The sequence below is a fragment of the Callorhinus ursinus genome, unplaced genomic scaffold, assembly GCF_003265705.2.
Source record: "Callorhinus ursinus isolate GAN/ISIS: 27379988/994484 unplaced genomic scaffold, GSC_fseal_2.0 scaffold7, whole genome shotgun sequence".
Lineage (NCBI taxonomy): Eukaryota > Metazoa > Chordata > Mammalia > Carnivora > Otariidae > Callorhinus > Callorhinus ursinus.
This window is the reverse complement of record NW_027397069.1, coordinates 59,720,792-59,971,150: the sequence shown is the minus strand read 5'-3', so window position 1 is coordinate 59,971,150 and position 250,359 is coordinate 59,720,792. Positions and strand designations below refer to the sequence as shown.

The window sequence follows — 250,359 nt, the reverse complement described above, 5'->3', positions numbered from 1 at the left end:
ATGTCTCAGTGTCCAAGTGCTTGGCCAGTGAAGGTCTTAGCATTTTTTGGGACAGGGTTTGCAGCCCTGTAAACTGAAGTTCTGACAAAGGCCCAGTGATCTTTGTTTCCTTTGAGTGCGGGCAAGCCAATAGTAAAAGGAATTCAAATTAAGCAAAAATTAAATTTTGTGATTTTTTTCTACCTCTTTAAAATATTAGCTAAAATATAGGGCGCCTGGGTGGTTAAACGTCTGCCTTCAGCTCAGGTCACCATCTCAGGGTGCTGGGATCTGGCCCCGCATCAGGCTCCCTGCTCAGCAGGGAGCCTGCTTCTTCCTTTCCCTCTGCTGCTCCCCCTGCTTGTGCTCTCTCTGTCTCTCTCTCTCTGTCAAATAAATAAATAAAATCTTTAAAGAAAATAAAAAAATAAAATATTAGCTAAAATATAGCTAAAATAAAATTGAAAAATCACCCGACTTAAAGAAGTCAAAGGGCAATAAATAGGCTCAGGTATTTGTGGCTGACACAGTGTAAAGCCTACAAGAAGCCATACCCCCAATATATTTCCAGTGGAGGAAATCCATGATATGTGAAAAATAATGAAATCATATTCCAAGAAAGAGATGACTAACTTGGCCCCCAAGTAAACATTATATGATGTCTCTTTAATGTTAATTCATTTGGAAGCATAGAGAAGGTTTTCTGTGATAAATGTGGGTAGCATACCATCGTTCTTTTTTAAATTTAGACTCTGACTTCCTTTAAAAGCCTATCAAGTGACAAATCTCACTTTGATACTAAGTAATCAATGTAACTATTGTCCCTAATTGAACTGAATACTGAAATTTTTAAACTGGGTGCTTGTTAGCAGCATTTCTTATTAACAGTATTTACTTGTATTTCTCTGGAGACATCTAGTGGAGAAAGTACAGTATATGTTTCTAGAAGCACAGACACCATTACATTTCGATTTAAATAACTTCTATGAAATTGATATGAAAAAAACCTTAAATATCTTATATACATTTCAAAATGCCAAATAACTAAAGATTAATAAAAGTCTCTTAAATAAAATATTTGAGAGCTGATTTAGATCAACCAAAATGAATGATGCCAAATGTAGATTAAAAACTGAAAAATCTAGTCATATTTCTTTTATGTGACTGAACAATAAATTGCTTTACTTTTTATCTGAGATTTATGTTGTTGTTCCATACTGACATAGACTGGTGACAAGAATAAGAAATTGTGACAGATTTTTCCACCTCACATAAATGATCAGAAATAATCACTTCCATGGTCTGATTTCACTCACTGGTTCCCTTCACATTTATAAACCCTTTCTTTCTCATCTCTGGCACACTTGATACTGTTGCCATTGGGCCTTTCATCTTTTCTCTCATTTAGATCTGGACAACTTTGTTTCAGAGACAGTTAAGACCCTAGTCATCATCTGTTTCCCACTCACAAATAACTAATATTCTTCTAATAACTTCTAAAAATCACACTGAAGATGAAGGAGTGCATAATTGTTGCAATTAGAAGAAATCTGTAGATGGCCAGAGCTTACCGGATGAGAGTTTCAACATCCCATCTGGCATCTTTAGTCTGATAAACTTTATAATTGATAATCAGACATTTATCACCTTCTTGGGCCTTTTCCCTCTGAAATAGAAATAGTCTCAGGTCCATACTCAGACCTTCATCTGTTGATATCCCCTCTGTTTATTTGTCCATGCCAACATTGTCCTCAAATTCTCTTCATCTTCTATTTCCAGTGTTTGTAATACATGGTATATATTCTCTCTCCCTCATCTTCTAAAAAGCTCCTTGTACTTCTCCCCGGGAGGGGGGAGGGTGGGGACACAACAGAAATTGAGTTACTTGAAAGGAAAGGGCTTTTTTTTTTTAAGATTTTATTTATTTTTTTGCTTTTTTTATGTTATGTTAATCACCATCCATTACCTCATTAGTTTTTGATGTAGTGTTCCATGATTCCTTGTTTGTGCATAATACCCAGTGCTCCACGCAGAACGTGCCCTCTTTAATACCCATCACCAGGCTAACCCATCCCCCCACCCCCTCCCCTCTAGAACCCTCAGTTTGTTTCTCAGAGTTCAAAGACATTGAATATATTCTGCTCTAAAATAAACTTGTTCTGCTTCTCCAAATATTGGTCTTAAATGATTTATTTCCAATTGCAGAGATTCAGTATTGTTACTGTTAGAGATTCTTTCTTGTTACTCTCCTGATATATCGTGAAGTTCCCTGCTTTCTTACGCAAATTTACTTGAAAATTTCAATTCTCCTCTAAATGTGTGGATCTGGTAAGTGTTTTTATTCACTACAGTTTTCTTATAGGTAAACCAACATGGGGATGCTATGGGGGAAGAAAAATGGAAAAGAACTGCTAGTTGTTTTATGCTAACAAATGTGCAACATTCTTTATATTTTTATTCTTTTTCCCAGTGACACTCATACTTATGGGAAAAGTGGAATTAGACAAAGCACAAGATCTCAGGTTATATCTGGTTATGCATGACCGGCACAGGAGTTTGGACAGCTTAACTTTCCGGTATATAATGAACAACCAGAAAGAAGGTGACATTATTAGAAACAGTTCTGGGAAGGAAAATTATTCAAGTAGACAGATTAATTCTGTGGTTCTTATTCAGGAAAAATAAAAGCCTATAATAGTGAAAGCTTTGGCCTTTATATGAGAAAAAACAAAAACCATTGATTCTTTAAGTCCTTTAAGCTTCATAGAAACACACACACACAATGGTACATTTTTTGCCTTTAGCAAATCATTTTCAGTTAAATAGAATAAACTCTTAAGTATGCAGAGATCGGTTAAAATAATAATAACAATAACAGATATTAACTGTAATGGATATGGTCATATGCATTAGCACTGTTTGGAATTTATTCACAAATTGAAGTGTGGTGGGGAAACTACTCTTGGCTGGGAGCTCATAGTGCTGATACAACAAGAAATTTTAAATCGCCAAACAATGTAAAACTATAGAGTTAGCAAATTAATAATTCTTCAGCCTGAAAGAATAATTTGGGAACTTCACTTTTGGAACATATTATGTCAAGTTTTCAGTTGTATTTAAACATCTATCAGCATATATTTTTACCATGCAGCCACTTACTCTACAGTTTTTCCCCCATCCCCTACTCTTACAAGGTTAATAGCCAGAAGGTAATTGAGAAGAACAATCAAATCATTTGCCCATGTGGACCCACATTTTGGATATTTCTGCTTTGAAAAAAGCCCAGTTGAAGAAAGGGAGCTCAGGTTATTTCTCTGGGTGTTCCAGTTATCTATTTCTCCCTAACACATCACTCCATATTCAGTGGCATAAAATAGGAATCTGTTTATTGCACTTCGGTTTCAGTGGGTCAGGGATTCTGACTGTGCACAATGGGGATTGTTTATAAGCCATCCTGCTCCATGATGTCTGTGGCTTCAGCTGGGAAGATAAGAATGGCTAGGGTGATTCCAGTGACTGCCAGATGCCATCTGGAACATCTTGGACTGGAGGCTCCATTTCTAAGATGGTGTCTTCACTCACATGTCCAGCGCATTGGCAACTGGAAGACTGAGCTCAGCTGGGACTACCAGGGGGAACATCTCCATGTGATCTCTCCAGTACTGTGGCCTCTGAGTAGTTAGACTTCATGCATGACAGCTCAGCTGTCCACTTAAAAAGCAGAATATGCATGATCTTTTTTGAGCTGGCCTCCCAGCACACATGGAGAACTGCCATGTGCGCTAATGGTTGCAGCAGGAACGAGTCAGCCCAAATATAAGAGGAGAGCACATAGACCGCACCCTTCAAATGCAGGAGTATCCTAATATTTGTAGCTATGAGAGAATGGTATTTAAGCTCTTGAGATTCTAGGCCTCATAGACCTAGAAATGCTTATAGAGTCCTCTAACCTATGGTTAAATTAGATAATGTATATGGAAGTAATACATATTTAATATTTACTTTATTTTCATAAAATCATCAGAAAATTACCAGGATGTTGGTGCTTCATCTTTCTGTGTTCCTAGACTACACTTCTCTTGGAATTTTGCAGCTGGGCTTAAATACAGTGTAAAACACCTCTCCATCCAGGCAGGGAATGCTTTGAGCTTTTTGAAAGGAAAGGGCTTTTTTTTTTTAAGATTTTATTTATTTATTTGCTTTTATTTTTTTATGTTATGTTAATCACCATCCATTACCTCATTAGTTTTTTTTTTTTTTTTTTTTTGATGTAGTGTTCCATGATTCCTTGTTTGTGTATAAACCCGGTGCTCCATGCAGTACGTGCCCTCTTTAATACCCATCACCAGGCTAACCCATGCCCCACCCCCTCCCCTCTAGAACCCTCAGTTTGTTTCTCAAAGTCCATAGTCTCTCATGGCTTGTCTCCCCCTTCAATTTCCCCCCTTCATTTTTCCCTTCCTACTATCTTCTTTTTTTTAACATATAACATATTATTTGTTTCAGAGGTACAGGTCTGTGATTCAACAGTCTTGCACAACTCACAGCGCTCACCATAGCACATACTCTCCCCAGTGTCTATCGCCCAGCCACCCCATCCCTCCCAACCCCCACCACTCCAGCAACCCTCAGTTTGTTTCCTGAGATTAAGAATTCCTCATATCAGTGAGGTCATATGATACATGTCTTTTCTGATTGACTTATTTCGCTCAGCATAATACCCTCCAGTTCCATCCACGTCATTGCAAATGGCAAGATTTCATTCCTTTTGATGGCTGCATAGTATTCCATTGTGTGTGTGTGTGTGTGTGTGTGTGTGTGTGTGTGTACATATATATATATGTATGTATTTGTGTATATATATATATATATATATCACTTCTTCTTTATTCATTCATCTGTCGATGGGCATCTTGGCTCTTTCCATAGTTTGGCTATTGTGGACATTGCTGCTATAAACATCGGGGTGCATGTACCCCTTCGGATCCCTACATTTGTATCTTTGGGGTAAATACCCAGTAGTGCAATTGCTGGGTCATATGGTAGCTCTATTTTCAACTTTTTGAGGAACCTCCATACCATTTTCCAGAGTTGCTGCACCAGCTTGCATTCCCACCAACAGTGTAGGAGGGTTCCCCTTTCTCTGCATCCCCGCCAACATCTGTCATTTCCTGACTTGTTAATTTTAGCCATTCTGACTGGTGTGAGGTGGTATCTCATTGAGGTTTTGATTTGGATTTCCCTGATGCCAAGCGATGTTGAGCACTTTTTCATATGTCTGTTGGCCATTTGGATGTCTTCTTTGGAAAAATGTCTGTTTGTGTCGTCTGCTCATTTCTTGATTGGATCATTTGTTCTTTGGGTGTTGAGTTTAATAAGTTCTTTATAGATTTTGGATACTAGCCCTTTATCTGATATGTCACTTGCAAATATCTTCTCCCATTCTGTTGGTTGTCTTTTGGTTTTGTGGACTGTTTCTTTTGCTGTGCAAAAGCTTTTTATCTTGATGAAGTCCCAATAGTTCATTTTTGCCCTTGCTTCCCTTGCCTTCGGTGATGTTTCTAGGAAGAAGTTGCTGCGGCTGAGGTCGAAGAGGTTGCTGCCTGTGTTCTCCTTTAGGATTTTGATGGACTACTGTCTCACATTTGGGTCTTTCAACAATTTGGAGTCTATTTTTGTGTGTGGTGTAAGGAAATGGTCCAGTTTCATTCTTCTGCATGTGGCTGTCCAATTTTCCCAACACCATTTGTTGAAGAGACTGTCTTTTTTCCACTGGACATTCTTTCCTGCTTTGTCGAAGATTAGTTGACCATAGAGTTGAGAGTCCATTTCTGGACTCTCTATTCTGTTCCATTGATCTATGTATCTGTTTTTGTGCCAGTACCATATTGTTTTGATGATTACAGCTTTGTAATAGAACTTGAAGTCTGGAATGGTGATGCCATGGGCTTTGCTTTTCTTTTTCAACATTCCTCTGCCTATCCGGGGTTTCTTCTGGTTCCATCCAAATTTTAGGATTATTTGCTCCATTTCTTTGAAAAAAGTAGATGGTATTTTGATAGGGGTTGCATTGAATGTGTAGATTGCTCTAGGTAGCATTGACATCTTCACAATATTTGTTCTTCCAATTCATGAGCATGGAACGTTTTTCCATTTCTTTGTGTCTTTCCCAATTTCTTTCATGAGTATTCTATAGTTTTCTGAGTATAGTCTCTTTGCCTCTTTGGTTAGAATTATTCCTAGGTATCTTATGGTTTTGGATGCAATTGTAAATGGGATCAACTCCTTAATTTCTCTTTTTTCTCTCTTGTTGTTGGTGTATAAGAATGCCACTGATTTCTGTGCATTGATTTTATATCCTGCCACATTGCTGAATTCCTGTATGAGTTCTAGCAGTTTCAGAGTGGAGTCTTTTGGGTTTTCCACATAAAGTATCATATCATCTGCAAACAGTGAGAGTTTGACTTCTTCTTTGCCGATTTGGATGCCTTTGATTTCTTTTTGTTGTCTGATTGCTGTGGCTAGGACTTCTACTACTATGTTGAATAGCAATACTATGTTGAAAGGAAAGGGCTTTTAATAATGAAAGAAAACTTAGAAAATACTTTGAAAATCGGAAACAGAATTCTAAACTGGATGACTTTAGTATCTGAGCATCATATTGCAAATTTAAATGTCTGACCTCTGCTGGTTGCAAATAATTTTTGCAACTGTAAATCTGTATGCATTTTTTTCTCTTTTGAGATGAATCTTCACAAAGTATTTTATGCTGTTTGATGCTATTACAAATGGTAGATTTTTTTTCCATTTAATTTTTTAATTGTCCATTGCTTGTGTTTTTTCCCTATGTTTTCTTCTGGGATTTTTACCTGTCAGGTCTTATGTTTAAGGGTTTTAATCCATTTCAAGTTAATTTTTGTGAGTGTTGTAAAATCGGGGTCCAATCTCTCTCTCTCTCTTTTGTATGTGAATATCCAGTTTTCCCAACATCATTTACTGAAGGAACTATCCTTTGCGCATTTAGTATTCTTGGCTTCCTTTTCAGACAGTTGACCATATATGCGTGGATATATTTCTGGGCTCTCAATTCACATGAATCTATTTTTATGCCAATACCATACTGGTTTGTAATATACTTGGAAATCAGGAAGTGTGATGCCTCCAGCTTTCTTCTTTCACAAGATTACTTTGGCTATTCAGGGTCTTTTGTGGTTTCATACAATTTAATGTTGTTTTTTCTATTTCTGTGAAAAATGCCTTTGGAATCTTGATAGAGATTGCATTGAAACTATAAATAGCTTTGGATAGTATGGACATTTTAACAATAATAACCTTTCTGAACACAGGATGTCTTCTGTTTGTCTTCAATTTTTTTCATCAATTTCTTATATCTTTGAGTATATAGGACTTTCCTTGGTTAAATTTATTATTAAATATTTTATTATTTGTGATGCTATTGAAATTGGGTTGTTTTCTTAATCTCTTTTTCAGATAGTTTATTGTTAATATATAAAAACACAGCTGATTTTTTAGATCGATTTTGTAACCTGAAACTTCACTGAATTTATCAATTAGTTCTAACAGTTTTTTTGATGGAGTCTTTAGACTTTTCTATAGACAAGATCATGTCATCAGCAAACAGGACAATTTTACTTCTTTTCTAATTTGGATGTCTTTTATTTCTTTTTCTTGCCTAATTGCCTACTTGCTCTGAAGAGAAGTATATATAAATAAGAGGAAATCTATTTCTCAGGGCACCTGGGTGACACAGTCGGTTAAGCATTGGACTCAAGGTTTCCACTGAGGTAGTGATCTCAGGGTTGTGAGATGGGGCTGGTGTCAGGCTCCATGCTCATCCCAGAGTCTGTTTAGGACTCTCTCTGCCTCTCCTGCTTGTGTTCTCACTCTGTGTGAAATAAATAAATAAATCTTATAAAAAAATAGGAAATCTACTTCTCTCCTCAGGTCAATAAATATCTCAAATATTTCTATTTTTTCCCCACTTTCTGTAAAACCACCCAGCACTCATTACTATTTGGCATATGTAGAAACTAAGATTTACTGAGGCATCGAAGTCACATTGGGAGGACTTGGATCCTGTTTATTATTCCTATAATCCCTTTAGAATATTTAAAAGCAATCTGCTTAGAAAGAGTTTTGCTTATCAACATAATTCGGTTAGAATATTCACTAGCATTCAAGGAAGTGTTTTATTTTTCTTCTACCTGTTTCGACTTCATGCTGTGTTCACATTTATGAACTGGCATCTAAATTTTTAATCCCAATTCTATACATTAATTTTGAAAATAACAGGTCAAAGATAAAGCTCAAAGATCAGCGGGAACCTGGTGATCATCTTGATTACAGCTTTTTGGGAATGATTGTTCAGCTGCTTATCGTCCTGGCATCCAGCCCATGTTAACCTTATTAAAAAGTTCATGAATGACCAGTATTAAATTCCAACATACTCTGTTTTTCAAGGATTCCACATCATATTATCCCTATAAAAGTAGTTCATGAATAATTTTATATTGAAATCTACAAGTGTTTCCTTGTCATTCGATCAATGACATAGTCATTTGTTGAGTTAAGTTAACCAGGCATGAGTTGCTCTTAGTGAACCCGTGCTTGAATCTTGATAATCATGGTTTCTTCTTTTAAATACTCAAAAAACTATTAAATTTAATAACGAGAGGCAGAATCACGTCTGTAGTGAATACCACGTTCCCAAAACTTTCCTCTTAAAATCTGAATTTCATTTGCTTGTATGCTATCTCCCAGCATGTGTCTTGTTCAGTCATAACCCACTATAGACCAACAATAACCATCCAGTGGTCTCCTCTGGATGTACTTTCAGTAGCATGGGACAGAAGTTATTCTGGTGGATGGATTTAAACTTATTTGAGACAGTTAGGTACTCACTTTCTTAACACCTACCTAGACTTCCATTTTTCTTTTTTTTTTTTTAAGATTTTTATTTGTTTATTTGAGAGAGAGAAAGTCAGAGACAGAGCATGAGCAGGGCAGAGGGAGTAGCAGATAACCTGCTGAACGGGATCTGGACATGGGACTCGATCCCAGGACCCTGAGATCATGACCTGAGCTGAAGGCAGATGCTTAACCGACTGAGCCACCCAGGTGGCCCTAGACTTTCATTTTTCTATAATAAATGTGGTTTTTTTTCGCTATCATATTGGAGAAAAGACCTTGAGAAGAACTTTACCTATGTGAGAGATCAGTCACTGGGAACAGATCTTTTCCTTTCCTGATTTGCTTTTTTTCTGTGGAAAGATATGATAAAGCCTTTTGTGGGTACTTTTACAATTTTCCACAAACCACAATTCACTTTGGGCTTTGGCCTTTGTCCGTATTCTTATTCTTTTAAAATTTTGTATCTTCTCCTTTAAATTCAGAGCTCTTTAGACAAATACCCTAACTTTTCTTAGGTTCTTTTCTTTTTTAACTTTAATGAAGCATTATATAAATTACCATAGGAGTTATATTTTGAGAGTTCCTTTCCTGAACTATGTTCCTTTCCAGAGTCTCTAGCCAAGGCCTAGAGATTTTTATTCTGAATGTTATAAAAGAAAAGTCCTAATATTTTGGATACTTGTCTGATTGTGTTCAGACTTGCCCTTGTAGAGATAACAGCCTTTAACACAACATGGCATTTTCTCCAAGGGCTCTCAAAGCTTTAATACGCTGAATAATTTTATACCAGAATTAGGGCTCTTTTGCTAAAGTGAATTCTTGGACAGCTCAACAAGTATTCACACTAATTAAAAACCTAATATTTTCTAATTAAGTGCCTTCTTGCTAGTGGTCAGGAACATACTCAAAACATTTATATTTTATTTAAGTATTATATACATGATCATGTAGCTTAAAAATCTGATCCACTCAAGAATAAAAATACACTTGTTTTTACTTTGCTTTTAGTATCATTAGACATTCTTGATTTCTAGTTTTCCAAATTATTAGTTTTATTGTAACAATTCTTCATTAATGTGTTAGTAAAACAAAAATAAGTGATTTATTTTTCTTTCAAAGCTTCAAGAAGAGGCATTTTCTTTGTAGCTTATTCAGATATAACTAACCTAATTCCTTTGAGATTTTATTGACAAAATAGCAAATCTAGGATGTAACAGATGAAAACGTTTTTGGTAAGCTGTTAGTAACTAAAGTCTTAGAAGATGACTTTTTAATTTATCTATATATCCAGTTTAAAACCTTAAAAAATACAAGGATTTTTATACTTACTTAGGAAAGAAAATATTTTGACTATCATCCAGCTAATTTGGGCTCTAAAGCATTTTTATATAAAATGTCTAAATCAATGTTTGTGGACCCTACCTACACATTAGAATGACCTGAAGAGCTTTTAAAAATACAGATAGCCAGACCAATATCCCAGAAACAAATAAATCAATATTCTCTGAGAAAAAATAATAAGCAGCCAGGATTGAGAACCACTGGTTTCGGTGACTCTGACACAAAGTATATTAGTTGGATTTTGTTGTTGATCCTTGTAAGTTATTCCAACAAATGCTTTAAGCTTCTAATAAATTGAGAATGTAAAAATCTCTTGAATAGATAAAATATTTAGAACTCAATATAAAGATTGTGGGTTTCGATTAGTTCATAATAAAGCAATTAGTTTAGACGGTTCTTTGGATCACTTTTGATTCAAATAGTGTTCTATAACTTCACACAGTTGAAGATATTAAGATGGGATGGATGGTGTTTGGAGTTAACCTGTCGACCGGTAGTGACCCTAGCTATCAAATCTAAAGGCTGAGCAGTAAAATTCTTACTGGGTGCATTCTCAGAGACTAGCAGAGACACTCTCCCTTCCCTTCCAAATTTTTCACACTTCTAAGGTCTTCCACCATTCGATGTAGCCTGAAATTCTACTGCATGAAAGTCTTTGTTTTTTGTGTTATTTTTAAGAATTTTATCTGTTAAGGTACACCTCTGAAAGCAGAAGTAAAACTTAATTCTGTTATCAGTTGCTTAATTTTTAAGGTAAAAATGAGTTTATGATCTTTTTTTTGAGATCAGATTCTGAGAAGAAAAATTTGGAAAAACTCTAAGTAAACTTATGAAGCTGGTACCACATCTATCTCTTAGCAAAGGTTATTTTCTCTTCATTTCTCTCCCTTCGTTCCTCTCTGTAACCTTTGTATTGGATCACTTTCACAGAAACTTATACATTACTGTTAAAATTTCCAAGGAAGGTTTGAGTATCAATAAAAGTAAAAAGACTTAGGGTAAAGAAATTAAAACTTAATGTCTTGAGGCAAAGAGAGAGACCATGCTGTATATTTCAGGAGGTCAGATGGCCTACGTTGAACTCTTGATCACCCAGTCATCAGCTGTGAGATCACTGGGAAAATCTCTTACATCCTTATTCCTCAATCTCCTTAGCTGAGTAATCAGCTAATAATATCTGTCCTTTGAATGCTTCAGAGACGTTTTAGTAGTTATTTTTAAAGAAGGAGGAAGATTTTAAGTAAATGTCCAAATAGAGTAAGTTTTGTGCCTTTTCAAAGTTGACAGAAGCTAATATCACTCAAAATTGCCAACTCTGTATTTATGTCAGGAGAGACCCACAAAGGGCACACAAAGATACTTAATTTTCGCCTTGAAAGGCATGGTGATGGACCTCTAGACACTGTTGTTCAAAAGCACCAGACACAACAGTGAAAATACCCAGAGTTAATTTTTGTTGAAGATAGAGTGAACTGTGTGTAAAAGTACTTTTTAAAATGTAAAGTATCTGAAAGATTTGGTGTTTTAGGATTAAGACACCTCTGGAAGAAGGAACATATGTAAAGGCCTCTACTCAGCCTATTCAGGAAATTCCATCTGGGAAGATACAGAGGGATAGCCTGGCTCTTTCCCAGTAGGGAAGGAAGGGCAGACCGAATGAACAAAGACAAAGTACTTGCTGAATAATTTTACTGTGAGTGTTGTAAGGTTAGGTCACAGTGGCAGATGCTAAACTGACCAGTCTTCAAAATAGAACACATCCAAATTAAAGAGGAAAAAAAAATATATATATTATTTATATATATAAATATTTATATATATTTTTATAAATATATATTTTATATTTTTATAAATATAAATATATAAATAATTTTATATAATAAAAATATATAAACATAAAGGAATATTATTCAAATGTATCAGGGTGATATATAATAACTTTTTACTTCATCTGTAAATAAATGTAAATTGTCTTTAAAATCCCTTTTTAGTCTTTTGTTTAGAAAGGTTTAGCGTATTCCGTTGTTGCATTGTTTGGTTTCTGATGTTTGACTTTTGTCTGCCAGGAGACATAGACTGTTGCCACTGCCTTAAAAGTAAGGAGTACATGACAAGGTTTCTATTCTGCTGGTGTGCTCTGAAAAAGCAACAATCTTTTGCTTATGTTTTGGGTCCCTTATCAACATGTAAAATGCAAAATTTAAAAAGGAGTTTCAGATTATTTTGCCAGGTGACTTTGAGGGGAAAGCTTTGTATAACCTCCTTATGAGGTTGCATTAAATTGTAGCTTAGGTGTTCTGCTTGAGGTCTTTGCAGGTCTTACCTATGTGCCATGTGGTGTATCAAGAGCAAACTAACCCTATGAGTATGTCAAGATCAGTGTTACTATTTCTGTTAAAGATCATGTTACCAATGTTACCATAGCAATATATTCCCTGTAGCTTGTAAAAACACTTATTGTGCTTAAATGTTATTTTTATTTTATTCAAAAGGAAATAGAGATGAAATTATATATTTATATATTTTTTGCCTTCAGCCGTAATGGTAATTTTGGGTAGAAGAACAAAGGTAATCAATGCAATCAATGCATGTCTCTCTCTCTCTCTCTCTTTTTTTAATTTTAAGTTTTTATTCCTAAAACAAGAGAAATAAATGTCCATGTCATCAACATACATTTATGATCTGTTTTCTCAGCCCCTTTTGTTCCCCCTCTTCAGTTCCCTAAGAATTTCAAATGAAAACATTTCACCTTTAGAGAATAGTTTGTGATCGTGGCAGGTGAATCTTGATTAGTGAGTCTGTTAGGGCTGAAGGCTGTGGTGGGCATGAGCATAAGGGTGGGTTAGGGTATCTGCTGACCCTCACTCTAGATCTAGCAACTATATTCACCAGAGCAAGATGAAGTATTCTCTCGGGATGGTGGGAATTCAGGGCTTGGATGGAAGAATATGTAAATTATGGATAGCTCTCTGGGACAGGGATAGTTTGTGTGGATTAGTAGAATACTACAGAAGAGCAAGGAGACTACTGTTGCTTTTTGGGGTAGGGGTGGGGGGACAAGATATTTGTAGCACCAAGTAAATACCAATAAACATTCTTTAGTATTGAATTACCTATGAGTGAAAATATGGTAACTTGACAGTAGAAATGATCTGGCAATATTTTGGGCTTTTGTTCTCCCTGGGGCTTATGACAGAGCTACTGGGGTTACCATGGATCTCTGCACTGAGACATTCGTGTTGGGAAACACTAAACACATTTTTAAATTTCCTGGGACGAGTATTCCCAAGATTCCTGACAAAGGAAGTTCTTAGTGCTTTGAAGATGAAAGAACTCTAGGCAATCACTGATTTTGCCATGTAACTGTAATCCTTGATGGCAAGACACCCTGCATGTATGCACACACATATGCAACAGACACATTATCAGAATTCCATTTGCACATTTCTCTATTTTCTTCTGATGTGCTAATCCTAAAAATTATTATAATACTTAAAGGTATTTTGAGACAGAACAGGTTTAGATCTTGACTCTACCTCATACTAGTGGTGTGAACTTGGAGAGGATTCCTTAGTTGTAAAATGCACAAGTAAATTATTGTGAATCTTAAACAATGTGTTTAAACTCTATAGCACAGTAGCTGGTACACAGTAATGGCTTTATACATACAGAGGACAACTACTAGACCTTTGTTTCTTACTTTCTATGCTATCTGTCATTATTTCTTAGTAATTTGATGAATGTAGATCAATGCATGTCTCTTTTTAGCAACTTTCTTTTACTCACTGTGTGCTGGTTCCTCAGGCCAACATAATCATTAGCAAGACTATGTGAATGGAAATTAGTGCCTGTGTATATTTTATTTCCCCTTTGGATTTGTGGTTGCCCTGAGGGCAGGGGCAGGACCAACTCCACTATTCAAATTTGGTCTGGATATCAAGACAGGTGTTGCCACACTTGCACAAGGAAGGTATAAAGAAATGCATTACTTATGTAATAAAGTTTTCTCTTGGAAGTAGACTCTGGAGCAGGTTTAAAAGTGGTTTGGGAGAGTAGGACTTTGACTTTTGACTGACTTTGACTGACTTTGACTTTTACTGGAGTTAGGGTGTAGGGCCAGGGTGAGTGGTCTCACATCAGACCCTGGATTTACCTGGCTTGAATTTCCTACCAGACCAAGGGCGAGAGAGTGCTGTGGGCTTTCTTATTGGCTTGTCTAGATGGGAGTCAAGAGGAGACAAGGGAGGGGCTGTTAGTGAGCAAACATTAAAATGGAGTCAGACCATTTATGGTCTTTTTTGTGCACCTTTATTATCTAAGCAGACACTAAAGACATGAATGGAAAAGAGTGTGTGTGTGTGTGTGTGTGTGTGTGTGTGTGTGTGTGTGTGTGAAAACAATTATCAATAAGAGAAAATGACAATTTGCCCTTGTTAAAGATTTCATGTGTTACTGGGATGATTGCTTGTGGAACCATCGTAAGACACTTCTCTGTACCAACCGTGAAGACTGGTGAGGCCCAGCCTAATGTTAAGCAGCGTTCTCTACTTTCCTATTCCTCTTCATCTTCCTGCTCTTCCTTTCTCTTTCTTCATGGAGTTGGTGGATTGAAGATGAAACATTACCAGCATAAAGAAGTTTAAGTCTATTTCCTTGTTCTGTTTTATTATTATTGTTTAAAAAAAAAAAAACTCTCCACACATAGCATTCCTCTTATTCCCATAGAAACTCAATGATTATTGGGGCGCCTGGGTGGCTCAATCATTTAAGCATCTGCCTTCGACTCAGGTCATGATCCCAGGGTCCTGGGATCAAGCCCCATGTAGAGCTCCCTGCTCAGCTAGGAGCCTGCTTCTCCCTCTCTCTCTGCTGCTCCCCCTGCTTGTTTTTGCTCACTTGCATGTACTCTCTCTCTCTGTCAAATAAATAAATAAAATCTTTTAAAAAATAAAAAAAATAGTTAAAAAAAGAAACCCAATGATTGTAAATCTACATGTATGGTAGAAAAAAATGTACAATGTTTTGTTTTTTGTGTGCACGTTATAAATTTACACAATCATAGTTTGCTACAGATATGTATATCTTTTACTCAGTACTATGTTTTAAAAATCATTCCATGTAGTTATGTGTAGATTTAGTTTGTTACTTCTGACTGTTGCATAATATTTATTACACTTATCAGACATTGTAGATATCCATTCCCTTGGTGAGAGACATCTAGGAATCTCTTCGTTAGCCTATATTCTTTTTATAATGTCCTAGGCTAACATTCTGTCCCCAAACCCCTACATCTTTCAACGTCTCTCTTGTTTTTGTGGCATCTATAAATTGAGTTCAGGCAAGATAGCCAGCCATTGGCCTATGTTTGTTTATCACATTTTTGCATCTCAAAAAACTTTCAAACACTTGACTTATTTGATTCTCATTATTAGTAAATCAAATGCTATGATTAACTCCATTTTATCACTAAGGCAACTAGCTTTTGGTGAAGACAAGTTGGAATAAGGCCTACATGATGGATTCTGGAGTAATTCCAAAGTCTTTTGATTTTTGACACTGTTTTAGATTAGTCAGAATGAGCTACTACCAACCAAATTGTGATCAATGGACCCCAGATTGTGGTAAATGCTTTAGTATAGTTATTGGTGCTTACTAGTACCCAGAAAAAAAATTCGACAGGGAGATGAAACACTACAAATTATTATAGTATAAAAATTCATTCATAAACTTCCTGAATTTGACTTGGTATAAATGTCATGCTTATCATACCACAACAGAGTTTCTAAGCATGGCTTAATTCTAGGTGTGAGGTATTAACCTGCCACAAGTTCACAACAGGTTCTGAGCAACCCCAATCAAATCTCATGCAGTATGAGAGCTTTATACAGGAAGCTCTAAAATACAGCATTTGATCAGTGTTAGGTGCCGATCGGTACAATTCCTCAAGACTGCTCATGTGGGTAAGATCTAAGAGGCTGGCTTAGGGATCTGGGAACTTGGATTTCAGTGTTCCTTCCATCTGTAACTTACCGTGTAAACTTATGGGCATAAATTCACTTCACAAGACCTCAGATGAAATTAGAGTGCTAGAGTAGATGATTTTAGAGTCCCTCCAACTTGAAATTCTGTACTACAACACACTGTTAATTTAAATGAGATAACAACTCTAAAATATTCCTCTGAATAATGAATTTAAAAAAAAATCTATAACTTCATACATTTTGGTACAAGATGTAAGTGTCAATGATTCTCTGTTGTTCTGACAAATAATTTTTATAAAATTTGCACATTTTAAGAGTATATAAATGAGAATACTACTGCACAGCAATGTGTTAGGTGAGATAATCAATTAGGATGACAGAATTTTTAGAAATAATATGCTACTTCTCTATGAGTCGAAGCAACAATTTCTGATGTTCCGAGAATGGTATACAAACTACACACTCAGGGGTAGTTTTCTAATAACAGAAAACAAACAGGAAGTTAACTGTACAGTTTCATAAAAGTCTCCATCCTGAAGAGGATAAAGAAAAAGATTGATATGGATCCACTATCTATTAGGTGAGATTCCTTGAACTAGTTCATGACTCTGACTGGTGTGCCTCCACTGCAGGGGCAGAGGAGGAAAGATCATACAGTTCTGGGATTCTTTTTACTAGGAACATTTCCAGTTTTAAACCCTGGAATCCCATTAGCAACCCCAGACAGAAAAGAACAAGACTGAGCAGCTCAAAGTATGCAGTGTGTAAAAGAAAACCGGTAAAGAGTTTGTTTGGAACAGTGTAGGTAGGTGCTGTTTTTCTATAAAACTCAAGCAACTATTCCATGCAACAAAGAATTTGAATTCTGGCACAGGTCTACTGGTTGTGGGAGAGGTTAGCAACTTTTTAAGCCTTTTGATCATCAATTTCAGCATCTTTACAATGGGAGGAATAGCACATATTATTTGGAAAGATCTAGAGTGAATATTTTTAAAAGCTCTGCAGTGCCTACATCACATTTTGTGTTTTTTCTAGTTATGTTTAAGATTAATATCTCATAGGGAATTTCATGGTATTAATAAAGAGATTGAGTGGAAAACTCTCTTATATCCACAATGGTAAGCTTATATAACACTCAAATTTGTTGCCACTGCCGAAATTTTCTCCACTGGAAAAAACTAGCTTTAACAGTTTCTTCTGAACTGGGGGTCAGGCTGTGGTCACTCCCTGCCTATGATGCAGACGTACATGTACCAGTGTGCAAATTTACACTTGAACTTACTTCCAAAGGTCCAACCCAGCATGAAGTCACCTTGTACCACTATCTCTCTGACTAGAGTTCGAGATTCTCCCTGCTATACTCACAAGCAAACCGTTTGTGACCTGGACACATCCCATTGTGTGTCTTCTGCAAAACAATTACCTCAGAGATGTCACCTGCTTCTTGACCAGAAGTGAAAGATTGGAAATAAATAAATTGCTATTGCAAGGACCTGTGTTAGAAGAGTTAACACTGTAACAGTTGTCCTTATTTCTCTGCTTGACTCCCGTCAAGAGAGTATTCTGATATGAGGAAAAAGCCATCACTGATTCTGAGAACTAGTCACCGAGCAGATGAAAGGATGAAGGACAAGTACATAGAGAAATACAGAGAATATTTGTGTTCTTATTTGTTTCCTTCCAACCAGCCAATAGCCAACTCTGTTAAATAACCGAAGTTATCCCACACAGGGTATGGCAGGAATATATTTATTTCAAATTAGAGTCAGGCAAAAGCTGGGTCTCAACAATTTTGTAACAGAAATCTTAAAAATATGGTACTTTAAAAACCACGAACAAAAGCAACATTTGTTACCTTTGGTCTCATATCAAATGTATTTGATCAGCCTTTGTAAAACATTGTGTCATGACAATAGCAACTGCCTTGACTCTATGTGGATGCAACTGTTTCTAGATCTCTTTTTCTCTGCACATAAAACTAATTTTGACTTCTATAGCTTATGAGTTTTCATCTCCTGCCTCACTTATTCAATAATCAAATCCCAGAAGCTCTTAACAGAGTCTATGATGACTGTTGTTGGTGATGACATGAATCAATGAAATGGTGTGGAAACCCAGGAAAGAGAACAGAGTGAAAAGTTAAAGTAGGCACAGCCCATTAAAATCGCTCTGCCTTCATTAACCTGAAAATGCAGCAATTCAAATGCATCTTTAAGGAATCTTTAATGTTACTCTATTTTTCATCACGTAGTTCACTCCTGGGGCCAATTCCAGAGTGTGTTCCTTGAGACTCACATGGTGATTCCAGATGGGTATGTTCTGTAGAGGCAGAACGCAAAGGGAAAAAAGTCTTTTTGCATTTCTACAGTGGGTTTCTGACAGGTTCTCTGACGGGAGAGAAAACAATTACCCATGTATAAGGGACAATAGCTGATTAATCATTATTTCCTTATATTTTAATTTTTAGTGTATTATTAATATGTAAATGAAAACAACGTAACTCCAGCTAACCGAAACACGGGGATTTGTGGAAAAGAAGGAATAACATTTCCCTCAACTTATCATGACTGTAAGAACCAGCCCAAATACAGTTTTCTGAAAATCAATTTGGGTTCTAAAACAGACTGAGTATACTTTGCCTTTATTTTCTCTTAATGTCAAAGACTGTGATATAATCAGAAGAGCATGGGCTTTGGCCTTTAAAATGCCGTAGTTCAGATCCCAGCTCCACTGCCTTTTAGCTATGAATCACTCAGAAAAAAAATCACAAAAACTCTATGATCATCAATACCGAATGATATGGGAATGGAGTTTATCACATCTAATTCTTATGAAAGTCTGAGGTAAAATGTTTATCCCAAGAAATATTAATTTTTCTTCTGTCTTCTTTCTTTTCCTTCTCTCCCCCTTCACCTGCTTTTCCTCCATCTTTCTTTTTTTTCCCCTCTTTGAAGTGAGGTGCATATGTTAAAATCGATCTTATTCCACAAACATGTCATTTGACACAGGGCGAAATACTAAACTCTTCTCACTCTCTTTTTCCTTCACCTACGAAACTTTTATTAACAACCTTTATGAGTTACATCAAATAAAATATATGTGAAAGTCTCCTCGTATAAGTAAGTGTTAACAAAATAGAATTTTTTCCTTCATTTGTTAAGTTTTCTATGAACTTTGTGATTTTAGGAAACCACTGAGTTTATATACATTTTCCTATTCCCACTTCTTTGACTTATTGATAGAGAAATTTGGGGTAGTACATGAACTTGGTAGTATGAAGGAACATTTCAAAACTTTATTCAAAAATACCTGATATCCAAGCACTGCTCTCCACACTAGAAACAAGGAGTGAACAACATGGACAAAGCCCCTGCATTATAGAGTAACATTTTAGACGGAAGAGGCAAACAAAACAAAACAAAATACTAGAGACATGATAAATAAACATGTTGCTGGCTAAGAACAAATTTAGGTAGTCTAGTGATTTTTGAAAACATCATTAAAAATTGAGAGCTAGAAATTAATTTGAGCTCCTATAAAAATTGCACTAGGACTATTAACCCCTTTTGAAGAAGTTTATGTCACCATCTTAACCAATCTCTTTTTATTTTCCTGGTTTTCAGCAACAGGTCTCAAGGTTCAAGAAATGTTGATTTCAGTTAGTGCCTTCATTCAACAAATAAATCTACTTCTATTTAGGACTCTGGTTAGATTCTTAATGTCTAATTGAACCTATTAGACCACCTACTCACCAGGGCTAAGATTCTCTCAGAAACACAATTAATCAAAGATGAGGCTGATTTTTCCTAGAAAGGAGAGTAAAGTAAGTAATGTTTTCACGTTCTTTCCAAATCCACCAGGAACTTGGGAAATCAATTATTTTAGGAAATCTTGCAACATATCAAACCATCTTGTTTTATATCCTTGTTACATAGTTAACTACCCTCAATATTATTCTCCCCAGTCATCTATTTTCTCCCATGATTTCTTCCTCAAATCCTTCTATTTTTTAAAAAAGATTTATTCATTTATTTTACGGACAGAGAGAGAGAACAGGCAGGGGAGGCGGAGAGGGAGAGAGAATCCAAGCAGACTACACGTTGAGCATGGAGCCCCACACGGGGCTCGATCCTACTACCCTGAAATCATGACGTGAGCCAAAACCAAGAGCCAGCCGCTTAACCAACTGCACCACCCAGGAGCCTCAAACCCTTCTATTTTAAAGTCTGGAACAATTATTTCTTTACTTATTTTGTGCTAAATAAATGAGCTTTAAATAATTACCCACTGCTTTGAAAATAATTTTCACCAATTTTCCCTTTCTGAATCCTTGCTGCTCCAGTGAGGAAAACTAGATGTGACTTATTCTTCACATCTATCGAGAAGTTGGGAGTCCAAGTCTTTTTCCAAATTTTTAGTGCATATTTCAGAATATTGCTCCTCGACCATGTGAATCTCATGTTAACTTGCTCTAACCCATTCTATTCTCCATTCTTATTCCCAGAGAAATTCCACCTTTATGATTTGACCTTTCAAATCTCTTGACAATGTAAACTACTTTCTCTTAAAAATGTTACCCTTTCTTACATCTCCTGATTTTCCACCGTCTTTATGGCTATGGCTGTTTAGGTTGTTTGGTCATTTCCTCTGATTCAGTTCAACCCTTGAACTATTCATCTGTCCAGGACAGAGATATGAGCATGCTTCTTGACTTTTCCATCTTTGCCACCACCAGCTTGAGTTGGTTTTTAAAGTCAGACCCTAGATATGCATAGATTATGTTTGCCTATACATTATGTTTTATTTCTGTAATTTTCAGAATCTGATTAAGCCAAAGGAAATAGCATCTGTGATCCTTTTACTTTTTTGTTTGTTTAGTAACTTAGATAGGTCTTCAATATAATCTATAAAATGAGATTTGACAATAATAATAATAACTGGATATTAGAATAGTCAGTATGCCTAATGATGTAGATATGTGTGCACCTTGGGAAACATGATCTGGTTGTCCCCTAGGAATCACACAAGCTGGCCTCGCTTTAAGCGACCATAAGTCAGTGTGTGGCTTTTTGCCTGCAGGCTCCGACACTTAACTTTGTGGCATGCTCTCATCTCTCACAGACTCAAGTTGCTTAAGTTAAACTTAAAGACTTGCTTTCTGTAATCAAGATGCCTACTTCCTTGTTCCATGGCTGTAGCTGTCACAAAGACTGGAACGCGTGATTCAACAATAGCAGTGCATTTGCTCCGTGAACAAAGCTAGAACGTGGGACCTAACTGGAATTAGAAAGTCAAATTCTAGGCATGGTATCAGAGGCTCTAGCTAACTAACATACCTTCATTCATTTATCTTCACACTGGGCCAGGTTCATTCAAAGGACTTGAGTGATCCAAATCCATGGGCAGACATTCCTCCTTTTCCAGGACACTGTGTAACTAGAAATGCCTGCTCTGACACTTCTTTGTCTTTTGTCTATAGCATTTCTCCAAATCACGACTGTCACCCCCATTCTGACAGACACTTTCTTTGTTTAGCCACATTAACACATTAGATCAGGTTGCAAGGAAGTCTTTTTGGCTGGCAGCTTATTCTTTCTAAGGTAATCTGCATAGGTCTTCTTTGATCCACGTGAGATGAGAAGAACTTACATACCACTTAATCCTAAATTCCTTGGCTTTCCTTAGTGTTATTCTCATGTAATAAAAAGAAAATCATGTACACATAATTCCTTTTCCTTGACAAAATGCTTTTCATTTCTTTTTCCATTTTATTTTATCATAATGATAACTGAGCTCCTTGGTCCAGAGTGGTAAATTTTCTCATTTTACAAATGAGCCAATAAAGACATTAGGGTAAAGCTGGAAATTGAATTTCTTGCTACCAAGTCCAATAGATAAAGCAGAGGATTCTGACCAGCAAATTTGGATTGGGGTGGCCTTGGCTATTTTCATCCATTAAACATGATTATAACCAAATTCCAACTCAGTTTAATGCCACCTAGACATATATGTATACACACACACACACACACACACATATATATATATATATATATATATATATATATATATATATATACATGTCAGAATATTTATATCCATCATTGGCCTATTTTGTTTCCTCAAAACATTTTTCTCCTCTTTAAATTGCCTTTGATAGGGAGAGAAAGAGCAAATGAAGGCCAATGTGTGAGGCATTGATTGTTATTGTAAGGAGCATCAATCCTAATCCTTCTTCTACTAAGAGCTGCAGATGTAAAGTTTCACTTGTAGCCATCTTCCCTCTTACTTGTTTTTTTTCCTTATCCATATGGAACCCTAATCTTCAGATATCATGGACCGGGTTTTCTGATATAGCCACCCATCTTTTTCTTTTCCTCTCACTTTTTCAACTAACCAATTAGTGTGGTTATGACTACAATAGCTGTGTATATTCTTCTTTCTGTCCTATATAATAAGATTAATGGAATATCTTTATTCTATACCCTGGTAAAATTTATGGGCATACTTTCTATATTATATTAATCAAAAACACATTACTAAGTATAGTAAAATTGCACTTATGAAAAATAATAAGTATTTTAATATATTTCCCTACTCCTCACTTCTTATTGATCAATAACAATTAGATATTCATAAATGAAGTCTCCTATAATGGTTAGTGTATATTAGCATCAGCAAACTGCGATGTATGCATAGATAAAACTCAGTTCAGTTTGGAAGGTCCTTCTTAAAAAGGAACCATGGTAAGTTTGTGTTCACATTATGGTATGGTGAGATGGATGATAGTGGTAGATTTAGGTGTAAGTACAAACATGTTATTGATACATGTAGCCACACTGCAACTTAAATTGACAAAAGTCATACAGACACTACACAGGATAATAAAATGAGATTATTAAGTAGAAATCTGAACAAAAATGGAGAATTCTACACTTAGATGCATAATTATTCTTGGCTTTTATATGTACTGCTTTCAAAACAGTTTGAGCAGTTAAGTGGCTTTATCAATAGAAGAGATTGGATCCTCAGAAATCACATCATTATTCAGTAAAAGTTTTTAAAGTAACAGGACAGAGATTTTACTTTATCCAGTTTTTAATTGATTTAATTATGACACTGATTAATTTCTTTTTATGTATTTGTGTATCAATCTCCAACTTTTGAGAATCTTAAAAGGTAATTACAATTTCATTTACAATAGCATCAAAAAGAATAAAACACTTAGGAACAAATTTAACAAATGAAGTGCAAAACTTATACTCTGTAAACTACAAAATATTGTTGAAAGAAATTAAAGAAGATTTAAATAAATGGGAAGGCATCCCATGTTCATGAATCAGAAAATACCACATTCTTGAAATGGCAATACTCCCTGAACTGACCAATAGATTCAATAAAATTGCTATCAGACTCCTAGATAATTCCTTTTTGAAATTGAAAAGCTGACTCTAAAATTCGCATGCATTTACAAGGGACCTAAAATAGCCAAAACAATGCTGAAAAAGAAGAAGACTCACACTCTGATTCCAAAACTACTACACAGCAATGATAATCAAGACAGTGTGGTAATAGTGGAAAAATGAACATATATCTCAATGAAAAGGAACTAAGAGTCAAGGAATAAGTCCATACATACATTCGTGATCAACTGATATTTGACAAGGGTGCCAAGACCTTTCAATAGGGAAAGAATTGTCTTTTCAACAAAGTATGTAGAGGCAACTGGATCACCCCTTGCAAAAGAATGAAATTGAACCCTTACCCCTTTACATCTCAAAAATTAAATCAAAATGGATCAAAGACCTAAATATGAAAGCTAAAATTATAAAACTTTCACAAGAAAATATTTGGCTAAATATTGATGACATTGGCAAAGCATTCTTAGATACGACAGTAAAAGCAAAAGTAACAAAAGAAAAATTGGACTTCATCAAAATTAAAAACTTTTGTGCTTCATCACGAAGAATCCAGAGATCGAGACAACATTGCAGCTCGTATATATGATAAAGGATTTGCATCGATATATAAAGAACTCTTAAAATTTAATAATAAAATACAAATAACCCAATGAAGAATGGGCAAAGGATCAGAATAGATATTTCACCAAGGAAATTATACAAATGGCCAATAAGTACATGAACAGATGCTCAACACCATTAGTTATCAGGAAAATGCAAATCAAAACCACAGGGGATACCAGTTCACACCCGCTAGGATGGCTAGCATAAAAAACTCAGAGATATGGGGTGCCTGGGTGGCTCAGATGGTTAAGCATCTGCCTTTGGCTCAGGTCATGAACTTCAGGTCTTGGGATCTAGCCCCATGTTGGGCTCCCCGCTCAGTGAAAAGTCTGCTTCTTCCTCTCCCTCTCCTCCTGCTTATGTTCTCTCTCTCTCTCTGTATCTCTCTGTCTCAAATGAATAAATAAAAATCTTAAAAAAAAAACAAACTCAGAGAGAAAGTGTTGTTGAGGATGTGGACAAAATGGGATTCTCATACACTTCTGGTGGGGATGTACAATGGGGCAGCAGCTGTGGAAAACAGTCTGGCAGTTCCTTAAATGATTATACACAGAGTTACCATATAACCAGTCATTCTACTCCTAGGTATTTGCCCAGGAGAAATGAAAGCATATGTCCACACAAAACCTTGAATCTGAAAGTTTATAGCAGCATTATTCGTAATAGCCAAAAGGTGAAAACAAACCAAATGCCCATGGGTAAACAAAATATGATATATATATATATATATCATATATATATGCACTGTGGATTTTTCCTTGGCCGTACTGAAGTACTAATACATGCTACAACGTGGATGAACCTTGAAAACATGCCAACTGAAGGAAGTCACAAAATACCACATATATAATCCATTCATGTGACAATCCAGACAAGGATATCTATAGGGACAGAAAGGAAATTAATGGTTGTTTAGGGCTGGAGGGGGGTGAGGTAGGAGCCAGGATGGTGATGGTTAAAGGGTAGGGGGTTTCTTTTTGAGGCGATGAAAACATTCTCAAATTGACTATGGTTATGTTTGCACATATCTGTGGATACACTAAAAACCATTGAATTTTACACTTTAAATGAGTGAACGGCATGATGGATTATATTTCAGTGAACTATTAAAAAAGATAATTATTCTTCAGATGACTAAGAATGACTAGAAAATTCATTATGATTGAATATAAAATATATTCACCTTTTTAAAAAGATAAAATATAAAACTAATTATAATTATATTGACTTATTTTGCTTTAGAAAAATTTATTACCCATTTATCATCGGCAGATTGAAGGTTAGGCTATTTAAAGTCATTCAGCAACAGCTTAAAAAACTTCATCTTCAAAATTGAAAGGGCTCACTTTTCTTTAATTTTGTAGTACAGATATGATGATTTCCACATCTCTTTCCTTCTCTACTTGAAGAGAACTTTGTAATGACAAACTCCGACATGAAACTCTTTAATGACTCTTACTTGTGCCCAGGATAAAAACCAACTTCTGAACAACTGTTTCTCATCTTCAAGACTTGACATAGACACCTCTTGTTCTCTGTACATGAACTGAGTTAGGTGCCCCTCCTAGATGCTCCCCCAGGGACATCATGCTTATAGCACTGAATTATTATTTTCAGAAAATTTACCTCTTTTTAGTTCAGTGACTGTTTTATTATTTTATTCTCAGTCTGTATCATAATGCCTATCACAAAATGTGTGCTTGTGAATGAAGGAATAATTGTTGCAAAAGGCAACTTATCAGGTGGCTGGATAAAAATATAAAGATGCTAATTGATCAATGTATCACCAATTAAATAGATTTGTTCTAGGCATGACTTTAAAAAGTGTGTCTTTTCGGGGTTCCCGGGTGGCTCAGTTGGTTAAGCGTCTGCCTTCAGCTCAGGTCATGATCCCAGGGTCCTGGGATCAAGCCCCATGTCAGGCTCTCTGCTCAGTGGGGATCCTGCTTCACCCTCCCCCTGCCCCTCCCCACCTCTGTGTGCGCGCGCTGTCTCTCTCAGATAAATAAAATGCTTAATAAAAAATTTTTTTGAACGTGTGCCTTTTCTGTATTTCCTAATACATTTCTACCTCAAAGAAAACTAAAATATATACTTCATTTAACAATATAGTGTTTTTTCAGTCGTTTGATGGATGACGAACAAAAGAAAAAATGGAGTCTACAAACACTGACTACCAACCACCAAGTGTATTGAGAACAATACCATTTCTGATCTCTTACAATGCAAAACCTAAGTGAAAGTTTCCAGTCTTGACTTGGGAGCTCCTCTAAAAAGGATAGTTCATCTTTTTATTCCTGCGTTTACCCCAGGGCCCGATTTCTAGTAGGGCATGGGGAGGGGGGTGGGAGGGAATGATAGAAAGTGAAAGCAAAATTAAAGATCTAGATCATCTGATGAATTCAGTTACAATTTCCAACTTGGTGCTTTGTAAAGTGGTAACTCTGAATTGTATAGAAGAATTCCAATTGTTTCCGTTGACTCAGCAATTCAGCTAATCGCCGTATTTCCATCAGAGAATCAAAATATTGCGATGTTATCATAATAACTTGGCCAAAATTCTAGTCCCTATTTTTGTGGGTATTAGTGATAATTTTCTTTTCTAATGCAAACCTGATATGATTTTAATTAACATGGGAATTTTATGCCACACTCTTTATCATTCATTTTTTTGTGTGTGCACTAAATTGCTTTATTTACCATTCATATATATTCACATGTAGTTATAATTTCATTATTCTAGTTTTATTGTTTACACCAATGAGTTATATTACTTTTATACCCAAATTGTTATTATTATTATTGTTATTATTATTATTTTGTGTGTGTGCACTGTTAAAACCAAAAAGGACCATTTAAACAAATGATTGGTCATTTTTATGGTACCTACATACTAGCTTCAAATTTAGTGATTACTCTTCAGAAAGTGGAGAGCGAGATCATAGTTCAGCAATCCTAGGCTTTTTTCAAATAGCAATTGGATTTCAGGAAGAAGTGTACATTTGAAATTTTTTTTTGCATTTCTGGTTTTCAGTCCCCAAATAGCAGTTATTCTTATTATTTATTGCTTCTCCACCAGATTTAGGAAGTTGGGAGAAACATAATGGAATTGAAATAATATATTTCTCTCTCTCTTTTTTTAAGCTTCAGAAGATCCTGCTATAATGTCTGGGTAACTAAGTCAGTGTTATCTCCTAAAAATTATTTATCTTCTTTCTTGTCACCCAGTTTCAGTACTCCCTGTATGTTTACCTGTCAACAGTGCTCCTCATTCTCTCTATTATACATATGAGATTCCATTTCTCAAGATGAATTTCTTCTGTAAATCTTTATATATGCTAATGGATTTGGGAAAAAAGATAGGAAAAATAATATAGTTAAATATAAAACATAATTGCACAAAGCTTTTAGAAAGAAAAACAAAAAAGGAGAGAGTTTTCATGATCTAGGCCTAGATAAAGAATTCTTAGAATTGCTATAAATCATAAAGTTGAAAAGCTGGACTTAATCAAAATTTTTAAATTTTGCTGTGCAAAAAGACCCTTATTAACAGGACAAAAAGATGGGAGAATATATTTGCAAAACACATATCTGACAAAAGACTAGTGTCTAGAATTAAAAAAAAAAAACCTCTCAAAACACATTAAAAAACACACATATAATAATCTAATTAGAAAATATGCAAAAGAGGGGCGCCTGGGTGTCTCAGTCAGTTAATCGGCTGCCTTCCTGGGATCGAGCCCCGCGTCAGTCTCCCTGCTCGGCGGGAAGCCTGCTTCTCCCTCTCCCTCTGCTTGCCACTCCACCTGCTTGTGCTCTCCCTCTCTCTATCTCTATGAAATAAATAAATAAAGTCTTAAAAAAAAAAGAAAGAAAGCATGCAAAAGACATGAACAGAAACTTCACCAAGATATCACACAGATGGCAAAAAAGCAGAAGGAAAGTTGTTCAACATCATTAGCCTTCAGGGAAATGCAAATTAAAACCTCAATGAGATGTCATTACACAATGATCAGAATGAATAAAATAAAAATTGGTGACCACACCAAACACTAGCAAAAATTCAGAGAAATTGACTCACTCATACATTGCTGGTGAGTATATAAAGTGGTACAGCCTGCCTGGGATACAGGTTCGCTGGGTTTTTTTTTTGTTGTTGTTGTTGTTTTTTTTATAAAACTAAGCATGCCACTACCCTACCGCCCAGGAATTACAGTCCTGGTCACAGAAAAACCTGTACATGAATGTTCATTGCAGCTTTATTTGTAGTAGTCAAAGACTGGAAAAAACCAAAATATCCTTCAATGGGTGAAGCGTTGAATTATGCAAATTCATATTATGGAATAAGATTCTGCAATAAGGAATGAACAAACTGTTGATAGAAGGCACAACTTGGATGAATCTTCAGAGAATTCTATTGAGTGAAAAACACTAATCCCCAAAGGTTACATACTGTATGATTTTACTTATAAAGCAATCTTATAATGAGGTAATTATAAAAATGGAGGACAAACTAATAGTTTTCGAGGGTTTGCGATTGGGAGGTGTTATGAGATGGATGTGGTTTAAAAGGGGGCAATATCAGGGATATTTGTGGCAATAGAAATGTTCTGTATCTTGACTATGGTTGAAGATACACAAACCTATACATGTAATAAAATTGTGTAGAACTAAATACACACACAAGACCATCCACATACATATATGTCTGTATATATATGGTATAAGGAAAACTGCAGAAATCTGAATGAGATCAGTGGATTCCATCTATGTCAATATTCTGCAATTTCGTAGGGGGGAAAATGGGTAACTGGTACCTGAGATATCCCTGTATTATTTTTTACAACTGCGTATGTATCTATAATGATCTCAAAATTAAAAAAAAAAAACTGAATTAAAAAAACAGAAAAAGTAACCATTCACTTCATATTTTATGGTGCCTTTATTTCTTCTACATTTCTACTTTCCTATTTGTTTGGTACTTCTAACTTCAGAAAGGTGATGTAACATAGTTCAGTGTTTTAGAGATTGATGGGACATTTCCATCCAGAAGTTTCAAATATCAGCAGATGAGATGTAAACAGGTGCAAGGCCGGATTTGCAGTCCCCCCCAGAGCAGCTAGGTGAAGATACCAGTTTCCAGCTTTCCCCCAGACCACCAGGGCATTTTGCATTCTGAATATTGAAGCAACATATTAAGTTATTTCCTGGGAGTAAATTAAACCTCTAAGTATATTGATGCCCTGAAAGAAAGTCAATGCAGATAACCTCTTAGTCCCAGAGTGGGGAAACCCGGCTTGTGATCTGCAGGCTCAGGAAGAGAAAATCTTTAAGAAAAAGACATCAGGTAAAACAACTAGACCTAAGGGAAACCGTAAAAACAGATCATTTGGGATTAATTGAAAGTCTGGATTAAAGAAAATTCTTTAAAGTAATAAAATTTTGGTCCAATTATGATCCAAGTCTGGAGGAACAGGACTTGCCAATGTTGGGAAAGAGAAATATTAAGTCTTAAATAGCGAAAAGAAATCCAGAATGGCCGAGGTCTAGTGTGTAGACAGGATGATGCTGGCCCATAAAGTGGAGCCACTTTTTGAAGGTCATACTATGGAATATTTACTTAATCACAAGAAAAATGGACAGCTCTGCAAGATAGTGAACAGAGGGGAGAAATGAGCATATTAGCCTTTTAGAAACACCTCGTTGTCTCTCACGTACTCCTCAAAACCTCATGGTTGATCCAATAGTGTCTTAGCAACAGAGTATGAATATATTTCAATAGGTAAAGACAATCATGAAGGATTTTTTTTGAGTGGGTTCGAATAACTCTGCTATATTAAATAGCTCTAGAAAAGTCTTCCATGATACCCTGTTAGATAAAAAACAAAAAAGTCACTAAATTATAGGTATAGTATAAATTCCATTCTTGATAAAAACAATAAAAACCCATAACCTATACATATATTTATATATTTATTTATATTATAAATGTATATATTAATATATTATTATATGTATGTTTTATAATATATATTAATATATTTGCAAAGGCAAGGAGAAACATGAAAAAACAGCAAATTATTAGCACTGATTCCATTAGAAGATTAGGAATCGAGGAGAAACAGCAAATTTTAGTTGAACAAAAACAGTATTTTTTTGAGTAGTTGAATACATAAATTTCACTTATGAAATTCAAATGGTGGGAATACATGAATTGAGTGAAACAAATAGAGATGCTCCAGAGCACCACTGTCCAATAGAAATGTACTGCAAGTTACAAAGGTGAGTCACATATGTATTTTAAAAATTTTCTAGTAGCTACATTAAAAAGTAAAAAGAAACATGAAACTAATTTAATTCATATATTTTAACCCAATGCATCCAAAAATACTATCATTTCAACATGTAACCAATGTAAATATTAATGAGATATTTTTCATTGTTTTCATACTAAATCCTTGAAATCCAGTGTGTGTTTTACAATTATAGACATTTCAGGTGCTTAGTAGCCATATGTCAATAGTAGTCACCATATTGGACAGTGCGGCTCTAGAGGAAGCTGATGGGTTTGCTACTGGTAAATTTCACTGGCAGAGACAACTTCACTCTTTGCCAATTCAGTGACAGCATGACCATATTTGGCCTTGGTCTCATGGTTTCAATCTCCTGTCAGCTTCATATTTCCCAGCTCTATCATTTTTCAGTTGAGAAGGCTTAATTTTATTTCAGACATTTTATTATTACCAGAGTGTGTACAGAATTATCACAAAATCTACAGTTGAAGTGAAGATGATGAACTGCATTTCTTAGAAAATGGTAAGACACCAGCTTTTAAAAAAAATCTGTGAACACCATTTGTAGGGAGAAAAAGGTAGTATCTTTGATTTTGGGCTGTGGAAAGTTTGAATGACTATAAATATTTTCTACTGAAGGGGAGAGCAAAGAAGACAAAATTCCACAAAAATAAAAATTCATTAGCCGAGACATTTATGACCTGGTATCTCATCTGAATATCTAAATGAAGAGTTTCTCTTTAAGCTCCAACTCAACCACTGAGTAGCGGGGTAAATTTGGATAATTGCCATAAATGCCCTGAGCCTTAGTTTCTCCAGTTATCTCTGGAGAACTTATTTAGTATATCCCAAAATGTTTTCTAAAGTCATGTGATAACATTATATAAACAAAGTTCATTGTAACATATTGTGAAATAATCAGAATAATATATTTGAAATTGAATTTAAGGTGACTTACAGAGAGTAATTTCTAAATGTAAATTACTGGGAGGTCTGAATTTTGGAGAATATAAGACAAGGAAAAAATGTAATAAAGTTAAACTGAAGAAATAATTTTCCAAATGGTGAATATATTCATAAATTTAGCTCTTTAAAAATTTAAGTCATTGTAAACATATTGACAGGGTCACACGGATGGTTTTTGCCCAGCTGATTTTTAAGGGTACTGTCTAAAGTGGTCTGCTTACAAACACAATGCACAATAACTAAGAATGGACAGATTTCAGTACTTGATGTCTGCTCTTCAACAAAAAGTCATGGGATTGGACAATCATTCACTCCACTAAATCCCAGAATTAGTAAGGATTATTGAATATTAGAAGAGTGCATTTTTGTATCACTGGTTACCCATGTTCCTTCTATACTGGCTGGGAAATTGCTTCTTTGAGAATAATATGATAAATTTCTTTCTTTACACCTCAAAGGTTATTCGAAATATTTCTTTGTTTGGATTTGTGTGTTCAATTACTAAAGTATGTTGGGTTGCTATCCAGGTCAAGGCAAGAAAGTGGGTGTGCTTTTGCAGTATTTTAATTGCCAGCTAATAAATAAAATATCTAATTTAAGAAAACTTGATATACAAATGTCCAACTTATGAAACAGTTACATTTTGAGGATGGTTATCACTTTGAAAAATAATTCATCATTTTACAAAATAATTCACTACCATTTTTTTCTTTTTTTACATAGCCAGTTCCCCTACTGAAGTTAATACAGAATTATTTACACAGATGTTTTCAGGAATACAACTATGGCAAATGGTGAGGTACATCTTCATAGCATTTTCTCTTATAAATGGGTTTTCCAAATAGATGATAAATGAAGTGCTGTGAATATAACCTATTCTATTAAAGTTAAAATGAATTTCCTAGACATTCTTCCACCAAACCCTGACAATAAATAAATAAGTAAAGATGAGCAACAAATAGCAAGGTCAAAATGACACGAAACATAAGAAACATTATTTATACAAATGAAGGTGTGATGTCAAACCTCTCTTTGGTGTTTAGGAATTTATGTTCATAGAAATATGAATGGAAATGAAAAGAAGCCCCAAATTACTCGTTTAAAGACCTCAAAAAATATCATCCTATTTGCAATCCTGCTGTTTTGTTTTCTTATTCTTTCCCTACTGTTCATCTTCATTAATGCTACTTAGTATCACCATATATTCAGAATAATGTTCAATCCTAGGACATATTGTACTAACAATATCCAATATTTTGTTTAAACTCATAAACGCATCTGTCAATGACATCTGAGGGTTGTTAAGAGCCATCATTTTCAGAACATGAGAAGCAGGGGGTTACTGGTTCCAAGTAAATCCCTCTGTTACCACCATGTTTCTTTGTAAAATATCAGCACCCTAACCCCTCATAGAAATAAATTCCTGGGAACATATTTTGTTGTGGCTTTTATTGTCAGTGGTGTTTTCTGAAGGAACAGAGGACATTTGAAATTAAATTCTGGTAGAGTATGTGAAATGATGATGTATATGATTTTTACTTTGGAAATAACAACATTAATAACAGAAGCAGCAAAATGGAATCATTGGAAAATACCCCAAGTATTGAGACTAGGTCTCTGTTCCCCTACTACTGAAAATCTGTCTGACTTTGAACGGTTTGGGTGTTTTGCTATCCCCAGTCCTAACATACTTGAGATAAAGGTGTGCTTGAGGCAGTAAGAACAAGCATTAGCCCTATTGTGTTTCTTCAAAACTACTAGGCCCATTCCTCTATCCCGAGGACAAAACCAGATTTAGGAAAAGAACAATATCTCCGTGTCTCTGGGTTGTGGCTTATTTGAAAACTAAAAATCCAATATTTCCAGTTGAATTCTGATGTCCCATACCAAATATGTTTTTTCTTAAATCTACTAACTTCTATAATATAATTGAGTCTAAATTATCTTTAATTTTGTGCACTCCTCTTGCTTTACAAGAGGGAACACAGATTTATGGAGTTTACCAAACTAATTCTCTCTCAAAGTATACCATTGCAGAAGTAGCAACAGTAACGCCTGTATGTGCACATTTTTTGCTCTATGTTCTGAGAGGCACTACAAATAGTAGTTACGAGCATGGCCCTGGAGGCCTCATCATAGCTCCATCATTAGCTATGAAACTTCACCTAAATAGTGCTTGCCTTAGTATCTTCATCTCTAAAGTAGGGATAAGAATAGCACCTCCTTCAGAGGATTGTTGTGAGTAGTACATAGGTGTTGATACTCACATTGCACAAAGGACAGTGGCTGGTACTGTTGCTGATGTTATTCCTTATTTTCCATGTATAGTTATCAGAAACTTTCCAATTTTGGGTCAATGTTAAATCATGTATAGTCTAGTCCATGGAGGTAATTTCTGAAGTAAAACAAACTCAGCATTTTTCTAATGATTTGAAATACATGCTAATTGTATGTGGTGAAGGAACTTCTATTTCCATGGTGGCTTAAATAGACACAAGTTACATAACTTAAACTTTATAAAGTTGCCAGTGCCTTTTTATGTCAGGTAAAACCCTTTCTTTTTTAGTAGTTCATGAATGAGTGTAATTTAAGCTAGATTACCTTGAAAACAACAGAAGAAACAAGTAATTAAGAATGTTGTCCCTCTGGGGAAAGCTTTATATCTATTGCTAAAATTAATAATGATTTTGGGTGAGTTTAATTTTAAAGAAATATATACCAGTCACTGGGGGAAAGACGAGGAAACCATTATGTTTTTGTACTTCTTTTGAATTAGCAACAATGTTACACTGATTAAAAATACAATTTAACTTTGCTTAGATTTAGAGTTTAGAATGATTTTATTTTCATCTGGATATTACGAGAATGCAATCATCTTGCTTTGTTTAAGGTGCATTAATTATTCTAATTTATTGTTATTCTTTTCTAGGACTGAGAACTTCTGTCACATTTTGAAATTCTGTTATTCATAAAGCCTGGTACTTATACTGACTAGCAATTGAACCTGAAAAAGGTCATTAAAAAAAAAAACTTGAAATAAAACTTTTGTCATGACAAAATCTCATTAAAAATCATCAATCAACATTTATTAAGACAAACATTTATTTTATTTACTGGGAGGAAAAACTGGGCAACCTAAAACTGAAGTACACCTGACTTCCGTTTTAAGAGGGAGTTTGATCATGACTCATGAGAAGGACGCTTGTTTGCTTCAGCTGGTGCTGTAATTATTTACATGTTAAGAAATAATTTGGTGATGTTTGTGTATTAAAGCTAAACTGTAGGGCTGACTGAAAAGTCCTTGAGGAGCAACCATCTCTAGAGACCCTAAAAAATTATGAAAAGCTCTAATATTTCAGCTACATTGGTTTCTGCATATAAAAATATCTATCATAGGAGTCAACTACCACATGGAATAAGTTGCATTTGTTTTAGTTGAAAAAGAGAGCTAAAAATTTCCTGTGGATTATGGCAACAGTACAAGACTACACGGTGCATTTATTTATTAACCAAAAAAACAAAAACAAAAACAAAAACAAATTGTGAAAGCAAAAGCTGGTTACACAACCAGGGTTTTTGATAGCCTTTGCCTTAGTTAAACATGTTACGCGGTAATATGCCACAGATGATAAATGCTATAAAGTGTAAGTTAGCTTTTGCTAGCTTTCCCCCTACCCAGAGCACTATGGAAAATATGTATATGTAGGATCAGCGCTTCCTCCTTCAAGTATCACAATCGTGTGGTCATGTAATCTTCGTGGGTGACTGTGTCTGTGAGGTTTACATCATAGTCTATACTAGAGTCCTCGTCCTTTGCATGCTTCTCCTTTGGTATGATTGGAACAGTGTCCTCCACCACCACCTTCTCCGACTTGAAGGAACACACTCTCTTGCCCACCTGTAAACCCAGGGTGTCCGTATTCCTTTCTCGGTGGTCTACTAATATACACTGTTCACTGAGACCCGGGATGTTCAAGTCACCCCGCGAAGCGAATCCTCGAGATTCCAGTTGAATATTTCTCTCCAGCGGTCTTTCGGCCTGTTGACGAGTAACTTCTTCTGAAACAGAGAAGACTTGGGTGGCATTTTGCTCAGCAGCATTTTGTTTTGCTCGTCTGTGAAATAACCCGAAGTTTTTGATATCGGTCACAAAATTCACTTTTCTCTGCTTCTCCCTCAGCGGCTCCTGCACCACCAGGGCGGAGCCGTTGCTTATGTTGTGTCTCTCGGAGGCAAGGGCGGCGGATCGCGGGTGAATGAGAGTGGTTAAGTCGAAAAGGCTGAAGTTCTTTCGCTTGTCCTTGCTGCTGCCTTCGTTATCGCTCTTTTCATCCGAGTCGGCTGAATTGAAGGACTCCTTCGTGGCCTGAGCCGCCTGCACCGTGGAGAGTTTGCTTCCCCGGAGCAACCCCAGGACTTCAAAGCGGAAACTGGAAATGTCTTGCTTTAGTTCCTAAGTGGGATGTAAAAGGCTGACATTAGCTTAGGACCTGAACAGATAGACATTAGGAACCACCACCAGCGCGCTTCATATATGGCTCTGGTGTGTTTTCGCTCATTTTTAAGAGCGAGGATTCCGCTCTGCTGCGGTTCTGTCCCTGGCCCTTGAGTCATTTTGATGCCTGCTCTTTTCCCCGCTGGAGCTCTATGGCAACACAGAGACTTCCCGGGGCTGATGCAAAAAGAAACAAGGGTGTATATTGGATTTCTGTGGGACTGCAGTTTCAAATGCTTCCTCTCCAAAAGCTTCATCCGCTTTCAAGTCACCTCTCGTTCTCTTGGGGATGCATTTTTTTAAAGATTTTTAATATTAAATATCTATTATAATATTAATATTATTATTATATTAATTAATATTAATATTAAATATCCAAAACAAAGTAATTAGCGGGATGTCTGCCCTTCCAAGAGTTGGCGGTTACCTTCAATTGTTTACCACCTTGGAGTTGACTTTATCTCAGCATCTGGGTCAGCTGCCAAGTCTCACCAATTGCTTCAGATCAGACAGCATTTCTTAGATTCATCCATTACTTTTATCTTTTTGGACAACTGAATTCTCAGTCCTAACCTGACTCTGGCCTTCCTGGTGGCCTCCCGCCTCCAACCTACTTCCCAAAGCACCATGACTCATTTAACTACAAAATTTGGAGGCTGTGGCTGCAAAGAACATTTGGTATCCTGGACACCCTTCAACTGGGCTTTGCATTTTGCAATTCATCTACCTTCTTAACCTAACCAGCTACTTATCTCTATTCTCGTCAGACCTGTTGCTTTTCACTGTTAAAGAGTCTTCTGGAGGGTTCTTTACTTGTTTGTTTTTGCCTATAAGATCTTACAGACTTCGCTCATTCTTCCAAAACCTCTAAGAACTAAAGCAGAATAACAAAGGTATTTCATACACATGTACAAGCGTATATACATTACATGTATTCCACCTATCTCTTCTGATAGAATTAAAAAAAAAAAAAACTCAGGGAGAAAGACTAAGTTTGTAAGGCATACTTAAGAGCAAACCTTGAATCTTCTACTATCAAAGCTGTGCAGAGCACAAACAGGGTTTTGTTGTTTTTAGCATCTTAGTTACTAAATGTTCCGGGTTCAGAAATCAGACTGAAATTTAAAGCTCACTCTAGAGTGTTGCTAGGGTCAGCAAGTCCAAATGCCACTGGGCACTAGGATTTTCTCTGCCTCCAAGTATAAGTCCCCTCCATGTTTCAGATTGAAAGTGCTTGAAAACAATCTATTTTGAAAAGAAATTTCACCGCTTTTTTTTTCTTTTTAATAGTTAAGTAGTATTGAATTTAAAAGTAAGAAGGGGCATCTGGGTGGCTCAGTGGGTCAAGCATCTGGCTCTTGATTTCAGCTCAGGTCATGATCTCAGGGTCGTGGGATCGACCCGTGTTATGCTCTGTGCTCAGTGGGGAGTCTGCTTGAGATTTTCTCTCTCTCTCTAAAATAAATAAATCTTAAAAGAAAGAGAAGAAGAAGAAGAAGAAGAAGAAGAAGAAGAAGAAGAAGAAGAAGAAGAAGAAGAAGAAGAGAAGAAGAAGAAGAAAGAAGAAGAAGAAGACAACGACACATGGGCTTGCTGGAACACAGGGCTGAGTTTCCAGCTCTGATTTTAAATGTGCTTGTCTGGTTCCATGCTCTGCAGAACCTGCCTCTTGGTGATGAGGATGAAAATGATTACCTTAAAGTTCTCTTCAGTCAGACCTTCTTCAGTTTTGGCATCTCTGATCATTGCGGCAACGTATCGCTTCACCAGGTTCCTCATAACCTCCTGAGTCATGTCAAAACACAAGAATTGATATTCAGTGCAGAAATATGATTTCTCTCTTGAGTCAGTTCTGAAGAGGGGACTGTACTTTATTTTAATGCAAATTGTGAAGATACACTAGAATAACTTACTTGATATTGGTGATGTCTTCTCAAATTATCAGCAGCTCGCCTCTGAAAAGGAAAGAGGCATTTACTTTTCAGTTAGAGTGATATATTACCATTTTGGAAAATAATTCATTGTTCTTTTAATTGAGAATATATTTTTCCTCACTTTTCCAAAGTGAAAATTTTACTAGACAATGAACAATAGCTAAAGAGTGCATCACATGAATCAAAAGAATGAATGAATCAAAGGAACAAGTGCAAGGTTATAATCCCTACAGCAATTAACATATAGACAGAGTTAATGATGAGAACGTTGTTCTTTTAATAGAAGGTGACAGAGAATTAGATAATCATAGCTGATATGTACCCCCAAATAACGTGAAGTAATATAAAAGACACAGATGAGACATATCAAATAAAAAATAAAAGAAATATCACATAAAAACAAAAATTCAATAGAATAAAAAGCTCACATTATACCAATATGGAGGTCTTCATAAATATCAGTGTAGCAAGATGGAGAGTTTAGCCATGATATGCGACATGTAATCAGAAACAATGTTAGACCACTAAACCCCCCAACATTAATTTCAATCAGATGTACATCAAGAGGGATTTGCCGCTTTAATCAGGTGGTTGGATTTAACAGAAAAATAAAAGATTCTGTTCAAACATCGGGCTCATAAACTCATCATTTTAAAAAATAAATGTGAGTCTCAGCTGTCATTTTGAAAAGATCCGAATGGTTTGGGAGTGCAGCTAGAGTTAGCACAGAGCAGTGATCCTGGCATGCAGAATGGAGAGAGAGGATGTTTAATGACTAAAGAAAAAGTCCATAATAAATTGAGTTAAATAATAAATGACACTAAAATTATATAATTGCAGATTTCATGGGTATTCTCAACGTACTAGAAAAAAAGCTATCATAATCCCCATTTTGTGCATGTTGAATAAATATCAGTATTGATTCTTAAGGAAGAAAACTGACCAAATTAAAATAAAAAATATTTCTGTAATAAAGGAATGAATTTGGTAGACTCTGAGAAAGCAAAGAGATAACATATTAGGGTTTAAATAAATCTTTTGATCTTATTCCTTACTAAATACCTAATCATAAGCTGATAAAATGGGATTTTAAAAAGAGTTGTGACTACATCACTGTGAAATGACATTAGGAAAAAATCAAACAATGCAAAAGAGGTTTTTTTTCTCTTTAGGGGAATAGGGGACAATGGCTTTTTCACTGGCCAGGAGAATAAATTTGCGTTTCATGATTATTAGTGACTTTTAAGAACAGTTGAGATAATGCTTAACTTCCTAAAAGCCACTAAATATTTAAGTACCATTCAGTTTTACACAAATCTTAAACAAATTTTCAATATGACTATGGCATTCATTAAAAGACTGGGAAGTTTGAAACACTACAAAATTAGACTATCTTGAAAAAAGATGGTGTGGGAATTTTATGACTGAGCCACAAGATGGAGGTATATGACTCCTATTGAGACGAAGCTCAGCTGAAATCCAAGACAACAAGCACTTCTGTAAAGACACAGGCCTTCCAGATCTCCTTAAATTTACTTCAAGTGGACAAAAATACTAAAGCAAGGTGTGCACCAAGTTCTTTAACACGCTCACTATAAATATTGTACAAGACACCTGTATTCCATGGTTAAGTTGATAGAAACTCTGAATTTAGCATAGAATTTAGTGAACTCAAGCTTGATTACTTTGGGCTTCTATTGCACTTTGCTATTCTGTTTTGGTCAAAAAGCCAATAAAAAGTAATCAGCAGAGAGCAGTCTGAAGTCAAGATTTAACTTTAAATTTCCTTAACGCAAAATTAAAGCTAAGAATGACAGATTCAGAAAATTACGAGTAACAAGTGAAAATTATCGTGATGCATTTTAGTACTGAAAAGAGCACAGACTGTCCTTTATTTCAACATAACCTATTTATAAACAAATTAAAAAATTTTAATACAAATATAAGAAGATCAAAGATTACACCTTAAAAACTAATCCAAGATTGATTTTTCTAGGGAAATTTTTTTAAAAATTTTAATTATTTGACAGATAGAGAGAGAGAAAGAGACAGCGTGAGTGGGAGAGGGGGAGGAGGAGGGAGAAGCAGGCTACCCCCTGAGCAGGGAGCCCGATGCGGGGGGCCATGACCTGAGCCGAAGACAGACGCTTAAGGACTGAGCCACCCAGGCGCCCCTCTAGGTAAATTTTTTTTAAGAAGCAAAATAGTCTGACAGAGAGAGCATAGAAAAAGTTTCCTATGATGAATTTTAGGAGCTATTCCATATCCATAGCCCAGATTTAAGCCTAAGTTAATATAGTTAATTGTTTTTGCCCACCACTGTTCTTTCACACCTACATAGTAATACTACACAACTATCTTTAGTCTTGTGAGATTACATCAGCCAAACGAACTTCAGTGTCCTAGGAAAATAAGAACCGGATGAAGCTAATCCTCTTCTGAATACTGAAAACAAAAATGAATGCAATAAATCCACCAAATGATGACCCCTAAATTATGCAGCTCAGGGATCTCTCATGTCTATGTAATCTCTCCTTTTCTGGTTAGCACCACAGAACTGATCCCTATCAACCATTACTATGATGCCTACCTATCTCTACTTTCTTACTTTCTGGGAGGTGGTGGGGTGTCACTTTAAGAACATGTACTTAGAGGGCACACTTGGGTTTGAAGGTGACTGACCTAAACAAGGAATTATCTCTGAGGTCCTCTCCCATTCCCATTTTTTATTTTGCAAGGTAAGGATAAACACACTGGATGATTTTGAAAATTAGATGAGATAAGAGATTTAAGACATCTATCACTAATGTTAACTATCACTATTGTTAACTATCACTAATGTCAACTAACTAGTTCCCATCCTCTTTCCATTTTTTCTCTTTCCAATTAATAACATGATTTAATACAGTTTTTAAAAAATATTCTTGAGTCAAAAAACTAGATAAGTTGACACATACCAGGATTACCTCAGAGGAAGTAAAAGAAGATGTAATTGTCCCTCTTTGTGTGATTTGCTTGCATTTCATGCTTGAGGACTGCATTTTATTTAGCTACTGCATTTCATGCTTGAGGACTGCATTTTATTTTATTTAGCTAAAGAGTTGAATGCTTTTAACCTAGGCAGTAGAGGTGTGAAAGTAAGAAATTTGTATTTAAGTAATAGAGTGAGGGGATGGCTCTAGTAAATATGGATAAATGTAATGCAAATTCTGTAGGTATCTTTGTTTTATTAAGACTCTTTTTTTAGAGCAATGTCAGGTTCACAGCAAAACTGAGTGGAAGATACAGAGATTTCCCATATATTCCCTTACCCCACACATGCACAGCCTCTCCCATTATCAACATCCCCAACCAGAGTGGTACATTGTTACAATCGATGAACCTACATTGATACATCATAATCACCTGGAGTCCATCGTTTACATTACTGTTTACTCTTGGTGTTGTACACTCTTACGGGTTTGGACAAATGTATAATGACATGTATCCATCATTATAGTCTCATACAGAGTATTTTAACTACTCTAAAAATCTTCTGTTCTTTGCCTATTTATCCCTCCCTTCCCTGCCCCCACCACCTCAACCTCTGGCAACCACTCATCTTTTTACTGTCTCCATAATTTTGCCTCTTCCAGAATATTATATGGTTGGAATCATACAGTATGTAGCCTTTTCAGATTGGCTGCTTGAACTTGGCAATAAGTGTTTAGGTTTCTTTATGTCTTTGCATGCCTTGATAGCTCATTTCTTTTTACCGCTGAATAAATAATATTCAGTTGTCTGGATGTACCATAACTTATTTATCCATTCACCTACTGAGCTACATCTTGGCTGCTTCCAAGTTTGGACAATTATGAATAAAGTTGCTATAAACATCCTTGTGCAGGATTTTGTATGGACATATGTTTTCAACTCCTTTGTGTAAATGCCAAGGAATGTGATTGCTGGATTGTATGGTAAGAATATATTTAGTCTTGTAAGAAACCATCAAACTGTCTTCCAAAGCAACTTACCCTTTTGCATTCCCACCAGCAATGAATGAGGGTTCCTGTTGCTTCACATCCTTACTAGCATTTGGTGGTGTCAGTGTTCCAGTTTTTAGCCAATTTAATAGGTGTGTAACTCTAGTCCATCATCTTTTTTGAGGTCCTGAAAGTTTTACGAATATCCCTGCATGATACTGGATTTTTGTTCTGACCTCTGTGAATTTTCCTTTGCGGGTTTCTATTTCATGAATCTAGCTTGTAGGGCCAATTTAAGATATATTTATTAAGTGGTTACACATTCATGGCAGAGGTTGCAAGAACCCAGAGATGAATAAACATACTTTTTGCCCTTAAACAGCTTAGTGTCCACTAGGTAGAATGCCAAGAATGTCTAGAGAGGAAGGCAAAACAAAACAAAATAAAACAAAAAACAAACAAACAAGCAAAAACATGGGGAGTGCCTTAAGAATGTGTTTTGAGTACAGGGAAGGAAAAAGTAATATTGGGCTAAGGAAAGAACCAGTAGCAGCTTTCCAACAGGGAACAGGATTTAATTTAATTTATTTATTTATTTGGGAGGGGAATGGGATTTTAGATTGGACATGAAAGAATCATGGGACTCTGACAGATGCACAGACATTCAGACGGGCAGAAGATTGGAATATGGTCAGCAATATGTTGGTGCTGGAGGGTGAGAGACATATTAGGGCTAATTCCACCAGTACAGTTGCAATGTGCTCTGATAATCCGAATATAGGGATTAGCTCACGTCAGAAAGTTAGCATAGGTTCTTTATGCAGAATCTCAGAAGGCACAATGAATTCAGTGGTTGGCAGGCACCTGGGATTTTGACGAGTTCAGTGACATGTGATGAAAGTGGAACTTCTATGATAATCACATGGCAGCAGTATTAGGTAGGAAAGAGGAACATGGAGAATTAGTAGGTGAGGCATCAGTTGGGATGCTGGTACCAGGAAGTGAGCTGAACCAGTGGCAGTGTGAATGAAAAGGAGGGGAAGCAAGGGTCACAAAGGGATAGAGAAGGTTGAGAGGGAACAGAAGCCAGGGGGCTTGGCAGCTGGGATGAGAACCTGAAGACAAACATTTTTAGTCCAGTTGCTGAGATGTTGGTGCTATTAAAAAATAACAATGAATTCCACTTTGGAGATGCTGACAGAGGACATTAAAGTAGAGATGCCACTATCTATTTTGAATCTCTGGGGAAGATTAAGACTAAAGAAAAAGACTGAGGATTATATGCCCAGATGCAATAGTGCATCCAATCACAAATCCACATTTCTCAGCATTAATACAGGGAAACTATTGTGGACAATACAGTCACTGATAAATTGTGAATATATCTATCAGGAATGCATACAATGACTCCCTTTCTTCTTTTAATTAGCTTTCTTAGGCTAACACTAAAATTAATTTCATTCTCTAACTTCCCAGGATCTACCAAAGGTCAAGGAAAATCAGACTGGGTTTTAAATTTCAGTACAGACATATTGTTTATTAGAACCAAACAGCCAAGGGGCACCTGGGTGGCTTAGTCAGTTAAGCATCCAACTCTTGATTTTGGCTAGGTCATGATCTCAGGATCATGAGATCGAGCCCCGTGTTGGACTCCCGTGAAGGCTGTGGAGCCTGCTTAAGAGTCTCTCTCTCTCTCTTTCCCTCTTCCTCTGCTCCCCCCAAACAAAACAAAACCCAAAACCAAAAACCCCAAAGAGCTGATCTAGTCTCACTGCCTCATTTATAAGTAAGGAAACCAAAGCCCACGGAGTTGAGTAACTAAAGTACCACAATGTTCTCATGGCAGTGCCAGTTCTAACTCACAGACCAGAACTCAGTCTTTACACTTTGCTCTATCAAGTAGACCCTTAGAGACATCTGAACACACCTTCTATGTATTCTTTATGATTTTGTCTCCCTTTACCCAAAACATCTTAATTTGAGGGTCAGCACCATTAACATACTGGGTCCATATTTCTTTGAATAAAAATGAGTAACCACAGATGCATGTTATGTGTTGTATTGGATTCTTAGGGCTGCCATATGGAATACCATAAACTGTGTGGCTCAAACAACAGAAATTTATTGTCTCATGGTTCTGGAGGCAAGAAGTCTCAAATGAAGATGTTGGCAGGGAACTGTTCCCTCTGAGACTGAGGGTAGAATCCTTCCCTTCTTCTTCCTAGCTTCTCATGGTGGCTGTCAATCCTCAGTGTTCCTTGCTTTGCAGCTGCATATTTCCAATCTCTGCCTCTGTCTTCACAAGGTGATCTCCTGTGTCTCTGTGTCTTCACATGGTCATGTTCTGATAAGGACTCCACTCCGATATGACCTTATCTGAACCCAATTACATCAGCAATGACCCCATTTCCAAATAAGGTCACATTCTGAGGTACCGGAATTTAGGACTTCAACGTATCTTTTTGGGGGGACACAAGTCAACCCATAATATATGTACTCTTTGCAATAAACATAATGATAATTTTTGGCAATTGGTAACATTATTAAACATTGTACAGTAGAACTACCATCAACAATACCTAGCATGTTTGCTCTCTTTTTGTTGGGTAAAGATCAGTTGACTTTTGAAGGCGTTTACTCTCATAGGGGAAGGTATTCCATCTTGTAATCCTCACTGGAAATGACCGAGAACAGAACTGACCGATTTGCATTCATAAAAATAATATAATATTTTGTAGAAAGATGTGCATTTTAAGTCAGCGGTTTTCTTTGCAAATCATGTCGGAAATCTAGCAGCATCTGCAGAATGTTCCTTGGCAGGGTGACTTGCGTTTGGGGGCCCGAGGCACACATGTGTGCCACATCGGTGTACCTCACAGTTTGCAGGTTCCTCTTGATTGGTTGGGACAAGATAAAGGCAATACGCGGATCACAGAACTAATGATAAAGGAAAAGACCAACGGAACCTCTGTTGCTGTGAGGGAACTCGGCATTTCCATGGAAGTGTCAGATTGCCTTAGAGCAGAACGGGTTTTGCAGCTGGGAAAGAAAGGGCTCTGAGGGATTGGCTTTGACATATCTTGCTCTTTATATCTGGTTGCCTGCAGGACCCCTGTGCTGAGTGTCAGGCACACTTCACCCAGCTGGTTCCCTGCAGTTAACTGTCAGCCCGTCTCTCTCATTCCCCCTCGCGTTTCGGTCCATCACTGACTTTGAGCCCATGCATTATACCTCTTATCCTTTGCTTTGCTTGGTGAATCCCTTAGGGGCTGCGGCTTGCTATGCTTTTCTCCTTTTAAAAAATGAGGAAAAAGGCAAGGGGCCATTCCAAGATGAGACCCCTTTTTCAAAATTGCTGTTTGGCTCATTTACAGATGGAGCTACATATTGTTCTCTATAAGCACACTTTCTAAGCATATAAAAATAAATTATATCAAATGCCTGAATGTCACCTTGTCAAGCCAAATATTCAGGGTTTCACTCTGGAGACATCAAGAACATCACACAATTCATTCCTCCACATCCCTACCTGGGAAAGTAAACTTAATTAAAAGGCCCGGTCAGCAAATTTTACAGCAGTAAATTAGGGGTTGGGAGGTACTCCTGGATGAATACTATGGTATCCATCAGATATGTTGTTAGGCCTACTGAAAGTCGTGAAGATTAAGGAACAATGCATTTTGATAAATTAGCACTAAAAATACAGTCTGAAAAGCATGTGCTATTAGCATTTTCGCTCTAGTGATGATAGCTGGTCTTAATCCATTCACGGTTTCTAATTCTCTGGCAGTGGCTTAACCGAGTGTATGTCTGGCAACTGGTCAGGCGTGAGTGTTCCATCTGTGGTCCCAGAGCTGAGTGATGCTAAATGACCCTAACGGACATAGTGTTTCATGTTTTCCTCACTACAAGAGAAAATCAGAAAGTGGATAACATGAATCTAAGGGAGTTAAAATCATTCTTTATCATTTTGTCCAAAGACCTCACATTTTTAGTTCAGCATATTGACCTGTAACCTAAGCATTCCATTTTAGAAACCTGGCCTATGGCATTGAAATGTTTCATATCAATTAAACACTTTGGCATTAACATCTTTTTACTTTAATTAAATGATCTGGACCTCTGAGCAATAAATACAAATGTTGATTTTGTTTTCGTTTAAAAAGCTGTGCTAGATACCAATGGTTTCTTTAACAGGAGTTTCTAATTAAAGTTACAAGGAAATGCTTGTTAAAATAGAGATTCCTGATAATTCTAGCATGTGCTAAAGTCTAAGAACCAGTGGTTTCATATGGAGAAGGGTATTTGCTGATAAAATGGGGTTAAGCTAAAAATTAGACAAGTAGTAATATTAAAAACCAAAAGCTACAACATGTTTCTTATTTTACTGACCTCTCAGTAGGCTGCCTGTTTGGTGGGATGTTCATAATTTCCCAGAGACAAGCCATTTCTCAATAATGGGTTTACTCTTTACAGTAAAGGTTTTGCTCAATAAAGCATTTCTGCTTCATTTATGTTTCCCCCGTAAAGCATTCCAAATGAAAGGTTCATTTATCTGGAACTCCCAATCACCCATAAAAGGAAGTCCAAAGTTAAAAAAAAAAAATTAAAGAATTTTCAGGGCTAGCTGTATCAGTATTACCCAGAAACCATAAATAGCCAGATAAGATCACCAGTGATGGGCTCCTGGAGAGTGGCCCATGCAGCCACCCTGAGGAGCCCTGGCTGCAGGCTCTGCCTGGCCATGTGCAGGGAATGAGCACCAGCGTGACATTCGGGCAGCTGCTGGGTGACCAGAGTCAGTGAGTGAATCACACGGTGGGAAGGTTAGAGAAAATACATCAAAGAGTACATAACTCTACCTCTAGCTTAGCTTCAAATTTCTGCTTCACAAATGTGGCCTAAATATAAACCAATTGAGATGCAAACAGAAGGTGCGCCAGCCTGTGAAACAAGGGCAGCTGAGAACAATGACAGGATCTGCAAAAGCTATTGAGAAAAAATGAAATGATGAATACACAACGTGGAAGGTATCATTGCACCGTTATTAGGTTTTTCAGGAATCAAGAGGGTGATGGAAAACACACTGGTCTGGGAAACAAAAGACCCAGGTTCCCCCCCCTCCCCCATCACCAAGGACCCTGAAACACTGGGCAAGGTAAATATGTCCTCTTTGAAAGGAAATGGTTGAGCTAAATGATTTCTAAGGTCCCTTTGTAGTGTAATATGATACTCTAAGCCATGCCTTGGTTATACAGTGACTGACATTCATACTTCGAAGTCACCTTTTAATTAATGGAAATGCATATATCTCCTTGTCTTCATTTGTCTACACTAATGAACTGTCAAGAGGATTAACAAAATTGAATTCACAGAAAAATCAATTATTTTTTGACATTTATTTTTTCATTTAACTCTTCTATTAATATTACCCAAACTTCTTAATTTACTTTTCCTTTATCTTATATTTTTCTTTATAAATAATACATATGATTTACTTCCATCTAAGATCTAACTGTATAAAACTCAACTACAACTATGCAAACCAAAATATTATGTCTTTCCTATTCTGGAAATGCAGTATAGACAAAGAATCAATTTATAGCATTGAGTTTGATTAGGCTGGTGTTCGCCCAAAGCCTTAGCTTGGTGAAGAAGAGGCAGGATTGAGAGTGGGATGAAAGTAGAGAAGAGAGACATGACTCATAATATTTATTTAGTTGGTCATAAATTCCCAAAGCATAAAAATATCCATTATCAAAAGTTAATAAGATATACGTGGCTAAGGAGAAAGGAGTGGCTTGAGGTCACACAGTTAATTGTGAATTCTCTCTCTGTGCATCAGCTTGGATTAAATTTAGAGATAGAGACATAAAAAGAAATCTGGTTTATTGGAGATCAGTAATGCATAAAAAAGAAAGCTTTTTAACTGACACCATTTACTCTCTCCCTCTGAAAGGTGTGAATCACTGCTTTAATAAGAAATCCCAAATGAACTTTAAGCCCTTCTTTGCATCTAAGAAATGATGGTAACATATTCCTAACAATGCATCAACAGTGGGAGGATTCTGGAGGGTGGGAGGGACTTGGAAGTCAAGTTCTTAGAGTGGTTTTCTATTATTTTGGTGGCAGCTCAGATGGGTCTCAAAATATTAGAGCAGGGCCTCATATCTTGTTAAAAGTTTTGCAGCATCTTAAAACCCAAGATTCTCTCTCCTATTGCCTAAAAGTAAACCAGTAAGGACAATTTTTGTGTGTGTGTGACCTTTCTTTTGGGGCCCAGAAACTCTTTTGAAATCAAAATACTCCTATGAGAGATAGCACACAACTGTACTAATCATTAATATCTTTTCAGGGATTGATTAAATAGATTTCTTATGAATTTAAGAATAAGATGCGGAAAAAGACAACTATATTTTAATGTGGAAGAGAGTAAGCAGAGTTTGTCTTCTCTGAAAACTTTTTCTGTTTCTCTCAAGGAAAACATTATTTATTGCTTACGCTGTTGTCATAGCATCTTGCATGTAACAATATTATAATGCTAAAAATATTATATGACATGTACTATAGTAATATGTTCTCATATTTATATCTCCTGTATGAGAAATGATGCCCTCAAGGATGGAAAGCATGCCTTCGTACCTCCTCCCACCGCCCAGTTCCTGGTTGGCATGTGGAACGTGTGCAATAATTGCTTATTAAACCGAAGTCATTGTATTTATTTTACAATCATTTTTACGTAACTTAAACCTATTTTTTGACAGAAATCAAACATCTGGAGTAAAATAATTTCACTCTTTCTAAAGTTAGTGGTAAAGTCTATCAATTAGCATGAGGATTGCTGGCTAAGACTTCATCATAATTTAACTTTGGTTTCTAAGATCAGATATATGCCCAAACTTTAGTCCTCCAAGTTCATGGGGTAAGAATTTATAAGAAAGAAACTACCTGCTTCTCCTAACCACCTTTCTGTTTGCTATATACTCTTGCCAACAATTTCTCTTTAGAATTTGAAATGTTACTGACAAGACAGTGAAATCAATACTACTGTCAGCAGAGAAAGGCCTATTTGATGCTGATAACAATGCCTAGTAGGCAATGAGGTTAACGAGTGAGAAGGATCACTTAGGGCATAGCTAACAGTCAAAAACCATGTTAAATAAAATTCAAAACAAATTTAAAAATTTTAGTACGTAACTAGTATTACTTGGTGATTCTAATATAATGGCATATTAGAATACTTACAAAGCAATTTCTCTGAGCAAGTCAAAATGAATAATGAATGGTAGAGTATGAATTCTCAAAAGATCACCATGAGAACTGTAAGGAAGAAATGAAGAATATCTTGTTCCATGTCAGTGGTTTGGCTGGAACAAAGTCCTAAGTCCATGTCTCTTCTGATGGAATTGCTTGAAGCCTTGGTTTCCAGAATGAAAGAAATTTCCGAAGGAAGTTTAATTTACAGTATAATAGGAGCATGGCTCTGGGTGTTCCTAACATTTTCAAAAAACCCAACTTCCAGGTATTTAGAGAAAATGATTGGGAGTAGAAGCAAAACGTTGAGCAGTTTGACATATTCTGAAGTCACTGTGCTTGAACATGGCACAACAATTTCAAGTTATAATATCCATTTAATCATTTAGTTGAGAAATTTTTGTCAAACATTATCTGCTGTGTAGGAGCTTAAGCTAGACGCTAAGAAAACAAGATGACTGAAAACAGCCCCCTTCCCTTACAATCCAGAGAGAGAAGTAGACGATGAGTAAGTAATGCCACAAATAACCTGAGGCTGCAATTCTGAAATGGGCTAGAAATCAGGGGTACCAAGAGCCAATGTGTCAGTTCCCCCAGCTTTGGCTCATGGGTCCAGGAGAGCCCTGTGTCACGTGGGGCTCCTATTTAAATAACAGTGACCACCCTCACTGTAGGAACCAGTGTCTTAGACATGGTAGCTGTGTGATAAATGGTCACCAAATGCAACCAGGAAAAACAAAAAGGCTAAAAATACAAAAATATCCAACAGGAAATGCAAATATATTCAAATACACAATTTTTTAAAAAAAGAGTAATACTAACATGCTGTGTTCTTACCCCTATTGTTCCAAAACTTTCAGGCTTTCTCCTCATCTTTTTCTTGCACAGGTGTGTCCAGATCCATTTAATCAGGTACCAGAGAGACTTGGGGCTCGGGATGACATTGAAGGGAGTAGGCAGAGTACCTCCTTCTTCGAAATAACTCATCCAAAGCTTTGTTCGAGCGAATTTCCATTCTATATCTGCATGGTCCTGAACGGGAGAATATGGTAACTGTTGACAGTTTTCTTAATTACTAAGGTGAGATAAACCTCACAGAGAGCCTGTATTTGACTTGGAGCAGCTCTTGGAACATTAATTAAATTGCTTATAAAAACAAGGCTGACTCTCAGCGATAGTCATCTAAACATTTCTGATGGTGGCTTACCCTGGTAAAGAGTCACAGCAATCTTGTCAGGATTTATCCTTCCTTCTTCCATGAAACAGACATCTAAAATAATTCCATATTAAAGAGACTGCAGTGATCAGTTATGACTTGAAGATGAATTTTCCTTTCCTGCACTGTAGGCTTACATTAGCTCAGTTGCACTAGATTCTGGCCACAAACAGGCCTTTATGTCTTACCCAAGGCCTTGAATCCCTGCCTAGGTGAGTGTCACCTGCATGGATGCTCATGGCTTAACTTTCTGGTGTTTCCAGAAGTCTTACTTGGTATGTTTCTATGTGAATAATTCTTGTCCATCTTTAGGCAACAGGCAAAAATTCAGAGAGAAGTTCCTCTAACAAATGTAGAATAGGGCCTCTGACACAGCATTGAACCCTGACATAACTTTGTCCAAATGGTACCAGATAGGGGTATGGTTAGTGGCTGCCTGTAAGCCTGAGGCTATCCCCCTCATCATTTATCAATCATCCCACTTTATTAATTTCCTGGAAGAACTTAAGAACATTTGTGACAATTAGAGATAGGGCAGCCAGTCCCCTCTTAAATTAGCCACAAATCTGACTAAAGCAGAAAATCTGGGAAGTAGGAGGTGGTAGAAACTGGGCATACATACATTTTAGGATTTCAAAACAATTCATTTTAACCCATTAATATTAGAAAGAAGAATTAAGATTTTAGAGTAGGAGTATAACCTTAGACTGTGCTTCATTCTAATATTCCTAAATGGCTGTGTGCTAATGAATGTATGTGTTGTATATACATTTCTACTCTGAGCAATAGAGATTTTCATCTAGACACTGAACAGATTGTGCTTTCAACAGGAATGAGCATATCTAGAAAATGTGTGACCTTCATTGTTGCTTAGCAAATGTTTAATGGGATAGATTGATCAATAGACAGAAACACAGAAGTTGCATTCCGCCCCCCGCCCCCATAATCCCCTCTTCCTCTCTATTTCTCCCACCTTCCCTGGCTTTCTTTCTAAACAAGCTTACAGGTTCTGCAGTAATGAAGAAAAATATATATTGTTTGCTGTAGTCATGGAGAATGGGAGTCAGTAGAATTGGCTTAAGGTCATAAAAAAGCAGTCACTTCCATAAAGTGTTGGCCCGTGTTTCATAGGCTCCAAATTGTATATACAGTTTCTCTATATGTAGCTTGATAATTAGAGACTTTCTAATTTTTTTGGAAGGGTGGTCTGGAAAATAAAATCCATGTTTTGCAAATGTGTTGACCAGAGGAATACAGAACTTCTGAAGCAAATACATAGAGACTATCTTAAAAAATCCATACTTGCAAGATGCTTAAATGAAGCTCCACAAATTCAGATATTCACCTGCAAATCTTGGAGCTAGGTGTATCCGGTGCAAATACTTAGTTTGAGAATCAGTAAATAAAAATAATCTATTCTTATGTTTTATGCAGTTTTTCATCCGTGACAGGGTATCTTGCCTCCATAAAGACTGTTGAAGTAAAATTCAGAATGCTGCTCCTCAAAATAACAGTAACAGCATTCCAGCGGTTTAGCAATAGATTCAAAGATGTAATATAATTGTGGCTATTTAAAAAGACAATTATGGTTATAAATTATGCTTATAAAATGCTACTTGTCTCAGGTGTAAATATGAAAGACTTAAGTGTATTTCATCCCAGGATGGATTTGTTCTGTTGCTATTGCTAATGGCCATTGACATGTAGGGAAGTTCAAGGAGACAAAGGGCTTTTCTCTTTCTTATTTCATTGATGTATTTCTAGTTCCTAGAATAGTACTTGGCAACAGAATAAGTTCTCAATAAGAACTTGTTGAATGAATGAATAAATAAACTAACTTGTTTGGATTCTAGAGTTTCAAATAAACATATATGGTATTGTGTACTCTGTTGTAGAATTCAGGGTTACTCCTACATTGCTTTTTCTGGATTTAAGAAACTGAAAATCTTGTGGCTTTTTCCCTTAGACTCCCCTCTAGGCTAGCTTTTTTATCTTTCCAGGATGGCACGGGTTTGTTTATACCAAGACTGTAGGTTAAATGGTCAGAGACAATGGAAAATGCAAAGGGTGCTGCATAGAGATGAGCCACTTGTTCATAATTCATCTCTCCCCCAGTGCTTGCCATCGCCAATGACTGCCTGGGAAGATAGATTTCATTTACTTTATAATCTTCCATAATATGACAAAACTAAATTAGTATGTAGCCAAATACGGTATAATACTGTTTGGAAACTTCAAATTAACCATTGATATTATAATTCTGTTCTGTCTCATCAATAGCCAGTTACAGACTGTTTTCTCTGATAAATAGGACAGAGTATGGTTAGAAATAACACATTCTAGGGGGAAATGTGGAATTAAAATAAAGTTATTCAACTTACAGCAATGAGTTGGTAAGAGTTATTCATCATAGCTATTAACATGTTGAGTAGGACAACCAGAGAGATGACATTGTATGTCCCAAACATGGTGGCGCCAACAAACTCAGTGAATTCGTGCTGTGCTTTGACATTGGTCACATATAAATTGATCAGCCCAAATATTGACCAAAACAGGGACTGGAGTGTCTCAAATAACCTGGAATAAAGATAAAATGATGCTAATAGCTATATTAATAGAACTATTATACTATAAGATATAACAATAGAACTTGATTCCTATTATGTGTATTTGTTTAATTTAAAAATTAAACTTAATAAAAGGTATTAAAGAATTATAAAATTAAACTTAATAAAAAGAATTAAAGAAAATTGTTTCCATCATATAGCACAAATCATGTACTTAATTTTCCTAAGAGCTTTGAAAACTATTTAGTTTCCTAGAGGAGAAAATCTGACCCACAGCCTGTTTTTGCATGGCTCCTGAGTTAAGAATGGTTTTTGCTTTTTCAAATGGTTGGGAAAAAGCTATTTTGTGACATTTGAAAATTTTATAAATTCACATTTCAATGTCCATAAGTAAAGTTTTATTGAAACACAGCCACAGTCATTTATTGATGCATCGTCTATGGTTTCTTTTGTGTTAAAATGGCAGAGATAAATAGTTGCAACAGAGAACATATGGCCCACATAGTCTAAAATATTTACTATCCTTTTCACAGAAAACTTGGTAACAAGTGTCGTAGGGCATTGATAGTTAATAAATAATACATCCTCAAGCTTAGTCTTTGAAAGATGTCACTTCATTCACGAGCTCTTGCTTCTTGGTTGTAGAAGGACTCAAGATCATATTATCATTGTGGATTCCCACAATTCCATTTAAAGTTGTACATAGTGAATCCTATAAGATGGCAAATGTCAAAATGCTCAGATAACAAAATTTGCTATTCTTCCTATTTCAGGGAACATTTAATTCATTCCTGCCAATGAATGAACTCTGGTGTTTTATTGAAAGTAAAGTTTCCTTAACTTAGTCCAAGAAACGAAATAAGATAAAGAATGTCTGAAACTAAATGAAGAACTGTTTGTTTCAGCAGGACCATTATCTTAGTATAATGTATATAAAATGATAACAGGATTTTTATACTCTTTGACAAATGGTTAAAATAAGACTTTAGTCACATTATGTTGTAAAAACAAAAACAAAACTATTCTCATACCTGGCATGGTGACTAAGGAGGTAGGATTTCAGAGGTCGAGTGAGCCAAGGAAAACCAATTCATATGAGGCCAGGGGTTAATGGCATGGACTGATTTGAAAAAGATGAGCCTACACTATCAGATTTCCTCTCTATACAAATTTACCTTAGAAATATCAAGAGAACGAGGTAGTTGACAAAAGGGGCTGAAATGACAGGAGTTACAATGAAGAGTTAGGGTCATTGGAATTATGAGAAGCCAAAGTTTTGAGACAACAAAAATGAAAGAACAGAGAACTGAAGAGAAATAAGCCAGGTAATAAGTCAACACTGAAGAAGATAGACTTGGAATGCATGACTCAGGTTAACACTGTTTCTCAGAGTAAATGATCTTACGGTCCAGGGCTATGTCATCTCCTGCCCTTCCTGAAGCCAAGCCTTATTCTAGGTTCTGCCCCTGCTAAGGTCAATCCTTGCCTCAGAGGATCAAAAGGCTATAATCCTGTGCATGATTCTTGGACCAAACTCTTGTTACTTGAAATCTTCCAAGAATTTTTGGTCTGTATACCTAGGAAAATCTAACTAAGGAGATCTTAATTGGCATTCAGGGCTTCTTTTCTCAAGGTTTTTTTTTTTTTTTTTTAGGTAAACAATTTCATATTATAATTGTTTAATTAAATTTTAATTATAAAATATGTAATTATTTATGGATTTATTTTGCTATTTGCTATTCAACAATGGACCAAATTATCATAAAATGATAAGGGGGCTGATCTGACCAACCTCAATCAGACTTTGTCTTGCCAGCAGGGATGTGCATCATGTGAGGAGTTGACTGTGTGTTCTTAAAGGCCAACCCAGATGTCAGATTCTAAAACTCTCCGGGAAAGTTTAATCTAATTCATTGGCCCTAGGAAAAGCCTACTCCAAATTATTCTTTGAAAACTTTCTCAGGAAATAAGTAAATTTGATCCAAGGCCATAGATCCTTATTTTTAGTAACTTTAAGGACAATTTCTAAAATTAATGACAGTGTCATGTGGGTTCAATATAAGATAATTTTGTTCTTTCTTTCTAAATGGTGTAAATTCTCACCATGAGTATACAAATATAATTCAGCTGGTTTTCCCCTGGTATCAACAGCGGTTCAGAGAGAGAACTAGAAGTTACATAATCTACGTGCTATAATAAATTATATAAAATGCCACATAAATCCCTTAACAGTTGCTTTTTTAAGTGTTCAGATAAAAAGTGTGATGTACAATAAATGGATTGCTATGGTTGAACAATACTGATTTGCTTCTGTCTAAATAAGAACTACTAGTTATTAGAGAATATTATCAAACCCTTCGGCAAAACATTTATTTAGGTTTTTAATTAGAATTTGAAAAGGAGAAAATTCAAAATAAGGTGACATCTTGTGATTAATTCTGGATTTCATTCTTATTTTTCTTTTCTTTTCTTCAGTGAAATGAATCAAAAGTGAGGTGTGCAGAAGAGTTCCATTTAAGCAAAGTATATTTACTTTTAGATTAATTAAGACCCTAGCATCAAGACCTTAGTATTTCTTATTTATATTATTATGTTAATTATTCATTATATGGACTAAAAAAAAGCAATCTAAGTTAACATTTTAAAGCCACTGCTTCTAGAAATGTTTCCACCATTAGTGATTCCCAGAACTATATGATAGCAAGATTGCCCATAGATTGAAAAGTCATTAGCTGCAGTACATCTCAGACTGCTTTTATGTGACAACTATTTTCCCAATTCTTTGGTGAGATAAGGACAGAATGGTTCTAAGGAAATACCACACTTAATCAAATAATACTTAGCATAAAACCCTAGTTGACTAAAACCTGGTAATTCTTACGGGTTGATGCTATAGCATTGCCTTCCTAAAGATAACTTCTTTGTCTCTTGCTCTTTAAAGATATTTCTCAGTTGCTACTTTAAAAAATTAGCTTGCTTCCCAGTTAAATACTTACAACTAGAGAAACAGAACAAGTAAAAAGATAATATATTCCACAGTTGAGGTTTGCCTCTATCCTTTGAAACGAAAACTATGAGGAAACATAAATTAATATAAGACACATCTGACTATTTTACTCTTACTTTATAAGGAATAATGTATTATTAAAACACATGAAGTAGGATCTCAGTTGGCCAGTTCCACTTTTGAGGAATATACCTTCAATAAACATCAAAGGGATTTTCTCAATGAGCCAGGATCTGTCATAAAGCCCATGCCCCTCTCTTCACAGCAGAGTCCCTTAACCAGAGACTACTAATTTAAAATTGTAGGTAGAATAATTTCAGTGACTCAATATTTGGTTTTCTTAGTGAAAAGAGCAGAAAAAAAGTGTCATTTGCTGGTGGGGAAATTGAAGGAGAGACATAGAAGACACAGACCAGGCAGTGCCCACTGGGAGCTCACAGTCAGCAGGGGATCAGGAAGACATCCTGGAAAAGGCATGTCTGAAGTAGGATTTGGAAGACAGAAGACAATTTTGCCACTTGGAAAGGGAGAACAAGGACATTCTGAGATGAAAGAAGAATATGATATAATTGGGGATTGATTGGAAAGTGTTGAAGAGTAAAATGTTTTTGGGGAGTGGGGAAAGATGGGGCTAGATAAGGAAGCAAGGGGAAGATCGTTGAAGGACCTGGTATGTCATACTAAGGAATTTGGCTGTACCTGGTAAGGAAGGGGAAACCATTTAGACACTTTCATTGGAGGAGTGTCAAGATTTTGGTTCAGAAAGATCACTCAGGGAACAAGATGGAAGACATATAAAAGAAGGCAGAGGCCAGGAGCAAGGGAACTTTGACCTAGGCATGGCCAGTGAGCAAGGGAAGGTGACTCCAGGATAATGAAGAGCAGGAATAGATGCTATTGACTGCATGTGGAAGGGTTGGGGAGGGAAGGATCGTATAAAGCACAAGTTTTTGATTTAAATTTCTGGGTGGGTTGTGATAGTATTGACTAAGAAAGAGCATTGAGGAGGAAGAACAAATTTTTAGACAGACTCTGATGAATTTTCCTTGGGTTTAAATTTTTAGGAGATATGCATGGAAAGGCATCCAAAGGACAGTTGGATCTACAGATCTTAGAGAGAGTTCTGTGCTAGTGATATGAATATAGGAGTCATTCCTCAAGACATCTAGGGCCGCATCCATCAGCACAGATGAGTTTTCAACAGAGATACTGTATTATGGTCTGAAGTTAGTCATTAAGGCAAGATCACTATTTAAAAGCAATAACTGAAATATAATTATAAGAGAACAGTGAGAAAAATTGGAGGAGTAAGAGACGAAGTGTAAAGACATAGTAACATTGAAATTAAAGGAAGGCAAGATTTCAAAAGTAAAAGTGTTAACAGGTTTACACGTTGCAGACACATTCAATAAGCTTTAGAGAGGTAAGTGTCCCTTGACAGAAGGGATATGGAGGCTCTAGGAATTTTCTAGGCTCTAGATATTCTCTAGAGCAGTGTTAGTGGACTGATGGAAGCAGGAGCCAAATTGCAATTGGATGAAGAATGAATAAAAAGAAAACAAGGTGTCTTGGTCAGGCTTCTTTTCAGGATTGTTTGGATGAAGGGAAGGAGGGTGACAGGGTGGAGGCTAATGGGGAAACACAGGGCTCAGAGTTTCAGCTTACGTTTGCACCCTGAAGGGAAGGAGTAACACAGAGGAACCAGGGAGATCTAGGTGGGAGATAATGCTCTGTTACTACTGATAATGACAAACAGATGTAAAGTAGCTAGCTTTTTTTTTTTTTAAATCATATTCTATGGCAGGCACTGTATTAGGTACTTTACATGAAGTATGATGTTTTTCAATCCTCAAATGGAATAAGATCTCTGAGATAATGGATAGTAAAAAAAAAACCATTGAAATTTATGGAGTAATATAAATTATAAAAAGAAATTCATAAAAAGAAATTAGAAAAAGAAAACCGAAGATCAATAAAAGCAAAGAAATAAGCTGTAGAGAGCATCGCTAGACATCCTCTTGCAGTGACTGGACCCATTATACTGAAACAGGGTCATCAAGGGATGGGTAACTTCTGCCTGCCTCAGACATTCTATACATTCTAGTGCATTAATTATACCAAGAATTATTGCTTGCAGATTTACATTCATGATCTGGAAAAAAAAATACAGGTAGAATACCTGATTTATTTGGGCTGAATGATTTGGCTCTGTAATATTTGAGATATGCAATTATCTGTTGCTTTTCATGATAATAGAGGAGACCGTTGGCATGGGTACACTAAAATAATACCATGCAATTCAATACATTTGCTTCTAGAATGCAATTTATACTAGAAACTTTGCCTCAGACTTCCATAGCGAGGGAACTTCTTGGACAGAGAGTAAAATTTGTTCATAATATGTAATCATTTACTGCAAAACCAGTAAAAGGGCACTGTGATTCCTGGGAACTTAGGGATCATACATGAGGATGGGGTTAACTGCGGATGAATCAGATGTCTGAGAAGAGGCCGAGTTTTGGAACCAGAACTGTTTTCTGAATGAAACACAACCTGGGAGGTAACTGAGTTCTAGGTGCTGTGTGGAAGTTCTTCCACCGAAGCAGAAGGATACGGCAATGCACGTAGATGGGGGAACCTGGCCAGCGCTATGCATCAGGGCACGCAGTACAAAGTAACGAGGGAATTGGGAAAGTTGGGGTAAGCAGAAGGGCTTTCCATCAAAAATCAAGAAACAGACAGCAGACAGTATCCAGGATGTTTGTAAGAGGCCACATTCTAGTCCATGAAGCTGGGGGTTGGTGGGATCTGACTATTGTAAATCCCTAGTCTCAGTTGCCAGGAGCAAATTGCCACGTCAAGGAGCACCAACAAGTGGGGGAAAGATGAAGTTCAGATATCAACACGGAGACAAAATCCAGGGCCATGCTAGTCACGAGGACATTGCCTCAAGGGGTTTCACTGAATCCCTCCTGTCCAGGGTCAGAGATAAGGACATGAAGAAGATGACAAGCCTGGTCAGGCTGGAGAACTCGGGCTGAGAGCAAGGGATGCAAGGACAAGGGGAAGCTGCGATGACCTTTGGTTCCCTCTATGACTCAGGGTTTGTATCAAACCTATTTCTGAACGGATCTGAGGCAGCTAAGGCTGAGATTAAAATTTTATGTGCAAAGAAGCATATGTGGGTTAATTAAAATGGACTTTTAAGTATTGGGATCAAAGATAAAACAGATACAGAAGTGAATCAACACAAATACTGTAGCCATAAGTGACTTAGTTTACATGAAGGTATTGATTTTTTTCCTACTTGAGAAATTATTGCACTTTCTTATTCAACATAAAATTCTACAACGGCCAATGAACAGGGTCTGATTTTTAGTCACCTACAAAATGACCACATATGCACTGGCAGGTATTGTGTAGAGGGACATGACCCAACTTCTTCTGCTAATTAACTGTTTATCACAGTTGTCTGGTGATCACAGTGGGAAGGAAACCGACACAGGTGTGCAGACTGTGTGAGCATCAGTCACGGGCCCAGGAACCCATGCTGTCAGCAAACCTGTCTGAGAATGACTGGAGTTTGGCACTGAGCGAGGCCTATTGCTCATCAGGTATAAGGGCACAGGGAGTTTTGTGTGCATAATTATAGTGGCCTAGGTTAGCCTGGGGTTCCTATTTTGGATAATTTCTCCATGCTTAGATGTTTTTTGTGCAGAGAATTAGAGAGTGAAAGAACAGGTAAAGGGACTTTCCTATCTGAAAAACACAGAAAGCTCGAGAAGTACTTGGATTTTCTCACACAATTGGCTTTACGTATATTCTATCAGAGGTTTCCCCTTTACTTCACAATTTAAAACCGAGTATATAGCTTTCCTTTATATGAGGTCATTTAAAAAACCATTTCACTAAGACTTAAAATAAATGCACTGGAGATATATATATATATTTTAATGTCAGAAGGATCCATTCGTTCAAAGCCACGTTAATTCTGTTTTCTGCATGAAGCACAATTTCCTTTGCAACCACTTGTCACGGTTCAAATTCATAATGTAATACCCTCTGAATTCTGCACGACGTTACCAATAAAAACGTCTGTTCGACTTACGTTGAAAATGCATTATTCTGCTTTTCACATCGTATGCCTTTACAACTTAACCCTTTTGTTTCTTCATAATAGAAATACAATTGATTTAGGCCATTTGCAAATGCTAGCAACACAAGGCAGTATATGAATAGAAACTTCAAAATGTCCAGGAGCATTCTTCCCAGAGATATTTGCAGAGGCCCCAGGTGAGAATTGGCAGTAAACAGCGAGATCAGGCGCAAGGAACTGAAGATGTTTGCGATGGCAAATAAAGCTTCAGCCACCAGAGTGGGATGCCACATGTCCCAAGATTCTCGTGGATTAAGTGCACTATACTGGAGAAAAAAGAGAAACACAGAGAGAATAAAACAAACGCGTACATATGACTATGTCAAGTTCAGGTCAGAATGCTTTTGCAGGTAGATCCAGCACAGTGGCCTGTTGTCCTTCATGATGGTGGCAGCAATGTTCATCTATACAAAAATAAGAGTTTATTAAAGCCTTTTGTAATTTATAAGCTTTCATCAAAGTGGCCTTCCTGGTCTGTCCTTGTCATTTGTAGTACTTGTTAATGTGTGAATTACATCTGACCTTGACCTTTCTGATTGAACTGTAAAAAAAAAAAAGAAAATGTTACATAGAAGAAAAGCTGATTTTATATGGGGAAAAGACAGCAACATGATAACAAAGAAAGCTACGTTATAAAGGAAAACTACTAAATTTTGAACAAAATTATCAATGGTTTTACTTACTGTACTTGACACATTTGCCTAGTCTAGATGAATGCATGTGGGATAAAAATTACATATAAATGAGTGGAAAGTACTGGTCCATTGCCCTGGAATAGTAATGACCAATTTGGGCATGACTGTCGGTGCTTCATATCTGCTTTATCCTAAATGCAGATAAAACCCAACTTGGAAATCATCTTGGAAGTCAATGAGTCGTTAATTTTTTTATATTTAATATGTAAAACATATGATATTTATTTGAACATTCCTTAATTAGACAAAATATGTGATTTGAGAGAAATATTTGTTATTTTATTAAGCTTTGATGTGCAATTATTTAAAAAGTAAGACTAGGGGCGCCTGGGTGGCTCAGTCAGTTAAGCGTCTGCCTTCGACTCAGGTCAGGATCCCAGGGTCCTGGGATCGAGCCCCACGACGGGCTCCCTGCTCCGCGGGAAGCCTGCTTCTCCCTCTGCCACTCCCCCTGCTTGTGTTCCCTCTCTCGCTGTGTCTCTCTCTGTCAAATAAATAAATAAAATCTTTTAAAAAATAAATAAATAAAAAGTAAGACTAAGTTAATTAAAATGCCAGCTTTGAGTTATCGTGACGCTGAGCTATATAAAGTGCAAAATGAAATTTATCCTTTGTATTACTGAGGTAAATTTATATCCTTTTTTTAAAAAAGGATCGAATATGCTCTTTGAAATACTGTGTTACAAAAATCTATAATTAAACCTGTGTAGGAACCAAACAATAAATTGAAATGCCTTCTTTATACACATCCCTAAAAAATATGCCTAGATAACTGAATCTTTTTCCTAATAATCATGTTAGAAAAAACAGTTCTTCTTCTGTATAAGTTCCATCAGAATACCAGAATATTGGGCGCCTGGGTGGCTCAGTTGATTAAGCGACTGCCTTCAGCTCAGGTCATGATCCTGGAGTCCTGGGATCGAATCCCTCATCGAGTCTGCTTCTCCCTCTGACCCTCCCCCCTTTCCTGCTCTCTCTCTGTCTCATTCTTTCTCTCTCAAATAAATAAATAAAATCTTTAAAAAGAAAAGAACATCAGAATATTTCCGTTCCTTTTATATTGCATTTTATACCAAAGACCTTTACAAATGTTAATTAATTCTCTTGAAACTAATAGATAGTATTTTTTTAATCTCTCTGGGGAGAAAATAAATCACAAGCATCTGATTTTGTTTAACACTCAGACTCTTGCTTGAGTGACAATTTAAAACAATCAAGTTTGAGGTAGAGGGAAATTATTTTCTATTTTTAAATGTTGATAACTGTTCTTGAACATTGCTAAATTCACCATCAAATAGCTAATCATTGAAGATGCATAAACGTTTAAAAACATTATTTTTTATTCATTATAACAAGTATCAAAGTGAGGGTTTGTGGTATCAACCACTATCTAATTCTCTTCTCTTGGTCACCCCATATAAAATGCACCTTTTCCCTCAAAGACTAAGATCACCTTCACTTTTTATTCACTTCTCTAGAAAGACATGTTTAGGTAGAGAACATCCCCTCTGCCCCCCATTGATGGCTAATTCTGAATTTCTTTCTCTCTCCACTAAGCAAATATGGCTTAGGACTATATCTCAAAATGTACAAAATATGACACAGTAAGCATTCTTAAGGATGTGACTGTTGGAATTCCTCCTAACATTTAACACAATGGTGCATGCAATGGTACCCAAGAAACATTTTCTTCCATTTCTTATTGTCCACTGAGGATGGGAGGGACACATAATCATAAAAATGCTTGAAAAGTGCTGCGGGAATGGAGAAGAGAAAGTGATAAATTCCATCTGGGGCTGATGGGGCCAGAAATGAACAGAGATTACATGCTGTTCAAGCTTTAAGGGTCATTTGATATTATCCAATCTCCTGGAGATGCTGATCCGTGTTCTAGGTCTTGCAGGCAGTTGGGGGCAGTGGGATATAGAATCCATCATCACAGGGTGACATGGTACTTTAGATTCCCTTCTTCGCAAACTGACTCAGCTAGGACTTGCAAAATCAAGAGGAAGGTTTTCCATTTTACAGATCACGAGATGCTAGATTCTGCCCCAGTCTAGTTACCCAAGTCTGCTTCAAAGTCTAGCACTTCTGGTAATTGTTGGGAAACGATGTGAATATGTTCACATTCATGTGTGGTCAGGGCTTCCTGAGCAAGACATTGCATGGCTGTTAAAAGATGTCTGGATGGCAAATAAGCCTGAGACTTATAGAGACTTTCTGAGAGATTTGGAAACATCTCCCCTGGAGACATCTGCTTAGATTCTAAGGATAATAAAACTAGAGACCTTTGCCTCCCCTGAGAGAGTTTGTTTACTTTAGAAAGTTAAGGTCTTTCTCTTTCTCTGGGGGGAGGACGGGCAGCTGGCCCAGCTGCACACTACCAGCTCTGAGATTCCGATTTTCCCAGTTCCCCTCCTGTGGTACAAGCTCCTGTATGCAAAGGGTACATCTGGCTCTCATCTGTTGCCCTGTGGGGAACTGGAGGGATTGGGGACCAATGTGAAGATTGTTATGTAAGTCAATAATTTGTCTGTTCTCTGATCCAGAAATCTCATCTTCTGTCAGGATTCAATAGAGATATAAACATTTAGTAATTATCCCTTGATGTCATTCTTTGAAGGTTTGCTTTTAAATTTTTCTCCTGTCCTTCACGTATACATTTCATTTTGGTTTTTAAACATAGGCATGGGTTTTACAGAACAATTTTAAAATTCTTACAAACTACAGCGTTCTTTAAACTTGGAGAGAAAAACTGTAATTCTTCAGTTTTAAATGTATTTTCCAAACTCTGTTATTAGGTATTAAAAGCTTAACTTGAATTTACAATTTCTCGTTGGCTCTGTTTTCTAAAACTTCTTCACAGAATCTATGTTCATTTTTTAATCTCTGCATGTCTGCCTCCCGCCATTCGTGATGCCACTTCTCAGGATCCCTTGCCGGTCACTCTTTCTCACTTGCTCCTTAAATACTGACTTTGCTTCACAAGCCTCTTCTCCTTCTGTCTACTCCCCCTGCAGGTTTTCAATGATCTCAGCTGTCTGTTATGGGCTGATGATGCCCAGTCCTCCAACTCCAGCCTGGACGTCTCCCTTTACAGTCTTATTTTCTATTCTACTGCCTCGCTGATGTGTCCATACAGATAGCTCCCAAGCATCTCACCCCACAGGCCAGAATTGGAACTCACGATCTGTTCCTCCTCAAACTCTCTCTCCGTTTATGCTCCCTGATCTTAGCGAGTGGCAGCAAATCACCCAAAGCAGAATTGGAGGTTGAGAGTCTTCATTGGTATCCTCACTGGTTAGAAAAGATCCTCTGGAGATGCCTGGGTGGCTCAGTCAGTTAAGTGTCTGCCTTCAGCTCAGGTCAGGATCCTGGGGTCTTGGGATCGAGCCCCATGTCAGGCTCCTTGCTCAGCGAGGAGCCTGCTTCCCTCTGCCTGCTGCTCCCCCTGCTTGTGCTCTCTCTCTCTTTCTTAAAATAAATAAATAAAACCTTAAAAAAATGTTCCCCTATTTCCCTCAGAAATTATTATACTAGCCTCCTAATGCTCCACCTGCCGTGGACCTTATTTCTATAATCATCTGTTTCCTCCAGAATCATCTTTTAAAAAGGCCAGATGACCTCAGATCTTGTTTCATGTTCTCCAAGAATTCTGTGATGTTCTTGAGATGAAATTCCAGGTTTCCAACATGTCACATGAAGCCTCTGGAATCTGGGTCCTGACTTCTTTTTGAGATTGACCTGCCATTTATACTCAGTTTCGTACTTAATGTTCTGGCTCAAACCTTTAGTACTGGTCATTCCCCAAATTACTTCATATTCTCACCAAAATTCCTTTCTATGAATATCAGTCTCTTTGTCTAGAATGGATTTAAGTTCTAATTATTTTGATTCTTCAGCTGTTATTCATTAAATATATGCTGAGTGCCTACTCTGTGTTAGACACCATCTTCCTGGTTCACAGTGGTAAGCAAATAAAATACAGTTTATGCATATGATCTTATTATATAGTGAAAAAACAGCCATTAAATAAAAAATGCTCATCGTTCCCTTGACAGGTACTCTTTGACCACAGAGGAGTGGACACTAGGGTCGTGCTGACCGGAGCTGGTAGTTCTATGTTATAGAATAATCCTTGAAAGAGAAACACCAAGTATGTTATTATACTTGAATTAAAATAATTAATTTTTTAAGAAAGGAAGGAGAAAGATCACGAGCTACTATATACATTGAAGCCTTCCTAGGGCCATCAATTCCTGCCTTCCTCTTTCTTTCAAGTATTTGCCTTTCAGTAAAATATACTACAGTACGGTTTTGCTCTAAGTCTGCCTTTTTACTCAGATTTTTTTTTTAAAGAGACTCACTCATTGCACACCTCTATAAGAGAATATTCAACCTTGGATTACCTGTCAGTTTCCCATGGAGGGAGCTCTGTCTAATGCATTTTAGGAACTGGGCATCTAATAGAGTGTTTTAGAGATGATAGAAAGTCAAAAAGCTTTGTAGCGTGAAGAATCATAGACATATTCAAAAGCATGGTTGTTGGAAAAGATGAATCATTTGTAGAAATGTGAGTATCTTAACATAGCTGGAATATGGAGAGTTTGGGGATAGTGATGACTCTAAGAGGAAGCTGGAGCCAGGTCAGGAATATCTTAGCAGAAGTGTTAAGAGAGGAAGATGAACTGAATCATGATACTGGTTTATTTATATCCTCTATAGTCTCTGATGCATACTTAGAAAACTCAAGCGATCAATAAACATGAATAAAAAATTAAATTGACACAAAATGAAAATATTTGCCATATGAGAGTAAACAGAAAATGTATACTGGTTTTAATGTTTGATTTATATGGTGAAAACCTTTCCCCTTCTACAAATTGGTTAGATAATGAAGTAGTGAAAGACAATAAGAAGGCATAGGATTTTCTCCTGTGATAGATAATACTAAATTAAACATTTAGGATTTAAATCTCTACAGAGTTCTGTGCTATAAAATTAAAGAATATTTAGAAAATTCCCTAATTTGGAGAGTACATTGCAGTTACAACATTTGCGAAATGGAAACAATATTTGCCTTTTGTCTAGCTGACAAGCATAGGAGAGTTCAATGAGCTATTTACTCAGAAATATTTAGAAGAAAGGTACTATGAACAATTCCATCATGACTGTTAAAATAAATGTCCTTATCCATAATGATTTTAATTTTTGAAAATATTATTTATATCACACAGTGGAATAGGCATAAGAATTTAATCATTACTGCCAAATGACTAAAGATAAATATGAGACAAGTTGTACATATAGAAAAGGACAGGGTAATATTTAGGAGAAAACCAGTCCTAATGAAGATAAAGTAACATTTTATAAGTGTGGCCAGGCATCAACAAGCTCTGGATTAACTATTTCATACATAGTGAGAAGAGGAAATGGTCAACAAACTGTTTCAAGGATTAAAAGCAAATGAAAAAAAAAAAGCTCACAATTCACGAGCTGTGAAATGTCCATGAATCAAGGTATTTAAAGAACTACCACAAAACCTTTCATGTGAGGAGAATAGTGAAGTCACATATACTTTTGTACTGTCTTTGGCTGTACAATATAATGCTATTGTGTGGTACATAAAAATTAAAAACAATACCGAGTGTTTATATTAAGCTCTACTTATGACATTAAATGTGTTTGTTAATGTAATCTTTGCAAACATTCTATAGGATTTGATTATTAGTGTCATTTTACACATGAGAAAATTGAGGTATAGATTAAGTAACTTGTTCCAAACCACACAAGTAGAAAGTGGTATAAGTGGTACTCAGATCAAGTACAGATCAGAGCTCAAACCATGGCCTTAGTTAGAAGGACCCTTTGGTGTGTGTGTGTGTGTGTGTGTGTGTGTGTGTGTGTGTGTGTGTTTAAAATCATCTCTAGGGCGCCTGGGTGGCTCAGTTGGTTAAGCGACTGCCTTCGGCTCAGGTCATGATCCTGGAGTCCCTGAATCGAGTCCTGCATCGGGCTCCCTGCTCAGCGGGGAGTCCGCTTCTCCCTCTGACCCTCTTACCTCTCATGCTCTCTATCTCTCATTCTCTCTCTCTCAAATAAGTAAATAAAATCTTTAAAAAAAATAAAAAAAATAAAATCATCTCTAGGTGGGGAGCCTGGGTGGCTCAGTTGTTAAGCGTCTGCCTTCAGCTCAGGTCATGATCCCAGGGTCCTGGGACCGAGCCCCGCATTGGGCTCCCTGCTCTGCGGGAAGCCTGCTTCTCCCTCTCCCACTCCCCCTGCTTGTGTTCCCTCTCTCGCTGTGTCTCTCTCTGTCAAATAAATAAATAAAATCTTTAAAAAAAAAATCACCTCTAGGTGAATGAATTACAAAAGGATAAATCAATTAAGCAAGGGTGGCCCTTCTGCCAAACCTATTCTAAAAGTTTCTCCCCTTGGATAAATCAGTTTCTGAAAGGTTTTCCTTTTGAGGAATGACAGGTTTTTTTGGTCTGGGTCCATGGCTTGGCTGAAAAGACCTAGGGCTGGATTTTTGCTTCCATTTATGCACCTTCGCACTGGGGGTAGAACCTGTACAATCCTACAGAGATCTGAATTATAACTCCCTGGTAATTTTGCCTGCCCCAGAATAGGCAAACTATTTACCAGGAAGCAGCATCAGGGGATTCCATCTACCTCATGTTTCATAATTAATAAATCATCAATCTTGTGGCTCTTCCCTCTTAATTTTTGTTTTCAAATCCAGCCCTCCAACAGCTTCCCCAATGTTCATTGCTCTACTTCAGGCATTCATTATCATTTGACTCATTCTCTGCTTACATCTCATTAATGCCCCTCTTTATTAATAGAGCAAATCCCACATTCTATAGCAGAATGTGAAAAGTCCTTCTTATCCTCCCCTCATCCCAATTTACTGGATCATTTCTCTTAGATATTGGCCTCCTTTATACACTCAGACTTTTTTGCACATTGTGTCTTTTCTCTCTGGAATTCTCACGCACTTTCATGAACCCAATAGGTGCCCACTGGCTCTGTCTTCCAGGACACCTCCAGTAGAGTTTAGTTCCTTCTTTGATGCTACCACAGTCCCTGTTGTAGAGTTTATTGTATGGGAAGGTTCTAAAACTGATACGCATGTCGCTTTCCTCCACCTGACTGTGAACTGCTTGAAGGCAGCGGATTTGTCCCAGGCATCTTTGCACTCTCAGAAAACAGATGAAATCCTGGTTTGTTAGTGTGCTCCCAGAAATTCTTACTGATTGATTCACATAATGGTTGTTTGCCTTATTTATAGCAGAGTCTATTTTTGTAGACAAATATGGCCTCTTTTCCAGAAATAGTAACTTATAAATTAACTAAAAATTAGCATGAAAAATTGAATGATAAATAAAAAAGAAGTTAAGGAAGGGTGAGTCAACAAGTTGGCATTACAGGCTCCCAGAGTAAGTGTTCTTTTGATTATTATCATCATTCAATGGGTAATAACATTGGGAACGACATTAAATAACTTGCCCCAAATCATACAGGTTTCACATGGTAAAGGCAAGTGTGAATCCAGAGCTCAAACTTTTTTCAACTAACATAAAGTAAATGAAGGGACATAATAAAGATATTTAAAAAGGCAAGTCCAATGAGCTCATAGTATATGAAGGAGGAGGACATAGGAGTAAAAGAGAAAGAAGAAAAATTAATAATGCATGTTTATTCTATAACAGGCATTTTAATTATGTCAGCTTATTTACTGCTCATACCAACAGCACAAGGTAAAAATTATTAGTCTCCTTATTTTATAGATGCAGCACAGAGAGGCAGAGAAACAGGTCAATTTCAGATAACGAGTAAGTGATGGAGGAAAGAAGTGAGCCCAGAAAACACTACCCACCAAACTCCCCCGCTGCAACTCAAGTTTTAGTCACACAAACTAATCACTCAGAAAGAACATTCCACACTTTACATTTACAGTCATAGCTGAAATCCTATGACCACAGTGCATAAACGAACTGTATTTCTTGAGATTCCACGTTATTTACATCACTGTCATCTGAGGTAATTCCTCTGCCTTTCCATCTCCTCTTTACCCCTTCACTCCTTCTTCATCACATGGGGTGGGTGAGTTGAATTTTGAGCATAATTTTTTCCTTGTTGTAGTATAAGGGAGAATGTTTACATTTTAATATTAAAATAGATGTTGCACATGAAGAACTTACAACTTTTTAAGAAAATTCAAATCCTGTGCCTAAAACTGAGACACAAAAATTCACAGGTATTCATTAATTTACGTAATTGTACCCACCATATACCAGAGTTCTTATATTAAATGTATACTAAATGTATATTAAGTGTTCATATATTAAAATGTATATGTACTATATGTAAACACCATATAAATGTAATATATAAAAATATTCTGTATCTTAATATAAATATTGCATATAAAATATGACAAATTCTTTTTGATATCAATCTCATACTTTTCTTAGCTGTTGAACAGAATTATACAGTCCAGTATCATTCAGTGTGTCTTCCTTAGATCAACTACATCAGCATCGTCTGATGAATTTGGTACAAATGCAAATTTAGGATCCTCCCTAATATTCCTACTTTAGAATTTCTGGGGATGGAGAAAGGGAATCGCCTTCCAGGTGCTTCTTTTGCACCTGAAAGTTTGAGAACTGCTACAGTCCTATAACACCAGAATTTTATATTCGTATGGGGCCACAAAAAAGCAGATATATTACTTTTTCGTAGAGAGATGAATAAAACAACTTTATAGATATACTTAAGGGTCATTACAAAGAAAATAGGAATTGGACAGAAATGCACTTAACAAGAGCTTGCCCATCTCCTACATAGATGCATAACCTCCTTGGTTAAGACAGTACCTTCCGCTCTCTTAAGGTCGTCAAGGGTATTAACCTCAATGCAGGTAGGAAAAATTACCCAATTATCATTTTATTCTTAAAATATAGCTTGCTTTACGTGAAATTGGCAGGCAATGTTCTTTCCTAATGTTTTAGTGAGTGCTGGCAACATTTTAATTGAACAAATTCTAGAAACTATGGCCTTTCCAACTTTGGGCATTTTTGACCCTGACAGAACTGAATACTGCACTAAGATACTCAGGCTGCTATTTTAAGAAGTAGACGAAATGGACATGAGTTCACCTACATGGTAGTATTTTCTAGATCAGATCGCTAAATTGCATGAATCATTCATGTAAAGCCTAATTAGACACTCTTTATTTTTTACTAATACAGTAATCATTTTGAAATAAATTTTTTTAAAAAAGGAGAGGAAAGGAAAGAGGGAAAAAGAAAGGCAAGAAGGAGATAATACTTTGGTTTGAAAAATATCCCCCAAAGTACAAAATAATCCAGATTGTCATTGCAGAGCAAAAATGTTTTACATAAATTCTGTGGTTTGGAAAAGACTGATATTGTACAAAATCTGGGGGAGTGATGGGTGTATGGGATTTCAGGCACTGTCATATTGAATGGGATGAGGAGAAAGAAATTATATTCTGCTCTAATTATATCAAACTATATAAGTTTGAGCTGAAATAATTCAATGCTTTGAAAGAATAATATTTTGATCTATGTAATGTTATCGGTTAGTTATAACTGTTAAAAATAGATTTTGGTTGCCAAAATTTAAACAGTGTTTAAGGTAGAATTTCATTAGAAATGGAAAGGATTAGAAATGAGAGTAACTACTGTGAGTAATTTTGAGGCATCATTCAATTTAGATGCAACTAAATTGGGTGACAACTTCAAATTGTGAAATTTTTTTATGACTATAAATTGGGTATTATCTATGTATTTTATACCCATCATCAACAAAGTCATGAGGAGGTGAATATCACATATACATAATGCTCTAGGTAACATTATTAATAAAATTAATAACAATCAAAGGTGTATCAGTATTTATCAGAACTTATGCTTTACCAACAATATAAACAATAGTTACCTTTACAAATGCAACAATTTTCAATGAGATTGTTGCCAAATATAAGGAATTCATCACAAAATCCATTAGATTCCACCAATCATGGATGTAATCTTGAAGTCCACCATCCCACATTTGTTTAATTTCTCCCCATATAAAACCTGAAATTACAGAAAGATTCATCGTTAAATGTGATTTTCAATCAAATTACTAAAAATAGAGATATGCAACTTAAAAATTATAGAATCTCAGAGCTGCAAGAGACTTTATTGTTTCACTACATGAAAGATCTCTTTTTAAAGACAGTAATATTCAGTCTCAGCCACACTTTAAAACTTACAGGACACTGAGCTAATTGTAGAGAATGCTCTTAGGGCAGTTTCCCTTTCTTTTATTCATTTGATACATTCATAAGAAGGTGCAGTTTTTGAATCAACTGTAATTTCTCTGCACTATATATTTTTCTCATGGAAAATATGGTAACACTTACTTATAAACAAATACTTAAAGACATATTTCCTCCAGAGTTGAAATGACTCAAAGATTCATGAAAAAACAGTGTATCTGGTGAACATAACTGTCTTAATTCCATCAAGCAGGTACTTTGTTTTGCTTTTGTAAGCAGTTAGCAACTTCAGGGATCTGATTTCAGTTCTGGACACAAAACGGTTATAACATGCATGATGTTTCATAAGAAGACCTTATATCTAGCAATAGCTTTGAAACTATATCCAGAGAAAATAAAAATCCCTTTCTTTTATAATGGTCATATTTTTAATAGGAAATGTTTTAATTTTCAAATTCTAGGAAGTACTTATAAAATATCACTATGTATCATTCTATTTCCATAATCTTATTAAAATTTTATAAATCAATTTTCAGGCCCAATGATGAAAGAGAGAGATATCAAAGGGTGTAGAATCAGGAAATAGTAAAGTGATAAATATGATTTCATAACTACATTAATATAAGCAAATAAGACAACTCTATTAATAATAGTCTGGAATGTCAAATGTGTAGCACAGTGTTTCACAGCTGTCTTGCACTAAAAGCCAGAAAAAATCAGATTAACTATAAAATCATAACCTTTCATGGACCTATCAAAGAGATGGGAAACCAAAGAGCCTATACTTCTAAGGAAAGCAGGTTCCTCCAAAGAGAGCCTCAGGGTGAACATTAGCTCACCCGTGGCAGAGTGCAGGCATAAGAGACAAATGCATCATGCAAGAGAGTAAGAGGATTTCAGAAAGACTTTTAAATAAACTTCTAAAGGCTGAGTCTGAGCTAGCACAAGAAGGTAGAACCCCTGGGACACAAATACAAGAGGAGTCTCCAGCTCCTTGCGTGCTCTTTTGCATAGAGTACCCCTCTTCCTTAGGAAGCACAACACATGAGCCCTATGGGAGAAGCAGGAAAGAGTCCTGGGCCGAGGGTTTACACCAGTGTCATTCAAGGGTTCCTACCACAGGCGGGAGGTCAGGAAAGTCTCTTCTGCACATGACCTGCAAAGTGTCACTGCTATAAGTAGTAAGGTATAGAGCATTGAGAACCTCCATCCCTAATGCCCAGGCATCATCCTACAGAAGTCTGACCCTAGACCAGGACAACAGAGGATCTGCCTGTGTTACATCACCAGGCCAACAAACAAAGTAACGAGCAGAAGCTGACGACCACTGGAGGAGTGGCAAGAGCATGGAGAGAGAACCCCTCTGAGGCACAAATGCACAGAGGAGGCCAAAAGGTGTGGGTGGAGCAGGAATTCTGAGAATAACCCTCTTTCCTACTTGTCTTAGTCAGTTGAGGCCACTCTAGCAAAGTATCACAGAGTGGGTGTCTTAAAACCACAAAACTTTATTTCTCATAGTTCTGAAGGTTGCAAGTTTATGAGCACGGTATCAGCACAGTCAAGCTCTGGTGAGAAGCCTTTTCCATGTTGTAGATACTGACTTCTCTTTCTCTCCTCACATGGCGGAAATAGAGCAACCTAGCTCTCTGGCCTCTTTGTATAAGGGCATTTATCTCATTCATGAAGGCTCCACCCCCATGACCTAAAATGCCTCTCAAAGTCCGCACCTCCAAATGCCATCACCTTGGGGGTTAGGATTTCAATATGTGAATTTGGAGGGGACACAGACATGCAGTTCCTAACACCACCCGAAGGAGAGTATATGGTGCTCTGAAGATGACTGTAGCAACGAAACTCAAACCCGGCTCAGCTCCCGACTACATTGCCTCAAATTCCTGCATGATGTTCTCGCGGAAGAAAATGGCATGTCCATTTTCCGATGTCAATGCTACATGTACTTCTGTCTGGCCTTCTGCACAGGCAGATGTACCGTCTCCAAATACACACATGCAGGCACACTCTGATACATCATATTCAAAATGTTTTAAAAAGATAAAGAAAAAATATTGATGGCATCAGGAGTGGGGGTGGGGTGGAATGGCATGGCATTCAAAGGAAGAAATCAAAGACTGACATCAAACTTGTTGTCTGAAACTATGTAAGCCAGATGCCATTATTAGAGTGCTGAAAGAAAAGAAAAAATAAAAGTTTACCCAGAACTCTATACACGGCACAAATAACTCTAATAAATGAGGGTGATTGAAAGACATTTTTTCAGACAATCAAACACTCAGCTTATTGCCATGAGACCCATGCTACAAGAATTGCTGAAGGGATATATTTTAGGCTGAAGGCATATGATACTGAAAAAAATTAGGTTTGTAAAAAGAAATGAAAACCTATATCCAGGAATGGTTAAAAAGAAAATAAATGTAAAATATATTTTTTTTTGAATTGCTCTAACAGATAATTGACTGCCTAAAGCAAAAACAGTAGCAAAGAATTGTGGTTTATAACATATATAACAAATAGAAAAGTAAAATGACAACATTAGCACAGAAGATGAGAGAAAGGAATTAGAAACATACTATCATAAAATTCTTACACTACATGTCAACAAAATAAATATTATGTGAAGTTAGACTGTGACAAATTAAAAGTTTATATTGTAAACCCTAGGACATTCTCTTAAAATATTTTTAAATGTAGGGGTGCCTGGGTGGCTCACTTGATTGAGCATCTGACTCTTGATCTCAGCTCAGGTTTTGATCTCAGGGTCATGAGTTCAAGCCCCATGTTGGGCTCCATGCTGGACATGGAGCCTACTTAAAAAAAAAAAAAAAATATATATATATATACACACACACACACACACACAAATATATACACACATATATATACACATTTAAATGTATAAAGAGCCAGAAATATAAATAAACGTGAAATTATGAATAATTTGACAACAGGCAGAAAAAAGGGAAAGTGCAACAAAGAACAGATAGAGTCAATAGGAAAAACAATAGTAATGAGGTAGATTTCAAATCCATCGATATTAATAATTCCATTGAATAAAATGTATGGTCTTAAAAAATGTATAGTCTAAACACACCAATTTAAAGACAGAGATGGTCGTATATAAAAATGCAAAACACAACTATATTACAATTCATCAACAGGTTAAAAATGAAAGAATAATAAAGACACTATGAAATACTAATCAAAGGAAAGCTAAAAAAAAGGAAGGTGAATTGGCTATATTAATATAACTAGATATATTTCAAAAGAAAGAATGTTACCAGGTAGGTAAAGGTATACTACTAACGTAAGATTGAAAAGGCCAACTCACTGAGAAGACAGAACAATCCTAAATATGAAGGCAGCTAACAACATAACCTTAGAAGGCAACATGCCATAATTAAAATCGAAACAAAAAAGACAGAAAGGTAGAAATATAGTTAGATGGAGACCATAGTATTCCCCTCTGTAGAACCTGTAGGCAGAAGTTTGGTAGGAATATAGAAATTCTGAACAACACCATCAACAACCTGACAATGGCAGAATACACTTTTTTTCAAGTGCGTGCATATGTAGTATTCGCCAGGAGAGACTATATCATGGGCTATAAAACAAACCTTAACATATTTATGCAAATGGAAATCATACAAAATGTGTTCTATGACAACATAATAAACGAAAAATCAGTAACAAAATGTATTTGGAAAATCCCCAAATATTTTGCAATTGAACAACATACTTCTAAAAACCCTTGGTCAAAGAGAAATTTGCAGAATAATTAGAAAATATTTTGAAACTGAAAATGAAAATAGATCCAAAAAAATAAAATCTGTGATGCAGCTAACATAGCACTTAGAGTGGAATCTATAGGTTTAAATTAAGACTTTATTAGAAAAGAATAAAAGTCTCAGTGATCTTAGCTTCAACTATGACACTATGAAAAGCAAAGCAAACAAGTTAAGCCCAAAACAAGCAGAAGAATGTAAAAGAGATAAGAGCAGAAGGCAATAAATTTTAAAACATAAACCTTGAGAAAAATCCACAAAAACCGAATCTAGTTCTCTGAAATGATCAGTACAATGGATAAAACTCTGGCCAGAATGGTCAAGAAAAAAAGAGGGAAGATACAAATGATCAATATCAGAAAAGGAAGAAGGGGCGTCAATACAGATCTTAGGACATTATAAGGAAAACAAGTGAATAAAATGAACAACTTGATACCCATAAATTTCACAACTTAAATGAATTGAACATTTTCCCTGAAAGACACTAACTTCTAATCTCAACTCAAGAGTACAAAGAGTAACCTGAATTGTCCTATACTTATTAAAGTATTATGAATTCATAGTTAAAAACCTTCCACCAAAGAAAAATTCAGGTCCAGTTGCTTTATGGTGAATTCTACCAAACATTTAAGGAAGAAATAATACTAGTGCTAAAAACACAAGCAGCGAACACTTAATACAAAAGGAAAAAACATCCAAGAGGCAAGCAAGTGTTGTTCTGATAAAAAAAAGTTTGACAAAAATAATACAATCAAAGAAAACTACACACTAATAACTTTTATGAATATGCACAAAAATCCTCAACAAATATTAATTAGTAAATTAAATAGAGCAATATATAAAATTGATAATAACGGTTTTTCCCAGGAATGCAAGACGGTTTCAACATTTAAGAACCAATCAATGTGATTTATGCTATCCATATTCTACTGGGGAAAAGAGATCTCAATAGATGCCGTAAATGCATTTGACAAAATTCAACTTCCATGCATAATAAAAACTTTGGCAAAGTATGAATAGAGGGGTAATTTCTTGATTTGATAAGGGACATCTATAAAAATATACAACAACCATGTTTATTTTGCAGAGGGCCAGAGAGTAAATAAGTTAGCCTTTGCAGTAAATGAATGGGTGTGGCCGTGTTACAATAAAACTATTTATAAAAACTGTCAAGTGGCGCCTGGGTGGCACAGTCTGTTGGTTAGGCATCCAACTCTTGATTTTGGTTCGGGTCAGGATCTCAGTCAGAGTCCCGGGATCCAGCCTGCATGGGGCTCGGGCTCAGCGGGAAGTCTGCTTGGGATTTCTCTCCCTCTGCTCCTCCCCTTGCTTTTGTGCGCATGCTCTCTCTCTTTCAAATAAATAACATAAATCTTTAAAAAAAAAAAAAACTGTCCAAGGGTCATATTTTCCTGCTGGGCGATAGTTTGCCAGGCCTTGTCTAGTATCTTGATTGTGGTGGTAGTACATGATTGTGTGTGTTTGTCAATGTTTTATATCTCTGTGCCCTGAAAAAAAAAAAAAGTAATGCTACAACTTGAAGGCAGCAAAAATGATGAGAGATTGATGCTGACAAATGGAGATAGGGATAGATTACAAATAAAGAAATACAATAAATATCTAATACGTCATAAATATAATAAATATAATAAAATATCAATTGTGATATATTGTTGATAGGTATGTTTGAAAATTCTCATAATAAAACTTTGGGAAGAAATAAAGGTGAATTAGACTTTAATAGTCTATCATCATTTAGTAAAAACTAGAAATGGTTATTTATTATTATTCAAAAATTTTTTTTTAATTTTAAGTTAGATTTAAATGAATAACCCTAGGTAAGGACTGATTTCAGTTGAACTAATTTTAATGTGCACTTTCAAAAAGATTTTATGTAAATTCCAGTTAGTTAACATACTGTAATATTAGTTTCAGGTGTATAATATAGTGATTCAACACTTCCATTCATCACCCACTGCTCATCATGTCAGGTGCCCTCCTTAATCCCCATCACCTATGTCATCCATCCCCCACCCACCTCCTCTCTGGTAACAATCAGTGTGTTCTCTATAGTTAAGAGTCTGTTCTAACTTCAGACTCTTAACTATGTGTGCATTTTAAAGTCTGCTATAGACCCTGCTTTATTCTGGATTTGGTGTTTCTATCCCAGCTTCCCCTTTGAGGGTTCTTTCAGAAAGAAATCCCTCTTGAGAGCTCAGATAACATAGGGACTTAACTGGGGAGATGATAATGATCACTGCCTCCATATTGAAGAAAGGAATATAACAGACCTGAGTAGGACATGATGGTCTGATTTTAGAGCTTGTGGGAAACTTACAATTTATATTACCCAATGAGGAATAGGTACACTGGAACCCGTTTCCTCCCTTCATTCTATGGTGCTTTTTCCTACTGAGCCTGGGGACAGTCTCAGAAGCCAGCACATACCCACAACCTACATAAGAAAAACTAAGGCCAAAAGAGACAGTGTAGTGCTCCACTACCAGCTGATAAAGAAACCAGAACTCAAGCTCCTGAGGCAGTGCTCTTAGACAATGTTTTCTTATTTCTGAGATTTCACAGTGTGGCTTATTTGTTGTTTCATTTGAAACTTTGCCAATTCCCAGAGATGAGAAGATGTGTGCACTGCAATCATTAATTGAACAAATGCATTTCAAGTGAATTTTCACCAGAGATAAGAATTTTACTGTATCAGGTGAGTGAGGTGCTAGGCTCAGCTCAACTGGTAATCAGCTTTGTAATCTTAGACAACAGTGTTCTAGTGTTCATTACCTCATTTCAAAAGAAGAGAGGTTTGGATTATATGCAGAATCCTACATAAAGAATCAACAATCATACAAATCTTACCATCTACCGCAATGGTATGAATAGCCAGACATTACTTCTTCCTATCTGGATTATCAAATTTTACTAAAATCAATCTGCTTCATGGAAGCAGAGCTTCCATGAAAGATTAAAAACTGTTTGTACCAGAGGACACAGATTTGCTTTGGTCTGCCCCCAAAAGCACAAATTGGATCTTTGATATGAAAATTATAGAGAGAAATCTTCTTGCCCAATGTAAAGAATTCTTTGGCAATCAGAGTTGTTCCAAAACTGGAATGGATCACCTTGTGGGATCAAGACTCCAATCCAAAGCCTGGAATGTCTTCCATCACTCAGGCTCCTGAGAAATTCTGAAAGTAGGTGCAAACCTGTTCCATCTGATCTCTAAAGGGCATTCCAATTCTATGAATTCGTGATTCTCTTGTTTTCAAATTTGTATGTATTATAAAATGAAACATATTTTAAATACCTGTTAAATAACCAGAGTGTTTATATCTTATTTCCCTTTAGTGATAAATTGTTAGCTCTCTCCTCGCTTCTACTGGAAAGCCAAATGTATTAATAGCTACCAAAATAGGTAACTTCAAATATTTTATGGATAATTATGTAAGGTAATAAAGAAGCTATGGGAAAACTTTTATAAAGAACTAGTTAGGAGCTCAGTACAAAACAACATATTAACCTGGAGCTCTTTAATATCTGAGCAGACTCTGTTCCTATTACATGGGTTCAAGAAGATGGTACTTTTATTGGAAGCTTGGGCTAGATGACCTCTAAGGTTTTCTAAGAAGGGGAACAGCAAACACAATTCAGAGATATTACAGTTCCTTTGGAGTTCAAGGAGTAGGCATTAAGTCTGACTTTCTGGATCACACAAAAAAAATTCTTTCACTTCTGACCTTTGTAAGTCATAGCTGTGTGGGTAAAACAGAGATCCTGATGAAACTGAGTGTTCACACCATCATTTTTTAACCTGAGCTGTAAATAAGACTGTCAGTCAGTATTTATTGGCTAATGGGGTTTGGGATCTTGTTGTCTTAGAACACCAGAATGGAGTAGCACTTGCTAGAGCTCTAGTCACCGCATATGTGTTTGGTAACTATTGATTTCTATTTCTTATAAGCACGTTAGTGAAATACCAAGTTTCCTCTGCTCTGGTGACATTCACTGAAATTTTTGAAGAAACAAGCCTTTAGAAAAGCTAGAGGGTGCTATTAACTGGCTGAAATATGCATCCAGATCAACTATTCCTGGTAACTAGTCCGAAGAGAACAAAGCTTCAGGGAGCTTCTGTCACAAAATGTTTGTCCTGTTCCCACAATGGGAACATTTCAAAATTGCTCTCTGCTGTTTATAAACAGATGACATGATTTCTCAGAGTCACGGTGGAGGTCTATTACAAGCATGGATGTTGAGAATGTGGGGACCAGCAAAGGAATGATCATAGTGCAAATGAGTCAGAGAACTTCCTTTGAAAGATATTTGTGGATGCCTGGAAGTCTTTAGTATTTTTTTTCCTACCTTTCCCATAACAGTTTTTGTCAGGGCTACTTGAGTGTCCGATTATATCCTATCGTGTGAAGCAGGCTGTGAAGATAAGATGAGGTAAGCAGACCTCAGATGCCACATTTAACAGCCCGGATTTCAGATGAGAAGTGTGTAATTCTGTGAACAGACCTCTTGTCTTGTTCTTTCTCCCTGTCGGTATTTACACAAAGGACAAATAACTCTAAACAAAGAGTGAGTCACCTTTTCACCTAGGGCAACCTCCAAGGGCTTGTTATGGCAGCCCAAGAGCTAGTCGAGGGACCTGACCTTGGAAGTCTCTTCATAGAACACTGAGTTCTATGCTGTGGCACCAAATCAACGTAGATAAAAAAGAACAAAAAAGAATTCCTCCCTGCCGTAGGTGTTTCTTTTATTTATTTTTTTTCCTCCCCAAATCAGGGAACAAAAAAGTGGTCTCTGGTGAAAATTTTGCTTTTGCTTAGAAAAATCTAAATGTAGTTCTTTTACTCAGTGGAGACTCACATTCTGCCGGACCCCAAAAATGTGCCAAGTTAAGGGGCAGCTTCTATCCTCTCAGTGTTATATTTAAAACCCAAATAGAGATAAAGAGACCCCACTAACTACTTTCTGAAGACAACTTACAGAAAATTGTAGCCACACCCTGCCCTCTAGGGCTTATAAAGAGGCATTAGGACCATATCTTTTACCAACCACCTGGCTCTCCAACCCCATAGTCTATACTGAGAGAACACTTGGAATAAGTGGCAAGAGAGCCATGAGGTCAGGGTCATACAGTTTTTGTGCTAATTGGAATACCAGATGGATAGACGAAGGTGACAGCTCACCAGCACTACCACCTTCCTAAATCAAGTGAGGAAGACTCTCAGAAAAATCCCTCATAAATTTGGGGGAATTCTACAAGGAAAAACTGGCATTTCAATCCTTACTGGAGTGTCTGCTCAGGCATTTGGCTCACTCCTCTCTCCCTGGGTCTAGCTTGTCAAGGACAACAGACAGTGTGTATCGGCAGTAAGGTAGCTAGCCGCAGCCTGACCTCCTGCCATGACATGAGGCAAGGTTTTGTGATGCTCTCAGGGAGTGAGTGCTTATTACAGGAAGAAGCCGAGCTTTAGCAATCATGCCCTCCTGTCCTTGCCAACTACTGGTTACAAGGGTTGAGGGACTGGAAGATGTCAGGCAGAGCTGTGTTGTGCTTCCAGAGAACTATGCAATGTGGAGGTACACAAGGCCCTCTAGAGAACATTCATGCACTCATCAGGAGAGTCATGAGTCATGGCCTGTCATACTGGCTACACAGTATTAGCATGAGATGCATACAACCAAAAGGAAAGAGCTGTGACCGGGGTTCCAGTGAAGTCATGAAGACTTGTAACTTTTCTTGTCATCCCTCTTCCCTACAACCACCAAAGAGGAGAACGTGAACAGTTTGTGCCCCTCTTTCCATTCCAGAGTTGGGGTTGAAGGACGAGCAAATGATGGACAATTCCAGGTTCTCTGAGCCATGGGCCAGGCCTTTGTCAAGAAGAGGAAAGCTTTAAACGAATGATAAGACTCAAGTTTTAAACTGAACTGGGACTACTTTTAAAAAAAAAAATTTATTTATTTGACAGAGACAGAGAGAGCGAGCACCAGCACAAGGAGGGGGAGAGGCAGAGGGAGAGGGAGAAGCAGACTCCCTGCTGAGCAAGGAGTCCAAGACGGGGCTCAGTCCCAGGACCCTGGGATCATGACCTGAACTGAAGGCAGACACTTAACCAACTGAGCCCCCTAGGTGCTCCTGGGACTATTTTTTAATAACTTAAAGTTTCAGGAACTTGTATCTACTAGACATATCATCAAAGTACAGGAAAATGGTATCTGGTAGAGGGTGCTTGGGGAGAGTGATCAGAAGTTAAACCATTTCAGGTTTAGATTCTAATGAGTTGAGACTCTTTAATAAAGCTTTTACATGAATACATACTTTGCATGAAATTTTGCTTCCATAATTGTTTCTCAATTGTTTAAAGACCTCTGGAATATCTGAACTAATCAACCAAGGGGAGAATTCAAAATCTACGTTTTTTGTAGAAATTCACAATGATGATGACTTTAGTCAGCTGCCCACACTTCAAGAAACACTGACTTAAAGGGACAGTAAGACATGTAAAAGAATAAAACTGGACAACTTTCTTACCCCATACACAAAAATAAACTTAGTATGGATTAAGGACTTAAATGTGAGACCTAAAACCATAAAAATCCCAGAAGAGAGCACAGGCATTAATTTCTCTGACATCAGACATAACATCTTTTTAGATGGCAAAGGAAACAAAAGCAAAAATCAACTATTGGAACTACATCAGAATAAAAAGCTTCTGCACAGCACAGGAAACAATCCACAAAACTAAAGACAACCTACTGAATGGAAGAAGATATATGCAAGTGACATATCTGATAAAGAGATAGTATCCAAAATATATAAAGAACTTATACAGCTCAACACCCAAAAAACAAATAATCCAGTTAAAAAATGGGCATAAGACAGGAACAGTCATTTCTCCGAAGAAGACATCCAGATGGCCAACAGACACATGAAAAGATGTTCAGTATCATTCATCATCAGGGAAATGCAAGTTAAAACCACAATGAGATATCACCTCACACCTGTCAGAATGGCTAAAATAAAAAACACAAGAAACAAAAGATGTTGGCAAAAATGTGGAGAAAAAGGAATCCTCGTGCACTGTTCGTGGGAATGTGAACTGATGCAGCCACTGTGAAAAACAGTATGGAGGTTACTCAAAAAATTAAATATAGAATTACCACATTATCCAGTAATTCCTCTACTGGGCATTTGCCCAAAGAATATGAAAACAGTAATTTGAAAGAACACATGCATCGTTATGTTTATGGCAGTACTATTTACAGTAGCCATGTTATGGAAGCAGCCCAAGCATCCATTGATAGATGAATGGATAAAGAAGATGTGCTCTGTGTGTGTGTGTGATGGAATATTACTCAGCCATAAAAAATGAAATCTTACCATTTGCAACAACATGGTGGATCTAGAGAGTATAATGCTAAGCAGAAAAGTTAGAGAAAGACAAATGCCTTATGATTTCACTCATATGTGGAAGTTAAGAATCCTACTCAATTTTGGGGGCAGTATTTGTGGAGCATAAAGGTTTTAGTTCTGGAATTACACAATGAAGTATGAATCAAGTGGCTAGCATTTGTTAGCTCCTGATCCTGGACAAGCGATCTAACTTCTCTAAGCCTATTCCCTTCAATGAAATGAGATACAAACAACATTTATTATGATTCAATTAAGTGGAGCTACTATGAAGTTCAGATAAGAACACACATTCCCTCATTTATCAGGGTGCCTACCTTCTTAGTTTCTGCTTAGTTATTACTGCTACTGCTATTGTTATTCTGAACTCACGAAAACCACTTCAGCGACCCTCCGTCTCTTACGCTGACCCTCCCTCATTTAATATCTACTCCTTTTTCCCTATCTTTTGCTCCCATCCCTTGAACCATTTGAATCATGTTGCCAAATACTCTCTCAAAGCGTGCTGATTTCACTTTCGGGGTACCAGATGAGTATTGGTCATGACCTAAAATGCTTAACCTTCTCTCTGATAAAGAAGTCATTTGGCCAGCAATAGGATGTGCCCAACAATTTAAATCTACATAAATTTTTCATTGTTTGAAATCTTACTGTGTTAGTCTTGATAAATCTTGATAAGTCTTAGTAGAGGTGACCTTAAACTTTTTTCCCCACAGATAAAAAGGAAAATGATGATTCTATGTCATACTACAATGATTATCTGGTTTTTCTTGAAACTTAAAATGTCTCTTTAAATTAATAAGTGGATCTTCTGCAGCTGTATTTCAGTGTCTATGTGTGTCTGCAGCCCGTTTGCTGAGTTGGTTAGAGTCCCTTGCCAAGGGAGAGAGTGGGGAGAAACTAGGGACTTATTTCTTATAATTGCAAGAATACCTTTGGGGGGCTATCTGAGAAGATGGGTCATCCAGGAGGGAGGCTGAGAGTATGAGTACCTGAAACCAAATGATCTTAATGCCTATTAGTCAAAAGATGTAGAAAGGATGTCAAAAGGAAGAATATACATATATAGAATTGCTTGTCTCTATGAGTCTTTAGCTAGAGGAGAATGTGATCACAAGTTTTCTTTTTCCATTTGCAATTTGGCAGGCCTTATTGAAATGTTCAGATTTGTTAATATGAACCCTTTAAAAGATAAAAATATAAAATAAATCATGGAAATGAGAGGCCAATTTTGTTAGAGAAAAATTGTCAAATAAGTACGTGTTATGGGCAAGATGTATAATCCGGATATTATGAGCAATTCTTAGTTTATGCCTAGGAATTCACTAGAAGCTATTTTTAACAGAGCTCAGATTTCTTCCTATGATACATCTTTTCCTCAGCTCACCCTTCTCCTTATCATGCTCAGCGCGCATAGATTTATATACTACATAATTATGGCATATTCTTAGGCACACACATAATATCAAGTCAAGGCAGCAGACGTTTTTCCTTCTCATTGAGAACAAACTATTTCCTGCTTTATTAACGTGACAGCCTTCATTAATATTCTACTTTTTTGTAAAGTGATGTCAATTTCATGCTTTCTCTGCTAAACTGATAACGTAAGTCTACCTCTTGATATTTCACACGCATATACATATATGCACACTTTTTTTGCAGGGAATAAGCTATGACACAGATTTGACTGTTAGAGTTGAATTATAATGGATTTTGTAGAAAAATCAAAACTGGCTTTGCAGAAGGCCTTAAAAATTAACATTCGAAAGTTTTTTTTCCTCCTATTTTACTCCCTATTACCTTCAGAAAACAAATGACATCTATTTGAGATAGAACTGCTGCTATAATTTAGATAAATTCTCATTATACATTATAAATATAACATGCTATATTTAGTTTGCATATAAATTCTATGTAAAAGGGAAATTCTGACATGAATATTCATTTCATATCCCTGGTATTCTATGTTAAAAATCAAACCCTGAATAAATGAAGAGGCTCAGGGTCATGGCACAGCAGAGCATAGAAGTAACCAGGTCTCTAATCTGGCCCCAGGCTCCTTTTAATCCATTGTCCAGTCTTTCCAATGACACTTTTTCTCAGACACTTGCAAAGTATAGTTCCGTCATCAAGCTCATATGCTTGCTTGATAGAACTTTTGTTTCACTTTTTACTCTAGTTTAAATGGGTAATTTGACAGTCTGAGAAGTATATGGGTGTTTATCTGTCAAGAATCTACCTTTTGAGATAGTTCTAACTGAATGATCTGTGATTAGTTTTCTCTTTTGGTTAGGACTGTATCTCAAGATGACTAAATCCTAAATTTGATCCCTGCAGGAGGCTTTTAGATTTCTTTGTTTATATGCTAAACTTTATCTTGACAGCAGACATCTATAAGATCTCTTGAAGTTGTCTGATGGGAGAAAGAAGGGTCATTAACCTTCAATACAAGAAAGTCTGAAGGAAAAATCATTCAAAAACCTTTTGCAAGAGATGAGTTACAGCATATCCATGATACCACAGTGGAAGAATACAAGGGTCACTGCAGACTGTTTTCTAAAGATACAAAACTCAATAGACTTCAATTTAAATAGTCAACAGGATGTTGAACTTCCACAGGAAAGATATTGAAAATAACAGGGAAACATTATCCTGCCACTGTACTAAATCACAAGATATCTGGATCTGTCATACCACATAAATTCATATTGTTGAAACACAGCAAAGTTTATGAAAGAACAGAAATTCCAAAGCAAAACCATACTTCTTAAGGAGATACAGGGATCGAGTTGAGAGATTAAGCTTTACAGTTAGAAAAACTTTTCTACTCAGGAAAAGTTAAAATTTATGATAGGAATATATAAAATGAATAAATCAAAAGTCTTTTTGTCAGGATAAAAAAAATGGGAGATATAACAGTAATCATTTCTCTTAAGTTATGTTATCAGAGGTCTGGGAAACATCCCCTGAAAATAGAAGGTGAGTAAATTTAGTAGGAATGAAAAAGCATTTCTTTACCCAATAAGTAGCTCACAGTGTGACATGGGTTGAAAATCTAAGTCAGTTCAAGAAGACTTGCGAAAAACCCCTGCATAGAGCTTCAGTCTATCACTGGAAAAATTAACAGGATGCAGAACACTTTTGTATGCCACTCTTTTCTCTCTAAGTCTTTCAGTCTTGTTATTCCAAATCCAGAACCTCACAATGGAGGGACTGTGAAATGTTTGACCGCTTCCTTGGTCAGAGATAGTTTTAAATGAGACAAGATGGAAGGCTCATTAATAGAGTTATCGAATCAGACCTGGCCTTTCCCTCTCTATCACACCTTTGGTGAAAGGTTAGAGCATTCCTACCCTGTTGTCCTTAGCCGCCTCCTCACCTCCCATCCCCTGTCAAAAAAAGACCAATTTTCTCTACCTTAGTAATGGTTGCTCCCCAGTGCAGGACACTAGGACTCAGCGGGACTCTAAATCTTTCGTTTTATTGAGGAACATACTAAAAAATCCTGAGAGGTTGTGACCACCCATAATTTAATAGTCTCTCAGTGATAGAACCTGAGCATGTATTCAAATACAGTGAGTTTTCTACAAGAGGCTAATAACATAGCAGGTACCCCCTTATAGTTATGGATCTAGTAAAACACTTAGAACTCAGTGTCAGATGGGAGGCTCTTAGAATTCATCAGCTTTGATGAATAATATATTGTTTGGACAGATATATTTGATATAGAAAATTCTCCAAGCAAGAGGATCATTCATATATATTTTTTAGTCTAGAAAATATCTTTTTATCCTAAAAATTCCCAGATAAATTAACTCCTTGAAGTCAGGATATTTTAAGGAAATGTTGCCTTTAGTAGATATTTCTCTAGACTGGAATTTTAATTATCACAATTAAAAGTGTACCTTATTTAAGCATTCAGCTGTGGTCTGGATATAATTTCTAGCCAACTTTCATGGAAAATTCTGTTACAAGTTTTGCAAGTAGGAGGCAGCCAAAAGGTTTAAAGCTTCTGTTTTTTAATGTTATTTACCATTTTCTGACATTAAGCAACATATCTCATTGTTTATTATCTATCTAGTGCTCTAGTAAAATTTAAGCTTCATAAGAGTAAGGAATTTCTTCTTCTTCTTTTTTTTTTGTTACTTTTGTATCACTATTGCCCCACATTGTACTTACTCTACATATTTTCATTAATTGCACAAAGGAAAAGTCTAGAAATACTATATCTGCTTTTGCTTCACTGTGTCTATAGCATTGTTCAAAATTAAATATTCTGTAATTCATTTGGAATACCAGAATTTTTAGACATTGCATATAAGTTACCCATAATGGGAAATTTAACCCTCTAAACGCTTCTTTGATAATTGTTTCCAGTGAATTTTCTATGGAGAAAACTCCATAAAGAACATATTGCTAATGTGAGACATTTAATTTAAAAGGGAATAGGCAGGGTCGTCTTATATTGAATGTCAACTGCAATGTCATAATTATTTTATGCAAAAAGAACACAGGTTACCTAAACCTTTCTTCTAATTTAAGCAAAATCACACTTTATGCATTTCAGATTAATGAGAATGTACTCTATTTTAAAGGTAGCTTAAGAAGGTGTTTTTTTCCAGTACATTTGTAAAACATATCAAATCTCGTTGCTATGAACTTTTTCTTATTGTCAGTACTTAGAATATTTATAATCTTTAAAATCGAAGAGTATATCTATGTCAGATTGAGATATAGTCCTTTTTTCCCCCTGCTTTTTCCACATTTTATAGTCTCTCCAGTAGTTTTGACAGGCCAAACTGATCTGAGACTGTGAATCATGAAATTTTCACATATTTTCTAATTACTAAATGATGAGATGGATATGATACCAGAGAGGTTTAAAATGATGGGCTAAATTGGAAAATGTGATTTCTCAGCAAACCACAGTAAGATAGAGGAAAGAATAATTAAAATGTAAATTTTAACTATGGCTACAATAACAAGAAGAGAGGAAAACAAAGCTTTTACCAGCTACTTTAAGGTTTTCTACCTTACCAAGATTTGCTGCAGATCCCAAAATATTTTTCTTTCTATGGAAAGAACAGAGACATTGGAGGATGTCATAGTGTTTAATATCCTATCATTTTGATTGAATATATAATTTCGAAGATAAACTTAATGGATTGATTTCAAAGAATGGTTATAGTTACTTTATGTATAGAATCACTAATTCTGCAGAGTGATTTATATTTGTCTTTTAGAAGGTGTATCTATTAAGAAAATTAGAACGATCAGTGATATACAGCCAATGAGAAATGTTGAAAGTCTTTAAAAGACAAGGACACAAACAAAAAAACCCAGAAAACCATTCATGGGATGTGAAGTCATTGAGATCACAAATCCTAAAACCTATGGTTACATTTCATAGGCGGCATCTGGGGGCAAGTCCCCCAAAACTTGCAAAGCATTTATTTAGCTTTGGGGATTAGGCTTTGGAGCTACAATGGTCAGGACCTGTTTTAAGTATGCCTACGTCCAAAACTTTAATGACTATTCTTTTCTGGGCAACGAAATTCCATGGCAGCAACACGTTTTTATTATATTTTCTATAGTAACACATTTACCCAGGACCCACGGTAAAATCATCCACTCGACGATGGTTGGTGGTGGACCTTGCCTGTTCAAGTCTGACCTGTCGATGTGCTGAGAGGCAAGCAGCAGCAGGAACAAAAAAGTCAAATAGGACGCTGTATGGCAGATGAACTTGATAAATGGCTTTCTGATGAACAGTCCCAGTGGGCTTTTAGGAGCTATAAGGTAGCACACAGAGAAGACGGGAAAAAGAAGTCCTATGATGAAACACGTCACCATCTTCACTGCCCAGTGCCGTCTCCTCCAGCCTGGGAACTCATCGTACCAGCGAGATGCAAGCAGTTGTTGACAGTTGGGCTGAGCAACAAACTAAACAGAAAGGAAAGGAAAGGAAGAGTCAGTGTCACGTGCGGTGGCTTCAGTGCATCAGTAAGACCACAGATTTATCTTTAAAGCTGGAAGTCCTGCTTTAAATAATTTTATACTGGGTGCTTCATTGGCTCAGTTGGTAGAGTATGTGACTCTCGATCTTGGGGTTGTGAGTTTAAGCCCCACATGGGGGGTAGAGATTACTTAAAAGAATAAAATCTATAAAAGAATAATAATTGTATAGTTAATCATGAAGTCCTTTTGAATCATTCTGTGAATAAAGCCCATTTATTTAACGTTTTCTACCCAAGGCGTAGTGCTATGTGCTTAGCCAGATGTGACAGAAATTTGACTTACTCAAGTACATTGAGGAAGTAAAAATATGGCTGGAGAACATGAATATTCATAGGACACATTGATCAGTGAGCAAAGTTATGTACAAAGGCACAAACATATATATATATATACGTATATAAGAACTGTGATATAGTGGTTTTTTTCTCAGATTACTGGTTATTTTCTAGTAATGACATTATACTAGATTTTCATTTTTATATTTGGGTGTGCTTTTTACATTTTCTGATAAACACTTCCTACTTTTATCATTAGGAAAAGTAAATAAACTTTCAGTTGGGTTGAGGCAATAAGAAAAACATATGTGAAAGCATATTAGGATTACCAGAATGTTGATCATCAGATGCTGAATTTCGTGGAAATAAAACAGATACTTTGCCTAAGTATAATCAATTACCATATACCAAACATTTCACAAACATAACATCATTTTATCCTGACAACATGTTGGGAGATATGGTATAGATCTTACTCTCTTTTAAGGATGAAGATAGAGGGTGTTACAAGAAGTTAGTCAATTTACTCAAGGTTACATATCTAGTAAATGATAAAATATTAGACTAACTGGTCCAGGATTTTTTTTTTTCTGCACACTACCCTTCTCACTGGGACTGACAGCTAGGCATTACATAAATTCAGAGGGAGTTATTTCTTCCAGACGGAATTGTCCAAGAACACTTCCGAGTAGATGTGGGCTCTGAAGGGTCAGATTTGTATAAGCAGAGAAGAGAAGGGAAGGCAATTAAGGCAAGGTATGGTGGGAGAGAGAGAACATATGCCAGCAAGAAGTGTTTAAGGGATGCCCTATGGGCAGTTTGCAGTAGAAGCTTTAGTTTCTTGTAAGGGACTTGGGAAAGTTCTACTGGCATCATATTTCTTTTTCAGCCTTAGCCTGTGTGGATCTCCTTTAGACAAGACTTCGCCCTTACTCTTTTCTGATGGTAAGCAAGCAAAACATCCTGGAGTTCTCATAAAGAGCCTTGATTATCGCAAACTAAAAGCTGTTTGAGAGTGAAAAGAGAGACAAGATGATTGACTAAAAGAGCAATTCAATAGTTGAGCTGTGCAAACATATGGGCTGGACATGAAATGATTTCTCACGCAACTGTTTCTCATCACCTTGTCTTGGACACTGTGCTCATCAAAGGACATAGTGGGCAAAGAAATATGTAATAAATCAAATCAAATTTATAATAATGGGCTAAGTAAATACAGATAAAATAAAACTGCGTTTCTTTAAGACTGGGATGATGAGGACTCTCTTTATTACTTTGTAAGTAATCAGTAAAATCAAACTTTATAATCGAAAGAATAGCTTTTCCTAACACCATCCTTGCCTATTATTCTGGTCAAAGTCAGGTATTTGAAAGTCAAAATAGAGTTCTTGCTGATATATCTGCAGAATAATGGCAAGGAGTGCTATAAGTCATTAACCAGCCGTCTTCTTTTTAAGAGTTGCGACTCCAACACACATACACGATCCTTCCCGTCAGCATTTTATAAACAAGTCAGTCTATCATCTTCTTTCTAGTTTTTCATATAAAACATTCCTCATACAATTTAGCACAGGTGAAAGGCATTAGTAAAAGGGAGTTAAACTTACAGAAAATGCAAGATCTAACAAGCAGTTGCTGTAATATCGCATTAATCCTCACAAACTGAAGAAACGCTTTAAGGGACTAAGTATGAATAACATATTTAATACATGCAGAAAATGTAAAAGAAAGGTAGGTACTTCGTTTAACGTGACCTGCGTGAATTCTAGGACTAACCACCTCTGCCCTTGTCCCAAATCGCATTACAACATGAGATACCCCAGGACAACTGAACAAATAATTTTATTAGGAGTATTTAAGGTTTGCTTGGATAAATATTTCTGTTGCCTAATACACACATAAAGATTGTGTTAAATTACCCAGAAGAAGCAAATTATTCAGTCCTTCCAGAACATCTGCCATTGCCAAGCACTAGGTTAGCCTTAATTTTTACCAATGCCTTTTCTTAAAAGGTCTTTTTCTTTAATTATTGGAAAGTACACATTTGTGCTCAGTAAATGAAGAGTGTACATGATTTTCTGCTAAACACAGACACAGTGAGACTTAGGTAGAGGTACAGAATAGAAATAGGACTATAAGAAGAGCAGGCGTGAGTGTATATAATATACAAGTTTTCCCAAGTGTGGATATTATTTGACTACAAATCCGTTCTAATCAGAGGATTGAAATAACCCAAAAAGTATTCCTATAACCCAAAGGAATAATATAATAACCCAAAAAGAATCACTATAAATCTAAATTTTCTCACAATGGTTTTACATCCTCTCTCTAGTATCCCTGTTCACTACATGCCTATGCCAGCACCCCCCAAATTGTATGCTATTAATTAGTAGATTTGCCATGAAAAAATGGGTTTCACGTTCAATTAGTTACCAAAATAAGATTAAAAGAATTAAACTTCTAGATTACAGGATTTTTTTAGTCTTTAATTGCTAAAGTGGATTCAAACATTTCATTATCTCACGTGTCCCTTCTTCCTTCTATTCTTGGTTCTTTTCCTTCCTTCATGCTTCACAGTGTACTTCATTTCTTCTTTGTCCCCTCCTTCCTGTCTTTCTTTCTCTCTTCTCCTCCAGCGCCACCCCCCCCACCGTCTCTTAGTTTATTTGGATTATTTAGAGGAACACTCAGCTTTATCCCAACTCCCTCTGAAAGATACCCTCAGAGAGGGGGCCATCCTGTCTCTGACACCTGCCACTGGCCCATTCCAACAAAGCCCTTTCCAGATGGGCCATCACATTGCCCACCACATGCTGGGAGCCCACTGGGCCTGCCTCCTCCGCATCATCTCCCTACTGCACACTGAGTCACAGGAACTACCCTTCCAGGACTAGGGGAAGTGGGGTATCTCTTCAGGCACACTGAGTTACAGTCTCGCTTCTCCCTACAGTTGTTGGCCAATTCTAGCACAACTCCTGTCATCACATTAAAATTCATATAAAGACATTAGGAACATTCAAATTCACATTTGTGCCATGCAATTGTAAAAGACATTTAAAAAAAAAAGAAAAACTTTCTGTCCCTCTTTTCAATAACCTTTAGAAAAGTTTCAAAAGCCGGATCTCATGATTATATATAGAATCATTGAGTCATAGTTTTGAAATATTAAAAAAACTGGAAAGATTATTGAAATCTAATTTTTATGAATAAAGTGAGATCCAGTATTAATGCTTTTAAAACAACTACTCAAAATACTAAAATACTCCGTACCGTAAAGGAAAATGATGAAGAGAAAGGATAAAGCTACAAAGTGAAAACAAGCAAAAAACCCAAAAACTAAAACCAAAGAAACAAGAAACTTCACTACTACATGGGGAGGAATTAAATATTAACTAGATATGGGCATAATCAACAGAAGAGAGTTAAAAAATTAATGGATCCCTAGTAATTAAAATAACTATTGATCAGATTTACTTGGTATTTGTCCTTTCTTCATCTTTTCAGTTTTTAAATATATTTTCTAGTTTAAAAATGTATATCCAAGATTCAGACTGCAGCCGTATTCTCTATAAGAGCAAAAATCTGGATTCTGGGGACAACCAACCTGGCTATTTTATGCATCTTGACTAAGGTGGATAATTACCTGTCAGTCTCAATTGAGTTGAGTCTCAAGAGAGTTGAAAGTTTTGAGTCGAATGTATCGGAGTGATTTACATACAGGCAATCTTGTTTCTTTGCTTAAAAAGGACCACAATTTCCTCTGAGTCTTACCGTTTATTTCTGAGCAATTAAAAAATAATCTATATCCTTTGGGGTTTCATTTCCTCTGCTCAGGAATGCTTTTCAACAGCTCATTTTGTAATGTTGATAGCAAGGTTTAAGGATTATTTGTAGGCCAAAGAGCTTTAGGGAATGATTTTGTCCATAGCTAAAAACGCTTTCTTCAACTTCAGTCCCTAATTTCCTTCATAGCTCCCAATGCCCTTTAACCATCTGGGCCTCTCCCTGTTTCTTAGAGATAGCTCTAGTTGTGTTCCTAATTAAAACAGTTCTGGTCTCCTGGAGCCCAGCCACACCGCATAACTGATCAGGCGCTGCTACTTTATTAATCAAACATCATTTTCACCTGGCCCTCCCCTAATTTAATTAAGCCAATAGCATCATCTGTGAGTTGGACATTGGCTAGATAAGTAGGGAGAGGACCAAGATCCGGAAGAACCGGTTAAGTCTGTCTTCTGGGAACTCAACATATGTTGGGGACTGATCATGTGACCAGTCTACCAGTTTTTCTAATTTTTTCCTATTTTTCTATTTTTTGCTTTCCTCACTTAAGGTCAGTCTTCTTACTGAGGTTATGAATAGGCAAATTTAGTTCAGTGAAGATGCCTTTGCTGTCAGATGCACAGAATTCACACAGCTAGCACATGGTCTATGGTACAGATTAGTGTAACTTAATGTAGAGCATTATATGACGTATAGAAGGGATTGTGCCAACGTGAAGTAATCTGGGAAAACTGAAGACAGGAAGCAGAATTTGTAAGTTAAGTCTGAAATGATAGGTAGAATTTGACAGGCACTGTAGTAGGTGGATGTATTTTAATTTAGATTTAGAGAATATCATGATAAATACTTGAGGGCGGAGACGGGTATGTTCAAATGAGCTATCCCTTGTGCTAGAAGGTCATTATCAGTGGTGAATATGCCAGTGATTGAGTGTAAAGGGAAACCACAGCCATATTTTGAGACACAGGTGAAAATGTTTATTGAGGCAATGGTTGAGTCTAGGTCCTTGCTGCTCAGTGTGGCATCAGCTGGAAGCTCATCAACAATGCAAAATCTTAGGCACCACTTTGGACCTGCCGAATAGGACTGACATCTGACAGTATGATTCCTATGAATGTTAAAATTCGATAAACACTGGTTTAAAGGATTTGGTGTCTAATGAAATTCTATTTAGCTCCACTGTATCTGATGAGTGCTGAAAGAGAGGTTTTAATTCAATGTAAGTAGACATTTGAGCACTTATAAATCCTAGGAGCAAGTCTGTGTGTGAAGGAGTGGGGGTGCTTGGGTGTGTGGTGTGTATATGTGTGTGGGACTTTGTTTTAAGCTAAATCCAGCTGTGAGTGGTATGAGAAGCTGAGTGAGGGGAACTAGCCACAGAGTGGCGGGTTCTCAAAATCGAGTAAGCAGCAGGAGTGCCTAGAGGCTTGTTAAAAACCCACATTCCTGAGCCCCACCTCAATATTTCTGAATCAGTAGGTTCAAAGTGAGGCTCTCAACTGAGGTTGTGAACAGGCAAATTTAGTTCGTGAAGATGCCTTTGCTGTCAGATGCATAGAAGTCACACATCTAGCGCATATACTATGGCACAGATTAGTGTAATATCTACTTACAGGAATAAACACCAAATTACCAAGGGAGTAATGCCCATCAAGTCACAGAACTGTAGTGTAGGTAGAAAAGCTGACCGTAGTACATTGGTAGCCAGAAGATACGAGTTGACTAATTCACCATAGAAATGCCTTGAAAGGACCTACACCAGCATGAAACAGACTGAGACACAATGAATAGGAGAGACATGAGTAGATGATAAAGAACCTGGATCAGGAAAGGAGAAAAAAATTCTCATACCTAGTTTCTGACAGATCTTTACTCTATGCCTCACCATCTGCCTTCATTATGACTCTAAAGTGAAATGGCAAATCACAGTGTTCTTACATTATATATCTGGATATTGTAGGGATAAAGAGCATATGAACCTTGGAAGAGCCCACTGGGTTTTGAATCCTGGATCTGCTGTTTCCTGATGGTGAGGACGTTAATAAGTTATTAAATTTTCAGTGTGCTTTTTTCCTGATCTGTAAGGGATAACAGAAACACTTATCATATAAAGTTATTATAAAATTAATTGAACTTAATACACGAAGAATACAGCAGTTCCTAGATGATACTATATATTCAGTAAATGCTAGGTATTACCATTATTACATATATACACACATATATTTACATGCATGAGGATATGTGTATACACACATATGTCCATATACATACAAGGTCACTGACAGTCTTCTACAAAAATATATAATTGCTGAACTTTAGAGCCTCTCCTCTGCAGACTCTATTGGCCAACAAACCCCTTGGTGTTATCAAGTTCAAAGAATCTCCTATCTAGTCATCACATCACCTGATTACTCTCCTTGGACATAAAGGTCAAATTCACATTTGCAGACTGGGATGCAAGGAATAACTCAAAGCATACTTACTAGGGCCCCACTTCCGATGTCTCCATATCCAGAAGGGAAGATGACAACTGAACTCCATCTGATAGTGTTGGCGAGGCAGGGGCAGGATTTAACTTCTTACATCATTTCTGGGCCTAAATTCAAAACTGGTTTGGCAACTGAGCTGGGATATGAGTGGGCAGTAATGGGAAGTTGAAAATGCAGAGGCAAAGGGAATAAGGTGGGAGGTGATAAACCCAATGTTGAATACATTAAATTATCGAACGTGGCGAATAAACAAAACGCACTTTAGGTCATGGGAAGGTGGAGTCGGTAGATATTGTTAGTTCTCTGAAATCACAAAGGGCCACAGATGGTAGAAATCCCACATCTATTCATCAATACCCCTCTTCAGGGTGTATATGGAAGATTGTTTTAAGCTATCATGGCAGATGGATGAAAAACTGCCAGTCATTTCGAGGTGGCTACCTAGAAGTTTTCTTAAAAATGAGTAGAGATAGTGGAGTTAGAAAATGATGCAGTTTTGAAGGAACCACCATTTGACCATTGAATCATGTAGGTGAATAAGAGAGAATGGTAGATGGAAACGGAAGAAGGTTTGGTCCTGATCCTGGCCAGCCCTCAGTGGGTTGGTTCCCCAGTCTCTGATGAGCCACCAGCAGTTTCTGCACCTAGGAGTGGCATGTTCACAAGGGGTGTTCCACTTTTCGTCAGAGTCTCCTGGGGAGACATTTCCTGAGGACTGCCTTCCATTAGAATGAGAAGGGAAAAAGAAGAGACACAATGGGGATGAATACTAGTTATCTTTATAAGATGAAAGGATATAGTCACCTCTGATTTCCCCTTCCTTTCCCTCTTTTCATATGACACTGAGCACATATTTCCGAGAAAATTAAATTGTACAAAATAGGGTGTCCTTATACCTTCTTTCCAGAAACAACAGTTGATATCACAAAACAGAGTCTCTCATCTACGTTGCCAATTTATACAGATAAATGATATAAGTGAAGAGTTTTATTTGTTTCAAATGTGTTAGATCCTATAAACAGACAAGTTTTTCACTCTAGTCTCAAGGTCAAGAATAAAGTCATTTCCTTTATGCCTGCTAATCTCTTTTCCTTGCCACTGAACTCCTTTCTGCCTCCCTGAAAACAGCTCCTCAGACTATCTTGGCTAACACATTTCCTGGGCTAAAAATAACACTCAGTTGTTAATTATCTGTTTATTGAGGTTGGAATGAATTTAACTAGTCTACAATGCAGAGAGGAAAGCTCTGTGTTTTGGAAACAGCAGAGCCCACACAGTAACTGACCGACGAGCACTTTCTGCTCCAGCATGTAGGACAACAGAGGGGAGAACGGAACAGAAGCAGCACATAAAAGAGCCAGAGAAGAAAACAGTTTCACAGGCCTCTGCCAGCATTTGTCATCACTCTTGAAAGCAGAGAAGACTACGGATAAAGTGTCTGTTCAAAGGGAATTATTCCTTGGTGTCATTTTTCATTCTTTCTCCCTCTCTCCTCTCATTGTCAGCCATGCTTGGGTGTCTGCAGAGTTCCTCCCATGCTGGCCCACGTCCCTATCCCGTCCGCCCTGTCTCTAACCTAGGCCTCAATTTCTCACAACGATTATTAACTCGTGGGTTTCCCTCCCTCTCTGTTTTAAAAACAACTTAATTTATGTTCTTAAAAGTGAGAGATGCATCATGTCCTCTCCCTCATCATCATTTTCAGGATTTCCACTTGCCGTGAGTACCAGCGCTGCCTGTCCACATCCTGGTCTGGGCAGCTTTGTGATAGCTCCCTGAGTAAATGCGCATCTCGGTCTGTACGGAATGATTATGAAGCATGTGTGAAGAATGACCTGAAAACAAGGGATAAGCTATTATACATGAAGAAATGAGTCACTGAAAACATAGACCTGTAACCATCGGTAGGAATTCTTCAAAGGAACTCAACCTGCAACCCCCAGGATCTGAAGGCAAATGAGAACTTTACAGTTTTCTACCCCAAGGCACTGCTATCCTTGTGAATATTGCAAGCTTTTGTATGTAAACTAGATCTTCATATGATTGCTAAAGCTCTATTAAAATATATCTGCTACAGCTCTACTAAATATGTATTTACTCATTGTATTAGTTTCCAAGGGTTGCCATTACAAAGTACCATACAAACCAGGTGACTTAAAACAATAGAATTTAGGGGGCGCCTGGGTGGCTCAGTCATTAAGCGTCTGCCTTCGGCTCAGGTCGTGATCCCAGGGTCCTGGGATCGAGCCCCGCATTGGGCTCCCTGCTTGGCAGGAAGCCTGCTTCTCCCTCTCCCATCTCCCTGCTTGTGTTCCCTCTCTTGCTGGGTCTCTCTCTCAAATAAATAAATAAAATCTTAAAAAAAAAATAGAATTTATTATCTCACAGCCTGGAAGTTTAAAGTCCAAAATCAAGGCATTGAGAAGGCTGTGTTCTCTCTAAGACTCGGGATAGAATCCTTCTTTGTCTTTTCCTACCTCCTGGTAGTGGCTGGCAATCCTTGCGTTGCAGCTGGATCTTTCCAATCTCTGTCTCTCTCATCACATGGCTGTGTGCTTCACCTCATATCTTCTTTGTTCTTTTTTTTTTTAAAGCTTTTATTTATTTATTTGACAGAGAGAGAGAGAAAGGGAGGCAGCAAGTGAGCACAGCAGGGGGAGTGGCAGAGGGAGAGGGAGAAGCAGGCTCCCCACTGAGCCGTGAGCCTGATGTAGGGCTTGATCCCAGGGCCCGAGGATCATGACCTGAGCTGAAGGCAGACGCCTAACTGACTGAGCCACCCAGGTGCCCCTGACATCCTCTTCTCTGTTCTTATAAGGACACCAGTCCGATTGGATTAAGGGCCTGTTCTGCTCCAATTTGACCTCATCTTAACTAATTTCATCTGCTATAACTCTTTTCCCAAATATGATCAAATTCTGAGGTACTTGGGGTTAGAACCCTAACATATCTTTTGGTGGGGGACATAATTTAGTCCCCCCAAATTTCCAATTACTCATTTTATAGGAGTTGCCTCACATATAGCTTTTGGTTCTATAGTTTACATAAAGATTGCTCTTTTAAGTGCTCCCAATACATTTCAAACTCATAAGTATTAGTAAAAACTCTGTCTTCCACTCTACATTCAATCTGCCTTCCTCTCCTGATTCTATTTTTCTATTTCCTTATTTTCTCACCAAGACTGATGACAAATGACAATAAGTAAGAAGGAATAAAGAAGAGTAAGTTATCAATAGCATTATGATGTGAGGGGAGTCAACATGTAGGCAGCCAGCCATCCATATGATGCAAGTTTAAGATTGTCTGTAAAAAAAGTTCTATATGTAAAACCATCTCCTATATCAGTCTGCTACTATAATTAAATTTTCTTCCTAAGGGCTTTCTGGAGATGTGTACATTTTAACTGGCCTAAGATATTGCCTTGCTTAGGCAAGCAAAGCATTAAATATATACACTAGTGTTACCTAGTTGAGATAGAGCTTTTACACAATGGGATGAAAATAAACAAAAACCAAAATTTTGGTGGCTAAAAAAACCGAGAGGCACGAAACGTTGATCTGGATCAGTACTATACACCCAGTGAACAACTCTAAGGACAAAGGGAGAAATATATAGATGCTGATGATCTGAGAGAAGACATCTGAGATCAGGTATATAATAGAAATCTTTAATGTAAGACTATCTAGAGTTTTGCCTGGTTTGATCATATTCTCTAAGGTTAAATTACCAGCAGATTTTTTTTTCTATTGGAAAATTACCACTTGAAAGTCATGGAGATATGAATAACTCAATGAATTCATAATTAATTATTTTGGGCTATCACATTGCTTACCCACCTGCATGCAAATATTGTGTAGTGACACAGCACTTACCTACATGAGACACGACCCCTCTCTGCCCACTCATTGCCTAAGTTAAGATTTAAGGAGTTCCTGGCATCAAAAAACTATATTCTTTAACTCCAATTCCCTCTGACCATATGTAATTCACTATCCAAGAACAATAACAAGAAAACAAACCACCTAAATTAAAAAAAGGGGGGGCAAGATTTGAACAAACACCATCAAAAGATATACTGATGGCAAATACAGATGTGAAAGATGCTCAACATTTTTCATCATTAGGGAAATGCAATTAAAACCACAACAAGATATCATTACACACCCATTAGAATGGCTAAAATAAAAAAGACTAACCATGATATGGGTTGGTAGGAATATGGAGAAACTGGAACTCTCATATGTTGCTCATCAAAATGTAACCACTTTGGAAAACAGTTTGCAATTAAAAACAAAACAAAACAAACAGAACCCACATTTTCTATAGGATGAACGCATTCTAGTCTCCAGCATTTAAGCAAAAGAAAAGAAGGCATATGTCCATATGAAGACTTGCATACAAATGTCACAGTAGTTTTGTTTGTAGTAGCCAAAACCAAGAACAATTCAAATTTCCATCAACTAGTGAATGGATAAACAAAACGTGGCATGACCCTACTATGGAGGAACACTCAGCAACAGAAAGGAAGGAACTGTTGATGTGCACACACAGCTGAATCTCAAAATAAGGACGCTGAATGAAAAGTTGGAGGGAAAAAAGCACATATTGTATAATTCCATGTATATTAACTCTAGAAAATGCAAACTAATCCACGGTGACAGAAAGTTGATCAGCAGTTGCCGGAGAAGGGGCAAAAGTGGGCAGAGTAAAATGATAAAAGGGCAAAAGGCAACTTGTGGGGGTGACAGATATGTTCACTATTGTAATTGTGGTGATATTTTCACAGGTGTACCCGTATTATAAGAACTTGTCAAAGTATTCACTTCAAGCATGTGCAGTTTATAGTCTGTCAATTTCACCTCAGTCGAGTTGTTTAAAAATATCTGTCCCTATTTTGCTGGTGCCACAAGCACATTCAGAATGATCTACCTCCCCTCTGTGACCAGGACCATCAAGCAGGCTTCTTTTGTATTCATCTCCTTGGTTCATTTCAGTACCACTCCTTAGTTCCAATGATGAGATATTATCATAACATCAGATGTCATTATTTTAGGCCTAAACTAGGAAAATCAGTCTGTTTTCTGCCCATGGCTATTAGCCTCTGAGTTCTCCTCACCTATGCACCACACTGCTGAGAGGGTCCTCACAAAATGCAAATTTATAAGTCTGCATGTTTATTGCATTGACTCCAGGAAATAGCCCTAGATTTATGCAAGGCCTTCAAGGCCCTTAGCTCCTTTACCATGACCCCTCTCCACTTTCCTTCACCCCTTCCCCTCAGCTTGCATAGTTCTGCTTCAGACATAACAAACCATTCGTGTTCTGACCGCGTCTGGATCTTTCCAACTATTGCAGGCTTGCAGATGCTGATACTTCTGTCTGGAATTATGCATCCCCTATTTCCTCACAGCGAATCCCTGCAGGTCTTCCAACCCAGCTGCTAACTCTCCTGGACACTCCTATAGGCAACTGTTCTTTTTTTCATTCAGTACTGATATTGTACCTTGAACATACATTTACATTGCACTTACTCCCCTCATCTCCTGCATTTTAATTATGGCTTATAGTGAGCTATTTGAGTAGGGTCTGTCATGTTTCATCACATGATCCCTTGCACCAGTACCTGCCTGTGATAGGTCAATAAATATTTATTCAATTGAATTAAATGCTGACCATAGTTCAAGGCTTACGGGTCCATTTAATCAGGCACGAACCACTCATGTAAGTTCCACAGAAAGACCTGGCCCAAGTCCTTAACCTCAACAAAGCATGCTTTATACTCTTGTGCTTATTCCCAGGAATAACAAAATTAGCAGCTTCTCCTTCTCAATGTAATGTGAACTAGTCCAGGCAGCTTCCTAGGGAATCCACTGTGTTGTCTCATGGTAGGGTGAGAAGGTTGCTACAGTCCAGAGTAGGTGTCAACGCTTAGGGGCTACTGAAGATCAGCTTTTTCTTGGAAAAGACATCTTTACAAGGAGCCCAAGGCAGAGTATTTCAAATAGCTGGCAAGAAAATTCAGAGAAATGTGGCTCAATTCCATGAGAATCCATGAAAGAGGGGCAAGGTCTGAAGGTGGCAAATGTGGTCTTCAGTTTTTCATTTAAAAGAGGATAATAATGATATTTTTTCCCTATCTTGCTCTTTTGAGTAATCAGAGATATGCATATCTGATGAAGAATGTTAAAAACAAGATAAACCAATCTCAAGGAAATTGTTTCCTTGAATATAAAACTACTGATGATGTACAGACATTGGGAAGAAAAAACCAATTTTGGACTCTTGTGCAAGAAAACATTAAAGTTGAAAATGCATACAAATGGATTATAAATCTTTTCAAAATCACCTTTAGTTTCTATACAGCAGATAGGTAGTGTTCACTATTCATAGAAAATTGAAACACTTTAAAAGTAGGTTCAAAGTTTTGTTCTCTTATGAGGTTAAGAACATATATCAGACAACATATATTGATAGGTTAAAGCAAATTGTATTTTGAATTCTCAATCATATCACTCAGTTCCAAAAGGCAAATACATTTCCAAATTCCATTTCATCAATTTATAAGCTTCCCCATAATACAATCTGTACATAGGGATTGTCTCCAAAAGATTTTCAGCACTTATTTTTTTTTTTAAATTAACTATATTCCCTATGCTGTACATTGTATCCCCATGTCTTATTTCTTTTATAACTGGAAGTTTGTGCCTTTTAATCCCCTTCTTCTATGTTGCCCATCCCCCCAATCCCTTCCCTCTGGCAACCACCAGATTGTTCTCTGTATTTATAAGTCTGTTTCTGTTTTGTTTTGTTTGTTCATTTGTTTGTTTCTTAGATTCCACATATAAGTGAAATCATATGGTATTTGTCCTTCTCTGTCTGACATTTTGCCAGTAGTAATCGTTAAATATCACAAGATGTGAACATAGTGTTTAGGAGTTTGTTATGCATATATAATCTGATTATAAAATCCAAGGCAAATTCTATAATAAGCTTAGCATGTAGAAAGAGTTGAATATCCATTAAGTTCCCTACGTTAGCACCAGGATCCATTCCAACCTCCCCCCCACAAGACAGTATGATTCAAGCAAGTCCCATGGACAGTAATCCAATGACTCTCAGTCGTCCTGCTCTCCCGGGACGTCCAAAATTGCATTATCTACTTTCCTAGCAGCAGAACCAGACGGTCCCTCTACAGCTGCTTACGTTAAACCAGGAATGGCTCATTATGAGATGAAAAGAACTCATACAAAACTACAGCTCATTGGATTCACCTTTAATCTTTCATTTGCATTTAAGAAATGATAAAAGATAGCAAACGACAGAGATTTATGTCCCAGAGTTGAAAGAACTGTGCCTTTCCACTCGGGGTTCTTCCCACTAATCCTGTCTCTGGCCCGAGTCTCCTGATGGATACGGACTCACGGAGGAGGAAGCGCGAGCAGTCACCAGGTCCTCCATCTTGCCGGCGTCCTCTCTATTCTAAAATAGGGATGGGATTTCTTAGTTCAGACAGACAAGAGGCTTCCACACTTGATACTAAATAGGGTTACAATCTTAGCAATAATAAAGATAATGATAATCACACACAATGCCTTTCTATTTCTGATACCTAGACTTTTGGTAGAAGTAAATGAAAGCTATAAGGAGGTTTGCAAACGCTCAAGAATTTCTTGCTAAATTCTTCTCTAGTGATAGAAAGTCCATTTGATAACAAGCAGAACCTATCTGTTTCACATCATCTAGACATATTATTGCCAACTGGGAGTAACTATTTAACTACCTCCAAACATTTATAATGCAATTTTGGTACATCATACATATAAGAAATGTAGTCAAAATATTTACTTATATTTCCATCACAGTAATTTTACTCTGCCCAAAACACTGTTGAAAGCTGAAGGCAGTTTGAGCTTTTTTTTCCTTTTACTAAATTCAGTTAAGATGATGGTACATATTCTGGATACTTCCTTAGGTGCCTCATTCCCTAATCCCAGTGGAATTCAAAAGTCCCAACAGGAATTCAAAAAGGGAATATTTTCATACCTAGTCCCAGAATTTAAGAACAGTAAGATTATATAAAACATGTAAGATTTAATTTGAAAGTCCTAACTTTCAGGACATCATTTATTTAGTTAGTTGAAAGTGGAAAAGCTAGAAGTCCAAAGAGTGGAAAAGAAACTTCCCTTTTCTTTCTCCTTGTAAATAAATGGCATCCAAGTGATATCTACCTTCTGGGCAGATGGAGATAGGATTCTCACTTAGCAAAGGGCTAAGGAAGCCTTTATGACATAATTTCTTGAAATTGACATATTCTCACCATTTTATTTTTACTGCAGTGGTCTTCTGTCATGTCTGCACAAGTTACAAGTCTGCACAGATTAAGGAAATGTCTTCCTCCAACTGGAACTAAGTTCAAGAGAAAATTCTCCATCCTGGTGTTACCGGATTTCTTTTCCTTTAGCACCCAGGGTTCTTGTGCAGGCCGCTTCGAAGAATGAAGAAGTAGACCAAAGAGTGGTGGATAGTAAAGCAAAGTGTATTGACCGATAGAAGTTTGTTGAGCCATAGTACAAAGCTTCCGAAGAGGGAAGGGACCCCAGAGGGTTGCCACAGGAATTTCTAAGTGTAGGGGTTTTTAATGGGCTTGTCGGCGGGCTGTCTTAATCTGATTAACCCTCCATGAGCTTGTCACCCAATCAGGTTTTGGGAAAGGGTGGAGGGCTCCTTCCAGGGTGGTATAAAATCCTTTTAAGGGTGGTTTCCTCCTAGGGTGGGGGAGGGGAGGTCTTCCTTTGTCCTTGCCTGCCTTCCAGCTATCCTTCATTACTGGGATTTTATTGAGGCAGGAAACACTGGGCAGAAAAAAACATGGGTTGTCTCTGAAGTAGTTTTTCACAATGTCACTGCAATATTGACCTCAAAAGGTACCTAAGTTTCTAAAGATTGAGAATATGGATTGGGTTGAGGATTTAGAACATTCTCTCATTATCTAAAAGGTGATAATACCTTCTGGTACTAAATGTCAGCATCCAGATGCTGTCCAATACTTAGATTTGAAGGAAGTCCAGAGCATCATAAGCATCAGTCGTATTACACTGGAGAGATGTCCATAAGTACAAAGTACAGATCATCTTGTCCTTGTGAAGAGTATAGAATTAATGTTTAACAAGAACATTACTTGTTGTAATCAGTAATCATTGTGAAATTACTAGTTAAGTGAGGAAGGCAAAACTTTGTTATGTGAAGCAACTAGAGAATGAGAAATTATATCTTCTTTCATCATTCACCTTTCTTCTCTTCATGTAGACATTCCAAGCTCCATAGTCTGTCCCAAACATGCCACCTCCTCATTCAGCCACTCCGACAACCACGCCATCTTCTGCTCTGGCCAGCTTTCATTCCGAGAAAGTCTTCCAGAAACACCCTTCACAGTGGTGGGTTTTCTCTCTATATACGTATACCAGCTTCAATTATGACGCATAATATCATAGTTAATTCCTTATTGATGTATTTACCTCTGTATACTCTCTTAGCTACTTGACATTTATCTCTGTATCTAATGTTTTGCAGAGTTTCTGGTACAAAGAAGATTCTTGAGAAATACTTTTAGAATGAATGAGTAAACATATAAATAGCCACAGTGGAAAGACAAAATTTATCTACTGCTTTCAAAATCGTGCCTAGGTTATTTTACGGCTTTAATACTGCTGTTTAGCATGGAAGAAGAGGCTGAGTCTAAACGTATGGCCAAGGGCTGAAAAAAGAAGAGCCAACAATAAGATATCCTTTATAAAAGAAGTCAAAGATATATAGCACACTATAGAACTGGCTTTATTACCCTGTCCTATGAATTTGGAGAAAATTATTTTCTCAATAAATAAAGTTGACACTGATATAAGAAAAAGGAACTATTTGCTTTAATTTTGTTTCAATTTTAATTACTAATTTCTGACTCTTGCTGGATTCTTAGACTTCTACTCTCCTGGTTTATGTAAACAGTGAAATAAAACACTGAGCCCCACCTTATTTATAAGACTTAAAGTATCAACAAAATAAGGGTTGACGGTGACTGTGTTTTAATAGGCAATCCATGAAGAATAAAATAAATAAAAAAATCCACAAAACTTTTTTTTGGGGGGGTGCTATTTAGTTTACTTTTAGAAGGAGCTGCTTATTTATGCTTTTCAGACTTTAAGAGTGTAAGTTACTACTCCCACCCCCAAGAAAAAGTAGTTCATACATTCCTATTTTTCAACTATGGTAGAATTAATTTTATAGCTTTGGTATGGAAATTATTTGTTTTCATATCAAAGAGAAGGACACGCTTAGAAATTTAAATATCAGCTGATTGTTTCCTAGCTTAATATACTATTAAATGTATACATTCTACTTACCAATCCTGTTATTTAACCCTTCTGTTAGAAAAACTCAGCTGGTAACTAACTTTCTTTATGGTCTTGAATTGTTCTTATCCCTAAGGTATAAGATCTATGGGACCGAAGATATCTGGCCATGGATTTTATTAGTTATAAATTTTCAATCAATAAGGAAACTATTTTTGTCCATTCAGACTGCTATCCCAGAATATTATAGACTGGGGGCTTATAAACAACAAATATTTATTGCTCATCATTCTGGACGCTGAGAAGCCACTTCCGGACTCACAGACAGTCTTCTGACTCTAAGCTACCATGGTAGAAGGGGAGAGGGCTCTCTCTGGGGCCTCTTTTATCAGGGCACTAATCGTATTCATGACAGCTCCACCCTTGACCTAATAACCTCCCAAAGACCTCACCTCCAAACGTCATCACTTTGGGGATTAGGTTTCAACATATGATTTGAAGGGGTATGGTAGAGCACAAAGGTTCAGTCTATGGCACAAAGTAAATGAAGACAAAGAATTCTTTTTTTTTAAAGACAAAGAATTTTTGAAGAGAAAGATAGACTGTGACTTTATCAAGGTAAAGTTCTGAGAAATAAATTTCCTGGGTCTATACAATGCTATAAAATATGCAATTAGGTATTCTCTCTTAGGCCAGGAAAGGTTGGTTTTATACTCTAAAATGAGATCTTATGTAAAAATCCTCTTCACAGAATAACCACAAACAAAATCTATTGTGAATATATGAATTCTCAGTTAACATCACAGTTAGATAAAATAACATTATACATATTTTATTTTAATAGTAAAGCTCTATTATTGCTGCCCATTTTGTAAATCTGCTTTTGTTTGCATTGTGCAAACTGACAAAGATAATGTATTACACAAATTATTTTAATATCTTTTTAAAGATATTTATTTATTTTAGAGAGAGAGAGATAGCACAAGTGGGGGAGGGAGAGAATCCTCACGTGGACTCCAGACTGAGCACAGACTCCCTATGCAGGGCTCCATCCTAGGATGCTGAGATCATGACCTGAGTCAAAACCAAGAGTCAGATGCTCAACCACTGAGCCAACCAGGAGCCCCTATTTTAATATTCTTTTAAATGAATGGTCACAGTAATCGTTATTTCAAACAGAAGAACCTCTTTGCAGCATATTCTCTGGGGTTATCATGTAAGTGATAGTACTTTGAAAATGTTAGGTGTGATAAAAATGTTGCCATGACAATCGAATTGTAACTCTATTCAAATTTGAAGTAACTAGTTATGGACTAAACAAATCCCTGATTCTAGCTTAAAAATTCCTAAATTCTGTAACATTTAAGTTTTCTTTTCCCCCTGAGGCTTAATTAAGTTCCTAGAATTAATGGATCGCCCAAATGTTGACAAATCCAAAGTCCACATTGATTATTTTCCCTACCACTCAAGATATGAGTCTCACTGTAGCATGTAACAAACATATTCAAGAAAGAAATTAGTAGTTTTTGAAGATGTTTAAACTGAGTAACTTTCAGAAGATGGCGGAGTAGGATGACCCTAGGCTCACCTCTTGCCACCTGGCCACCTAGAGAGCACCCACGTCGGCATAAATAACCCAGGAAGCAGTCCAAAAAATGGCAGAACAGACTCTCCGCAACCCAGCATAGATAAGAGGCCACAGAGAAGCAGATCCACCCCCTCCAATCGCTCTTGGCAATATCCCATCAAAGTGGTACCCCAAGACAGTGGGCACGTAGCCCAGCACCACCCCAAAGTGAGTCCTGCTCTAGGGAGAAAGGAAGATAACCACACACCAGTCTGACTGTGACCCCAGCAGTGGGCTGCGGGCAGGCAGCTGGTCTGACTGCAGGCCCCACCCACCAACAAAATCTTCTCAGGGGACAACACAGGGAAAGTGCCTGCAGTTTGGTGCTACTTCATCTCTGGCAAACACCTGGTCTGACTCAACTCAAGCCCAAGGCAGCCCTGGACTGGCCCACTAACACCAGAAGCACTTGACTCTGCCCACAAATGGCAGAAAGCCATCACAGACAATAGGACTGAAGGCAAACACATCCCAGCCACAATGGTAGGATACCCCTGGAGCAACACATAGGGGAGACACTCCCTGAAGCACCATTTTTTTACATAGGAGATGTAAAAAAGAACCAATTAGAGCTATTGGACTCACTAAATGGAAATAAAAATAGACCACCTGGAATAAATAGCAAACAAGAGGAAGTAGAACAGATCAGCCACCTGGAGGACAGAGTAATGGAAAGTAATCAAGCTGAGCAGATGAGAGGGGGGAGAAATATTAAAATAAGAATAGACCCAGGGAACTCAGGGACACTGTCAGGCATAACAGTTGCATGATAGGGATCCCAGAAGGAGAAGAGAGAGATAAGGGGGTGGAAGATTTGTCTGAACAAATAATAGCTGAAAACTTCCTGAATCTGGGGAAGGAAAGAGAAATCCAGATCCAGGAGGCACAGAGCACCCCAAACACAACCAACCCAAAGAGGTCTGCACCAAGACACAAAGTAAATAAGATGGCCAAAAGTAGTGATAAAGAGAGAATTTTAAAAGCAGCAAGAGAAAGGAAAGCAGTGACATACAAGGGAAACCCCATATGGCTATCAGTGGGTTTTTCAGCAAACTCTGCAGGCCAGAAGAGAGCAGCAAGATCAATTCCAACTGCTAAGAGGAAAAAATCTACAGCCAAGAATACTGTATCCAGCAAGGCTTTCATTTAGAATAAAAGGAGAGAGAGATTTTCCCAGAAAAACAAAAGTTAAAAGCAAAACCAGCCACGTCCCTTTCACATATGATGCCATCAGTCTGTTGTTCCCAAATTCTCAGTCCAGTCACCCTCCTGCCCAAGTCAGCATGCATGGCCTGCCACCTGCTCAATGCCAAGTCAACACGCCTTCACCTCAGATTGCCAAGGGCTCAAACTGGCACTCTTCCCCTCAAATTCCAGCCCCTGTGTTCAAGTTTGTGCACAAAAGTGGGCATAATTATAACAGCAGAATGAAGCAATCCAAACAGTGACACTCTTTCTGTGGAATATAGAATGGATAAAAGGAGTGTGCTAGGCTGAGAACATCTCCAACAAGCACATCAAAGAATAATACATACAGCATGATTCTGGTTAGTTAAAAAAAAAATAGAAGAAAGAAAGAAAACCTGAGAAGAATAAAACAAGAGCAAATCAGAGAGGGAGACAAACCATAAGGGACTCTCAAGCATAGGAAACAAATTAAGGGTTGCTGGAGGGGAGGTGGGTGGGTCGATGGGGTAACTGGGTGGTGGGCCTGAAAGAGGGCACATGATGGAATGAGGATCGGGTGTTCTACGCAACTGATGAATCACTGAACTCTACCTCTGAAACTAATAATACACTATATGTTAATTAATTGAATTTAAATAAAAAAGGAATCCCCCCAAAAATAAACTGAGTAACTTTCTGTACTTATTTGCACATGTTTCACATTAAATGCTCTGCTTGTTTACCTTGCCCAGTGAGTACAGACATCAACTTTCCTCAGTGTAATGCAGTGCTGTCCCAAGAAATACCATGGAAACATACGTGCAATTTTAAATCCTCTAATAGACAACTTTTTAAAAAAGGAAAAAAGAAACATGTGAAATTAATTTCAATAATAGATTTTAAATTAATCCAACGTATCTAAAATTTTATTTGGAGATATAAGAAATTTAAAATTAATAAGATTTTTTCCTTCTTTTGTTTTGCACCAAGACTTTTATTTTTTTTTTAAGATTTTATTTTATTTTATTTCAGAGAGAGAGAGTGAGAGAGAGAGACCATGAGAGGGGGGGAGTGGGAGAGGGAGAAGCAGACTCCCCGCTGTGCAGGGAGCCCGATGTGGGGCTCGATCCCAGGACCCGGGGATCATGACCTGAGCCGAAGGCAGACGCTTAACGACTAAGCCACCCAGGCGTCCCGCACCAAGATGTTTAAATCCGGTGTGTATTTGACACTTTGAAAATACCTTAAATTTTAAAAGAAATCTCTCAGAGGGTCACTGAGTACTGACTGCAGAGAACATTAATTTTGTTGTTTCAGTGGCTGTTAATAAAAGGTTTATTCTAGAGGAGAGTGACTGTACTTTCCCTGGCTGCTCTTCTCTACAAAAGGTGACAAGCAGGCAGTCACTTATATTTAATGATTCCTGCACATCTTCCTTCCCCACCCCCAATGCTACATGATGTAGGAGATTTGCACTTCTCTCTCCCCTCATGGTGTCCCTTCCTAATCCTGCTAAAACAAGATTAAATAATGGGAATCTGTAAGGTTTGTTTTTAGGATGTGTTTCGGAAGCAGATAGTGCTGCCCAGGCGGTGAGACCTGCTCGCACCCATTTCTCATTGCCACCTGATCAATAAGCAACCCACTGGTGTTAATAGTTTCTATTTTAAATGTAAATAACACCACAGTAGTTTAATCTATCGGTCACTGACAACTCTGTAGGTAATATTTTTTTTAAGATTTTATTTATTTATTTGAGAGAGAGAGAGCAAGCAAGTGAGTGAGAGAGAGCACAAGCGGGGAGGGGGGGCAGGCAGAAGGATTGGGATAAGTAGACTCCCTGCTGAGCAGGGAGCAGGGACACAGAGCTCTATCCCAGACACTGGGATCATGACCTGAGTCGAAAGTAGACACTTAACTGACTGAGCCACACAGGTGCCCCTATAGGTAATATTTTTGAACAGGAAATCAGATTACTTTCCTCCTTGCTAAGATTATCTTTAAGAGCATGAGAGGGCTGTTAAGTTTTGATTTGGGAGCACTTCCTCAGTGGGTTGGCTTGAAAAAAGTTCTGCCAAAGGAGAAACTCATAGCCCTGGAGAGGCATGTCTAGAGATGGGGTGGGGGGGGGCAGGACCAAAATAGATGAGAAGGGGTGGAAAGACATGACCTGCATATTAGCAAACATCTCAATGCCTGCAATCTTAAAATTGCAAATGCCTGGCTCATTATTTATATCTGCTTTTATTCCTCAAAGGAGAGAGAAATAGATGACATTTGCTTCTAATGTGTATGATGCACATGATTGAAAAAGCTGAATTACAAAAACACAGGCTCACACATGCATCATCTGTGTCTGACCTACAAAGATTTGTCTTTTTTAGAAAGTTAGAAGTGGAAGGTACTTCAAAAATCATCAAGACTCACCTTTTCATTTACAACCAGGAAATTGAGGTCCATGGAGGTCAGATGAATTTTCCAGAGCCACGGAACTAGTTAGCGGCCGAGGCCGATTTAGCTGCCTATCAGATGTGGTGCTGACTGGGACTGTGGGGTGAGGGGCAGGAGCTCAGAACTGAAGCCAACTCCTTAACGAAGTAAAAGTTGCAGGGCTATAATACTAAATCAGTAATTATAGTTTTTGGGTACCAGCAGTCTCACTACCATCACCTTGTAACATTTTGCATTCTTTTATGTAGACAATGAAAGACGTAAATTCAGTAACAATGGTTTAACCAAGCCCTAAAAACTGGATGAGATAAAAGCTAAACATTCAGTTCCAAAGTACTGGCGTCATGGTCAAGAGGGTTTTTCTTTTCTTTCTCCTGATCTTACGAGTACCTGAGATTGTTGTAAACTCTATAATATCTCACAATCTAGAGAACAAATAATTGTGAAGGAAAACATAATTCCCTCCAAAGAAAACTGAGTATTTCCACTGCCTTCTCCTCTAAGTCTTACTTATTAGTGCTTTCTAAAGAGAATTACAAGAATGTCTCAAGCTTAAAGGATTGACGGAGAAGAGTAATTTTATGTGGGATGAGAAAGAGCGGCTTAGTCATATATCAGGGGAAAAGAAAGAGAATCCAAAGAGGAAATAAAAAAAAATCCTGGGGTGCTTTGTTTCGCAGTTCAGTTTAGCTTTTCTGGAACTTTCCAGACAAGGCAAAATTTCTAGAGGGTCAAGGAGAGGAATCACCTATTGATCCTAAGGATTTGTGGAGCAATTTTCCCTGCTAAAAGAGACAAGTGCCCAGAAAGATGAGAAGATGAGTGTAGTGACCGTATTTAATGAGAATCTGCAATTTCACCTCTTCTGTAGGACACGTCCGGGTCCGTCCTTCCGTGCCCTTTTCCCTCCCTCCACATCTGCAAGCAAGCACTGAAGAGTATGCTTTCCCCACTTGCATTTCTCACTCTGCTCCCATCACTCTGACCCAAGCTGCTGTCATTTCCTGTCTGAAACACTTTAGTTTTCTGCCCCAGTCTATTCTAAACACAGCACCTACAGTAATCTTTCCAAAACCCAAGTCTAATCATGACACTTCCTTTGCTGAAAGCCTTTTAAAAGTTTTGCACTTTTTAGGATGAAAACTGAACTTCTTAAAGAGGACGTGTCTGATCTGACTCCTGCCTAGCACTCTCCAGAATTTCTCGGAACTCTAGCCCAAGAAACCCCCAGAGGATGCCACTATGGTCTGCAGTGTTAGGCATAACCTTCTCCCCCTTCATACATTCACATTCCTTTACCTCTCTATCTCCCATTCCTCAGTCAGGCTGTCTGGAGCATCCAGACTAGTTCACATTGCCTGTTGGCATTGTTACATAGCTCCTGATATTTTCCTTCATTATACTTTACAAAGTCTGCATGAATACACTTATTTGGATAATTTTTTTTTTTTATGCTATTCTCTCCTATGAGACTACTAGTTACCTAAGGGCAGAAGCTATACTTGTCATATTCACCTCTGCATTTGCAATGTCTAACAACGTCTGGCACATGTAGGGGCACAAGTAATAGTTGTTTAATGAGTGAGAAATAAGTATATGTTTGGATGCATCAATAAATGGATGAAAGCAATGTGATCCTTATCTCTCTTCCCCTGAAATAGTTTTCAGTGTCCCAATAAATTTGCAGGGATCTCATGGTCTGCACCTAGAAAAACTTGTCTATGCCTCACTTCCAGACTTGTCCATCCTTTCCTGGAATCTTCACCTGAATATGGCTGGACAGTGTGATATGAGCTATGTGATGTTGCTAAAGCTGAGACATGTCATTTGTAGGCTAGACTTGCAGGTCTCCTGTGACAGTACGTGTACCTATAAGGAAACCAACAAAGTAACTCCTCTTTGCTGGGGTTAAATAGTAGCAAATGAATACCAGAATCTTCTGTTTCACAAAGAGAATGCTCTGGTGTTATGTAAAGTGTCTAGGATCCAGAGCCAGAAAGACCTGTCTTTATGATGAAGATGATAAAAGTAGCTGCCCTTTTTTTTAAGAATAAAATGAGACAAATATCAAAAGTAATTATCACCGTACCAGGCACAAAAATATTTTTGATTCTTTCTTACTTCTCACCTCCCTTCCCAATGCACTTATCTGCATCCAGACATTACACAGCTCAAAACAAGTGACAGATATTTCTACATTTCATTTGCAACTTGATAGTGAAAGAGGTGGGCTCAGTAGGTTCAATCAGGTGTTAGCTACTCTGGGTATCGCATCTGACCTTATAAGAAATTATTATTCATTGGATTGTAACATCATAGGCAGTTTTGTCACACAAGACACCTGGGAAATCTGCCAGTTGAAATGTGATCTTGGTGATCACCCAGAATTGGCAATATGCAAACCTGTCTCTCTTCTCCTGTTACCTGTGTGTGGAAGTTTGTCAGTGGCCAGAATTGAGTCCTGGCCAGGAACTATCCCTACCAACCCATGAGAGATCTGGCAAGATGACTCTGAGAAGCCATGGGAATGTGCCTAGTGTCCTGCTCCTTCTCAGAAGCCAACAGCATGCCTAAGGTTTCCTATTAATTTTTTACTTATAGGCTTTTGGCATGTCCTTAAGAGCCTCTCGACTTGGCAAGCCTTTGTTGGAATTAAATATGTTGTTTTAAGTGTTTGTATGTATTTTATTTATTTATTTTTATTTTTTATCTTTTTTATTATTATGTTATGTTAATCACCATACATTACATCACTAGTTTTTGATGTAGTATTCCATGATTCATTGTTTGCATATAACACCCAGTGCTCCATGCAGAGCGTGCCCTCCTTTGTGTGTATTTTAAAGACTAAGAGGAACATGTAAACTTCTCTTTTTCTCTTTTATTTATTTTTTAAAATTGTTTATTTAAATTCAATTTAGTTAACATATAGTGTATTTTTAGTTTTGGGGTAGAATTTAGTGATTCATTAGTTGCACATAATACCCAGTGTTCATTACATCAAGTGCTCTTTTTCTCTTTTAGCTGCAAATCAATGACAGAGAACAAGTGTTGTTAAACATATTTTGATTTTTTTTCCAAGAGAAAGTACCTTCTGTGGTTGTTGTTACTTCCTGGATAGTGTCTGACACAAAGTTACGCTTGGGCTATCACTTTACCCTTACACTCTAAGGAGATTCTACGTATTAAAAAAATATAAGCTGGGGCCCCTGGGTGGCTTAGTCCGTTAAGCATTGGACTCTTGCTTTTGGCTTAGGTCATGATCTCAGGGTCATGAGATCAAGCTCCATCTCAGGCTCTGTGCTGAGTGCTCCACCTGTTTAGGATTCTCTCTCTCCCTCTCTCTATGCCCCTCGTCCCCACTGTCTTTCTCTCTCTCTCAAAAAACTAAATTAAATTAAAATGTAAAAACATATATATAAGCATGACAAATAACAAGATGAACAAGTTCATTAGGGGGAGTACTTTCTGGTATAGGACAGAAAGAACTAGAAAATGTTTAAATTGGGGAATGTATTTGACTAAATAGTGACCTTCCTAAGAATTGCAGAAATACTTCTCTATCTTACCACTAGAAATTCCCAGTAAGGCCTCTAGTTACTAAAATTTAAATTAAAATTTAAAATGAAACTTCGAATCATAAAGTTACAAATCAATAGACCTTAAAACTATTCGTTTAAATTTACACTTCTATTTCATACCAACTTTTTTTTTTCATTTTATGAACAAGGATTTCTTTACCATACATTTTTCAATAAGGGCTATTTCATGGGAAGAACACTGACCTTGGGTTTCTAGCCAAGTTTTGTATAGGAAATCTTCTAAACTGAGTTATTCTTTTTCAAAATAAAGTTGAACTCTGAGCCTACATGGCATACTAAGAAAGTGGTTAATACTATGAATCTCAAAGCATTAGAGAAAATTTTGTATATGTGGTGGGGGTGGTTTATTCTGAGGACTTATAAGACCTTAGGGATGAAATATGAATGCTGATTCTTAAATACTTTTTGACATAAAATCTCAAATAAACAGATCTTAAAAAAACACAATCTTTCTACTTAAGGGCTATTTTTAATCATTGCAAGCCTCAACAAGCATGATATTTTTAAACTAGGAAGCTGGAAAAAAATTTTATTTTTAAATTGTCCTCTGTGAGTTTATTTTCCTCATAGCTGCTTCTCTTGGGTACATCTAAGTGAGTTTTTTTTTTTTTTTTTTTTTCCCCTAGGCTCATATAGAAGACTGTGGTGCGACAGAAGTTTGGTGTGGGGAGTGGTAAAATGTCATAGGCTGAATATGTATTTATAAGCACATGCACAGTAGTGTAACTCTCTGACGTGGAGACTTACAGTGGTAACATCCATAGGTAGAAAACAAAAACATCAGAACTGAGGCTGGCCAGGAGATACTAGCTCTTTCCCGTGACAACATTTCATATTCCTAATGTTTTTACAGGAAGCTATATGAGAGAGAAACAGGTTCAAGAACAATTTTCAAAACTGATAATAGAATTTACTTGTCATTACTGAATTAACATGATTTAGAGATTTAAGATGGTTCATACTGGAGTCTTTCACAAAAAATGAGCAGCTAATAGATAAAGATATCAGATGATAATTTTAGAACAGAATGCTACCTTTGTTTTACAAATCAAAGTATTTAAATCTACATTTTGACTACTACTGGTTTGTTAATATATTAAAAGATGGTAAAATAGTTCAGACTTAAGATGTTGCCCATATAATGAAATTTACTGTAGTGTCACTCATACAGAGACTCATAAATGCTTAAAGAAAGGGTTTCTAAACATATGATTAATGCTCTTAAAAAAACGGCTAACATCCTGTACTTTGTTGGTGCTGTTCTTCTAGTTATTGTTTTCCAATAACATCATTTCAGTGAGAGAAGAACTACAAATGGGAAAGCTAAATAATGTCCTCATATTGATTAATTCAACAGATATGTTCAACCATCAGTCAGGATGTCGGCTGTATTCTCAGACTTTGCAATGAATGGATAAAAAAAAAAAATCTGTCTTAGCGTAGCTTACTGTCTGTCTGGGGAGATAGGCAACAAAACAGGACAAAATAACACACAATACGTAAGTCTGTGAAATAGTTAATGAAATACTGAGAATCGTTTACAAACTTCGAGAGCTCTGTAAAATTTTGGCTATAATCAGAATGAAATTGAGAGCCATTGGAAGGTTTTAGATGGGGAACAGTGAGCAATGACAATATAAGTTTTATGTATCAGTTTAGAAGCAGGGACAAACTCAAAAAGTATTATGGAGTTTAACAAAAGTTGATTATTGGAAATGAGGCATGATGGGGAGAGAACACTCGTGTTTGTGATATTGATATTTAATGAGTTAGGACAGATAGCATTTAGGCAGCAACATAGGCTTAATTTTAGAAATTAACATTGTAGTTGACTTTGTAGATATTTCTGGTATGTAGGAACAGGGATGGAAAACATGCTTTATCTTGCATGCCAACACAAGTTATTAGTAATGGGGGCCTGGAGAATACACTGAATCAGAGTCTGAGATTAAATTAGAATTCAGAGGAAAAACTTATCTTTCATAATCTCTCTCATTTCTATAGCTGAGTTTCAATTCTGATATAGCTGAAAATTTTCCTTATAGACTGTTATGAGCTGAATTTTGTTGTCTCAAGATTGATATGCTAAAGTCCTAACCCCTAATACCTCAAAATGTGATTGTTTTTGGAGATAGGGTCTTTAAAGAGGTAATGAAGTTAAAATGACAGATACACATAAGTATCAATAAAACTAATTCTTTGCACTTATAATGTTATACAACTTTTAATCAAGAGGGGGTATAATTTTCCATTTTTTACTTGAACACATATTTCCCATATTGCTAATGAGAGTTTTACTTGGGTACATTATATTTCATTTTCAATTCTTTCGGGATATATATTTAATATACAGAGACACAGCTCAGGAAATTTATGCAACTCAACAATTGGTGGAGACTAATCTTTAAAAACGCAGAGTTGTCAGTGATTTACACAGCAAACACACAGGCTCATGTAAACATATTTGCCACTGCCTGGCAAAATATTTATTATGAATACTTGGAAGAATTTGAAGAAAAGGACCATTAGGAGACACATCCCACCAAAAGAATTGCTTCTTCCTAACCTCACAGATGAGACACAGAGGTTTCCAAGAACCAGACTATGAATAGCTCTATTCTATCAAAGAAGGAAGAAGACTTCTTCATTATGGCCTGCACCTTTCCGTTTTTCATAACTTCTTATATAGAAAATAGTTCACTGCTAAATAAGACTGGAAAAAAACCTCTAGTTTCTATATGGTTTTTCCTCCAACAATGTCTTAAAAAATTTAGCAAATGCAGTAGTAAATTTAGGGTTGCTGTTATTATCTATCTATCTATCTATCCATCTACCTATCAATCTATCTATATTTTTAAGTTTTTAAACTTATACAGTAGGTCATTTCTTGAAATGCAGAAGATTGTTAATAAAAATGTCCCTAGGGATTTTGTAAAGAGACATTCAAAACATATAATTCAGTATGATTGTTAAAGTCTGGGGCTTTCAAAAAGGGGATCTTAGGGTTTATCCTATGCCATTCTTATTAGAGTATTACAAAAGAGTTTCTGCCCAGTGTGCTTGAGCCTACTGTGTATGCCTGAGCATTATAAAGCATCCCAGAATGACCAGCCAATCAGATAGGTAGATTTTAGAACATTGTAAATCCATAATTTTACCCTCAAAAATGTTAATGTTCAAAGATTGTTCAACTTTAACTTTAACCTGATTTGTTTATAAATGACTTAGAAGAAATATTTTCCAATTAATTTTATTTGAATAAATTTTAATTTTCTCATATCATACTTCTGTCTCCTATTTTAAGAACAATGCAGTTTGTGGGCTATTTTAATTTATGACTCTTCAGGCAGAAAGTCCTATTCAAGAATCAGTTTTATCATATTAACATTTATTTGAATATTATGGCAGAAGATTATGGATTATCTTCTTTGGTAGGTCAAATTGGATATAACCAGAAGACTCAAATTTGCTTGTCCACTGACTTAAGTACTAGTAAACATCCAGTACTTAAGGTACTCATTAGGGATTTGGTAGGTCCACTTAACCCAAAAGTTGTTGCATATATCAATCTCTTTGATACCATATAAGAAGAATAAAATTTTTATATATAAAATGCTTAGATATTTTTAAAGTTCTAAGTTTTTAGAGCTACTCAGTACATTGTTTTCAGCAATGTTCTCATAGACAAGATGTCCTATTCTTTCCAATCAGCACACAAGAAAATATGGTAGTATCTGGAGTTCAAAATATGTAGTCTTTATTTACACATAGCAATAAGTGCATGAATTTAAGACCGAGTAACAATTACTTTGATTTTATTTTTATTCATTCTCATGTTAGTTAGTAAATGAGCTCTTGCTATGTGACATTATTATTACATGAATAACAGGTTAGTAAACATGAATAAGACAGAATCTCTGAACTTAAGAGCATACTGAGGGAACAGAAATGCAGATATGTATGTAAATATGAGACAGTTGGGTGTGAAATCACAGAGATTTGTAAGAGTACAAAAGGGGGATAGTTAATAGAGGGGGATGTAGAGGAAGGGTTTACTGATACTTGATGGGACTATTTCACTTAGAATAACATCCTCCAGGTTTATCCTTGTAAGTGGCAGGATTTCCTTCCTTTTTATGGCTGAATGATATCCCATTATAAATATATCACATTTTCTCCATCTATTCATCTGTTGACAGATGGTTATTTCCATACCTTGAATTTTGTGAATAATGCTGCAATGAACATGTGCAGATATCTCTTCTAGATACTGAGTTCATTTCCTTTGAATACATGCCCCAAAATGGAATTCCTGGATCATATGAAAAGCCTGTTTTTAATTTTTTGAAGGATTTTCATACTGTTTTCATAATGGCTATAAAGCCAAACACAGAAAGACGAATACTGCATGATCTAACTTATATGTGGAATCTAAGACAGCTGAACTCACAGAAGCAGAGACCAGAATGGTGGCTGCCAAGGGCTGTGGGGGTGGGGCAATGAGAAGATTTAGGTCAAAGGGTACAATAATAAAACCGTATTGCATACTTGAAATTTGCTAAGAGTAGATCTTAAGTGTTTCTACCACACATACACAAAAAGTAATTATGTGAGTTGAAAAATGTATTAGTAGCTTGAATGTGGCAATCATTTCAAAATGTATAGGTGTATCAAGTCATCATGTTGTACGCCTCAAATATATACAATTTTAATTTCTCAGGTATATCTCAATAAAGCTGGAAATATCCTAACAAAATAATACTTAATGGGATCTGTGACACCTTAGTTTGTACTATATGAGTCCCATAAAAACTCAGTAGCAAGATCTCTTTCTACACATATACAAAGAAAATATAGAAGAACATCTTTATAATATAGTATTTGGGGAAGCCTTTCTAAACAAGACAGATATTTGAAAATACATAAAGTATATGACTGATAGATTTGAGTGCAGCAAACTCAAATTTGCTGTAAAATTTGGTGTAAAATGTACACCAAAACAGCAAACAGAAGAATATCTGCAATATACAAGCAAATGATTGATATTCATAATATACAAAGCATGTTTACAACTCAATAAAAAGAAACATCCAATCCAATAGAAAAATGGATAAAGAATATAATCATTCAAGACAAACCCAAACTACAAATGGCTAATGAATATATGACTATTATCAATTATGCTAATATTTTAATGAAGGTAAATGAAAGCAATAAATATTTCCTCTTATTAGATTTGTAAATTTTAAAATGAATGAGACTATCTAGGGATTGATAGGTGTGAAAGGAAATAGATACTCTTACCCACTACTGGTGAGAGTATAAACTATTGTCTTTTTAATAGGAAAAATTGATCTATAAAATTTCATAAAACACCTATTTTGATGGAACTATTCCTCTTCTAAAAATCTACCCTGCAGACATACTGGCTCACAGTACAAAGATATTCTTACAAAAAAGTTCACTGAAGCCTATAATAAAGAAAGATTTGGAAAACATAAATGTCTGCCAATCAAGGATCAGTTAAATAAATAATGATTTATGAAAAAAGTGATTTATGTCTTACTTATGAATTTCATACAAAACTTAAAAATAATGAAGGAAATCTGTAATTATAATAGTTTAAATATCATCATGATCTATTACTAGAAAGGAAAAAAATAAACCACAAAGGGAATACATACAGAATAATTCCACTTACATGCATTTAAAAATAAAAACCTAACCATTTAAAACTGAATATGTGTGCCTGTATGTGTCTAGGGTGTGTGTGTTCTGTGTGCATGTGGATGGGGTTGTGGGGTGTGAGAGTGTGCACAGACAAATATCCAGGGGTATTTCCCCTAATATATTCAGCAATAATTCCTAACCTTGAGGAAGGAATTTGGAATAGCTATAACTATTGCCACTGTTTTTAAACCATTTGAAATTTGTACATTGAGCGTATCTTTAGGTATTTCTTTTGTAATCCTAAATTATATATATTATATATAATGGTGCTCATATATATATTATATATATTATATATTATATATATAATGGTGTTTTCCTCTTATCACATTAAGCTCTGGGAAAGAAGGAACAGCAAGCATTTCCTGAAACTGGGAAAACCTAAATAAACTATTAAAACTCTTAAAGAGAAGTGAAATTAAATAATTAAAAAAATAGGGGAGCAGGATACTTTCTGGTTATAAAAGTAAAGATTTCAATTTTGGAAAGAAAAAGATACAAGGAGAAAGAGATAGAATCAAAAATTTTAAAATAAAGTATAATTAAAAGTTTTTTTTCATTTTTTCTTCATTTCTTTTTTCTTTTGAACAGTGACTAGGTATCACTTTAATAAGCATGAATAAGTTAGTAAAGGAATGGAGAAGAGAATCATGTGGAAATTTGCAGTTAAGCAAAAATAATGTCTTAGGAAAAGAGGCAATTTTATGGCCACATGCTAAATGGGTTTTAGCAAACTGTACATACCACATGTAAGATGATATATATAAGACAACCATCTATTCCATTAAAATTAATCACTGGGTTTATTAACCACAGTTTATTCTGCCAAAGGACACGCTTATAGAAATTCCACTTCAGTATCATAAATTAGTTGTTATCCAAAGTATTGAAATGGAATAAGACTTCTGTTTTATAATAATATGAACATGAAGTATATCTTTGTTAAGTCTGGTTATGCATCTCCACAACTTAAAACAGCTGTAGATTTATTTCAGCCAGTGAAATATATTTATTCAATATAAAAACTACATGTCTATAGACAAATGAGAATAGTATAGAGTATTGGCTATGCTCACATGGGGTTTTTACTGAGTTTTTCCATGTAGATTATGAAAAAATTATATAAAATAGCAGCATTGCAATAGCTAATCAAACTAAAGGCAAGTAAACTTGCTCTATTTAATTTTGAACATGCAATGGTCACTAACGTATATTTAAATTCTTTCAGACTGTTTTAGTGACTGTTAATCTTACAATTGGGAAAATCGTCTTGGCCTTATTTTATGAATCGTGTGCTTCCTAATTAACCTATTTCGGGGGGGGCGGGGGGGTCCCGTGACTTTGTATCTTAACAACCTCATAATAATACATCGAATACTAAAACCCAAATGAAAAAGAACTTAAAGTTCCTAAGCTACACACTGCTGGGTGCCGAATATCCCAAGATGCTGGCAGTCACTCTACAAGCGTGCAGGGCAGTGTATGGAGTGGTTGCGGTGTGAACTGTGGAAGCAGGCTGCGTGGAATTCTGGCTCGGAAGCGTGGGAGCTCCCTGACGCTGGGCGCGCACCTTTGCGGGACCCCGCTTCCACATCTCTCAAATAGTATGATAATAATGATAGAACCTATGGCTGTTGTGAGGATTAAAGAAATCTGAATCTTTATTAGAAAGGGCTCAAAACGTCGCTCAGCACCTACCAAGTACTATTGATGTGGTTTTGTTTGCTTTAATCTTTTACATCTATAATCAGAATGGTTTCAGGTAGAGCTGCTCGAGTTGTTGGCAGCATCACTGTGACGATAGAGGAATGGCTCAGATGTTCCCAAGAGGGCTTTTCCTAACTTTCCGGAAAGGTCCAAGTTCAACCTTAAGCTTTACTTTTTTCAGATACAAATAATTCGCAAATGCCTGGAACAGAGGAAGTATTCCATAACTTCTTGTTGAATAAATCCTTGGAAGGCTGATTTGGTGAGTGCCTGTAGGAATGAGTGACCTCTGCAGGATGTTTTCGCAGGAAAAACAGGCTCCCCTTAAGGGACTCGTCTAACCAGAAGTCACTGAAGGAAAAGAGAGTGAAAATGGTGAGGCGAAGGACTGAAAGATGTATTTTTTTTCTTTGTAATTTAATTTACAAGTCATTCTGACTGTAGAATGACACAAACGAACAGTCTTTGCTTTTCTCTTGATTCCAGTTCTGCTCTGTGTAGTTGGGATCCTCTCCAGTTACATATAGCTGGAAATCTGATATCTCATGGATTTGTCCGAAAGTAATTATGTGAACTAAAATATGTAAATCTAGGACTTTTGAAATAAATTTGAAATACCCAATAGATTATGCACCCTGTCACCTTTATTTATTTGAGTGTAGCTGAAACACAATGTTACATTTGTTTCTGGTGTACAACATAGCGATTCAGCTTCTCTCTACATTATGCTTTTATAGAATCCTTGACTATGTTCCTTACTCTGAGCGTTCTAGTCCTGTGACTTATTCATTCCACAATTGGAAGCCTGTATCTCTCTCTCCCCTTCACCTATTTTGCCCACTCCCTACCCCCTTCCCTCTGGCCCCCATCAGTGTGTTCTCTGTATTTCCGGGTCTAGTTCTGCTTTAAAGCTACAACACAGATACTAGAATACATAAGAAAGACTAATGACTATTTTTATATATCATTTAAAATGTAAAATTCATTTTCAGCAATTAGCATAAAGAATAAATAGTAAAGAATAGCTAATCTTCTGTTTCAGAAAATATTCAAGTATATATATATATATTTTGGAAACTTATAAGAACTTTTAGAGGAAACTAATAAAACAACCAATGCAGGGAGTGGTAATTCTGTTTTGTTTGTTTTCTTTTCATTACTACTCACAGTAAACAAAAAAGTCAAATTCAATAACATAAATTTGAACTTTCCCCTTTCCATACTTGTTAACATTTTTAAAAACTGCAGTAATGAAAAAAAATTCTTATCAAATTATAAATAACAGCAGAACAACATCCATCTGTCTGTAGAAGGAACTCTCAGGTTGCCACCTAAAAACATCCTTGGTTGGGGACAAGGTGAGTGGATACAGAAGCTGAATAAAACAAAATCAAGACTACCTCTTAGTATGTAGTAAGCATATTAGGAGTTATAGGATTTCCTGTAAGGACACCATTCACTAATTTCACAAAGATAAGGATTCAAGATTTGGGAAGGGGATGTTAGTGGAGAATGAGGTAGGTAGTCTATTCCTTACTGGCACACAAAGCATAGTCTAGCATTATTTAGTAAGGCTTTTTATTAAAAAGATTTGACTTTTTAAAAATACTTTAATTAATTTAATTTAATAAAAACTGCTCTAAAAAGCAGTTTTAGGTTCACAGCAAAATTGAAGGGAAGGTACTGAAATTTCTTAATGTACTTCCTACCCCCCACATACATGGCCTCCGCCATTATGAATGTCCCCCCTAGAGTGCTACATTTGTTACAACTGATGGAACCTATATTGACAAATCATAACACCAAAAGTCCATAGTTCATCTTAGAGCTCACTCTTGGTGATGTACATTCTATGGGTTGGACAAATGTATACTGACATGTACCCCATCATTATGGTCTCAGAGTATTTTTACTGCCCTAAAAATCCTCTGTGCTGTTTTTACATCCCTCCTCCACCCTAAGCCTTGGAAACCATTGATCTTTTTACTGTCTCCCTAGTTTTGCCTTTTCGGAATATACAGTTGGAATTATATGGTGTGAAGCCTTTTCAGATTGTCTTGTTTCACTTAGTAATCTGCATTTAAGATCCCTCCATGTCTTTTCATGGCTTGTTAGTTCATTTCTTTTTATTACTGAACAATATTCAATTGTCTGTATGTATCACAGCTTATTTATCCATTCACCTACTGAGGGGCATCCCGGTTGCTTATTAGTTTCAGGAGAATTTTGGGGGGTCACTTTTTCTCGATTTTCCGCACGGATAACTACGTCATCTGCAAACAAAGACAGTTTTATTTCTTCCTTCTCAGTCTGTATATCTTTTCTTGTCTTGCTGAATTAACTATAACTTCCAGAATAATGTGGGCAAGGAGTGGCGAGGAGGCAAAACCTTGCCTGATCTTAGTGGAGAAGCTTCAAGTTTCTGAGCATTACATACAATGTTAGCTGCAGGTGATTTCTAGGTATTGTTTATGAAGTCAAGAAAGTTCCCCTCTATTCCTAGTTTACTGAGAGAATTTTTATCATGAGTTGGCGTTGGATTTTGTCAAAGGCTTTTTCCATATCTATTGAAATGATGATGCAATTTTATTTTTTGACTATTTATGTGATAGTTCGCATTAATTGGTTTTGGAATGTTGAACCAGGCTCACATCCTCTCAGATAATACTGCTTGGTTGCAGGGCATTCAATTCTTTTTATATATTGTTGGGTTTGATTTCCTAATATTTTATTGAGGAAAAAGTTTCTTTAAAGAATGTAATTAGAATTCAATTTTCATCACAAGTCTCAAGAGTTTGCCTTGATTCTTTGATTTACTTATATGACTTTTGTCTTAAAGACTAATATTTGAGTTTGTTGGTTTTCAGGATCTTCCATCCTTGGTACAAGACTATTTTGTTTTTGTAGTTAGTTGATATTTTTCAAGACCTTCATTCTCTCTAATCTTTTCCCTTATGTTTACCATACGTTTCCTTTCAGTGTTATCATATTTAAAATAATAACAATACTAGTTTCATAAGGTCTCAATCAAAATTATGTAAGAAAGAGTTGTGAACAATGCTTAAACTATAATGTACATACACATATACTCTGGAACTTAGAGAATAACTATTAATACATTCATAGTAGTTTGCTAGTGCTGCCATTAAAAAAAAAAAAACGTACCACAGGCTGGGTTGCTTAAACAGAAAATTATTTTCTCACAGTTCTGGAGGCCAGAAGTCCAAGATCAAGGTGTGGACAGATATGTTTTCTTCTCTGACCATTGTCCTTGGCTTAGAGATGGCTACCTCCTCACTCTGTCTCACCTGGTTTTTCCTCTTTTTAGACACAGGAAGTTAGGGCTTCAACATATAAATTTTGGGAGGTGGGACATAAATCTTCCCATAAAAACATTCCACCTGATTGCTATAGACATTATTGAAATAGCCTCCCAAATAATATTAAAGTAATAGGAACTGGAGATGGATTGGATCTCCCATACCTTCTATAGATGCTAAAAGTGGAACCTACATAACATGGTAATGGTAACATGTTATAAGTAAAATAACTTATTGATGCCACCAGAGTTAGTATTTTTATGTATTTATTATCATTACTACCCTGATTGAAAATTTCTCACCTCTTGAAGGAAAAAAAATGTTCAAATTCTTTAGGAAAGCCTGAAACAGTCAATACCACAAAGAATATTAAATGCTGAGTATTTCCGTCTATAACTGAGCCCTCTGCTACCCTCCAAGTACCTCAAACTTGTTTGCTTATGAAGACCTTCTTAACACTTCTTGCCTATTGTGAAAGCAGTTCAAACCCCTGCAATTTCAACATATTTTGCATGAAAATTTGGTGAAGCATTTCATGAAGTATTAGAGCAAAAATAAGCATCATCAATGTTCTTTCACTGCTTAGCTAGGTAATTTGGTTTAGAGCAAGTAATTAAGTTTATTTAATATGATTAGTTTAAAAAAACCTTGCTGTATTTTTCTTATAATTAAATCATTCTCTAAATGCTAGCAGCATTTCTCCCATTTGTTCCCATGTTGATAATTTCTAATATATTAAATGCTTGGTTAAAATAATTAAAATGTTAATACTTCCTATGATGTCTATAGAAATTGCTCCACATTATTTAATTGTACTTTAATTTTCAAAAGGCCTAAACATTTCCATAACATGGTATCTTACCTATTTGTACACACACACACACACACACATACACAAATTCATTTCAAATACAAGTAATTTGTTAGACAACCTTGAGCCATCTGAAACTCAAGAAAGTAAAAAAAGGCCTCACAGTAATTGGTAAATGTCACAGTATTCAGGCATTATATCTTTTGCCCTATAATTATAAAGGAGTTCTCAGGCCTTCTCTCAGATAATTTTGCCTTTATTTTCCCACACTTCTACCTGAATTGATTAATCCAAAATTGAATAAAATAGATAAATATAAAAGGTCAGCTGCATTGACACTAACAAGAGCTGATAATTGAAAGTCTAAGAATGAGGAGAAAGACTTCAAAACTATGAAAAGGATAGATTTCTTCTGCAATTTCATATGGGCCAAAAGAAAGAGCTATTAATATCAGTGTTTAAAAAAATCCTAAATTTACAACTAGACCACAGAGTATAATAACCAAGGTTCATTCTAAAGCTCTGAATTATAAAGAAAAGATTAATTATGTTCTGTGTATTTTGTTTAAAAAGGAGGTAATATATAACATGTTAGATTTTCAGCCAAGGATTTTTCATACATTGTAAGCAAAAAGTGTTGTCCCTTAAAATTCAACTATTTGGAACATGATTTGCATTACTTTTAGATCTCTTCATTCTCCAATATTCTAGGATAACAGATTTTCTTGCATATTCACTCATTGCCCTTTTCAAAATGGTTTGCCAAGATTCTAAGACATTCAATGCCACAGTCACCACATAGAAGCTAGATTACTGGGCTTATCACAAAGGCCAATGCTGTTTGTAAGTCCTGGGTTACTGATTATTTTTTCTTAACAGAAAAAGCTGCAAAACTCAAATCTTTGCCTGTAGAACCAAAGCCTGAGCCAGAGTTGTGTCAGCAACCATTAGCCCATGAAGAACGATAAAAGAGAAGTAAAACTGGAATGGAAAAAGAAAAGAAAGTACATAGAAAGGACAGAAAATAAAATGGTTCGATACAACAATATCTCAGTTATATTTTAATAGCCATTGCAGCTTCCTGGCACCTAAGCTGTAATCACAGGATCAATGCTATGTAAATAATATATATAGCCATTTGTTTGAACAGATACGAGTCAAACTGTATATGGGATAGAGATGGAAATTAATCAATATTTTTGAAAGGACTTTACTTTATTTTATGTTAAATAATTATTTAGTTCAAATAATTAAAAGCAAAGTCGGCAACTGGATCTGGAGACTGGATTTTAATCTGTAAAGACCTTTAATAAAATCTTTGAGAAAGACAGAAAAAAAAAAGCAAAGTCGTACAAAATAATTCTTTTTTGCATGTTTACCTAAAGATTATTTAATAGTACCTTCTTTCCCTTCAAAGGAGGTATTTACTATTTCTCTTGTCCTTCCCTATGGCATTTATCAAATGCCATAAACACAAGGGCCAGTCAGCAAAAATCATACACAAAGCTTTGTTACTTTCTCCTCACCAATGATCAAGTTATTCTGTGGCATAAAATCTTTTCCAAGGACTACCAAGAAGATATTATAAAAAGGGACTGTTAGACTAGAGAAAAATAGTATTAGTTCAATAAACATTTGCTGAGCTCATCCCATGTGCCAGGGCCATCATAGATGCTGAATAGAGCAAAAGAAAAATCACAGTACTTGGCTTCAAGGAGCTCAGAGTCTTGGAAAGAGGAGAGACATGTAAATGATTAATTATAATATCGTGTGGTAAATGTACATGCTCCAGACATAGAAGAGGGGGTGAAAACCCATCCTGAGAGAGGAAATGGGAGAGAGGGGAGGGCTTTCTGAACCCTGAGTCTTAAGATCCTAAAGAGTGAGTAGTATCTAGCCAGAGGTAATGGTTATATTTCAAGGTGATCAAATAATAAGAAAACTTACAGAGGTAACATTCACAGAGCACAGCATAGGAGATAAAATCCTAGCAATGTGGAATTGCTGAGCATAAAACAGAAGTCAGGAAGGGATGAGAGGTGAGGTTAAGTAGGAGGTTGGAGTCCATAGATGATGTATCTTGTTAAGGAGCTTGGGTTTTATTTTAGAGGATCTATAAAGTAGGGGAGAGGGAATCAGGTCAGGGTTTTAAAATAATATAATACAGCAGCATTATTCACAAGAGCCAAGAGATAGAAACAACCCAAGTCCATCAACAAGTGGATAAACAAAATGTGGCATATACACACAGTGGAATATTATTCATTCTTAAAAAGGAAGGGAATTCTGACACATGTTAAAACATGGGTGAACCTTGAAAACATTATACTAAGTAAAATAAGGCTGACACAGAAGGACAGACATTGTATAACTCCACTGGTATAAGGGACCTAAACCAGTCAAACTCATAGAGACAGAAAGTAGAACAGTGGTTGCCAGGGCCTGGGGCAGGGAGGAATGTGGAGTTAGTGTTTAATGGGGACAGAGTTTCAGTTTGGGAAGATGACAAAGTTCTGGAGATGGATGGTGGTCATGGTTGCACAACAACATGAATGTACTTAATGCCACTGAATTGTATACTTAAGAATAATTAAGATGGTAAATGTTATATTATGTATATTTTGTCACAATAAAAATAACATAGCAATATTTATTATATATATATTTTTTCCCCTTAAATAGTTGTTTATTGGCAGTGAGCTGGAAGGAGCGATGGAGTTAGCATATATAGACAACACCACACACCAGCATCATGTGGGAGGCAAAAGTGATGGGAAAGCCTGGAGCACCAAGTGAGGTCCTCTCTTCAAGAAAGAATATAGGACAGGGTGGGGCCTGGAGTGTTGAGGGGGCAGCCTTGGAACACTTCCCTTTAGTAGTCATGGTTAGAGATGAAGACAGACTTGCTGGCTGCAGCCCCGGTCTGCCACGTGAGGTGTACTTTCCTTGGTGCAGGTGAGGCTGTTGGCTAGAGCTAGCTTGACAAACTCTTCCTGGGCAGGCTTCAGGTTCTTCTTCTTTCCACCCCAAGCCTTCACATGGCAGAAGCCTGCAGGGCTCGGCTATAGGAGAAGGGTGGAGCCCAAAACTTCAGCAGGGAGCACTATTATATTTTAACAGAAGGATTTTAATGTGGGGAAAGTTTACATATTAAGTATTCTGGAATGTTATATGAACTTGGATGAAACGAGATTGGAGCCATGGATGCAAGGAAACTAAGTGAAACACACTAGCCTAAGACTCCCTGAAACAGAGCAGCAGCAAGAGTAAGGCTGCAAGGGAGGGTAATGATTTGGGAAATATGGGGGAATGTAATTGGCAAAAAGATTGGCAGGCTTTGGTGATTAACAAGAGCCCCAACTATCTATGCTCCAAAACTTAGTGGCTTAAAACAACAATTTATGATATTTCACAGCTTTGTGGATGTCTTGGTCGGTTCAGACTTTTATAACAAAGGACTACAGACTGGGTAGCTTCAACAAGAAACATTTCTTTCTCATAGTTCTCAAGGTTGGGAAGCCTAAGAAACCAGATTCAGTGTCTGGTGAGACCTTGTCTTCTTGCTGTGTTCTCACGTGGTGGAAAGAGGACTAGGGAGCTTCTCCGTCCTCTTTTATAAGGGCGAACTAGCCCCATTCCTGAAGGATCCACCCTCATGCTTAATTTCCTGCCAAAGTCCCCACCTCCTGATACCGTCACACTGAGGTTTGATTTCAATACAGGAATTCTTTGGGGGGAACACAAACATTCAGTCCATAACAGCGGGCCAGGAATTTGGACAGAGCTGAGGTGGTTGATTCTTTGGTTCCACATGGCTTCAATAGAAGTTGCTCAGTAGGACTCAGCTAGAGGACTGCCTGGGGTGTGGGTGTGGGGCAAAGGTCAAAGTTGACTTTCCTTACAACTCTTGTCATTGGAGTGAATGGTGTTAAAGCTCGAATCACCTGTTACTGTCAGCAAGAGGGACTACTCATTGTCAGTCCAGTGTGGTGGCCTTAGGACAGCCAGACTTCTTACATGGCATCTCAGGTTTTCCACGGAGCCTAGGTGGAAGCTGCAAGGCGCCTGACGACTGAGGCTTGGGAGTTAGAAAAAGTCATTTCTGTTGCATTCTATTGATCCGGCAGGTAGCCAAGACAGGTTCTGACTCGAGAGAAGGATAATTAGATGGCACCTCAATTTGCAGCTGTCTTTCATCTATTACATCAGGCTTTTGGAGGTGATGAATATAAAATAATCGAGGATGACTAAAATTTTTCTAACATGACTAACTGGGAGGGCCTCCTACTTGACAGAGATGACAGAAGAAGGACCAGGCTTAAAGAGAAAGACAATGAATTCATCTTTGGATAATAAGAGTTTGAGACAATAGCATAGATAATATTGATTTAAATATTTAAATCACAATTAAATAACACAGGATTTTATAAAATCCGTGTTCCTTTGGGACATATTCTTTGTCTTTTTTCTCTTATGCCCACCTCTGCCATATCCCCTAACTTGTGATCCTTTACTCAGCACTCCTCTGTTCCAAGCAGAGGACTTACTCTGGACTTACACCAGACTTAGCAGTGATAATCAAGTCAGACAAGATGATACTACGTAGACAGGGGAGGGAGACAGATAAAAAATAATTAAATACACAAATAAATAAAATGATTTCAGATATTGTTAAGGGCCAAGAAGATAATAGCATGGTGATATGAAAGGAAACACCTAAGGGTGGGGGAAGAAGATAGTAATTAGATTGGGTGTTCTGGAAGTCTTCACTGAGAAGGTGATAATATGAACTGAGATGTGATAAAGAAGCCATCCACACACACACCAGGCAGAGGGAAAGGTTGGAGGGAGGCCGTGGGGTGGCAATGAGCACAGAGGACAATGAAGGCGCTTTCCTTGCTCCTGCCACTTTTTTTTGCCTCCATGATTTGCACATGACGTTTCTTCCTGGAATGCCTTTACCTAACCTCTTTGCTTGGATGACTCCTAGTTTTCCACTGCTCAGTTAAGGCACTTTCTTCTCCAGGAAGGGTTAGGTAAAGTTAGGAACCATTTTCCAGGCCTTCCAGAAGGCAGCTCCACCATAGCTTCTGTGACCAGGTGATAGCTGTTCATTTGTTTGCCATTCCTAATAATCTGGTAGTTAGTTGAGGGCAAGACTTTTGTCTTTGATTTGGGTATCACCAGCGAGTAGCAAATAGTAAGGGCTTTCTTCAATGAGTGAGTGAGACTAAATAAGGAAGGAAGAAAGGGAGGGAAGGAGGGACAAAATGAGGGAAACATCAGGAGTGTCCTTATAAAAGGAGGCGGCATATAAAGTGTTAGTGAGATCTGGCTACAGTGATATTTTTAGTTCATAGTCAGCATTTTCTGCATGGCTAAGTATGTCAGTGCATACACACACATGGATTTTATTTTATTATCTAAGCAAGAGTAAAATTCCAGGTTCTAGGAAGGTTCTAGAAGAAATCTAAACTTGGCCTAGAGTTTGCTGTCATCTCATTTTGCTGCCCTCGGTTTTTGGCACAGAAGATACATTTGTGGAATTAATTATACCTGGAGAGAGAAAGAGCATCTCTTGGCCAGAGCTGCCTAACTCCCTCCAACTAGCTTCCCTGTGGGTCAATGCCAACAAAATTTCCAGCTACCCCTCCCCCCACCTCACCCCCAGCAGGTAAAGAGGAGAATGTGGCAAAAGTTTCCGGGCAGCATGTCCCAAAGCCGCCTGGCAAAAATCACTGAGCTTGGAGAATGCCATGGAGAAAAACAATAGTGTCTATCATTTAAAAATGAAGCAGTGGTCAAAGGAAAAGCAGGTCTTTTTACAAACATGCAGAGAGCTGACAACTGGGTAGCTCAAGTCCAGAGGAAGTTAATAGAAAACTGCAGAGGAAAAAAAACCTCAGTTTTTTCTGTGGCTGCCTAGGGCAAGCCACGGCCACTCTGTGCTCCTAAAGCTGAAGGGAAAAAGGAAACAGAATGAGACACAAAGCACAAGAACATAATCCTACGTGATTGTCTTACCAGTTCGGTATTAAGTAGAAGCAATCTGTATACTTAACACAGCTTCAGAATCACGAATCACCAAATTACAGCACAGGCATTAAAAATCCCAGAGAGTTTTACTGCATGTTTGTTTCCAAGAAGTCAAACAAAAAAACCCTCTATTTAGAAAAACTGTGACTATGCCTCATATGGTCAAAGGAAAATGAGGGGAAGGATAAGCTAAAAAGTTTCCTCTCTGATGCATAATTTAAAAGGGATCTTGAGCAGTTTATGTCTTAAAACCATCAAATATTTCTTGCAAACAGTGTTTCTGTTTCATAAATTTCCAAGAAGACAATCTATTGGGTTTTTGTAATTTGTTTAAGAAACAATGTGAATTGGAATAAACTGTTAAATGGGTAATTTCAAAAATTGGTAATTCTTAATTTTGCTTAGGGATCAGAGACAGAAAAAATATGAGACATTAAATAACGATCCAGGAAAAATAACCCTGAAATGTAAATGTGAATTTTGTGCAAAGAAACAAAATAAGTCGTTCTTCATCATTGACAAACTAACTGACTGCTTCTGAATGATGGAACACAGGTAACCTTCTTGCTACCCTTGCTTGTCAATCATCACGGAGACAGAAATGCCAGTTTCATACAGAAAAGTAATTCATTTGAGGACTGAGAGAGGGTGTTCAATACACAGTGGATTATTCAAGGATATTATCATTAACTTAATGTTTTTAGTTTATATCTGTGGCAAATGAAAGCTACATCAGAAATTGTTGCTAATCCTGTGGGTATACACATTTTTCTCAGGTAAACAGAAGAGTATACCTCTGAAAATAAATTGCTTAACCCTTTCCTTTTTCTACTTTTTTAAAGCAGTATAAAACACAGAAATGAATATGTTTTGTATCTTATTTAAAGTTAAGATTATTTTATGTTTTGTTAGATATTAATTGATCACTTTCTAAAGAATATAGTTTCAAAGGATAAATTTATACAACATTTTGGACACTTACAATTTCATATTTAATTGTGGCAAAAAACCCAATCATGTTCAGATATGAATCAGGAGAAAGTGGTTTCATGTCATTTAATTAGTTGTAAAAAAAAAATAAACAAACAAAAACCCCCAAAAAACAAAAAACAAAAACTCATGGGGATTTGAATTCCAAGCTCTAAAAACCTAGTGTTAAATTAAATGCCTAATGACCTGTCAGAATTCTGTCAGCTAGGCTGACAAGTCCTGAACAGGCATTTGCTTCATCCATGACACAGAAGCAGGTCCGGGAATGTTTGGTCCCTAATGGGGGGCTGGGCTGAGGCGTTAGGGAGTCTGGGATCCAGGTTGCCTTTGCCTAGCAACAGCAGGTGTGTGCACACATGCCTGGAGGACGGAGAGGCAGAGGCCCAGAAATCAGTCAGTGAGCATGCTCCGGAGAAGAGTGGGAGAGAAAACTAAGCTGGAGGAATGCTGCTTTTTATTGCTTTTACAAGTCTCATAATTATCTGTATCACTCAGTATAGCCTCATGTATTCGAATCCTATTGTATGCCTCACGTTTTGTTATGAGAGCTGCTGAGACATCAGGTCCCGATTCTGAGGCATAGCAGGAGAGCGGTATTGATGCCTAAAATATATTTAAAAATACAAGTCAGAAGAACAAATTCAAATCAAGTATGTAGTACACAATATGAGTTACTTTTGACAGCCTATCACAGAAGCATTAGAATATGGACAACCTTAGGGTTGCGGATAACACTTATGCAGTAAACATTTTTGAGGAGAGTGTATGTTTTAATATAAATGGCTCACAGTACTGACTATACCAATGGACTGTAAGAAGGATAAACTTATCTTTAATATTCAAAAGTGTAATGCGACCCAGGAGGCTTAGATGAGTATTCATTACAAATATTAAAATGTTTTGTGATGAAGCAAACCCTGTTTGAATGGTGTATAACATTTCCCTGTATGTGTTCAGTCTTTTCATATTGGGAGTCTATGAGGGGATAAACAAAAACAGTGACAATAATAGTAATTAGCTACTCTTTCATGGGTAAATATGCCAGGAGGTATGCTATGCTGTGGACTTGCATTGTCTTGAAAAACAAAACAAAATATGAAACAAAAAAACCTTTAGTGGTGCTGTAGGCATTGGACTGGAGGAAGTAAGACTAAAGGCAAGGAGTTCCGTTGGAGAAATAACCGTGAAAAGAAATAAAAAGCAAAGTCAACATGTGCAATAAAGCTGCCATAACAAGAGAAAGCAACAATTAATTTTGACTTGGGAATAGGTTGAGGGAAGGCTTCCCAGAGACAGTGGTATTTGAGAAAAAGAGATCTGAAGGACATAAATGTTTTCAAAACAGTTCAAAACGGAGAAGAGAGGAAAAAAGAGAGGAACATGGTAAATAATATCGAGCTAAATAAGTACATGTTAAATTAGTAAACCAAACTAAGGCAAAGGCATTATCAGCTTTACTTAAATAAATGAGTCTCAAAGTTTCTTCAGCAGAAAGATCTGAGTTATGGAAGGGAATACTGTCTGTCTACAGTACGTTCTCTTATTTTTCTCCCTAAAAGTACTCTCTTTGCCATTCTTCTAGAATAGTTATTTGATGTCCATGAGATAGTGTCTCTATAGTATGAGATATTTTCCCCTCCAAATTATCCACACTTTGATGTGGAATTTACCAGGCACAAGAAAATTATGAAAGGGGTATTTCAGACACCCTAGATTTGAACAAGAGTGAAAAAGGAGGAAAACAACAGACTAAAAGACAACCAGTGGTCAATAATAATAATAATAATAATAAAATGATATTAGTTGGTCAGCTTCCCTGCCTAGTTTGTAGCAAAAGCAAAGCTTTGTGTGGCTGCAGACCAACCATCAAAATCTACTACTGGATCTAAGAGGAGAAAGCCATTGTTTGCCAAGGCCATCCCAAGGTTCTGATACAAGAGCCGGGAAGCAACATTGTCATTCATTTCTCTGTGATTTTCCAAATAAAAAATGCATACACAGAATGCTGTTTTTCCTCAGTAAGCACAAAATAGCACCTGACTACGGACCTCTAGAAGGAGCTTCCCATGTAGATTTCAGGTAGATAAAGAACATGAGTAGTATGTTTTATTCATTTTTAATATGAAATTCATAGAGTAGCAAGTTTAAATTTAAACATTTATTGCTTCTTTTCAAATGAAATTTGAATTAAAAAATTTGTCATGATAAACTTATCAATGAAGAGTTTATAGAAAACAAAACTTATGAAATAGAGATAAGTCTAGCCCTAGGCAGTTTTAAGAAGACAAATGTCCTTTGTTTCTGCTCCATTTATTATTTAACTGTTCCTCCCATTGCCCAACACTCTTTTGATGCCCTCACCTTCACTTCTCCTTCTCTCCCACCTAGGGAATCCCCTGGTTGCGTTAGGGCTACATCCTCTGTGGTTCCCCAGTCCCCGAATATACCCCCCTATGTATCCTCTAAAATATCTTTTAAAAGAATTACTAATTCTCCTCTTTTGGTTCTTGATTCCATATCAAGGGGTTTTGAATAAATCAAGAAACAAAAACCATAAATCTTGAGAGCTTTGAAGAGCTTTGATTCTGGAATATTTGGAATCAACTGAGGTCCATTATTTGGAATCAGATGCTATGGATGGCATCTGATTGACAGGAATCTCTTCACATTTCTCTCATTGCTCCATGAGAAGATAAACAAAGGATAAGAAGGGTATGAATAGTGGGCTGTTCAAATGTTGATTTTTCTCCTGCCTCTTTAACAACTCCATTAATTAATTTATAAGACAGAACCCAGATTAGTACCAAAGTTTAAAGTTAATGTTGCAAAGCTGTTGACATAGCTTCACAAAAGGGAAAATTAAATTGAAGAAGATACGCTGTTGACTAGGTAGAGACTGTTGGGTTTTTTTTAACCTTAATTTGAAGAGCTATAAAGAGATTGAATTGTAATGCTTTCACACAAAATAATGTATTTCACTGCTTTCTATTATTATTCAAGATCTAGTCTTCTTTAACGTGGGCTAGTAACTTCACAATGTGGGCAACCATGTGTAACAAACTAGGTAAGGTCTTTACTGTGAAAATATTTAAGGAACGCATCAAGCTCTCCAAATACATGCACTGATCTTACAAATATTAGTCAAGAACAGTGACAGCATGGAAGTGATTTTAACGGCCATAAACTCTATATCTGCCAACAATACACCAGGAACCAAGGAACAAGTTACTTGTTGAAGGTATGTCTTCAGTCATGCCTCACCTTTATCTAATACACAAGAGGAGACTCAGTTCCAAGGGGGTGGGTGCTTGGTTCTGTTTTTGTTTGTTTGTTTGTTTGTTCGTTTTTTCCCAGTTTCCTTTGATACTCTTCATTTTGACGAGTAACACTGGAATGGGGTGCTGGCTTCTAGCCCTGGTGAAGGGGACTTTCCCTGCTTTTCAGAGTGAGACTAAAGAGATTACTCTTTGAAGAAAAAAATAAAAGGGGGTTAAGAAAGAAAGGAAAAAGAGACTCTGCTTCTTTGAAGAAGGCAAGTGTTTTATCACAATGCAAAAATTAGAAAAAAAACAAAAACACCTTAATGTTGACATGCTTGACTTAATGATGAAGAAGCCGAGTCATGAAATAATCTCACGTGCTCAGCTGAACTAGGTTAGGGGTTCTGGTTAGATCAGATTTACCGCATGTTCACCAGGATGACATTTGGCAGAGGCAGTGGTGGTCGCAGCAGGTTTTGTAGTTAAGTATTAATAGAAATAAAGTCCTTCTGTCTATGCCTATAAAAATATCCATGATATTCAATTAATGCAGGCCTTTCTTTCTGGATGATATTACAGAAGTACCAGAATAAGTCTGTAATCAAGTCCCTGCAACATGAATTGTTTTAATATTTGAATTCATAAAAAGCTGTTAGTAGGTAATCAACCTAAACACTGCAATTTAATCAGACAAAGAAACATGCAGGGAACCTTCCAGAATTAAGAGAGTCTGCAACTTCAGGTGCATTCATATTGAACGCCTTCTCTCTTTCAGTATTGAAGTATGACTGGTAAATATGACGGATATGTTCCTGACACTCATACCCGGAGGAGAAGAGCAAAACGTAACAATACAATGCAAAATAGAATGTGTGGAAGGAGGGCATTTATCCCAGAGACTGTATGGAGGCAGATTGCTTCGTAGAATCTCCCTGTTGGAGGGGAGACCTGAGATGAGTTTGAAAGGGTGAGTGGGACTTAGCCATGTGAAGATTAGTAAGAAGGCATTCCAAAAACATAAGAGATGGACCAAAGACAAACCATAAACATTTTTAAACTAAAACTGGGAAAACTTGTGGTAAAAAGACACAAGGCAAGACATTTATGCCAGTGCAGAATTTCATTTAAGACACATGATCTTACTAGAAAATCTTACATCAGGTATTCTGAAGTCAATAATTTCTAAATAATTTAGGAATATGTTTCATAAAACATGACCTATGATTTCAAAGAATTTATAGGAAAGTAAAACCTTATTCTTGATTTAATAATGCTATTAGTCATCCAGTCTTACCTTGCTTTGGAAAAACTGTTCAACCCAAGGGAAATGTACTCTTTAATACTGAATGAGAGATACCCTAGAACAACTCTGTAGGAATTTTGTTTTAATTTTTTTCTCCATTATCATTTTGAAAGATGAAAAGAGAAAATGCAAATGCAGTGTCTTTTTAAAAATGTATCTTTTAAAAGATATTACTAATTCTTTTTTTCTTATTACATGTTATGTGTTTTTAGCCACCTTTCATCCTGTTGTATCATTAAGGATGATCAGCCTCCAATTCCACAACTTCCTATGCACAAAAAGTACAAGCATCTTGAAAGAAGTCTTAGAAATGATCAAACACTTTCTATAGCTTTGCCTCTGACACATCTAAGGACTCAATTTGTGGCTTTTTGTTGAATAGGCTTTGAAGTTAAGCATGCTTCGTATATTCCTGGAATATACAAAAGAACCTAAGCAAAGAAAAAAATGTTTAGTAGGAATGAAAATTTTTAGTTGTTCAGAAACAAAACTGAGAACAATATAGATTTAACCTTTTATTGTCTCCCTGTAATAGATGATAAGCTCTAAGACAGAGCCACACCACCATGGAGTCCTAAGTGCCCTGAGCATTGCCTGGCATGGGTTTGGTAAAATATATGTTCAAAGAGTTGATGAATGAGGAAATGAATGAATGAATAGAATTGTATAAAAATGATTTGTGAGTAAAAATATACTCCTATGTTAATATGTAAGAAATTCATACTAAAATATTTTGTCTTGGACAACCTTTTGACAAGAATACGGCAGCTTCATTTGATTAAATGTCTCTGTAGTATTCCATTCAGAGAGGATGGTAAAAAACTCAATGAGCATTTTGTTCCAGTGCTTTCACAAAAGTCATTGTGGCCAAAGACAAAGTTAAATCAGTTATGATATCAGGATCAAAATCAGGGTAGGCATAAAATAGAGCTAGGTTGTTTCGCTAACTGCAGAGCGAACAAAAATGCAACAGGTGAGCACAGCCAGTTGCTGCTACTATGTTCTTTGTTTCATTTTGTGGATTTCACATCCTGGGAATTTCATCTCACTCACAATCCAGGGGATAGCATCAACCCTGAACAGATATATCATAGGAGAAGACCTTTGTAATTACGGTGTCAATCCCTTAAATCCCTCTCCCCACAGAAAACTAAAGAAAGAGAAGCATAATACTGGGTTAATAATAGATACTTGAGAAGAACTAGCTCAAATTCTGAGGCCACATCAATATCTTACCTCATTTTATCAGTTCTTCTTTTTTGTTTTTAGATTTTTTATTTTTAAGTAATCTCTACACCCAACATGGGGCTTGAACTCACAACCTGAGGTCAAGAGTCACATGCTCTATGGATTAAGCCAGCCAGGTGCCCCTCATTTTATCAGTTCTAATACATGCTATTACTTTTAAGTGTCATATTTAGTATATAAAAACCCCTAATCAAGTGAAGTTTTTCATCAATTTCATATAGTTGTATATTAAAATTATTCTAGTTCTGTTAAAATATCAGTTTCCTGAGCCCTAAACACAAGAACGTAAAAAAAAAATGAGTTGATACTGTTGACATGGCTCAAACTGGTGTGTGTCATTTTGGAATCAGAGGGAATGCACACAAAAGAAGCTATTTCCTTCATTGTTAGGGGAAAAGATCATTTCAACTAGTTTCAGGATCCCATGACAACTGGCCAAAGAACTACAGGAAAAACTCGAGGAAGTAAATTCAGGTATTTTGAACCTTGAATATTTAGTAAGTAGCAGTAGAAAAAGCAGCCAAGACTAATGTGGAATAATCACGGCTGACCGCAAAAAAAAAAAAAAAAAAAAATTGAATACACTTTTTATTCAGAAGTCTTTTTTTCTTTTTCATCTTACATTATATAGTTTTCTCCAACTGACTTTCTAGAATAGATAATTACTATAATTCAAGAGTGAACACAGAGCCAATATTTTCTGAAGATGGAAGTAAACAGATTTTTGAGAACTCACTTAACTCAGAAATGGAAACAAAAACAATTACACTAGGTGATGAATATGACAGATCTGAGTTTTCTTTACTTAATATTCAAATCCATGGAAATTTCATGAGAAATTTATAACTCTTCTGCAACTAACTTCTTAAATTTCTTATTCCTGACCAATCAAGAGACTAAGTCAGACGTGAGAGGTTTTAGTACTTTCATCTGCTGTTGGACTAAGGGCTTTCCCTTTATTAATAACTTCTAATAATGTATTTTATTAACATAAGGAGTTATAATTTACTAAGAGCCTTCACACCCATCCACACACATTTTATACTTCCTACAAATCTTTGAAGAATGTATTTTATATATATAAATAAATATATATAACAAAATATTATATATATTAAATCCATTAAGCAGATGAGGAAACTAAATCTCAAAGAGATATGAAAAGTAACAAGGCCCTCTAAAGGAACAAGAGTTATAAATGGCAGAACCAGAACTTTCAGTGTGGAGATTCTAAAATTCATCCGTTTTTCCATTATACCACAGTAAATGTGTACATTTTACCACATTCGCCAAATGCCATCACCAGTTATTATGCCATTTCTTGCCATTCTTCAATGTGTTTCGAAATTATTAATCTGGCAAAGAATAAACATCATCCATTTGCAGGTAAGCAGAAAAGCCTCTAAAGCCCAAACGTAATTTTAGAGTACCAGTTGGCATCACTGTGAATAAATCCTACGACATTTTGATAAAAAGGTCTGGCAACACTCACCTCTTTTTGACGGTACTTTATGGCCAATTTGAGTCTCGCGAGATCATTTCCACTTTGTTCTTCTATGAGACTACTGTCATCTCTGTAATTAAGAATGATTTCCAGTTCTCTGGAACTCCTTGTCTGATCCAGTAGGTCCTTAGCAAACTGTTTGCACTGTCGGGACAGCTCCTCATACTCCGACTTGAATTCGTTTTCCACTTTACTCAGCTCCTGAAGCTCCCAACTTAGCTGAAAGGCTGTGAGAAAAGGGTCTTCACTTGACAGTGCGATGAGAGAGGGGCTGGCCAAGGCCTTGTAGATGTTGAGTCTGGAGCGTGAGTGGCGGAGGCTATCCACATCCGAGCTGGAGACGCATTCCACGCAATTGCAGCGTACCTCGTGGGGTCTGGGCACGGAGACTCCTTTCTGAACTAGAAGCTTGATTATCTCATAATTATTTGTATGGGCTGCCAAAATGATTGGTGTAATGTCTGGAGTGAATTCAGAGAACTGCTTATCAAGGAGTATGGGAGGCACCTAGAAAAAAGAAGAAAGCAGAGGTGATGAATATTTATTCATTTGTTCAAGCCTGTGAATTTCAAACAGTATGCTATAGCAACGCTGAACAAAAAAGTTCATAAATCTTTTGCCAGGCTTTTTTGCAGGAGAAAGATGGCTTTATTTTCTTCTGCCAAAAGACAAAAGAAAATTAGTGAAAAAAAACCTTTCCAATATAATGACACATTATTCTTATTATGTTTGTTTAATCTGACTTTTGACATTTTATGAAATCTTCAAATAAGTGGCTATGGGAAGTCTTTACTTGATAAAAGACTTTGTTGCTCCCAGTTTATTTTCTGGCTCTCAATCTTTGCTTTTCTTTCCGGGAGGTGTGGACTCCTTAAATAATCAAGAAATACACTGAATAATAGTTAATGATTTGTTTTAAACCCAAGCTTTTCCTCTGCAATATGTCTTTTAGTTCTTCAATTGTTTTTGTTTGTTTGTTTGTTGTTTTATCTTCTGCATTCCTAAAACCAAGTCAATGATTAAAGGTGGCAGAACATAAGAAGGCTGGCCTCATGCTTTCTGCTTGCTTTCATCTATCACTTTATAGTATATTTTCCACATGACCACAAGTGCTCCTTCACCGTTTTATCAGAAATAAACAAATGGTTATCAATGAATCAGGGCACCATGTGTTTATGCACCATTTCCTTTGGGTTTTACTCTAGGAATGGTAATGATGAAAATACTATAATAGGCACTATTTAGTCAACATTTGTTAGGGACATTAACCCTCACTATTATTCACATCTTACAGATGGGATCCTTCAGTGCATAAGTGCAAGACCTACTTTTTGCACCCAGGTCCACCTGATACCCAAGGCTGTGTGTATTCCACCACACCACACTGCTTTACAATTTTTGGTTTAATAGTTCTTCCTGCTGGCACAAAGAGGCATCTATTAAAATAAATGCTGTATAAGGTGAGTTAAAAAAGCATGGCAGAAAAAAATGATGACCATGTACCACATAAAATATACTGTAAACTATAAAGGAAACCATAAAAGGATCAAAAGCAAAACAACTATGTGGAGAAAAACAAAACTCATATGAAACTTTAATTACACTACTTTTAAGTAGAGGTATAATCTTTATATGAGAATAATTAAGCCTGTGTGCTTTTAATTTATTTGGCCATTTAGAATATCTATTTATTTTATAAGAAACACTCTATAAAGAATAACGAGATGTAGTTATCTATTTAAAGGTTATTTGAAATATATGCAATCAGTTGATAAAGATAGTACCTACTAATTATAAAATTAGGAACAACACTGTTGAGATAGCACTGTATGTTCAAGCAGGGTCAACACATACTTCATTACTTTTAAGTAAATGGCTTTCATTTTAAATATTACATTAATTAAAAATTTAATTAGTCATTTATTACAAAGAGAAAAATGTCATTAATTAAAACTAAACACGTAATCTTTAAGTAACTATACTTCAAGTTTTTTTTATGGCAAACATGAGGAAAAACAAAAACAGTGTAAGTAAATAAGTTCTTATATTAAATGTATATTTAAGTGATAGATGCAATTTGAAGGGGCTTTCTGGATTCAATAGAATTTCATCTAGATTTCTAGATGGTTTTTAAAAGCTATCAATAATTTTAAATTTATTAACCATAAAATGCAACTTTGAAGAATACTTCAGCAAAATTTTATGAAAAAATAATTATAATATGGTCATATTAAAAAGCATTCATATTTCAGAAGAATGCCAGTGTCATAGTATTAGAGAGAGATATGGCAAAATAACTGATAAAATAGGTGAGCATATACCAAGAATAAATATTCTGTTTATGAGTCTTAATATCCAATAAATCATTGTGAATTTTTAATTTTTTAAATATATGGACATCTCTAATCGTATATTTTATAAGGAATTTATTTTAGAAAATAACTTTTGAATGAAACTTTTTTTTAAAGATTTTATTTATTTATTTGACAGAAAGAGAGAGAGCACAAAGGGGGAGCGTCAAGCAGAGGGAGAGGGAGAAGCAGGTTCTCCACAGAGCAGGGAGCCCGATGCGGGATTCAATCCCAGGACCCTGGGATCATGACCTGAGCAGAAGGCAGACGCTTAACCGACTGAGCCACCCAGGCGCCCTTGAATGAAACTGTTTTATAAGACCACCAATATAATAATAATTTATTGGCCAATAAATAACTATTTTTTAAATTATATAATTTTAATTACCTTAGAGTTACCTCTTACTCTAAAATGTGTTCTAAATCAACAATATATTATATGTTGTCTCTACCATTAATTGTTTGATGCCCAGCTGGTCAGGGACCACTAGACACTGGGGACCGTTTGGCCTTAGGGGTCCTTCACGCAGGAGTCTGTGGGGCCTCTGACCAGCCAGCCAGACAGGCACACGTCAGTGTTTAGGCATGTCCTGGAGGCAGGCTCTGGGGTTTCTCCCACTCCATTAAGAAAAATAGCAATAAAACAAAAACACTTTAAAAAAAATTGCCTGTTACTGAGTACTAATTATATGCCTGCAGCAATGATTACATGGTGTTTGAAAATTGGAGGTTATTTTACTCTATCATCAATTCTACATTTACTAGCTTGTATTCCTCTATATGTAAATCTATGCCCTCTTCTCCTTTTTATTACTGAGTATTCCTATGGACCCATAGATTCTTCCTTTATTTTATTCAATATATAGTGATTAATTGCAAGAATTATTCACTTTGAACTTATTGAGGTATAACATACCTTCATTAAAATGCACAACTGTTAATGTGAAGCTTTATACATCTATGTATATATATATATTTTAAAGATTTTATTTATTTGAGAGAGAGAGAGAGAATGAGAGAGAGAGAGAGAGTATGAGAGGGGGGTGGGTCAGAGAGAGAAGCAGACTCTCCACCAAGCAGGGAGCCCAATGCTGGACTCGATCCCAGGACTCCAAGGATCATGACCTGAGCCGAAAGCAGTCACGGAATTAACTGAGCCACCCAGGCGCCCCGAAGCTTCATATATTTTTAAAATGTGTATGCACCTGTGTGACACAACACAGATAATAATCCAGAAGAGGGCCTGCACCTCAGGAACCTTCCTCTTGTTACCTCCTGGTTGTTACATTTTGTAATCACAAACCTAAACGCTATCCCCAGAGATCACTTTCACACACACTTGTTCACTTTATATACATGAATCATAAAGTATGTACTTTTTACGTCTAGCTTTCTTTGGGCAACATTAGCTCTTTGAAATACATTAATATTGTTAGAAGCAATCTTTTTTGTAATTTCCATTCTGTATGATATCTTGATTTATGAATATAACACAATTTATTTAATATTCTCTTGTTGAGGGGTGCCTGGGTGGCTCAGTCGTTAAGCGTTTGCCTTTGGCTCAGGTCGTGATCCTAGGGTACTGGGATCGAGTCCCATGTCAGGCTCCCTGCTCCGCGGGAAGCCTGCTTCTCCCTCTCCTGTTCGCCCTGCTTGTGTTCCCTCTCTCACTGTGTCTCTGTCAAATAAATAAATAAAATCTTAAAAAAAAAATTCTCTTGTTGATAACATTTGTGTGATTTCCAGTTTCCTATTTGTGGCTATCTTAGAGTCACCTCTTATATTGCTTCTATGCACATTTTTGTCCGTGTCTGCTAATACATATCTAAGAATGCAATTTCTGGGTCAAATAGTTTCTTAAGTAGTTATATCAATTTTCAAGACTATCACACATTATACTTGGTATTGCCAATTATCTACCTATTTGTTTACGCCATTCATTATGTCAAGAAATCATTTTGAATTTTTTATTTATTATTTATTATCAAGCGTGTTGAATTAGCCTAAGACCTTTTCCATTTCTATGGAGATAATTATATAATTGTTCCCCTTACTCCTAAAAACGTGGCAAGTTAGACTAATGGATTTCTTAATATTGAAACATTCTGGCTTTCCTGAAATAAATTCCATTTGGTCAAATGTGTAATATTTTTAGTATGACTAATATTTTTATTTATATTTTTTGTACGAATGTTCATAAGTGAGATTGATTTCTAATCTTTACTATGTTGTTTTCATCAAATTTTGGTATGAATACTGTGCTTCCTTCATGAAAATCATATGGATTCTCTCTTCCTTTGGAATACAGGGAGATGAGCCCCTCAGATCTTTCTTCTTCTTCTTCTTCTTTTTTTAAGATTGTATTTATTCATTTGAGAGGGAGAGAGACAGAGAGAGCACAAGCAGGGGGAGACGGAGAAGCAGACTACCCGCTGAGCAGGGAGCCTGTCATGGGGCTTGATCCCAGGACCCTGAGATCATAACCCAAGCCAAAGGCAGACACTTAACCCACTGAGCCATCCAGGTGCCCCTCAGATCTTTTTTCGAGGACTTACTGCCTACCTATAAGAATTAATAGCCTCCAGCGGTCCACCTCTTTAGGTTCTTCCTCAATTTTGGAGCCCAAGACAATGACAGAATAAGTAGGCTAGACAAGGGCCTATTTCCACCCAGGATGGGACACCTCTGGTGAGTTCCCCTTTACAATGGCAGGTTTTTTTTGTCAGTTCCGCATCATGGTCTAATGGCTTCCTTTTCTCAATCCTGCTTCCTTACCTTTTACTTTCAAAACGTTATTTTCCAATAAATCTTTTGTAATCAACTCATTTTATCCTCCTCTTGGGGCATCTGGGTGGTTTTGTTGCTTAAACATCTGCCTTTGGCTCAGGTCATGATCCTGGGGTCCTGGGATCAAGGCTCCCTTCTCAGCGGGGGGTCTGCTTCTCCCTCTCCCTTTGCTCCTCCCCCCTGCTCGTTTTTTTTTTCTCTCTCTCTCAAATAAATGAATAAAAAATTTTTTTATCTGCTTCTTGAAGAATCCAAAATGTGATTGATCTGTTTTCCATTCTGTGAGGGAAAAAAATAAGTAACACTGAAATTATTTTATCTTTGAAAGTTCAAAATTGTCCCGTGAAACCCATCAATGCTTGCTATTCTTTTATGTGATAGTTATTCAGTAACTTTTCTTATTTATTGCATAATAATTAGCTTGGCTTTTTGATCAATAATGGGGTCAGTTAGTATAAACTGCATTTTCCTGGGAAGTTATTCAGTTCATCTGGGTTCATTTAGAAAAGATAGTTTTAAATATGCAAGGATTTGGGAAATGCTATACTCACAGTGTCCCTCCTGAGGAATCTACCATGGGACAAGATGATGGGGAACTGAGGAAAGGACAAATGGTGGGGCTATGTATGTATGTAATAGTTCATCAAAGATCAATACAAAGTTAAGAAAATGTAAATTTTAAATGTTCTGAAAAGGAAAAAAGAACGAAAGAGAGAGATCGAGAGAAAAGAACGTGTGGAGAAAAAGGCTTTCTATTTAACCAGCTAATAGAACAGAGCCTTGGTAAAGCAAAAGGGGGACATGAATGTTTTATAAAAGGTATTAATATAAAATACAAACTATTCTAACTAATGAGAAAATACAGGTCTTGAGGACCTTCAATTCTTCCCCTCCACTATTGCAAAGGTAAATTTTCCAAAATATTAATCTCTCAGACAATTCCCTTTTTAAAACTACTACCATGGCTTACAACTACTTTGATTTAATAATTCACTCATACATCAATCAACAAATATTTATTGACTCTGTTGTCTGGTGCTACATCAGACTCTGAGAAATTAAGAAAAATGAAGTTCAAACAGTCCACATGCTCAAACAAAAGATGCCATACTTGACAGATTCCCAGATCTCTCAGCAAACTGAATCAAATGTCACTAATTTACTATAAATCCAACACAATAGTAGGTACCATGTGAAATGCTCAGAAAAATAAGAAACAAGTGTTTGCAACATCACATCAGACGCTCACCAAGTTTTAATTGTTCTGAAAATTTTCCAAGTACTCACCAAAATCTCAGGGAAGTGTTTCTGCTATATATTCTTTATAACGGACCAGTAGAGTTAGAATAAACTATTAACTGTAAAAATATGCTGTAGATGTAAGAATTACTTGGTAACTTTTATTCAATATTAACAAGAATTTAGTACTCTGCAACATTTTACTCTCCTTAACAAGTAGCAAATATATTGGGAGCAGAGAAATGCAGATTTAAATGGTTCTTTTAGAAATGTTAGAATATTTGGGCTGATATTCTTTTTCTACTTAGCAAAGTGCCTAACAGTATGTGTTTCATACTATAATACTAGTTGTAAGTGATTGCCATTTCATGGGTGATGTCATGGAATCAGATTTCTGAGCTTTCCAATGAATAACCGAAACCAGCTCTGATGCAAAGGATCCAATCACAGCCAATCACAGAAGGGGAGAGACAATGAAAGGTAAAATAGGCCCCTCAGGTTTTTACTCTTGCAGCCCAGGCATTTATCAGTTGATACAACTTTGCTATCTATTAAATAGGCAGAAATTTTTAAAAGTCTGAAATATAAGGCATTGGATCTCAGAAACCTTTAAAAAATTCAGAAAATGAGCTTGTTCCCCCCTTTTTCACACTTCATTTTCAAACCAATCTATTTTCTGTCCCAGTTTCTCTTCTTTGCTTTATTCAGTATCTTCAACATGTAACTCTCTCTCTCTCTTTCCTTCTGTGGTTCCAATGTTACGGGTGAAAACATAGCCCCCAACATTAAAATAAATAAATAGGTCACTGTAGGTACTCAGTAGCTATTTCCTAAACATGATTTTGATAGAAACATAGTTTTTATTAAATATATTTTTTAAATTTGTCATTTGGCATATTTAAGGACAAATGTGAATATAATGAACATAACCCTGTAGATGAAAATCACACCATGCTTGACTTTTAGCTGAAGTAAAATCTATAGACATAAAAGCATTACACCCAGGCAAACAGACATGCATAAAAATATATACTCACATCACTAATAAATAAATAACACATATACATGCCATTTTTAAAAATATAAATTCCAGTGATTGAATGACATATTTCACCCAGTAATCCACAACAAAGCAGAACAGGCAATTAAAAGACGATCCTAAAACCAAGTAAAAGTTGTTTTTTATATTGCAGACCTGGAAGATTCTCTAGCTTTTCTTCTGTCTAAGCTCTATTAATGAATATTGTTCAGTGCTTTTTTGTCAACCTTACCATAACATTAGTTACATTATTAATGGAATTATTTTCATGCCACATAACATTAAAAGTGACTTTAATTAACTTGTAATTAGATTGCTTTTCTCAAATTTATTCACAATCTTCACCTTGAAGTGATTAAGCACCAATCTGAGGCATATAATTTAAAGTCTAGAGTGTGATATTCTACCCAAATACAGAAATGTCTCTTTGCCACTAAGATAGACATTTTTGAACTATTAATACTGAAATATAAATTTCTAGGAGAGAAATTCATCCTGGAGTAACATTCATCCAATTTAAGAGTACTTATTTTCTTAAATTCAGCATTTATTATAGTGGGTTGTATAAACTGAATAAAAGAAATTTATTTGTATAATATTATTTAGCGTTTCCTAAATCACTGACTAAACAGATCCACATTCTATTCTGGCTCCACTCTTAATTAGTTAATTAGTTAATTATTTTGTGAATTCCTCCTAATTTCTCTGCTATATGAAAAACAATATCCCAACTATAACATGAAATTTCTATGATTCAATCACTTTTTAAATATCCCAGATGATGGCACAATAATAGAAAATTTATGAGGCTTTTTTTTAAGTGCTTCAATAAAAATTTGTTGACTTCTTTAGTATCATTTTGCTTTTAGCATCAATTTTTTTATCTAATGTATCAAAACCTTCATTTTTTAAAACTCAGGATTATAAATATTAAATATATCCCTTTCATATACTCAGTCAAACTCAAATCAGCATAAGGGAGTTTCAACTCAGAGTTATGTTTAAAAATTCATTAAATATCAGTTATTTAGAATTTGAAATTTTCACACACACACCCACATGCCACAAAAACCAAGTAGTTGTCATATGAATAAATGAATGAATGAATGAAGAGACAGATGGATGGAAAAATGAATACTTAGGTTACAATCTTATCTAAACAAAGTCAGCTTTATTACTTTAGGCCCATACTGTTGCCTGGAAAGACTAAACAGAATTCAAAATTCTACTTGTACAGAAATAAAACCTCCCTTTGCTCTTGGTCTCAGCACAGGACAAATGATTTATTGGTATGTTCACAACTGATCTATAAGAGCAAAGACTCTTATGCTTTCCCCTACTTTTGAGTGGCTGAAGTTTTCAAGACACTAATTGTTTGATCTGATATCTAATGAAAACCTTAATCCAGAAAATAATTATAAAAAGCAGCTCAAAAGGAATCAGACACTATTATGTGCATATGGCTCTAAATCAGGGGTTCTCCAGTTTTTGTGTACCTCACAAAATATGGAGCAGCCTGTGGATCCTTATTCAGAAAGAAGAATATTTCTAAGCATAAATGCATTGTATTACACAGCAAAAAGTATTTAAATATATTTAAAATCTAAAGACAAATATGTGATGGACTAACATATATTCTTCTCTATTAATGCATTAAATACAAAGATCTATTGGGAGGTAATTAGACTAATTTTGAAGTAATGATCAACATGTAAATATATCAGGTATATGGTAAAATGGTAATATGAGAGCAAAATACCTATGATTTCTGCTATTGACAAAGACACAAGAATTTCTAGCAAAACTAATTTTTTGGCTTATGTTCAGAATGGAAGGAAACTATATATTCCAATTAGAAGTTAGTAAAAATAAAGAAGTATTTTTTTCCAGTTCATCTTAGTTCACAGATATCCTTGAATTTTATCTATTGCTTCCCTAAGTTAAGAAGTTCTTCAAGTCTGACTTAATTGGAATTGGAAAACTCAAATGAGAATTTTAACTAGAAAGCACTAACCAGCGAGTTGTTTTTTTAGGAGAGGTAATTAGAGAATTTGAAAGACGTTCTGGAAAGAAAGAAAAGAAAACATTATTTTTGAAATAAAAAAATACATTTTTCATCTTTATTCAAAGATAGAATGTTCTATAGTTACAAATGTCCTAGAATGTCAAGTGGAAAAAATAGATCACAACACACACATTCATGTGTGTGCGCACGCACACACACAGATGTTTACTTTGTGAGGGAAAATTCTAGAAATTTGGGGGGAAATCCAGAAGACTTAGCATGTAAATAAATGATGTTTAAGGGGCAAATATAAAAACAGATGGAGAAAAGATGACAAAAAATGAGGCACAAATAGCAAGGGAAATTTTCCTATCCTAAGGAAATGTTGGGTCTATACACTGAGAGGGCTCATCAGGTCTTTGGTTGAAACAATGAAAACAATGACATATGATTAGACACATCCTGCTGATATCCCAGACTTCCAAGGTTTTAAAAAAAAAGAGGACGAGTGTGAAATCATCAGATCTATAGAATGAGAGGGTAACAATGAAGATGCAACTAATATCAAACCTCTTATCTTCTCTTATGAAAATCTGTGAGACGTGTCATTGTAACTTTACACAATTTTTAGTAAGTGAATATGAGTCCAGAATACTGCATCTAGCCAAGTTGCCATTTCTCTCCTGTTAGGATAAAAAGCAAATGCAGTTATACTAGAATTCAGAAGGTATGTCACGCATATGTCTTACAGGAACAACTTTTCCAGATAATATTATAACCAAATGTTAAGTGATTCACCTCCAGGTAGGTAGGAAGAAATAGTTTGAGCAATGAATCTTGCAGTACTGGAGTTACTCAATGTTTATTTGTATGGTGACTGGGGTTTGGTAATATGGTTAATCAGTAAAGATACTTGAAGCAGAAGAGACAGAAAGAGAATATCCAAAAACAGCTTGGAATTCAGTTTTAAACTATTTCGCTGTAACCTAGGAATTGGTGGGTAAGATTTGAGGTTGGAGAATAAAGAGACAAAATACACTTTTGTTTTTACTGAGTTTCTTATAAATAACATAGAGCTTCCTTCATTTAGTTTATATGTATGTGGGCCTCTGTCTTTTAATTAGGGGCAACTGGTCTATTAATAATAATACCACATTAGTGATATTATTATCATGAATAATAACAGTATTAGTTTGGGCTTCCATATTATTTTATATTTATTGTTTATTTTCTTGGTTTCAGTTCTCACCTTTAGTTTTGTATTTCTTTCTTTTTTTTTTTTTTTAAAGTGGGCTCCAAACCCAGTGTAGGGCTTGAACTCATGACCCTGAGGTTAAGACTTGAGCTGATAGCCGTTTGATGCTTAACCAACTGAGCCACCCAGGCACTCCTACTTTTGTATTTTTTTAAGTAGTTCTAATTTTATTTTATTTAATTAATTAATTTATTTTAAGTAGGCTCTATGCCCAACATGGGGCTTGAACCACAACCCAGATATCAAGAGTCATATGCTCCCCAACTGAGCTAGCAAGGAACCCCTACTTTTGTATTTTATTTTTATTTTTTTAAGATTTATTTATTTATCTGAGAGAGAGGGAGAAAGTGGGGGAAGGGCAGAGAGAGAGGGAGAGAAGCAGACTACCCCCGAGTGCAGAGTCTGACATGGGGCTCTAGTCTCACAACCCTGAGATCATGGCTCATAACCTGAGCCAAAATCAAGAGTTTGATGTTTAGGGGTGCCTGGGGGGCTTAGTCTTTTAAGCTTCTGCCTTCTTTGGCTCAGGTTATGATCTCTGGGTCCTGGGATTGGGTCCTATGAGATGGAGCCCTGCGTCAGACTTCCTGCTCAGCGGGGAGTCTGCTTCTCTCTCTCTCCCTCTGCCCCTCCCCACCACTCATTCTCTCTCTCTCTCTCAAATAAATGAATAAAATCTGTAAAAAAAAAAAAAAGTCAGTCACTTAACCTACTGAGCCACCAGACACCGCCCTACTTTTGTATTTTAAATAGGCAATAAATAACAAAAATTTAGGTGTTAACAAAGTAAGAAATCCTCTTCTTAAAAAAAAAACCCAAAGATCAAAAGGAAAAGGAAAATGAAGTTAAAAATTCTCTAGAAAGGAGACCACTACAATAATTATTAACAAGTTCAATTCAACAGTGTATGAAAAGAATAAAACACAATGTAAAAATAGGGTTTTATTTCAGAACTGTAATTGCTTTTGATTATCATTATATTTTTCACTGTCATTCATTACCATATGTGTATTTGCATGGACTCTGGAGTCAGAGTGCCTGGGTTTACAAAGAGGTTTTACCCTGCACTAGCTGGGTAGCAGTGGCCAAGTTACTGCATCTCTTTGTGCTTCACTTTCTTTACCCGTAAAATGGGCCAAGAAAGTATCTACTGTAGCACTGTTATGACAGCTAGTCTGTTTATGCAGTAAAGTACTTAGAACAGTGCATCGCCCTTGGTGGGAGCTTAATATACATCTACCAAGATTGTCCCTCCCTGCATTAGAATGTAAGCTTCCCGGGGGCAGGGACTGTGCAGGTTTCTCAACTTGTCCCTGGCCCCCTGCTGGCACATGAATAATAAATAATGGCACATGAGCCAATAAACACTTATTGAATGAATGAATGCATCTATGAGTGGCATCATGAAGTGTTTCCAAAACTTTCCAGTATTTTTTAATGTGATGATACTGTACATGAAAGGGTGTTTGGTAGAATCAATCACCGTTCCTAACTATGAGGAAAAAGTATATACCAAAAACCAATAGAAAACTTCATGATAAAGAGTGAAAGGTCTTCCTATTAAAATTAGAAATGAGCTAAAAGTTTATTTTTGCCATTATTCTTCACCATTTTGGAGTTTCTGCTTAATGCAATAAGATTAGGAAATAAAGTATCAGTAAAAATACTAAGACAAAACAAATTTATCTCTATTTGCCAGATAAATGAAAAGCTGAGGGACTCTAAGAAACATTAATAAAGCTTAATATAAGACTCATATACAAAAATCCATATTCTCTCTATTAGCAATATAAGTTATAATCAGACCTGATTTCATATAGAATGAAAAATTGGTCATTATTAATAGTGACAAAATATACAATACTTATGAACAAAAATAAATAAAAATTAATAAAACTTATAAGAAGAAACAATAAAACATCATGGGGCATAAAATAAGGTCCAAAATATGAGGAAATACATTTCTGGATAACTATACCTAATATCTTAATCATGCCAATTGTCTCAAATGAAATATATACATTTAATAACATTTCACTTGGGATCTTTTTATGTTCTTTTATTTATAACTTGATAAAATTCTTTTATTAGTTAATATGGAGGAATATATATCTAAGAATTATACAAATTGTGAAATGGAGAATATGATATGAGAATATGACATGAGACTACAGCAAGAAATATAAATTAGTTGAATAGAATTTTGACTGAAATTAAACTTATTATATATAGGAGCTTCATGTGTGAAAAATTGGAATTTCTATTCAGTTGGAAAAAGTGGTTCACATATTACATAGCACTGAAACAATTCTCTACCCAAACAAACAAAATTGATCCCTATCTCATTTCATAATAATACATTCGAGATGGAAATTTAAATGTAAAAAAGAAAAAGTAACACAATTTTAGAAAAGAATTTGAAAAAATAGTTGGATAGCCCCAGGGTTGGGGAGAACTCTTGAAGCAAGATTGGAAACACAGAACAGAAAACTATATATTTTATTACACAATTCTTAAGTAGAATGACCAAAGATACCATAAATAAAGTCACAAAATAAACTACGGTAAACCAATTTTGCTATATATGAAACGTACTTAAAATTCATAACATACAAAGAGGTTTCTCTTTGTAAATTGGAAGTAAAGTTATAAACAAACCAATGAACAAATGGATAATTATAAACTAGAGTTTTGCAGAAGAAAATCAAAAGGTCAGAAACATTGGATGATCTTTCTCACTATAATCAGGGAGAGGCAAATTAAAACAATAGTGAACTACAAGATTTTGGGCATCATACTGCCAAATTGAAGGAGTTGTGGATACAAGTTCCCTCCCTCATCAAAACCTAGAGCAATATGAATTACAACAGCCTTGTTGGAAAGTATCTGGTGCTTAATCAAACTTTCCTATGGAGAAACAATTACCATGAGAATATTATTTTTTTAAGATTTATTTATTTATTTGAGAGAGCGAGAATGAGAGGGAGAGAGTACATGAGGGGGGGAGGGTTAGAGGGAGAAGCAGGCTCCTTGCTGAGCAGGGAGCCCGATGCGGGACTTGATCCAGGGACTCCAGGATCATGACCTGAGCCGAAGGCAGTCGCTTAACTAACTGAGCCACCCAGGCGCCCCTCCATGAGAATATTTCTTTATATTTATTTCATCATTGTTTGTCATGGTAGAAATTGGGGTATACCTGAATGTTTTCCAAAAGGGAAAACGTCGCACAGCTTGTGGCATATCCCTATATGAAATGTTACAGTGCTTTAGATAATCTGAACTAGAATTAATACTGTATCTATCAGTCTGGAGGGATTGCCCTGAGGTTTCATTCTGTCCTGTTGGAGAGCTGTAGCATAATTATTTACATAAAGGCTCCTTGTTTAAGTTCTTTAAACGTTAGTTGAGAATCTATATCACACACTGTCCTTGGTATCACCTAATTATACCTTAGCTACTTTTTGATAAACAAAGATGCCTATAATTAGATCCAACTCTGTGTATTAAGATCTACTTTACTCCACCCTCGCATGTGGCCTATGGCATAATCATTCCAGCTTCAAACATTCCTGTCATTGTTTTCTTGTTCCCTCCCATTTATCAAATTCTACTAAACATTCAAAACCCAACTTAAATGTCATCATTGCTATGATGCCCTCTAGTAAAACTGAACTGTCATTAACCTGCCATTTTCTCCTTACTTGGAGGCGGGGGAAAAGGAAGCTATTATAATTTGCTTTTTACAAGAAGGCAGAAATAGCCATTTTCAAAAAGGGAGTTTGTAAGAACAGTGAGAAAGGCGTCCATATTACACCCTTTCTGATTCTCTTACCTCCTTTAATGGCTCTCTTATAAACTGCAGATAACTTTCCCCACGCTTTGGTCTGTGACACCTCCAGTATAAATCCTGTAATATCAGTAACTATTTTTACTTTTTTAGAGTTAGTATTCACTTTACATTTAATTGGCTATATATTTTTACTGTCAGCCAACTTAAAGGATACTTTTAATTAAAAATACCAGCAAGTAGATATAGTTTGTTTTGACTTGAATAGGTTTATGAAGCACAGCAAATATAATTCGACAATTTGGATACCATACATACTTGAACCAAATGAACAAAGATATGGCGAAAATCATTTATCTAATTGACACTATTAATAAAAAAATATGTTTGGAATCTGATTATAGTGACACAGGCAATAATAACATGTATAGAGCGCCCATGATGTACCAATGCCCTGTGCTAGGAGCTTTGCATGCCTCAGCAATTAAGCTAAGGACTAATTAAAGTCCTGAAAATCATTTTTGGAAGTAGCTGTTATGATTATCATCCCCTTTTTAGAAAAAGGACAATAGGCCTTCAAGAAATTAAATAGATTGCCCATGGTCACAAGGAGACCCATGCAGCTTGACTCCAGAGTCCAAATTCTTCATCAATAGGCTATCCGTCTTTCTCATAAGGCAGCTGCGAGATCTTGGAAATTGCCCAGGCATCAAGAGAAAGAAGATAGGCATTAAATCTGGCCTCCACCACTTTTAGTTGTGTGCAAATGACAAAGCCAGCTAACTTCTCTGTGTTTCCATTTTCCCATTTTGAAATGTGGACATTTATTCAAGATATTTCTCATTGGAGAATAAGACCCAGAGATCTATATATCAAAGCCCTTTCAAAGGTAACTCTCAGAGGGTTGTGGTGAAGACGAGATGTGAAAGCACCTTGTAATCTATAAATCAAGAAATAACGGGAAGGCACCAGTGTTATGTGACAAGCCTAGGGCTGGAGAAAGAGCAGAAAACAGTCTTGTTCGGTTTTGCCACTTCCATTTGTTTCTCCTCACATAAACACAGTCCCAATTATAGTGCTTGATTCATCCGAAAGGTAGAGCAATAATTTTCCGGCAAGTAAGTTTGTAAGTGTAGATATCACAGTTTGGTACACGTACTTTTCGTTACTGAAAATTTAAGCTGTGTATCTCCTAAAATGGCATATGCCCTTTATTATGTACTGCTGCAGATAGATCATAAATAACTATTAAATACTACTTGCATCTTGGATAAAGAACTGGAAAATCTACTTCAACTCCTAAAGAGACAGCAAACAAATAGCAGATTTAAATCACCACCAGCTTGGGCTAGGTTTAAGCACTAGAGTAATTAGAAGATTGTTATTACTAACTTCTAGATCATTTAGCTCACAAACATCACTTTTAATTTAAAAACTGTCTCTCTTTATATCTGTTACACTGAAAGGGGACCTATTAAATGATATCTACACAAAACCTTTTATTTGTTGAAAATACTACTTGAAACATTACTTGGCTAATGGGCCAAGCGTATACTTAATTTTATAAGAATTACATGTTAATTCTGATCAACGATTCTGGTTTTAATTTCACTTGACAGTGTTTATCACAGTGTCCTTTTTGAAAGTCACCATCCTTTGCCTTCCACAACTCTATTTTCTCTGGATGATAGTGTATGGGCCTCAAACACTGTCCCAGTATTCATTTGTAGTTTTGGAAACATTACTTAATCCCCCCAAACTTCAATTTTCTCATCTGTAAAATGGGGATGATTATAGTCTTTACCTCATAGCATTCATTTAAGGATTAAGAGTGGTGATGAATGTAAAAGTGTTTTGCATATAATATTTGATAAAACATAATCTATTATGATTAAATCATCATTATCACTAACATCATTATTTTCTCTAGTTATTCTTTCTCAGTCTCACTGATGGGATTCTATTCCCTTATTTATCCTTTGACTATTGTTCCTTCCCTGTGCCCTGTATTCTTCTCATTCTATATACATGTATTCCCTGTACATTAGCTGTTCTCCTCGTGTTCATTATAATCTATACATGCTAATTTTTATTCATCTAGCCATTTAGTAATACTTCTGAGCATCCATTTTATGCCAATCACTTTTCAAAGTGTGGGAAATATAGCAATGAATGGAACAGACAAAATCCTTGTTCTCATTCAACTTACATTCTAGAAAGAGAGGAGGGAGAAAGACATCCAACATGAATGAACAAGTGGTTGAGTAAATCAATGAATGGATGAATGTCAAATGGTAGAGGCCATAGACAAAAATACAGTGGAGTAAGAGGAAATGAAGAGCTCCAGAGGTAAGGCGAGTTTGCTGCTTATCGAGGCACGACAGGGAAGTCTTACTGGTATGATGACATTTGAATAGAAGGTTGGAGAAAGACAGCACTCAGCTTATATCTAAGAGCAGAGCATTCCTGGAAGAGAGAACAGCAGGGGCAAAAATCCTGAGGCATGCGCATGATTAAGGTATTTGGCCAATTTAATGGAAGTACAGTTTGCAAGTAGAAAATTAGTAAAAGACAAGGTTAAATAAAAAGTAGTAGGTGAGGGGCAGCAGATGTATTTTAATCCATTTTAAGGACTCTGACTTTTACTTCTAGTGAAACAAGAAACCACTGGGTCATCTTGAGCAAAGGAGTAACACTATCTGACTCCCTATGCTATGCTGCTGCATTGAGAATGGACCAAGGGTAACAGAGGTGGAAGCAGGGAAAACTAATAACGATAAAGTAAGACTTGCAATAATCAAGGCAAGAGTCTCAGATGGCTGGAACAAATTGCAGTGAAAGTTTGGAGAAGTGGTTCAATATTATGAAAGTAAAACCGGTGGAATTTGCTAATGAGTTGAATATTGGATATGAGCTATAAGATCACAAAGAGAGATCAGTGATGATTAAACTTCCTGGCTTAGACAGATGGAATCACAACTTACTGAGAACACTCTGGAAAAAGAGGTTTGGGATACAATGAAGATTGGGTTCTTTTTTCTCTAATTTATTTTGCATTTTTAAAAAATTTTATTATGTTATATTAATCACCATACATTACATCATTAGTTTTTGATGTAGTGTTCCATGATTCATTGTTTGCATATAACACCCAGGGCTCCATTCAATACATGCCCTCTTTAATACCCATCACCAGGCTAACCCATCCCCCCACCCCCACCCCTCTAGAACCCTTAGTTTGTTTCTCAGAGTCCATAGTCTCTTATGATTCATCTCCCCCTCCAATATCCCCCCTTCATTTTTCCCTTCCTACTATCTTCTTCTCTTTTTTTTAACATATAATGTATTATTTGTTTCAGAGGTACAAATCTGTGATTCAACAGTCTTACACAATTCACAGCGCTCACCATAGCACACACCCTCCCCAGTGTCTATCATCCAGCCACCACATGCCTCCCACCCCCCCACCACTCCAGCAACCCTCAGTGTGTTTCCTGAGATTAAGAATTCCTCATACCAGTGAGATCATATGATACATGTCTTTCTCTGATTGACTTATTTCGTTCAGCATAATACCCTCCAGTTCCATCCACGTTGTTGCAAATGGCAAGATTTCATTCCTTTTGATGGCTGCATAATATTCCATTGTATATATATACCACCTCTTCTTTATCCATTCATTTGTCGATGGACATCTTGGCTCTTTCCATAGTTTGGCTATTGTGGACATTGCTGCTATAAACATTGGGGTGCATTGTATGCCTTCAGATCACTACTTTTGGATTTTTGCATGTTAAGTATAAGATATTAGAAATGCAGAGATAAACATTTGAGAGTCATCAGCATACAAAGAGTATTTAAAGCCATAAGCCTGGATGTCAGTTAGCAAGTGAGAGGAGAGTGTTGGTGGAAAAGAGAAGTTAGAAATTTGAACTCTCTGACGTTTTAAATCTTGAAGGCTGAGAAGATGAAGAAGAACCAGTAGAGGATACTGAAAAACACAGGGATAGTGTGAAATCCTGGAATAATAAGGCATATATTTAGGGTAGGTATGGTGGTGGAAGCATATGTAAGTTCTATCATGACTGATTCTATTTTCTTAATAAAATAAGAAACGAGGGCATCATCTGAGAAAAAGGACATGTCGGGTGTTTGAGGAAAGAGAGAAAAAAAAATGAACTCCTCATCTAAGAAAGTAGAAGATTGTATGTAACCAGGAAATGTAGAAGGATTGCTGGACACCATAAAGTACCAAGTTGAAGTCGGTGATCAAACATCTAGAGTGAAAGTAGTTGAAATTGTTATGTTTTTCTTAAGGCTTCCCTGGTTATCTGGGTGCAGATATGGAATTTTACCAGATAATAATTACCAAAGTACTGAAGGAAAACTTGTCTTTAGATGACAGGCGTCAATGATGGACTAGTGAATTTTAGTCAAGGAAGTGACATCATGAGGGGTGAGGGCTCAAGGGAAGTTTAGCGTGTGACATTAGGTAGAGTGAGCAAGAAAGAAACTGTGGCCTTAGAGGTGGTATCACTAATGAGGATAACAATTCTTGGTATGGCCGTGGGAGTGGGTGGCTGAGGTAAGGTGGAGCTCCAGATAATTGTCTGGGAAGAAGAAAAGTAGGTTAAAGAAGCCAGTGTAATTCTAGGATTACCTGTTTTTTTTATCACTAGAGAATTTGGGTAAGGTCATTGCTGAGAAGTGTGACCATAAATCTGAGGCCAAAATATTTAAGCAATGGGAATAGTATAGTATATAGAATACTATATTATAGAACACTATAATGGGGGTTGGAGGGGTTAGAAAAAAAGGAGCAACCAATGGTGGGAAAAAGCCAATTAGGAACAAGGCCCAGTGGGTGATGGGTACCGCAAGGAAGACTCAGATTTCAGTTAGAAATGAAGGGGCTTTCAACAACATTTTATAAGTTCTCCCTTGAAGCTCCTGCACATATTATGTCAGATATATCCTAATTTTTTGTTACTGCTGAAGATGTTCTCTTTTTATAAGTATGTACTATATATTTGTATAATTATATCTTTACATATAATGTGAATGTAATGATGTATACACCAGCTTGGATTATTGTCTCGAATGCATTTGGATTTTCTATATTAATGTTTCATACCATGGCTTTCATAAACTTTCTAATTAATAATTCATAGATTATATTTTGTTTTTATGTAGACAAAATATCTGAATATGTTTTTTATCTCTTCTAGTCTTTTATTAATTTTTTTAAAGATTTCATTTATTTATTTGACAGAGAGAGACACAGTGAGAGAGGGAACACAAGCAGGGGGAGCGGGAGAGGGAGAAGCAGTCTCCCCACGGAGCAGGGAGCCCGATGAAGGGCTCAATCCCAGGACCCTGGGATCATGATCTCAGCCGAAGCAGACACTTAACAACTAAGCCACCCAAGCGCCCCATAGTCTTTTTTTTTTTTAAGATTTTATTTATTTTAGAGAAAGAGAGCTAGATTGTGAAAGACAGAGAGCACAAGAGTGGGCGGGAGGGGCAGAGGGAGAGGTAGAAGCAGACTCCCCACTGAGTAGGGACCCCAGGATCACGACCTGAGCTGAAGGCAGATGCTTAACCCCCTGAGCCACCCAGGCGCCCCCGCTTCTAGTCTTTATATCTTGTACTTTTACTTTTTTTGTTGTTCAAAATAGAGCCTTCGGTAAAGTGCTGCATGGAAGGAACAATAATGAGAATTCTTATTTTGTAACATATTAATCTGAATGTTTATTTCACTATTTGGAATGACATAAAATACAGGTTTTTGGTAGATTCTCTCAATCAAGTTAAGGAAAGTCTTTTGTTTGCTCTATTCTGGTTTGCTCAGTTGGTTTTTTATTTGTTTGTTTGTTTTGTTTTGTTTTGTTTTTCCTATCATGGATAGATATAAATTTACCCAATGCTTTATTTATTTTTTTTTATTTTGCATGTAGTGAGATAATCGTATATTTCCTTCTTTACCTATTAAGGCACAATAGAGTTTTCTAATGTAATCCTGAAGATTTTTGCATTTATGTTTTTGATGGGCCATAATTTTCCTTTCTCATATTGTCCTTTTCTGGTTTTGATGCCAAAGTTATACTAGTTTCATAATATTAGAATTTGTTTTTGAAAGATTGGAATAATTGTTCTTTGAATGGTAGAGCTCACCTGTTTTTCTCCATCATTCTTCTTAAATTTATTAACCTCATTTTGTCAATCATACTAATTTCTATTATTTTCCAAGTTTTAGTTTTTGTGTGAATTTTTACTAGAAAGATTGTTAATGTCAGTTTCATCTCACTAATCAAATCTGTTGGTCCTCCCCCCACCCCAACATTGTTCAGTGTAGCCCAGGCACTAATTCATTCAATGAATCTCATTCATTCATGAGAATGTATGCCATGCATATAGAGTTTTGTACAGGCTAAATATCCGCTTTACTTGTCAGCTGAGAAAATCTTGTCGACATGCACACTCTTAGCCCTTGTAAGAGATTTAGTATTCACATTATATTTAATTTATAAAAGATTTTATTTATTTATTTATTTGACAGAGAGAGAGAGTATGAGCAGGGGGAGCGGCAGAGGGAGAAGCAGACTCTCTGCTGAGCAGGGAGCCTGATGCGGGGCTCGATCTCAGAACCCTGAGATCATTACCTGAGCCGAAGGCAGACACTTAACTGAATGAGCCACCCCGGGGCCCCTCACATTATATTTTAAATTAATTGCAATATTATTGATTTAATCCTTGTGGAATTCAGTTGTTATTTCTATTTGTTTATCCCTTGATAGATTTTAAGTCTATTAAATATCATTGTGATGACTGTAAAATACTTGAATTAAAAATATACTGTAATTTACTTTATCATGTCCTTTTTGAATACCTGAAAGAATGAGTGATTAAATATGTATCTGTATTCTTTGCTTTTGCTAAACGTTGCTAAACTGCATTCCAAAAGTATTCAGCTTCAACAAAAATAAAATGTGCTTGTTGCATTATTACTGATGGAGTATAAAATACAGAAGATTACATAATTGTGTTACTGTCCTTTGTTGATTTATCATTAATGTTTTTAAAGATTTATTTATTTATTTATTTATTTATTTATTTATTTATTTGAAAGAGAGAGAGGAGGGGCAGAGGGAGAAAGAGAATCCTGGAGCAGACTCCATTCTGAGCGCAGAGCCCCATGTGGGTTTCGATCCCGGGGCCTGAGCCGCTTAACTGACTGAACCACCAAGGCGCCCCAGATAGAATTATTTTTTATCAATTGTCATGTTTTATACAGTCCTCTCTTCAATATATTTTTATTTTAAGGAATATGTACTATTAAATTATTACAGAGATAATTTGAAATAAAACAAATCTTCCAGAAATTACAAATCACAGCAAGGTTAATCTTTATTTTTTTCGGTTTTATACTTTTCTTCATTAGTTTTATTTAAAGTGTGCTGCACATGAGTTACTGTAGATGTCAACTCCTGTGGTTTTAGATTTCAATGAAGGCTCTGTGGAGTAAAATATGTCTTAGTTTCTGTTAAATTTAAACAAGTTTGCCTGTAATTGTCAAGTGACCTGAGGCACTTAGGGACATAGCACTAGATTATGTCCTCCAGGTTGGTTGGGGAGCATGGGTGGCAGGAAGATGACTTGAATTTTACATACTAATCCACTTTGACTGATGAATATCAAATGTGGGTAAGGTGGAAATACTGGAACAAGGTCTCACCAATCTAATATGGCAATGTGAAAGTGTATGCTGTTAAAGAATTTATGCTACCAGCAGAAAATTCACTCTAAGGGCTTTTCTCAGTCACAGCACCTATTAAACAGAAAAGATAATTAAAAAATGTCATATGGGTCCTTTTTTGGCAATGAGAGATGCTGTAAATTAAATTGATCATGTGTCTTAATGAAAAACATGCTGGTCCAAAATGCCAGGCAGGGAACCAAAATGATCCTCATGAGAGAGGAGAAGCAAAGTGAAAATATGGAACCAGCAGCTAAAGCTAAGAAGACACGAGTGGCTGTAAGTTAGTGAAACCTTAGAGGGTCCGAAGTCTGAATGCCTGGTGGTTATGATTGGGTACCGCTGGGGCTGTGGTTGGATCAGTCAGCTTAAAAGGAGCAGAGGAGGGGCGCCGGGATGGCTCAGTTGGTGAAGCATCTGACTTTTGGTTTTGGCTCAGACCATGATCTCACGGGTCCTGAGATCAAACCCTGCCTAGGGCTCTGTGCTCTGCCATGAGTCTGCTCTAAAATTCTCTCCCTCTGCCTCCTCCCCCACTCGCCTGCTCAGCAATCTTTCAAAATAATACATCTTAAAAACAAAAACAAAAACAAAAACAAAAACAAAACAGAAGCTAAGGAGTCAGGAGACTTTGATTCATCCACCATTGGTGTGGGCCCCAGCACATCATTCAACAGCAATGCCTGTCGAAGCACAGGATCGAGTGAACTTAACACAAAAGTGCTTTGACAGAGTTGTAGTGATTTATAAACGTAAAGAGGAGAAAGTAAGCTTTACTTTTATAATATTAAAAATGAAGATAGAGATGATTATTACAATTGTAAAAGTTTTAATTTTTCAGTTAATAATAGGGAAATTAAATTTAGGAATACTAAATAAAATTTTCAATTTATGAATACTAAAAGAACTGGTCTATTGAGTAGGTATAAGATTCCTAAATTTTATGTCTCTTTTGTTGATTATTATAATAGTATAATTAAATACTTCTAAGACACAATGCTAACTTTGTATTGATGACTAACCTGCCCATATATTTAATAATTTCCTTCTCATTGATTGCATTTTGTTGTTGTGGTGTGCACAAGTATTATGATCTTTGAGACAAGCATTGACATTTTCCTATTACAATAGCTATGTGTCCTTACTGCCTAAAGATTTTTAAAAAAGCAAAAGTACAAAAGCAGAAAACAAAAAATCAACACACTACCCCGAGATATGGCTTATCTATCTATCTATCTATCTATCTATCTATCTATCTATCTAATCATCTATCTATCTAGATATGTTATAGAATATATATTATAGAAAATTGGAAGTGTGCTTTATATTTTTTTAACAATCACAGGCTTTTATGGAAATATTGCAATCGTTGCAAGGAAATCTGCATGCTTTATGTGTAACTTCGACTTTCTGACTTTTCAAAATGTGGTGAGACTCCTCAGAATGCTATACCTCCTCACAATCCTACAGGGCTTGTGTTGAAATAGGGGCCAAATTAAAAAAAAAAATTCTTCCCAGAAAATTTCAGAACAAAGATATTAATAATCTTGTTTTCATTCTGAAATGATCCAAATGAGTATCTTACCTTAATTAAGGCTCTCAGCTCTTTGGTGTTTGATTTTATCTTGCCAGATTGTTCTTTGATTAGTTTATTTTTATGAGTGATGATGGGGATTTTTAATGTGCCATATTCATCCATCTACCATCTATTTGGCAAGCTGTTACTTAATACTGATGATGTACATAATATTCTGTAGCCGGTAGAAGAAAATAAGACCAGGATTGGATTTGGTTTGGAGAGTGATTTTTGCCCAAGAAATAGACTGGAATTCATAAAATCAAGAAGTAAGTAAACCGACAAAGACCATCACCATACAAGAACAGAATGAAAAATGACTTTGTTGTAAAAGACCCAAATGCAACATCAACAGTTCAGACAAGCTTTTATATTTATGTAGTAGTGATCACATGATGCAACAAATTAAAGAGATAAAAGCTTCATTAGAAAGAATTAGCAAATTAAATTGGAATACAAGATCTATCAATATCACATAATGTGTTTGTATCAGTAAGCATCTAAGCAAGATGAGGCCACAAAACCTATCTTTCAAGATTAAAAATATGGCTATAAAACTAAACAGTGCTACTGAAATAACTTTTTTTTTAAAACTTCTTCTTCGAGATTGCATAAAAATAACCAAAATAACACTTGGAAAAATTCTAGGAATTGACAGTGAGAAGAGTGTAGCAGAGCTTTCTAGGTAAGAGAAAAGTGATGGGCACCCTTATTCCTCTTAATGGAATGATGGCTTTTTCTGCTCACAACTAAAGAAAATATCACTTAGATTTTTGACTGACTGTTGAGAAAGGTACATGTAAAGGGAAAGAATCATTTCTTTCTTTCCTCCACTGAGTTCCTTTAGCAGTTAACTTGAATCTTGAGATAAAAGAAAGACCATCTGCAATTTATGAGTTCTGTAGTAGTCTGCTAAAAGACTTCTTAGCCTCTATTTTAAACGTGTCAAATACATATATATATATATATGTTTTCATTTTACTAGAAGATGAAAACATTGGGGATTAATTCCTCATTTATCATGCCCCAGTTGAAATATACAGAAGGAGCTGAAGTTCCAGGGAAATTAAACCAGCCTCCGACTACAGAGCTAGTTATACAATGAAAAATGATCTCCCGCTTTTTGCTTTCGGATCAGATTTTCTGTAACAAATGGGATGTTTTTGCATGATAGTAATCTTAAAATATCTTTTTTGCCATTTTGTTATACAATTAAGTTAAAAAGGAATCCAAAAAAGTACAGATCATGCTGTTTATAAATTTTTGTTTGCTTTTTTGGGGGGTCACTTTCAATCTGAATTAGGTGATCTATAAAAGATGCAGTTGTACCCGTTAATAAAATCAGATAAAAATAGACAAATTTCATGGAAACTTGTAATTTTAAGTGCTTAACAAGACCTCTGCTAGTATTGCAGACTGCAAAAACTTTAATCTACTGAAAAAATAAAGAAGAATGAAGTATATGACTAATTTTTAACTTCATGCCAGATGTTTAAAACTCTAACATGTATTTTTAACGGCCTCAAATATTCATCAGGTGGCAGTCTTTTCCTTAAATGTGATAAAAAAAAAATGTGATCTGCTTTATTTCATCTATTAAAAGAGATGATCTGACCTACGCGAGTAGATATCCTGCATTTATCTGACAATGTTGAATTTCAGTGCCTTCTGAAAACATACTCCTGAAAATATCCCTAAGGGAATCTGTTTATTCTTCTAAGGGATCATCTCCAATCATTTTCCTTTATCATAATTTTTCCTTTTCTTTCTCTTTATTCAGAGTGAAACTACATTTTATTTGATAATTAATAGCATGTTTATATTTATTTAGACTTCATTGTGGTTTTATAAGCCTGGCCAATCTCCTCTCTCCTGACTTCTAGACCTGGTTGAAGTAAGGCTCGAGCTTCTTGGCTCCATCCAACCTCTTATGGATTCACAGGCCTCCTAACCATAATGTGGATCTCCAGGAAGCTTTTCCCAAGAGATTTCTTTTCTTTTCTTTTTTTTTTTTTTTTTAAAGATTTTATTTATCTATTTGACAGAGAGAGACACAGCGAGAGACGGAACACAAGCAGGGGGAGCGGGTGAAGGAGAAGCAGGCTTCCCGCCGAGCAGGGAGCCCGACGCGGGGCTCGATCCCAGGACCCTGGGACCATGACCTGAGTCGAAGGCAGACGCTTAACGACTGAGCCACCCAGGCGCCCCTCCCAAGAGATTTCATCTCCAGAATTCAACAAGTTTGACTCGCAACGTCTATTTTAGCATATTTGAAACCTTATCATAAAAACTTAGAAATGTGATACAAATGTGAATCTTTAGATCGAATTGGCATGCTTGGTTCTTGTATGAAGATGCTTCTTGGGTGTGATGATGAATGATGATGATGATGATACTGCTTCAAATGTAAATACATTAAGTACTTTACATGAAATATTTCAAATTTCTAATTCGCATAATAATTGTGAGAGGTAGCCATTACCCCTTTCCCTTTCACGTTCAAGATAACCATTGGCTCACACAAGTAGGAAAGAGTGGAAGTAGGACTTGGATTCCAGTCTGATTCCAAACCCGAGCTTTTCCCACCATGAAATATTTCTTCTTATGCAAAACAAAGCCTTAAAACACTTATTTATATTTACATGTCTTTCCTTGTTCCACAAAATATTTAAAGTGGAATTAAAGTGATGTTTATGACAAATGTTTCTATTTGATTCTAGACAAAAACCGAATTTTACACCTGGCTCAAGAACAGATAATCTGTCATCTTTGGCAAATTTCCTGGACTCTAAGCTTCACTTTTTTCATACCTGTATAAGGTGATGGTTCCAGGAGTCAGTGTGTGTGTGTGTGTGTGTGCGTGTGTGGTGGGGTGATGAGGATGATATAAAATTGTTCTTAATTCTTTCTGATTTCAAAATTAGATATTGAATCTTTGCTTTTTTGGTTGAGAGAATCAGGCAGCCTAGGTCAGGGGTAAGTAGAACATGGTATAGTAAAGTAAAATTCATCCAAAACGGGTGTTTCTGGAACATATGATTTAATGATTACTACCTGCAGTTTAGACATTAAATTTAGGCTGAAAAACACTCAACGGAATCTACTTAAAGTGTATTTTTCTAAGACTGGTCATTTAAGGTCAGGCCAGAAGAAGCAAAAGCTCCTCAGATGATAAAGGATTAATGGGCACTGATACTCTAGAATAAAGTATGCCAGAGAGATATGAATTAGCAACATTTAATATTACTTAATTTATTACATAAAAATTTTAAAAACTTAAGCATTTCATTGGTAGAGCTAATAGTTATATATATGTACAAAGCAAAAATATTTTATATTGGTTCTATTTAGAGGGAAGAGTATATCACATTATTATATACAAAAATTCATCTAATATGCCAATATCACACCCACTGAATACTTAAACACTTTTATCATTTTATGGAAACACAGTGATACTAGTTCCTTCTTTCACTAATGTTAAGGTTTTTCAATTTTTGTGTCTTACATAATCAAATACAGATATTTCTTAGACATTAGGGGCACTATTCCTCTACTCTCACAAAAATGCAGTTTTAAATGCAACTAGAAATCTGTATTGTATAGAAAACAAAATAGATGAGGATGCATATTATATATTATTACTTTTATTTATCTCGAAGTGGCAATCGATTGCTAGATTAGATTCCTTGCGGTCAAGGTTTTCTTTGTGATCATATTTTTTTATAAAGTCGTTTATGAACATATTTTCATAATATTTTGGTCACATTTGCAGACAATGAAATCTTAAAAACAACAGAATAAAAGAGTAAGTGAGGAAGTACATAATCCCTTTATTGAAACTTTGCTCAGCCAAACCATTTTACTAACTTTCCTGTGTCTTTTCATCTTGTGTTGTCCTCCTCTGCTCTGCTACAGCAGAGTTGAAGGAGCAGAAGACAGTGATTCTCTATCAGGAATAATATAGTGATTCTATATTACCTGTGCTTAGTACAAATAATAAACACTGTAACAGTGATCACACTAGATAACCTTTAGAATCTCTTCCAAACCTAAACAACTATCTATGATTTTAAGAAAACCAGTTCCATTTTCCTTTTTTTTTATTATGAAGGGTGTGTGCGTGCATGAACAAACGTATGTGTGTGTATATACGTGTGTGTGTGTGTATACACACGCACACATACTTCTTGGTATTGTGAAGTTCACTAAGTAGGAAAAGTGATACATATTCTCAACATAACGTTCTAAGAAATATAAAGGGGTGTATAGGCTATGATGGTAACAAACAAGAGGGATATTTCATTCCATCAAAGTTTCACAATTTATCGCACACATAAATGAGGAAAAGGATTTGTGCTGTCTGCAAAATAACCTCTGCCAGTCTAGGAGGCGGGGTCCCTCTCTGCAGACTCCTGGTCAGGTTCCAAGACGAGCTCCTCTCTGGGCCCTCAACCTCTGTGTCTGGCCAAGCACAGGGTAATGCTGTGATGAGCTCTGCTTGACGTGTCATCTTCTACGCTCCTGTTAATATGCTTGTCTCAACTCTTGCTAGCCATTTCTCAGTGTGCGAACACTGTTCCCTCATTACTGCCGGTCTTTTCCTACAACAATCTAAGGGGAATTGAGGACATCAGATGACCAGTTTTGTTAAATCGGTAACTGAAAGGCACTTAAAATTGAATGAGGAGCCTGGTATGAAGGAATTTCAGGATGCTTCTGTGGAGTCAGGACATGGAGAGATCTTTCTATGCTGCTCGAAGACCAAGTTGTACTCCTAGGTTATGGATGTTCTGAAGGGCGGAGCTTGCTGGATATATCTGATGGCCAAAGCAACCAGGCAGTTTGGCATAGTAAAGACCATGAACACAGAATACCTACAATCAGACTTCCCTTGGAAAATTGTTTAATTTCTCTGAGCTTCAATTTCCTGATGTATGAGACAACAATGTAAAATGGTCTTAAGAGAATGCCTGGCACACTGAAATGCCCAATTACTGTTAACAATTTTTATTAGTATCCTTTGATCTACAACCACTATAGTATAATGTAATAGAAATTTATTAAATGGTTAAATGCATTTAACCTATTTGCTTTTTCAAATTATGTATCTTTTTGAGAAAAATTAGTCAATATACTGCTAACTGAGGATTCACTGACATTCTGAGCAGGGAGTAATACACATAAAAAAGTCTAAATAAATGCATAATTATTTCTAATTTATACTTTATTCATCATGATATTATTGTACTAAAAGTTCACATTTATAACTAATGGTAGTAGAATTGCTTAACAATTAAGCCGGTATCTCCAAATCAAACAAATCTATGTATTTCCCCCAGGAAAATCCAGAAACCAAGGAGGAATATTGCAATTAGGTTACACACATGAGGCGTGAGGCTCCTGCAAAGTTAAATCTGACTCCACTCACTCATGATCTCACTTAAGGGGAAAAAAGCTATGGATTCAGTTGGTAAATTTGCAATTATGAATTTCTCTTATCTGGCATAAACCACCCATTCCTCTAGGTAGTGTATAAATTGGTCCTCCCATGCTCTAAGCTCATAGTTTAGAATTATTGTCAAGTGTTTCTAATACATGATTCAAACAACAGTGACTTGGAACATTGATATTTCTAGAAGTTAACTGATCCAGAAAATTACTGCATAAAGAAAAAATTGTGGTAATGAAAATGAAAGCACTCTTTCTAACTGCTTGAAAAATTGGTTCTTGAACATTTAAAATTCCACACTACTTGAATTCTCATTTTCTTATGTTTCAGATTTTACAGTAATAAAATTTTACTTATTTTGCATCTAATCAGAGAATAAGTCAATATAGTAAATTGAAAAAAAAGAGGGCATTTTGAAAACAGTTATGAGACATTCTAGTCATAATAGATATTTTTTTATAATTCCCAATTATATTAACACCTTATCTATTTGATTAATTATAATTGTTAAATGACTCACTGTGATTCCTTGGTGATTAATTTTTTAAATTACTATAATTAAGTAAGTTCAATGAATACATTGTTTGCTGAGACGTCATGTTATTATTTTTAGATTTCATCACAACATTTCTAACGGTTTGGGGGGATTTAATAAAAATGACTCCAAAAGAGCTTTTCACCAAAGCTCATATTTCAAAGATCAGCTTCAATCTCTCTTATTTTAAGTTTAACATAAACTCACTCTTCATACTAGCACTAACACTTCACAACACATTTGCTTTGGGGAATATTTAGCCTCTTCAATGCATATACACACTTTAAATTAAATTAAATTTAATAAATATAAAATGATCAAATGGTATCAAGGTGGAGGGACTTACTGAGCTAACTCTCTTAATGTAGGCACTTTGGGGTGTTAGCTAATGTTTACAACAACCTGCTGAGTAAGGACTATAATCCCCCTCTTCTTTATGAGCAAGTCAAGACCCTAAAGATTAAATTATTTGCCCGAGATGATAAAACAGGACTTATATCCAAATTTTTCTCTCTCTCAACTCTCTTCACCATATCTCACTCCTTCTCTGTCCAAAAATGGGGAATAAGGGCTCTATTTTGTATATTCTTATTTTTTTAAAGATTTTATTTATTTATTTGAGAGAGAGAGAGAGAGAGAGAGAGCACATGGGGGGGAGGGTTGATGCAGGGCTTGATCCCAGGTCCCTGGGATCAGGACCAGAGACAAAGGCAGATGCTTAACGAACTGAGCCACCCAGGCGCCCCTTATATATTCACACTGTAGAATGGAAATGTCTCAATGCTTGGAGTTTTGTTCAATTGCTTGAAGTTTTGTGGGTTTGTTTTTTCACTTGATTTTCAGAAAAGGCTAAAATCCTTTTTCTTTTGTGGGTTCCAAACATATTTAATGATTGTTATTATTTTACTTTCATAATAAGTGTGATATGCTGAAAGGAAAAAGCAAGGGCATGTGTTTCAAAGGGATTATTTATAATTGGCTGGTCTTCAAGAAGAATAAAATGTCAGTGTAACTATGGAAGTTAAATGGTGCATTATATGATGAGTCAGAATGACCAGTTAGCTTATGCCACGTCGTCATATTAACAGTACAACATAGGCTACTTTTTATAAAAATTCTTCCACTTAGGACAGAATTATTCATATCTCTCATGATTGCCATTTGCCAGGGGACTAAACACAATCTGTGCTCAATGTTATAATAGCTTTTAAACTCCTTGCTGTGGAATAATAAGACTCAATTTAATTTTTAGACTTTCAAAGTACTTGTTAATAAAACATACTTTATATTGGTTACTACTTTATATAGTTAGGGATAAGTTTCAGCTTTTCCATATTAATGGTAGATTTAGGCAATATTATAAACAACTTTCCTGTTGACAGCTTAAATCAGAATAGAAAGAAAGTATAATTAATTATTTATCTACTATGTCACACAATAGGATAAGTATTTTTGAGGGGGAACATCTTAAATACTTTATTTCTGTCTCTTGCCCACTTTTCCTCTCAGTCTTGCTCTCTGAATTTTGATAGTTCATAAGATTATGGTTAAACATATATTTCCGTTCACTTACTGTCGATATCCAGGCTGTAATAAAAACAGAGAAAAGGGTAACCTCAGTTGGTTAACTACTGAGGAAAGTAAATGTTTTCATTCTGCAAGGAGTGCTCTGAAGACTAGGGCGTACAGATTGTCTTAGCAAACAGTTTCATTTATGAGGCATCATAGGAAGTTCACGGGACTGAGGAAGGCAAATTTACTAGTTCCAAAGCCCAATGAGGAAAATGAAATGAATGCAAAAGTTAAAAGTAAATTTTTCAGGGTATCTTAAGTCTTGAGGCAGAAAACAAATGGTTTCAATCTGAAAATTTTAGATTTGTTTTAAGAACATAGTTCTCTGCCCAATAGCCAGAGATTTATTTATTAGTACCCATATTGATTGAAAAAAATGTTCTTTAATTTTAGTCAGCAGTTCTTTAATTTTAGGTTGAATCTATATTTGCATCAACGTGCTAATGCCGGGGGCCCCTTGTGGTGCACGCAGTCTTTGGTTCTCAATTTCGGCTCAGGTCATGATCTGTGGGTCCTGGAATCAGGCTATACATTCAGCATGGAGTCTGCCTGGGATTCTCTGTTTTCCTCTCCCTCTGCCCCTCCCCACTCAAGTAAATAAATAAATAAAATCTTTTAAAAAAACCAAAATATGCTCATGCCAATCTCTTATTTCAGACTCTGATTTTCTGATCACATAATGGGCACTGTTTCTAAAGTCACAAGTAGTGACTTTAGAAACAGCCAGTCTACTGAAACTCCTTAAAAAAATGTTCCCCTACATGCACTGAAGTGAAAAGGAAAAGAGTAAACTGAATTAAATTCTCCTTTGCTCTCTCTGAATAGGGTTTCCAATGATCACATTTTTCAAATTAAAAAAGAAGTCATGCACTTTACAGGGTAAATTGCCAACACTTAACTTCATCTTCTCGACATGCGTTGTCTCATTAAGATATTTGTCAGCAGGAAGACAGATTATGGCATAATACAGTGGTAACAGTATAGTATGTTATTATTATATGTTACTTTGTAAGATACTTTTATAGAATTTGAACACCAGACTTTAAGAAGCAAATAAATTCATACTATGATTCTAATTAACAACCGAGAAAACTAAGGCTCAGAATGATTGAGAGATTTGTCCTGTTAGCAAGTGGTGAATGGGGCTTGAAGTCAGCTTCTCTATCCCTCAACTCTGCTCCTTCCCAGCACTTCCCAGCTTCGAATGACTTTGTTATTCCTATTTATTGGGCAACCAGATTATAAATGACATTATAATATTCAAGATAGAGATCCTCAGGCTCTCCTGAATATGGAGATCTAGAGACTCTTTTAAATTTATCTCTTATCCCATATTAGGATGAGTAATGATTTAAATTACTCCCATTCATATTGGTGTGGTGGCTACAACTTGAGAACATACAGTTATCTTTCATGACTCTTAAGTTCCAGCACTGATTTCCTGACTTTGTAGTCTGGAACATGTCAGTTTTACCTTTTTATGCCTTCATTTCCCCATCTATAAATGGGAATAAAAATAACACCTACCTTTGTACAAAATTATCACAATTTCTAGCATAGTGAAAGGCTTAATGAATATTATCTAGTATTATTATTGCTTTTATAATGACAATTATCATCATCATTCAGATTATCTCAAGTTTCATTTTCTAGCTATAAATTTATATAAGTCCTTTTAGTCAGGTCAAATACCAACTCCACTGGGTTCCTTTTTCCCTTTTTTGTAAAATAAAGTGATTCGGTTAGGTAATCTCCAAGATCTCTTGAAGTTATAAAATCTATATTCTTTTTTTAAAAGACTTATTTATTTATTTATTTGAGAGAGAGAGTGTGTGAGAGAGTGAGTGGAGGAAAGAGTGGAGAGGGAGAGAAATCCTCACGCAGACTCCCCGCTGAGCATGGGGCCAGACAAGGTGCTCGATCCCAGGACCCTGAGATCATGGTCTGAGCCAAAATCAAGAGCCAGACGCTTAACCAATTGTGCCACCCAGGTGGCTCCAAAAATTTGATATTCTTTTTAAGAGAGCTTTAAAATAAATTTCTTCGAATGAAATACTCAAGGCTTAACTGTTGAGCTAATCAGTAATGTTTAGCGAAATCTTCTTCCCAAAGAATGGAAAAGTATAATAAACATATTAGTGAAATTGGGAGACTCTCATATAATAAATATCACTTAATCATTAATATTTAAGGGTATTAACTGAAATCTCCCGAAAGCCAGGTTAGCATGGCATAGTTCAATACACACCTAACATAAAATATACAATCACAGTCATTCTATAACTTTCAACTTCCTCGAAGTCAGTGGTTCTAAAAGTGCTGTCTCCTGACCAGCAGCATTACTATCCCTTATGTCCTTGTGGGAACTCTAAGTTCCGGGGTCTCATTCCAGACCTGCTGGTTCAGAGACCGCGGGTGGGGTGGGATCCAGCAGATCCAGCAATCTGTGTTTTACTAAACCCTTCCAGTGATTCTAATGGTGCTGAAGACTGAGAACCACTTTCTAAGTGGAGAATGGAAAAGAAAGCTCTGTTTCTGATAGACATGTACTGAAGCAGCTGAAACTGAAATTGAATGTGGCCTTGAATCTAGTCTGAGATGACATCAAAGAGAAAGGTCTGTTAGAAATAATTAAAAGTCAAGTAACCAATCAATTGGCTCAAAACTGGGGCTGAGAAGCCACTCTCCGTCATTCCCTGTAGAGAAATAAGGTACTCAGAAGGTTAAAGAAAAGGTCAATAAAATTATCAGAGAATATCAGAGTAATGATGGTAACAAGGGAACAGTCCCAGTAAGAATACATGATATTCCAGGGTGCCTGGGTGGCTCAGTCGTTGGGCGTCTGCCTTCGGCTCAGGTCATGATCCCAGGGTCCTGGGATCGAGCCCCACATCGGGCTCCCTGCTCAGCAGGAAGCCTGCTTCTCCCTCTCCCACTCCCCCTGCTTGTGTTCCCTCTCTCGCTGTGTCTCTTTCCGTCAAATAAATAAATAAAATTTAAAAAAAGTACATGATGTTCCATCTTCCTCCTTAGTGTAGGGAATCACATTTTCTCTAGCTGTCTACTGTATGAAAGAAATGAAATATTACTCTTTCCATTTGTTAATAGCAAAATAAAAATAAAACACTAGGACTCAATACCTTGATTTATGTTGGTCTACATTAAATATGGAAGGAAATATTTAATGATCTATGACCATCTATTTATCTGGCAAAACTGAAATACCTTTGTTAGATGCTGCATTGAGAAAATCTTTTAATAGGCTAACAACCACAAACATTTAAACAATTTATAAGGGCAAGAAAAGGAAATCAATGTCAGAGTAATAGGAAGACAAGAGGTTTCAAAGTCTTCACTATCATCTATATATCAATCCCAGACCCCTTTAAGTCCAAAATTTCGAATTGCCTTCTAGATGTCAATTTCAACAAAATAAAAAACTGAGTATATTCAATCAGGTCCTATAGACCGTGTCCTATAGTCTCAATCCTAGCAAATGGAGTTAACTTTTTCCAGGTATACACCCTTAAACAGCCTTCCTCCTCCTTCTTCAGGCCCTTCTCCTACCCCTTCATGTCCCCTACCCACTAATAGTTTGTATTTACGAAATCCAGTCAATACCTAAGAGTTTATTTCTCCTTCATCTTTTCCATTGTGATCACGCTTATTCATATTCCCATGATATTTTTCCTGTCTTTCTTCACAACTAGACCTTCAGACTCCGAAGAATAGGAACAATGTCTACTCCCTAGCATCCAGCACAAGGCCAGGCACAATAAGCATATGCAAATAGTAAACTGTGCTCTGAAAATGTACACAAACTAATCTGAAACTCACAACCTATGACTTCAGGATGCCACCACACACTGCATCTTCTTCCAGACAAAGAAATGAATATGTGACAAACTTACAAAAGAAGAGTGTATTTCCTAATCCACATTTGTCACTTTTTAAGTTCTTTTTTAAAAATTTATTTATTTATTTATCTTTGTATGTGAGAGAGAGGGGGAGAGAGAGTTGGCATGGATGGGGGAGGGGCAGAGGGAGAAGCAGACTCCCCGCTGAGCAGGGAGCCAGATGCCTGGCTCCATGTGGGACTCTATCCCAGGACCCTGGAATTATAACCTAAGCCGAAGGCAGATGCTTAACCAACTGAGCCACCCAGGTGCCCACATTTTAAGTTCTTAAGTAAGTGGTCTAATAATCAGATTTGTATAATTTTTATATTATATCCTCGTTCTTGACTCATTTCGGGACAAGTTAGGTTTATTTTGTCCACTTGAATATTATTGTTTTCAGGTATAAACACTTGGCTTTAGTGATCTCAACAGAATTAATGGCAATGTGTCCCAGAGTCTTTGGGGGATGCCCATGAGACTAGAAATTCAGCAAATTGTGTATTATTATAATTTTATATATTATATAAATTTATAAATATATATATATTTATACATAAATAAATATATATTTATAAATTATATATATTATAATTTTATAATAATACACAAAGCCATTTTGTGTATTATTATAAAATGGCTTACAACAATCACAAGAATCATCTAAGAAATTACAATTTGTAAGGGAAAAAAATTCCTGTCAAAAACATATTTGCTACATACAACGCACTGATTTACAGCAACTTACTCCAAAACATGCTGGCTGTACCTGAGAGATGTATTATCTAAGTAAGTCAGTCACAGATAAACAAACAGTCAAGCTCTAATGGGATTTACTGTATTCCCCACACCCCGCCCGGAGAACATCTTTTGTGTGCTACATTATATACATAATATGTTCTAACAACAATGCACCAGGACCTCTGTGGTAGATTGGTTTTGTTCTTTCAAAATGATGAAGTTCAAACAAAAAGATACATATTTTTTTTGTTTATTCTTAGTGCCTTCACTGAAGAGGAATTCTAGAATACAAAAAAATATAAAAGGAAAATTCTTGGCCAGCAAATAGATACAAGAGAAATCTTCCAGAAACACATGGCCTGAGATATTTCTGACTCCTGACGAATGCAAACCTTTACTGCCTTTTGTTAATAACCAGGGTTCAGATCAAGTGCCTGTAAGGAGCTAGGACCTACTTGTGAGACTAGTGTTGAGCTCAGAAGTTGAATATCTTCCAACAAACACTCTCATAATAGCAGATATCTTTTCCAGACACCAAATTACTCTGGCCAGCACAAATGTCATTTGCTAAAGAGACATTGAAATGTATGGCCAGTGTTCTCTAGAAAACAGAGCTAAAGTTACTTAGTAATAAATGTAAAAAGCACACTTAATAGCAAGTTTGTTCTATAGACTTGGTGCAATCTAAAATGATCTAGACCACAGTCACAACATCTGTCTCATGGTCCCCTATATAGACATAAGCAAGAGGGTGTACAATATTAGGTCGTTGTTGTTAGAAAACATGGGGTATGACTATGGAAGAAATTTCAAAATCACAAGGTGACAAAAGCCGCACCTGAACTTACACAGATGAAAACAGACTCCTACTCATTCCTATCTGTGTCGGGCACTTCCCTTGGTGGTAAAAGCCTGGGATATAACATATATCTTTAGCTATTACCATGACCTGCCCACTCCTGTCAACGTCTGTACAAGTTTGAAAGGATATATGCAACAGGTGAATTTTCTGCCGGTAAAATTTTAGCGATATAATGGGAAGGTAACATACAAACAACGGGATATGAAACCAACAACAAAAAAGCTAGTAAAGCAACAAGCAGAGAAGTATTGTCCTTGTGGAGTGTTGCTTTCTGAAAGCTTGGGCTCTGGTAAGGGGAAAGGGTGAATGGTGGGCAGGCATAAAAATGTACCATAGAACACAGGCTTCTGACAACACAGCAAGAGTTTTTTCGTTGTTATTTTTTTTTCAGGAGACACCCAGCCGTGAAGTTGTTCTGCTAAAAATGGCAAGGATTCAGATAAAAGTCCTCCAGTAAAACAGAGATAACAGGAGCTACAGCAGAGCTGGCTTTAAAAGAATGTAGCTTCTAAACAGTCTGTCCTTTGCAGAGGTTGCACATTATCCAATACAGCAGAAATGGCTAGAGTGGAATCACACACATTTGAAGATTTTATTTTAAAAGGCAGATTTTGAGCCACTGCAGTATGTGCAATGTCTTTGCAATTAGTCAATTGGACTTGCAGGGAAGTGAAGAGTTCAGTGCGAGAGGAAAAAGGGATCCAATAGACAATTCAGATACAGGGCAGTCACAGACAGAAGGGTCTAGACAGACAAAAACAGATCCCTTATTCGTTCCTTTTTATGATTTCTCCACTTACTTAGTGGTTAAAAAAAAAAAAAAAAGCCAAAGAACAACAACAAAAATAGGAAGATAGGGAAAAAAAAACCCACACATTGTAGAATTATGTGCCATTTGAGTGTATTTTCTACCGATGACACTAAGATATAGCTACACTTTGGCATACTGTTAAATCTATAGCCAGGGTTTAGTTATTTTCTAGTAATCCTTTTTTGTTTTTATTTGCCTCAATTTAAAAGAATCCACTAGAGTTTGCTAATGAACAATATCAAACTTAGGTGATCCAATTCACTTTTGCAGTACGATGCAGAATCCCAGAACAGGCAAACAGATTAAACAGGAAAGCAGCAAACGGATTCAGCTTGCTGTGGTAGAATGTTGGAAATGAAAAGACAAGAGGAAAAATACCCACACGCACAGATCCGAGCCTCAAACAGCGTTCGTTCTAGGTTGGGAATTACATAGAAAGGTTTCCAATGAAGGCAAAGCCACCGTGGGCTCCTTTGTTTTGCTTTAGTTCTCCCTAAAGGTCTGATTTGCCAGGGCAGGGGGCACAAGTACTAGGAACTGTCAGAGGGTATGACGTGTGTAGCTGCCACTAGCTCTCTATCTTAAGAGTTCTGATTTCCATGCTTTTAATTCTTAAAATCTGGAGAGAATTTGAATATCCACAGAAACCTTCTGCAAGGAAAATCTGTCAAAAACGGTGCTCTGGCACATACCTGTTTTTCTCCACTGGGCTTTTTGTGGTTCAGTAACAGCTCAACAGCTCCAACAACTTCCTTCCTGATAGCATGTAATAGAGCGTCTCCAACATAGACATTAAAGCTTAAAAGTAGTTCAATGAGCTCCAAGTTCTCATTTTCAATTGCAATGAGGAGAGCAGTTCTTCCAAGAGGATCGATGCAATTAATATTGATTTTAAAATAAATTTCCGCTTCCTCCAGGGATTTCTTGACACTTGCATAATCTCCCTTTTCCACAGCATTTAAATAAGCTTTTTCTGATGGTGAGAGCTCTGATTCTGCTCGGACTATCCTTAGAGGGATGCGATCTCTGTAGGGGGCATTCACATTCCTTTTGTAATAGAACTGAGCCATGTTTCATGCCATCCTATTTCCTTGTCTCTGAAAGTGCAAACAGAACCCGAAAAACACAAGGATTAGTGCTAGTACACTTTTTAATCATGATGCATCACACTTAACAACTAACAATAATGCCACAACATTGTCACAACATCACAACAATGATACCATTATTAAATGATAAGGGTTCTTTGCTCCTTCAACAGTGGACACAGACTTAATCATTATTCAGGTACCTAGAAATCCAGTTACAAAGTTCTAATCTAAGAGAAATAAAAATTGAAAACGTTACTTTAAAAGTGACATCTGTCAGAGGATATGCCTGTAATTTTTGGAAATTATTTACAAAATGCAGTTTTTAGCAGAGAACCTTGAAAACTAAAGGCTATCTTTTTGAGGTCCTAAAACTGGATCGGGGATATTCAAACGTACATTCACTGTCAATTTTGCTAATCATGCAGATGCTGTCAAAACTATGAAATATCACGATCTTAGCAAAATGCTTTTCATTTGTCATGTATTCTCTTCTTAAAGTTAGTAAGTACTGACATCAAAGTTTATGTGAATTCATAACATTAATGTCAATAAAATATCATACTGAACCTGATGAGTATAATTTTTTTTTTCCCGTGTGTAAGTGAATTCACTGAGGGGGAAAGAACCAATGATATTAATGATCAAGATGAATCTAAGCAATTCAATTTCCAAAGGAAGAATTTAGAAATGGATTAAATATAGGAAGAGTTTATTATGAAAATGCTATTTTCTTAATTCTATTACCTTAATATCATGAAGCAATAAAGCACATGACAGGAAAATATTCATTGCAAAATGTATTATTTGGAAGTTACAGTAAAGATACAGTTGAAGATGAGGGAATTGTTTTAAATAAATAAAAGATCATCTTAAGATAGATTGATAAGAATGAAGTCACTGGAAACTATATTGATTTAGTATCATACTACTGATACAAATTTACAGAAAAATCTATTGTTTTGAATATAAATTTCTTATTGCTGTTAGTTCCTGATTTCATACTTATGATCTGAACTATTTTATTATTCTATGTCATTTATAGTCAACTCAATTGTTTATTTATATACATTTACTATTAAATTAAAATTAATGGGGGATTCTAGGTACCGGGACATGCATATTCATCTTAATTGATCTTTTTAGACCTAATCATTTTATGACTAAATTAACCTGATTTGAATAATACTTTAAAGGTTATTTTAAACATGAGTTGAATTAACAAGTGTGATTATATTTAATGTAATGTTTTCAGTTTGGGAAATTATACATTGCTTGCATGCCACCTCAATTTAATAGGCATTTCAGTTACCAAATAGTTGTTTCACTTTTTGATGTTCGGATTATTAATCACAATTTCTCAAATATCTAGGTTCAAGATATAATATATAAAACTTTTTTTTCATAATTTGTTACTTTCTGGGTTTTATTAGATTATTAGATTTAGTAGTTTATTAAGGCCCCTTCATAGATGAAGCAAATGTAAGAATCTCATAATCCAGAATATTTTTCTCAAATATTTCACATTTTATTAGTCTTGGTGTTTTTTTTTATTTTTAAAGATTTTATTTATTTACTTGACAGAGAGAAACACAGCGAGAGAGCGAACACAAGCAGGGGGAGTGGGAGAGGGAGAAGCAGGTTTCCCGCTGAGCAGGGAGCGCAATGTGGAGTTCAATCCTGTGACCCTGGGATCATGACCCAAGCCAAAGGTAGACGCTTAACGACTGAGCCACCCAGGCACCCCTAGTTTTGGTGTTTTAGATGTTTAATGACCAACTACAGAGCATGATATACATTCATTTCCACAACTGCAGATAGGGGGTGTTGTGAATTCTTTAAATGGCAATATTAATTTTTTTAGAGAAAAATGAAGAATGATACTGGTGTTCAAATCTATTAATTTTAAGTGTGCAGGATACTTGCTTGAAGCTTGATTATAATTTCAGTATTTGGAGATACTTTAACTCACTAGAATCATAGGAGAGAATTTATAGATTTATATTATGGGATAACAAGGACAATTTAATATTTTTCTTGTATAACTAAAACTATAATAAACCAAGATCATTATGATGCTACATATCTCATTATAATTTTCTGATCTGGAACAACAGCACTTCCCTCCCAATCCATGTCAGCATCTGTAAGAGCATGTGGAATCAATGTCAATGGGCTTCATGCTGTAATTTTACCAGGACTACAATGTAAATATTTCATAATGATAATAAGTGGCATATATGTTCTATTTCAACAGTATACGCTCTTCAATTCCTCACTTTGTCTTTACCCAAGACTCTTGGAAAAATATATAAATATTCTTTTTTAGAGTTGAATTCAAGGTTTGCCCCGAGTAATTGTTTTGCTTAAGACTAATGTTTGAAGGTGACTTACCAAAAATACAGGTTAAAATGAAGGTATGAACACACATACACACACACACACACACACACACACACACAGTAGCAGAACTTTGAATTGTGACTCAGTCAAGATTAGGAATCAGCCTAGAGGATGGAACATTTTTATCTTATTTTTATTTCATTTACTCGTTTTATTAGTGATGATATCAAATAGAGGATTAGATAGTAAATAGCATTTTTGTTTGTTTGTTTTAAAGATTTTATTTATTTGAGAGAGAGAGAGAGAGAGAGACAGAGCATGTACATGAGCCAGGGGAGGGGCAGAGAGAGAGCACAAAGGAGAAGCAGACTCTCCCCACTGAGCAGGGAGCCACACGTGGGGGTGGGCCTTCATCCCAGGACCCTGGGATCATGACCTGAGGAGAAGGCAGACACTTAATTGACTAAGCCACCCAGGCGCCCCGACAGTAAATAGCATTTGACTTCTTGTGTTTAAAGTGCAGGATGGTGTGTGTTGGTGGTATAGTGGTGAGCATAGCTTGCCTTCCAAACCTCAGGATGTTGGTGACAATGAAGGGATTGGTGGACAACATAGAAGGTACTAGAGAAGTTGGGGGAGAGGAGGATAGATAATAAGAAATTAGATTTATTAAAATCCGTTTCATTTAATCCAGATAACTGTCATAAATGTAAACTCCATGAGGATGTGTTAAAATGTGAGACTTCCTTGAAAGGAAGACATATTCTAGTCAATACTGTATTTAAAATGTGAACTGGGCATGAGACCTTACATTCGGGAACCTGTTTTGCCATCCATAAAGTGAGGCAAACAACGCTATCAATGGAATGAGTGAGAAGAATCAGAGTTAGTGTTGAAAAATACCTTCTATTAATGGTACTGTCTTCTTTCAATTTCTCGGATTTGAAACAAATATAAAACCCGATGTGAATTGGGAAGGATGGGCGGATTTGAAATATATTAAATATGTTAAGAATTTAAATACATTAAATAATGAAATTTAATTATTTACAACGGAATATAGAACACATACACATAAAACAATTCTGGCTAAAACTTTAAAAACGTAAGGAAGATTATATAATTTTTAGATAAGTCTCTGTACTAGATTACTTGAGATGCAGGGATACTAATAGAAGGACAAAAATCAAGTTTAGCTTCTTGAAACTGTGAAAGATGAATGTAATAGTGAGTGCAAGGTGCTAAGGCTGATGGAGTTCCTGAGCTAACACACTGGTCAGCGACTCTGGAATTGCTGTTGGGTAGAAAGTCTGTGAAAGAATAGGAGGCTCAGTCCAGTGAAGATCCTGACCTAAAGTGTGTGAATAAAAGCCTGTTCCTGGTCCTGCACTTTCAGAATGAGCTTTCTGGGGAGGAAAAGATGTTTTCCCCCATGAAATCACAGAATTTATTTCAATGCCCCCTTTATAACATACCATCCAGAAGTGAAATGACTGTTTCATCAAGTTACATTTCAAAGACTCAGAAGAGAGATGGGAAGTGATGGGAAAAACCTCAAATTCTGTGTGTGAATTTTTAATTAACCTAAATTTTAGTTTCCATAAACGTGTTGGAAATTAAAACAATCACAAAGCTGGAGAGAGCTACACCTTGCCATCAAGAGAAATTTAAAAAAAAAAGTCACTAGATGTGAGAACCACAATTATCTAAGCAACAGAAACAGAAAAACAAAGGTCCTACATCTTTATATGAATTAGAAGGCATATTTCTTGCAGATGGACTTAGTTGTACAGTGGAAAGAACAGTGGACTTCCAAACAACATAAAGAAAATATACAGAAATCTCCACTCTTGAGTAGACATTATTAAAGTTAAATAAATTTTTCATATATATATACGAAATCACACCTGTAAGCATGAATCTTTTGACAGTAAACCAGGGAATAAAAAGCAATGCTTTTTGCAATGGTTAACTGTCAAAAAATTCATGTTTACAGGTGTGAGTTCATGGCTCAGTGAGAAATTTGACTCCCATTTTTTTGTTAGGATACTATTACACATATTTAAATTGCTTTTGTACTTTTTCTGTACTCTTATATGAAATGACATTTTCCATGATAATTTATTCACATTCAATCCAATTCAGAGTTCTTTTTGGCTATGGGTACAGTACATTATCTCTAATCTTTGACATGATACATACTTCACAAAAACACCAAATGCTGGGATTTTTGCTATTCTGAATTCCAGACCCTTTCCTACTTTCCTCAGGCAGGATACTATATGCGCATTTCAGTAGTTTTAAGTCTTGTACCAAAAGTGCCACATAATTCATTGAAATGCTTTGTGACTTAGCTTGACCAAAACCTAACTGACAAAGTTCTCTCTTCTCTCTCTCTGTAAAAGCACAATGAACTACTAAATTCCTCTGAAGGGTTTTAAGGATATTCTGTGAATTTCAAGAAGTTCATGTTATATTACTTAATGAAAGGAAAAACACTTTACTAACTAAATATTATGACATCCTAAGATTTTAACAGAGGAAGTCGGGATTATGCTTATTTTTAAAATTGAAGCCCTTACGATTTAAGAAGCACTAAACTTAAAATTAAGCCCTAAGTATCCCTATTAAAACAAAACAAAACAAAACACAAAAACACACACCTAGAAGAATGCATTTGCAGGGCAAAAATTTTATTTATCTTGATCTTTATCTCAGAGGATTTAGAAAACATGTTTTGAAAATACATATGGCTGTCAACGTTTGAATTTTCACCCCAAGAGTTAGGGTGTGCACATTCATCTATTTCTGTCTTCCCCTGAAATTTCAGAGGAAAAGATATCCTCTCCCCAGCTGCCTGACATTCAGCCACTGCCATTGCTCTAAAACTTCACCTCAATCCCCTCCTTCTCTCAGATCTTAAACTTCTCTCCGCAAACCAAACTCTTCTCAAATTACAAGTGTACTTAATTTTCACCTAGTTATTTTAAAATTCTAATTATCTTTGGCAATTCTCTCTCTCATCTCTGGTTTTCTTTATTTTATAAAATTTAAGCTTATCTGCCATTTATTCATTCACTCCAACATGGCATTTATCGCCATCATGGAATAAATATTTTTCTAAAAGTCAGTCATGTCTTGCTAGTTGCCAGATACATTTTGGCACTCTTCAGGCTACATAATACTTAGCTTTCTAGCAGCCTCCTGTAATTGAATCTTTGTAAATAAAACATCCCCGCCTTGAGTTCTAGGATACTCTTCTCTAATGCACTACCTTCAACCTCAATATGACCTCTCACTACATAGTTCCTCCAGCTTCTTTTCCTCCCATCTAAAGCCTAAATGTTAAATGTTACTACCAGCCTATTCTGCTCATGGCTCTTTCCTCCAACTGTCACTCTCATTAGCTACTCTCATCCATTACTCATTATTTGAAATGTTCCATAAAACCCATATATGTCTTTAAAAAATGCCATATGTTTTAAATATGTTCTAAAATCCATGCTCATGGGCCATACTTCTCTAAAGTTCTAGACCTGTGCTGTCCAATGTGGTACTCATTAGTCACTATGAGTGGCTATTTAAAGGTAAGTCAACTAACATTAAATAATAGTAAGGATCATTTCTTAAGTCCTACTCACCATATTTCAACTGCTCTGTAGCATTTCCTGTGCATACTGTTGACTGACTTTATCTCCTCATTGTCTTTTACATAGTCACACCAATATCCTTCTAAATCATCTCATTGATATTATTCTTACATCCTCTCTATTTAGCCTCCACAATGCCACATACCTAATCATGCCAAAATGTGAATCTGATCAAATCACTCTTTTATAATTCTTAAGTGACTGATAATCATTCACAGGAAAACAGACTGACGTTATTACAGAATACCAGACTCCATGATCTGGTTTTTAAATGCCTTCTTAGTCATATTTCCCAAGATTGATCCTGGAAAACCATATTTTACACTAACAAACTACTTGGCTACTATAGCTCTAAGCATTTTCTCATACTGTTCTTTACAACAGGAATACCTTTCCTCCCCTTGAGCCTCTGGCAGCTCCTGCCAAGTTTTAAAACCTGTGAAGTATCATAGCCTTGAGGATTTTTCTTCACTTCCTCTCAAGGAAGGGTTATATGGCCTTTTTTTATGGGTCTTCATAGACTCTGTGGACCTCTTAGATTTAGAACTTTTCTTATTTACTGTATAGGAGATTGTGACTTACACAGTTTTGCATCCACAGTGCTAAGCAAATGATAAGTGCCAAAAATTGTTGATGAATCAATGAATTACTAACCATACTTTTAGAGTTATTCCACTGCCATTTTAGGTAAAGGAATAAAATTAACAGGACCAAATTGCTTTAATCGCTTGTCTAAAATTGGTTTAGCTCTTTGGGTGCCTGGGTGGCTCAGTTGGTTAAGCGACTGCCTTCGGCTCACGGCATGATCCTGGAGTCCTGGGATCAAGTCTTGTATCAGGCTCCCTGCTCAGCAGAGAGTCTGCTTCTCCCTCTGACCCTCTTCCCTCTTGTGCTCTCTATCTCTCATTCTCTCTCTCTCTCAAATAAATAAATAAAATCTTTAAAAAAATAAAATTGGTTTAGCTCTTAGTGGCCCATTAAATGCAACAGTGAATAACTGGACTTCCAGTCAACAGTCATTAAGCTTGTGTGAAATGCTTTAATTTTTACCTATTTTTCTTCCCTGAATATCTTTGGGGAGGGGAAGAGGGACAGAATCTTCAAGCCGACTCTCTGTTGAGTGAGTAGTCTGATGTGGGACTCAATCCCACAACCCATGAGATCATGACCTGAGCTGAAACCAAGAGGTGGATGATTAACCGACTGAGCCACCCAGGTGCCCCTAACATCAGACCTCTTAACAGCAAATCTGGAGGCTAGAAGATAATGAGGTATTTTTAGAAAATATGGAAGCAACCTCCTCCCCCAATAAAACAGAAGTTTGAAGCTAGAATTTCATAACTTACTAAAATTATTTAGATGTAGGAAGAAATAAAATCAGTCTCATGCATACAGCCTCAGAAGATTTTTCACACAAAGACCATATTTGATCATAAGATCAATATACAGAAAGTATAGAACTAAAAAAGAATATTTTTTATTGTTTAAATAGTTAAGGATTTTTATCTCTTTTACTCATTTGATATATGTGCAGTGCAAAAAAAAGTCTGGTGTATAAGAAGTACACAATAAATATTTGTTGAATGAATAAAATACTGATTGAACATCTATGTGTCAAAATGTGTGTATCAAACATTGGCAATACCATGGTGATTGAAAGCCGAGATCTTTGCGCTCATAGAGCTTATGATCAATTGGAGAAGACCCACAAAAGTTTAAAAAAGCAAAGGGGCCAACAGAATAATTAAAATTTTGTTAAGGTTATAGTGGAAACAAACGGTGAGAGGTTATGAAGAAGCATGGCAGGAGGGGAAGAGATGGAGAGCTGCATGAGGTAGGGTGGTCAGGGGTGGCCTCTGTGACATGAAAGATGATGAAATGCTAGCTAAGTAAAATGTAAGAAGTGCAGAGAAAACCATTCTGTTAAAGGGATCCAAAAGTGAGAAGACTGTAAGGCAGGAGGAACGTTCTAGAGTATGGAAGGAGGCCAGTTTGGCTGGAGTATAGAGAGGAAGGGGAAGAGTGGAGGAGGTGACTTTGTAGCCCAGAATGTGGGGCACGGATTTTGGAATGTATTCTTTTTTTTAGATTTTTTATTCACACACATTACATCATTAGTTTTTTTTAAATTTTTTATTGTTATGTTAATCACCATACATTACATCATTAGTTTTTGATGTAGTGTTCCATGGTTCATCAGTGCTCCATTCAGTACGTGCCCTCTTCAATACCCATCACCAGGCTAACCCATCCCCTCCCCCCTCCCCTCTAGAACCCTCAGTTTGTTTTTCAGAGTCCATCATCTCTCATGGTTCATCTCCCCCTCCAATTTCCCCCCTTCATTCTTCCCCTCCTGCTATCTTCTTCTTCTTTTTTTTTACATATATTGTATTATTTGTTTCAGAGATACAGATCTGTGATTCAACAGTCTTGCACAATGTATTCTAAGCACAATAAGTTACTGAAGGGCTCTGAGCTGGGGAGTGACTTGATCCAATTTCCGTTTTTAAAGGTCACCTGGGGGTACACCTGGGTAGCTCAGTCACGTGTCTGCCTTCGGCTCAGGTCATGATCTCAGGGTTCTGGGATCAAACCCCTGCTCAGTGGGGAGTCTGCTTCTCTCCCTCCCTCTGCCCCTCCCCATCAGTTTGTGCTCTCTCTCTCTCAAATAAATAAAATCTTAAAAAAAAAAAAGTAAAGGTCACTTGGGTTGTTAATTGATTTGGAATTGCAAGAGTGGAAACTAAGAGATCATCTTCCAGTAAACCAAATGAGTACCATTAAGAGTCTCTATCAGGAAAAGGAAACATTAACCCCTGTGATTAAGAATGCAAAACTCTCAGACTCTGATGGTGGTATGATGCTGATGGGGATTTAAATGTCTGCTCATATTTTACTGAGTTTATTAATATGTTTATATTATTATAGTATTGAATATATTTCAAGTAATCTTACCCTGTCTTTCCCGTATCTCTATTTTTTCCATAATTTTGTAAAATTTGAAGTTTTTGAGGAATATGTATGCCATTTTGTGACAAGGATGTGTGTATACATATTGCTGTTACTATCCCAGAAATATTTGTACTTCTTTCATTGTGTCAAAGATGTAGCTTACGGGGCTTATTGACAATGAAAGCATAACATGGTAAAGAGAGCAACATTAAGAAGAAATGTGGGGAGAAACAATGCACATCCCAAATAAGTAATTTACAGAGTTAGACAAAGAAAGACAAACTAACCTAGTTTCAAAAATGACTTATTCAACAACAAAATGTAATCAAAGTACCCTACCACACTCAGATCCTACAATCCATAGCCAACCTTTAGTCTCTAAAATTGTGTGTGTGTACATACACGTGTGTGTGCCGGCGTGTGTCTATGTACTGTCATGGTGGTAATGTTAAGTCTCTAGCCCAAACAAAAAGAAATAAATCTTTCAGTGATAGCAAAAATAATATAAAAATGCTTAAATTTGGATGCACATATAGAATTTTTGCTAAATATATGACTGCTTTATTTTTTAAAATACCAATTAGATTATGGCAAGAAGTAAGAAAGGATACCATGTGGCTTAGATGTTACTGATGTTGGTGGTAGTGGTGGTGGTGTGTGTGTGTGTGTGTGTGTGTGTGTGTGTGTGTGTGAGAGACAGAGAGAGAGAGAGAGAAAGATACTTGAACATATACTGTAGAGTAGTGTTTCAACAGGGAAGCATGCCAAATCAGTGCAGGGAATGAAAAAAGAATAAATAATATTGACACAACTGGTTAAAAATTTGGAAATAAGTATTTTGGAACACCATGAAAGGATTCTAAATGAATTCAAAAGTGAAATATTGAAACAAATGGAATTTCAATAGGGAAGAGTTTTCTAAGCAAAAAACAATGGAGGAATGACTATGAGAAAGACTTACGGATACATAGAATTCAAGATATCTTAATATTCACACATAATATGCAAAGTTAAAAAACAAAATAAGGGAAATTATTCAAAATACATATGACTGAAAAGTTTATTAAATAGAAAAGAAAACCACTAAGATTCAAAGAGTAAAAAGAACAGCCCCCTCAGAGAAAAAGAAATATACATGGAAAATATCATCTGAAAATGCATTCTAGGGGCACCTGGGTGGCTCAGTTGGTTAAGCGTCTGCCTTCAGTTCAGGTTGTGATCTCAGGGTCCTGGGATGGAGCCCCTCATCGGGCTCCCTGCTCAATGGGCAGTCTGCTTCTCTCCCTCTGCTCCTCCCCCAACTCGTGCTCTCTCTAACAATAAAAAATAAAATCGTAAAAAAAAATGCATTCTACGTTTCTGACCTCTAAAACTGAGAAGTTTATCAGCATGATAAAACATCTTACATGCCAAATGTGGTCAGATTAAATACAAAAGAAGAGCCAATACCAGGAAGAATTCAATTAAACGCTGAATATTTATTTAATAAAAATGTGTAGCTATTAAAATAATATGTATTAAAGCTTAATGTCACGCAAAAAATCATTATGGTAAGTGCTAATTATGGATAAAATTTTCAATACAATAAAGATTAGCATCTGCAACAATGATAAAACCTATAAGAAGGAGGTAATTACACTCACATTTAAGGAAGGTGACCCATGGATAATTGGTGATTTTTGTTCTGACCTACACTTTCTAGGTTTTTGATAAAGAGAATACAATGGTTTTAATAAAAAAAGTCTTTAATCACAAAGTAAAAGTTTATTTTATAAAAAGTAACACTCTGCTGTCCTTAATAATTAGCAGGACTCTCATGTTTAAAAAGGTACTTGACATGTTTTTCACAACTCCAAAAACCAGAACTAAGACCAAGAGGTAGAAATTATGAAGAAAAAGCTTTCTTCTCAACAAAATGGTGGTCACTCAATAGTAAGATTTGTTCAAATATTGAACGCTTACCTCAAGGACTAGTAAACTCCCTCTTGCTGACAGTATCCAAACACCGAACAGACAACTTATGGGAATGTTGTAGAGAAGATTCAGGAACTAAATAGATGGATAAATTGGATAATCTTTAATGACTATGATGGTTAGGCTTTATGATTCTATTAGTTTCTGATTTGTCATTGTCTCGGCCAATAAACCATGTGACCTTGAACGCATTTCTAACTTTGTCCCTTTTTATTCTTCCATTAAAGTTGTACAAAATGATATTCATATTTCCGTGAAGCTCTATAATTTTTTACTTAGTTTTTATAAATATTAGAGTATTTGCATTCTGCTTTGATACATGATTTTCCTGCTCTTGGTCAAAGATTGGGTGTTTCATTACATACCACTGAGGTTTCTAAGGAAGCTATTTCCAAAATATATTACTTGTTCAGATAAACACAACTATAAGAAATAGTTTCAAATCTGTTTATTTTATGGTAACCACAAAGAGCAATTCGTGTTTTTGAATATCATACAGTTTTTAGAATTTTCCATTGTAGATTTCACTCTAAATATTAATTATATTATGAAGTTAACTTGATTATTTTTATTTTTACAAAGTGCTATTTTTTATTAAGCAAAAATATATTTTTTGTTTGGATAATGAAAATACATAGGTTTATCATTATGGTGGAGCTAGAATTTTCTTATTAGGAATACAATTTTACAAATCCCCACATGTATCTTTATTTGTTATACCTGTAAAAAAGACAGTCTATATTGTTTTTTTCCCCTAAGCGGGGTGGTTATTATATGACACTAATTTTTCATATAACCTTCATTTGAAGCATTTGGAGGAAATATAAAAGCAGGAAACAGTGTTCCTACTTACTGATTTATAATCTGCCATAGAATAACCATTTTAACATTACCATGAGAGGTCTTAGCATTTTGGGGGACAGAACTAGACTCCCCTGTAATCTCTGATATATATAATTTTTGTGTGTTTTTATAGGCTGAATCCATGATTGTTTTCAAATCCATTGTTCTCTCTATTCTTAAAACAAGAAAAAGAGACTGTCTTTCTCCATATTTCCAGTTACTGAAGATAACACGGTGAGGCTATTATCAAGGTTCCAAGTTGTAAATCCTGAAGCTAATTTATTTTTATTAGTCCACTGCAGTTTCAGGCAAGGGGTCACCTTTGGTGAAGAAATGTCCTCTCCTCTGAGGGCATATTTTTAAAAGGAAAAGTACATGAAGTGGGTGGAGCAACAGAGGACAACCTGATCAAATGTCTCAATCATAAGACAAATTAGTTCACTAAGGTGCATCAGTTTCACATCTGCTTCATGACAGCTAGAAATCTTTATTCCTCCATATGTTGGTTGGAAGATTCAAAAAAGATTTATTACAACGTATTCTGTATCAGATCAAGACTATTTGGTAGGCTGAGGATATAAAGTCAAGTAAAACCCAGTCCCAATGGGTGAATTATTAATGTATGTAAATTAGATCTCAGTAGAGCTGCTAAAGCAACAGCAAGAAATCCTTGACCTCAGGGAGAATGCTATCAAGTGGAGAAGGAGCTTTGTCTATAACCAATAATAAATACCATGTGGTAAATTCTCCAGGATAGATTAGAGATTTATATAATATTTCCTTGGGATTCAGAAGACAAAGCCATTATTGTAGGCATGCCATGGGAGGGCAACAAGGTGGTTGCTAGAGGAGGCGGGCTTTTACCTAAATATTTGAGTGTTATTTCTCCAGTGACTATATAGAAGCAAGGAATTCTAGGAAGAGGAAACATCATTTTTAAAGGCATGGAGAGGAGAAAAAACTCCCCATTCTATTCTAGTTTCCACACTTAGAATAAGTGGTCAGTTTTACACAACGACTTTCCTGTTACATCTTTTAGAATTTTTGTTATCCCAATTTTGTTCTATATCAATTAGTGACCCTTATTATTGCCTATCAAATGCTGTTCTTTTAAGTGATTGTATTAATTTGGGAATATGAAAGAACTACACAAAGTCACAGGAAAAGACAAGTTTCTATGGCTCAGAAAAGTTTAAAAATTTCTGCAAGGTCACACAGCCATTAAGTATTACATCCAGAAGCTGCAGCAAAAGGATAAGCAATGAAAATACTAATGGTTTCAGTGGCAAATCAGATGTGGTAAACACCCTCAGGCTAGATTCTATCCCACATTCCCAACCAATTTTTGGTCTAGGCAGGTGGGAACCATAGTTCTATTAGGGCTGCTTCTGAATGAAGCTGGTCCCTTCATGTCCCTAGGAATTTTGTTCTTGCCTTATTAGATCTCCAGAGATTAAGATTCTATCTGAAACCCCAGTCCCTTAAAACAACCAAACAACATAGCAACAGGAACAACAGCACTTACTGAACTCCGTACATACCAAGAACTATCTCAAGTTTTACATGTATGAAGTCAATTAATTCTTAGGAAAACCCCTTGGGGTAAACACTATTTTTAGTGTCCCTTGGGATGGATATTGAGATAAAATAACCAGAAAAAAATCACAAGGGATTGATAAATGTGTTCCTGAACTTATGCTCATTTTTTCTTATCCTGTATCTACACATTTTGCCCTTACTCTGCTATTGAATGGCCATTTAGTTTCTCAGCAACTGGTTTTTATCAGGCTCCCCTAATTCTTGTGATTGCATTACCTGTGTAGTGAGTGGATCTCCTAATTCTGAACCTTAGTTCCCTCATTACTAGCTCTCAGAGAATTCTTTTGAGTCCTTACCAACACTGCTGGACCTTCCCTAAGTGTTAGTCCATCCCCTCAGGTCCTGGGCTTCTTTGCAAATTGAGTCTTAGTTGTGGTATTGACTGGTACTCAAGGTAATGGAATCCTATTTGTCATACCTCCACTGGCGCTTCACCTGCTAAGGACTATTTCCAGCTTCACCGATGCCTGCTCAGTTGTATCTAAGAAAAAGACCCATGGCAAGTTCTAGGCACCTAATCTCTCCCTGCCCATTCTCTAGCCTCAGCCTCTCAGGTAAACTGGTTCAATTCACTATGGATGCAACCAAGAAAAGATAACATAATTTAGCCCTTTTTGCTCATTGTTAGAAGGTGGAGGAGGGTCAATAATGTATCCTTTATACTGAGAAGTTACTTTAATACAGAAAAACAAAGCAAGCCACTCCATATCGTTTACACAGAGTTTTATTCAGGGTAATTTACTGACAGGGGCAATGGGTGGGTGAAAGATCCCTACACAGCTATTCTCTGCCTCTATTCTCTGCCCAGTCCAGATGTTAATCCCAAGCTTGTATGGAGTGAGGGGCATGATGGTGAGGTCATAAGGTTGTTATCTCAAGTGGGGACCTCTGTACACCAGTGTGGAGAACAAGATGGAGGGCCAAGGATGGAGTCAGTGCTGTTAACACTCCTACACTCATGTAAGATGTAGCAATGGTAAATAATTAAGCGTGGGTTTCACTCTCAGAGCTAAATTGAGCGCAGAAGGTTAAAGCTCAGTAGGACTGTGTGGCATGACAATTCTTACTTCCTTTACTATTTCTGGGTAGTAATTCAGATTGAGTATTTAACATTCTACAAGCACTCTATAGTTAATAGAAAAGTAGAAGGTATAAATATTGTAAAATGCAGTCTCTTCCTTTTGTCTTGAACTTTTAAATCTTTTACTCAATCTTTTCATGTCCTTAGAATTAACCAAGTTTATTTCTACACTGAACTCAAACATCAGTTATGCAAATCAAAGGCAAATTAGTTTTTTTAAAACTAGAATGCTTAGAATACTCTTCATAAAGGTTCATTATGCACAAGGAATTTAGCATCTCCTAAATACCTCCAACAAGTATAGTAATTACCATAGCAACTTAAAAGATTAAATTTATTTGGCAAAGCAGTTTTTCCAGGTTATTTGGTTATTGTCCAAATTTATGATAGATTTGCTGTTCAGAGAATTTTGTTACTCTGTAGTTATTAGTCCTATGACATTGTGATCACTTTTAATGATATAAAGCTGTATTATGATTTTTAAATACTCATCCTAGAAGTTCATCTTTTCAGTATATTGGAATTGAACTATTTAAGACTTAACTTTTATCAACAGGCACGTTAACATTTTCTTTTAAATTCAATTAGCTGTATGCTTTGGATGCTTAACAGATAGGATAGGGTTATTTACGTAAGTGGCACGGCTTATTTTCCATCAAGTCTTCATTTGAGCTTTAATTAAATAAAACAAGTTTTCTTTAAGTCAGGTCTCCTGTTATTCTAAGAGTTGGACTAAACTAATTGAAAGTATTGATTTAAGAAATGAGAACGCACTATTGACTATTTCATCAAATCCTCCATTTGACTTTGGCTCTATTACAAACAGCTCTTAGATCTCTGGTAAATTTTTCTGCTTCTTGGGGACCCCGTTGCATTAAGAAAAACTGAGGATTTACACTACCAAGATCTACTCAGATTGTAAGAGATACAATCCCACACCACTTCAGGTGAAAGGGTTTCTTAGTTTTGTAAGCAGCTGCTGATTTATTGAAATTATCATGAAAGTGAAGCTGGGGGTTGATATTTTAGTTGTGAATTTTCCATTTTCCATTCAAAATTAGAATTCAAAAGTGCCATGATATTAAAAACCTTGTAGGCTCTCTGTATGCACTGATGGAACATTTAGATGAAAAGTGAAAAAATATTTCCATCAATCAAATTTTTTTTCTACATAGTATCAGAAATTGGAATATCTATAAATACTGATTTTCTTACTTTGAGCCAGATGTTTGACACATTATAATTACAGCTCTCTGCCACTGAAATCTTCTTTCTCTTAAACTCAGATTAGCTACTTCATCTGCCAGAGACTTAGTCTCTCTATCAGTCAAGGTACAGGATATTGCCCACATTGGCAGGGTTGTTAGTATGGAAATGTCATATGATATACAACAAGTGGCTGATACACAGGTATTCATTTGATGGTGATCATATTTAGTTTTACTGAATTTCTACCCGGCAAAATTGCTAGGTGTAAACTCATGAAAAAAATTTGTCAATATTTTATTTGTTTCAATAGAACTTAAATTTCCTTAAATTAAAACAAAGGTAATTTGGCACATTTATTCCATGATATATATAATAAAAGTGTAATGATCTGTATATATAGTCTTATTTTTTAATGCGAAAAAATATTAGTTAATTTTATAAAATTAATTTTCAGACTATTAGAGAGATGTTGATCAGCTAGGTTCAGAGTTTATGAGAAAACCAATTTCTAATAATCTATTATCATCCCATGCATTTAATATTTATCTGCCTGACACGGGACCAGATTCCACGACCCATGAGATCATGACCTGAGCTGAAACCAAGAGTCCAATGCTCAACTGACTTAACCAGCCAGGTGTCCATGGCTTGATCTTTTTAAACTAAAAATCAATCTACTCTTTAAAGAAAATAAAAAATTTCAATATTTCAAATTTATGAAGAGTAATCAATACTAATAAATCATATATACAATAGCAAGCAATTGAACCACACTTCAACTGATCAAGCATTTCACCATCTTCTTTTGATAGAAAATATTTGGAAGAACATCTGTCTAAGCTTGAGGTCAGTCCAAATCTTATTCATGCCATAAAGAGGCAATATGCTCTAAGTGTAAACGTACTTATTTTTACTATGGAATGTAACATAACATTTTTTCTAAAATTGTTTTTCCTAGATAGGGAAGTACCTCCATCATGGCAAATATTTTAAAAAGTGGGTGTTTCTTTCCTCTAGCAGAAGATCCTATGTAAGCTACCCTAAAAGACAGTGTAAAATTTCTCACAAAATAACCAGAATGAATAAAAATATCACAGTAAATAAGTGTTCTACTACATCATCCTTCACTCCACTCTAATAGAACTACAAGTCGAACCATAATTGTGCAGTACTAACTGATCACTTTACATTGGGTTTGTAAGACATTCACTTACATATATGAAATGAAATTATGGCTTAATTACAACTTCTGATAAGTTAAAAAAAAACATGAATCTTTTATTCCAATATCCCATTATTGAATATAATAACAAATTCAGATACTTAGAAGTATTATTTCTAAGTTACTTATTCTCTCATGTATTCATCAATGGAAACTTTATTGAACCTCTACTGTCTTTGGGCACTAAACTGAGAATTAAAAATACAAAGATACAGTTGAATGAGAGAAGATATTTACAAATGACATATCCAATAAAGGTTTAGTATCCAAAACATATAAAGAACTTACTCAACACCAAAAAACCCACAAATACTCCAATTAAAAAATGGACAGGGTGCCTGGGTGGCTCAGTTGGTTAAGCAACTGCCTTCGGCTCAGGTCATGATCCCGGAGTTCCGGGATCGAGTCCCGCATTGGGCTCCCTGCTCGGCGAGGAGCCTGCTTCTCCCTCTGGCCCTCCCCCCTCTCATGTACTCTCTCTCTCATTCTCGCTCTCTCAAATAAATGAATAGACATTTGTGGAAGATGGAAACAGTGAAAGGATGGAATCATAAAAACCCCAAGTATACTTAGAGGAAATGATTTGGCTAAATGGAGTTCTAGAATTACATATAAACCAAAGAAGATAATTTTATGGCAATATAGTTTTTTTTACAATAAAATACATTAATTAGTTCATTTAAAAAACTATTGAATGCCTAATCTATGCTAGGAACTAGATTTAAAACATTCCCACTATTTTCTTTAACTTTTAATTTTGAAATAATTTTAGTTTTATAGGAGTTGCAAAGACAGGAGAGTTCCCCTAAAGTCAATAACTTACATGAGCATAAGCTTTTACCAAAAATAAGAAATCAACGTTAGCAAAATACTACTAACTCATCTAGAGACTTGATTAGGATTTTACCTTTTTTTTCCCTCTCATATCTTATTTTCTTCCAGGATCCATCTCATACTACCACACTGCACTCAGTCACCATGTCTCCTTAATCCAATCTGTAACAGTTTCTCAGTTTTTCCTTGTCTCTCATGCCCTTGACACTTTCGAAGATCACTGGTCAGGTGCTTGGTAGAATGTTCCTCAATTTAGGTCTGTCTGCTTTTCCTCGCGACGAAACTTGGATTTGGGGGAAGAATGCCACCGAGGTGATGTGTCCATTTCATTGTGTCATTGCACAATGTCAACACCTCTTATTACTGATAACATTAACATTGATCATTCCATGAGGTCATGCCTGCCAACTTGCTCCACTCTTCTATTTGATAGAAGCAATTCAACAAGTCCAACTCATGTTCAAGGTGAGGGGAATTAAGCTTCACCTGCCGGGAGGATTATTAAAGTTTTTGGACATATGTTAAAACCACTACGACAGTTAATAAATATCATGGGGAGATACTTTGAGGTAATGCAAATATCCTTTTCCCCCTTGGAGTCTGGCCCGCTGATTTATTTCAGCATCCAGGTGCAGATCCTGCCTGCAGCAATTATGAGTAGAGCATTCTCATGGTGGTTTCTATTTCTCTCATTCCTTCTTCTTTTATTACTTGGAATTCTACTTTAAAGAAAACTTGTCCTTTCTACCCCTACGTATTTATTCATCCAATTCTTTATTTTTATCTTTATGGCTTTGCAGATATTTATTTTATTTCTGAGTTATAATACTATTGTTATTTCTCCTGTTCAAACACTTTCATCTTTGTCTTTTGGAAGCTCTCTCAGGTAGGCACCTGCATTCTTTTGACATGCTTTTACTCTTTTAATCTATTTATTTGTTGAGCACTTCCTTACTTTCCAACACTACAAGATGCTCCAGGCTCATCTTGTAATTTCCCTGTCCCAATCTTAGATGTGGCATTTTTCAAAGGCACCCCAGTTCCTTTTATTGGAACATGGTATTGAAAATTTACTGAGTGCTAGCTGTGCTTGTTGCTACTGGGGGGCCAATAATGTTCATTCTACAAGCAGCACTGTTTCCCAGTGCTTATTGTAACTTCTTTTTCTGACAATAAGAAACCTGGCTCTCATTTTTCTACCACATTCTAACCACATCTTCATTGAACTTTAGTATACACATAAAATAGTTTCAGAATTACTAGACCATACCCCCGTGAGAAAAAAATGTACCAACCAGAATACAGTGTTTTTGCACGATTCTCTGTGTCTCAGCCTTGTAATACCTAGATAAAATGTTATTTTCCAATGTTATTTAGATTCTATCCTTTCTTCTGTATCCTTCCCATTGTTTTTTAATTTTTACAGATCAAAGGAGATTGACCATTAACAAATTACTGTGTGGGATCAAAGATGTAAAGCTTATGCTAGATCCCTTAAAGCAAAGTGAAGAACTCCTGCTTGTGTTAATAATGGTGAAGAAACATCCCCTAACTCAAAGCATAACATGTCAGTATTATTGAGTATCTTGGTGCATGAAAACTAATTAATATTTGTCACAAATTAAGTATCATTAAATCAGCATTGGTAAAATAATACTTATGCATTCAAAGAATATTATTGAGATTTTAATATATATTTGACAATGTGCTAGTAAAGTTCAAGATGGAAAGGACATAGTCCTTCCTTAAAAGAAATATCTGTGTATAAGTCTGTGCTGTTCTAAGGGCATAAACAAAAGGAAGTGGCTGTGAGGGGTCAGGCAGTAGTCATGGGGTGCTTACTTAATAAATCTGTAAACTCTTACAGCCCAAAAAGACCTTTAAGTGTGTATTAGGGGAAGAGATGGTGTCAACAATTTCACGTATGGGGTTCTGTTTTCAGGGTGGACACTTCAGAAATTGTTCTCTTCCTGCCAAAGATCAGGGACCACTAAGCTCTTCTCAGCAAATTTCAGAGGAAAGAGTGGCCACAACATTCACACGTTAAACAAAGTAAAGAGACGAAGGAGCTGGGAAAAATAGAAACTCAGTAATTTGGAGATCGTGTCCTGGGAGCGCCAGCATTGTGCACTTCTGTCAATAACCATGGCTGTAAGAATGAAAGTGCTCAACTTGGTTATCTCCAACTTCACTCCATCAACGTGGTTATCACCACCCGAATTTCAAGCATCCCTTACTCTTGGAAGAATCTCACTGATGACAGGTTCAGGAAGGTTCTTCATTCCTGTTCCCTGCTGCTAGAGTCTCACACTTCTCTGAGCAAATAGGTTCTCTGACCATTTAAAACCTCCAATTGTATTTATTAATTTTCTATCGTTCTCTCCCAACATACCTTAATACATTCTCCTTAACCTCAGGGACTGCTGTGCTGATCCCTCCCTGTATTCCCACTAGTTACCCCATGGCCATCAGCTTTGTTTCATCAGGTAAAAGGAGGGGGGTCGTGCACTTGAACTACATCCAAGAGCAGATGGAGATGAAGTCTTCTTACAATTTGTGTCAGAAAACCTCCAGACAAAGAAGAGACTATTGGGCAGAATTGGATGGAACACTAAGGTGGATAAACAAATGATGATAAATACATTGTCAAAAGCCAATCTAAATTTCACCAGAAGTATTGCATTTTGTTACATTTGTTAAAGACTTCTCCAATTTTTTTTTGTAGTTAAAAGTAACTGAATGCTAAAAACTGGTACCTAGGTTACATTTTATAGTTTTCAATATATAAATAAGCTCATTAAGTATATAACAAGCTCATGCAATTCTTTTTCCATAACGTGAATATAGTAATTCTCAACTCATCTTTAAAAAAAAAAAATCTGAACAAAAGAATCTCCCTCCTGCTGTGTAAGGTGGCCCCTCTCAGAAAATTATCACCAATCTTAGGGCCCAGTATGGACCAAGCAGGTAAGTAGTTTCTCTTACAAAGTCGTATCTGACAAAGGCCTTTGCATCTAAGGGAGTTGTACATGTAGGAGCACGTAGGAGGGAGAGATTCAGGGTTAAGTGCTATTTTGAGAAATAGATAAATGAGGGGAAGATACTCTGTATATAAGGAAAATGTTCTGCCATTTTATGGACAATTTGTTTTTTTTTTCATGTATGCATTCAATACATATGTACTGCATAGTCAGTAGGTGAGGCTGTATAAAAAGCTAAGAATGCTGAGGTAAGCCAGTCGGATCTGGCCACCGCCTAAATTTACGGAAGGCACGTCTCATGATGGGGAGATAGGACAAATAGAACAAGGTAACTATGAAGCTCATCAGGAAGCACAGACAAATAAAATCAGTGACATGAACCCTAGCACCTGTGTGGCTACTTTAGCCCCGTTATGGTGTTGGGGTTAGTCTACTGGGCTCTGAATGACTCGAGGAGTGTGCCTTGGAACGATCAAAGGGAACAGCAGCAGCTCCGGATGAAAAACGCAGAGCCCAGGCTCCAAGGCTGGAAGGAGCTTGGCTTGTTCCGTCAGGGTTCAGAATGAAGGTCAGTGTTGCTGGAGCGTTGGGAGAACGATCTGAGACGTGTGCAGGGAGACATTAAAAAGGCCACCAAGATATACATCTTGTTAATTCTGGACTTCCAGATCTTCTAGCTAATTGAGAACCGCAATCTACAGCCACAAAATCAGACCAGACACAGAACTGTCTGGAAAGTAAAACCCAGATAGTAAGATTCTTGTGGGTCTGGATGTTTAAGAAACCCTTTATGAATGAGGGAGTAGGGACTATCCTGGAGCCGGGAACTGATTAGAAACTTCCAGAGAAGAACCACAGTAAAAAAAGCTGACATTCATTGGGTACTCGGTATGTTTTAGTCCTCCGCCATGTGCTTAATACCTACTATGTCATTTAATTCTCACAGTAACTCCAAGAGGAAGAAACACATGACTAGTTTATAGAAGCACAGAGAGATTAAGCTACTTCCCTCCGGTCATATAACTAGTAAGTGGTAGAACTAAGGTATGCAGCCAGGTACTCTGGTGCCAGACCCCACCCGTTTTACTCCCGCATTGTTTTGCTTGTCAATACAAATTGAAAAGAACTGTGAAGAATGGATATCAGTTGTTTTATACATAAAAAGAGAGATTATGACTGATTTATAATGGGTCATCACCTTTCTTAAGAAATATTATTAACTAAAAAGGTCGATGTACTCATTATAGGTTACAACTCATTTTTAGATTTCTTCAAGTTTCACTTTGTGCATCTATAATAACAATGAAGTACCAAGTATTTTAGAAAACACATGAGATGATATTTGGTAATTTGAAAAGAAATGTAGTAGGCAAAGTGAATAACAATGGCAGACACAATTTTGATACATACATAATGCTTTGCTCTTTCAAGGGGCTTTCACATGTATATTCATATATCCTAACAATCCCAGGAGAAAGGGTACCCATTTGAGAGGTGAGGAGACACGTTTGGGAGTTAATGTGTCCAAATGACTTCACACGTAAAGACACATAAAAGATAATTAAATGAGGACATGTCTTAACAACTAAGAACTGTGTCCACAAACTGTAAGTGAAAAATTAATGATATATGGTTCTTAATTGTCAAAAATGTTTTGATAGTCTCAAACTGTTGGTATTTTATTTTTATACGGCATAGATTACTTTAAATATATCATAAATCAGAGAATTTCAGATCTGGAAAGTCATATACTGATCTTCTTATCCAACTCTCTTAGAACATTCCTGTGTGAAAGAATTCAGATTTCTAACATAGCTGCTACTGGAAACATTTTAGGCTATTTTTATTATATGAGCTAATGGATACTACTGATTAGTACTTGTTCTATAGGCAGGAAATATCGTCTTGGGGTTTGTATAACTTAATATTATGAACTCTGGCAATGCAAACATGCTATAAAGCCACTTATTATACATCAATGGCAAATTATACATCCACTTACAAAATGAACTAAACATTCCTTCACTGCTGCTACCATGTTTTATGTACACTTTGTCTCCTTTCGGTAAAGCCTTCAGTGGAGGATTCTTGAGATGGTAACCTCTCTTCCTTTAAATAAAAGTCCATAATGTTTTTCCATTTATAGTAAGGATGCCTACATGGAGAACACCATCAGCCGACACAAGGTTCTAGTGCCTCATCGGAGAGGGACTTTTCTCTCAATAGCATCTGACCCCGAGGTTTTGTTCTTTTGAAGGGTATGTTGTGCCCTAGTTTGGGAGATTATGCTTTCTTAGCTGGGAGTCTGGATAACAGTAAAGTAGTCTGGTTACTACTAAATACATCCAAAATTCTGAAACTTACAGCTTAAAATCTGCTGTCAAAGGCTTTGCATTTTATATTCATTTATAATGAACATCATGAGAACAAGTAACAAGAGCCAACCTATTGTCAACTCAAATGCTCAAAGAATGAATCTTTCAGTTAGTCCCTATGTGTAAAGTTCTTCTTGATGTCCTTAATTGTGACCAATTCCATTGCTTTAAACTCTATCTTATTGAGAAATAAAAATATTTTTCTCTTGAGACCAAGTTGAATGTATTTCTAAGTAAAATTGAGAAGAATCAGAAATGTCACTGAAACAAAGGGAAAGTAAGGAGAAGGTAAAACCAGAGAGAGCAAATGCATAGTTTAATACTGGGAAAATAAAAGGGACGTTTTATAGAAAGAATGAGGCCTTTACTGAGTTTGGTGAGTTCAGTTATAAGCCTAATGGAAATATATGTGGACAAAAGACCTTCCAAATAGAAAATATGAGAAGATTCTGGAGAAGTTACCAGAGGAGTCAACCATACACTGCTGAATATCAAAACAATTAAGAATATCAAAACTCAGAGTTAACAAGTATACTTTTCCGTCCACCTTCATCCTTGAACTGTTGCCAATAGGAATATTTTACACAGCATGATCTCCACATGTTACCTTCAATTTTAATACAAATCAAAAGGTGGCCTCTTGATATTATTGTACAGAACATGGTATTTATTGAGGTTAATGAAAGGCAAAAGAGAAAATAGGTAAAATCTGAGGGGTTTGTTGTTATTATTCCTAGGGATCTACTGAGACTTCACCGAACCTTTACCAGACCTTTACTAAGGAAGCTCAGATATCCAGTTGCAAACATATAGACTGGGCATTTAAAACACATATAATGAATAACTCCTTGAGCTACTGCGATGATTTTGGTATATCTGAAAAATTCTTCCCCTTGTCTCTATTAACTTCTCAACTCAGTGTACCTAACCAATGAAAGCTTTCATGTTTGTAGTAAAAAGAGAACTAATTTAGGCTGAGTGGTCTTCAGAACTGAAGTGTGAGGTCAGCAAGATTAATTATACTCATTGTTCTCCTCCTGATTTTACCTGATTAACTGGGGAGAAAGGGCCAGGTAGTGTATGTTCTTCGACTGGCATGGGAGCATAACCATAAATGCCTGTGTCTGCCTCTCACATGCTGCTCCATCAGGCTCTGGCCCCTTGGCCCCCGGCCCTCCTACTGCACCCTGTTAGCTCCTTCTGCTTCTCTGAGCATCAGGCAGGGCCAACACACTGTTCTTATTCTTCAAGAGTCCTGGAATTTTAACTTTCTATTACCAAAGAACTGTCTCATCAAAACTCCGACCTTAATAATGTCTGTGAAGCAAACTGCAGAAAATTGCTTTATAGAAAAATAATTTCTGGGGCACCTTATAAATTCAGATGCTCTATGAGAAAATTGCAGTGATTACACATGCCAACTTCCTTCCCTGCCCTTTGTCCATATTTGATTAAGACTTCAAACTAAGCCAAACACACTTCCCTCTTCCTCTCCCTCACTTTCTCTATATACAGAGTTTGTTAATATGCTAGTTAATATGCTATTAACGATTCCTCTCTGGCTTCGAAACCCTTCCTTCCTGATTGCCATCAATGCTCATAAATACATCTATAACTGCACAGCAACGCTGCTGGCTCTTATGCAAACATTCCATTTGAGCATTTAGATTGGACACTGATCAAAGCAAACAGTCCCCTAAAGTGTGGATGTTTAAAAGGGTCATACTTACTTTTCAGCCTTTGTCAGCAAAATAATAATAATAATAATAATAATAATAATAATAATAATAATAGCAGTATTACTGCTTTAACTAGTTGAATATCAAGAACTCCACTTAATTACTCCCAAGTCTTAATTATAATACATTTTAGTATCTTTTTAAAGAAAAACAAATCAGCAATATAAAACCATGTAAAACATTGCAAACTACTCTGGACAAAACACCTGGGTTCCTCTTTCCCTGCCAAGCCCATCTTGCTATGGGAAAGCCTCCGTCTGGACCCACTATAAGCATAAAGGGAAGAAATCAACTTAAGCTAGCCCAAAAGATGTCCACTGCATTGCCATATCCAGGAGAAATGAAGAGAGACTTAAAAGTCTCTCCATCCTTCCAAGTATCATTGCTCTCGCTTGTCTATTTTGTTTCTGAAATAAATGACAAACTCTTTTAAACTAGAAAGTTTACAGTAGGAAAAAAAAACACCTAGCATAAGGTGATTAATGAAAGGCTCTTTAAAAATCCTATAGGAGATCTTCAACTAAATGATACATATTTAGGTTTCAAACTGTTTATCTGCAAATGTGGTTTTTACTTATTTTCAAAAGAAGACTCACACCCTTTTGGTCATAGAAGATGTCATAAATCCTCTGATTAGTGACCCCTTGCAGTCTGGCAGGTGCTACACAGCTTTGTTCCTTTCACGTTTAATTCCTTTCTTCTACTACTACTTATTTAAAAGAACATTTCGAAGATTCTGTTCTCTTTCTTCAGAATTCAAAGGACGAAATGAACATAACTATGAAAGAAATGATGTTCTATGAATTCAAAGCTCTGCTTCCAAATTATTAAATCATTATCTCAGTGTTATGTTGAAAGGTTCACTGAAACACCAAAAGTCCACGGCCCTTTAAAAGATCTTTAATGAAACTGAAATGGAAATGAAAACATGGGCAGGCCTGTCTGAGCAAATTACATTAGTATTTGCTTTGCGAATCTTTGGGAATGGAGGAAATGGTACCTGGCGCAAATGGCTATTATAGAGAAAGGAAGCTTGCCCCACATTAATGATTAAATAACCCCAGGGAGCTCATTATCATTGTAGCTATCAGTTTGGGGGAATTACTATGATGAACCACCCAGATCCCTCTTCAGTGAACACTTGATTGCTTCAATCGGTTACAATTAAAATGCAGAGACTGTAAGATTGGATACAAAATGATACCAAACTATAGGCTGCTTTTAAGAAGATGCAATTTAAATATAAAGACAATAATCAGTTTAAAGTAAAAGGAGAATAAAAAGTATACCATGCTAACTCTACTCACAGAAAGCTAGAATATTATCTGTATCATTGTTTTCCATAGAAGCCTTAAAAAACCTTTATTTATAATTGTTTTGATTTTAGACTTCTTTCCTCATTTTTCCTACGATGTCCCTTACTCTTTTTGCAACAGTGTTTATTTCTGCTCCTTACGGTTTCTCTGCTTTCTTGGTTTCATTTTTTGCTTTCATTTCTTAGTCCTGTCTGCTCACAGTTCTTTTCATTTTTTCTTTTTCTTGACTCATCATCTTTTCCCCACGTGCCTTCCTTACTGGTTTGTGGTCTTGCTTCAGAGGCGTTATTTTTAAACTCATAGTAAAATGTCAGTTGCTTCTGCTCCTCATCATACATTTCTAGTATGCATTCCTCATCTCCTAATTTTATCTTCTTGCCTCTTCCTCATTATTTTCCTGCAATATACTTGTATAGCTTCCGTACTGGTTCGTTTTCAACACATCATCAACCACAGGAGTTTTGCTGGGACAAGCTATTCATATGGCATTTGCCTAATAGAAGTACCAGAACAACCTTGACAACCATCTGGACATTTAGTTGATTTAGTTGTTAATGACTTTATAGCCAGTGAAGATGAGCAGCTGAGATTTTTTTCAAAGTGAAAAGGTTCTCTCTTCCTCCTCTGCCAAAGAGACAGACAGTGCTGCTTTTGAGTGGTTATTTATTCTTGCCTCCGGGTCTAAGAGATCACCTGACACCCTTAGCTTCAACTGCCAACTTATTTTCATTGTTAGAAATGAGATATTTTCAGCATCTCAGGGTTTAGTGCCTCAACTATAAGAAGAGTGTTTTGGCTACATTTAATGAGATTTGTTGCCTTTTTCTCTCAATGGCTTCCTGCTCCAGCCCCATGCTTCCCATAATCCTCCATTCCTTTAGCTCTCTGGCATCTTAACTGTTTTCTAATTTTAACAAAAATTGAGGTTGTATTTTTAAATTTTTCTTATTTTCTTTGTATTTTATCAAGGAAGAGTACGCTATCTTTAAGTAAGAAATCCCTACAAAGCGCTAAATATTTACTGTAGATTATACTTAAGTACAATTTTCTATAATTGAGCTTATAAATCATAGTATCATAATATTTTTCATTTACTGGAATACTATTTATCTTCAGGTTACATCTACATTTCCCTCATAAATTTAGTGCACTTAAATAAAATAGATGCCATTAATTTCAACTAACAATCATAGTATCAACTTGAATTTTTACAACTCAAAATACTCAGGTAAAGAGGAAGTTTCAATATTTAACTTTGTGTTTGGACTTAAATAATATTTGCATGAATTTGCACTTAGCATAAAACCAACTATTGAACAAACTTTTTTTTTAAAGGCACAATTGCCTAATAGCCGTAACTTACCGAGATGAAAATTTGAAGAAAAGGTTTTAAGTGAATCGGTTATGATCTGACTTTAGAAAACAAGTATGACTGAGTATTAGAAATCAGAGCTACACTGCTAGAATAATTGAATGTGACTTAAAAAATCATACTGCCATCTCCTAGAAGGAAAAAGGAGTTCAGTATGACAGAGATGAGGGATAGTTAATGAAAAAGTCAATATATTTCATGCTTCTATCCAAGGTATTACTTCTCACAAATCCAGTTACACCGAGAAGATTTATAAACTTGAACAGTATTATCACTAATACTGTAATATGAGTCTGTATTACATAAATATTAACACATTTTCACCTAAAAGATAAAAATGATTCATATACGTTCTACATTGTTACCTGATTTTCAAAGATTCTGAGTACAATATTGACAAGATATTTAATTTTGTTACTCTTATCCATCCTCCCAAATTCTTTTTGTTTCCAATCTTAAATTATGTGTTGTTTTTGAATACTTTAAGTCAGATTTACTCTAACTTGGCTTTGACTGTTTTATGTTTTTATTTAGGGAAGGTTATCACTTAATATATTGATAGAATAAAAACTTTGCCCATCGAGTTTTTTTTAAATAAGAATTATGCTACTGGTAGAGAGTCAAAAACAATCAAGGCATTACAAGGAAATTATTTTCTACAAACTCTAAACCACAAAAACTGTCACACTGAAATAGGTTATATTCCTCATCGTTCCTAATTAAATTCTAAGACATGCGAGAATGTGTTCTTGTCCTATTTCTTGTGTTAAGTTTCTTGCCTCTGAAATCTCTCTTGGACATAGTTTCCATTATAACATCTTGAGATAAATACAAGTCACAAAGGACTTGTAGAATAGGCTAGGATAGCCTAAGTCAGGCTATCCTTTTGTCTCTACCACATCTGGATCAATCTTGGATAAATCCTATTTTCTGATTTTTTTTTCTTGTATACCCTATATATTGATTGCTGATAGAAGGAAAAAATAATGCAAAACAAAAAATGCATGCAATCGTTTGGCACTATGAAATCCATTTTCTAATGACAAACGTCTTCTCAAAGTTGTTGTTCGATAGTCAATACTTTCTGTTCTCTTTGGTGGTTCTTGTAAGCTTTTAACTTTCACTTATGCCTCCTAAAAATCACCATTCCTTCCTTCTCAGGCAGCAATGACATCTTGAATTTTCACTGTAAAACATGGTCGATGACTGTCCCATGTCCTCCATCCACAGCCATCCTTCTCCCTAGTATTAGAAGCTTCAAGGTGTTTCTTTAAAGGCAAAATGCTTTACCTGTGGTTTTGTCCAAAATCTTGTTGCATACTTATCCTTTCTTGCTCTCACATCTTTGTGATGGCCTGCAAACACCATGGGTTTCTTAGCTTGCATACTCAGCCACACCTCTTTCCTCTAGGTCTCGCTAGCTATGGACTACAACCAAGTTATTGGCAGGAGTTCTACAGAAAGAATGATGATATGCAGCCAGTGATTGCAGCACAATTCCCTGGACAATTTGATCTGACAGTAACAAGAGAGCCAAGGGCGCCTGGGTGGCTCAGTTGGTTAAGTGTTTGCCTTCGGTTCAGGTCAAGGTCCCAGGGTCCTGGGATCGAGTCCCACATCAGGTTCCTTGCTAAGCAGGGAGTCTGCTTCTCCCTCTGCCTGCCGCTCCCCCTGCTTGTGCTCTTTCTCTCTGACAAATAAATAAAAGCTTAAAAAAACAAACAAACCAGGAGAGCCAAAAGAAAGTGGAAGATAACTTAAATGTTTGTACTCTAGCTACTCTCAAACTTATTTTTCAAATCAACACACAAAATGGATGGCATTCATATGTGTGGCATATTCCTATGCCCAATTCCCAGGACATTGATTTATATATTAGGTAAGATATTATTAGGGTAAATATAAATAAACTCTAATGCCCAATTATATCTTTTTGGAACACTGCTACTTTATATTTAATAATGACTTATTTGCACCAAACTTCATATCTGACCACACAAGAATGCTACAATGTTGAGATGGAGAACCACTGATCCAGATCAGTGGTCCTCAGTGTGTGATCAGAAGCATCGACATCACCTGGGAACTTGTTGGAGATGCAAATTCCCATGTTCTACCCTAGACCCACTGAACCAGAAACTTTGGGGCATAACCCAGCAATCTGATGTGCCCTGATCTAGATGCTAGGCCAATTTTTTAGAAAATGTTGAATTGCCATGTCACAGTGGCAGAGTTAAAGCTCTTGGATTACACAGTCTAAATAAATTCTGTCTTATGCTTAGTAATTACTCAAATACATGTCAGTTGAATGAAAGAACTGAGATGGTTTGTTACATATTTTTTTGTATAACGAAAAATTTAGATTTTTTTTTCTATTTGAAAAGAAAAAGTATCAAAGTGATTCAGTTGCATATAATTTACCTTTTCTTTGCCCTGACACAAATTAGTATATAGAAAATAGACAACATCCACTTTTCTATGAACCACATTTTAAGTATATGTCTTTATTCTTATATAAGGAGAAGCACTGAGGGGAAGTTAGGAATATATATATACCAAGATTAGTATTCTAGATTTGCACATACTTGCTGGAAGGCCTTGAGACTTAAAGTCTCAGTGCCCTCCCTCATGCATGATAGAATGGTCAAAAATACTCCCCTTTTACAGAAGAAGAAACAGGGGCTTAAATTTAATAAATAACTTATCCCAAAGTGACATAGCTAGTTAATGACAGAGCTGAGATAACTAGTAAGTCTGATGTCATGCTCCTAGCCACTGTCTGTTAAGATCTTGAAAGAACTAATCTCATAAAGCTAAAGTGAGAATTAAAATAGGTAATACACATAAAAGTTTCAACGTATTGAGCACGTAATATGTGTTCAATAAATAGTAGCCACTAGTACTATTGGTATTATTACAATCACTACTAGGGCTAGTACCCAGAAGAATTTGCAGGGATTGCCACCAACAGGCTATCCGGATACCTTATAAGCCCCCTACATGCTCCCTCATGGAACCATCAAGTGCTCTGTTTTCCTTGACTCTCTCCCTTCTGAGGCATCCTTGCTCCACTGCAAAACAGTGGGAAGGACTTTAGCAGAAGCCATGAGTTCCTGGTTTTCAAAACTCTACTCTGATCACATCTCACTTTCTCTCTTTAAAGCTTGCATAATATGAAAAAAAAAGCTTGCATAATATGGTTATGGTCAAGGGCATTACTTGTTTCATAATGCAGGTATATCTAGTGTTAACCTACATCTCTAACCATTAGAGAGAGCATGATTTCAATGAAAATGTTACATCACCAATTAGAAACAACCTGTGAGCTATAACTCAATACCCATAATTAGGCTTCAGTGATAAATTATTAGCTAGGATCCTATACTTGGTGAGAGTGGGGCATTATTATATAGTCGGCACTGTGATATATTATTTTATATATACATATATCTTGCCAACTGCACTGTAAGTTGGATATTTTTAACCTCAGTTAATAGATGAGAAACCTGAGGATCAGAGATATTAAGTAATTCACATGGAGTTATCCAGCTAGTGGATGTGAGGGCCAAAATTCAAACTGGGGTCTATGTAACATCAAATCTGAGACCTTTAATCACTTCCTTCCACACAGCTAGGATGGTTTAGCACAGCTCAAATGACAGACATTGTGAAAGTGTGTCATCATGCTCATTTTTCTCAAATGCTGTTAACCATAATATTCCATCAACCAGAACATTCCATCCTCCTGAGGTAATTTACTGTAAAATCAATCACATTTGAGTCTGAAATATGATCTTTTTATTAGTCAGACCATCAATAATTAATTTTCAGACAAATTTTACCTTAAGCAGAGTTTTTGCAAGCAGAAAATAATATGCATTTTCTTGTGTCTTGATGTTTTTGTTTTTTACTCTACAACTTTGTTGACAGGTTATGTCAGTGAAAATGCTGGGAAGGTAAATCAAATCAAATCAAATAGAGGTTGATTCCAGAAGAAACCACATCAATTATTTAATTCTGCTTTTTCATTGTTACTGTTGTCAGGTACTTGGTACCACAGGAAAAAAAATATTTCTAGTTGTCTTAGACAAGAGACTTTAGAAAGTCAGTGCTTCAAATGAAGAAGATTATTAATAATTAGGAATCTTTAATGCAAATATTATAAAAGAAGATATCACAAGTATTTACTTAAAAATATTTAGTTTTTTCCTAAAAAAATTAAAAATAGAATTGCCATATGATCCAGCAATCCTACTTCTGGGCATATATCTAAAGGAAATGAAAAGAGAATACCTAAGAGTTACCTGCACTCCCATATTCATGGCAGCATTTTTCACAATAGCTAAGCTATAGAAATCATCTAAGTGTTCATCATGGGATGATGGATAAAGAAGATGTGATACACACACACACACACACACACGCACGCACACGCACACACATACGCACACACACTGGGTTATTATTCAGCTATAACAAAGAAGGAAATCCTGATATTTGAGAAAACATGGATGGACCTTGATGGTATTACGCTAAGTGAAACAAGCCAGACAAAGACAAATACTGCATGCATGGTTTCACATATGTGTGGAATTTTAGAAAGAGTCAAACTTATAAAAATAGGGAGTAGAAAAGTGGTTGCCAAGGCCTGTGGGGTGGAAGTGGGGGAAACAGAGAGAGGTTGGTAAAAGGATATATACTTGCAGCTGTAAGGTGAATAAGGTCTGAGGATCTAATGTATAACATGGTGACTACAGTGGATAAAACTGTATTGTGTAATTGAGTTTGCTGAGAGAACAGAACGTAAATGTTATCATCAGCACAAAATAAAACAGAAAAAATATGTCTGGTGGTGGATGTGTTAATTAACTACATGGAAGGAATCTTTTCATAATGCATATATACATCAAAGTGTACATTTTAGATATCTTACAATTTTGTCAGTTATATCTCAATAAAACTGAAAAAATTTAGACAGCTGCAAGTGTAGATTTGACTGGTATTTGAAAGTGAATACTTACAAGGAAAAACTTTGTAAGAAAAATATTTTAATGTGATTCTTTAGATACATACTGGTATCTTGCTATGAATGATAAAGTCCTAGTCACTTACACCATCTCTTCTCATCCTTCCCTACCTCCTCCCTCTAACAATCTAATGACGATAATTATTTTAGTATCTGGTTGAATCATGTGAAAAATGTGTGAAAAAATGATCAAATATAGGCAGTTTCATATGGACCAAACTACTGTATATTTTAGAGCACCATTAGTTAAATAATATTCATAGATTTATATTTAACATTCTCTTCTCATTTTAACTTCCACCTGCTGACTTCAGTGAGCTACAAATTTACTTATACATTTTCAACTTTATAACATTTCTAGTAGGTCCTACACCAAAGGTGCCTTTCCATCTTTTGTCTAAAGTTTGAGTCTACAGTTGGAAACCAGTAAGATTCATTTGCATTACAACAGCCATATGAATTCTGATCATTATAAAGTATTGGGCTACCAAGAATCTCCTTCTCCACAAATCCAGATTCATTCCTAATGGAAATTGTTTTGCTACTCAAGTAAATAATTCATCTTGAATCTGGAATTGAAGACAAACTCACCTAAAACTAATCACCACACAAGCAAAAATTTTGTATCATTGGTCTGAGGTAAGGCATTGTAAATACTTTAAAAATGATACAGAATAAAATAAAAAATAGTTGAAATTGTGCTTAGTGGTATATAATAACTTGATTTACAGAGGGTCATAATAAGCAAGTGTATATTTAATGAAGAATATGCAAGACAAATTTTTACCTTATTCTAAACCTGTATGTAAACAGGAATACCAATAGTCTAGTAGTAAGCAGATTGATAGGGATAGGATCATTGAGATACCTACACACTGTAACTAGAAGCAAATGTTGGAGGCAATAAACTGGTTTTCTTTGCTATGAGAATTTGGGAAATCCCTTGTTTTCTCTATGCCTTACCTTTTTTTAAGATTTTATTTATTTATTTGAGACAGAGAGAGAGACAGTGAGCAAGCATGAGCAGTGGGGAGGGGCAGAGGAAGAGGGAGAAGCAGACTCCCCCCTGAGCATGGAGCCTTATGCAGGGCTCTATCCCAGGACCCTGAGATGGTGACCTGAGCCAAAGGCAGACACTTAACCAAATGAGTCACCCAGGCGCCCCTATGCCTTATTTTTTTCCTTTTTAAAAAATAAATGTGGTATGAAAGAAAGAGGTCATATGTTGGATTTCATCAAAATTAAAACATTTGCTCTGCAAATGATCTTGTCAAGAAGATGACATGACAAACTACAGATTTGAAGAAAATACCGACAAACCATATCAGATAAATGATCAGTATTTAAATATATAAAGAACTTGCAAAGCTCAACACTGAAAATTAAAACAAAAACAAAACATTAGATAATGTGCAAGAGACATGGAGGGATATTCCACTGAAAACAACATACAGATGCAAGTAAGCACATAAGAAGATGTTTAACATCGTTCGCCATTGGATAAATGCAGATTAACACAATGAGACGTCACTACTAGAGGAATGATTGAGGTGAAAAATAGTAATGACACTACGGTAAGGATGCTACTTGATCCTATGTTACCACACCCCGATCTGTAAGGATATGGAAAAACTAGATCATTCATACATTGCTGGTAGGAATGTAAAGTGGTACAGTCACTCTAAAAAATAGTTTGGCAATTTTTTAAAAAACTAAACATGCAACTAACATATGACTCAACAATTACACTCTGGGCATGTTTCCCACATAAATGAAGACTTATGTTCACACAAAAATGTGTACACAAATGTTTATAGCAGCGTTATTGGTTATGGCAAAAACCTGGAAACAACCCAGATGTCCTGAACGCATGAATGGTCAAACAATGGGTGGTTCATCCACACCTGGAATACTACTCATCAATAAAAAAAGAAACAAACTATTTTTGCACACAATAACTTGTATGAATCTCAAGGGCATTATCTTGAGTGAAAGAAGCCAATGTCAAAAAGTCAAATATTATATGATTTCAATTATATTATATTCTCAAAATGACAAATTACAATGATGGAAAACAAATGAGTGGTTTCTGGGGGTTAGAGATGGTGTCTATAAAAGAAAGTAAAAATATAAATCAAGAGGCAGACCTTGTAATGATCATATTTAAAATACACTTGAAAAGGGGAAGAAAGATAAAAATTTGGTGATTCTTTCTGAAATTGACATTGGTAAATAAGTATGAGACATGAAAAAGAAGGAATAAGGACATTGTGTTTCTTTAGGCATTGTACAATTGGATTTAAAACCAGTCCTTAAAAAATTAGTACATTAGCAAGTGCTATAAAACCTTAAAAGTCTTGGAAGCATGGTGTCATACATACTAAGACCAATAAAGAAGAAAAGGCTCATAGAAGCTGCTTAGGAATTTACAGGGGTACAGTGAGAAAAATGCATCAGATTTCAAACTTGCATTATAGAATAATTGTTAAGAGACTTGGTTTTGGAATTTCGGGGATTTGGGTTAAATTCAGGGCTATACCACATACTAATTATGTGACTTGGAAAAGCTATTTTAACTGTTCTAAGCCTTTTTAGTTTCCTGATTTCTAAAATGGAGGTGATGACAGTTGTCATGAGGCTAATAAAATAAGATGATATAAGTAAACCAATCAGCCCAGGGCCTGCCATAGACTAAGCAGTCATTAAATGATAACCCATGCTACTTTGCTACTATTTTTAGGAGAAAGTTGGAAATCTTTATTCTAGCCACTAGGAGAGCACCTTAAACTTCCCATGTTCTTAGCTGGCTGAAACCCCAGAATCATTAAAAGCCAGCTAGCCACTTAGCATTGTAATGGTGTATTTGGGGGATTGCAGTGTGATGTTAGGTTCCAATGCAGTATCACAAAACAAGAGATGAGAAAGAGATGTGAAGAAAAATTATATTAGGTGTGTCGCTCTTTAGGAAACACTCAAGAAAACTGAACTCAGTAGGGTTAAAATCTCATCTACTTAATGGCTCAAAGAGGATTTCAGTCTTGAGGGTTTGACATTATGTAGTTATGAAATTGTGTTTTGAAATTGATGTTTGTAAAGAAAAATATGTATGGTATAATTTTTTTGGCCCTTAAGAAATTTAAATGGGAAAATCTTTAGTCTTTAATATATACACAGCAGCATCTATGGACCATTATAGTACATAAAACTAGCAGACAGGGAGGGTAGGGGAAATTGGAATACATGAAGGAAGGAAGTTGTTCGGGTTACCGACTTCTTCCTTGTCCACATCATTCTTGTTGCCTGTAGAGCACATGGTCTTCACAGAAGGCATGTCAAGAAATAGATGAGCCTCGAGAGCACCACTAAAAAGATGAGAAGGAAAGCATAGTAGGCCCCTCCAGTATCACACCTCAACCCCCATCCTATCATCTGGGGAAAAATAGATCCAGTTAGTAGATGACTGAAAGGTTACTGAAGTCATTTTCCAAGAAAGCCTTCAAGCAGATCAGAGAGGTCTATGAGGAGGTGCTCTTAGTCATTAGTACAAATAAAAGTGGCATGATTTTCTGGCAAATCTATGCAAAATGTGTGAAGAAAGAAAGTACTCAGGTCAAGAAGAATTAAGAACTAAAGTATTTGCTTATAGGTCTGTGACATAGAAATGAGATGATCCTCTGAGTCAGGTTTGAGAGACCCCCAACATCTGCGCTATCCTCAAAGACTGTCTTGGGTTATAGCCCCAAAGTCTTCCAGATGGCACCCCCCATCCTTTGGGGAAGCTTGGCTATCTCCCTCCAGATGTACCAAGACCATTGTCTGAAGTCCCATTACAGTCCATTGCAAAGACCTGGATTCCCACAATTACACGAAATCTATGGGCTTCCTGGGTAGGAGACTGGGTATGCAGCTGCCAAGGCTCAGGTCCTTGAAAGGAAGGCATAGCTCAGGGAGAAAGTGAAATCCTAGATCATTATACCTTCCAGCTTGCCCGTGTTGTCATCCCAGTGATACGAAAATATTGTTTCATTCACACCATGGAATATTAAGGAATGAAAAAGAACAAGCTATTGATACACACAAAAACTTGGATAAATCTCAGGGTTAGTGGCCAAGATGCTCCATTGGAAGGGAAGCCTGGCTTTAAGATGGGTTCTCCTGAAGCTCAGAATGGTGTACCTGCTGTTGACCTGAGATGAACTCCTTTCTATGGTGGGTGATGTAGTGTTGAGGACCATGGTCATAACCATGGCATCAGATTTTGTATTGAGGGACAGGTTAGGAATTTCAGCCAATGGACAAATAACCCTTCTGGGACACAGCTGACCAGTACTGGGTCTAGAATTAAATCTAACTCTTCACTATCTTCTGAGCAAACATTTACTCAGGCCATCCACCAGAGCCTCATTGTTCTTAAAGCCAATATTAAAGAAGAAGAGGCTGTGAAAAAAACCTCAATTCTCTAGACCCAAAAGATTCAGCACTGACAACTTTTGTCAGGCCAGAGTTAACATCAATGCCATGTTGGGATCCAACCATGGTCAAGTCTGTAATGGGAATTCAGCATTGCCCCCATTCACTCCTGCATCCCTTTAGCAAAGATTAAAACATTATTTTTTAAAATAGACAAATGCACATCTCAGGGTAAACAAAGTCTGATTTGGATCAAATGAAAACAAGTAGCAGATCTATTGATCATATGCTGAAATGATACTGATGATAAAATTAGAAATAATGTCTTATAAGCAGGTTTGGATGATGTCAAGTTATATTATCTGGTGTAATATAGTAATGTAGTATATCTGCAAAACATCTTTAAGGAAATATATCAGGCCTTAGGTAATTTTAACAGTAACAGTTATAACTATAACACAAACAGCAGTAAGCAATAGCATTTGTATAACAGACTTCAAGTGGGAGAAATTAAGATTACTTAGAAAACCACAGGCCTAAAAAAAATCTCACCTCAGTGATGAAGAGGTCAAATTGCTACTGCATTATATTGCCTCTACTTTTTCTTCAGTTAATAGTGTGTTCGCTGTTCAGTAAGAAAGAGCTATTAATTAGAACTAACTTATAATTGATTTGTGCCAGATTAATATGGTTTTGTTTAGAATTTACTATTTTCATACAAAATACTTTAAAATGGTTGTTTAGTTTCTAATGTCAAAGACTTGCTAATTCTTCAAGAATAATGTTATTTCCACATAAATAAATAAATAAATAAATAAGGTTAAAAATTCCAGAACTCTTTTGCAGTTGCTATATTCATCCCTCTATGGGTACAATACATATTTATACTATATTACGTGAGTATAGTCTCTTCTTTTTAAACAGTTTGACTGAATTTTTCAGCATTAAAGTCAAAATATAAAAGAAGACTTGTGTCTCTATGATGGAATGACATGTAGTGGATTAACAGTCCTTCTGATAACATTTAGAAAAGCTGGGCAAATATAAACAAACAAACAAATAAACCTCTGTCTAAAGAACTGTTGCAGACCTAACTAGGACTTGGGGAGCCAAGATTCCAGATAGACAAAAGCCATAGAGAGGTGAATTGACCTTCTACAAACCATGTTTCCCCTCAAAGCATTTATATAAGGTTCCTATATCCTGGTAAAAAGGGAGACAGATGGAAGTGAGTGTCACACTCAATAACTCTTCTCAAGGCATTTGTTAAAATCTTAAGCTTTGCAAGAAAATAAGACATTTATCAGAAAGCTGCTGAAAATCAGAGCAAAGTATTCATCAATCTCACAAAAATTCAAAGACAAAATTCATTCTTTTGGAACCTGCAATGAGAAGTAGTCTTACTAAATTGCCAAGGTTCTTAGACCCTGGGACCCTATAACATTTTAGCTGGGACAGCCAGTGATTCATAGGATCTTCCAAAGTCCGAAAATTAACCTCTAAGCAGCTCAGCTTGTGACTGGATTAAGAGGTCTAGTCCCATCTTAGCTGCCTGCCAGAGAATAGGGTATATTCTCTTTGGGAGAAGATGGCAAAACTTCTATAATTTTTTTCCACAATTTTTTTATATGCATTTTCCACCTTTAAATAAAAAATTGTGAGGCATTCTAATAAAAACTTAAGAGAAACAGATTAACACATAGCCTTGTTATTGGAATTATTGGCCTCCAACTTTAAACTTAATGTGTTATTCAACAATATTCAGAAATGAGATGGAAAAACTGAAAATTTTATGAGGAATCTAGAATCTATAAAAAAAAGAATCAAATTAAAATACTGCAAGTGAAAAATGTAATAATTGAAATTAATAACTTAATAAATTAGTTTAACAGCAGATAGGACATAGTAAAAACAAAAAAAGGACTCACGGATGGGAAGATAAGGCTACAAAATATATCCAAATTACAGCACAGAGAACAAAAATGGATGGAAAATTCATTATAAAAAGAATTAAAAGACTGCTAGATATATGACAGAGTAAAAAGGTAACAACGTGTAATTGAAGGCCGTAAGTGAGAAGAAAGGAAATTGTAAAACTATATCTGAAGAGATAATGACTAAGAACCTTTCAAAACTGGTGAAATTTATGAAGTCATTTCAAAGAAACGCTCCAAATGTCAAGCAGTGGAAATCCAAAGAGATCACATAAGTACATATTGTGAGACCACAAAAACAAAAGACTAAGAGAAAACATAAAAGCTATAAAAAAATAAAGAACACACTGTTCTCAGAGGAACAACCATCAGACTGATGGCTGACTTCTCAACAGAAATGATGGAAGTCAAAAGTCAATTGGGTGGTATATGTAAAGTACTGAAAGAAAATAATTGCCAATCTAGAATACTCTAACAAATGAAAATAACATTAAAAGTGATGTGAAAACAAACACGTTTTCAATCAGAGACTGAAAAAATTCATTGCCAACATACTGACACTAAACATGCTAATGAGAACTCTTGGTTCCCCACAGAGGCATGGTGTTTCAAGAAGGAAAAGAGGGCATCTGAAGGTAGCAGGTGTGATATATGCAATTTTAAAAATAAAAAAGAAAACTAAAATAGAAAATAAAACAGATTTATAATTATTCTTGAAAAGAATAGAAAATTAAATTTATCCAGCTCAGCCTGCCTAGTGCCCAAAAGCATATGCACATTTTATTTTTATTAAAGATAAATACACTAACCCTCAAATTTATTTCAACATACTCTGGGGTAAGAAATAAAGACAATAGCTCATCAGAAGTCAGATAAACATTTTGTAGTGTTCGGTCTTACATTTACATTTCAAATAATTGGCAAACACTTTCAAAGTACTATTAAAAATTTTAAGAAAATAAACTAAAAGTATTTGTTACATGAATTAAAGTTAAAATGTTAAATTCTTTTTAAAATAAGTGATTAGCTATGATTAATAAATCAGCAACATGTTAAGTATTTTGATGTTTCACATAAGACATTTGAAAATATTCATACAGTAACTGTTAGTATTTATCCTTATGATTAGAGTGAGCATTCATTTTAGTGTAAACCCAAAAAATGGCTAAAAAAATCCCAGCACCAACTATGCAATGATCTTCTCCTCATAACAGAACAGAATGCAATTACTCAATTTTCTTAAACACAATAGATTAAATTCATTGTGCCTTTCCCTATGTATCTAGGGAGAATGTGACAATATGAAATCTCCTTCCTTAGAAACTTTTGCTTAAATCCTTCCTGATATCAAATTTTCTTGAATATATTAGGAAGAAACATTAATCTCTAACCTAAAGAAAAAGAAAGCCATTAATGGTAATTTACCATAAGTCATAATTCAACCGTGAATAAGGATCTTACCATAATTTTGTAAATGTTTAAAAAAATAAATGTTCATCATACTTCCCATCTACATATGGAAGCACCCTGGTCTGTTTGAGGGAGCAGGGAATGTGAATTTGTATATGGCAACTCCTCTGTCATAAACCTCCTGTCCATGAGGGTGCAGCCTCAAACAAGCAGCCCATCTGTGGGTAGAGGGCTGATGAAGTGCAAACAGTAATGATGACTGAATTGCATTGGAAATGAACCAAAGGGTATATGAAACCCTTTGAGTAGTCACTGTCTTTACTGTACTTGTACTGTACTTGTATATCCATTTCATTTTGATTAAATTTTGATTAAAATAAATAATCAAAATAAATTCACTTCTAAATGCTAATGCTTTTATGAGTAGAGATTCTCTTTAATTACATTAAATATTTGACACATAATCCTGGTATATTTTTAAAGATGAGATTTTATTTTGAATCTTAAACCCAGGAGCATTGTAAGAATGTAGCTCAGCTTTCAAATAACTTTCTTTAAATAAACTGAAATGAATCAAAATTGTATGTTTCAAATATACCTAGATTATTCAACAACAATGGATTATTTCAAATATTCAATTTGTTTACCTCTCGGATTGGCCTCTGTCTCTATTTTTACTTCATAAATATTTATGTTACAAAAAAATCAGAGGCTAAAAAAATAAAATCAGAAGTTAAAATATTATAACATAAAACAGATCTGTATTTTGTTGCCAAAAATTATTGCAATTAACTACTAATCTAAAAGGGGGCAATTTCCAATATTTAATTGTACCCAATATTTCAATTCAGCAGTGTAATAACTAGTAAGAAAGTATTTAAGTATATTAGAAAGTTATGCTTTAAATTCTGCTTAGTGGTTCACTGCTAAGTACAATAGAATAGAAATGAGCTTTATTCTTCAAGTTAAAGTTGTTGATATTTTATATGTTGGAAAAATTTCTTTATCATAAGTATACTATTATAATGAAATGTTTTTTCATTAAACCTTCTTTTATTCATGAAAGGGCAAAATCATTTGTTGGTTCACTTTGTTCCAAGAACGTGCTGCAGTGCTAAATGAAAGTATGCCGTTCAGCTCTCTAAGTAGCTTGCACATTACAAATCAAAATGTTAAGCTGTGAGGTTAAAATGAACTAGATAAGCAAATAAGTCTTTTCCCTTTGCCAACATTTTCTTTTTATTCAGCCATACATAGAGATATATCTTATATTTTTAAGTTAAAAAGCTATTTAATACCCCACAGAGCAATGATAACCCTGAAATTTGACTGTTCTTTAGAAATATTTCTTTCTCCTTAACTATGGAGTTTCTCAGAGGCTTAGAAGTAGACACTCTGCTTATTTCACATGATGACTCTCAGAAAGCAAAAATTCTGGCAAAAAGGAATGTAGGTCACAAAATTTTTTTTTTTTTTTTTTTTTTTATAAAAGATTAATGTAGCTAGTCCGGTCCCTTTCTTTGTTCCAATTTAAGACCATGAGAAAGGTGGTCTGTTTCTAGGTCTTCAGTACATTCTCACCTTATGGACAGAGGAGCTGGCTAGGACACACTTGCTGTGGATATTGAGAACTTCTAGATGATTCTAGAATGGAATCTTGAGCCAAGATTTTTTTATGTCCCAAGGCAAAAGGTAGAGCGGAGGATCCAAGTCACTATATTCCTAGCTCTGAAACAGGCTTCTTCTCTTAGGTTTGCTTCATCGGTTCCAAGGAAGATTGGATAACATGTGAAATGTATTACCATAAATCCATCAAGACTTTGGAATCCACTGATCTCCTAAAATACATAGTCTTTGAGTGGTAATTTAACAACATGTACATATAAAAGGAAAACACCATCTTTAATAGTGCCAATATTGCTATTCAAATTTAACATAGATTTATAGTTGGAATACCCAAATCCTATTCTTAAAGGAAACAGTAGTTTGAGGCAAGGAGGATGCATTTGGATTTCTTATAATGTGACCCAATGTTATTTTGTTTAAATTACAAGTATAGATTAAATCTGTTTTAATATAATTTATAGTTCCTCGGTGAGTTCTTTATTTCCCTAAGAAAAGCAGTCGACAATAAAACAGTACCATGTCTCTAAGATAATATGGGATACTGGAGCATGATAATGAGGTTCATGAGAATCCTTTGAAATCTTAAAGAAAAAGGAAAATATCTGCCTCTGTACTTTCAGCATCTAGAAGAGTGATTGTCATGCATTACATAAGCCCTCAATAAAACACCCTGTGTTTGTGTATATACAATATTATATATGTATACAGTATATTATAAAAATTATTTAGTAAGATTTGAGAGTCTTGCTTAAAAAAAGACTTTTGAATTAGATGACCTTCCAAGTCACTGATTACATATCTAACCATGCTACAGGGACACGAATATTGGCAAATAACTTCTCTTGTCTTTAATGGGCTACTTTACATTCTGCTAACAATTTGTATCTCACTGTCTCTGATAATTATTCTGTGGTCATTATTTTAAGAGTTTATCATCCAGGAGCAGTCCCCCATTTTTTTGTTACTTACATTTTGCCTGCATGCAGATGCCCATGTGCTCTCTCTCTAATATGTAAAATATATTATATATAATAATAAATATATTAAAATATATTTAATATTATAGTTATATTAATTTATATTTATCATATATTATATTAATATTATATCTCATATGTAATTTGAATTTTATAATTTATATTTAATTGATGAATTAAAATGTAGGTTTTTAATGCTGGTATATGTTTAAATGCAGATATAGATATGTATGACTCTAGATGAAGTTAAACAAGACCCAATAACTGTGCTTGTCACACTACAACTATCACAGAAGAGAGTTCATTTAAATGTAGTCTTCACTGTGATCTTCAGGATATGCAGCTTCATCCCACCTAGCATGAAGGAGATCTTTACATAAAATGGTACCTTTCCTGTCACAAATAGTGGGGATGGCTACTATATATGAAGCACAATGGATTCTTCATTCTTCACTCAATGTACTTTATGCATCATGCCTGTCCTTTCATCTCCTCTCATGTGGGGATTCATATTGGTGTGTGATCAGTTACAAGAAAGCACAGCATATTGAAATACAGGGGTTGAACATAGCAGCTGACAACAGACCAATCATCCATGCATTCTTTTACTCCATTCATCTATTTAATAAAAAGCATATACTGAATACGAATTGCTCAAATACAGTGAAAATGAAAATTACAATGCAATGTGCTATGAACTATAATCCAGGATCTAGCTTACACAGTTGTGTAGTTTCTTCACTATCATTCAGAGATAAAATATATGAAAAATGTAGTGGAGTATCTGAACACTTTTCATAAACCTTGATTTGCAACAATCCTACTCTCAAAGAAGTAGAATGAAAAGACCAAAAGAAAAAAAAAAAAAAAGCAAAAAGCTCATGCCACCCACAACTGGACATCATGTACTTGTCGTCTTTGACATGGATTCTCAACTTAATTTGCCAAATATAATCACTCCAAAGAAGTCCCTGGCTTTCTTTAGTTCAGTAGGTATTCCTGAGAAATACTTATTATCTGTCCTCTTTCAACTTAGACCACACTTCCCACAGTGTCACAGGACAAAAACTCTCCCTGAAGAATTGTGGCACAGCGCCATGTAAACTAAAACACACTAAATGGTTACACAAACCTTGTGAAAGCGAGCACTATGGAATAACTAGTTGACTGGACATCATGTCCACTGAATAACTGTGGGCTCATTATTTTTGTAACATAGGAAATAATAGGGTATGCAATATATCATACAAGTGCAATGTCATTATTATAACTGGTTTCATTCTATAAATAAATATGCTCAAAATTCAGCCAACTATGGTATTATAAAACCATGAAAGAAGTTAACCATGCTCAATTACAAAAGCATAATATTTATGACAATCTACATCAGTTAAAAACTCACACTTTTCTTTAGCATCTTCTATGTTTCTTAAAGGAATTTACTGTCTAGTTCAGGAGACAGACCTCTACCCACCTGCAAGTTAGAATATAACAAGAGTTTTGCTTCTATTTATACTTGCAACACCTGGAGACAGGAAGGAAACTCAAGGAGAAAGTAATAGTGAACTAGAGTTTAGTGCTTGGAGAACATTTTGACAGGGGGCAGTAAGGGAAAATTTATTATATACAGAGGGAGCTTTGCCAGAAAATGCAAAGATGAAGGGTTTATTCATGTGTCATTCATCTAATTATTCAATTATTCACTTACTAACACTCAATAAATATCTACTGAATGGTTACCATTTCAGTGTTAGTTTTTGTAATGGTATTACACATATTCAACAAAATTACTCCTTTAACTTCAATGTCAACAGGCCTTCGGACATAATCACTTTTTTTTTTTTTAAGATTTTACTTATTTATTTGACAGAGAGAGAGAGGGAACACAAGCAGGGGGAGTGGGAGAAGGAGAATCAGGCTTCCCGCTGAGCAGGGAGCCCGATGCAGGGCTCGATCCCGGGACCCTGGGATCATGACCTGAGCCAAAGGCAGACACTTAACGACTGAGCCACCCAGGTGCCCCAATCACATTTGTTTTAACTGCAGGTATTATCTTTGAAAAAAAAAAGTGCCAAATTTCTTAAAATGTGTTACCAGCTGATAGATGCCTTCTGGGATGTCTGAATGAAAGCTCCCCTGATTAAATACCAATGAACATTAAAAATAATTAGGCAAATAAGATTTCAGATAAAATTAAGACAAAAACATTGTTTAGAAGTTTTATATAGCATCAATAAGATACAATATAAACCTAATATGTCTTAACATGATTGCATTTTCTATAAACAAAGATAGTTTATTAACAGCCTAGAGATGTTTCAAAGTTTGGAATGAGAACTTTTTATTTACAAATTGTAATCTAATGGCTCTTTAAAGAAAAAAATTATAACCTCAAATTTTATCCGTAAAAATAAACCGTTTTTTTCTTTCCATACATATTACATTTATATTCAAGAAGAAAGGAAATAATTTTGAGAACAACCTGCTTGAGGTGAGAGGCTTAGCTTCTGCTCTGCTTCAGAACTGTTAGAGCTTTAGTTAACAGAGTATTGTTTCATAACTCATAATGGGGTAGTTTATGTTCCAATGTTAAAACATTCGAAGAATTAAAGAAATAAATAGCTATAGGAATACCATGAACATATGAATCTTGTTAAGAGATTACTAATTTTATTTTGGAAACCATAAGAATTAAGTAAAAAGAGTGTCAGTTTTAGAATCAAATAAACAAGGGTTCAAGTCCTGACTCTGCCACAAAGCAGCTTTGTTATTTTTTAGAAATTTAGTATTTTCAGATTCTTCGAAAGGTGGCAATGATACTTTGGTTTTAAAGTAGATGTGAAAATAAACATGAGAAAAACTTTTTTTAAGTTCCTAGCATAGTGCCTGGCACACATTAAGTACCCATAAATATTGGCCCCCTCTCTTTTTCTCCTTTCCTTCGTTCATAATACTTCCTGTTTTCTGTCTTAAGCAAGTTTTAACTTTTGATGAAATTTGTTCAAGGAAATTACTTATGTTGCCGTTTTCAACATATTTAAAAAATACAATAGCAAATTACAGGCAGAATATAATGAATGCATTTCTGCTTTATTTCATTGCACTTGCCATTTCTCGAAAAGAATGCAGTGTGCTCGATAAAGCGATCAAGGCATACTTTTAAATTAATGTTTTAATTGACATTTCTAATTGTATGTGTAAAACTGTGCCTATGTCATTTTTTGCTCCTCGCGAAGCCATTACTCTGTGACACTGCTGTATTTCAAAGGAAACATTTTTTAAAAGGAGACAAAACGTACACTAATAATAATGGGAAGTCACCTACAGTTTAGTTACAAGAGTAGATCCAGTACTGAAACCATTATCTCTTTTTTGTATCCTATTTAAGTGAAACTGAATTTTCAGAAGGATCACTGAGATTTGTAAAAAATTTAAATAGATCACTTCATTTACCAGAGACTTCAGAGAACAATGTAGTTTTAAATTGGTATATTTTCAAAGCATGTGTCTTTAATTTTTATTTTAGCGAATGAATTCCTTCTTTTTCCAAATGTACTTTTTCATCATAGAGTGGTTTTGGCAGTACTAATGTTCTCAGAGATCAGGTCTGTATTTGTGCTGATTAAAAAGATATAGCCATGATACCCTATCCCTGATCAAAATATTCTCAAATCTCTTAAAATATTGAGATCTCATTGCATCTGGGAGGGTTAGAAGTAGACATCATAAGGACAGGAAAGAGTTTTGAAGCAGTATTTCATCACCACTAGATAGAAGCAACTATCCAGTGGAACTGGGGTTGAATTAACCAGTTTTAATGTGTATTTGGGGTGGGGAGGTGATAGGCATAAATTAGGTGAAAAGACAAGTCTTTTATTTTGAGCTGTCTCCTCAATCTCATTTTCAATGACAACCAAAATGCTTATGCGAGGTTTTCCGTAGATATTAAGAAGGTGAGTAGTATTGGCTTCAACTTAGCCCAGAAAATACAATGTAGAAAGTAAAGATGTACATTAGAATCTGATCTCACAAAATGTTTGGCAATAATGAATTTGGAAAAGAAAGATTTAATCATTTATTATATTTCCCATCACCTAGCCTGTTTTAAACAATAAAACAATCATCTTTTCATAAGAAAATATTCAGTCCACAGTTTTATTGTCCTAGTTAATACTGTTCAGCAATTTTTGTATATCTATATTTACAAAATCTTTCATGTCTTTGAGCACTGATATTCACAATTTTAACTACTGAACATATGCGTGTATATCTTTATTTGTGTTACTATATATGAAGTAATTAGAAAAGATAGATTATTTCAGCTCTTAGCTGTTAAGTGTAATGTTGATAATCTGAACTGCCATAAATTATCCTGGCAACTAAACATACAGTTATAAAAACATGCCAATATTCTCAACAATATACTTATAAAAATATTTTTTTTAATTCAGTGGGGTTAGTCAGCATACCCTAAAGGCTATTATTATTATACTTCAACAGAAATTCATCGTGCTTATGACAGGCTTTAAGTTTAAAAGTTTAAAATGTGTGTGCTGAACAAGATATACAAGATATTTGAATTTCTCCTAATCAGAAAAGAATAAAAGCAATGTTTCAGATATTTCTTATTTATGTAAAGTATGAGTTAGTTAAGGTTATCTTACATGGAAAGTTATTTGGTCTCTTACTACTTCAACAGTCAAAGTGGCCATAAAATTCACAGAGAACTTTAATTTTCTCATAGTTTTTTTTTTTTTCTGTGCATTTTAATCTTGACCTTCTGGGAATAACTGCAACAGAAAAATAAACAACATAAAAATTACAAAATTTTATAGCTTATAAATAATGGAAATCTATTTTACCTTTTATAAATCTTTCAGAACGACCATTAAGCAAGTTAATGGAAAACAGCTTATTTTCCAAAATCAGAGAGTTTTAGAAACATTGTCAATATTCGAAAGGTTTTACTAAAGAGACATTTCTTCTATCTGTTGAGCTCTAATAAATACTTTCTGCTTTGATGAATGCTTGTGTTTCTTTAAGTTCTTAAGAGGAAAAACTTTTCTAAATTTGCAGTCACACGTCTTCTCACCATGCCTTATTTGAACTATCTATTGATCTAACAGTATATTCATTATATTTATTCACTTGAATATTAAGCACCTCTTGTGTATCAGTCTCATTAACCAGTCTGTGTTTCTTTTGGAGGGTAATTTTCTTGGCATAAATTTTTCAGCTCTTCACTCCACAACAGCAAGTTTGCAGAATTGCTGAGCTCTGATCAGAGCTTTATTGAAAGGCTCTCCAGCTCTATGGTTTCTTATTCATAAGCAATGTAAGTGCTTTCTTTCTTTCTACCTGCACTAACTTTTATTAATACAAGACATTTGCATAAAGTACTTTGATAAAACCCATTTAACTTCTACTGATGTGCTGATTTGCCTTAACTGCATTAATTCATAAATACAGTTTCTAAAATGCTTCTTTAACAATGTCTTTCCTGAATTTTGATTCTAATATCTGAAGTACTAGTTATTCCTGTATCTTGATTTTTTGCCATAAATACTTGAGGGGAAATGTTTCCTGGTATGCTGTCAGGGTGAATAGAAGTAGGTATTACAAATGTCAGTTTAAATAGCAAACCTTAACACAGAGATGACGATTTCAATGTTGTAACATATCCACACACTTTCTTACTCTCATTGTCTAATTCAGTTTTATTTAAAAAAAAAAAAAACCTTTAGTTGACCATATTTCCTTAAAGAATTTGTAATATGTTCTGTTGTGATTATTATGATCGAAAAACCAGAAATTATATGAAACCTGAAAGATTTTTTTTCAGTTTTACAAGTCTATTCTAAATTTATTTTTTAATAAAACAAGTAAGCCTTGCTTCTGCCTCCTCCCACTCCTCTGGCTTGGTGCTTACTCAGTGAGCAGTGAGCAACCTGCTGCACTTTATAGCTGTGGAATTTAACTGGGAAGGGTCTCCCTAAGAAACCATGTGAACAAGGATGCATCATAGAGCACCCAACATAGTGAATACAGACAAGATAAGAGCTCCCTTTTTTCAGTCTCCCCCGAATCCTCCATCCCTTGCCAGTGTTCTCTAGTCTCTAGTCACAAAAGGCAGATGAGTTCACAGCTGGAACAACAAGTTGTGCTGTGAATCTCAGTGATTTACCCAAGTAGCAAACAGGGTCTATTGGCTTAATTGGAATTTCAGTTGCCAAGCGAACTAGGAATCCCTAGCGTTGGTCCAGCAACACGGATAAAAGTGTTTCTGTTTCTTGATAGAGAATGAAAATGACGCAGAGTGTAATTGATCGACAGGACATTGATCACTTTCCTTTCTTCATTCCCCCAGTTTAGGAGCCAGCGAGTCTAGGGCTCACTCATATACGCCCAGGGGCCACCAAGATCTCCATTTTCCCCGAATGCATAAAAGGCTAAAAACAGCCTTCCTCCCCAGCACCATGGCGTGGCTGCAGCTGCTTTGTTTACCATATAAGTCACATCAGGGGTTCACTCCTCGCCTTCTCCCCTGCTTTAAAGCCGGGTGCAGTGAGAGGCTGAGAAGCATCCCCAAACTCCCGCTCAGCCCAGGTCAACCACAGAAAGCTTCACAAATCCGGTCTGGAGCCTTAAAGAGAAACCATGCAGCCGGAGCCTTTTGAACTCGTAAACCCGCAGGGACGTCCGCCTCCCAAGAGGGAGCCGGCTTCCCAGGCAGCTTGAGAAACTTAACCGAAATCCCAGAAAGGAGGCGAGGTGCAGCTCCGGTCAAACGGAGCTCTGAGGCGACACCCTCTTTACCTGCAAAGTTGGCAATCTTCTGGCTGAAGAGCGATCGATCCAAGGACATGCGGCGCGAGTGCTATGCCCGGTGAGAGCACGCCCGGCAAATTCCAATGGGATTTCCTTAGTCGCTGCCGAGTTTTGGAGCATTCCAAAGAAAACGCACGAAGCTAGAGCCCACGCAGCTGGCACCGAACTGGGCGGAGTGAGGATGCTCTGAGAGCGGTGCCATGGGAGGCGGGGGAGGGGCAGCCCCGGAGAGGGAGGTGAGCTCCCGGGGAGGAGAACTTCGCCCACCCCCGCCCCCACCGATCCCTTGGGATAAAGTTAGCGTTCCCACGGCTGACAGCGGATGTGCCCAGAGGAAGATACCCCGCCCTCCGTCCCGGGCGGCTGCCTGACTCAGGGTCCACACAGACCCTGCTGGGTAGGGACGGCCGGTGAAGATGCGCGTCCCACGCCCTGCTCTGCGTGGCCGCGGAGGGGACCCGCGCGCGGGCGGGCGCTGACGCTGGCTTCCCGGCTCCGCTGCCCCCAAACAGCCGCCGCCTCCCTGGGCCAACTCCTTGAGGTCAGCCAGTTGGGCAGGAGGGCTCACCACAAGCCAGCCGTCGGCCAGCCAAGTCAGTGGCCAGAACCCACCGTGTGGTCCTGGGTGCCGGCCAGACACACCTCCAATCTTTGGGCGGGCTCTGCAGAGATGTCAGACTTCAGTTCGCGCCAGGACCCGTCTTCTGAACGTTCCGCTCCCAAACCAGTCAACAAGCACCCAGGCGGCAGGTCGCCCGACTTGAAAAAAGTAACCCCCACTCCCACCCACCACCCGAGAACTCTCAAAAGCTTCTCCCACTCCGGCTCCTCCGGGCTCCCGGCACCCCCTCTCCCGTCCTCAAGGTGTCAGACTTCCCCTGCAAGAGCCGGAGTACGCGGCTTGCCACTAGTGTCAACAATTGAGACAGTCGCAATGAATAAATGATGAGGCACGGTGTTCCATCCACCCCCACCCAGTTCGGTCTTTCCAACAAGCATAGGAACTCAGTAAGTTTCCAAATATTAAATAAAACCCCAAACACGCACCAGCCTAGGAGCGCGAGGTTCGGTGTCTTCACGTGGGGAAGGAGTGTGTGTGAGTGTGTGTGTGCGCGCGCGCGCGCGTGCGTGTGTGTGATGCTCGCATCAGCGTACTGAGATTTCAGGATAAAAGTTACCTCTTGGCCAATCTCTTTGGAGTTCACACACTAAAATAAGGCTAAAGTGCTGAGAGCAAATACCATATATTGGTAAAGTTGGCAGTAACTTACTTGCTGTAAATGCGACGTGGTGGTTCCCAGCTTGTGACTCACGGAGCCTTGGTTGGTCACGGCCCCATGACTTGAGAGTCCATTTGTAAAATAAAGAGTGGCGTCCATGCGGAATCTTGGCTAAGGATTATCCGCTTGAGACCTGCGGTTTCTACTTGATTTCCTTTATTTTCCGAAAGCCCCGGGGTGAGCTGTGGGTCGCCGTCGGCGGCTCAACAGTTGCCTGCTCTAGCTTCGGGCTGTGCAACAGATGAGTGGCAACCCTTTCTTCCCGTCCCAGCCACGCGATGTTACACCTTCTGGGAATCAGCGCGGAGCGGACTGAGAGGAGCACCAGTTTCTTCCCAAGGAATATTCCCCAAGGGAGCCAAGAGTAGGCGGCGAGCCGGCACTCACACGCAGACTCCAAAGCGCAAAATTAAATTTCCTTCTTGGGTTTTTTTTTTTTTCCATTTTTTTTTTCCTTTCCTCTTTAGTTCACCTGAGTTGAGTTTTTTTTTTGGGGGGGGGGAATATTTACATGAGTAAAGAGAATATCACTAGAGTTCACCCACTTGTGTGATGTGCATGCTGCTTTTTTTCTTTTAAATCACTTTTCTTATTTCTAAATTTCTCTTTCTCTCTAGTTTACTGCTCATCTCCTGTGTTTATCTCAAGCTCAGCCTTGACACGGGTTCTAAATTCTTAGGAGCACTACCTCTAGATCATCCCCTCCAAAATACTGAACTGGTTCCTAGAATAGCTCTCCAGAAAACAAAGGCAAGAACAACAAAAGAAGTCCCTTCTTTCCTGAATCTCTTTTTACTCCTAACCACAAAAATACATTAACATCTTTAAATGTTTTGTTTAGTTTTCTTAATGTTAAATGATGAAGCCATATTTTATAAAATATGCAAGAACACATCTATCTGTAGACATGGTAATGAACTTTATAATAAACACAAGTCTGCTTTCTATTTAACAAAGGGGGATATATATGAAAATCTGTTTTATGCAATACAACTGTAATTTTTTTAATATTTTTTCAGGAAATAATTCATCTTCCTGTTCATCATCAATAACTGAAATGTTTTAGTGCCTAAGAAAAGAAAAACGAAGCTAACAATTATGATGTAATCTTTTGTCTCAGTCAGATAAACAAAATTTTGCATATTCCGTTTCAGTGTGTCTTTAAAAATAAACCCCTAGTAGAATTACACTTACTGAGATAAATATATGTCTTTATATTTTAAAATACATTTAAAAAAAGTGGACCAGTGACAACACATAGCTATTGATTAGAAATTAAGAACTTTACTTTGCAATCTTAGCATCTGTACCAAATTGTATACCTCCTCCTATCTCTCTAAGGATATATTTTCTGTAACAAAATTCCATCTCTGTCATGATGTTGGTGAGAGACATTTTGTCTATTTCCTTAAGTTGTTTTTTCCATAAGAAATGTGCCTGTGAATCTACAATAAATACAAAACGGAAAGGAACAGTGAGGACAGCCATCTGAGTGAGCTGTGTTTCCATGGGAAGAAGAATGTTCTATTGATCCTGGAGCCTGTTTTCAACAGTTTCAGGTGATTATTGATTGCTAACCTCATGCCACCTATTAAAATGATTAGCAATTACAGGAAAATTATTTGAAATCTTTTTAAACAACACAGTGAACTCTATACCACAGTCATCAGGAATAGAAGGAGGAAGGTTTGCTTGTGGTTTTTGTTTACATTTTGGAAAATACAAATTTGGCATCATTCCATAATCCTGCAAAAGCAATTTACTGAAAATGCAATTCATTGACGCCAAAGAAATTTATGAGAAAATGTTATATATTTACTGGGAATTTCTTTTTAGTACCTTAGTTAGAAAAACAAGAAAGCACTCTTGTTTTGAAGTTAGCAAGAGACAAGTGACCCTAGACATAATAGCAGTAAAACAGTTCTCTGCTTAAATATATTGTGGAGCTGGAATTCCAATTGTATTAGGAACTCAACTTTCAACTTAATTTCTGAAATGATACTTCCACTTAGGAGCTGATATGTAGTGTGTGAAGCACTTTCTTCCAAAGCAGCTGTATCTCAGACTTGGAGGCAATCACAGACAGGTATTTGGAAAATGGTTGTTCTGTACATGTATCACGGTCATTATTTTATGTGGTGGTAATACTCTGTATATCTGTATATAATGTATGCTATCATCAGATACATGACAATGGCTTTTTTTTAGGCAAATTTGGGGAAAAGGTGAGCATTGTCTTTGAAGCCCATGGGACCTGCCTTCTATCTGTACCACCGGGACTTTTCCTTATCCTGCACAAGGCTTTACCCAAAAACCCTCGCTAAAGGGCTTGAGGTCGCTCAACTTGCCTTGTAGATAGATAGCGGTTCCTGCTCCAAGTTTTCCCACCCCCTCTTTTGCCATCAGTTGTAACTAGGCTTCGATCTAATCCACATGGATCATGCTATCCACACAGCTTTTTACCTGCCTTTTAAAAAGTGTTAATATTCTTTCTTTTTTTTTTTTTTAAAGATTTTATTTATTTGTTAGAGAGAGAGAGAGAGAGAGAGAGAGAGAGCATGGGCGAGACAGAGAGTGAGCAAGGGTACAAGCAGGGGGAGCTACAGGCAGAGGGAGAAGCAGGCTCCCTGCTGAGCAAGGAGCCCGATGCGGGACTCGATCCCAGGCCACTGGGATCATGACCTGAGCTGAAGGCAGACGCCCAACCGACTGAGCCACCCAGGCGTCCCTAAAAAATGTTAATATTTTCTAAGTTACTAGGTTTTCTTTTTAAACATTTATTTTAATAATTCACTATACATTTCTATGAAATACTTAAGTATTCTCAAGTCTTGCAAATGTGGTTTGTTTTTATAGTATTATTCCCTAGTGTAAGACTTCGTTGAAAGACTTGTCTGTACAATCGGATTTTGTCCTCAGAATAGATTCTTAGAAATAGAACCACTACACCAAAATGCAGGAATATTTTAAAGTCCATGATGCATATTACATAGGTTTTATGGAGCCCTCATTAAACGGGGCATACATAATCTTCTTTTCCCTCGTTTCCTTCTATATTTTTGTCAACTCGCTATTTTTGAAGAATGGCATCTCAATGTAATGGGTTGTATTATTTAAAAATACGACCTTGGGGCACCTGGGTGGCTCAGTTGGTTAAGCGACTTCGGCTCAGGTCATGATCCTGGAGTCCCGGGATCGGGTCCAGCATCGGGCTCCTTGTTCAGTGGGGAGCCTGCTTCTCCCTCTACCCTCCCCTCCTCTCATGCTCTCTCTCTCTCTCAAGTAAATAAAATCTTAAAAAAAAAAATGACCTTTACATACTTTTTTATGCTTTGCTATTTGTTTCTTTTCTTGTGAGTTTATATACTTTTCCAATATTTATAGGGGTTTTAGTGCTATTTCCCCATTTGATTTGTAATAGGTCTTAATACAATAAGAGCATTAATTACTTACATTTATGGTGGATATTGCTTGTTTTTTATGTATTGTTAAAATGTTGGGTAATGTTATTAGTTTTAAAAAAGGTCTAATTCTCACATACTTTAAACTTTCACATTTTCCCTGAATAGCTTATTTTAGTACTTTAATATTACTAGAGCCTTTTCCCCTCTTATGTTCACCAATTTCTTGAGCATTTGTTTTAATAATTTCATTTCTTATAGAACTGCTTAGTTATTAATTTTATGAACTCCATAGGGTCATGCTACCTATGTTTGAAATCCCAGTCTTAACATTCATTCAACAAACATTTATGGAGTCTATATTAAGTGTGAAGCACTGTGCTAGGTGCTTAGTATACATCTATGAACGAAACAGATGAGATCCTGTCCTTGTATAACTTATAGTTTAGGGAAGACAAACCAAACATAGTAAACATATTAAATAAGTAAATTATATGCAATATTCAAGTGTGATTCAAAGGACAGGGTATGGAGATTAGAAGTGCTAGTGGGAGCAGACAGCAAGGTGTTGTGGGTTGCAATTTTAGACAAGTTGTCAGGATACTTTCAGTAATATGGAGGCATTTGGGCAAAGACCTGAAGGTTAAGTTATGGGCATGAGGATTAATTGGAGGAGCAGTTCCAGGTAGAGCAATAATCTGATCTGATTTATGTTTTAAATGATTATTCTAGGGGCACCTGGGTGGCTCAGTCGTTAAGCGTCTGCCTTCGGCTCAGGTCATGGTCCCAGGGTCCTGGGATTGAGCCCCGCATCGGGCTCCCTGCTTGGCAGGGGGCCTGCTTCTCCCTCTCCCACTCCCCCTGCTTGTGTTCCCTCTCTCACTGTCTCTCTCTCTGTCAAATAAATAAATAAAATCTTAAAAAAATGATTATTCTGGTTGCTTCATTGAGAATAGACTGTGGCAAAGCAAGGGTGAAGGCAAGGAGACCACTTAGGTCAACAAAACAAACCAGGAAATATGGCGTGGACCAACTTAAATCCGGCAGAATTTTCCACAGTGTAGGATGTAAGAAGAGTTAAGGATGGCCATGAGATTTTTGGCTTGGGTAACTAGATGACTCTGAGTAAATAATGTTCTGACCAAGAGATGATAGAGGATAGGATATGTTTTTAAGGGGAGGACTAGGAATTTGCTTGTGGATATGTTGAGTCTGAGATGGCTGTTGGAACACTTACAAGTTGTGTGACCTTGGACAATGTTACTTAACCTCTATCTTTTCTTTTTGTGGGAGTAAAATAATCATTCCTACCTCATAGGCTTGTTTGAGGACCAAAGTACTTTGTTTATGGAAAGCACCTACAGCAGTGGTCAACACAGGGTATGCATAATTTAATTCTAACATACATGGGTATTATTTTTGCATGCATTATTTAGTGAGGATCTGTTTCTCTTTTATAAAATAGGGAGCCAGACTATTTATTATAGCCGGCAAATCATTAATTAATACTTTCTTTCTACACTGATTGATAACGTCACTTTTATTATAAACCAAATTCTTTTGCTAATGCCTTTTTCTGAGCTATCCTGTTATTTTTTTAAATTTATTTTTAATTAATTAATTAAATAATTTTTAAATATTTTATTTCTTTATTTGAGAGAGAGAGCAAGAAAGAGAGAGAGAGCACCAGGAGGGGTGGGCAGAGGGAGAAGCAGACTCCCCACTGAGCAGGGAGCCAGCTGCAGAGCTCCATCCAAGGACCCCGGGATCATGACCTGAACAGAAGGCAGATGCTTAACTGACTGAGCCACCCAGGCATCCCCTATCTATTCTGTTCTACTGACACCTCTATTTTTATGAATTAACTCCAAACTGCCATTTTTCTCATTACTTATCTTTTTAGGAGTTGGTGAATTACTAAGTCCCACATCTGGCTGGCTGGTGTTGGGCAGCACCTCCATCTGTTCCTAATGTCTAGTTGAGTACAGCTAGTGAGAACCATTATTATGAGGCTGATACGATAGTACTATATTGTAGTACTATAGATATTATAGCACTATATGGTAGTACTATAAAGTGCTTGTGATAGGGATAATCTCATATACATGCCCAATAAATATTAACTGCGTGCCGCCAACATTATCAGTACCCATCACTGAATGAGGCTCTGAAATAATCATTTACCCACCTACCCCCAGCCTGGCGCCCCATTGCATGTGGTACATGGCAGACTCTGAGCCCAAATACACACGGCTATCCCAGCACTTCTGTTCTGCTCTCTGACCTGGAAACATTTCATGGCATGCAGTTCACCTCTTTTAACTACTCTTCCACAAACGCCTTCTTACTTATGTTCTGGACGTTGCAGGCTTCCTAGATCTAGAATGCAAGTTAAGTACCACAGAAGGAAACGAGAGAGACATTTTGGCTGCCTAAGGAAACAAGTGGTGAAATAGCAGAAGACACTTCCCTAACGGATACTAAATGTACACTAATATATAAATGTGTACTAATCTTGAAAAAGGAAGCAGATAATGAGAAGTGACTAAAGGGCCTCCTTACCTCCAGGAGGACAGGTTTGCACAATTCCTTAAGCAGAGCACTAGTGGGACACCAATTTTGTTGCATTATCCATGTGCTATTTTTTAAAGATTTATTTATTTTTGAGAGAGAGAGAAAGACAGAACATCTGCAAAAGCAGGTGAGGGGCAGAAGGAGAGGGTGAGGGAAAGAGAGAAACTCAAGCCGACTCCCCACTGAGCATGGAGCCTGACATAGAGCTTGATCTCATGATCCTGAGATCATGAAATCAAGAGTCGGATGTTTTACTGACTGAGCCACCCAGGCGCCCCTTATTTTTTAATTTAGTTGAAATCCTTTCATATTCTGGTGATAGAGCAACAGTTAGTCCTACATAATATCCACATTGTTATAAAATCTCGGTTCTGAAACATGAATTTGCTGAATGTTAAGAGAAGTTGTAAAAGGGCTGCGAGCCAGATGCTATTTCAAGCCAGAACATTTTACCTAATCTTTAAAATCAGACTATTCTTGAAAAAGGGGGAAAAAGAGCAAAAAGTTATTGGGTAGAGACATTTCTCCTTAACAATTGTTTGTCTTGATTTATCTGGGTTTTCACTGTTTTTTTTTTTTTAATAAGGATTATAAGTTTCTGAGAGAATGAAGTGTATGTTAAATGGAATGACTCTTGTTTACCTCTACATTACAATATCCAAGAAAATAATAGGTCAGGAAATACTATTGAGGCTATGGCTTGTGCCTAACTCACAGGAGGAACCCAACTACTGCTGAGTGATCAGCCTTTAGTGTCTAGTCAGTCATTAAGAATACATCAGCTGGGTGGCCTGGGTGCCTCAGTCAATTAAACGTCTGCCTTTGGCTCAGGTCATGATCTCAGGATCCTGGGAAAGAGTCCTGCGTGGAGCACTCCCCTCCGAGAGCCCCACGTGGGGCTCTTTGCTCACTGGGGAGTCTGCTTGTCCCTCTCTGTCTGCCCCTCCTGCTCCCTCTCTCTTTTTAAATAAAATCTTTAAAAAAATAAGAATACATCAACAGATCAAATGATTTTTAGAAGTAGGTGACCTGGGCAATACTGTGCAGTGAGCAAGGACACACATCCTACAGCCCAAATGCCAAGGTTAGAAGTCAAGTTCTGCCATTTACTGGTTGTATGACTTTGGGCAGACCGCCTAACTTCAATACCTCAGTTTATTTCTAAAATGGGAGGAGTACCTTCTCCACAGCTGTAAATAAATGTAAATTAATAAATATAAATTGCTTGCAGTACTACCATTATAAGGGTTACATGTTTCTTTATTTTTTACTTGCATAGAATTATGTTCACTATTCTGATTTTTTACAGAGCATGAAGCTGTTTCCTGAAATGTTAATAAAAATGTAGTCTAGTCAAGAAAGGTAAGGTTTATTTTGATAAAATTTTCACAGTGTATCAGGACAGAACAAAGTAGAGCAGAGGTTTGCAATTTATCAGTGAATTTAAGCAGAAAAAAGAACCAATTCAAGGAACTCAGAGCTACAAGAGCAATTCAGTCCTTGATTGCCTGGATTATCTATCCTTCCAAATATGCTGGAAAAGCTGGCTGGCACTGTGAGGGAAACGGGACCAGGGAAATTATGTCATAGAAAGAGCATCAAGTTCTTTTTTTTTTTAATATTTTATTTATTTATTTGAGAGAGAGAATGAGATAGAGAGAGTACATGAGAGGGGGGAGGGTCAGAGGGAGAAGCAGACACCCTGCTCAGCAGGGAGCCCGATGCGGGACTCAATCCCGGGACTCCAGGATCATGACCTGAGCCGAAGGCAGCTGCCCAACCAACTGAGCCACCCAGGCACCCAGAAAGAGCGTCAAGTTCTTAACTTTAAAAAAAATAAATTTGAGGTTTCAACACACAGATACACATTTGTCTTAGAAGTAAGAAACTTAGGTTTCTTACCTTTTATGTGTTCTTTGTGATGTTCGTTTTTAAGTTATTTCATTTTCTTTTCAAGTCCTTGTTATTATATGGTACCTAAATGCATAGGCTCTAGAGTCAGAATACCTGGATTCAAATCCTGCCCGTACTCTTTTCTTACAAAGTGACCTTGGACCAGAATAACATAACCATTCTGTGACTTTGGTTCTTCATTTGGTAAATGGACATAATAATAGTATTTTCTTTCTAGAGTTTTTATGAACATTACGTGTGGTGGCATTTGTAAGGCACAAAGTAAGAGTTCAATAAATGTACTTAATTTTATCCCTTCTTTTCTATGCAGGAAACTTTCTTTAAGAGCTTCAAAAAGCGGACCCCTGGGTGGTTCAGTCAGTTAAGCAACTGCCTTTGGCGCAGGTCATGATCCCAGGGTCCTGGGATCCAGCCCCGCATCGGGCTCCCTGCTCGGTGGGGAGCCTGCTTCTCCCTCTCCCACTCCCCCTGCTTGTGTTCCCTCTCTCTCTGTGTCTCTCTCTGTCAAATAAATAAAATCTTAAAAAAAAAAAAAAAAAGAGCTTCGAAAAGAACAATGCACAGCATAATATGTAAGCCCTAAAACTATAGTTTTCATGGGAGGGTAAATTATCATTAAGGGAAGAAAACCAGGGAAAGCATAATCAATTTCACATACGAAAGGACACCAATATTTCTCTGTAACATGTGATAAATATATGGAGTTTAATTGTTCATGGTGCTCAAAAGCAATTGCCAAAGATTTGTTATTGAAGCTAGCCCTGACATCTGGCCTGGGAATAAGTGTGTCTATCAAACCTGCTTCGCATGACGGAATCTGGGTCACCCTATTTGTTTAATTCTTTCAGATCCAAAAGCAATAGAATTCCTCTTTGGCAAGGATATATGCCATCAAAAAAGTACATCCTCTTCTTAATTGTCCAATCACGCCACAGACTTTTCTATTCTTTCATACTGAAGGAGCACACATTTCTTTTGTCGAGTTACTCATGACCCTGTGTGATTCCTCCTCTTTGTAGAGTCATCAGCTCATCCCAGTTTTCCATAGACAGTCTTGGTTTTAGGCCTGAACGTCCTGCATCCTTAGAAACTCCTCAGTCCTAGGCAAATCAGGATGGTTGGCATCTCACTTCTTTGTTGACAACCCCAATCTAAAACAATTTCTTTTTCTTCTGAATATCCACTCAGTATGCTTAGCATATTCCATTCATTTGGTACTTACAGAGTGCATACTTTGTCATGTGTAAAAAGTATTACCACCTCAGTAGATTTAAATTTTTCAAAGAGGCAACATGACATATAAATTTTACATGTGCACTGAAGCCAGTAGACCTGAATTCAAATACCACTAATTGTATCAGCTTGGGAATTTTAACTAGTTGTTTTTAAATATGAATTTTTATTTATGAAAGAATAGTAATTTCGACTTTAACAGGTATGATTCTCAGTCCACAAACTTATTTGAGAGAAAAGTTTAAAAATATATATTATAGAATATATTCAGAGATCCAAATATATGGCACTCCTAAATACAAGGTAAAATGCTATTTTTCTCCTTAATAAATATGAAAAAATTGCTTTGGTCAATTAGAATATTAAACATGTAGATAAAATTGAAAAATGTCTACTTCTCTTTAGCTTTTGAATTTGCCTGTCAATTTATTTAAAACCATATGATATGAAATAAAAGTATTTAGAAATATTGCTTATTTCTGTTCTCATATTTCATGAAACCATTAAATTCATCTGTAATTTCAAAACAAATTTCCTACTCATTATTAGAAACATTATTTGAAAAATCTAGCAGTTTTATAGAAAACCTTATTTCCATTTTCATTTAAGTACTGAGAGATGTATACTGCCCCTTTGCACCCTGGTGTGAAGCTGTCCCTGGAAGGTTTATCTCAAGAATTCATTCATATAGCATTAGAAAACTTTTTTTCATTTTTTACAAATCATCATGTGTACCGCTGATTCCTACAAAACAAAAACATGTAATGTTTTTTAATAATATAAGCCTAATTTACAATGTTCATGAACACATATTCCTAGAAATAATTACTACTATTTGTCTTGTGTTTCTCTGTGTTCATTTTTTTGCTGATGACTCTTTAACTGGTGAGCTCTATGGCATCCATGATCTGCATTGATTGGGGTTGTCTAAGATTAATTTGCATTTCCTAGATATTCTTTTTTATTTCATTAATCAAAATGAGGCCATTAAGAAAATTCCCAATCCCACCAACTACACAGTATGAAAAGCTACTTAAAGACTCTGAAAGGGGTTATTATTTCTTTTCTGAGTCATAGATTAAAGGATACACCTGCAACTGAAACAGATTCAGTTGAATTACATAGTACATGTAGTTGTGCTGAAAACGATATCCAGTGCCAAAGTAGCTGTTTTCTTGTGGTTTCAGTTTTTCGGATTGCACCAGTCTTCATATTTCATTTGGGAGAAAATACAGAAGTTATTAGTTCCTGCTAAGGGAGAGGGGAAAAGGAGAGAGAGAGAAGAAGAAGGAAAGAGAGAGAGAGAGATGGGGAGGGAAAAACATAAAGAAACGAGGGAATGGCAGGAGGGAGGAGAGAAGGAAGGAAAGACTTGACCTCTAGGCATCTTAGAAATACTTCACCCCTGCCTAGTGAGTCGAGCTCCCTGAAAGTCTTTAAAAGATGTAATAGATAAAAACATTCTCATTTCTCATCGAATTGCTGCATTTCATTATGATTTGACCATGTAATAGTGATTTCATATCACTGTTGTCACTTTTCTGTCAGAGGTCCCTTGAGTCGAATTCCAGTTGGCTATTGTAAATGTGGCATCTGCCATGTCATGTCACAGCCCAGTGCCCGCTGGGAAGCGCTCATTGTTGAGACGTACATTTTTGATACAGCAGAATGTAATAAAGCACCTCAGCTTCTCTAGAAAGAGAAATGTTATGTGGCTGTTTTTTGGCTTGTTTCTTTCAGAGTATCTTTTCCTTTGATGAGAAAATATAAACTTGGTCTGCATGTATTCAAAGATAGGGCTTTACTGGTTTTGTTTGCAAGAGGGAGGAACATGTGTGTGAATAGCTAAAGACATTAGTCTTCGCCCAAAGGAAAAGCTGTGTCCTACCCAAGACGAATTTAATGCTATCTACAAATTATGCATCAGCATGTTATGATTACTTTTATTGTTGAAATGTTTTAAGCTTTAGGAGAATAGCTGATTTTCTAAGGAATGTAAGTACCTATTATATAGCGGCACAATATATTTGTAAAAATAATAAGGCCTTAATATTTCTATAAAGTTAAGTGGCATAAACAAATTTTGTTTTATGCCACATGTGGTAAACCTGAGTGATCTTGGCCAAACTTGATAAACCTTAAGTTTCTCATCTACAACTTGCAAGTAACAGCATTTTGCATGATAATGTCACAACATTTTGATTATATAGGTGAAACATTCTTACAACATATATAGAACTAATATATCTATTTACCTTACATTGAAATAATTTGATATCTTATTTAAGTGGCTGAATTTTTACCATACCAGCCTTTATTTCAAGGTTGTTAGGCATGTGTAGTAGAACAACTCCAAAGGCTTTTGTAATAAAATGTCTATATATAGGACAAAGCTTATTTTTGAGACATAGTACCCTTTGTAGTGTTACTACTTCATTCCTACTCATGAAAGGAAAAGGAGGCATAAGATTTGTACTCAAGGGCCTATGGTAGATAAAGATTCAGAAACATCCATTTAATGAATCATGTGATAGAAGAGAGTGGGTGATTAAAATAATACTAGCTTCTGTAGAGATCGAGGCTGTAAAGCTGTGAAATGAACAGAAGATAGTATGCATTCATGGAAACTTCTGTTCCTCATGCAGAGAACGTGTGGCTCATAAGGTCATGACAGCAGTTAGGAAAGGTAAGGCTAGCTCAGCAGCTCCAGCCAGAACAATCAGATGTCAATGTGACATCAGCATCTAGCGTAACAGCTGTGCAGCATGATCACTCTGTTATCAGCGACTTTACACAGGGCATGTAACCCGTGAACCAAATGCCAGAATCTCCTTCTTCAGTTCTGATGACTTTGGGTGGTGTCTCTTCCCAGTGTGACCCAAAACGTCGCACTTTCTTAGCTCTGAGCTGCCTTTTCACAAATAAATTAAAATACAAAAATAAACACTCTGAAAACGCATTTGCTATTTAAGATTTGTTAAAATGTTATACATCACGCTTTCAATTGACTTTTCCTGCACTAGAATTGCTATTTTTGAGGAATTCTTTGGAAATGTGTGTGTGTACGTACATGATTACTGAGTCAGATTATGGAATATAGATATGAAAATATTTCTTTTTTTCATACTATCTTAAAATGTTCTTGCAAGTAGGGACGGGTAAAGAACAGTGCTATGAATTGAAAGTAATACCAGGGAAAGAGAGATGACTTCTTAGTCATTTAGCACAAATTATATCCCAAAAGGCAAAAGACTGGTCAAGAGCAAATGAATTCAGCTGTAAGGATTAAACTTATTTGGATTCAACAAATAAATAATTTTATTTTCAAGTTCTTTGGCACTGTTTATAAAGGGACGCTATTTGGGCTACATACACTTTGGTGTATCTCACTCTTGCAAGATAGTTCTTGAGTGATAGTCTCAGTTTTGTCAGCTAAGTTCAGTTCATGTCATTATTATTGAGGCCAGTTAGTCATTAATTTTCAAGGTTGAAAATGAAAAAAAATGTTAATGGCAAACAAATTAGATTTCTTCTAGTTAACTAGCACTGAAAGAAAAAAGTGGGATGGCAAGGCATGAGAACAGACACAATCGGCCTATAGATGGTGCTGTGGAGAAAATTTAAAAGTTACGCACCTCTATGTCCGGACACCATTATTTCCATACTGGCGCAAAGGGTGATATTGATGACTGAATTACACTCAGGTAGGAAAAGCCCTAAGACATTTAACTCTATCTCTAGCTTTTACAGGGTAGGAACAGAAAAAAAATGCGTTTCCTAAGATCATTTAATAAAACTAGCAAGCCGAGAAGCCAATGCTCCAAAATGGAGACAAATCAGCTGGCAAAGGGTGAGTGGAAGGGCCATGTGACCAAAACTAGCAATGACTAGGTGATGTTGGTTAGCTGCTGGTATGAAATACTAGATCACAAATCCAACTAATACAAAAGAAACATGGGAATTGCTGAGATACAGAAAACCATTCCACAGTCCAGGTGGATTCCTCTGACCATATCAACCAGAATTTATTTCAAATAAAAACAAGGAAAAGGAGAGAAATAAATTATGCTCATTGGGACAATTGTAAGTCGCTTCCTCCATCCTTGCTTCTCCCACTACCATCAAATGACTTTTATAAATGTTTGAAGAGCGACATATTGGCTACATAGAATAATCCAGGCAACCTAGCAAACAATTAAATGATACCAATTTCCTTGTTACAAAATTACATTTCTCTTATTATACAATTTTCTGGTTCCCATTTATTAAATATGATATATCTGATTTTTGTATCGGGATGGGGATTCATAAGCACATGAGATTATTACAAAGGAGACATGAATATTAACTTCTTAGTCCTATTCTTTAATAAAACACTAACCTTGCTTTTCGCATAGAGTTTACAAACTTTTGTTGGCTTCCAAAGTTATTTTGCTCTGTGTTTTTCCCTTCTTTTGAATGAGCCATTTTCAGTATGGAAGGCATTAAGTAATAAAATAAAACAAATCAGTATTCTTTATAGGTTCTTCAGTGTACATTTTTGTTCCCTCTGAGAAGTCAGATAACTATAAGTATTTCTCTTGGAATCTAAAATGTTCATTCCCACAAATGTCTACTGTGTCATCCATAATGACATAGACTATTCTTAATTTGTTCTTAGTCAGGATAAAGCACATGAGATATTAAAGCTCTTCAGATGTCACAGAAGGAAGAAAATGAGAGATGAACATTTGATGAGCAGGAGAAAAAAATATTCAGAGACAAGAAAAAGGACAGAGGGTACAGTGGGAACCGTGGGGTGAATGGGATGATGAGAAACAGACATGGCAAATACAATCATTACTCAAACCTCTATAAGTGGAAAGGCATACCTTTCTCCATTCACCCACTCCCACTCTGTCTCTTAGATGTTCCCTTTTTATAGGTGGAATTTCTACTTTGATAAATACATTTACATTCTAGACACAGGTTATGGAATGTAAAGGAAAAGCTAGCACCCAGGCTGAAAAGATTTTCTACTGAGAGTCTCAGGAAAAGAGTTTTTTCCAAGTAGGATGCTATTCAATACATTTCTTTGCTGTATTTTCTAGATAATTGCTATCAATTTGATTGTACCAGGATAAAATAAAAACATAGTCTTTTGGGCTTAGGAAGCCATATCTACTAGTACTTTTTTTTTAAGATTTATTTATTTATTTACTTTAGAGAGAGAGCGAGCGAGCGCTAGCAAGCAGGGGGAGGGGGAGGGGGAGAGGGAGAGAATCTCAAGCAGACTCCCTGCTGAGCATGGAGCCTGACATGGGGCTCCATCCCAGCACCCTGAAATCATGACCTGAGTTGAAACCAAGAGTCGGACACTTAACCTATGGAACCACCCAGGCACCCCTCTACTAATACTGTTTTAAAAACATGAATTCTGCCTTTAGCTCTGATGATTGAATTAAAATTAAGGACTGAGGAACAGCTATCCTTTTCTGCCCTCTCAACTTGCCTTTCTCTTAGAGTGGAAGCCACTCTGCCCTCCCCCAGCCTCTTGAAACCCACTACTATCAACACAGAAAAGGCCACATATCCTCTAGTCTTAATGATTGGACTGAAAGATGGGCTCTTGACAGAGGTTGGGCAAATTATTCCCTGGAATTGATATGTAATGAAAAGTGAAGAGCTCCCTGTCCTCTGAAGCTTCTTAAGATAATTTTAGAGCTACTGATAGCTATAACTCCTACTTTGTGGAGAAAGTAATGGCTCTTCAGTAGAATAAATGGTCTCCATAATCTCAGTAGAAGAGATTGCAGGACAGCATACAGAGAGGTGGAGAGAGATGGAGATGTTATGTATAACAACAGAGATGAAAATGAATATATAGAGAGAGATCTGAGGGCAACAACCAAGGTTTTGGAACCAGTTGAACCTGAGAGGAGCCTACAGCTGCCCATCCTCTTGAGGTGATAGGATGTATTACCCTTTTGTTGGTTGGTTCACTTGACTTGTGTCTTCTGTTAAACCCCAAATGTTGAGTTGGGGTCCTGTTGCTTAAAAAAAAAATAAAGTCCTGCTTAGCAAAAGGACAAAGGTGTAATAATATAAAGAATGTGAGGACTTTAAAGTCCATTAGAATATCAGTCTACAACATTTTTGGCTCTGAGACATTAGAGAAGGGATTTATTCTGTTTTAATGGCAGTCTGTGTATTAGTAAAACATGGATGCTAAGAGTTGTCTCGTAGAATTGCTGGGAAAGTCAAATGTGAGTTGAAGAGGGGAGGGAATATCTAATTGTTCTGCACTGAACCTGAAGGTCTGCCCAGATGGATTATATTAGAAAACTGAGCTAGAGGTGCTCCTGGGTGGCTCAGTCGATTAAGTCTCTGCCTTCAGCTCAGGTCATGATCTGGAGTCCCAGGATCGAGCCCCACATTGGGCTCCCTCAGCGGGGAGTCTGCTTTTACCCCTGCCCCTCACCCTGCTCATGCTCTCTCTTGCTTTCTCTCTTTCAAATAAATAAAGTCTTAAAAAAAAAAAAACAACTGAGCTAGAAATGGAGCACAGTGGAGGACAAAGAAAGAGTGAATTGATTTCCAAGATGCAATTTGGCCACCTTGGTGAAAATGCTTCATGCTGATGGGTGCCTGGGTGGCTCAGTTGGTTGGGCGACTGCCTTCGGGCTCAGGTCATGATCCTGGAGTCCCGGGATCGAGTCCCGCATCGGGCTTCCTGCTCGGCAGGGAGTCTGCTTCTCCCTCTGACCCTCTTCCCTCTCGTGCTTTCTATCTCTCATTCTCTCTCTCTCAAATAAATAAATAAAATCTTTAAAAAAATAAAAAAAAAAAGAAAATGCTTCATGCTGTGATAGAATTGGGCTTTTCAGAATGGGAGGAGGCCCTCTTGCCTGGAGTAACTACCTCCACAATTCACCCCTCAGAAGTGGATCCCTGTCTCCAATAATCAATCCCCATACTCCTTTTACTTTTTTTCCTTACTCGTGCCCAGCTTTTTAAACCAACAAGTCTACAAGATCATCTTCTCAATCATTTTATTGTTTTTGACAGGCTTTGCAGTTCTTTCTCTTCTTTAGGAAAATAAGCACTTGAGACCCACTTTTATGACTTTTAAGAAACTTTGGCTTCTCCTTTATTTTCTTTTGTATTCTGATGCACACCATTCAGTGACATTTAGTGTTGAACATAAAAACTGTCTTCTGTTTTATTTCAATAAGGCTTTTTGTTGTTGTTGTTACTGTTACTAGTGGTTTCTGGGTGTTTCTGGATATATGCCGGAAACCAAAACGTTAGTCTGTTTTATGAACCTAGAGAAAATGACACCTGTGACATGTAGGAATGGCATTTTACCTCTCATATAATTTCATTGTTAATGGTTTAGCGATTGCAATAAAGCAGAGCTGGAGGATCACACTGTGTCCTCTGAGCAGCCTGTGCCTGCTTATCTGCTCTAATGCTTTTGAGAAGAGGTGTTTGCTTTGTTTTTCAATCAGACGGTGTGAGAATGGCAAAGAATGATAGGAGAAAGTGGGTGGGACAAGGTTGCTAACGGATGGACCCTCCATCAGATGATCTCTTCTGGATTGAAATGTTTTCCCTCTTTTCAGCACTTCCCTTTCAGCACCCTTAAGTGTCCCAAAGTACAATACCAATAGATACAATGTAAAACAAGATGTGATTAATAAGGAAGCATGCTAAGATGATCCTAAGGTTACATTTCTAAAACAAATCATTCTGGGTGAATTCTTGACTGAATTAGTTCACATTGCATCACTTTCTCAGATGCTACTTGTTTGTGGGAACTTTACGTAAGGAAAACTTAGAAAAGCAGGAAACCTTGAAAAGCTACCTAAGCAGAATTCTGATGAATCAGAAAATGTGTACATTGGGGAGTAGCAAATGAATTTTCTATATTCTAAAGTGAGTTACTTGTTGAATAGAATACTGACTAAGGCAAGTTTTCCATAGGCAAATATAGTGTACCTCAAAAGTCCCAATAAAATGTTGAAATAAATCATTGTAGCTTATAATCAATTTCTGAAACTGGAAATCCATCAATAGCAAGTTACTGTGGACTTGTTTGTCATAACCTTTAAATAACATCTCTATGCTGTTAATCTTTCTATAGTATATTCTATGATGATGATGATGATGATTCTAATGGTGTAACTACTTAAATTATCTTAGTTTTAAATTGCTTGCCTATAGACGGTACTACGTCCTATTTTTCTCCCTTAGTACCAAGCACTGAATACAAAGAAAAACTTAACTATAGGTGTAGGAGGAAAAAAATATGGCGTTTACTAACTCTGATGGGGACACTATGACATAGAAAATAGTTCAACGTCTCAGAGTCACACTACTTGTTAGTAATGAAATCTGGGGCTTTTAACATCTAATTATGTGCTTATTATCTCTAATTGTCGATAAGCAATGCTAATCTCAGTAGTCTTTATAGCTGGAGAGAAAAAAGAAAAAGAGGAAACCTCCTTCTTCTGTGACTTGCTGAATAATCCAGACAGTCAAATTTATGCAAACTCACATTCCAGACTAGAATATTAAGGCAAGTCATTTTTACAGGAAAAGATATTTACTTCAGATTAGGGGCATATGAGTCACACGTCTGGAAGTACTTTCTCAACTAAATAGCTTCACCTCTTCATAGAAGGCCATGCGCTCATCTGGAATGGCTCAATAGGATTCCTCAGTGCTTACTATTTTGCACATATTGTACACATATTGTCTGCTTTAAACTCCTAATAGCCCTGCAGGAGAGATATTCCCATTACAGGCCATTCAGACAATTGCGGCTCAGAGAATTTAAGAAACAGTTTGAAGTCACAGAGCAGCACCGCAGAACCACTCAGAACCCAAGGCAGATTACCTGATTCCCAAGCTTCTGCTTGTCCGATCCTCTGAGCTCCCTCCATACAGAAGAGTGGATCTAACCCCGTCCACATATTAGAATCACAAGGGGAGCTTAAAAATATTTAAAAAAAAATTTTTTTTTTAAACACTCCTGACAAGACCCCACCTGTAGGTTGTAACCAATTAAATTGAAATGTCTTGGTGGAGCCAGAGGATGCTAGCGGGCAACCAGGTTTGTGAGCCTTTGCCGTGGACGATAATCAGTAGAATTACTGGTTTGTGAAAGGAAATGAGCTGTGAGAGCAATTCCTCATTGCTATAGCAGACTTAGGGGGGCCATATGATTTATCATCCAAATCAGGGCTTATGAGAGAGTGCAAAGAGAGTGGTATTAATAAAAAGCAGGGACAACTAATATAAACCAGGTTGTCTTAAGCTAACAGATCAGTGCTTTTACCTTCCTGCTGACCCCAGACTGAATCCCAGGGTATTGTAAGTTTAACAGCAAGGATTGCTTTCTTTAACTCTGCCTCTGATGGAATGGTATAGAAAGGCACATGGTATTTGCAAGATGAATACATTCAAGGTTGTTTTCCCCTTTCTAGTTTACAGAATATCATTTTCTCACTTAAAGTAATTGCTGAAATTATAAAAGGTAGATTTTAAAAATAGCCACTATTTTCTGAGGACAAAAACAAAGAGCTTAAATATTATCTCCATTATGGAAAAGCTTTCTGGACAGATGCGATCCGAATGTCCTACCTAACATTGCTCTATTTAGTAGAATATGTCGTTTACTCTGGGAATTATCAGAATTATCTTCCCCCTTACATTACAGATCTGAATTTCTAGCTCAGATAAATAGACCTATGGATGCTTTTTATGTTTGAATAGCAACATAATTACATTTACACTAAAAAAAAATGGGGGTGGTTTTGTACAAATAACAATCCTAGGCAAAGTACATAGGAAATAAGGAGACAAATTTTTGATGGATAATGGACTAAACCTTGTTACCCAAAGCAACGGGCCATGTCTAATCTCTCTGTCTCTGGATGGCAATTCAAAAGAACACATGCAGCAGTAATGTGACCAATATAATTGTCTTGAGATTATTTAAATCACCATAAGTAAGCTTCATAACTTAAGATACAGAGCAAACTATTTATTTTGAATAAAAACATCAGAACTTTTAAATGGTGAGGACTTAATAGGCACTGATGTACACTTAAAAGAAGCCCCAGAGTATGCAATCATTGGAGCCTTTTTTAATCTTCCTGTTTATAGTTTATACTGCTAAATTAACATAGAAGCCAATGAGCTTTTCCTGTATGCCACACAGAGTAATAGATCACAGAAGCCTTCCAGAGTATGTAGCTCTATGGGAAGTTCTGAAAATACATTTAATTCAAGTTCTCTTCCAATCATAAAAGTTGACTAATTCTTTTTTTTAAGATTTTATTTATTTATTTGAGAGAGAGAGCACGAGCAGCGGGAGGGGCAGCGGGAAAGGGAGAAGCAGGCTCCCCGCTAAGCAGGGAGCCCTTCATGGGGGCTTGATCTCAGGACCTCCAGATCATGACCTGAGCCGAAGGAAGCCGCTCAATCGACTGAGCCACCCCTGAAAGTTCATTAATTCTTGATTGAAAACATAACACTATACAAAGTCACGCTAAGTAAATTGTATTTTGTTCGGAGGTTTATTAAACAGTAAAATTGTACCAACCTTTTTCTAGGAAAATATTTTATACAATTATATTGTGCTTGATTATTCAAAAACCTAACTGATGGGTATATATTACAGAAAAACATGATAAATATAAAAAGACTTATTTTAAAAGAGAGAAGTTATTTGTGTACATTCTAAATTAAGAGCAGAAACTGAGAAATAATAATTAATAAAAAATATATGATACTGGTCTTCCACTGACTTCTGCTTTTATTTGTCTTTTCTTTTCCTTCTTGATGCCCCCTGCAGTTTCTGAAGGTTTCCCTCACTCTTGGGGAAATAACAGGCTTCAGCTCTTACCACCAAGCAGATGGTTCCCAAATCTGTGCTTCAACTCCTCTTTCTTGCCACAGTCTCTCCTTGGATCTATAATTTCACATTCCCAAATGAAACTCTCACTGGGTTATCCCTCCCTAATGTCAAACAATGAATCTACAAATGAATCCATCATGGAGGTTAGAGATAAACACACAGCCCTTGGTGATCTTGTCCAATATATTTTACACAATGCTCAATTCCCTTTTGTGGGATTAACAAACTTAGTCATTCAACATCCTCACTATTTATCTTCACTATTTTGCATCTACTCCTTAACCCCACGGCCTCAATTTTTTAGCCCCCTGAGCCATGTTTTCTTTCCCACAAACACTCCCTAGACACCTATCCCGAGAGCATGCACGGGGGCATTCTAGTTACTCCTCCATAATGGTGGCCTTGGCTTCACTGATTATGGTAATCAGGCTTCCATTGTTGTTGTGGCTTCTGTTTTCTCTGCTAGAAAAATTGCTATCTCCTGTAACCACAGCAACAAAAACATGACTTTCTCTGCCCCAATTCCAAAATTTAATTTCCCATGAAGTACCAAAAGAGAAGTTAAGACATTGTTTAGGTTTAGAAATTTGCATTTGGACTGGGG

At 36.4% G+C, this 250,359-nt stretch overlaps 1 protein-coding gene across 9 annotated transcripts; it reads right to left on the bottom strand.

Annotated features, from left to right (window-relative positions):
- Window positions 1–30,313: 30,313 nt before the first annotated feature.
- TRPC4 (transient receptor potential cation channel subfamily C member 4) lies at window positions 30,314–230,090 on the bottom strand. Of its 9 annotated transcripts, none has more exons than XM_073894636.1 (12): window positions 228,436–229,189; window positions 226,284–226,409; window positions 178,351–178,755; window positions 139,983–140,501; window positions 87,934–88,270; window positions 70,774–70,913; window positions 60,059–60,372; window positions 52,758–52,953; window positions 49,983–50,192; window positions 37,924–37,965; window positions 37,706–37,795; window positions 30,314–35,968 (listed from the first exon to the last, which is right to left on the bottom strand). In XM_073894636.1, exons 3-12 carry the CDS (start codon window positions 178,726–178,728, stop codon window positions 35,246–35,248), a joined length of 2,949 nt encoding a protein of 982 aa, XP_073750737.1. In that variant the 5' UTR covers window positions 178,729–178,755; window positions 226,284–226,409; window positions 228,436–229,189; the 3' UTR covers window positions 30,314–35,245. The 9 variants fall into 9 exon arrangements, with proteins under 9 accessions (XP_073750737.1, XP_073750738.1, XP_073750735.1 ...); XM_073894637.1 differs by lacking the exon at window positions 226,284–226,409 and adding an exon at window positions 189,654–189,740 and having other exon boundaries at window positions 228,436–228,499; XM_073894634.1 differs by lacking the exons at window positions 226,284–226,409; window positions 228,436–229,189 and adding an exon at window positions 229,719–229,841.
- Between the last annotated feature and the right edge of the window lie 20,269 nt (window positions 230,091–250,359).

What these genes read in the sequence shown, in the direction of transcription:
- TRPC4 (XM_073894634.1), bottom strand. Translation starts at nt 178,728, where the DNA reads ATGGCTCAGTTCTATTACAAAAGGAATGTGAATGCCCCCTACAGAGAT. An exon ending in AAATTGTTGCATTTGTAAAG is followed by an intron (nt 60,373 to 70,773) that starts GTAACTATTGTT and finishes TTTTTTCTCCAG; the next exon opens with TATAGTGCACTTAATCCACG. An exon ending in TGACTGAAGAGAACTTTAAG is followed by an intron (nt 35,969 to 37,705) that starts GTAATCATTTTC and finishes CATCCCACTTAG; the next exon opens with GAACTAAAGCAAGACATTTC.